This window comes from Glycine max, chromosome 13 (assembly GCF_000004515.6).
Source record: "Glycine max cultivar Williams 82 chromosome 13, Glycine_max_v4.0, whole genome shotgun sequence".
In the NCBI taxonomy this organism is placed as follows: Eukaryota; Viridiplantae; Streptophyta; class Magnoliopsida; order Fabales; family Fabaceae; genus Glycine; species Glycine max.
In genome coordinates, this window is record NC_038249.2 from 27,144,476 (window position 1) to 27,430,140 (window position 285,665).

Genomic DNA, 285,665 nt, shown 5'->3' on the forward strand with positions numbered 1-285,665 from the left:
AAATCAGCGAGTGTCATTAGCAAACTATATATGTATTTGTTAAACATGTGTGTATTTTAAGAAATTTGTAGTTATAATTTACTGACTTATTTGTTCTAAAAAATAAGTGAGTGTAAGTGTAACTTAACAAATATAATAGATTAAATAAATAAATAATTTAAAATACAAACAAAAATCTGGAAGAATAGAAGACTTTTCGTGCAAATACTCTTTGCAATGTTAAACTGATAATAATTAATAATAAACAATCTGCTAATAAATATTTAAAGTTTCTAATTAAATAATTAAAATTTGAATGTTGAATAAAAATGTGAAATTTAATATGTTTAAGTTTTAAATTTTTTTTAACTAATTAAAAAAATGTTGTATGAAAGGCAAAAAAATAAAAACTATAGCTACTTTAACGATATTCTTATTTCGAAAGAAATTAATCATTTATTATAAGAGTGAGATATTTTTAATATGCAGTAAAAAATTATAATTTTAAAATAAAAATACTAAATATAATTTACTTAATATCTTATAAATATTGATTAAATAATAATAATAATAACAATAACAACAATTATTATGGTTTGTGGGTACGTGTCGCTTTCGTCACTAAGTCTAAAATGATATCCTGCAATCATTGAAAATACTCTATTTTTTTGGCCAGGCCGTTCTGAAAATACTTTAACACCCCTGCATTGAACGGCTTAAATCGTTTTTGGACGTACACTTGACGAGTTTTAGAATATAGGATCTCAATTATTAGAATACAACTTTGTTAAACAAACCTAATTGATCAACTTATCTAACCAATATGCTTAACATTTGATATTTGATTGTCTATTAGCAAATGTTCTTTTTTTTTGTATGTTAGGTTTGCAGATTCTTTCTCTAGGTATGTTTAGAAGATATTATTTTTTTAAAATGAAATATGTCTTTTCCATATAACTAAATAGTTTTTAAAAAATTAAAATGATCATAAATGTGTATAAAGAAAAACTTGAAATATCATATAATGATATATTATTGCCTTATTTTACAATAAATAAAAATATTTAAACAATTCAACTAAATAAATAGATAAGTAATTGTTAAAAGGGTGCTAAATTTTTAATGTGAAAACTCTCTTGATATAAGAGGTAAAAACCACAATACCAAAATTATAAAAAAAACTTAATTGCATATTTTACTATTTAATTATTATTATTTTGTAAATATTATTATCTTTTTTCTATGCATTTTATCATCATCTTTTTTAAAAAAATTGTGCAATTTACAAATATGTTAAATGTGTCACAAAGTGTTGATGTGTTAATAAAAAATGATGTTGTTTTGTCACAATTTTTTATGAAAAGGTCATTTTGCTACTAACATAATGATAAAATCCATAAAAATTAAAAATAATTATAAGATACAAAGAAAAACTTGGATAGTAAAATAATAATACTTGATAAAATATGCGATTGAGAACAAAAATTATAACCACCATGTTAATAATGAGCATGATTATCAAACTCTCGAGTTAACTCGATAATTTTTACGAGTTTGTGAGTCAATTTTGTGAGTTGACTCTTAAACTCTTAAGTAAATTCTTTTTTTTAGTAGACTCTATAAACGCTAAATAAATCGGTAGACTCTTTCGAGATTACTACCAAGTCAACGAGTCATCAAGTTAAAAAAATCAAACCAAAATATAAATTATTTTGGGTTATTTTCTATCTGTTTAGTGTTCAACATACCTCGTTTAGTGTGTTATTCTCAAATACAAAAGTTCTCACCTTTAATAACATCAAAGCCTCAATGCAAATGATCTACCACTACTATAATATCTACAAATTATTATCTAGTAATAATGCATTATTAGACTTTATTATTTAAGTATTATGAAATTTATGATTTACTATTTTGCTTTATTATATTGTTGAAATGTTTAATTGGTATGTTATTTATATATATATATATATATATATATATATATATATATATATATTATTTTGATATGAAGTGAATTCTTACAAGTCTATGAGTTGAGTTCACGAGTCGAATTTATAAAACTCTCACAAGTTTATGTAAATTTTCAAGTTTGATAACCTTGATAATGAGTACAAAAAGATTCTCCAATCAACAAGAATACTACAAAATGGCCTACTTGCTACTAAGAAAAATTGGAAATCACCAATGACAATAATCAACAATAGATGTCCACAAAGTGTATTATAGTAGCACCAAAGAAGATGAAGAAAAAAAAAGAAGAAGTTTCTTATTGCTACACATCCTTATGTTTTTTTTAAAAAAAAAATAGTAGTAATGAAATTAAGTAACATGAAATTAAGGGATGAGGATTGATGTAATTGATTTTGAATAATATTAATTTTAAAGTAATATGATTTCTAATTAGATGCTTTTGTTATAAAATTAAGTTTTAAGTAAAATTTAATATAATTTTTTTTATCTAATATAAAAGTTATTTAAAATTATTTCTAACTTAAAATCACAAATATAAAACTAATTCTCAAATCTTCTTTAAAATGAAATTAAATATATAAAAAACATATAATATCAATTATAGACTTGAAATTAATTCTTTAACATAAAACGCATGCAAAAGTTTAATGCCGACGATGCAGATCCAAACGTATAGTAATTAAATTTTGTTAACTATATAAAAAAAGTCATAGGTCATTTCATAACTTTTGTTTCTCTTAAATGCAAATTTTATTTTTCTTTGACCAAAACCTAATATTACAATGTCCTCTGTTTTGAGTGTCCAGAACCAGAAGAATAAAGTAGATATTAGATAGGGAAAACGGAATTCGAATCTGTACCCCCCGGTCAGTGTTCCAGGTACAAAAACAAAGGCAAATTCTTGTAGACTATGATTTGGTGGATAAGAAAAAAAAAAGTGGAATAAAGTAACAAAATACTATTAAATTTTATTAATTAAATTGTTTTAAAAAATAAGTGATATATAATTTTATAAAACATTTTTTTACTTTATCCAATATTTTTAATTTTAAAAGTAAAACGAAGTTTAGTTTTATTTTGAAATATGAAAGCAATAAAATAAAAGATAAATCAAATTTATTTTGGGAAATTTTGAAAGATCAAAATTTTTAAATAAAAGTCATTTTGTAAAATCTCTAAGAGATAAAAAAGAATTTGTATGCTTTATTTATCATCAAGATGAATATTATATAGTTTTTATATGTAAAAAGTGTGATAAATTAATTAATCTTATTATTAATTTAATGATAAATTAGTTCTTAAATTTTTTAATTTAATGTTAAATTGATAATAAAAAATATAATTAATCATTGATCTTTAAATATTATATCTAATCTCACAAATTTAAATATAAAACTAACTTATCATATATATTTTTCACATTCAAAAACAAAATTTATATTTTAAATCAATTTATCATCACATTCCACCTTAAGAGGTGAATTTACCTATTTATTCTAAAATAAATTTATTTCATTTCATTTCGCTCAATGATCGTATTTCAAAACAATAAAAAAAAACACCCACTTGTAATAAGTTTTATTCACTTCCAATCTTCAAGAAAAGAGGGGATATGAAATTAGTCCTATAAATATAGAGGCATTGATTTTTGTGAGGTTTTCAATCAACAAAAGGGTTACTCATAAGTCATAATTTACAAACGACGCGTGTAGGGTTGTCTTACTGCTGCATGTGAAAGCCTTTTTTGTAGCCAAGAAAGCATGTGATGTGATCAGTTAGATCAAATTTGCTCCAACATCCTCCTGATATTTGTTAGGCACATGACATGAGACATAACTGAACTTACACCAAAATAATTCATGTAACATTGTTCTAAAAGAAATCTAAAATATATGCATGTTTTTTTTATATGTATAAATGGTATAACTTAGAGAATCTGTTAATAATAACATTCGGGGTATTCGTAATCGTAGCCCTAGGATTAAGGGTTTTTTGTGCAGAAATTAAGATGGCCTTGTCCGGGTCTAAATTTTAACTAAAATCTTATTATTCAATTCAAAAAATCTAATGACGTTTGTGTATTTAATTAAGATCGAGTTTTAAGTAAAATTACACCTTACTTAAGAGATATTTAGACCTTACTTAAGAATTCGGATACTCATATGAGATTAGAGCGAGATACAGTGATGATAATAACTCACATATTAAGAGCTCGCGTTTTATTGTTTTTTCATTTTCCTTTCCAAATTTCCTTTATTACTTAAAGAATAAAAAGTGCTCTCTCACTCACACACACACAAAAAAAACCTTGAGAATAAACTAATAACAGACAATTATTTAACTTTTTTTTATTATTCTGAGACAATTAAGGCATTTTATAAATTTACAATAAGTAATCCACAATAAAATTGATATTTGATACTGCAAAATCGCTACAATGCACAATAACGTACACCTACTATCATCCACATGAGAGGATAATTAAAATTATCTGTCATTTTAAAGTATGTTTAGGAGCGTGATTTTGAAGAAACCATTGAAAGTTAAAATTTTATTTTTCATTGAAGAGAAATGTATATTATTTATAAAAAATAAAATCATTACATAAATTTTGTAATTAAAGAAAATGATAAGATAAGCAGCCTAATGTGCCCTGTAATTGTATTTGATATTTCCATAGGAACTTGGTTTTATTTTTCTTCTGAAACCTAATATCTGTAGATAAAAAACCAAACAATTTAAGCCCAATATTAATGCAAAACCTGTGATTAGTTAAGCTCAACGAGCAGCGAATCCATTCTCACGCGGCTCATTATTATGAAAGCCGAAAAATAAATAAAAATTAAATTCTTCACTAAAATTGACGATGAAAAACTAAACTAAAATTGATGAAAAATATTTTTATTCGAATTCCCTTTCCTTAATTTTTCTTTGTCATGTAAAAATTTAATTAGAACTTTAACTTTAGAATAGAGTAGCATTACTATTTATGTTTTCTTTCGTCAAACACCAAAAAAAAGAGAATAGACTAGCACACTCACCAAAAAAAGATTAGATTAACACCTTATACTATTTTTTAATCATAAAATTTTATGAATGATAATGTTATTAATTTTTTTAATAATTATTTTAAAAACTATATATAACGTAGACTTTTATAATATTTTTCTAATTTTTTTTCATTGTCAAGACAAGCAATTTTTTCTATAGATTTAAAGTATATACGGGGGCACGTACTTGAATTTTTTGAGAAAAAACCATTTCAAAAAATTAGTTGTTATATCACTATTCATATATGCCTGTCATTTTTGTAGAAATTCAATTTGGGTTGGATAACCGTTTTAGAAAAAAAAAAAAATACATATTCAACAAATTCTTATTAGTGAATTTTTACTATTTTAAAGATATATCAATTAATCAATAAGTCAAAAAATTATCAATTTAAATATTTTTTTATTTGGGCAGATATACATTTATCATAGGATGTAGAGGCGTAATAAGTTGATACTGATCCATAAAATATTAATATTTTAAATGTCACTAACTTTCCAGTCTTAATATGAATGATAAATGTTCAATATATAAGAGATAGTAATAACAAAACTGTTTTCGATATTGTATAATTTGTTCGGGATGAAGTGACCTCAAAGAACTTAAAGGATTTTTTTTTTTGGAGAAGACATTAATGAGTTTCAAAAAATGATTAGTGATATTGCTTATCGTAATAAAATGTATGTCAATAACTTATAAGTGAAAATGATCAATGTTTAAACGTCAATATATAGTTTAGGGAAAAATGTTCCTATTATCATTAGAAATCCCATTAAACATGGCATGGAGATAAATTCAGTGTACTTTTCAATCCAATCACGTGAAAGAAAATACTCCTAGCAATAACACATTTAACAATTTCTTAATTTTTTTAGGCTATTTAACAATTTCTTGTTATATTTTCAAGAATGTGATGTAAAACTTTCTAATGCAATAAAAAATTAAGAGACAAAATCCACCAAAATTTAATTTCTAACAGAAAAATAAAAATTCATTTGTACTTTCATTGTCGTAGTTATGTTTATAATTTTAAAGAAATACTAATTTATAATATTGATGGTGTTATGAATTTACAATTTTTTTTAAAAGTATATTAACTTGTTAATTTATCAAAATTAATAATTTTGTAAATTGGCCCACCAAAAAGTACTTTAAAAAGATTCATTTATGAAAATTCAACTATAACATAAAATAAAATAGTATATTAGAATAAACTTTACAAAAAAAACACTTGTTGTGAGAATTCCAAAACACTGTTATGTTAATAGATTGAGTGAAATTAGAGTTGATCTCCTCAAATAAAATTTTGTGTTTAAGTATTGTTGATAAAAAAATAACTAAAAAAAATATTATTAAAGATAATCAATCAATCTCCCAATAATTATTAGTCAACTTGGCATCGATGTCATATAAAAAAAACAAATCAAAATCACTTAAAAGTAATTAGATCATTTTTATAATCATTTCTTTTATATAATATAAATAAAATAATTGATCTGATTTTTAATTTGATAATTATTTATAAATTTATTTTATATGATTAATTATAACATTAATTAATGATAGACATAATTGGTTGTTAAATTAATTTATTTTTTCACGACTGATTTAAATACACACTTATTTGAAATAAAAAGAAAAGTTGGAAACAAATGAATAAAGAAAAATTCAAGAGTGAACATTATGAGTTGAAAAAATATAACTGGTGCTATACATGATTTTGAAAAACATTGATCCGTAATAAAAATCTATACACATTTTTTTTTTTGGTTTTTTGGAGAGCATAGTACCGTGAATTGATTGAAAATGAGAGAAATGATTGAGATTTGATAGCACTGAATCAGGGAAATGGTAGGAAATTAATAGCGTTGAATGATTTGGGAAGTTTTTCAATTTTCATGCACCTGATAGCACTACATTTTGTCTATGAAAAAAAATACCATAACAAATGCATTGAAAAACTATGCATATCGCTATTTATGATAAATGCTTTGAATAACTATGTATGTCGCTAGATTAGTTTCAAATATATTCATAAAAAAGACAATTTGAAATATTTTTTAATAAAAGTTAAAACAAATCTCAAGCATTGTGGATATTATTTTTAAAATGCATAAGAATTTCTTTTTGAGAGACACAAGTTAAGAAATTAAAATAAAAAATTAAATAAAAATATTCAATATCTTTGAAACTCAAATATAATTTTTTTAGGTAATTAAGATGACTTAATAAATTATGATAAATATTTCATAACTTGTATCTTAAGGACACCTATTTATTGAAGTCTTCTATATAAATAAAAAAAAAACAAAAGAAATGATTATACTTTCAATTCTTCTACAATTATTCATACTAGTATATAATTTCGGCTTCTTAATATTTTTCTAAATTTAATTATTCATTCTTTAAATTATTAGGGTCAAGTATTTTTTATCAATTTATCTTTATCTAAATTCGAAGGCCTCTAATTTTTTTTCTACTCAAATAATAATTAGGGATTTAGGAGATGTAATTCAAACAATGCAAAAAGGAGTTATATATATATATATATATATATTATTTATTTATTTATTGATTTATTTTTTGCCTGCAAGGTGGAATTGCCCTCAAGTATGGACTGTAAGCCCGATACTTGGAACTGCACATCATATATCTTCCAAGCCCAGAAACTAAGCCCAGTAAAAGCATTCAACAATCAACACCAGTTTTCTCTCGTTGACTCTTTTTTCTTTTTTCCTCTCTTCTCAACTTGTTGCATTGTTTAAAGCAAAATGATGCTCTTCATTTATATTATTTCAATTGGAGTTCAACCATCATGTGAAATTCAGCTACATATTTTTTCTTTTTTTGTTTAGAAAATCTTCCTTTTAGTTTGAGTCTCTAAAATAGACTAACAAATCAACCAAAACTTGCTCCAACTCAATTTCATTTCCCCCAATTCAACTTGTAATAATTACAAGTTAATACTAACTTGAGAGCAACAACATCAGCTTCACTCCAAGGTTATTCAACTGAATTTCCATTTTCAAATCACACGTGAAAACCCTTTTCAGACTCAAAAAATGTTAAAAGTTCAAACCCATGGTACCACATACATCACTGGTAAATTTTCAGAATCCCGAAAATGCCCTCCAGATACTTTCCTAGCAATTCAATGTAGCTTTCCACGCCCAACTTCGAGCCTCCATGGTCAACCACGGCATCTTCACACTTTATCCCACAAAGTTTTTAAAAAATACGAATAACAATTACAATAATACAAACCAAATATTTGGGTGTTAAATACAACACAATACATTAATAGAATAACAATAGATATAATAAATAAACAAAAAATATTTATTATATACGGTTATATTATGTAGAGACGGCAATTGGCTTTACGTCAGAGTCCACCATTGCTTCTTTTCTTATCTTTCTCTCTCTCTCTCTCTTTGTGTGCAAAAAAGAACTATGCTTGACATTAATGAATAATGTTGATTCTTATCTGCCAGTCTGCTACTACTTAGGACAATTTTGAAGTGTAAAACTGGGTTTGCTTCTATTAATTATTATTTTTATTATTATTAATTTCATTTTTCCATAGCCGCCTTATGTGATTCTCGCGTTCTTTCTTTTATTCAGCTCCCCATAGCTTCTTCTTCTTTTGCACACCCCAGATTCCGCGAAACCCACCTTTCCTTGGTTCTCAGTGGAAGGTTTTGTTCTTTTGTCTTTTCTTCTGTTTGGGTGAATTGGGTAATCTGAATTTTCAACAACAAACAATTATTAAGTTCCATGGTTCAGTCTTGGATTCCTTGCCTGCTGGCTCCTTGAGGTGTTTTGTCCGATTGGGTGGTGTTCGAGGTTTTGGAGAAATTAAGGAAACACTGCACACAACACAACTGTAACTTCATCCAAGGCAATAACTTCTCTTTCACGTCGATCTTTTGCTCTCACTGTCAGAATTTGAACTTGCCTTTTTTATTCAGAATCTCAATTCAATTCATGGTGGCTCAATTTTGCTGAATTGGGCTAACACCTTTGATTCATCGCTGTGGGATCTTTTGGTCAATATTTTGGAACTGTGAAGATTTGTGTTTTAGGCTAAATATGATGCTTGAGCAGGACTGTGCTGGTTTTATTTAGTAGTTTTATGCACTAGGGTGCTTCTGTGTTCCTACAAGGAAATGCTTTCCTATTGGATTGCACTGTTTAGTTAGGCATGGCTTTCACTGCATTATCCTTGGTGCTGTTGCTGCAACTGTCAACAATTTTTGGCTCCGAGGTTGTCTTACAGTCAAAGGATTGTGGCTCTGATTGGGTGGCGCATTCATATTCTAGTCATGGTCAGGATCTGTTCTACATAAACGGCAATGTAGTAAACAAAGTTGCTTTCTGTGAGGCTCTCAAATTGTATATTGCAAAGGGGTGTGATGTGAAGGACTACTTTGGAAGTGTCAAATGTGTGATGGATGACTCTTTTGGTATGGCACCTTATGATATTAATTTGAGTATGGTTATTTGCCAAAGATAGTTTATGCACAATTTTTTTTGTAGATTTCCACTTTTACTATTACTATCTTTGAGAATAGCATTTCTTTTAACCTTTGTATCGGCTCTTATTGTTTGCAGTGACTTTACCTTTAAAGGCAGGGAGGAAACTTTTGAAGGATTTGAGCAGTGAATCCACACCACAGAGAGATTCTAAGCCTATGTCATCCAACGTAGTTGTTATTGGTGCAGGGGGAGCTTTGTTGGTGTGTTGTGCTGTTCTTTGTCCTTGTTTCTATGCCAAGAGACGTAAAGCAACTTCTCATGCTGTTCTGTCCAAGGACCCAAATTCAAGTGAGTTGATGTTTACCACCTTATTTTGGACTTTGTCTGGATAAGTTCCATGCTAGATATGCGTATTCATGTTATTGATTTGAAGAAGGGTTTTCTGACATGCAGTTTGATAAATAATCCGTTCCTATACTCCCTTAAATTCCATTGTTATTATATGCTATCTTTTTTTCTCTCTTTCTTTCTATTTTTTCATGATTATGCTTCTGGTTACACTTGAACAAGTAATGAACAATTTTGATCTTGTAGTGGATTCGGTTTCCTCCGAAGCCTCCGTTAATGATAAGATTCCTGCCAGTCCACTTCGGGTGCCGCCTAGTCCGTCAAGATTCTCAATGTCTCCAAAACTCACTAGACTTCAATCATTGCATCTCAATCTGAACCAAGTTACAAGAGCTACCCAAAACTTCTCAGAAACATTACAAATAGGAGAAGGAGGTTTTGGAACTGTCTACAAGGCCAAGTTGGAAGATGGCCTGGTTGTGGCTGTAAAACGTGCAAAGAAGGTAAGAAGTAACTCTTAATATGTAGTTTAAAAGTCTGCAGCTAACCTTAGAATGCTCAAGTTCTGGATTCTGTTTTGTTAGGAAAATTATGTATCAAAATTGTAATATGAAATGCTTTGACTGTTCTGTATCACTAAAAGTGGTAGAAGTACTTATTTTCTCTGTGCTGATGTGGCTAAATCGTATAGGAACATTTTGATAGTTTGAGAACAGAATTCAGCAGTGAAATTGAACTTTTGGCCAAAATTGATCATCGAAACCTGGTGAAGCTACTAGGTTATATTGACAAAGGAAATGAACGCCTTCTTATTACAGAGTTTGTGCCAAATGGTACCCTTAGAGAACATTTGGATGGTAAGACTATGCACTGTTATCTGCCAACATCTGTCTTTGAATATTGAATCTAATGCAGAATGTCATGTTGATATTATTGGCAGGTATGCGTGGAAAAATCCTAGACTTCAATCAACGCCTCGAAATTGCAATTGATGTTGCTCATGGCTTGACCTATCTGCATCTGTATGCAGGTCAGTGATTACTCTATTCTGTTCACCTTCTACATTTTTTTTTGCATACAAACCAACAGTAAGATTGTTCTACACTACATCTTACATAATTAGAGTACAAATAAATGCTTTGAAATCTTGAGTTTATTGAAAACTGCCTTAATTAGGGTTTATGTGTTGTTTACTAAAACAGTCTATTGACTCGACATTATGCTCATGTAGTGATCTACATTTGTCAATGCAATCAACCTTATGTAAGGGGCTTATCTAGTGAGAGAGTGAGAGGTGAAAGAAGTTAATACATATAGATGGTCAATATTGCTTTTATCTTAACCATTTGAATTATTTGATTGAGACTTGTTCCTCTCACCTCTCGTGCTCTCACTTGATATGCTTCTTATATATATATTGCTTGGTAAGGATAGATACATATTTTATTGGCTTGACAATGTGTCAATTATTAGATTTTCAGTTTTTAACTTATTTTAATTCCAGTATATACATGCAGCATGATTTCCCTATAGCCTAATAATATTTATAGATCTGCCAATTGAATCTTGATGCCTGACCTGGAACAGAAAAGCAAATTATCCATCGAGATGTGAAATCATCCAACATTCTTCTGACAGAAAGCATGCGAGCTAAAGTTGCTGATTTTGGATTTGCAAGGCTAGGACCAGTGAACACTGATCAGACACACATTTCAACCAAAGTGAAGGGAACAGTTGGTTATTTGGACCCCGAGTATATGAAAACATACCAACTCACTCCCAAGAGTGACGTTTATTCATTTGGAATTTTGCTTTTAGAAATTGTGACAGCCCGCCGTCCTGTTGAGTTGAAGAAAACTGTTGCAGAGCGGGTTACACTCAGATGGGTAAGCTCATAATTTGCTTTTATTAAGATGAGTTATTTGGTTTATTCTTATTGTGAATGCAAGATTGTCTAGCGAACCAGAAATCATGCGGTCCCAACTTTTTTTTTTTTTGGCTTAGCCAAAAGTGAGTTTATAGTTGCTCTCAGTAAGAGTTTAATTTTTATGCACTGTGTTAAAAGTTTACGTTATTAATCAATTAGAAATTATGATAGGTATGACTTTTAAAAATAGTTATTGAAAGCCAATAAACTTATCATTCATGTCAATTTGTAATTAGATGACAGTATAAAAAAGAAAAAACTTCACATGGTTAGCACATATACCATTTACTCTTAATTCAATACTAGAACAAAAGCTTTACTTTCTCTTTTCATTTTGAAGCACTCAACCTATGCCTATGTGTTTGATCTTTATGCAGGCCTTCAGGAAGTATAATGAAGGAAGTGTGGTGGAACTTGTGGATCCTTTAATGGAAGAAGCTGTAAACGGAGATGTTCTGATGAAAATGCTTGATTTGGCGTTTCAATGTGCAGCCCCCATTCGAACAGATAGACCTGACATGAAATCAGTGGGCGAGCAATTGTGGGCAATAAGGGCAGATTACCTCAAGAGTGCAAGGAGATAATAAGTGGTGGTATTTGGTGATGATATTGTGAGGTTAGTCTTTTCCTTTTTCTTTTTAAGATATTTCTTTCTTTGTCTATCTTACCTTAAGGTGTCCCAACCGACAGCCATTGTGAAATGAAGTCATATCATTTGGGTCTTTTTCTAAGTGACTTTATTTATTCTATACAGCAAACTGCCTCATTAGTCATTATTCTAAAGTTTGAACATTACTTAGCAGGTGGCAACCAATTGAAGCTGTCTCAGAATACAAGACCTGAATAAAAGTAACAAACTTAGACAAAAAAAAAAATGTACACCGAGGAACTTCCTTATCTTGCCACTGGAGTACTTTTTTCTGTGTAGAGTTGGCACTGGATTTTGTAATATATGAATTTGTTCTTTAGGATGAAGAGCAATAGCTAATTTGGGTGAATTCATTATCTATGGTTGTGCCAGTTTTCATGTTATAGGAATTCACTAGTGAAAAATGGCTACTACAAAAATGCGTGAATTCCAGAACTTAATTGCTAAATGGATCGGTTGCAATTTGTCACAATGGTAAATGATCCTTCTCCATTTCTTTTCAAGTGTATACGAATGGTCAAACAACTAACAATGCGCCTAGTTGGCTAGTTCATCAATATTCAGGTTTTAGATTTCTAATTCAAATTTTAATGATTCAATATTCAACAATATTAGGAAACACACGCTTCTCTAAATTCAGTCAAGATGTTTTCAGCTTAAGAAACCCTTGAGAAACCAATCCCACTAGACATTTATTAGATACTTATTTAGGATCCGAGATTTGGGGAAAAAAGGATAAATTTTCCGTTTCAAATAAATATCCTCTAATCGTTTTTTCAAAATAAAATATAGATGAGCATAATGTCCCAATCCTTTATTATTATTATTTTTTTACATATTATATGACTCCTAATTTCAAAATAAAATGTACCTTTTCTTATTTTTCCGACTAAAATTTTACTCCTGAACATATCCATGAAAAACTGAATATACAGAAACTTTACCCTATTTCTACAAACGAGAAGCGAAGCACCTTCAACCTGCTTCAACCAACCATTGATCAATCATTATGATTTATGACAGAAAGTATAATGCAATCAATTAAAGTAAAACGAAATCCCCATGATTAGAGGCCATCATCCTTTCATGCAGCCTCATGCTTTCGTCAAAGTGCAACAACAACAACAACAACAACAACGCCTTATCCCACTAGGTGGGGTCGGCTACATGAATCAACTTCCGCCATAATGTTCTATCAAGTACCATACTTTCGTCAAAGTGCAACAAAGACCAATAATTGATAAAGGGCTCATTGAATCATTCTTTGATTTTTGTAATATGACTTAGAGCTCTGGCTTCCATGAAGTGTACAAAAAAAAAAAAAAACCATCACTGGTAATCTGGTCTCATGAATAAGAAATCCTTCTGCAACGCAAGAATATGTAAGCGTTGCTCAAATGCCCAAATTTATTTTTCCCTAGCCAAGGGTGTTAAAATCTTAAACTTTTCCCTGTGTTTCTTACCAGAAAGGGATGCAAACCCAATATATGTTCTGACATGAAATCGTGTCGTGTGAGTATACCCACCACAGGTGATCTCTGCAGTTAGCATGCACAAAACATAGATGAGTGTACATCAACTAAAAGTAGCATGCAAGGGAGATAACACAACTAACACAAGGCATAAATAAGTCACCAATTAAATCCATCAAACCATATGTTAATTTACTACAGAGAAAACAAAATAGCCAACCCAGTCAGTGACTACCAGATGTTAAATGGAAAAAGTTTGTGAATATAAGTTGGATATTATAATCAAATTCATTTTTTTGACAAAACTTGGATGCAGTTCCTTGGACCTTCTGGTACTGAATTTCAGTTTCACCTCAGTAATCAATGTTGAAACTTAATAAGAACCTTCATTATGCAGATTACTGAGGTAAAACACCATTTTCTGATAGGAGAACATACCAAAAGTATCTAAACACATCTGTGTCTAAGTTGTCCTTCATTTTTTTGGTGCATTAAAACACAAAACTATCAAAAATCTTTTTCTTCTCTCAAAAATTTCCTATCCTATCAAGACACAAGACTTTAAATTCATCACATAATAATTAATAATAATGAATACTAACAGAACCGGGCTGACAGCCTGCTGAAACTACTAAAGTTAGCACCTATTTAATTTACAATAGAGCAGTTAGCTTTCTGGATCAAAATTGCAACAAGGGATGAGAAAACTACTTACACCGGAGAACTTGGGTACCACTAGCAGATGCCTTAAACCTAGCTCTCGGAAAAGTGTAAGGGCCTTTCCCAGTGACATTGTCTCCACAACAGTATAAGGAGAAGCATTAGTAAATGGATGTAGATCTATGAACATGTCCATCTCTTCCTCTGATAACTGTATATCCTCTATCTTTAGACGACCTTTGCTTGAACCCTTCTTTGCAAAATCATCTGCTGAAAACTCATTGATGACATCACCACTTGTTGCCATAGGTGAGGACATAAAAGCTTTCTTCTTCAACAATGTGAGAAGATGGTCACGGAGGATTATGCCAAATAAAACTGGAGCTTGCGAAATAGGAGGCTCGTCTATAACGGGAAACCCATTATGTCCCGTAGTTCTGAGAATAAACACTATGTTGCAAACCTTCTCAACCCCATTAAATGTCTGAAGTGGGCCTGTGACTACATCGCCTACTGATAGCTGCCTCATATATGGTTCAGCATGAGTTTCTAAATAAGGCAAACCCTTGGCTTTCATTATAATGTCATATATATTTGCATTGAAAGCATCTGCTACAGTCTTAGAAATGAACAGCACCATCATGATTAGGGGTAGCAATAACAGGTTATTGGTCAGTTCTAGAATAATTACACACAAAGAAACTGTTGTCCTCATGGAGCCACCGAGAAAGGAAGCAGCACCAAGTACAGCATAAAGACCATGGCTAAGACTGTCCTTTTTGCCAAGCAACATTCCAACAATACGCCCATAAGATGCACCAGTCACAATAACTGGCACAAAAAGACCAGCTGGAGCAACAACTCCATAGCTAAAGATACTTAAAGAAAAGCAAGTGATGAAAAAGATGAACACTGATTTAAACTCAAACTCATCGTCGGTATTCTTGCTAAATAGATTTCTAATAGCGTCATCATTTGTGTTGAAAATGAGGCTGGCAAGATCATTGTAGTGATTAGGTGGGCACTGGAATTTCTTGTAGATACCAGACCGACCTATTGTAGGACAAGGCTCAGATGGATCAGGCGGACAAGGTCGGCAAGATGTTAACCATGGCAATCCAAAAAGAAGACAGGATGTAAAAATGGAGATTAAACAGGCAAGCAAAATTTTGAAAATGGTGCCTTTCCTGCAAGAGTAAAAGATGGGGAGAATGAGCATGGTAGAATGTATCATACAATGATAGGAAAAGCTTAATTTTGTTGCATCCACTTACTCATTGATAAAATTGTATATGCGAAGAACTTTACTCAAAATCAAATTAAATAAGCTGCCAAGTATTCCCCCTATAACACCAAGAACAAACACAGGAGGAACATCCACCAAATGATATGAAATACTTGCTGAATAAGCATCGAACATTATCAGTCCCCCTTTACCAAATAACCCACATTTACCACTTAAACATAAATCAATCAGGGCACGAAGCAAAATTGCAACTATTGCTGCTGTGAAGAAAGCTCTCCACAAAAGGGCACTTCTCCACCTGTAGGACAGAAATTAAATATTTACTAATGTATTTTTTGTAGGGGAACAGATTGACTTCTGGATTTTTAGATTGAGAAGATAAAACAATAACAGTTCATTAACTGTAATTAAAGGAAAACCAATTCTAACAAATAATAACAGAAGCCAACTATGGGGAAATTGGGAAGAGAAACAAAAGATTATGCCAGTGCAATTGTTATCTGAACTCTGAAGGCTGAAGGATCTCAACCAACCCTTGTACATAAACACATAGAAACAAGTCTGTAGGACAATTAAACAGTGGCATTCAGCATTCAGTATGTCTATTGTTTATTACATATTACCGGTTGGTTTACTGGAAAGAAGAGACATGTAGAATGAAAGCCCTGCAGTGTGGGCAACAGAGGCCATATAAGTGGTTGAAGGCCTCATTAGTTTGATATAAGCCTAACAAACCACCCCCACCAAAAAAAAAAAAAAAAAGAAAAAGAAAACCACACAGGAATAAGAAAATAGCCATGTTTATTTTTGGCTGATTTCTGAAAATGATGCATAAGAAAAAGGAGCTACCATGGTTTCAGAGGTGTTTGGTTTAACATGTTTGCCATCCATAGTATAGTAGAATAAGAAGCAATGGCCATTGAGAAATTACTGCTATCAAACAAAGAGGTCCAGAATAAAAATATATTGGGTGACGGCATGATCATATTTTTTTATTAAAAAATAAAGGGGAGGAGGAATTAAACACCTTCACAACATCATTGACAGAAGGCATTCACAATTTCACATCACAAAAATATGATTCCAATTCTCAAGCAAGGAATCATGAAAAATTTACAGAGTTTACAAGAGAAAATTTGTAATGTTTAGAAGATGGCAAACCAACCAAGATGACATCCCTTCAAGAGCAAACAACACGCCACCAACAGGGGCACGGAAGGCAGCAGCAATTCCAGCTGCTGATCCACATATTATTAAATCTCTCCGATCTCGGTCATTCTTAAAAAACTTTAACCATTTCCATGTTAACCCATATCTCTTCGACCCACCCTGACCTAACAATGCAGCCACACATGCACCTGTATGCACCATAGGCCCCGCCTTCCCAATAAGAAGCGATGATGACACTGCTGTAATACTTCCAATAATCTGTAGATAGAACCAATGTGAAAGTAAATTTCTTCTTCAGAGAACACAATAATTCCTGGCTGAATCACTAAATCTAATAAGGGAATCCAGAGTACTAATTAAGAGACAATATTGTCAATGCTATATTGCCTGTTCCACCTGGTACCTAAAAATTTTAATCACATATTTCAAGAAAAATGCTAGCAACATGCTTCTCACTACACTTCCTGTTATTGATTGGAAATTATTAGAACCTACAAAACATGAGTGAAACTTATTAAATAGGGAGTGAGATCTACATGAGTTAACGGGTCCTATGTTAATTTCAACCAATAATAAAAAGTGTATCAGGAAATGTGTTGCTAGCATTTCTCTATATTATAGTTGCTTAGGTAGCTTAAGAACAACAAAAATGCTATGCAAACATGAGTCAATGTATTACATCTAACTTTAGAATACATCAACATCACATGAAACATTTCCATCTTAATGAACAGCATCATATGATTGTTCGTGGAAAATTGTGGCAGTATGAAGACAAACCGGTAAAACCCCAACAGTCTAACACTAAATGAGTATTGTATTAATGTACTGTACGTATCGGATTGTATACCTTAACAAGAAGAGTTCGTACAGTAAATATTCCAGGTGCATCCACACCATTCAGGTAAGCTTTCACCTCGGGTATACCTGAACCGGTGGCAGTAGGTGCTATCAAAGCCGTGATTGTGCACGCAAAAACCGTGAGAACCAAATTTGAAACAAAAAATACTAAAAAGGCCATCAGAAACCTGCAGAAATTACAAGTTTCTAAAAATCCATTCGATCCATCAAAATCAACAAAAAAAAAAAAGAGTCAAACTTTAAATTTGGGTACCTTCTCTCCAACATCATGTTGGACGTGACCACAAACTTGATGCCAGCGAGATTCTCAACCGCGAGATTGTTGCAGAAGCCAACAAGGCAAACGATCATGCCAATTAGAAGGCACAAGAGCCACTTCATAATCATGAACTGAAATATCTGAGCCTTCCCTCTGCTCCTCCAATCATGCTTGAAGAACTCGTTCTCGAAAATCCTGCAAACCCATAAGAAAAAACACGAGACCCGGGAACCGGGTTAGGGAAAAGATTACGACTTTGGACCGAAGAAAAAGACCCAGATGAAAAAAAGTGGGAAAAAACTGACTCGTAGTCGAGGCTCTCAATTGGGCTGACATTGGAGCCGACAATAGCAACCTGGGACGTGGAGTTGACAATGGATCTTTGGGAGGACAACAAAGGACGACGAAGGAGAGTTTCGGAGTCTCCATTGGTTGAGTAGTTCGTGGACATGGCAGGGACTTAGTGAGAAGTTAGGGTGCAAGAAAGTTATTAAGTTTGAAAGCATGAGAGTTTGACCGGAACAAGTGAAAACAAATGGCAGATAGTAGAGACCAACCTACCAGTCAGTGAGAGGAGAACATAGGAGAGAGAGAACGGTTAGGGTGAAAAGAGTAGAGTGGAATGTGGTGCTTAATTACTATTTCCTTGGACAGTAAAGGTCAAATAAGGAAATTTCTTATTTCTCCTCGTGAATTAAAGGACAGATAAGGAAATTTCCTATGACAACGTTAGCCATGGCATGGAGTGAGTTGAGGAGGAGCTTCTCATTGTTGTTAGTGGGAAAGGATTAACGGATTCATGGGCTGCAAATGCCTAGGGTCGGTTAAAGGGAGAAAAACAGATAATTTTATTCAAAATATAATTAAATATTAAACATAAACACCTCTCTAAACAACAATTCAATCTTTAACTTGTCATATTACAATGATTAATTGTTCCACTAATATCAACTCATGCTAATAAACTTAGTACTATATAAGATAAGACTAGGTCAATTCAATTAAGAGAATCTAACTTGGTTAATTAATTGAAACGTGTGTAAATTATTCTAATTTTTTTACACACGAGTTCAATTTTTACAAATAAAAAAATTAGATTAATTCAATTTGTTATTATAATATTTTAGTATTAGCATTGCAGTTAAATCTAAAATAAAGAAGTATGTACTTATAATTAAAGTATATTTATAATATATATTTCAAAATAAATAACATTAATACAAACATATTATGTTATACAAAATATTATTCATTGATACATAACTTAAAATAAAAAAAACTGTGTTATTAATATATATATATATATAGTAAAATACATTTTAAAAAGTATAGAACATTAAGTTGAGATGACTCGGCTCTGAAAAGAAAAAAGAAAAAGAAAGTTGAGACAACTCAAAGTACAAATTAAAAATATCTTTAAAATACTTGGGATTAATTTTTTAAATTCGTATCCTTAAAAAATGACTTCGAAACAAGTAAAAAAAAATCTTTGAAATCCAAGACAGATACTAAATTTTTTTAATTTTAATGGTCCGAAACAAGTAAGTTAACAATAAGGGAATGGAATGAATAAGACGTTTTGGGGAACGAAAACACTTTTTCTATGTACAATAATGTGAAAGGAATAAAGTTTACATTATTACAATTTTAACCAATTCTAATTTTAATGACCTGTTTTGAATTGCTTGCGGAACTGAAAAGCTTGTGTGGAAATTACCTTATAGGAGGAATGATTGTTAAAAAAAAAAAATCAAGATGTTAACAAATAAAACGAATTCATGCAGAGTACGGCTAATGTATGTTATATGTTAGTTATGTAACCTTTATTCAATCCTTTTCTTTTTCAACATTATCTTAGAGAAAGAAATCTTCATTAATTTAAAGATGGATAAGAAGATAAGTAAAATTTAATTTAAAATTATTTTTGTTAATAATTGAATTTGAAATGATTCAATCTTAACTTTAATACATTAATTATTTGTGTTCAATCTGATTTAAAAGTAATTATATTTTTTTTGTCTAAGTCAAAGATCACACATGTCACCTAATCCATTAAGTGAGATATTAAGCTTGGTTGTGATGTGTGATTATTGCTAACTCAAGGACATTTTGTAAATATGGAAATTAAAGAGTTTTATTATTAAATATATTATTTTCATTTATGTGGAGATGATGAGACGTTATCCATTGCTTGGTTTAGGAAAACAAGAAGGGAGTTTTTTTATATAAAAAAATAGCTTATTTAATTTAATATTTCACCTTTTTTTTTTCTTTTATAGTTTTTGGTCGAATGTGATGGAATAATTTTTTTTATCTATTTCATTTTTAAAATATATTTAAATAAGAAAAAAATTACTTTATGTCATTTTGTTGAGTTCTATTGCATTTCATAATTTTCATTTTACTTTTCCACTCTATTACAAACCTTAACATCCCTGATTTAATTAAGAAGTGCTTGACTTTTTTTGGTTTGCACTAAAATATCTTCTATCAGACAATGACAGGCGTCACAGAGTTTTTTCTTTTTTCAATATATAACCAATAATTGAACCTTGCTAGGTTGATTAAGGTTTCAGCTATCTACAGTGATTGATGCTGCAAAGATTAACGGTCCACATTCAACATATTTTTTAAGAATAAAACAATTATCAAGGGACCTGAACAAAACTAACCCACATTTTGCGGAGAAAAATAGTGAAAAAGAAAAAAAAAATAACAATAAGATGATGTGGAATTAAACTTTTATATTTTATTTTCTATCTCAATTCAAATTCTTTCTATTTCATTCCATGTGAAGCAAGTCAAATGCAGTCAATGCACTAGTCGTGTTTTCTACTACAACATTAGAGTGGGAGAAGGACCACACAAAAGAAATTGGACTTGGATGCATTTATGACGCCGTAGAGGACTAAAGAGAGCTGAAAACTAGGTGGGTGATCAATTAGCTAAGATTGCTTCTTTTTTTTTTTGTCATGATAGTTTTTCTTTTCAGCAAACAGGTGTATTTTATATATAAGAAGGGAAACAAATGAGCCCAGAACAAATTACATGATCAGATTGAAATCCCTACAAGTTTGATGTAACACACGGTTACCCAATATTAACATTAGGTATATTTAAATATAGGATAACCATGAGCAATCAGCACCACCTTGCAAATTACCAAGCAAAACAATCCCTAAGACAGAGGCATTAAATGATTCTCTCAAACACACCCAACACGTGGGATTCATGTTGTCATGATACTTACTGGGTAGAGGATGTTGCTCACCAGATTCTTTCATTTTTATAATATGATGTAATTACCTTCTTTGGCGCATTCTCTTTCTAATAAAAGGCAATTTTATCTTTAAAAATATAGAGAGAAAAAATAACTCAAATTATAACGGTGTAATTCGACAATTATTGTATTATTTATAATTTTTAATTAAATAATATTTTATTAAAAAATAAGAACAGAGTAAAAATAAGATCAACCATATTGAAGAGACATTGAGAATATAAGACCAAAGGTTTGAGTGAGAAATAAAATTGTGTATCACAATGTAAATATGTCTCTTGAAAAAAAAAACGTCTCTTGAAATTAGAAGACATTGTTTTTAAGATAATCAGATTAGACAAGGAACATAAGCATAAAAAGTTGATGTAGTTAGATTAAACGAGGAATAGACCCGATCAACATTAGTAAAAAGTTACCCTTAAATTCTTTAGTGACAATTACAATATGTCAAACATTACACGTGGATACCAGAGTACACCACAATTTTTACTAATTATATAATTTTTACTAATTACAATATTATCGGGCCATTTTTTCTGTTTAATATTTAATATGATTATTCTCTATATTATCTTTCCTTTATTATACAAAATAAAATGACCGAAGATGAATCAATTTTAATTCATTAAATATTCAGTGGAGAATCTGTTGAATTTTAAAAAAAATAATGGATGGATTGAATCCAATCTATTTAATTTTTTTTCTTGTAATGGACGGATTAGATAGATTTGCTTGTGGATGGATTGGATAAATGGATTAATTTGCACTCCTACTAATATAACAACGCCAAACAAATCACTGAAATGGAAGCATAATAATTTGCGTTTAAAAAATTATCCATAGACAAACTCTTCTCAAATTTTTTTCTCCAGCTAAAAGCAAGCTCGTTTAATACTCGTATTAGCGTTGTAATACAAGCATACAAGCCAAATAGTATATAGAACCATTTCCAACGTGCTGCATTTCACTCACTCTCGGAGACACTATTGAACTGCATATATTAATCAGGGGGCACATTTTTATCCTTTTCAAAACGCTAAATATGCTAGTGCTTCAACTACAAATTACATGTGGGCAACTTCATCAATAACTCTCAATAGAAAATGCTTCAGTTTTCTTCTGTGATTGCTTCCCCTGCATGCATTACCAGAACTCAACCAGATTGCAATTATTCTTTAAATGTGTGTGTGTGCATATATATATATATATATATATAAAGCATCATAACAAGAAATTGCATCACTGATTTATATATCCCTTAAAAAATAGAGTGGCAGGCTACTCTTAACCAGGCTACATGCCTCTGACCGTTTTATCTCTCAAAAGAGACTAGAAAAGCATTAAAAATCAGTATGTTTAATTTAGTTCATTTAGAGAACAATCTTCTTAGTCAGATTCTTGACTGAGCTTTAAAATAAAATCTCTGAAAATAATGTATAGTCTAGAAAACCAGTATAACTACTTGACTGGTAGATGTGAATGTATTTTTAGCACAAGGTATATACTATATAGTACATATATGCTAAGCTGTATGTAGTACATAACTTGCGATTCTTGTCAACCAAAATCAACTGTCTGCAGGTTATTAAGTAATCAGGTTATTTTTGTCAACCATAACGATTTTAAACTTATTCCATCATTATTATCTTCAGTAAAAAGTAAAAACACATGTGGCAGATAATGTCTATATTGTGTCTTGCCATTTGTGCAAATGCAATGACAACTTTCAATCTTATAGTTCATCACAACAGCAAGATATGACTTACTGTTGAGCTTCTTAGCATAATCATGACAATTTATAATTTGATACCAATATAAAAGATGTTACACTGGTAGTGCATATAAATTAAATTCTTTGATTAAGAAGTTCACACATTAAATACTTATAAACTTACTATGTCAAATATACAATCTAAAAAAAGTTTAATACAGTGTTATTTTCCAAGTACTAACTATATTATTGTTCTCATAGGTTATTAATTGGATTGTGTAAATTTAATATGCATTTCTTTTATAAATTGAATTATTTGATTCCATGAATTTATTGCTTTTGAAACTAATTAATCCTGTAGCAAATTTCAAAATTTAAATCTCAATATATTAAAATGGAAAATACTATTAGTAAAAAAGGAAAATCATTAATAAAAAACATGAATAAGGTAAAACAACCAACTGAATAATTGAAAAGGCATTGAGAATATAAAACTAAAGATAGAGCGAAAAATATAATTAAAAGTATTCAATGAATATAAAAGTATAACAATATAACTAAGTCTCTTCGAGTTGGAAAGACATATTATTTTTAAAATAATTAAATTAAATAAGGAAGATGACAATAATAATAAAAAAGGAAGATGACACATAAATGTTGACATGATATATATAATTTATTATTATTATTTTTGCTGAAGGTTGACATGATATAATAATACCCACTAAAGCACTCAAATAGCAGCAAAATAATCCACGCTTCAAAAATTATACACAGATGTGAACAGATAATATCTTGGTCTCGATTGTTTTCTCCTTGCTAAAAGCGCGTTTATTTAATATTTCTTAGCGCTAGCTGTATAATACAAGCCAAGTACATGGAATGGAACCTTTTCGCACGCTCGGAGACTATTGAACTACATACATTACAATATATAGGCACATTTTTATTCTTTTCAAAACACCATATTTACGATTTACGAGTGCTCCAACTTCATTTAACATTGACAACTTCATCAATAACCTCATTCTGTTTTCTTCCATTGCTTCCCCTGCATGTACCAGATTAATTCAACCGTTTTTCAATTATCCTTTGAATGAACATATATATATATATATATATATATATAGTAGTAATGGAGTATCAAGTATGGCTTCCTTTTATTTTTCATGCAAGAAATTTCCGGCGGTTTATGATATAATGTATAGCAGTTCTGAGTCTCCACGAGAGAGATTAATTAACTTACGGAGGTTCCCAACATGATACAAAGAAGAAAATATAACACAACCAAAATTGATGAGGAAATGCATGTAGCGGAGAATATGTCGATGACATCATTCGTGACATCTTACTTTCTGTCGGTCTTATAATTCATGATTCATCGTAACAACGAGATAATGACATTCATATTTTTCCTTGCCACTGCCAAAGAAAAGGTGGAATGAAGAACCTACCAATACTGGTTATGCAATACGAGAGAGTCAGCTGGGACTTTCTTTCCGTCATCATTGCGATACCAGTGGTAGATAGCATGGGTCCTGTTTTTTATCTCCAGTGTGGCGTGTCCATAGCTCGCTTCTCTGAATGCAGAATATTCTGGCTGTGGATCCAAATAACTGCACCACCAACGACATATACAATTAATTCAAACCTATATATATACCTCCTAAGACAATTGAATCATATACATAAAGGATTACATAGAAACCCAAGATAATCTTTCTAAACTGCATATGCATGACAAAAAGACGAGTTTGTCAGGATACCCCAGGGTAAAATCCGCAAATTTTTTAAAAGTCAGAAGATAAAAAGCGTCAAATTTATTTATCTAGAATAAAATTTGTCAAAATTTGAAAAGTTGGAGATAAAAAGTGTAATTAAACCTTCTAATTTATTTACCTTGAGGCAAGACCTTCTAGATTTCCTCCATCTCCGATTGTTATGTAAATAGGTGCTGATTTGTCAGGTATGGGATACCTTCTACCGCCAGTTATGTTGTAGTCTATATTGGAGTATCGATACTGCATAAAGCAGGACACAAAAATTCAACACATATGAATACGTATTAATTAAAAATGAATCCACTGTGACATCAAATTAATGAGTTATTGATACCAAGTGTGCTGTGTTGTAATTAAATTAAAGATGAGCTATAAAAACATACTGATCTTTCATAAGCATGGACATGGCCGGCAAAGATGACATCAACTTTGTATTGGACGAACCATGTCTCAAAAACTGATCGCATGGCTTCACCCTCCATGTAGTGAGCTACGTTGCTGCTGTAGAGTGGCTTGTGCACGAGCACAATGAGCCAAGGTGTCTTCTTTCTATCAACCCGCGCCAGCTCTTCTTTAAGCCATATGTATTGAGGCGTGTACTTCACTGTTAACAAACATGTATATATCATATCAATTAATGTTAATACCATAAAACAAAGCATACAAGTATTAGGAATTAATATTAATTACCAAATGGAGAATAGCTTGATAGCACAATGATATGAGCAGAGGCACGCCTGACTGCATACCAGAGGGGGCTGGTGCTTTTGGAAGCCGAATAGGGAGTAGTATATCGGTAAAGATAGTTTTTGAAAGGTTCAACTTCTCCCTGACCAACCATATTAATTTGTATGAGAATATTGGACCCAATTTAACTTTAAATCAAAAGAGCCTACGTGAAGTTTTCAACATAACCTAAGTAACATAAGATTCAATAATTTTTTAAGAAAATAATGAAATGACTTGACTGATGTTATAATTAAGTAGTGTACCACTTCAGGCAAAAACTCTACTTCGTGGTTTCCCACATTCCACATCCATGGCTGATATGCTGCACTCCTTTCAGCAAATCGGCCCCATGTATCCCACCGTAAACCCATATCTTTGTAGTCATGTTCATCAGAATAAGAAAGATCTCCAACATATAACACAGCCTCTCCTCCACTCTCCAAATAATGCTCAAGGGTCGAAAGAGAATTAAACGTTTGCCCCAAATCACCTGCAATATTGTGTACATATGCAATTATTCATTTATTATAAGAGCCACACAAGTTTAAAAGAAAAAAAAAATATGGGAAATAAAACAATTAAGCATACAAAAAAATTATTTTCTTGTAGTACATGTGGGGAAAACAGACAACTTACCAATGATCCCAAATTTGTAGGGAGTATCTGGCCCAACTTTAGGAGGTGTTTCGAACCAAAAGTCTCGAGCAGAATCACCACTTCCAATTCTATAGTAGTATTTTGTCTTATACTGAAATAGGGAAATCATCATTGAATAAACTAAATGAACAAATTCTACAGACAGCAATGTTAGACTTCACTTCTGAATTTATTTTATTTTTCACGTTGCAATTTGCAAATATAATGCCAGTGATGATAATTCTACGTACTCTCCAAATTTGATCGACAATTAATATACCTCAAGGCCTTCAATAAGACAATGATGAATGTAGCCAGACTTGTAGTTATAGAAAGTGTAGTTTGCAACTGTGCCTTCTGCACTAGTTTTAAACTTATCCTTTGATGTGCCATATTGCACATGGCGAGTCCCTGGTTCATCTGGGGTCACCCATGAGACTATTACTGCTTTTCCATCATAGTCACCTTGCGTGATGTGCACCTGCAGTGAAGTTAATCATTGAATAAAAGGAATAGCTTTAGAATTTGGAACTGCATCACATGATACGTGCAATTTAGGATCCTCATCAGAGATTCATAAAGTAATATCAGTTTATTATAGATAATAATACTAATAAAATAAGGCTTGTTATATTTGAAAGAGTTACTTGTTGAGGTGCATTATAACCCTTTGGAACTGCAAATACTTCATGATCCACGGGAATGTCAACTCCTGGCCACTGTGGCCGAACGAAAGAGCTGGTGATCCCTGCACTCCCATCTCTGATAGAACTCAAGAGGACAAAGGAAACAAGAACTAAATTAAGCAACATGGCCTGCATCATTGTATCCAGAGACGTCAGTAGTGTTGCCTTTATTAACTTAATTACAGAGTCCTAACTATTTGCATTCAATAATTCCAATGAATGCCATCATATACTATACAGTATGCCATATATGTTGAAGTAATTCTCATCCAAATGACTTGTTTTGAGGCAAATATTGTTCTATAGTTAGCTTCTATCCCATTAATGTTCTCTCACCCTGGTCTCAACATGAGTCAGCTGTCAGCAACAACTTGAATCCACTCAAAATCAGGTCTAGTTCAATGGGCAATCAGTTTAAATAAACTATTTCCTCAAACTTAAAATTGAATCAGGACTTTTAGTCTGACTTACATCCAAGCAACTTGTATTAGGTTAAGTAGCTTATTTGATGACCTTTTAGTCTTCGTCTCCTCTATTGACCACCTCACACAACTAGTGAGCTCCTTTCCCGTGATAGTCCCACCCACACTTACTATCTTTAGCTCTGGCTCGTGCCAAGCTCAAGATAATATGTCCCTGCACTCTTAGTCTCTCCACCAATGAGGTACCATTTCGGATGCAAATGGAATATCCTTTTATTTTTTGCTCTCTACTCTCTCTCACTCCACAAAGCATTACATGCATGTTTGTAGTTAATTTTTTAAGGAAAAATTATAAAATTGACAAGCTTTTAAAACTGAAACTACCTACTTAAACTGTTTGGCTAAGTCCTTTTAGAAGTATTTTTTAAAAATAAAATAATAAAATAAGTTTTTCATTAATTAATTTATAAAAGTTCTCTCATATAACTATTCTAAAAAATAAGAAAAAAATCTATGGATTAACTAATAAAAAAATTAGTTTAGCTTACAAAAAGTTTTTTTTTCTTTTTCTAAAAATATTTATAGAGAAACTTATAAAAAAAATCCTAATACTTTGAGGTATTTTCATGCATATTCTTTATTGAATGTTTTAACAATAAAATAAGATAATCTGAACTAGGCAACAACATTGCCATTCACAAAAATTGTAATAAAGGAACGAATATTAATTGGTTAGCTAGCTGTATCTTCTTGAATTAGAGCATATAGTAATGAATGAGAGAGAAGGTTAGCATACCTTGGAATATTGAAACATTTGCTAAGAAGAGGGGGAAGGGAAGCCAAAGCACGCCACCCGAGTGATGAGAAAAAAGAAGAAGCCAATTGATTGATTTATAAAGCGAATGGTGCAATGATTCACGTGCCACACTCCACACTGTCCCCACTTGCTTCTATTATTATTTGTTTTGTTGTCCAGTCCTCCCTGTCCTCAACTACCTTTTTAATTTCCCTCGTGATCAAATTGACTGTATGGTTCCAAATCATTTCTCTCTCTATATCATATATGTGATATTGATTTTAGAGTAAACTATTTTTTTGGCATAGATCGCACAGATCCTATGATTGACAATTTTATTCAAATTGATTAGAATTATTATGAGTGATTATGTATATAGATTTTTTTTATTATTATCATATTGGTATATAATATTAATTAATGATTAATTTCTGTCACACAAATCTTTTCTCTCATATCAATTTGAACATATGAGACTTTGATTAAAAAAATTAGATTCATAAACACTCCGATCAACTACTTGTTAGTTATACACATAAAGAGGTTTTACTTATTTATGAATGATTATGTAGAGTATAATATTTAGATCTTTTGTTATACCAAAGTATAGAGAATATTTTAGCCATAAAATTACTTTCATCGAAAACATTGATATCTAAGTGTGATATATTTGCATATATCAAAGGAGGGAAATGTATATTTTAATACAAGAGGGAGACTAGTAAAATACTTACATAACAGGAGATGATAGAGTAAATAAAATTTTTTTAATAGCTATATTTTTAGCAGAAGTTTATAAAACTCAGATCTAAAGAAAAACTAAAAAGTTAAGTGAAGTATCACATATTTAAATATATCAAGCGAGGAAAATATATATTTTAACTTACTATAAGAGAATATTAATGGTGTAATATTCACATTTTCTAGAAGAAAAGAATGTAATTTACTCTTGTTTTTTTTAAGAATGATTTAACTATTTCTTTTTTGACATTAATTTATCTTAATTTTTTTTTCAGAAACAATCTCTTCGATTTTTAACTCTCTTTTCACAAGGAAATGCATCTTTTCTGTACATTATTTCATTTTTTTTATTTTTCTGTTCTTTGTCATTAATTCTTTTCCAAATACATATATTACTTACCATAGTGTGAATTCCAATACTTTAGTGGAACATTTTTTTAAAACTAAAATTACAATAAAATCTTCGTTTCTTAATTTTAATATATTAATATTGAATACTTTTAAAAAATTAAGAAAATATTTTAAAAAATTGTATTTATATATTGATATTTAATATGGTCCATGAAGTGGACTATTAAGGACCCTGAGTCTGTCCGTAACTGATCCACATTTGGACCATAAGACCAATGTGCAAACAAGATTATAATAAAAACAAATTCTTCATTTTATGGACATCAATCTTTCTTTAAGTAGTATTTTTAAATATAGAACGTGTGCATCGTATGGGTTTCTGAGATGAGAGTGTAACATAAGTCAAACTTAAATATACATTTAAAAATTAAATACGACGAGAGTGTGGCATAAGTGAGACTTTAATTAATGGCTAATATATGAGTGCATTGTTCTGATTTGATAGTATGAACCATAAGGTGGAATATTGCGGACCCTGCGTGTTATGAGCAGAGGAGAGAGAGATAACTACACTAAGCTAATCCTGGGAAATGATTTCTCTGCGTTTTATTCATGAATGAACTTTCCTTTTATACACGGGTCTTACATTGCAAAGGCCTGCAATGGCAGTAACTATCTTGCGATAATAGAATAATGGCCCTATTGTAACTAACTAACGGTATCCCTAACTAACTGGTATCTATGCATGCATTCGAAGAGTCTTCCTCCTTCTTCCTACGGCTGATGTTATCATTATCCCACCTTGGGAAAATCACCTTGTCCTCAAGATGATGGGATGCAGAAAATAGAACCTGGATCCCAAATGAAAGTGGGTGAAGGAATGAGCGGCTGAAAATTGTTGCGGAGACAGAGCCATTTGGCAGTGACGAGAATGACGAAGACGATGAGGAGGAAGGGGTGGTCGAGCTCTCTGTAGCAGCTGGAGTGCTCCTTGCGGGCTCGATGAATGGTAATCCTACGGCGGTCGGAGGACATGTGGGAGTTGTTGTTAACAAGGAGGGAAACAACCACAATGGGAAGCGGACCCGGCAAGGTTGTAGGGGGCGACTGTATGGGTGCAAAAAGTGGAGGTGGCGGCGGAGGCATCGTGGCGGGCAGAGGTGGTACGGTCGAGAATGCGGTGTACGTGGGTGATGGAGTTGGCTTGAGCAGCGGAGTCTGCGGCGGAGGCGGCGGCGGAAAGGAAGATGAAAAATGTGGAGTGGGATTGCAAGGCAGTCTCTGAAGAAGGTTGTCGATGGTGGTGGCCAAGGTGTCGATGGAAGCAACGAGGTTGTGTTGGCTGAGGGTAAGTTTGGCTAAGGCAGCCTCAAGGCGGTCCTCGGTGGTGGACGAAAATTCAAGGTGGTGTTGTGGGTGGTAGTGGAGGGTGGTCTTGCAGTTGTGGAGGGCAGCCATGGAGGCTCCGTACGACTGGTAGTGTGGATGGTGGTAGGCAACCATGGGAGCTTCGTATGGTGAGTGGTATGGGTTAAGGTAGTAGAGGGTGGTATGGCAGCCATGGGCGGCAGGTCGGACCAATTGTTATGAGCAGAGGAGAGAAAGAGATAACTACACTAAGCTAATACTGGGAAATGATTTCTCTGCGTTTTATTCATGAATGAGTTTTCCTTTTATACATGGGTCTTACATTGCTAAGGCCTGCAATGGCAACAACTATCTTGCGATAACAGAATCACGGCCCTATTGTAACTAACTAATGGTATCCCTAACTAACTGGTATCCATGCATGCATCCGAAGAGTCTTCCTCCTTCTTCCTGCTACTGATGCTATCACTGCGTGAGTACGTCCATGACTGATCCACATTTGAACCATTTCCACGTCCAAACATAATCACAATAAATATCAAATCCGTATGGACAACATTTTTTTTTAAAAAAAATACTATATGGTATGAGAGATGACGGTGTGTGGCATAAAATATTTTGGTAGGTTACAATGTATTTTAATTAAATTAAAATATTTTTTATTTTTATATGTTCACTTTAAATTTAAACAATTATAAAAGGTTAGCTTACCTTGTAACGCTGCATTTGCACAGAAGAATGAAGATAGCAAAGTATCGAGAGAAAAAAAGGAAGGGAAAACGTACGATGGTGTATAGAGCCAATGATTCACGAGTTAATGTGACTCTATTCCATTGGTCAAGAATCTCACTTGGTCTGTCGCCTTATCCACACCAGAAATATATTAAAGAGGGTTGAATTTTTTTAATAATTATTTAAATATCTATTTATTAATAAATAATTTGTAAGAAAATATTTACCAATTTGAAAAATAAAATCTAAATTAATTTTTATTTTAAATGATAAAGATAAAAAAAATAACATTAATGAAAATAATTGTATTTCAAATTATAAAAATAAGATATCAATTATTTAAAAAGATTAAGAGAATATATTTATTATTTATCAAAAATTGTGTAAAGTAGTGTGATAAATGCCCAATATAAATTTAATGACTTGTTGAGTAATATGTAAGAATGTTTTGTTTACCTGTTGTTCAGTTTTCTGCACTACTGCAAAATCTAATCTATCAGCAAGTGTACTGAGACACAACTAATATAAAACGGTAAGAATCGAGTATCGAATCATAGGGAGTTTGTTTCATTTGAAAAAATGTTCATTCAATAAGTAGATATTTGTATAAATTCATGAAATGAAAATAAACACAGGATATAGTTGCAATTCTAAAGATAACTGCAAAATTAACTATGTAAATGCGAGAGATAAACAGATGATTAAAACGTTGGATCCTTCTACTAAGTAACTTAATGTAATTAGGTATATTTCTATATTTAAGGTTGTTTCTGTGTTCTATGCTGAGAGCAAATACCCCAAACCACGATTCCTCGCATGAATTGGCTGATTCTATTTAAACCTCGTTCCCGGATCCCTCGTCGAACTTAGCCTAAACGTATTACATTAAGATTACAACATATTAAAAACTAAATCTCTGCACTCTGTGTCCAGACATACAATTCTCTAGCCTACCCTATCAAGTTCTAAGGATTTAAAACATTTTACAATGCTAAAAATCCTAACTTTACACACAAATGGGTGATCAGTCCACAAGCATGCAATAATTAAATGAAAATAGAAGCAATGAACACATCAAAATAACATTAAATAGATAATAAAGAGTTTTTACATCAAGGCTCATTAGAAATTCTCAATAGAAGCTTTAGTCTTCCATGGCAAATTAAACTAAACATAAAAATATGTACAAACCTACAAAAAGAACTATAAATTAAGGAAAATACATAAATTTTATAATGATTTTTAATACAAAAGTTAGTCGTAAATGATGACTAACACGTGTGAATTTTATCTACTTGTTATTTTTCAATGTGCACATTGATAAATTAAAGATTTAATTATTCATTTAGTTTTTATACTTTTTAAATTTATCTCTTTTAGTCCTTATAATTAATAAATAGATTTTTTAATTCTTAAAATTTATATTTTAATTCCCAAAATGTTTTATCATTAAAAAAAATTTAATTGACGGAAATAAAAAAAATTTACGTTTGATACGTTCTGAGAATTAAAATGTAAACTTACTAAAAAAATTTACTTATTAGATTTTAGGGACTAAAAAAATCACTTATTAATTATAAAAACTAAAAATAATAAATTTAAAAATTATAGAAATTAAATAGATAATTAAACCTAAATTAAAACAAAAGAGGAAGGCAATATATCTAAAACGCCATATAAAAAAATATTAAGTATTATCATGAGTTATAGGCCAGTATATTTTATTTGTTTCTCTTTTATCATTGCCTTGTTGACACAAAATTAACTTGTCTTTAAAGCATTATTATTAAGATGGCACATATTGAGTGAGCTTATTTAAATTTATTTGTTGAAGCGCTTATTTTAATGAATTAAATAGTTGTTTATCTTCTAATATGTTTATCTAAATTATTTATGTTTAAAAAGTAATTTTCTATTTAGTTTAAAAAACAAATTTTAAAGTTATTATTTTTTAAAAATATTTATTTTAAAGTTATTATTTTTTAAATTTAACCAAACTCACCCATTGATTAATACAACTGCTTTTGTTCTAAATCTTGCAGTCTCATAAACACAATAACAACCCAATAAAATTCACCACAATAATTAATCGTGTATGTATATATATATATATATATATATATATATATATATATATATATATATATATATAAATAAAACTATTAAATATATAATTTAATAGTGAGTGGATAAGTTGTTTCAGATCGTAGGACTCTTAGTGCAATAAAAGACATGCGATACCAAGTCCATGGCTGCAATAGTATGACACAACCACTCATAACTCTATCAACCTTCGATAATGCCCAACATAGTTCTGTGTACAGGTTTGCTAAACAAGTCGAACCCCAACTATATTTTTTTATGTTGTTCAAATCACGTAATAGGTTCAAATACACTAGATGAACTCTATTTCCAGATTTATCAGGAATTAAAACACCTCCAATCATGTACATTATGTAAGCTCTACACTTGCATTGTAGTTGGTGTATTGTTGGTTCTTCAGGCAATGGTGCGCGCAAAATGCTCAGGAACCATGTCAGCTTCAGTGCAACTCCCTTACGTGCATTTTCTGGAGGGACCTCCCCTAGTAACTCGTCGCATAACTCATCCCAATGTAAGAAGATAGGTCCAGTCACAACACGACCATCGACTCTAATGCTTAGATGCAATGCAACATCTTCGAGTGTGATGGTGCACTCACCCCAGTGCACTCACCTCCCATCTATTCATCATATAAATTGTGTTGAGATTCCAAAGCACATTACACTTTATCTCATTGTAAGACCTCAAGATTCCAAAACACATTTTTAATTTGTCTCATTCTAATGCCTCGAGATTCGACAACACGTTAACTCAAATGTGCCAGTGTCACGCACCGAGATTTTAATTCACGTGAATCATGGACCCTCCATTGATTGTATAGATAAATGCACCATATCACCAAAGACTTTGCCTAGTTGCATCAAATCAAATTGTGAGAGAAAACAAAGAGAGCAAGCAAAATGAGGCCAGAGCCAATTTGTGCATACATTTATATCAATGGTGAAATCATTCAAAGTTCAAGTACAAATGCAATTTTTAGAGGTGACAAGACAAAATCATTACTGCTGATTCCAACAATGACGCTGCCAAACATAATCACCGCAATATAGTCATCAATTACAGATAATGATGTTATGCCTATAATTACTGCACTTTGGTATTATTGTCATGTATATGAATTCAATGGTCAAGTTCAATATAGGACAATTCAAATTATTGACGAAGAAGGTGTTTTGTGCATGTTTCATAAATTTGTGAATATGGCAAGTGTAATATGTATGAAACTTAAAGTTGATGTTCACAATTGATTATCACCTATTCAAGTTAATGACCTAAGTTGGGCCGAGATGGAGCAGAAGCTGGACAATTCCCTGAAATTAGAATGAATAATTTAACATATTTTGTTGTTGTATTGCATTTAAGTTTTTCTCAATCTTTATTGTGTAGTTGTAATTATTGCATGCTTTGAAGTTGTTATTTTAAATTTACTTCAATAATAATAGCCTACACATGCATGATTTCAAAGATGGGGAACAATGTCGTACTTAACCCTCACATGCACCGACAACCCCATTAGTGTGTGGTGTTGCACACTATTTACTCACATGTGTACATTTACCCCATTAACGTGGTTCTCAACAATCTGCGTGAGTTTAACGCGCGATGCAGAACACTGTGGTCAACACTCATGATGCAACGAACAGTTTGTCATATACATTAATGTGCAGTGTTGCATACTGTTCACTCATATGCGTACGTTTATCCCATTAATGTGGTGCTCAACAATCCGCGTAGGTTTAGCATGCAATGCGAAACACTGCGGTCAGCACTCATGATGCAATGAACAGTTTGTCATGTACATTAATGTGTGGTGTTGCACACTGTTCACTCACATGCGTACGTTTATCCTATTAATATGTTTCTCAACAATCTACTTGGGCTCGGTGCGCGATGCAGAGCACTACACTCAACACTAGTGATGCAACGGACAATTTGCCATGTACATTAATGTGTGGTGTTGCACATTCTTTACTCACATGCATATGTTTACCCCATTAACTTGGTTCTCAACAATCTGTGTGGGTTCGGCGCTCGATGCGGAACACTGCGGTCAACACTCATGATGCAAAAAACAAATTGTCGTCTTTAGAAATTTTTGTAGCTGCATAGTATTCACTCACATGCATTGAATATCCTACCCATATCTCTCACCTATCTCCCCTACCTAACTTTGCCACCTAAGCCTTGTAACTAACTTTGCCACCTAACCCTCTCACCTAAGCTTCCTATCCAACTCTCCGACCTAACTTTGTCACCTAACTCTCGTACTAAACTTTCTCACCCTGTATATAATCTCACTATTTGACAACATATCACACACAATAACATTCTCACAAAATAAACCTCTATTTGTAACTTTCACATTCTTTCCACTCATATTCCACAAGCACCACCCATGGCTCCACCTAAAGAAATTACGACCATCATTTACCACAATGGTCACATTACAAATTACCCGGTTCATGGATCGGTGTACACATGTGTGAACCCAATATTTATTTACGTAAGTCGTTCTATTACGTTAACACAATTGATTTGAAAAATTTACAACCGTCTCCCTACTCGACCAACTAAAAAAATTGATCAATTGTTATATCATGTCCTTATTCCATTTCATCAAGGTCAAACACATTATATTTCAGCACAACTATTAGACAATGACGATCTCAGAGGCGCAGTGGAAACAATTCTCCAGAATCCACAATTGAATTCTGTTGAATTCTATGTTGTTACTGACCTTATTCCTCAACCACAACCACCATCTCCACAATTGTCATGTCCACAACTACAACTACCGCCTCCACAACAATTACCGTACAACAACTTCGACTTCAATGATCTAGTTTCTTCATATAAAAATCTTGAAACATAAGACGCCTTTGACATTTATACTTCATACACACAACTATTATCTGAAAATGATTCTTTTTTTTATATCCAACAAACCTCCTTTGACCAACAAAATCATCCTTCATCCCCATTTATGTCACCCTCACAACAACCATAAACACAAACATCAAATCGAAATGAACATTTCATGGTTAATGAAGATCTCATTATACGATTTCATGAGGAAAATATGGATGATTTTAGTGAGGATGAGGATAAACAGTTTTTCGATCACATTAATCAGCAAAGCGATGACGAGGGCGTTGGCGGACCAACGTCGCCTCTATCACCTCCATTGTACTATCACCAACCTAGGTGTCCAATGAACATGAACCTTGACCACCTATCACACTACATTGATCGACACCATTTCGTTCATAAAAAAGATAACATACAACCACCAACTGGTGCACTCGAGATTGACATGACCTTCGATGAAAAAACACAATGTATTTAAGTATTCAAAGAATATAACATTAGAAATCATTTTGATTCCAAAACAATATATTCTGACCAGAGAAGGCTAAACTTCATGTGAAAATCACATGAAAATGGTTATACATGGAGCTTAGGCGCATGCAATTCAAAGATGCATAAGAAATGGATTATCAAGAGTATAAGAGATCATCACACTTGTCTCGCGCTAATGCTCGGACAAGATTTCGGCAACTTGACAAACACATCATAGCATAAATCATCCAACCAATTGGAAAAACAAACCCAACAGTCTCCATCAAGATGTTGGTTGGAGAGATCAAAACGTTCATGAATTATATTCCATCTTACAAAAAGACATGGTTAGCAAAGCAAAGAGCGTTGGAGATGATTCATGGAAACCGGGTAGAATCATATGTCAACTTGTCAAAACTTTTGGGAGCTTTGCAATCTTGTGTTCCTGGGACTGTGGTCATTGCTTTCAACGAAATCCGTGTTTAAAGAGGGAGAAATCGTACTGGGCAAGTCTTTTAATCATTTGGTCCATGCATTAATGAGTTTGCATATTGTAAACCCATCGTACAAGTAAATGGTACATGACTTTACGGGAAGTATATTATTGATTGATGGCTACAATACAAAATGGAGCTAACCATATCTTCTTGATTACGCTACCATTATAGAAGGGGAGAGAGAACTTCAGCATTCGGGTTTTTCCTAAAGAATTTGAGAAGGCATGTTACTCCGCAAATTAACATTTTTCTCGTAGGCATCACTCGATTATAAGTGCCTACAACAACCCAAGTAACTTATGGGTTTATGACACACCTCATTTCTTCGGTAGGATCATCTTGAGTGAAGTTTTCACTTCAATTGTCCCAACATATCTTCATTCCTTAGACAAATGTGATTGTTTAAGTATTTTATTTATAATGTAATACAATTTTCTTCAATAAATAAATTATTAAACAAAAAATATTATTATTTAAAAAAATCTAATGACATAAGCAAACAAATTACATTTAGTAAAATAATAATATTAAAAGTTTTTTTTTTTTTAAAGCAAAAATATTATTAGACAAAATTTAGATTTTTTTTAAAATAAAATGTTAACTTAAAAAAAATCTTGTATAAATTAAATAATATAAGAAAAATAATTATATTTAATAATATCATTTTCTTATTAAAAAATTTTAATAAAAATTATTTTTAAAATAAATTAAAAAATACTTATATAATATAATATTTGTATTATTTTAATAATTTAAATAAAAATAAAAATTTACAAATAAAAAATAATTAAAAAAAAGCACTATACGGAAATTCCTGACTTCTCAAAGGGAATGAAAAGGGGTTGTAGTTTGGATATTATTATGTAAATAGATGTAGTCTGAGCAAAAATTGGAAAGAGGGTGTGTGTAGAGTAAAAAAAACCCTAGCTTTCTATTGTTAAGTGTAGTCACCTGTCTTGCATGTTTGATTTTTTATTTTAATTTATCTCATTCATTTACTAGCATCTATTTAATTCCGTTGGTCACACACAAAACAATTGATTTTTTATAATAACCATTACGAAATGTATTAAAATCAATTTTAGAATTAGTATTATGGAATATAATACAAATATCAGAATAATTAATTCGAAATGTATCAAAATAGATATGAATTTGCGGATTACTTAGTCCGGAATAAGAAATTCATCATTCCGACTGTAAGATTAGCATATCGGGAAAGGCAAAGAATAATTATGGAATTTTGAAATTTGCAAAATTAAAAGAAGATGCAGGAAGTATTTTCATGGGTGCTGGAAGTAATTGCCCAATAGGCATTGCATTTTATTTACTAAAGCTTAATGCAAGTCTTCAAAAAAAATTCCTTAACCTCGGCATCACTTTTAAGCAACGTCCAGTTTTCCTTAACCTGTGCTACATGCTCAAACTAAGCACATGGAAATTGGCTTCGGGAAAAAGTAATTGCCTGTGACATCCAACTTCGAGTCTTCAATACGTACCTACAGGCTACAACTCAACAAATTATCAATGTATTTACTAAAACAACATACAATAAATATTAGACAATTTGATCCATTGTCATAACCTGCCTCTACGATGTCATCACGCCATAATCTGATCCAATGTCCGGAGTTTTCTGTGTATCTTTGGGCTGCTGACAGCCTTAAGATTGAGAAGGCTTTAGTTATATTCACTCTCCTTTTTTGTTAAATACACTTGTTTTTTTTATTATCATATATACCCTTTATACTCATAACATTGATACAAAATCATTATTCTTGAATGTACCTTTTAGAACAATGTTGTTTTCAACATTTTGGAAAGTGTTTTCTAGAATGCTTTTTTGTATTTTTTTTAAATGTTTTGGAAAATATGTTTTGTGTTCCAAAAGATACTTTTTGGAATATTGAAAAAATATCTAAAAAAACTCAAAAAGAACACTAGGACCATTAAAATTCTCATATAAAGGGAAAAAAGTGTACAATAACAAAGCAAATGAAGTTGAGAAAGCAATAATTGATATTGGTATTTCAATCTAGACAACTCAAAGAGGCCCTCCATTGCAGCAACTTGAAGTTTAGAGGATGAAAAAACCCTAACACTAGAGTAAGAAACTGAGCAATGGAGGAACAAATAAAGACTAGAGCAAGAGATCGAAGGGGGTGAGGTGAAGAGAGTAAAAAGAGGAATCAGCATGATGAAATAAAAGGGAATCTGTTGTTGCACTGAAAAGAGGAGTATACAGTGGAGAAAGGAAAGTTTGAAGGGAATTTGTTATTTAAGTGATTTGATTTTAGAAAAAGAGAAGGAGAGTGTACTTAGCAAAAATTGGAGAGGATATCACAATAATCCCTTTAGAACTTTATGTATGAGGCTTACGGATTAATAATTCATACTGGGCCTACGGCAATCCGTATTGGGCTTATGAAAGGGTAAAATTGAAATTTCACACATTATATTGGGTGTACTAGAAAAAATTCTGGGTGCCCGTAGCATTTTCCATTTGTTTATAGTGGAACAAAAAAGCCCACAAACGGTAATTAGCCTGTTAATTCAAGGTTCCCCTTTAGATATAGATGGTACTATGCTAGCAATCATACTCATACGTGATTTTTAGAACAAGAGGTGCTGGCTACCGTGGACCACCCATGGAACATTCGAACATTTAAATTTACCTGTAATATCAGGTCACTTACCCAAAATAAATAATAAAAAATTAAAACAACATTTTTTACTTAAGAAGTGAAATAAAATAAAAACATAAATTAAAACTATTTTTAAAAAAAAATTAATTACTCATTTGATTTTTATAATTTCACGATTCATACCTTCTTCGTTTCTATAGTTTAAAAATGATTATTTTAGTCTTTATAATTTATATTTAAAAATAATTTTTATAATTTATATTTTAACTTTTTTTAATCCTTATAATTTGAAAGTAATTTTTTTTAGTTATTATACTTTATGTTTTAATCTCATTTTAATTCTTATCATCAAACTATGAATAATATTATCAATTACAGTTAATTATAAAAATATTAATAAATAATTTATAATTAATTTATCACAATATAATTTGTAATAAAAAATAGTTAATGATTTACAACTAATTTATAATTAATTTTTTAATAAAAACTAAAATATAATTAAAATAAAAATTATAAAAATTAAAAATTTTACTTTTAAATATAAAAACTAAAAGAAAATTAAAATATAAATAATAAAAATTAAAAAAAAACTTTTTAAACGATAAAGACTAAGAGAAAATTGAGAGTAAAAAAACCACTGCTATAAAAGACTAAAAAAAAGTATGAATTATCAAACTATAGTTATAGTAATTTAAAGAAGAAAGAGAGAAAGAAACGAAACATTAATCGCTCACTACAGTTGATGAAGGTTGGAGAGGAGAAATCGAAGTGAGGCGAGTCGCCGGAGAAGAAGAAAAAGTTGATGTCATAATCTTCATCCCGAGTTTTTTAGATCTGGAATTTCAGATCTTAGTGTCATGACGGAGCAGGCATGCTCGAAGTGGCCGGAAGTGAGTTTGAGGAGTAAGCCTCGGCATGAACAGATGGTGGCTAAGGTCAAGTTGAAAACCGTGAAAGAGGGATGCGGAAGATTAGGAAGAAAGACCTTGACTTTTACTAACCTATTATTACAGCTAAATTTTAATACACAAAGCACACAAGAAAGGCCTTCAGGATCAAAACACTAGATTAAAACAAAAACTTGTGCTAATAGAAGCCCGAATGATCAAAAGGAATAATTTCTTTTGGAATTTACCAAATGAAAGGATTTTTATAGCTTGCTAATAAGGTCGTAAAAAATTCACAACTTTGCTTTATATATATATATATAAAAAAAATTATATTAAATTATAATTTTTTTAAGACTTTACAGTCATTTTTAATTATTATTTATTTGAATTTGTACTTATTTTTTTAATCTTAAATTAATTTTACCAAAATATAGTGAGATATATCTAGAAATTACTTTTAGTAAAAAAAATCCTCAATTTCTCAAATGTTACTCTTTTATTTTATTTTATATTTAATCTTCTTATAGTAATTTATCTTTTCAACTTATCCTCTTATTTTTATCTTTCATTATTAACTATCTAATTAATGGGATAACTCATATTTAATTTCTTATTATGTGTAAACTTCCATCGCCAGTGGTAATTATGCATTGCAAACGAAGTTGAAAGACAACTAAGGTCTTTGATTTAGGAAAAAAAATAAATTTTATTAATTTTTTTAAAAGAATCTATCAATGATTAAGAATAACTTTAGGTCACAATTTAAATTATTTATTATAAATCTAAAATATAATTTATTTAAAGATATTTATTCATTGTTAATTTTAATTATAATGCTATTATATATAAATTTTTCATTTCATAAATTTTGTTGTAAATCTAAAATTTAATATTAATAATTTTTATTATAAATCTAAATACATTTTTTTCATTTTCAAAGTTGTCATTTCATAAATCTTGTTTGTTATTTTTACTTTTTATTTTTTTATCAAGATATTTCTACAATTATATCTGATATTAATTATTTCATTAAAATTTATTTAAAAAATAACTTTAAAGTCTTAAAATCTTTTACGAATTTAGATAACTAATTTAAAAAAAAATTGTAAAAGATTTTTTGTCAGAAAAAAAAAGAGAGTATAAAATGGCCCGTGGAAGAAAGTGTTTTTGGTTTTGCCTTGGCTTGGATGGAAGAGAGTGAGAAAGCCCCACAGTTGGTGCAAGTCCTTGAAGCTCTGAAAGAAGCCACCCACGACATACAACGACACCACTCCTCGGATTCCCCACCCATAAAGGCACTCCTCCAACTCCACACCATCCTCTCCTCCTCCGACCCCAACCTCTCCGCTCTCTCCGACCACCTCAACCGCCTCAAAACCCTCGTCGACTCCCTCAACAACTCTAAGGGCCTCCGATCCTTCTTCACGCGCCCCCCTCTCCACGCACTCCCTCTCACGCGTCGCCGCCGAAATCGAGTCCGAAATCCAAGCCTGGATCGACCGCGAAACTCTCCACCGCCTCTCCGCCTCGCTACGAAACCCTAACATCAATAACAATGATTTGGTCGCGCTGCTGACTCAGTTCCGTGACCGAGTCTCGCAGGGCTTCAATCGCGAGTTGCAGGACCTGGTTCTCAAGTTAAAGCTCTTCTCCTCGCTGGAATCAGTTCTTTTTGACGCAAAATGTCCGAACCGGGTTCGCGTATACGTCATTATGTATGTCTAATCGAATGGTAAAATGCTGCCTGTCCTTAATTGTCCATTCTGTATCTGGGGTAGTGGGGTCCAACATGTACATATGATTCATGAATAGGAAATTCAGGAAGCCCCACACCACAAATGGTATTGGCACATAGGGTTACGTCATTGATGACTTAACAAGACGAGCAGAACAAAATCATAATCCTAAATTCACAAACACAAGAGGCCAATCATGCATTACAAATCCCCCCACCTATTATTTAGGTGCATCTGGGTATTTTTCACGTGAGGAAATCCACATTATAATCACATCGAGGACAATTTTAGAGTGCAGGTAGTTGTGAAATGCATATTTAAAGAAGAAAAAGGAAAATATTTTTAGTAGTCATACGGATAATTTGTGAAGTACATGCCCAAGGAAGAAGAGAAAAAAAATTGTTTTTTCTTAATTAAGACAGTGAAGAGTGAGAGGTTTACTCTCTAAATTATACATTTTAATTTATACTATATATAATTAAATGTTATAGATTTTTGCAATGTGCAAAATAATAATAAAAAAAACGATTTCCTCTTATACAACGATTAACAAACATACTATAGAACGTGCAACATGTTCCTTGCTGAAAAGATAAGTTTGGGCAGAAAATACAACCTATTCTTCTTCACCAACCGACATGTTGCCCATAGTCGTGTCACCTGAACCAAAAAAACCATAGAAATTCCCATTTGATGATAGGCACCGCACAATATAAATGCAAAGCCAGAGTTTGAACATCAATGCAAGCCTCAAACTAAAACGAGATGATTTGTGGCTACTTGCATTATCACTAACATATACCCAGAGCTTCATTAACATTTTCCACATTGCAAAAATTCCTGTTGAACAACAATCCTCTATCATTCAAACTTGCTAATACTTGAACAAATCACAGGAAAAAAAAATCCTGACATTTTCTGTGCTTTACTGTACAGTTATGACTTCATTTTACTAGAAATGAATATCAATTCTCTCATACTGATTATTAATCCATAATCTACAGATAGAAATAAGTTCAAGATGCCAGCCAGCCTTACCTAAAAGACTTTCAAAAACTGCATCTGAAGTATCACGGAAAAGAAAATTCCAGCTAGCCTCTTCAAAAAATAAAATCCAATTCGTACTTTCTGTCTTCCTTTTACAGGGGAAAAAGGTCCATATCTACGTAGGGCATGCAGAATGCTTCACTGTTTTCACATCTTCCTTGAACAAAAAATAACAGTACCAATAAGTAAACAACGAGAGCAGACTTCAGTCCATTACATCCCTCACCACGTTCTTAGTTTCCTTTCTACGTGATAGGAATTTCAAAATCGAGAAAACTGCAACCGAGGCAATTTGTAAATGCTCAGAGCTACTTATCTTTATACATATTTGCCCCATTTTACGACTATTTAGATTAGCACTTACAGATGCTTTCGAGCTTCTAGATAACCTGAACTCCGATTGTAAACTTCCACTCAATACCATTTCTTTATTGAAAGAGAGAACTGTCATCGTCAAGCTTACATTATCATTTCTTACAGGATAATCTTCCCCTCGTAAATTAGCTTCAAAACTCCCGCCATATGCCATTTGTCCTGCACCCTCCATGCGGCCAGCATTCAAAACAAATTTTAATCTCTTCCCAACAAACACAGTATCCTCAAGTTTTGCACCCACGTAGTACTTTTTAGCAAAAGATGTTAAGGAAACACCACAGTCAGCAATATTGTGCTTTATGTTTTTCAACTTTGTGTTGCTATGAACGGTACAAATGAAATCTTTACCAGAGGATTGAACATCAACACCCATAGAATAAGTAGGGCCCGATGGATCAACATAAGCTGCCACACACTCAGATTGAATACTGAAATCCTGTTTGTTCTTATTCATCTGTCCCACAACTGAGGCATATACATTCTTCTTTATTTCTGTAGTAGTCTCCAAGTTTATACCATCAAAGCCCACATCATGATCCCATCCTTGGGGATCAAGAACAGGTCTCACAAGCAATCGGTCATCAGAAACAAGGCAACGATATCTATGGCTATGGCAATCTAAGTCAAAACTTGGAGGAACGGCCATATCTGGTAACAAAACAGGTTCAGGAGGTGCCTGTTGATCATCAGGGTTATCACTGTTCAAAAACTTTTTATCTGTTAAGAGTAGTTTCTCTTTGCGCCTCCGACAGTCTTCCTTCAACTGTTTCTTTAAGTAAAGAGTCTCCCTGTAATCCATTTCATCCAGATAATCTTTTTTTAGAGGCTCGGGCAACTTTTTGAACTGAGATTTTGTCAACACTCGTATGGATGGAAGTTGATCATATTCATCTTCTTCCTTATCAGAGAGTAATATTTCCTCGATTTCATCATCAATCCCACTTACATTGGATACAGGTCGATGGCGTAAGAGAGACGAAAGGAGATGGGGCATAGAAGGAATGCGGGCACTGTTTGATGGTCCCAGCCCTACACTGTTCTGAAACTTGAGAAGAGAGTTTACATCACCCAGAACTTTGGTACAAATGCAAAATAACAAGAGTTGAGATCTCCAAACTTGTCCATTTGGGAGAATTTTCTCTCCCATAATATTTTGTGGGCATTGAGAATGGTTCTCAACCAAAAGTACAGGGCTTTCAACCTTGGAATCAAACACCACCTGTTGTATATGCAGCTGTATCATATTAGTACAATAAGAAACATATGACTCATAATTAAAAGTATACCCATCAGGTCCTTCTGGAATGGCAGAGGAAGAATGAGTCATGACTATGATGGTGTTGAACCAAATTGCCGAGCCAAACACTTCAGTTACAAGTTTCAAAAGTGGGAAGTCAACATAACCAGCATTGATAAAATCAAGCCGTTCAAAGTACAAAACAATATCTGGAGGGGACTTTCTAATGAATCTCTTTATAGAAAGCATGATCCTCTTATTTCTTTTCATATTGTTGGTGGAGGAAGGCAGGAAACCAGGGGTATCAATAAATGCTATGTTAAGCCCATTGACATTTCCCACAACTTCTTGGATGCAATTAGTAGCAGGTTGAAAAGCACCGGTGGTGGTTTTTGCTTGACCAAATATAGAATTTATGGTAGCACTTTTACCAACTCCTGTTTTACCAAGAACAAGTATTCTGCAGGAGAAATCCAATTGAGGCATACCAGTAGCCTCCTGTTCGCTTGCTATTGCTCGGGCGCTACTGCTAATGTGGTTAACTCTTTTCAGATCTAATTCCTTGGCACGAATCAAAGTTGCCAGGTGCATCCGATAAAGAACCTTAGCAACCAAAAGATTTTCTTGTGATTGGCCAAGGCGTTGGAGCAATCGGAAGAATTTAACTTGGAGTTCCTCAACCTTGGCCAAAGTATCCTTCCGTCTTCCATTAGTGTTATGTTGATACTGATAGATTTCTGTATCTGAAACTAGCTGCAAGGAGGAACTATGCTGATTACTCTGATCACCATATGAAGAGTTTGATGAGTTGGAAGGGATGGGTGATGATACTGAATTAGCTGAGTGATCTGAACCTAACAAAAAACATATGTATTAGTTCTATCTAAAGTGTACTGACAATAGACATTACATTCACAAAAAAATCAGATTTGGCACAAACATTGGATTAGAAATGATATTATGCATGGAATTTAGCACCGCTCACTTTAATCATCCTCAATCACAGAAGTAATGTCTAAATTTACTTGTTCCCTGGACTAGATGTGAAGAAGAAACCTTCTATTAACTAACAAACAACAAAGACCCAATAAATTCACCGCAACAGAAATTTGATATTATTGTGTGTTTAGTAACTATATGACAGTTATGCGTATATTTCTTGAATAATATGTGTGGCAGATTTCTGAGGGATTGTGTAACTGCATGTTAAATTGTTGGTGTTGATTTGAAGGAGGATATTCCTTGTTAGGGAAGAGGACTGTGTCAGTGTTCTGTACAACAGGGAGGCCTGCAGTTCCTGCCACCTTAGTATATAAGTTAATGATAATTTAATGTTATTATTAAGAAAAGATAAACAAATTTCTTTTACATCCTGAAAAGAAAAAAAAAATGTTCAATGATAGAAGGGTTGTTTACCTAGCTCAAATCTTGGATTTGAATCCCAACCGTAGCCTTCTGGCATAGTCGTATATATCTATGTCTCTAAATTACCATACTGTAAAGGCTCACTCTATTAACAATCCAAGCATAACCTCCACAGTTCCAGTTCCTCCATATGCAAGGTGGTGAATCATGTCACAATGTTCCCTACAGGATCTAAGAATTGTGAGACCAACTACTAGTCTCAAATGGTGGCCTAGGAAGACGTACATACTGCACTATATAATTAGATGTTACTTTTTACTAAATTATAACTATTTATCTGTTGAGCTTAACATGCAAGTAATAACAGAGCAAAATAAGATCCCCAACTAGTATCATCTTATTTCACCAACCACCATTTTGGGGAGGAGGAGAATTCCGTTAAGACCTTCTCTTGTGAGAAGTTATCTCGGCGCATTTTCAGTGGTTCCACTCAAAATCAAACAGTAAAGTCAGGGTGGTACCTTGCTCATTAAAATTTTCATTCCGATGCTCTCCAGCATAGAGACTATTACTGCCAGATAATGGTGAAGGCGAGACCAGCGATTTGGATAGTATTTGAGAGAAGACCCAATCTCTAACACCTTTCATCCTACAGCAATATACGAAAAGAGAACTCCATAACTCCAGGTAGTAACTATTTACAACGGTGAGCCAAAGAGATATTTTGGTTCTTCTTAAAGTGAAAATAATACCCCAAACACATTATAAACATCAGTTAAAATATTCATCACATGCAATCAACAAAGCATAATAATTCTTCACTTGGGAACCTCAATTCAATCAGCACAACGCGAATTAATAGCCAATTTTGAAAACATAAACCCTTTCCAAACAACTTTCTATTAAAAAATTCAGTCAATAAGTGTTGGTACAACTAAGGAACATGATAAGAAAACGCTAGATTCCGATGCGCCATATACAAAATCAGCATACATGAGCAAATCGAGATATGGGCAGAGGAAGAATGACGTGTAAACCTATGAAACAGAGATCGCCAAACGAATTGCAGCAATCATTCAAATCCAACGGAGAAAAAGAAAACAACAATAAATAAAAAAAATGCAATAAAAACACCAAAAGAAGTTTCTCACTTTGGTATTTGGGCATCAAACACAAAGAACCACAACACGAAAAGCGAAAGGCAGCAGAGTTGTTGGGATATACTCAAATCCCAAGAATCATTTAACGGTCCAATAGCGAGTCCAACCGACAGGGCGAAATCATTAAGGAAACCGGATTCTCTCACCTCGAGAATCAGTGAAGGAAGAAAGGGAGTGAGAAAACCCTAATTTCACGAAATTGGAAAGGGGTGTGTGAGTGCACGAGAGAATAAGAAGAGAAATGTTCAAATGGAGATTACGAGATAAGACAATTATTTTGAAGTGGAAGATCAAAGATGACAACAAAAAGTGGTGCTACTCTCCACGCTGATTGTAAAATACAAATTGTCATTCCACCGCCACCAATCAGTTCACCACATGCACTCTTGATTTCTTCATTCTAATCACATTTGACATGTAACACATGTCTATTTGTAACAATAGACTAGTAAATATTATGCCCAGACAGTGTATCGGTATATTATAAAGATATAAAAATAAATAAATTAAAAGATATTATAAAAATGAAATTAATTAATAATTACTTTAATGAATATAGATATATATATATATATATATATATATAGATATTTAAAACTTTTAAATTTTTAAAATCTCAAATATTTAATATTAATTAAAAATGTTTAAGAATTGATTAATGAAAAATTAGTTTCCCACGGGTTGATTAATAATATTATGAAGAAAAAAAATTTACTTCATTTAAATAAATAATTAAAATAAATAAATCTCGATTTATTTTAGAAATTTATTACACGTGTTAGAACATAAAAGAGACACCTAATTTTATGATAAGGAAGAGTATTACGTGGCTTCATAAAAATGAAGAATGAGATCTCAAGTTTAATGTATATAAGTGTGGAAAAGTTAATTTTAATAACTCTACATTTTGGTTGTTGAGCGTGAACTAAGATCTCTAGTGATTTTTATTTAAGCCAGTAGTTTAAATTTTTGAGTTGTTATTAATACTAATGAAAAGTTTAAGTTTTATTAAGACAACCGGTATTGGAATTTAATTGAAATGTACTTAAAGATTTTTATACTTTTATTTAATCACAAATATATATATATATATATATATATATATATATAATAAATTTATTGACTAATTATTAAAAATCTTTTATAGTAATCACAAATGTAGCTCATGTGAATTAGGAAAACAAAAGATGCTCACAAATTTGATAAATTAGGAATCGTCTACAGACTTCAGGCCTATGTTGCTATCTGATGAGTTGGGACTTGTTATTTCCCGAGGGAGTAGTTTGGTGTTTTTTTTTTTTTTTTTCATTACCACGTTTTGTTGCTTTTTACCTTTTGTAACAATAGGGGAAAAAAAGTACTAGTTTTGCATTTATGTGTGACCCAATTGAATTGAGCCGAAGTAATTTTGGAAAGATGCTAGCTGCACAGATAGAAAATTTTAACTCAGAAAAGTAATTTATTAGAAAATTTGAATTTCTGTATTTTAGATTTCATTGTTTGGATGTTTTTTATGAAGAATTTAAAATTTTGGAATTTTAAAACAGAATTTTAAACAACTAAAAATCTGAAATTTTAATTTTTTTTATCCAAACACAATTTTAAAAATAAAAGAATTTCTATTGAAGTATTTAAAATTCTTAAAATTTAAAATTTCTCAGAATTTTAAATTTCTCCATCCAAACACACTCTAAGATTAATTTGATTCAAATATTGATAAAATCCAAACTAAACAGAAGAAATTTTATTGGTTTTGATTCTTTCTTTACTATTCACTCAACCAATCCAAACCTACCTATGAACACCCATGACCATAACTTCAGCAGCCAACTGGCATTTGAAGATTTTGTAATTGTAGTTTTTTTTTTATACAGGCAATTGTAGTTCTTATATCCATGTCTGAATAAATTATCACAATTCATAAAGGTTTGGGTCCAGTTTTATAATATTTCTGGCATCTAATTTCTCCTTATATGAAGCAACATCTGCAAAGCCCTCCAAGCACTGATTTTCAGAGCACGGGAAAAGAGAAAGGGCAGGGGAGGGGGGGAGCATAAACAACTTTTTAAGAAATCCATGCCCTTAAGTTTCCAAAAAGTTGGAATGCCTAAAAAATTCTGTCTGGTTTCTAGCTCCAACTTGAAAGTATAGATTCATCTCTGAAAGTGATAGATTCGCTAGTTGTGATGAGAATACATTATATTTTCCTTTGCTTTTGTTTCCTATGTATGAATGTAAAAGCCATGAAATATCATTGGAATGAAAATCGATAATGACCATGGCATATCAATGCTATGGACCATCTCTTATCCCAATCATGAAGCGACATGTTTATCAGTTGCTTTATAGTAAAGCATCTTCTGTACATAGAACATCATGTAACACTGTGCAGCCCTCACAATATTCTCATCAACTTGAGTAACCCAGGCATCATCACACTTGTACCACCGATTACTTAATCGCAGATAAGTGACATAATGGCCAGCGTCTAGCTTACCACTGTGCGTGACAACGGCAAACAACTCAAACTCTGAACACAATTCATCTGAAGCATCCAGCTCATCCCCATCAAAAGGAAAGATCCTGTTCCCAAATCGATTCCTTAAAATTGTTGATGAGAGATAAGGTGACATGTCCAGTGAAAATGGGAACTGCAGGTAGCGATCCACTTTCCTTGGCATCTTTCTTGTTGAAGAATGCTCAAATCTTTTTATATGGAAGCAAGAAACAAGGGGAAGCTTCCTTATGGACATCTGTTTGAGAGTTTCTTGCCTCACCTGACACTGCCGACAGAAAATTTTTTGGTCTGACCCCAATCTTTCTGCTCTTGTAAATCTCTTCAAGCATCCCATCAGGGTAGATGTTCCACAGATTTGGCTCGAATTCATACAATCAGCCTCACCATTGCAAGAATGATTGGACGTTGCAGTAGCCATTTTGGTGGAACCCCATTGATTTGGTTCTAAGTCCAGTGAGATGTCTATGCATGGGTCATAAGTAGTTGATGTGAAACCACAGGCCATACATGTAACATCTGATCGCAAAATACCAGAGAATACTTTATGAGCAATACAACAGTCACCATTGCCTGCACCATCAGTGAAAACGTGGTCATACAAAGATGTTAACTTGATAAAATGACATCAGTTCAAGAGCAGACCTTAAGTTGAAGATCTTTTACATTTCAACAAAAAGTTTTGAGCAAACAAAGAAGGTAGCAAAATAATTCCTCGTAAAATTATAAAACATGGTGGGCCCTGATGTTAGAACTGAGGTGTACAAAGTGCAGAAAGTAAGTGCCAAAAGGATTCCTAATGGGTCAACTATTATCCTGGTGTAAAAATAAAGTTCTGGCAATGCAATAAGAGAGACAACTCATTTTGTTGCAATTTAAATTACTGAGAAATTTTGTACACAGAAAAGTATACAGAATTAGATGGGTATTATTTTCTTATCATTTAGAAATGCAGAAAATAAAAGGTAGAATAGTTGAGACAATACACAATCAACTGTCTAGCTTGACAATCTCAATGTATTGGAACTAAAATTTCACTGCCATCAGAATTTGTCTTGATTTTGTTATTCGTCAGAAGCCAAGCATGCCAAGAATTTATCTATTGGTCCAACAAAAATTAACATCTCTTAACCTCTAAATATTATGTATGGGAGAACTTTGATCCTCACAGTTAAAACCAGAACAATCTTCTACTATTATAGCTAGGTCCTCTAGAAAGAGCAGGAGTCCAGCATAATCTTAAATACAGAACTGATTCTAGATCAGCCGACCCACTAAATTTGACAACCTCTCATTGAGAGAATGAGGAAATAAAACTTGCATTGAAACCAAGCAATGCCAGTACAAAAGACAGAGGAAAGAAAATGGGCGTTTCTATGTGGAGCATAACACATACCAAAGTAGAAAGAACTACATCTTTCAAGGCTAAAATCTTAGCCCAACCTTTAAAGAACTCAGTTCGGACACAATCATGGTGGCTGGAAAACTAATGCACCCTCCTCTCCAGGCTTGGACAAGCTTTGGTTAACTACAGCCTAAACAAGGTAAAAGGTGGAGTTAACATTAGCATCATTTTGGTCTACAATGTATGATGAAATGAATAGGCTAAGCAGAATTTACTTACAGGGACTCACAGGAATGTAGCAGCTAACACCATCATGACAGCAGGTTGTGGTTGGAAATTAGCCCTAATTGTTTGAGCAATTGTCAACTTCTAGGGCAACAAGCAAGAGACCTAAACCCTCATCCTGCAGTTAAATATTATGATAACTCTGTTATCTTAAATAGTATTTTGAATCATTTTTAAAGTAAAAAAAAAAAAAGTCAGACATTGAAGATAGCAAGACACTGGCACTCTATGGATCGTCTTCTATAATCAGTTTGTTGCAACTATGATTAATCCAAGCTAATAACCAACTTGTTAACTGTTCAAAAAGGTAGCAGAATAACTTCTTAGTGCTTACACCATCTAAAGGTTCTGTGTTCTTAACAATCTAATGCTACTGCTTAATACCATAGAGATCAGCATTTTCTCTCACAACTACTAAACTACTATACCATACAGCAAATTTTTGCCTATTAAACGGAAAGAAGGTAGGAAAAACATAGATTTTGGTCATTAAAGAAGTCCCTTTGATGGCAATAAGAGGACATACAAGACTCGCAATGCTATATTCCCTATTTATTTTTTAAAAGATGGTTCCCTAACCCTATGAACTACGACTAAAATACACAGAAATAAACATGTGTTGAAAATTCAAGTGAAAACAACAGCTTCCACAAAAGTTAGACAAAAAATACAAATCAATGTTAAGCAAGGCAGGACTGGCAGACTTGAATTTACCCAGAAAATATTTTATGGTATAAACCAAAACAAGCCAGCTTAAAGATTCTATTAGCACAAGTACACAAATTTCAACATTCCTCGCAAGTTCTAGCTTCTAAGTTTATTTTGATATTCCGTTTAAATTGAATATTAAGAAGACATTAGATTAAGTAATTTTATACAAAATATCCCCTTCATGCCACAAAATTTAAACCAAATCCCAACCAAAAAAGATTATAACAGTAACAAGCACTTCAAAGAAGGTGAAGAGAATAAATCGGTGTCACTGTCAGAACATATTACCTTCAGTATGTGGCTTACGCCTACCCTTCTCCACCTTCTCATGGATTCCATCAAGCATGGAAATGAAAAACTCATGCGCATCCTGTTGTTCATAAGTGGCAAGGTTTGCTGCGTGCTGCCACCAACTGAAACAAATCACCAACAACAACTAATCAAACAGATAAACTTTCCAAAACAAGTTGTAATTAATGAAACTTAAACCCTAAATCAGGATTTAAAAAACTATAACTACATTTATTTAAGCACAACTTACACGCCATCACCATACACACCTGTATAAAAACTTAGCGGGGCTATAAGGAGCACGATCACCAGAAAACACAGCAGAGAACGTAGCATCCATATCGCAAGCTAAGCATATTCGCGCATTCTTGTTCCCATTGTTGCCGCCACTTCTCTTCACAGCAGCGTCAACGTCAACGTCACCGTTGTTTTTCTTCTGGCAGAAAAACCGATTGTGCCTATCGCTCAAGAAGTAATTCCGCAACGGCGGCGTGTGAAGCAGCGCTTGCAACACCGAGTTCATGAAGCACGTGTTTCCCAAATTGTTCAATCCGCGTAATCCGCGCGGCAAACCCGGCGAATGATCGACTACGGTTTCAGCCCCGGCAATCGGGCCAGAGAAGCTTCCGATCAGAGCGCGTTCGCGCAGATCCGGCGCCCAAGGCCAGTAATCCACACGGCGCTTCTTTCGAAGATTCTCTGGTTGCGGCGACGGGATCGGCGGCGGAGGATCGCCGCCGAGAGTTGACGCAGCAGTCTGAGCGATCACGACGGCGGCGTCGAAGTCGCGATCGTAGACCTGGTCGCGGCACGCGCAGCAGAAGAGCTCGGCACGGTCGACGTCGACGGCGATCTGGTGGCCGGGCGGCATTGAGGCGGCGTGAGCGGCGGCGTGGGAGAGGACTCCGGCGGCGGAGGAGTGGCAGGATACGGCGGCGCAGGTGACGCATGCGTAGAGGCGGGAAGGTGCGGAGAGGCCGCAGGCGCAGCAGCGAGGAACCTCGTCGGGATTGCGGCGGAGGGAGGCGCGGCCGCCGGGAGGCTTGATCCGGAGGCAGTTGTGGAGGGCTAGGAATGGCTTGGCGGAGGTGCGGTGGAACTCGGCCAAGTGGGGACAGGGCAGGGGAGAAATCTGACCGTTGATCTTGGAGGACATGGCGGTGATAATGCGGTAACCCTAGCATGGATCGGAAAATCAACGGCTGAGATTGGAGGAATGAGAGTGAGAGAGCATTGAGATTGATGAGGATTCGTTTTCTTTGGGTTGTGGGGATCGGAGAATCAACGGTTAATAAGTGTTCAGCTTCTGCTCACTCCTTTCTGCCTCCTTCTCTCATTCTCATTGCTTCACTGCTTTATTTTATACTCTGCTTTCTATATTTGTAGAAAACAATAAAAATATATTAAAATCATTACTAATAATTAAGTTTTTCTATTTTAAAATTATTTATGTTTTATATATTCCAAGTTTATTTAATTATTTTTATTTGTATTTCTATTTAAAATTTATGAGGGTAAAGGTGAAAATGAAATCCTGAAATGTACTATGATAAAAGTGTAGGGCTGTTTTCCAAAGTTAAACCTTGTCTACTTGATAAAAGTTTCCTTCTAATTATTACTTCAATGGTGGGAATGGGATGAGCTATCAAAGTTTAAAGGAATGCATTGAAAGTTGCACGAGGGTGATTTGCGAGAGTTTATGTAAAAATTTATCTCCTGCAACCCGAGAAACATGGGTCGCGTGATCACTAATATGAAATTAAATATAAAGATTTCATATTATTTGTGTCTTGTGTAGTTGTTATGGTCATCTAGCCAAAAATTATCTAAAATACCTTAAGTTATCGTTGATTAAAGCTCAAACCACTAGTTAGAATCTATCCAAATAAGGATGACACTATTGGAAAAGATGCAACCACAGTGGTGAAACAGATGACGGAAGTTTTGATTCAGAATCTCCAATTAAATGTTTTATAACCCATAATTGTACATCATATTCTTTCTCCTCCTAATTGTTTTGTGCAATGACCAATCAATAGCCGAAATCTTTGTAGGACATTGCTTGAATGAAAACACGAGTATATTCCAATTAATTAAAAAATGTGTGTGAAGAAGAGAAAACAAGAGAATGAGAGAAGATAAGGAGTATAATCTAAATCTAAATTAAAATTTAATTAGTCAATGTCTGAATTCAAAATTTAAAAAGGAAAAATCTAAATAGAAGAAAGAAAGAAGATGCAATGGTGTAAAAGTAATAACAAAAAATGTTTACTAAACTAGTTGTATTAAATATTTAAAGAAAAAAAATCATCCATATTGATCTTATTTAATTTGAATAAGATTGTCTTAAAAAATACATATTAAACTCAAAATATAAACTCGTCCCAACCAAGATATTATGAATGTTGATGTTGTATCTTATAGTAAATTAGAGTCTTCTTAATTGTAAAGTTATAAATTACAGGATTATTAGAGGGGTAATTTTTAATACTTTGGACCTTTAATATGAAATTAATATTTTAAAGATTAAAAGGTCTTATGTTTTTTTTTGTTTTTATTTCATCTCTTAAATTTTAAAAGATTGATTTTGATTTCATAAAATGTCTCTATGTGATAAGCTGATATATATTTTTTATCTCACTAATTTAGTCAATTTGATAATACATGACAAATTATAAGAGATCTCACAATAGATGGATCACATAAGCCAAAAAAAATTAATACAAGTGCAAAAACTAATAAAAGAACTGTCTTGGTTTAACTATATAAAAAAAAATCAAACCAAGAGTTAAAATTATATTTTAGTCTTAATTTTTTTTTTAAGTTTTTGAAAATTTACATGCAAGGAGTTCAGTTTTATAAAATTTCATTGCAGTCCTCCTTTCCAGGAATGAAATAAAACATGCTACCAAAATTTTATAAAACTGAACTCTGCAAATTTTCAAAAACTTAAAAAAATTATATTAAGACTAAAATATAATTTAGCCTTCGTTTGATTTTTTTTTTAATAGTTCAACCAAAACAGTTCTTTTATTAGTTTTTGCACTTGTATTAATTTTTTTGGCTTATGTGATCCATAGATCTCTTATAATTTGTCACGTGTCATCAAATTGACTACATTAGTGTGATAAAAAAAATGATCAGTTTAATTTAATAGAGACATTTTATGAAATCAAAGTCAATCTTTTGAAATTTAAGAGACCAAATAAAAACAAAAAATACATAAGACCTTTTGCACTTGTATTAAAAAATAATTATGAGAAGATATAAGTAGTAATTGTCAATTTTTGTATTCTAAATATTCCATGAAGTACTACATGAGCAATAATAGGATCAACTAAAACCTTTTGAAGACGTGACTTTCAGTAACGCCAAAAACACCAACAACTCCTTCGTACTTTCCAGAGTAAAATAAAAATACATCATCAATGTCCAAACTTGTCACAAATGAAAGCCAAGGCTGAGTTCATGCAAAGCGAAGGGCATGTGGATTGCGGAGGGATAGAAAGGTAATTATGAAAACACTTCACAGAGGAGAGAAGTGAAAACCACGGTAAAAGAAAAATTATTGAATGGACTGGATAACATAACAACTAATGAAAAAAGTGTATGCTTGTTAACATCTCAGTCAATCATAAAAAGATATATCTAACTCACATGCTTAATATAACTAGTAACTTTTTAACATTTCTTTTTCAACACTCTTTTATTAGTTAGAAAACTTGAAATTATGGGAATTTTACTAGTTTAAAAATAAATTCCATTAAATGACAAATAAGATCCCACATGTAGAAGTATTGTAGCAATGAACACAGTGAACAAAGCTACCAGCTTTTCTCATTCTAACCAATTAAGCTTGCCAGTTGCAGGTAGGTGGTTACAAAATATAAATTCTATGCATTTCGAGTCAAACACGGGATATATGGGCAGAATCATGAACAGAGTAATCCGATTAATTATAAGTAAAAGCATCAAATGATAAATACTAACAATTACGTGACTAAAGCAAATGGCCTAATTTAGAAAAATGAAAAGTAGCTGTCATCACTTCGGCCAAATTAGTTTGGATCCTATTCTGTAGTAACCGTAAGCTCAAATAACTGTCTAGTTTTTTCCTTGTCTAGAAAAAATTACATTAGAAAAAAGCAACTGATATCGACTGAGCATCTTAGACATCTTGAAATTTACTATGAATACATAGTCTGAAGTAGGTACGTTATGTTAAAAAGAGATCATGCAAGTGAAGCGCTTTGGCTGGATTTACAGGTTTGCAATCACATGAGATCATATCAAATGGAAAACCCCCCAAACAAATTATCCAAACTCTAAAAATAGAATTGCAATTAAGACTTTTTTAAGTGACAAGATAATAACTGGCTGAAAGAAGGTAACGTCGTAGAAACAATGAGAAATAATATAATAATTATCATCGTTGACATATAAATAAAGCAAGATAGGTCTACTGAAAGAGGTTGCTATTTTATCTGTCCTAATAACTAAGCTCGACTCAAATGCCTGGAAACAATCTCCTACGAATATTCTCACTTTCTCTTCTTAGTAGGTGGCTGTGAAGTCTCCTCGTCGTCCTCCTCCTCCTCCTCCTCCTCATCTTCCCCGTCGTCATCATCTTCTTCATTGTCGTTGTCGTCGTCGTCGTCATCATCACTTCCTCCACCATTAGCCTCAGGATCATCTTCAGGATCCCCTTCTTCATCGCCTTCTTCACCTGAGAATTCTTCGTCCTCTCCATCATCATCCTGATCATGTCCATCTTCATCATCCTCATCTCCATCCTCGTCGTCGTCCTCTGTTTCACTATTCTTGTTTTCTAGATAAGCATGTTTCCTCCCAAAAAGGTCTTCTAAAGGAAACCTGACCAGGATTTAACACAAACATAACAACAATAATCAGTAATTGTATCATTATCTCGAGATGAGGTACATCTGACTTCCCTAAAGTTAGGAGACATGTACAGTTAGAAAGTAAAGCTATATCTATCATTGAGGTACTTCAGTTTATTCTTACCTTCCATAAAGCTATATCTATCATTGAGGTACTTCAGTTTATTCTTACCTTCCATTCGCTGCTGTCAAATTTGGTGACACTGAATTAGTGTCATTAGTCAGCAGATATCCAATCTGGGGGAAAACAAAAGAAGTAAATTAAAAATTCTTAAATCAACTAAACCCGAGGACCTTATGCCAGTTTTAAGTTGTGTACATATTCAAGAAACAACAGTGTAACATTGCATCCTTCAAATACAATAATTGATCTTCTACCCACTCCCCCCTTCCTTTCCCCAAAAATAAAGTGGACTGTTGTTCTTTTAAAAACTTCGTACCCCATTGCCCAGAGGCTCTTCGCTATGCGAAGGTATGGGGGAGGGATGTTGTACGCAGCCTTACCCTTGCATATGCAAAGAGGCCGTTTCCGGATTCGAACCCATGATCAACAAGTCACCAAGGCACAACTTTACCGCTGCACATGTAATATGTTTTTCTTTCTTGACTGTGTTGTTTGTTTTGTAGCATTAGAAGAATCCCCAATCCTCTTGTTCAGTACATTTCCTTTTTTAATGTAAAACTAATTTCATCTAAAACACTGACAAGAAGGAATCATAAAGAATGCCCCATTGGCCTTCACTAGTCATAGAATGCGAAGTTGCAGACAATATCCAAGGACACGGACAAGGCAGACACCAGCCATGTAAGATTCCATCCCACAGCAGCACTGTCCCAACTCCTAAATCTTTGCTGGAATCCCTCTATACTTTTTTGTCAAGGCAATAAGTATACTTTTTACAAACAAAAACAAAGCATATATAGCACATTTACTCATGCCAAACACCAAGCACCAAAACACAACATGTAGCACACAGCCAGTACATAAATCATGAATCAAGTGCAAACAGCACCAAATTGAAAACAGGAGCTAGGACACAGATGGAGAACAAACAAATTATTTGCATTCAATTCAATACAGTTACATGAAACACAATTGTAGACAATCCTTATAGTTAATGCTAAAAAACTTACAGGCGAAAAAAAAGATATATATATATATATATATATATATATATAGAACAAATCCCTGCCATGGCCTAACTAAGCAAGCAAATGAGTGAAACAATTAAACCCTATTTCTACAAACGCTTACTAACTTTACTAAAACACAGTAAAAACTTGAAATTGAAGGGGAAAATGAGGTGGGAAGAAGAGAGAAGAAGGGAAAGAGAGGGTTTTGATACCAAAGCGATAGATTGCGCAGCGGCGAGAACAGTGTCGGCGGCCACAGCTTGGAGAAGAGAGGGTACGTCAAAAACGGTGTGGATTGGAATCTGAACCTCCATTGCGAGAAGAACAACAGAGTGAAAGAGAGAAGACAAGTCAAAGGGTTTGGGCCGGATCTGATTACCGATTAGAGTAAACCCCACGTTCTCCACCGTTTAGGGTTTTTGTGAACCAAATTGCTATTGCCGTTCCAATTGCCACGTTCTTTTTTTTTTTTTTATGGAAGTGGCTATAACAATTTCCTATCATTCAAGTAGAGCTTTGGATCTTGTACCCCTTTGGGCTTCGGCCCATCTTGTAAACTATGATCGTTCAATGTGAGAATAAAAGATTCTTAAGAGTATATAGTGTACGCCTACTAATTCTAAATTATCATTATCCTATACAATAAATTTATTAATTTTTATAGTCATTTTATTAAAATTTATAGTATTTAGGATAGTTTTTGATTAATTATTAATGTACATCTTTATGGTTTTTGATTAATTAATTTTGCAAAACTTTTATACCCACAATGTATAAAAATTAAATTCTAATTCTAAATCTTCATAAACATTCTCCTGGTCATCTTATTTCTTTATGGTAACTGTTAAATGTATTATATTTAAAAAACATTAAATAAATTTACTTTCAAATTTAATATTTTTATAAAGCAGTTAAAGATTTGAAGGAAAATATGAAACTATTTTATTATTTTATCAACCAACAAAGATTGTTAAAGATTTAAAAGAAAATATAAAACTAATTTTATCATAATTATCAACAACAAAAAATTGTTAAAGATTTAAAGGAAAATATAAAACTATCTTTATCATAATTATCAAGTAAAAATTTGAGAAAAAAATTATATATTGATAATATAAAATGATTTTACGTTATCATTCAATCATAATTTATAATATATATGATAAATTTATTATTTTTTATAATAATTATCTTAAAAGTTACAATATAATTTTATAATTTGATGACAATATAAAAATAATAACATAAAATTAGTTTAAAACTATTATCTTGATCATTTTTAACTCTGAAACAACCCGGTTCCGGAGTCAACTAGGCAAGTATAAAACAAATCTGATTTTCGAAAAAACTTAAACTACTTTTTAACTGACATTTGATAGAAATGGAATAATTTTAGATTTCCATTTACATTGATTTTATGTAATAAAACTTAAAACAAATCCTAGTCATATAATCATTAAATTAAAATTTGACATTAAATGTATAAATATTTCGATATTAAACAGCCTTCTATTAAGAATATGTTCCAGAAGTTAAAAAATGGAAATTATTCAATTTAAAACTTGTTGACAAGAATATGAAATAAAAAATTTAATTTTTATCCTTATTATATATATATAATAATCTTAAAAGATAAATTTTTTCAAAGAAATTCACTAGAAATTTTTTGATGGACAGAAATAATATATAAGTATAATATAGCAATTGAATGTATTATTAGATATCTGAAAAAAGGGAAATACCTGAAATAAAAACTTGCAGTTGTTGCAGCTATGATAATGCACACTCGATCACTCATAATACGGATCATGTAAAGCTGACGTGTACAAGCAAGGTTTGCAATACTTAATTGACAATGCAACAACTAAACATAATCAAAACCATTAGCACAAGCAAGGTTGGGGTCATAACCCGATTATGATTACTGACTTCATTATTTATGATGGGCAAAGTGGACGACGTGACCACTTCCTAGCAAAGAGTAGTTCAGTATATTCAAAATCAAAGACAAGGATTCAAAACAGACCACCAACAATATGCCTTTCAATAATCACTATATATATATTTTTAATTGGCAGATCAACAGTGTTTAAGTGTATTTTTCACAACACAATCCATGGTTTAAGAATTGCATGTTCGCCACAACAGTTCAAGGGATGATTATATTCATAAATTTCCTCTTTGCAAATGCCAACCACCATTTATTTGGAGTGCCATTAGGTCTGTATGCAACGCTCAATAACCTCCCACTTGTTTCTTCCCTTATCTGCTTCAAATAATTTCTGAATAATTCTGCATCGTAGAAATCACAAAGCTTGAAGTATAAAAATATATATTGGTAGCTAAAAAAGGTTGACTAAATTGCAACTGCATCAGACTGAGTAAACACCACAATATATAAAGGTTCAATGTAAGCTAGTATGATCTGTGAGCAATCTCAAGTTCTAAATTTGTTAGCAATGTTAATCATCAATTATGTAAAGCAATGGCAACTGCCCCAAGAAGCCGCTTGAGTTGACTCCTTAAAAAGGGTCAATGAGAAATATACACAAGGAAATAAAAAAAACTACATGTACTGGTGTAAATAAAGGCTGAAAATACTTCATAGATGCAGAAAGTAATAGAACTGAAGTTTTCATTCTAAGGATTTTTTTAATCATCAAGGAAGTAAATATTATACTCTAGTTTTTAAAGTATTCTTTCTATTTCTTTCTGTCGAAATTCAAGCACCAACGCACCAGAGCAATATTGCAAAATTTGGCTTACAACAGCCACATAAAGTCACTAAGTAGTTGGTAAAAGTTAGTTGTTTAAAATGAACCTCCCTGAATGACAGTTTTCCAGACTTGAATTATCTCTTCAGGTCTATGATAACCAATGCACTGGCATTTGATATCACTCCATCCCATGTTTGTATTCTGGAGTTATCTTACGATGTATACCTATCTAGCTTCATGCCTAGAGTTACCCGCATCCTTACTTTCAGAAAACTGATAATGCAAGGAAGTTACTAGGAATGGTTCAGTTTTTGCCAAAGAATAGCATTCTTTGTTGGGTGTGTACTCAAAATTGAAAACGATCAAGCAGTGATACAATTTCTTGTCTTTCAAACTATGCCACCCACACATTGAGGCATATAGACACACTCAGTTGGTCATGTGAGTTTAAAGTGAACTGAGCCAGCAAATGCGACTGTCATATTGTTTTACTATTATACTAAGTGCAATGGTCAAGGAATCAATAAAAATAAAATAAAATAATTATTGCAAAACACAGTGGAGATGTGTTAGTAACATTAACCAACGTCATACTTCTCAATAGAAGTATTCCACTTTGGAATCCTTAACTATTACCTAAGGGCAATGGATAGTAAAACTGATTCAAATATAATATATATCAGAGTTCTTGGAAGGTGGGAACCTATTAAATAACTTGTTATACAATTAAATAAAACTAAGGTTTAATTACTTATTTGGTCCTTATATTGTACAAACTTTAACTTTTAGTCCCTATAAAAATCATTTCATTTAGTCCCTATAAATTTAGATGGTAAGGACTAAAGGGATAAAAATGATATGTAAGGGATTAAAAATTGTATGTGTATGGACCAAAATGGATGAAAGTATAGAAACTAAAAGGTAAAATTTGTGTAACTATAAGAACTAAATGAGTAACTAAATCTAACACTAACTACCAACATATTGACAATATATATTATATGTTATGCATCTGCTGATAAGAAAATCAAGATGAAAGAATAGTGATGACAGGATTCACCTGCTTCCTTATGTGATTGAGGAAGGGGGAAAAGGCCCGGAAATGGAAAGCCAGACTCTCCAGGGACAGGAACCTTTTCGAGACCCAAGTTGATGATTGCCTTGGTTCCTTCAGCCAAGGTTCTGCAACCTTCAAGCCTCTTGAGAGCAACATTAATGTAAAAGGTCAGGTATATGAGAAGCTTATCAGCAGGGCTCTTGATGTCAAAGTTTCTGAAGAACACATTGGCTCGGAAGAAGGTTATGGCTTCATCCACAATATCAGTTCTGTCTGCACCACGCATCACAGTCACAGCATATCCCACATTTTAAAAACGCAAAAAAATAGAACAAAACAGAACAAAAGGAAACCTTGATCTGAAACAGGAGCAGGTCCCTTAATGTGGCTCTTGAGAGGAAGAAGAGAGCACCCACAAGCTCTACTCACTCCATCTTCATTCACAAAACTAGAATGATAAACCTTCCCATGCATAACAACAACAACAACAACAACAATAATCATTTTCAATTGGGAATCAATAAGTTGACAACACCGCCAAATTATGAATTTTGAATAAGTATGAATTGAATTGAATTGAATCCCCGTACCATGTCTATTGTGGCGACGATAAGAACAAGGTTTGCTCAGAAGAATTCAATTGCAACCCCAAATGCTTCTGGAAATGAAGGGAATAAAAAAAAAAAAAACAATTCAGACATGTCAATATGTAATTGTATACCAAAATTGTGAAAGTCGAAGTAAATTGATTTAAGATACCAAAATTGTTAGGTGACGCGAGGCTGAGCGTGAAATCAAGATTGTGGACAAAGTAATTTATGGCAATGGGATCTGAGAACAATGATAGTAGTGGTTTATTGCATTGTCAACAACACTTAACAGACAAGTAAAGACAAAGAAACTTGGTAATTTTATGTGGGCCAGAATTGGGTTAATCCCAAATGCGTTCAGCCCAGAAAAAATATTTTTGTAGCAAGGCCCAGTGGGTGCTTTCAATAGACAATAATAACATTTTTTTTTCTTGGCCAAAATACAATTTTAGCCCTTTTATTTTATTCAATCCACAATTTTGATCCTTTTATTTTAAAATTAAGATATTTAATTTTTTTATTTTAAAAAACCCATAATTTTGATTTCTTTATTTCAAAATACAAACATTTGGTTCTTATATTTTATAAAATTCATAATTTTAATTTTCATATTTTAGAAAATTCATAAATTTGATTTAATTTTTAATTTTGTTTATATTTTATTTATTTTATTTCTTACTTTCTAATTAATTAAATCATTTTTTATGATACCTTAAATGAATATGTTAGGTTTAGAGTTCAATTGGACCCAATATAATTATAAGTTTATAATAATTGAGACAACAATGATAATTTGACCAAAATTACAAGTTTTCTAAAATATGAGAATTAAATGTCTTTATTTTAAAATGAGAGGTCTAAAATTATAAATGTTTTAAAATAAGATGATCAAATGTCTCAATTTTAAAATGAGAGAACTAAAATAATGGATTTTATAAAATAAAATAATCAAATATCTTAATTTTAAAATTAAAAGATCAAAATTACAAATGTAACAAAATAAAAATATCATAATTACATTTAGATTTTTGTTCTTTGTTGGTTTTTATATGTTCCTTTAAACTTACGCATCCATATTGTCATTTGCCACTTGTTGAGATTTATGAGGAGAAAGGCATTAGGCATCCCCTTTCGCTATTATGATCCTCAATGAAGACAGCAGGATGCTAACCTAACAAGTGCTGGAAACAACAGTGCTATGCTATTTTGTCTTATTTATAGCGCATGTGATTCTTCTCTTGGTTATTGCATATAGTGCATAATGTGTTTTGGGATGATAATATTCTGTCGCCAAGTGCTGACAATAAACACTTAATACCTTTCTATATACTAATTTATTTATTATTTATTACAATGCACCCCCCCAAGTCCTCCTTTCATTGAATACGAAAACTTAATGGGCAAGGATCCTACCATATATTAGCGGTTTCCCTAGGGTCATATACTCTGTCGTAGTCCTTTCTCTCTACTTGTCATCATTCTCTATTTGTTAGTATTTTGATTGTGTCAACAACTACCAGTCCCATGACAGTGTGATATGCTATACAACAACTTCTCAACATGTTCGACTATGAATTATCAGTTTTTCTTAACTGTTTTTTATGGAATTTAATTATATTTTTAATACTATTTGTGTCTCAAAACATTATAATCTTTTAAGGTGTGTTTGGTTGCTCTAATTTGTAACTGAAAGAAAGAAAATGCCAAGGAAAAAAGTGAAAAGATAGAAAACATGGGTGTTTCGTTAAGTTGATTTATAAGGGAAAGTTTCAAAAAAATAATGTCCCACACAATTTTAGCTTATTTTTCATGCATAATTAACATATGGTTTAGTTGCTAAAAAAAGGGAAAATTTCACTAAATAACATAGGTTCTATAACATTTTTTCTCTATTTTAGTTCAAATTTTTCTTCTCAATTCTATTATATTTTTTTCTCTTCCATTCAATCAAATCATATCTAAGCGGAAAACTTGTAGAAAGCTACAATGCATAGGAAGAATGTGGCCTTAGATTTCACTTTTACAAAAACAACCCTATCTCGTGCTACTCTTGAAGATCAAGCCCCGTGAGTTTCTTCTTCTTCTTTTTTTATCTAGATGAATTTACAAAGCTTTCTCTCCTTGTTGTTGTTTCCTTCTTACAATCGGTTATATGCCTTTTACAAAAAAAATGTTTCTGTATGGGAAAAATTAGACAAATTTGTTTTGATCAGTGGTAAAATGGGAATTATCATAGTAGTAAAAAAAATCCCTTTTCACCTTCCTAACCACTTTGATTCAATTTTTTTTTCTTTTCTATTCTCTTTCACTTCAACTAAACAACATTAATTTTCACCCTTTTTCTACTTTATTTCACTTCTTTTCTTTGTTCACATTTTCCTTTTGTTTTCACACAATTAAACACAATATTAGGGTTTAGCTATTGTACATTTTAAGAGTTTTTTAAACACGATGATATAGAAATTTTATAGTTTTTTCTTAACCTTAGAAAACTAATTTGATCTTTTTAAATTTAGAAAGCAAACATTTGTTTTATTATCTTTTCTTCCTGAATTATCTCTTTCTATGATCTTTATTTTAAAAAAAAATATTCATTTTCAAACCGAAGATATTTAAGCATGTTTTCAACGATATTTTACTTTGATTCTCGTTTTTAAGCTATGTTGTAACAGCAAGCAACTCAATTTTCCAAGGCAAGAATTTATATGGCGTTCTTCCAAAGGATGACCATTGACAATTTACATTGCCTGATAAAGAAGCCAATTACAAAGCCAGTTTTTAGTGCTAAATACAATTCCAGAGAAAAAAATAGGAAAAAAAAATCATTAGACAGTTTTTAGTAGAATGTTAACCCTTCTTGCAATTACAGACAACCCATCACCTGGCAAGCATCTTTAATTATTATAAAACCTGAGCTTGGTTTTACCACAATTTTGTAGCTCACAGTTAAACCAAATCACTAGGATAAAGAATGATATAATCAATAAAGCTAACTCTACATGTCAATTTTAATGGAAGAAAGCTAACGTGAAAGAAGCACAAATAATCAATCAGATTAGGCTAGTAAATGATGAGGTCAACAAGTATGGAAAGTTTGCTGGCTCTCGTTGCTCAGCAAGCTCATGAATGTCCCTCACGATGTCAAACACGGCCTCTGGCTGTGCCAGTTTAAGTGCATTCTCTGACATTGTTTTCCTCTCATCTGATTTTGTGGTGAACCATTCGGCCACAATTCTTGCTGTTTCCTTAGGACTACGAGTGAAGACGCCAGCTCCATTGTTTACCACATAAGGCACATTACCCTTCTCCTGTAGTTACCATCATTCCAGCTAAGAATCAATACTGTATCAAAATATAAAAGAAGAGACTGAATGGCAATGAGGAGAACAATTAACAAGTTAATCACTCACTTGTCCGGGGATGTAGTCATTGAGGATTATGGGAAGCCCTCTGATCAATGCTTCTGCAATTGTACCTGGTCCAGCCTGAAATTTTTCAATAGAACCAATGAGCCTATATGCTAACATATGAAAGAGGACATAAAGAGCACATTGCTATAACTTACTTTTGTTATGATGCAGTCACAAGCTCCCATCCATTTGGCCATCTGGGTCTCAAATCCTCTAACCTGCACAAACCAAGAAACAAAGTTTCATTGGATGGGGCATTATTCCATTATTCTCACTGCAGTATTATTCACTTAGATATATATCACAGGTTTAAGGAAAGTGAAGCAACATACCTTTACTGGAATCTTCCATTCAAGAGATTCAAGGGTAGATACTAAGCTCTTGTTACGGCCACATATGATGACTAACTGCCCAATTGGTTTCTCAGCTTCCTTATCGAAAAGTGCTTCTCCGAGAGCTTTTGCAGTTTTCTTGACAGGGCCCATTCCTTCACCACCCCCCATCAGCAAAACTGCTTGCAAGTTGTGATCCAACCCGAGTTCTTCTCTCAATTGATCCTATAGTTGAAGACAAAGTCAGTTGAAACAATGAAAGCAAAATCACACCTTATAACTTTAATATGCATTATGCATACCTTCACAAGAACTGCCCTGGCAAAAGAAGGCCTAATGGGCAAGCCGAAAACTCGAATTTGAGATTCCTCAAGGCCATCTTGTGAGGCTTTCGTGGCCACCTCTTGTGATGGGCAGTAACATCTATTCACCCAAGGATGAAACCTGGAAACAGATTAAAAGTTAGACTTGGAGCATGTAAACATTGATTGATGAATGGACTTCACTTCAAAGCAGGAAAATTTAACAAAAACTGTAGCGAAATTTTACCAAGTAGGATGGCATGTGCTAAGGTCCGTGATCACTGTGACAAAAATCACTTTCTTCTGCAAACCTTGCCACTTTAAAACCCACAATGGAATATGCTGCATCAAGGGATGGACACTGATGATGATATCTGGCTTGTACTCCATCAGCCCCGCCTCCACCTCCCTGAAAAATGACAGAGTGCAGAACCAATTAGAAAAACACAACTTAATTCATAAAAAAAAAAAAAAAAACTCTTTACAGCTACGGGAATGAATAGTTATTACTTATCACTATCTTGCGGGGCATAGGGGAACAATCATTATTGTAATAATTAACAAATGAATAATGATTAAAATGCAAAGTTCCAGTAAGAAAAAATTAAAATGCTAAGTTGTCCATAAAGCATCTTCCCTTTTCATCATAAAAAGTTATACTATCAAAATTTGTTAGCAAAACAAAACTACTTATCAAAGTTAATCATAACAAGAGAAGTATTGGAAAAGGAATATACCTGGCATAGTAAGCAGCAATGGCAGCCAAATACACAGAGTGAATCCATCTAGGAGAAGTACTGTGAAACGCAACATTCCATAACTGCACATGCTTAACCATGAACTTATATTGCCCCTCCATATCATTCAACGGCCACCCAGTGTATTCCTTCCAAACATCTTTAACAAAAATCTGAAAATTGGAAGCGAAATGTTATTTGTACAGATCAGGAATAGATACAAAAAAAATGATATTATATAAATCGTTGTATGAATTTTTATATGAAGCACATTACAGTCACACATCTCAAATTGAAAAGGTTCCACCGAAACATAAAATGAAACAAACACATGTTATTGCCACGAAGGTTTTTTTTCTAAAAAAAAAAAAAAGAAAACTGCGCAAATAACTCCAAGAACAAGAAAGAAAAAAAAATGAAACGTAGCGACAAAGTCCACATGACCATGAAGCAAGAGATGACAAAAACACAAAAAATACCTCAGACCTGAAAACTCTTGCAGGAAACAAATTAGCAAAGTGAGAAACAAATAAACAGAGTTTTAAAAATAACAAGAAGCTTATTACGTAACATAATGAGGTGAATTATGAAGAAAAAGCAGAGGGAGGGAGCGATAAGATTACCCTGTATTCGTCACCGAATTGAATTTGAAAGGCGTCACGGATGGCTTCAGCGGAAGCTCTGTGACCGCCACCAGTATCACTCATGAGAATCAAGACGTTCTTGGTCCTTTGGGCGCCAATCTCCATGAGTTCCATGCCTCCATCGCTGTCATCATCGTGAGCCTCACTGCCACGTTTTTTGTGGCTATTGTTCCCGTTATAGTAACCTCCGAATACCTTCTCCGCTATGGACTTTCTCGGCGGCGACGAAACGGAAACCTCCATGTCTAAACGAAACAGGGATGCACCTAATAACGGTCAAGCTCGGTTCCCGCCACTGAAACGGTGGTTTGACCGGCGGAGAATGGTGGTGGTTGTGAGGAAGACAAAGATTGATTGATTGATGCAGATTTAGCGAAATGTGAGGGGAAAGTGAGAGGCTTGTAAGGTTGGTTTGTTGTTATAATGGTGTAGGGCGAGGGTGTGGGAATTATGCCATGTTACATGGGTGCATGATGGCCGTTGGATATTCTTCTTGTGATGGAATGTTCCCATTGGAAGATTCGAATCTTGGTCTTGCTGTTCCAAACAGGAAACTTGAGTTGTTCAATAGAATCAGTTAAGTTATTACACCACACTCTACGGGGAGATATATTATTAGGTATTTAGAGCATATTTTTCACTAATATATTAGTAGCAAAATTTAAATGTGTTATATGGATATAAAAATTATTTGGTTCTCACGGTCGATGTAAAAATCTTGTAAATGGACAATAAGTAATTAAATATTCCTATAAGCTGTTAAGTGAATTTTAATGTTATTTTGATTCTTTTAATTTTTACAATTCAACTCATTTAAACTTTTAGAAAACTTTAAAAAAAAAAACAAGAGAGGATAAAGATGACATATATTTTGTTTGGATATACTTTATTATAAATATTTATAGAAGAAAAAAATAAGATGCATTAATTTTTACATTAGATAAATTAATTTTTGCATTTTTATTTTTGGAGAAGTTAAATGAAAAAAACTTGTATAAAAATTAAGTGTATAAATTAATTTTAATTTATGCAAGAAAATTATTTTATTCTCTTATAAATATTTGTGTAAAAAATTATTCCGAGAAGACTATATATGATAGAATAATGTTTCTTGTTCATTATACCTAGAAAGAGATAATAGAGCAAAAATATAAATACAACAAGTGATATAATATAATAAATGCAAAGAGATAAAGGAAATAAATAAAAATATCAAGAGAGAGAAAAAAAATAAGATAAAGAAATGAAAGAGGAAATTGGGCCATTTTATTTTTTTTGGATCAATAATTAGTGCAATAATTCGTGTGTTGCAGCTTTGGTTTGATGCTTTGTTTGTTGTCATTTTGCTTTTTTTTGCTGAAAATGATGGATTTTGGGTTGATTGGTTGTTGAAAACACTTCCTTTGACTGTTTTGCCCTCCCTATATCAATGTCTCGCCATCTCTTTACAAGCCAGGAGCTCGTACCCATTTTCTTATACGGAAACTAAATTGTGAATTTCACTTCAATATAAAATTTGGGATTTCAAAACTGAACGGCTGAACCATATCCTAATAAATACCATAATTGAATCTTTATCTATGTAGCTTATAAAGAGAGTAAATGAAATTAGGCACAAGTATCTCCCTGTTTGGAAAAATATATATTATAATTTACTTGAATTTATTTTATGATATAAGTAATTATATAAATATGTCATAGAGTTTATGAAGATAATTTATAATACATTTATAATTTACTTTATTTATTTCAACAACTTTTATAAAATCTTATAAAATAACTTAAAATTTATATAAAAATAATTGATCATGTTTTCTTTTCAGTTATAAAAAAACTAATTTATATAAAAATACCCACACGACAAATATATACATTCCATAAAACTTAATTAAGTTAGCTAGCGAAATCCATTTTATAAGATAGTATTCCTTTTCAACTCATGAGACACTAGACTTTATAGTAGCAATAATTAATTATCAATAGAGATGGAGAATATCCCATGGATTATGCTGAGGTTGAGGTTGTGCTGCAAATGTTAAAGTTGTTATTTGTTAAATTAAATCCCCAAAATACACTCATTTGGACTGGAGAGGAGAATGTATTCTAGGTTTGTCACCAAGTGGGGGTTCCATTGACTTTAAGTTGAGAGTGATTTGACCATTAGTTTTCTTTTTTCATTTTTTTTCCTCCTCTTTTTTAGAACTTTTTTTTTCTCTTACTCATTCAATAAAAAATTATTATTTAAATTATTTTAAAATAATTATTTTAAAAATTAATAAATTTATCATATTTAGTAAATTATAACTAAATGTCTGTGTAAACTATCGGTTACTGTATAATTATTTTTCTCAGTTTAAAAAAAAACAATCATTAGAGTTATAATTATCATATATAAATATAATAAATTATTAAAATATTAAAATTTGTATATTTTTTCAATTGAGTTTTATAATATTTTATTTTCTTTTAAAAATATATTTGTACTTTATGTGATAATTTTTTATCACTTAGCGCAAGGGTGTGTAAAATAATCATTGTTACTTATGTAGTTAATCAGCACGATGTATCGTGATGGGAGCAACATGGATTCGACGCTTGAATTGAGTGATCGCCTTTCCAATGTTAATTCTTTGGGCTTTTGCTGGTGAAGTGAACGTGTGGGCCTTCCAGGCTGTAACCGCTTTGTGGAAGCAAACAAGTTTACTACATTCAGTACATTGTGTAATGATAAATTTCACTTATTTTAGAGATAGTTGGCATGAAACAATTAAAGCAATAAAAGGGGGAATGGTAGAGAGAATGTAATAATTATTATGTGATAAAAATAGAATAAAAAACAAATTTAATGAGATAAAAGAGAAAGTAAATATATTTTAAATATTTGTCTTTTATACATTAGCAAATGAAGATTGTCATGGGACAAAAAATCTACATCAAGTATGCATACATGAGAAATTTAAGATAATGACTGAATCACTAATTTAGTATTTAAAATTGTAATGATGAATTAATTTACTTTTTTAATTATCAAAATGACAAATGTTTCTTGGAATTATAAATTATAGTCCTTAGAATAATAATTAGTTAAATTGATCTTTAAAATTAATAAAATGATTATTGAAATTGAAAAATATAAATTAATTTAGTTCATTTTTTATTAGCTGGCATCACCTAACGTTAGAAAACTTAAGGGATCAAATTGAATAAAAAATGATAGATTAATTCAACCACTTCATTCACTACTAGTACTGACTTTGTTTCTCTCAATCAATTTTTAACTTTAAATTATAAAGTTACGTCAAACCAAACCCTTTTTTATTAGGCTCTCTTTAAACTTCTTAAAAAAAGGTGTGTAATTTCAATGATGCCTTATCAACAATAATGTTTTTTCTTGTTTATTTTCATTATAGTTTGTAACCCTTTATCGTGTATGACACTACAAAATTCAAGTCACAAATCCATGTTCCTTTTGTTTTGTGTTTCTATTGTAATTTAGGTAATGATGTAACACCTTACAAACATATATCTCTAATATCTATTAGTCATTAAGATAATATCACATCATCACTTAACTAACAACATAGATTGAAATAAAAGTTTTAATATATTTGTGATCCAAGACAATGGACAAATTTATTAGAAACTCAAAATAAAAAATCAGTCATTTATCATGAGCCTAAAAGATATTTAAGTCTTATAATTATTATGATTATATCGTCAGCCAATTATTCAAAAGTTTTAAGTGTAAAATGCATATTCCTATATGCATTTTCTGAAACAAAAGAGTTTTAAAATAAAATTTCAAGTATTACTCTTAATTGACAATATCTATGACTAAGGCCAAGATTGTGTCAATTTACAAGATCTTTATCCAAGCTATCGTAATTCACTTGTAATGAAATGTCATATATTTTATTTTGTTACCTTCCTCAAAACTACCATCAACATCAAGTTGTAACATTCATATGGTCTTCTTGGAACTATTGTCATCATTTATTAACGTGATCCTGCAAGAATAAGCTTGCACACACTGGACATGTTGGATCGTGTAGTTCTTCAAATGGAGTTCTTTGCTCTAAACAATTTGCATGATAAACATGGCCACACACTAAAACTGCCACAGCTGAAAGTTCACAAGACATTGAACTCCCCAAAAAATTATTTTTTTGACTTAGTAGTTTTTCACAAATCCCACAAACCATCTTTGCTATATTTGGTGATATTGCATCCATCCCTAAGGAATTTGACTGAATTCTCTCTGGCCTGAGAAACACTTTCTCTCTATACTCTGGGGAAAAAAAATTAAAAGCTCATAAGAAAAGCATGAATAATCAACTTTCCAAGGTGAAAAAAATAGTGACAAAATAGGTTCTAAAAATATAATATAAAGTATACCTTAAAATTAAATGCTACAAAAATACACAAAAAGCATTATAATACGAGACACGTTCATCGCACATTAATTTTTTTTCTTTAGTAATATTCTCCACCAAAACATGAAGAATGTAAATTGACCTTAACATTAATAAGGAAAATTTAAAGTTAACTTGTGCATCACAAAAAGAACCATTAAATACACATTTGCATGTTAAACAATGAATTGGTTAAGAAGTCAACTTGAAAAGAAATATGTCATCATAAGAAAAAATACCCTTGTCACGAGAAGATGATGCATTTGTATGATTGGTAGAAGTATGTCGAGAATATTGATTGTCATAATAATGTCGTGATCGTTTCAAAAATACTGAACCACCAAGACTTTCATGATGATTTGCCATACTCTGATGGGTATTTGGTAGCTTCATAGATATATTTGTTAGATCCAATTTAGATTACAAATGAACTATACCATGATCACCTGGAAAAAAAATATATATGTCCATCTTATCAAAAGGAACGTTAGTAATAAATTCTCTAACACATTAATATAATGTAGGGAGATATAATGTCTTTTAAACTAAGTTTCTAAAGATGATGACTAGATGGAAAAACATCTAAAGGAGAAAATGAAAAACTACAATGTAAACTAGTTAAGCAAGTGTTTCTAGCACATTTTGTCCGGTAGAACCAAAATTGCAAGGCATCAAAACTTTGCATATCAAATTCAAACCTTGTAAGACTAAACCCTTTTTCCCACTCAAAACCCTTGGAACTAAGATAAAAAAAGATTATGCAAGTCAATTGTTTTCCTTGATTCTCTTTTGTTAAAAGACAACAAAATAAATGAGAGATAATAATAATGGCAATCCCACTTAAAAAATAGATTTCCAGACACACCACATTTTCTCAAATGTTCATCAATGGAACTTTTTAAGTAACCCCAATAAAAAAAATGAAGAAAATAATAGAATTTTGATTTGTCCACTTCAATTTCTCAATACATTGAGATACAAAATTATGCTAACAAACAATAGAAAAAAAAAAGGAATGGAAAAAAACATACCTATAGAAGAAGAACATGAACAAGGATGTTATCCCTTTGAGTTTGGGTGTCCAAAAAATTGTTTGCTATTTTTTTTGCAATAATTAATCTTGTAAAAATAGTAAAACAAAGCATCTAAATGAAGTTGATGGTTTAAAAGACCTATCAATTATGGATGGATTTAAAGTTTGTGAAATGCATTTGTGGTTCTACGGCAATAAAGCAAAGTAAAAGAATTTTGTGTGATGAAAGAATGAATGGTTAAAACTATATTTTTATTATGAGTATTTGTGTGATCTAGTTTTTAACTTTATTTCTAGTAAGAGGGATGAATGAAAAGAGAGACAAACATGGATGAAGCTACATTAGCTCTAAGAGAGACCATGAATCACAACCACCAACTTTTTTTTCAATTTTCTTTATTTATAATTTTTTATATGTAATCCAAAATTTTATCAAAATGTCCTTTATTTTATATTCAAAATTATTGGTTTATGAAATAACAACCTTTTTTCAACATTTATATGAATTGTAATGCGGTTTGTAGATATATTTTCAAATTCTATTGAGTCTAATATGAAATATTCTTTCAAATTATGCAAACTCATTTTTATATGTAAAATTTGTTTAAGTGTCTGCAAAATTTTGAATTTTAACTTACTTTTTTCTCAATCAACACAACATATGAATTTGCCTTTCATGTGACTCTATGTATTAAATGGTTAACAAAATAAAATATTTATAAAATGATCATCGTCTATCATAACAAAAATTAAAATAATAAAAGACACAATAAATCTCTTTTAATGACATACATGTCCCCTCACTTATAGCGGTATAAATGCAGCATATGTACTTCAAAAATGAATTTCATGCTTGTTGGGTTGGTCGATTCAGACAAAGTGAAAATCACTAAAGCAAATTGAAATGGACTGACAGAACAGAAAAGTTCCGGGTATGTACTCATCATCAAGTCCAAGCTTCTAGTTTTAGGCTTTAAGCCCAACCTTGCTGCAAAAAAAAAAATTGCTTATATATTTTTTATAGGAAAAAAAAAGAAATGCTTATATAGCTCAACAAAAAATGGATGGTATTAATTAATTAAAAATGCTCAATCGAAACAGGAGGTTGGTGATTGGTTATGGGAAATTGCCATTTACGCTCCCCCTAATTCCTAAATGCACTCCCACTCACTCTTTGGGCCTATATTTTTCATTCCCCTGTTTTGATCTTCCCTCCCCATTATTTTTTTTGTTGTTTGTAAAATTGTTATTTTATCCCTCCCCCTTCCCTCACGCCACCACCCCCTCAGTCTCACCTTATCATCTTCTTCAAGCATATTCTCACTTTCTCTTCTACAAGCATTGCCTTCCTTGTCCTCCACTATCTTTTCTATGTGAATTTTCGCACCTCCATTACTTATATATTTTGACAGCATTCTGTTTGTTATTTTTTTCACGTGTGGCCGATTTGACGGAAACTACTTTCCATTATGTCCATATACACAAATAGAAATTAAGTTTTCAGTAAACGTATTTTTTTTGTATAAAAAAGGTGGAGCGTGCCAAGATCTCACTTCTTATAACTGACATAGCCCATATGAAGTCTTCTGGGTCAGGCCCGACTCTTGCTGAAATGCTTTATAAATTCAACCCTCTTTCAGTATCTAAGAAAATGCTTTATTGGATTGCTTCTGGACTATTAATGCTTAATAGTTAAGATTCAAAGAAAAAAAAAAAAGATAATCAAAAGTCGTGGAAGAGTGTCAATTTTTTTCATATCCTGATACATAATAAAAGGGAACAAAATATAGTCATATAGGTTAATAATAATCAAAGTTAAAGTTATTAAATGGAAAATTAAAGCACAAAAATGAGCAAGATGAGGTAATTTAATAAAAGAAGTAACAAACAGATGGGCAACGAAGGAGGCAATAGCCTTACTTACAGCATAGGAGTGCTGTGAAGAAAACAAAGGTGATTGAGTGGGGTCAAAAGGAAAGATCCAAAAGGTACAAAAGAGAATATCCAATCCAATTATCTACGACCATCATCAGAAATTGAAGGAAATTTCGCTGTGCCATGCGTTTGTGAATGTGACGCTGTACAACAAATCATCATTCAAGAGCTTACGGTCTCAACAGTGTGGATTTCATACAAAGGGCATGCAAGAATTTTATTTTAATGGTAAACTTCTACAACCAGTTAATATAATCAAACTATACTATATAATTCATTGGGTTTATCTTAAAACAAGGAGACGTGGAAAAGGTGAAATTCTTTCCGTATGTAAACTTTGACACGTTTAAAATTAATATTAACACTACGCAATGTTTCAATTGAAAATTATTGCCATTTCTCACACGACCCTTTTTTTTTCTTGGGACGCAGAAAACGAGCTACTTCAACCCAACACATTAGAGACAAATCTCGCCCATAATATATGATTATTGGTAATTTTAAAAAAATTACACATAAAAAAATTGAATAAAAATTATCCTACTAAATAAATCATTAATGCAAGTATAAATATAATGAAAATCTTATATTATTACACTAACCATCTAAGTTAAAAATAAAGTTAAGTAAAAAAATATGTGTATATAAAAAAATTTCTCCATTTTTTTTTTCAAACTTTAATTTGACTGCAACTACAGTATGTGAGTATTATTCTTGAATAGTCTTTGATTAGTTACACATTGTTATTTAATTTTCTCTGCTTAATACTTTTTTTATCTCATTATAATTATTGTTTTCAATTATTTTACACAGACAAAAAAATAAATAGATGAAAAAAATTACAATTTTACAAAATTAATCTTATTATCATTAATTTATTTTTTTATTTTTTAGTTGATATTATTAATATTATAAGAGATATAAGTAGAAAAAATAATTAATTACATTAAAAAACTAAAATAAAAATTATTCTAAAACAAAAAAATCTTATACATTGCTCATGACGTTTTAAAGAAAAAAATTGTTTAAAAATATATGTTATTTTACAAAATTAATATTATATTAAATACTTTTTTTCAAGAATATCCTTAATAAATACTTAGTGGAAGTAGTAGATAGGACTAATAAATAAATCATTAATTAAGAAATAAATAATATATTAGAAAGTTGTTTAATATTTTTTTTAATTCAATGAATTCATTTTTTAATATTTGTGAAAAACATTAAACTTCATATGTTCTGAAACGGAGGTTGTAATTATTATGGAACTTACACTAATATATCTTTTGTGTGGGATAATTATATTCGAGAATAAGATGGATACCATTTTAACTAACCGGGAGTGAGTGATCGCGCGCACTCGCACGTATAGTTGGCCTAATAAAAAAAATAGGTTAGATTAGATTTTTGGATTTTATTGAATTGAATTTGTATAAACAACAATAAACTTAATAACCTAATCCAACTCAATCCGAATGTAATTAGATTAATACAGGTCATTTTCACATTCACTTAAAAAAATTATACTTCAAACTTAATCCAATCCAACCATTGCTAATCAAATTGGGTTAGAATTCTAAAACGACCTTGATTATATTGAGCCTGGTCACACATTGTATTTGATACAAACAAACATGTGCCGTGAATTGAATCATTCTTCTGAGTGAGTGGATAAGGGTTTTTATATGCCCATAAAAACTCAACGTCCATTCGATCACCTAACAAAACTTACAAGGGGGAATGAACCATGTCCACACACACACAGTCTTTTAAATTGTCATTGCCCACTCAATTTGCAACATACAGACAATCAATAACCCTTTCGCAACTTGGAAAAGAAAATAATTACTACCATTAATCTGCGTAATATTTTCTTTGTATCTATACAAAATTTAAAAGAAGCAGTTTTCTGACGCAAACTGCGTGGTTGGTTATCTTAAAACCAGGTCTTATCTCAAAACTTCGTTCTATACCTAAGCAACGCAAAGTGCCACCATCTATTTATTATTTTTATTACAATATTATAATTATATGTTCTGTGTTCATCCTACAAAATAAAAAAGATTCCCGAACTGGAGTAAAGATATGATTCACTTACATCATTTACTTTATCTTCGCTAAAAATATAATAATAATAGTAATAATCTTATGTGAAATGTGTTACAACAATACGAGGTGCTTCTTGTATTCCAACGCCACGAGACACGGTTATTTTTTATTTCTAAGAATATATTAAGATATCATAAACTTGCGTGAAAGATATTTCTTTGTTTATTAATAAATTAATACACTCAGCATATTTTAAATGGTTTTTGCACTAGGCACTTGGAAATATTTTAATTTGATTTGGTCATCAAGTTGGTGCTGTCAATTCGAATTCACTCCTTTCGTAAGTAAGTTCCCGACGATTATAACGCGTGGAACATCTACTGTTTCCCGACGATAATATTAATTAACATATCATTAACGAAGCTGTCAAATATCAACTGGGATAAAGTAGTATGGCAAATTCTTAACTACTATTATTATGTGGTGGAAGTGGAATTAATCTGATTAACTTTGTCGTGCAAATGACAATCCCGTGGGTTCCCTTTCTAGATCAATCTGGCTCTTTCCTTTTTTTAAAAAAAATGGAAATGTTGTTTTCGGAAAATGACAATCATATCACAATTATAGGTTTAGCAGTGGAAGAAAGCAGTGTCATACGTTTGAGAAATGAGAAAGATATAAGAGGTTACATGTAATTCATAGCAGTTACAAGGAATATATGTGAGAATTTGAATTGGAAAAATCAGAAAATAAAGTAATAAATGATTTATTGGACAATTCTAAGAGGAACTGAAAAGTAAGTGTCAGTATCTTTTTATTACATGAGTATATAGGTCTATAGGAGTGTCTATATATATATATATACACACGTGTATGTCAGACGTTTTATCAAATAAAATTATTTTATATTAGATGTCATTCTACAAAACTAACAAAATATTAATTAATTATTTTTCCATGTTGCATCCTTAGTAGAAGTAGTTACTAGGTAATTAATTAGAATTAAACGGCATATTATGAAGTTATATGATATTTTTTTAATGAAATTTGAGATATTAATTATATTTTTTTAATATTCGTGTCAAAATCTTAAATGCATGAATTAATTTATATATGTTGTTTCAATTTAATTAGATGTCTCGTATTTGAGTAATAAATATGCATTAATTAAATTGTCTCAAATTTATTTAGTGTTGTTTCAACTTAATTAGATGTTTCAATATCCATTTGAGGGTAATTATTATATACACAAACAACAAATTTACCAAGGACACATTTAGAGTAGTTTTAGTTATAAGTTTAAAAAAATTTAAAATTAGTTTTAATATTTAGTTTTAATTTATAAGAAAAAATAGTTTCAAGATAAAGTAATTTTAAAAGTTTTAAATCCTACTAAAATTAGTTTAAATGTTTGTTTTTACCATGAGGATGATGACAATAATAATATTAATGTCAATGATGATAATAGTGATGATAACAATATTAATGTTATGACAGTTGTTTTAGTGGTGGTGGTGGTTAGTATCTTGACTATGCATTATGATGATGTTTAGTGTTGATGTTTGTAATGTTGACACCAATGATAATAACTATCAGTGTTAGTGGTGGTGACAAGAGAGTTCTACTATTAATAATGAAAATAGTTATTAACAAATGTAAGAAGAATGTATTTTTTAAAAAAACTAAACTTACAAAAATAACTTGATTTCTCAAATGAAGATAAAAATATTTTAAAATTGAGTTAAAAATCATTCATATTACATATTTGTTAAATATATTTAAGCAACATTTGAGAACCAAAAACTAAAAACTCACAATCAGCCCAAACGATCAGGTGATTCATATCTCTTTATTTAGTAATTTAAAGTTTTAAATTTTACAGTTTATTTTTAACAAAAATTTAAACATTTTAGTCATCATTTAATTGTTATCTCACGTTTTCTTACAGAAAATTAACTTAAACTTGAGAAAAAAAAGATGATTTTTATTTATGTTTTTAGCCTAATAAATTTATTCAGATGCATGTTTCTAATAAATTATAATTTTAAAATAATTGAATCGTACACAAATTATATTTCACGCCTGAATTACATCAATAGCCTTCTTACTTCAGTGTTTTTTATTTATCAATGTTAATAAAAAAAAAAACAATTGTTAAAAGTTAAAAACTCTTCCTAAAAATATAAGGAATCTTTTTTACACTTATAGAGTTATAGTCACGTTAATGAAAAAAACTTAAATATATTTTTTAACTCTATAATATATATATATATTTTTATTTTATTACTTGATATTTCTAAAATTTTACTTTTGAAACCTGTCTTTATTCTTGATTTTTTAGATTTATTAGATAATGAAGCATCATTATTTAATAGATTTAGATTAATTACATATATCAAAAATAAAAATTTTAAAATATCATATAGCAAAATAAAAAAATAGATAATAAACTAAAAAAAGAAATATATTATAAAGATAAAAAAACATATTTAAGTTTAAAAAAACAATTATGGAATTAAGTATTAGATTTTTAAACTACTAATCTTTGTGTTTGAAAGTGATAAAAAAATTATCATAAACTTTGTGTTTATACTCTAAAAATTTGAGACTTCTCAATCCTTTAATTCTGTGGTCAGGCAATCAGTTTACTTGAAAGAAAGCTAGACTCAACATTACTTTGTGAAATTTTCTCCTTCACACACTCCTAAATTTCACCACAATCATTCTTAAGGATGTTCGAATTATTTCGTTCTAAGTGCGTAAGAAATCTATTAAACTTTTAATGATTTGTAGCCTTTTGGTTTTGGATACGTTTCCCACATCTTTGCGTCAAACTCCCATGTCTAAGTAAAAGAAATTCTATATAACTTCTAATTTTCACGTCATTTACGCATGTTCTTAATTCTTAACGCGCAATCAAACACCCACTTCATCTTTATGATTTTCCATATTGATAAAAAAAAAAATAATAGGAAAATTGTCCTCACAACTATCCATGAAAGAAACATGTAGTATTGTAAAAAAAATGACATTTTCCCTAAATTGTAAATTATATAAGTTGTATATGTTGATAAAAAAAATTCTAGTATTTAAAATTGCAAGTATAAATCACTTCAACGACTCTTTTTTTTCATGTGGAAAGCAACTTTATCAAGATAAATGAGCTCCTCAACAATAAGTGGAGGGGAGAATTTAATCAAAATTATAAAGTTTTGAACCTTTAAGTGAATAACGTTTTGTAAAGTCAAAAACTAAAAATAAAACATTTTCAAAATCAATGATGACATTTTGTAAACAAACATATATAAAGTGAAAGATTTATATAATTCTAAACTGCTTGTGGTAATAAGATGTAGTTTTGTGGTAATCATCGGTACACTTTTATTTGAAAAATCACTTTTGAGCAAGGGATCACGTTAGTAAAAAGGAATTTATGTGTACAAAGGTATGAAGTGTTTGATTTTGTTTTATGTATAGTTATTTTTAAAAAATATATAATATATACATATTATCAAACTTAACAATTATACACTCGTTTTTACTAATGTTATAAAACATGAAAAATAACAAAATTACCCAAACAGAATTTGTAAGAACAAGTGTGGTGATTGAAATTAAATGTAACAATAAAAAGATTTATAATTGATGATTGAATTGTGTTAGGTCCTTATGTCTTGCATAGCTAGGTTACATGTTTGATTCATAAGACTTTTACCCATTAGATGTAAAAAATAATAATTATGAAAATGAGATAATTTTTTTATAAAAAAAGGTTAAATTAATTTTTTAGTTCTCTAATTTATTTTTCAAATTCAATTTGGTTCTTTAATTTTTTTAAGTTTAATTTGATTCTTAAATTTTTTAAATCGATTCAATTTGGTCATTCTCTTTAAATGGTGAGAAATCACACTTTATAACGATTCAAAATTATTACTAACACAAAATGTATATTTTTTTAAAAAAAAATTGAATCAATTTTAAATTTAGAGGATCAAATTAAATAAATAAAAAACTAAGAATCCTAAAAAAATTAAAAGATCCAATTAAACTTAAATAATAAATTAGAGGATTACAAGTTTTTTTTAAAAAAAAAATACAAATTAGGATAAGTTGTAAATGAGAAATACAACTTTTGTTCTTAAGGAAAAGATAAACTCAAAATAATAAAGTCAAATACTATATAAGATGAGAGTTTAATTATTCAATATTGAAATTTTTTTTATAACTTTTATACTCAGTTCACCTAATAATTAAAATATAAAGTATAAAAAAGAGGAAATCCAACATCGAAAGGATAAGTCCTTGAGAGCCTCCCCTGGGTCCCTTCTATAGTCTATACAGACGAAGTAAAATATTAGTTATTAAAATAAGTGTTGCATAAAAGAAGATTCTATGTATCCAACGTGATTAGTGTGAGGTAAAACATTTTAGAAGAAGCCAAAGATATACACGAGAGTTATTTTATATTTAAGAGTTAATATATAATTTGATTTTCAAAATAGTAATTTGTATTTTTTTAATTCTTAAAAGTGTGTATTTATTATTATTATTATGGTATATATGTAAAGTATCTTTGGACTTTATAAATAATTAATTTCTGTTAAAAAACTTGATCAATGTGAATTTTTTTTTCTCAATTATATATATTTTTTTCATTAATAAGACTTGAATTACATAACTTTTTCAAGAGATTTGAATTTAATTTAATTTCGTTTGGACCAAGTCAACATTGGTTAAAAGTGTATATCTCCACATCAATACTTGAAAGTATAATTTATTTACAAATTTACATCTTCAAATTATCAATTTATAAACCATTTTATTCCTTGAAAAATAATTCATGCAAACAAGAATATAAAAGAACAAAGTAATTTAAATTGCTATTTTTTAGGATTTTATTATATATTAACTCTTTCATTTGATATATTTTTTGAGAGGGAAAACAAATAATTTTTTTTAAAAAAAAGCATTATACATTGATTCTATACATGAAAAGGATTAAAGTATGAAAAAAAATAATAGAATAAAAAGATCTAAAGAAATAGACCATAAAAAAGTATTATGTTTAGAATTTTTTTTAGATAAAAGATTTTATGTCCTTCAATCTATATGTCATATATATATATATAAATTAAATATAAATTCTTCCGTTAAATAAATTTTTTTCTATATATAAATAAATTTTTTTTTACACTATTACATTAATTCCATAGGTTAATTATGCTTTGATTCTTTGTATTAAAGAAAGGGTAAAAGTAAGAAAAACAAAATAGAACAGAAGATTCTATTTTCGTATCCCATGCACATGTTAAGCATTGTCTTTTTCTCTCACCTCTTCTCTTGGGTCAACATGACCGCAAACTAAGCCGAAAACTGGGAGGCCAACAAGAAATGGGATTTCATTGACCATGACGAGGAAAGGGATGCTAAAAGCTAAATGTAGCTCTTTAAGTACAAACACCATCATCTCCATATATAGTTACTTTTTTTTTCTTTCTTTTTGGGTGTCAAAATATTCTGTAGGCTTTCCCACTTCAATATTTGACTTCAAGCACTATTAACCGACGCCAAATTCCCTTAAAGCGGCTCATCATATTAGATATCAAAATCATAATAATAAACATAATTACAATTAAAATGTAAGTTAGCTTAAATAGTTTGGAATTTGATTTTGTGTATGGAATTCTTTTTATTCCAATAGAAAAAAAATTCACTTTTGTGATTATTGAGGATTATTCTCATGACTTTCCCTTATGAAAATATTTCGTTTTCAGAAGAAAAAAAAGTTCAATATAAACTAAATATAATGTTAATTTATTATGTTTTTTTTTACTAAATTAATTTATTACATTAAACAATGCAAACATAAGTTTTCTTTAAATTAAACAATGCAAACATAAATTTATATAATTACAGCTTAATGTACCCTTAATAAAATAGCATAGTTAAATGTTAATTAAATTTTATTAAATAAGAAAGCTATAAATTACTTTTTATAAGTCTCAATAAGTTCCATTAAAATTATTTTAGATACCTTCTTATATTTATAAACTTTAGAACGAAGTTTATTATAGTAGATTTTATTAATATAGTTGAAAAACTGATACTTCATGTTTTATGTCTTAAAAAGTTATTAAGTAGTAATTCCGTAATTTTTAAAAATAATTGAAAAAAATAAATATGTATATATAATTAGATAATTATTTTTTATTAATAATTATAGATAAAATTATTAAATAAATTTAATTGCTCACACGTACAGAGTTTGATTGTGAAAACATACCAAGTAGGATAGACTCACTGCACCATAAAAATGTAACACGAATGTGGGGCACTGGAGCTCATAACACTAGTTATGTACAATTGTCGGTGAGATCTGAGCAACAACGCTTCCATGTGGGACCTTGCAAGCCTAACGCACGGAATTGTTTATTACAACTTACATAAACAATGGGTAACGTTTTTATCACGACAATTTTTTTTTTTATAAGAATTGAATGATGATTTATATCTGGGGAGAAGAATTAAATCATTAACTCATAACATGTGAGAAGTAACTTGGATCGATTAAATATAGATTAAGGATTTGATTTATATCTGGGGAGAAGAATTTCCCATTAACTTATAATTATAATTAGACGTTAATGTAAAATTTTCTCTTCTTATAATCTTATAATAATGGTTAATTTTATTTTTCTTTATCACATGATTTAGTTAATTGTAGGCATTATTTATTCATAAAAGACACTGTATTTATTTGTGTGTGAAAAATCCTTTTGGTTTAAGTTATATGGTTGGCAAAGTATAGATTAATTAATGAATAATGCTCCGACCCGAGTCCATGGAAGTAGATTCGCACAATAGCTCATGCGATGCTGTTTCTAAACAATTACAAGTCTTGATCCGATAGCAATCCCAATCCCATGGAAACCTCCTCCAACCAAACCTTAAAAAGACGACAATAATCCTTTTTCCACAAATGATGATTTTGGATCTACCTTTTACCAATTACAAATGCTGCTAACCATAGCTAACAAACATATGGGGGCTTCGATAGCAACCTTTGATTTGTCCACCACCCATGACAGCGCACTATTAGCTTCACTTACTCAACAGTTTGTGTTTTCTATGCAAGCTAGGTCTATATATTGAGTTGTTATATAATATTGCTGAAATTTGAAGCTTTTTATTTTTATTTGATTGAATAATAATTTGTTACTTATGATTTGGAGTATGTCACACAACAAAGTACAAACTAACAGCGAATAAAGGGGATATAATTGAAGTTTAATGGACATTATTTACGTGTATATGTTCGCATGCTTGTGATTTGTGAACAAATGATACTAGTGAAATGTTTATGAGTGGTGGTGATTTGGATCTTGGATTCACGATCGCTATCATCTAACCGTTCCACCTATATGTCGAGTTGATAGATGTATCTATAAGAAAAATATCCGAATTTGGCTAAGATTTTAATTATTTTTTCTATTACAGATAATTTTTTATTTGGTGACGTGTTATTGAATTTTCTTCTACGAATAGCAAATATTATTAAATTTGAATTATAATCAAGGATTATGCAATCAGATCAGAACTATCGATTCCTAAATGTCGAAAGCTTGAGGGTTTTTTGAGTGGGAAAACATGTGGAAACCTTGAGGTTGAGAGTTTCAAGTTGTTTTTCCTTTTCTATATATATATATATATATATATAAGTTCATGCCTCTATCTGTATTTTTTAAAATTAAAAGTATAAAGAAAAAACAATAGTTGAAAAAAATAGTGACAAGTAGTTATATTTTTAAGTTTCATGAAAGAAATATATATATATATATATATATATATATATATATATATATATATATATATATATATATATATCAAAGGATAGTTTAGAAATAAAAAAATATATATACCAAAAGGGATAATTATATTTATTAATAGTTATAGACAATCAAATGTATAAGGTACTTACTTAAACTATAATTATTTTTTATTAACTAGTTCATTAATTGTATAAAGCAGCGTTAAATTTAATATTATTTTTAATTAAATCAGTGAGAGACGATTGTAACGAAGTTTTAATTATCTTATAAGTTAATTTAATTATATTTCATCAATTATTTTCAGACTTCCTTAGCAGTGTTTTATAATATTAAAAAATCAAATCAATGTTTAAACTTTTTTACGGACTAAAGTTATTGTATTTTGTATTATGAAGAATTAAATGGACATCAAATATTTGTCATAAAAGTAAAACTAACAACATTTTTATCTTTGAAACACAAAGAATAGAGTTTAATGAAGAATACTATGGATTCAACCATTAAAAACTAATAAATAAACAGGTATGTATTTTTGTTTTTATCATTCAGAAAACTAAAGACAAAAATAAGAGTATAATTGATTTTGAATAAAGCAAAGGGGAAGATAATATAGTGAAGTTCAAATGAACTTGAAGTAAATATTTGTTAAAAATCTAAATTTTGAATCCTGTCTTTATAGATTTAACTTAAATACTCAAATGATGTAAAAGAAAAAATTACACTCGTACAATAATAAATTGTCATGTATAATAAATTTATTAAATTTTATAATAATTATTTATAAAAGTTGTCTCATATTATTTTTTATTGGTCGACTTACATTGACAATGCTTAGTATTTATATATCACATTGCTAATTAAGTTGTGAGAAGGAAAAAAGTCATCATAAAAAAAAGAAGGAAAAAAAGTATATGCTCTAACATTTCATTGTATTTACTTTTTAAATATAAGAAAATGTCATCATATGCGAATCTATTTAAGGGTCAATATCAGTTGTAGCCTGTAAGCTGTTAGCTACTATTTAGGTGAGAATATAAAAGGTAGGCCATATAGTAAATGCATGATTTGGTTCATTCGAACTAAAATGACAGCGAAATGTCATCAATCAGAGTTTTATAGTTTTGTAATTACTAAGGGGGGAAGGGGGTGGAGGGAAGATTATTCATCAAAGTTTGAATTTAATTTGCTTTCCAAAGTATGAACTTAGGAAAAAAAAGTGGTGGGATGCGTTTGAAATACGCTCCTTAAGATAGGTACCAGCTCATCATCAGAATTCAGAACTCGAAGCCTAACAAAAATAAACTTCAAAGAAAGAAAAGGAACTTGTTTTATATTCATATTTATCCTCTTTAAAAGCAAGCTGTGTCTGTACGTGAAAAAGAAAAAAGTAAAAGATGTTGTTGCCTTATGAAGAATATATGTATGTAATGGCAATGAAAAAAACGCATGCACTAGCATTACTTATAAGACTATTTAATTATATTTAGCGGACTTTAAATACATATTAAAATAACTAATGACTAATAAAGATTTATTAAATTTTAAATGAAAAAACATCATGTGAAATATTTAAAGAATTTAATAGTTTTTAAAAACTTTTATATTGTCAGACAATAAAAAATAGAACAAATTACAGTGGTGGTAGAGTCCCAATGAAAGGAAAAACTTATTCATGGAACTGGGATTCAGATAGGGAGGGTACATTCGTCGTCAGCCAATTGTATGAGAAACTCCATAATATTGTGGCGTTGGATGATGAAAATTTCTATAACACTTCGTGAAAAATCCCAATACCATTAGGGTTAAAGGGCTTCATGTGGGAACTTGTCCTAAGTAAGTTACAAACTAAAGAAAACCTACTTAGGAATATTATTATTGGAGCTAGCAATGCCGAATGTACTTTCTATCACACTCACTTGGAGTCTGCAACACACTTAATCTTTGACTGTGACCTTGCACTAGAGATGTGGAGAAGATGTTATTGGTGGTTTGCGGATATAAGGGTGCTTCTGATGGATGTTAGAACCCACTTCTGGCAACATAGTGGAAGCATGATAGGAAAGAAACAAAAGTGGTCATGGTGGTTATTGTGGATAGTGATTACTTAGAGCATTTGGTCTCATAGAAATGACATTATTTTCTATATGTTAGAATTCTCAGTAGGTAGTTTTTTTTTTTAAGATCTCGATAATCTGTTTTGGTTCTTTTTAAGATCAATAATTGTTCCCACAAATCAATTCGAGACTTTTCAACATATTTTGTCATTACTCACACGTATTTTGGAAAACTTCCAAAAATGTCATCATCCCATAACTACTTCAAACCAAGTAGCTTAGCTATGAAGTTTTAAGCGGTAGGCGATAAAAAAGTAGGTGCCTCTTATTAGTATATGTAATACTAATTAATTCATTTAAGCCATCATCAATTATATAATCTCATATTTGTATAGTCTCTAGATTCATCTCATTCCAGTGTGATTTGTTCGGGTGTTATAGTTATGGGGACAGAGTATGAGCCTTCTTTTAGGGCCTTGGTATGCAAAGGGATATGTGCAATGAGAATGTGATGGAAGAAGTATTATAATAGCAATAATTACATCAGATGGTATGTAGGGTATGGGAGATCTTTCAGCTTAAGATTATGATTCTATAAGAAATGGATTAAGTGGCATGTAGAAGGTGGTTTTAAGGGTCAATGTCAGTAGCCTATTGGAATATCCTTTTTTGTTAAGGGACACTGATTATGTAGGTTTGTATTTAGTGCCATGTTTCTTAACTCTTATTTCTAATGGTGTATGAATACTTTGTAATGTTCTAATTGAATCTTTGATCCTATCTTATTACTTGAACCAATCTCTTATAATATTATTAATCTTTTGTTGTGCAAAAAAAAGACTTATTGTACATTCTCGTTGTTGGATCCCTACATAAAACTTCCTAATTATTGCAATTTCATTACATAGAGATCCCTGACACCGTTGATGGTGTAGCTTTCGTTAACCAAAATCTATCACATGTCGTGCACATGCTTATTTAATGGAATTTTTGGACAAAACATATTGTCTTCCTTATTGTACATTGTCTCTGATCCAAAGTATGCACATTGAACTCAACCTTTAACCTAACAACATCAACTACATTCTTGAACCACCTTCCCTCTTAGTTGATAACTATAATATTGACGTGTGCTTTGCATAGTCAATGTCTTAATTTGTTTATTAAAATAAATAAGAAAATGTAAAAGAAAGAAAAAAGTTTCTTTAAAAAAATATAATTTATATTATAACCAAAGCCTCTTGTGACTTGGAAGTGACCGGACAACACAAAAGTAATAACAAAGTTGTCATGTGTGAAAATGAGTTGGAAAAAGTGGTAGCAAAAAATTTTAAGTGCTGATAGTAGAAGACCATACACGAGAAGGGGAAAAACAAAAGAATGGGCTTGCCTTGCACCAAATGATGACACGTGACAGAAGAATTAGATAATGACACGTGGATAAGTAATTGGAGGCTAAACAATTTTTTTTATAACCATTGACAATAGCATAAATAATGCAACCCTTTTTCAACAAATGATTTCATGAACAACAATGGCACCACCTCTAACAACAACAACAATATTGCTCATCAGGTTCATACTAAGATTGCGGTTGTCGACGAAGGAGTTAAGGATGGACTTTAGGCACTTTACCATGGACTACTCTAATATTACTCATTAAATTCATACCAAGATTGCACAAATGAAGATCTAATATTCGACCTTTTTACCAAACTTATTTTAAATTTTTGCACTAAAAAATGAAAATTTAAGCATAATAACTAAATCATGTGTCAAAAAATTGACCTATTAATTCCAAAAGGAGGGGGGAAAATCAAATAATTTCAACAATAGTACCTAAAAAGAAATAGATAAAAAATTAAAATTGTCTCTTTGGACCACTTCTCATTCATTGGGTGGTTGGAGGTAGATTATTGACATAATCGGATCCGGTGATTAGCGACGATGTCTTGAAACCTGAGTCTTTATGATCCTCTTTGTTGGTCCTTTTTTCCAAATCATGAGTACCTCAAAAAGTGTTCTTTAGTGGTAAGAAAGAGATAGCATGAGTATGTTAGAGGAAATAATGTTGATGGTGCTGGCGACAACGCCAATGAGTTAGAATATGCAACAATCATTACTTAAACCAACCATGATGGAAACTCTCCTCTCAAATTGAAATGACTTTTCCTTGAACCTTGATCTTTTTTGTCATCTTAAGGAATGAATCCGCCAAGATCTTGCCCTCTCTCTTTGTCTTGTAGCACCTGAAGTTAAGAAGGTACATACAAAGGAGCATTTTCACCGTAGAGTTGCAAGAGAAAGGAGTTGCATTGAAGGCGCCACTAGGGTCTCAATGTCAAGCTCGAGGGAGTAGAGTTTGAGACTTATGACAAAGATTCAAATATTTGGTTTTGGGTTAGGGTGTTTGGAACAACGATTTAGAGGGAATCAATTTTTTTGTGGGGATGGTGTGTATGGCGGTGGATGGAGTGAGATTAGGAATTTGGGTGTGAGAAGTGTGAAGGGTGGGAATGATTTTTTTGATATTTCACTTAAAATTAAACATCATCACTTAATGGTGTTGGCTTAGGAGGGAAAAAACAATGCATTTCACTAGAGGAGCATCGAGTCTAATAAATCCAAAACATATGAGGACAAGTGTAATGTGCTCTAAAAAAATAATTGTTGTCAAGACTTTTAAGATATTTATTGTAAAAGTTATAAATCTTATCATACATAAGACTAGTTTGTTTAAGCTTATTTTTTAAATAAATATTGACGTAAGGGTGTTCACGGATTGGATGAGATTGATTTTGACGAAAAAATCATCGGATCTAATCTTTTTGACTTTCTTAAATAATTGTCCAATCGGTTCAAAATTATAATCCGATTCAATTTAAAATGATTTAGATTGGATTGATTTTTGATTTTAATTTTAGTTTTATTTTATTGAAAAAATATTAAATAGATGATAAGATATATAGTAATATATAACTTTTTATGTATATACACTATATCAAAAATAAATTTAAACAACTTGATAATTATATTTATGCATCTTAACTTAAATAATTAATAAAAAAATATCTTTAATTTAATTTTTTTTCAGGTATAAGTTATGTAATAATTTTAAAAATATATGAAAAAATATAAATATGAATGATATCATAAATTTATATATATATATATGTTAAATTTGGATTAGTCACAAAAATTTAGTTCAATTTGGATTGAATTAAATTAATTTAAAAATAAAATCCAAAATTCAGTTGAATTTAATAAAAAAAATGATTTTTTAATTTTTGATCTATTCGATTTTTATTTTTATTAGATTTGATCGGTTTAATGAACATCCCTATGATGACCTGAAGCAATATTGACGTGGATGTGAATAGATTGCCAACTGTTGGAAGGTGGTAATCCAATTTCGAATCTGGTGACCGGTAGGTATTAATATACTGCATTGCCCAATGCCTATTATTCTGTTTTACTTGTTCAATATGCTGAAATTTTTTTTCTTTAACCTTTTCATTTATCAAGAGAAAGAAAATCCTGCTTAATTTAAGATTTGATAGAAATATAAGTAAAATTTGATAAAAAAAAATTATTTTCGTTAATAATTAAATTTGGTTAATATCCAAATAATTAAAAAAGAAAATAAGCTACACTAAATATAATTTTAATCATAAATAATATTTATTGTAGAGCAAAAAAGGTTATAAATACTATACCTCAATAAAAATTGTGCGATGTTTATCCAGAAAAATAAAATAAAATAATAAATACACTGTGCAATTGATAAATACATCTCACGCTCGAAGATATTGCCTAAACAATCCAGGTCCGCTCACTATCAATCAATGGTTGCAAAAATATTTAAATTTATAATTTCATACAAATTATCTAAATTTCTCAATCGTTAACATACTTCTAATCTTCTAATTTGTTTGTCCACTATCACCATGCGTTATCACGTACCGTACTTAAATATCTCTCTCAATAAATATGTTTTGCTTTCTCAATCAATGACAGACTCCAATTACTTTTTTTTTTATTTAGTAAATAAAGAAAGTACTAATGCGACTGGCATAATTAATTAAGTGTTCTGTAAAAAAAATGTAGTGATTTATTAGTATTCTTTTTATGACCAAAAAAATTTAAGTATTCTTTTAAGATATAATGTTAGTAAATGGCAAACAAACGTGTTAAATTTGTGTACTTCAATGGTTCATCTAAAAATCGGAGGCTTTTGAGAACCACTTTTTTTTTTTTTTTTTATCAAAATAAAAGGTAGGAATAACATATTTTCACACTAATCTTAAAGTTTGATTCTATATTTATGTTGAGGTGGGTAGGTTTTTTTTTTTTTAATAGTACATACATGTTGTGACTTAACTCAAATAAGATTTATTCAATTTTATTTATTTTTAGGATTAATTATATTTTTTTTTCTTAAATCTTTTGTTAATTTGACTTTTAATCCTTAAACAATGTTTTTGATCCTTTTCGTTCTATAATTTTTTTCAATAATTTTGATCTCTATCTAGTAATAATATTAACTCATTGTGTAATAATCATATTGATTGCACAATTTTTACCACATCATCAATTAGTCTAATAAAATTGTCACACAGTAAATTATATTTTTAATCTCTTATTTATTAGTCTTTAATAACTCAATACTAGCTAAAGAGAAATTTAAAATATAGTTTACATAAAAAAATAATATGATTATCTTATCTTATGGCAAATGATTCACTTAACTATAACACCATAAAGTAAAATTACCATTTGAAAGTCGAGACTGAAACTATTTAAAAAAATATAGGCTAAAAGTGCCAAAAATATTATTTAAAAATTAAAAGTGAAATTTTCATAAAAAAATATTTCTAAATTTCCTGGTATTTTATAAAAAATATTAAAAAAATAAATATATGTAATATCTTATAGTTATAAACATATTAAATATTAAATACTTACTGTATAAAAAAGAATATGTTATTCACACAACAACTCACATAATAATTAATAATTCATATATTAATACTTTTGTGTCTATCGTTCTTCATCATCGAAACATTTACTATATTTCACAATTTTCTTTTTTTTTTCTTTTCTCTTTTAGTTGCAAAATTTATCATATGAGTTGTTATACGAATAATATTTGTCTAAAAATAAGATAACGAAGAACTTATGTCATTAGTTAAGAAATTAAAATTATGATTTTTTTTTACTGAGATGTAAAACTATATACTTTTCGATAATTCTGAATGTAATTTCAATATAATCTTAAAGTTATAGTTTGAATGACCTTCAAATTATGAAAGACTATTTTTTAATATATACTGCCATTTATTAAGGAATTGACCTGTTTTTCAACAATAATTATTTTTCTTCATATATCCATGAATAATTAAGTTCTTAACCACACTTAATGTGACCTGTCAATCATATCAGATTAATATTAATTACTTAAACTTAGAAGATAATAGTGAGTAATAAATAAAAGATGAGAATGAAAAGTGAAAAGTGAGAGAAGTGTGTTGAAGAGCCGAGTCACCTAAAAATAAGATCTGGCATATAGGAAAATTACAAATTACAGATATTGGTAAAATTTTCATATTCTGAGCCACACACACCTTCTTCTGTCTCTCCAGTCATCATTCCCACCCCTATCTTCTCTCTGTCACGTATAAAACCCCACTCCACCCCTCACCCATTCATCACTCATTCATTCCTTCCCTCATTCTTATTTTTTTCCTCTCTTCACTTTCACTCTCTCTCTCTCTCTCAGCCATCATCATGGGAGCAGTGATTCTCCCAGATCTCGGCACCGAGATTTTGATTCCGGTCTGCGCCATCATTGGAATAGGGTTCGCCCTCTTCCAGTGGGTCCTCGTCTCCAAGGTTAAGCTCTCCGCTGCCAGAGACGCTTCCCCTAACGCCGCCGGCAAAAATGGCTACAACGATTACCTCATCGAAGAAGAGGAAGGCCTCAACGATCACAACGTTGTCCTCAAATGCGCCGAAATCCAAAACGCCATTTCCGAAGGTCTTTTTCCCTCTCACTCACTCTCTATATTGTTGCCGTCACAAAAAAAGATAAAAAATTAGTACTGTCTTTCTTGCGCTTCTGAGATCTACCCTCGAGTTCCGTCTTTTGTCTTTCCCTCTCTTTTTTCGAAATATATTTAAAAAAATGGAAATTGCCGTGTCGGCGTGGTTTCCAATTTTCTGGGTAGATCAGGATCTTGTTGTGCTTCGTTCTGCATGGCTTGTTTGGATTTTGATTGAGAGAGCTTTTGGTTTCAATTTTTATTTTTTTAAGCAGTTGCTTATCGGATTTTGGTTGTTTGTAAGCTCTATGCTCTGATTTTGAGAACTACCACTGAGGGTTTTTTTTAACCCTGTTTTTTGTTTTTGTTTCATTGTTTGGATTCTGAAACGTTTTTGAGCTGGCTTTGTGGCCTACAACATGATTTGAACCTCGTGTTATTTTTTAATTATTAAAAAAAATCGGTGTTGGTTATGGGATTTGGACCACACGACCAAGTCCTGTGGTTAGTAATTTGCAATCGAAATTAGTTGTGTCGTTTTGTCTTTTTTTTCCTCTCAATAATTCTTTGCTCATGGGGAGCGAGAATCGTTCAGGAAGCTGTGTGCTTTTTTGGCTTTGATCTTTCGTTTTGAGCAGTATATGCTCTGCTTCTTTATCTGTCGGTGGTTTTATTGAAAAAGTTTGTGTGGTTTCTGATACTGCGATCCTGTGTGCTGTGTTAGACTTGAGGGTCTATGGCCATTGCCTTCTCAGGGATTTCCTAATTTTTGTATTTGAAGATTTTGAATTAATAACAGATGAAAGAGTTGCTCTGATTAATTTGTGGACCTCATGGTCCCAATTTCTAGATGAGTGCATTTACCATATTTCCTGCCATTCCCAATACATTTGCAATATTTTGCCTATAATAAACTCTAAATTGCCCTTTAAATTTGGACCACTGTATATCATTTTATCTCCAAAAACCTTGTAATCTGTTACCTTTGGCCAGTTTATATTTAATATTAAAATAAATTTGGTATTAGTTGCACCTATTGCTTGGCTAGAGGTCTGCATTTTACTCGACCTTTAATTATTTGGATTTTTATTTTATTTTATCTCTGGTCCCTATTTTAAATTAGTGCTTGTTGGTGTATGTTAAAGAATGCTGCACTTATGTATTGGTGTTTGAATATGAACAGGAGCAACCTCTTTCCTTTTCACTGAATACAAGTATGTGGGAATCTTCATGGTGGCTTTTGCCATTTTGATATTCCTATTCCTTGGCTCTGTGGAAGGATTCAGCACGAGCTACCAGCCTTGCACCTATGATCAAACTAAAATGTGTAAGCCAGCTCTTGCTACTGCTGTTTTCAGCACCATATCTTTCCTGCTTGGTGGTGTCACATCGCTTATTTCTGGATTCCTTGGAATGAAAATTGCAACTTACGCCAATGCAAGAACCACCCTGGAGGCAAGAAAGGGTGTTGGGAAGGCTTTCATTACGGCTTTTAGATCTGGTGCAGTTATGGGTTTTCTCCTTGCTGCAAATGGTCTTTTGGTTCTTTACATTGCCATCAACTTGTTCAAGATTTACTATGGTGATGACTGGGGTGGTCTTTTTGAGGCCATCACTGGTTATGGTCTTGGTGGGTCTTCTATGGCTTTGTTTGGAAGAGTTGGTGGAGGTATCTATACTAAGGCTGCTGATGTTGGTGCTGATCTTGTCGGAAAGGTTGAAAGAAACATCCCCGAAGATGATCCAAGAAATCCAGCTGTAAGAAATATAACCCTGAAACTAGGCCCCCTTATTTGGTTTTTAAACATTCTCTAGTTAATCCTTTTGTATTTGTCTGAATAAATTACTGTGTTCACAGGTGATTGCTGATAATGTTGGTGATAATGTTGGGGATATCGCTGGTATGGGATCTGATCTTTTTGGTTCATATGCCGAGTCATCCTGTGCTGCTCTTGTTGTTGCTTCCATCTCTTCTTTTGGGGTGAATCATGAGTTGACTGCTATGTTATACCCTCTCATTATCAGTTCTGTGGGTATCCTTGTTTGTTTGCTCACAACCTTATTTGCAACTGACTTCTTTGAGATCAAGGCTGTAAAGGAGATTGAGCCTGCATTGAAGAAACAACTCATCATTTCCACTGCCCTGATGACTATTGGGATTGCAATTGTTAGTTGGATTGCACTCCCAACTTCCTTCACTATCTTCAATTTTGGAGTTCAGAAAGATGTCAAGAATTGGTAAGTTTCACAACTTCTATTAGAATTGCTTATTTGATGAAGCAATTATTAAAGGATGAGTTATTGTCTATTTATACATGGTGGATTTTTATATCCAAGGACTCATGACATAGATTTCGTCTTGCAGGCAGCTATTCTTGTGTGTTGCTGTTGGTCTTTGGGCAGGTCTTATTATTGGATTTGTAACTGAGTACTATACTAGCAATGCATATAGGTAAGCAATTTTGGGCGATGTTTTACTTTTTAATACCCTTGTGCATATATATCACCAGATTTTTATCTTGACTTTTCTGTTTGATTTTGCAGTCCGGTGCAAGATGTTGCAGACTCCTGCAGGACTGGTGCTGCAACTAATGTTATATTTGGCCTTGCCTTGGGATACAAGTCTGTTATTATTCCAATTTTTGCTATTGCCATTAGTATTTTTGTTAGTTTCACCTTTGCTGCCATGTATGGTATTGCTGTTGCTGCGCTTGGCATGCTGAGTACCATTGCCACCGGATTGGCCATTGATGCATATGGTCCAATCAGTGACAATGCTGGAGGTATTGCTGAAATGGCTGGTATGAGTCACAGAATTAGAGAGAGAACTGATGCCCTTGATGCTGCCGGAAACACGACTGCCGCTATTGGGAAGGTGCAGATTTTCAGCCTTATAACTCTCCAAACCTAATTCTTCTCTGTTTTTCTAACTCTCTTCAAACCTTATTCTTCCAAGTCCATGGAAACATCATTTTCCCTTGCTAGGTGGCTTATATTGTGTGTTATTCTGTTTTAGGGATTTGCCATTGGTTCTGCTGCCCTTGTATCACTGGCCCTCTTTGGTGCCTTTGTGAGCCGAGCTGCTATTACAACTGTTGATGTGTTGACTCCAAAGGTTTTCATTGGTTTGATTGTGGGTGCAATGCTTCCTTACTGGTTTTCTGCTATGACTATGAAGAGTGTGGGAAGTGCTGCTCTGAAGATGGTTGAAGAAGTACGCAGGCAATTCAACACCATTCCAGGGTTGATGGAGGGAACTGCTAAGCCTGACTATGCCACATGTGTTAAGATCTCCACTGATGCTTCCATTAAAGAAATGATTCCACCTGGTGCTCTTGTCATGCTTACACCGCTTGTTGTTGGAATCCTTTTTGGTGTTGAAACACTTTCTGGTGTCCTAGCTGGATCTTTGGTGTCTGGTGTACAGGTGATGTTTCACCCACCACTATTTATTACTAGTTTAATAACCTCAACAACTTATTGGTCTTTGTCATTCTCCTCTTTTATTCTTTGCTTCTAAGACATATTTCCATTCCATGTTTACAGATTGCTATTTCTGCATCCAACACCGGTGGTGCTTGGGATAATGCCAAGAAGTACATTGAGGTAAATATTTTATGCCAAGCTGTATTATTAATTGAATTCTCACTCTTCAGTAATTCCTCAATTTCAAATGCTGGTACAATACAAGGCAACTTGGTAGTTGTGTAATGAAGTCTGTAATGTGAATTTGATTGTTTATATATTTGGTGTAATGTATTAGGCTGGTGCTTCTGAGCATGCAAGAAGCCTTGGTCCAAAAGGGTCAGATTGTCACAAGGCAGCTGTTATTGGTGACACCATTGGAGACCCTCTAAAGGATACATCTGGACCTTCACTTAACATCCTTATTAAGCTCATGGCGGTTGAGTCTCTTGTGTTTGCTCCCTTCTTTGCTACACATGGTGGCCTACTCTTCAAGATCTAAAGGATTTGATAGAAAAAGAGTATCGTCCATCATTTTTCTACAACGACAGAACAAGGAAAAGCCGTCCCTTTACCAATGCCTTCTCGTTTTTGTGTTAGTCTTTAACTCATCTGTCATGTCAATTCCATTGTTTTTGAAACCTTTTCCTCCCCCACCTTGAAACAAAGTATATTTTGTCTCATGTAGTTTTAAGACAACTTGATTAGGCTGAGTCTGTTGCGAAAATTTTCCTTGTATGATGACGATGATGTTTACCATCTCTTCCGCGTGGTCAATTTTCTAAATATATTCCTTTCCGGATGGTTCAACTTTCTTAATATTTCTTTACCATTTTGTTTTTATTGTATTGTCTGTTTTTAAGAGTGTTTGCAATTGAACTAATTCAATTATAACTAAAAATAAATAATTCAAGATATAAAATAAACTGAATTGTTTTGTGACTCTTGTATTTAAACCTCGAAGTCTAAACTAAAATTTACACATGCTTTTAAGGAGAAATTATGTTTTTTTTTTCTTTGCTGCATTGTCTTTGCTAACAAAGCCACAGTCACACACTATTTCATATTGAATATTGAAGAAGGTACATCATTCCCATATTGGGAATTTACAGCAAAATAAGGAATGGTATTGTAAAAACAAACATGAGTTTAACTGTAAACCAGATATGGCAAAAGCATATGCCATAGTATTGCTTCCCTCAAAATATGGACTAAGGTGCACTGCTGGAGCTTCATTCTAGTGTCTGAAATTACAGCAACAAGTTCGGTAAAATGACTATCATTTGAAACATTCATCTATCAGCTTCACAGCATGAGGACAATTTTTACTATCAGATTCACAGCTCCCATCTCTAAGGCCATATATAAACCATATAAAATAGCCCATAACTCCGCATCCACAATAGAACCATGCCCCAACCTACTAGCAAAGGCACGAAAAACTCTCCTTCAGCGTAGGGAAGTAAGCACCATCACAGTTAATCTTCAAGAAGCCCTTCTTTGGCGCCTTCCAAATTCCAGACTCATCCCTTCTAACACTAATCAATTCAGGATAAAGGACATTGTTCAAAATTTTACTTCTGCCAATATCCTTGATCAGTGCCTGAGCTTTGTTCACCACCCCATCTGTATTTGTCCAGGAATAGCGAAAGACAAAGGACCTGTTTGGGTGTAAGCTTCTCTAGAAGTACTTCTAGAAAAAGAAAATAAGAAGAAAAAAATGAAATGAGATTCTCCATTAGCTAAAATAAGTTTTCCATTAGCTAATTTATAGATGTCATCTCATCTTTTAGAGAAGTTATATTGGTGAGCTTCTAAAAATTAATTCATGGAGAGCTTATTTTAGCTTATGGAAAAACTCATCTCATCTTTTTTCTTCTTATTTTCTTCTTTTAGAAGTGCTTCTAAAGAAGTTTACCCAAACAGGCCCAAAGTCATTTCGTCTCCACCAAAGTATATTCAGGATAACACCGAACATAGTAGCATTGATATTCTTGCAATCACGAATATTAGTGATCATCCAGCTATTGATATCCTGTTGAAAAAAGGAGTCATTGAGATTTTTATCAATTGCAGCCCCTAAGAGCATGAATCGTGTCTTCAATCATAGTATTGCATAAGGGGCAATTTGCATTGGTAGTCACATGCCTTATGAAACGCAGCTCATTTATAGGAAGCACTCCCTGACTGATCTTTCCATAAATGAAATTTTATTTTCTCAGGACCATCCCATCTTCATATACCCTTGTTCATAGGACTCTCAACAAGATCACCAGCTTGGGACAAGGTAAGATAGGCATTTTTAGTAGAAAATTTTCCATCCTTCACTTTGTCCCACTCTACGTAGTCATTGCAGTTTGAGCCACATGGAGGTTTCATTCCTTGAATTTTTCCACCACCTTCATGGGAAGCTCAGAATTCAGACGCTGTGAATCCCATCCCCCACTCGCATCAACAAGAAAACACACTGGAACATTCGCACCACTTCTTGATTGGTTAGTGCAGAATTGATTAAGGTTCCCAGAACCTGGCACCCAATAGTCTTCCCAAAAGTGGATAGATCTCCCATTTCCTAGCTTCCAAATCAAATTAAGTTGAAAGTTACTCCAGCACTTGACAATACCTCTCCAGAGATTTGTGCCTTGTCTTCTTCGATCAATTACAGGCATCACATCATTGCCACATCCGTACTATGCACGAACAACATTAACCCAGCATTGAGCTTTGTAAACAAATTCCATCCTACCTTCATTGTAAGAGCTTGGTTCATAGGAGGAATTATGTTATACATATGAAATTGATATTTCTGTCTTTATAAAATTTAGGTTATATATTGTTTTAAAGTTCTCAATTTGTGTTTGAAATAGATTCATAAATTCATTTTGGTTCTTTTCATCAACAAAGTTAAATTTGCTAATAGAAGTGTTTAAGGGTGTGTTTGAAATTTTAATATTTATGTTTGATGTAGAAGAATTTATGTTGGGTGCCTCAAGAAAAATCCAAAAAATGACATATATTACTCTTTTGAACCAAAAAAACAAAAATTATGTTATGCGTTGTGCATTATTCCAAATGTCCAATTTGATGTGAGCCACAAAGCACGACCACTTCCGTGGCCTCCTTGTATAGCATCAATTTTATCACCCATACGCCTCATGTTATGGCACTCCTCTAACACAGCCAAATATTCTTCCTTTTTTTCCTTTTTTCTTTCTGCAACTGCAACTTGAATAGCCTATTTTAACCAGCATGGCCAGGCTCACGCTGAGACCAGACAATTCCTGCTTCTTTTCACACACTCAAAGAGCTAATTCCCACACCCCTTTTACCAGAACAACCTCGTTTCAACGTTTTCACTTTCATCTCTCATCATCCAACCACACCCTCAGGCTCAGCAGAATAGTTTCTAGTGCTCAACAAAATGCTAAAGAAACCCAGAGAGTGTCCATGGCCAAGGCAAAGGCCAAGGTTCTCACGGACCTTCAAGTGGAAGAGGTGGAGAAGCAGCATGAGACCTTGTCTTGGAACTGGCCACCTTGGAAGAATCTTCCCCAAAGATACAAGCTCATCGGCACCACATCATTGGCCTTCATTATTTGTAACATGGATAAGGTTCTTTCTTACTTCCTGCGTTTCTTTGTTTGTTGCAACCCCACAAGCAAAAATTGCTTCTTTTAGAGTATAATTAATGAGTTGCATCATTAATTATGCTTGGGATTTGATTTGATTTGATTTAGTGGGGGTGGTGCAGGTGAACTTGAGTATTGCCATAATTCCAATGTCTCATCAATTTGGGTGGAACTCATCAACAGCAGGATTGGTTCAGTCCTCCTTCTTCTGGGGCTATGCATTGAGTCAATTACCTGGGGGTTGGCTAGCCAAAATATTTGGTGGCGGGTCAGTTTCCAGTTGCAACACAAGTTTTTTCTATCTAAAAGATTTCTCTATTTCTGTTTGTTTCTAGACTTTTGATGAGGGGCAGGGCTTATTTACAAACATTACCTAGTGTAATATATAAAGAAAGCATTTCTGATAAATAAAAAGAAAAGGAAAATAAAGCATTTAATCCAAATACACTGACATTATAAAGATGTTTTATACTATCTTCCGATCATGGATTGCCATATAATTAAAGATTGTTGACTTTTGTAATGATCAATTCAAGGACACTAACATATTTTTGAGGAGAGATTTTTTTTAGAGAGAAGTATAAGAATCATGTTGGAATTGAGGAGTCTTGGAAATCTGTCTTAATTGTGGTTACCCCTAGCCTTTGTGGCATATCAGAATTGATTGCTAGTGTCTTGAAAGGGCTACCTACGAAGAGGTTGTCTAGAAAAGTTGAATGAAGCATCATAGAGTGCAGCTACCAAGATGTTGGTTCTTAGGGGGTTGAGATTCCACATCGACTAGAGATATGACTTAAATAAAGTTTATAAGGCTTGGATAGTTCTCATCTTACAAGTCAATTTTATGGACTTGAGTGAAGCATCATAGAGTGCAGATACCAAGCATTCTCTTAATGATATGTTTCCCAATAACTTTAAGTATTTATAGTTGGATACCTTTTCTTCTCTAAATCTGTCTTCTTTGTCCTTTAAGCCATCTTAAATAGTACCTTTGTCATTGGGTAATGCATATCCTCACATTTATCTACCTGATGAAATTATAATTACATTCCAAGGAGAGCTTCACGATTAAACTGAGATATCAACAAGATGGTATTTGCCCACTATATTATTAATCAAATCATTGCCTAAACATTCTTTTATCTAAATAGCTTCCTTTTATTAAATGAGAGTCAATTAAGTAACTCATGTTCAAGTCTTAAAGAAAGAGATAGTAATTGGACAATTACCTCATTCAGAATTGGCACTAATATTTCAATGTAGTTTCCAGGCTTACGATGTCAGTTACACTGTTATTTTTCTGTTTCAGAGCTGTTCTTGAGGTTGGAGTATTGATATGGTCAGTGGCTACAGCTCTTGTTCCTTTTCTTGCTGGATATATGCCTGGCTTATTGTTGTCAAGGGTTTTGGTCAGTAATTCCCCCCCCCCCCCCCTCCAAACAATGCATACTTTCTTTTTTTGCAGATTTAATGCCTACTTACATGCAAGATTCCTTGTTTGGTCTTGCAAAATGTTATTATTTTGTTTCCACGGGATTTTCTATCTTCTACAGTTAGCGTGTCTATTTAGTGTTTCTTTTTTATATTTATTAGTATTTAACATGTACCCTCATTAGCATGTGTTATTCTTTTTCAACATTACTAAGCTCTTCCCTTCCATTGCATGTCTAGGTTGGGATAGGCGAAGGTGTTTCACCATCTGCTGCTACTGATCTCATTGCCAGGCATGTAAACATCCAAATATGTTGGGTTCTAACTAATTTTCCATTGATTTGATTTTTTACTTATCTTCTGCTTACTTTTCTAGTCAGTATGTGAATTTTAGATTATTTTCCTTTTAACATTTAACTATAATTATTTATTGTCTTTAGTTTCTTCCCATAAAGAAATTTTGTGGAACTCTGGATTTTTTGTTGGAAGATAAGAAGCAACATAGAGATGCAGAACACTAAGAACAATTGTTTGGAGATGGACAAAAATGTTTTAATTTAATAATTTCACTCACCTAACCCAGCTCCCTCCCAAAATTGATAAAACATCTTGCTTTAGGAGTTTAGGGTTTGTTCCTAGGTAAGCATGCAATTTTCTACTTACAAGGATATTAATTATGAAAAAAAAAGTCATTATGCTAACTGTGACTGTGAGTGGAGAAAATTCATGTTTTGGTAAAATCCAATTTCTTAGTAAAATAGTTGGTTCCTGCCTCAGCCTATTATTTTTGAGAAATACTACATTTCAGTCAATTATAATATTTTTTTAGCTTTTCACCCTTTTGATTGGTAAGGTTCATTGCCATATGCAGGTCAATACCATTAGAAGAGCGCTCACGTGCAGTAGCATTGGTTTTTGGTGGTTTGAGTGTTGGAAGTGTTATGGGGTATGCATTTTCTAGCATGCAGTCAGATATGAATAAGAATGGGAGTCACACAGGATTGTAATTTTTTTTTAGTCTACCCTCAATTTTAACACTGTAATATCTGTCAGGCTTCTTTTGGCTCCTCCCCTTATCCAAAATCTTGGTTGGGAATCAGTATTCTATATATTTGGTCTCTTGGGAATTGCTTGGTAAGTAGAAATGACTAATCTATTTTCCACTAGCCTATTAGTTCAAAATAGTGAACTTCTTCCGTCTTGAGCTTCCAATATGGTTGTTTTATTAAAATTATGACTCATGTTATTGCCATTATTTTTGAAGGTTTTTGGGGTTTCAAGTTCTTGAAGGAGGTGAAACACAATTAAATGCAGAATCTCTTTCATGTGAGATCTTGATCTATTTTAATTTTTCCTTTTTAGTTTGAGCTAAAAAGTATATTTTGTAATTAAATGAATGATGATAAATGATGCCTTTCTAGTTGATGTTTGTCAAGTAATGACTACTTTATCGTCCAATCTGTTGGAAACATTTTTTTCATTTGAAAAATACCTTGGAGCTCATTCTTACTATGGGAGGAGGATGGGTTTAATTTGCATTGGAAAGTGGGATTTTGCTGTGTAACCTGTCTCCCACTACCCCAGTTACTCAGTGATCTCTCTTCCTTCTAGAATTGACCTTCAATTTTGGAACCTCTTGGTTCCTAACAGCATATTTAAGTAGTATAGTCCTCATAATCTGTAATTTTAGTTAAAAATTGATAAATTATAAATGAAGATAATATCTTTTACTATTCTCTTTTTCATATGTTATGCATTGAAGGCAGCTCGCATGTTCATATATAAGTTGTCTTTGCTGTTCAGTTCAAGGCTTTCATTCTTTTGTTTACTTACTTTGAGCATTATGGTTAAATTGGTTGTTTTTCACTTTTGACTTCGGTTGTCTCACAGCAGCCCAAGATATCATGACACAATCATGGAAGACTTCTCTAAGAGAATTGAATGGCTCTTTGAAGGTAAGAGTACAAAAATTATGGCAGTTTAAATCTCATTCTTTTTGTGTCAAAATTTGAATGAACCTAGGATTCACTTGGAAGTTCTGCTTAATGGCTCTAGATATTCTAATATTTTTTATTTATTTATAACTATTTGCTAGTGTTAGTTATCATAGATAATATCCTTAGCTCGTCTTGCTACATTTTAGAAGTTGACTTTGCTAATGATTTTCATGGTAATGAGATTTAAATATATATTCGCAGAGAGAGGAATTTTCTCAATTCCAATTTCCAAGTATTCTGAAGAGTTGAAATGCTAGATATCGTTCCATCTGGCTTGATGTTAACCCTCCCTAATAGTATCTACTTTTACTTTCACTTTTAAAAGTATCTCATTTTTTAACTTTAGAAGTAGCAGAAGCCTTTTTCCCTCTGTGTGTGTGTGTGTGTGTGTAAGAGTTACACTGGGTTGGATTCAGTGAATATTTACAATATCTGATATGGAACTTTGTTTTGTCTTGTTCTTAAAATACAGGATGTACCATGGAAGGCTTTTTTCCAAAATCGTGCTGTGTGGGCTATGATATATGCTCATTTCTGTGGCAGTTGGGGTCACTATAACTGTCTATCATGGCTTCCCACATTTTTTAGGTACAGTGTGAGCATTTAATGCTTTACCTGTTTCCACTTTTTTGTTATCTTTCACTGCAACCAGCTATCAGCGAGTCAGCTGAGACCTTTCGCATTAATAATTTGATTCTTTCCTTTTTTTTTCCATTTTTACATTTACTTATTCATGACATATTTTAGGGACAGAAAATTAATTAAATTATCATATCATAAATGTTAGCAAGAAGCTGGATTCACCTTTTATTTACACAAGTTATATATATACATGAAACCAAACTTATTTTTATTACATTTCAGAATTTTACATTGCGGGGAAATTTCAACTTCAAATTTATGACTTTTCTGTTGAGCCCTGTTGCTTTTAGATGATGCCTTACAATATTTGTGTGCTCATCATACACCTTGACGTTTTTTTTAATATCCTTCATGTTTAATATTGATTAATTTGGGAAAGAAAGTAATTAATTATAAATAAGGTTTAACAATTGGATCATGTGCATAAAGCATAATAAATTCTTTAGTTCTCTCACTTGAGGTCCCTAGTTGTGCTCTGGAAATTTTGAAGTTATAAAGTTCTTTAAGTTTATCTTTTCTCTTTCATTGCTTAGAATGACTCGATTTCGGCTTCAGAGTTTTCTCAGATGAAAGAAATTGAGTAAAGAATTTTATGGTGCTTTGCTAATGGTTTCAACTCATTTATGCATCAAATTCAAACTTCCTTGTAGTTGCAACCGCCTGAACCATGGAAAAACCCAAAGTTTACTTTGTGACTGCTCAGCATTACTTTGTAGATTCCATACTGATGCACAATGATGATCACTGATTGCCATTAAGCCATCTGTTACTATTAAGCTTAGTTATGCATTGAAAAATTCTTGTGAGGAATTAGACAATGTTGTGGTTTACATGATTGTCAATTCTTAGAAGTTTGTTTTAAAATTGTACAGAAAATTTAGTTCTAGTATTTCTTACAGTTTTGCCCAATGGAGAATCTAATTTGTCCATCTGTATGCTATGTAGTGAGGAGCTGAATCTAAATCTGACTGAAGCTGCATGGGTAAGACAATTATTTTCCTTTTTGTCTTAGTGTTTTGGCTAACATAGTCTATTCATGTCTTGAAGAGGGAAAGTAGCTGTTTTCATTCTTTATATTTGACATTGGCAATGATGGAAAGGTAGCTGTTTCCTCTTTCAAAACATCACAAACAACACACTGACATGTTAACTGCTGCTTGCAGGGTTATCATACCACATATATAACACTATAACTGCACAACGTAAACATCACTACCTATTACAGAATTGACATAAACATAATTGCCTAATACCTATCAATGGCCTCACATCATCTCCTTAAGCTAGCCCAAATCTTGGCTTATAAAAAATAGTAGTAATAAAATAGCAAAATATATGTTGAGTAATATTAAACTATGTAAACTTAATAAATAAAACTCCCTCCATCCCTTTTGATAAGATATTGTTTTGAATTTTCTTTGTCCCTTTTTATAAGACTCTTTCTACTTATCCATTGCATTAATTATTTTTTGTCCAAAATACCATTAATTACTTTAGCTCATAAATTATAAGTTCTATGAATTGTCTCTTTCTCTCTCTTATGAGGATTGGAGAATGGAAGAATTTAGTTTTAAAATTAAAACTCCACTGCTATTATTCTTTCTCCATACATTAATTACTTAAAGGAAATTTTGGAAAAATAATACAATTACAGACAAATTTAATGTTAATAACTAAATTAACCAACTTTCTTAATAAGCATAAATTTGTCAGCAATGTCTTATAATTAGGGACAGAGGGAGTAGTTTTAAAGAGGAAACAATCATTACTGTGTGCAATTTCAACATCCAAGGTCTGGGGACCTTACCCCAACAAGTCGAGAGACTGTTTCTAAGATTTTAACCCATCTAAACAATCTTGCTGTTGTGCCAAGGCTTTCCCTCAAAGAGTACAACTTTTTTCCAATTCAATATGGACTTTTTTTTTCAAAAACCAATTTTACCTAGTTTTCAATGGCTTTGTGAGTTCTTGAGGATGTTTGATGTTAGGTGCGACTGGACTAAATAAACACCATGCTTCTTGAATCTACCAGTTTAGTCTTTTCTTTATTTTTTTTATAGAAAAATATTGCTTACAAGTATTCTTTTGAGAGGAAACTAACCTGCGTCTTACATACATACAGGCATACTAACCACTGGGGATTCTTAATCTTTTCAGGTCTCTATTCTTCCGCCACTGGCTTCAATATTTGTGACTAGTCTTGCAGCGCAATTAGCTGACAACTTGATTTCAAGAGGAGTTGAAACCACTGTGGTATGAGAGGCACTGAAACATAATTTGTTTTTGTTGTCTATTATATGAATAATTACTACTACTATGATATGATATCAAACATATTTTCTCATGATAAAGTTGACATCATATTTTGTTAAGAAGTGTAATTTGATGTTCTGTAGCCATGAGTCTATCTCTAATGCTAAATTTTGCATCCAAATTGGCTGTAGACATAATACATGTTACAGTAAAGACAAAACTGCACCTTGCTGGATGTAGACAGTAGACACAGTAGATGTTGTGGCTATCGACTCAATTTGACATGTTACTGACTACTGTCAAACTATTAGAACATACCTATCCTGACTTTTATTCTTAATTTCTTGGCTGCCTGAACTTCTTTAAAATATATATATAGGTTCGAAAGATCTGCCAATCAATTGCATTTTTGTCCCCTGCAATCTGCATGACTCTTTCCTCGCTGGATCTAGGGCTACCGCCTTGGGAGATTGTGGGGATTCTCACAAGTGGTTTAGCCCTCTCAAGCTTTGCCTTATCAGGTACTAGTTAATCATTCAAATATACCTTGTCTGATTCATATACTTTTCTTTGCCCTGACTGTCTGTGTTTATCTGCTTATTCAGGACTCTATTGTACCCATCAAGACATGTCACCAGAATATGCAAGTATACTTCTGGTATGTTATCAGTTCATGTTGGGGCCTTATGTATTATTATGAGTTATAGTTTGTATTATAAACTGTAGATGCACTTCTGCTCTAATCCTAACTTTGAAGACTATCTGATTTTCCCAACCGAAAGAATTCCTCTTACCTAAGTTGTTATCTAGGACTAGGTTGAAAATGCTACTCACTCCTAGATTAAATCATACTCCTTTTTGCTATTAGAGGTTAAAGCCTTGTCCATAATTTTTTTAAGTAAATATATATCTGATTAATTGTATCTGACTTTGTTTATTTATTTTGTTTTCTCTCAGGGTATAACTAATACTGTTGGGGCTATTCCTGGAATTGTGGGTGTAGCCCTCACTGGTTATCTTCTGGATTCAACTCATTCATGGAGTGTAAGTAGCTGTTAATGTTAGTTTTTTCCCCCTTATTGTATGATGTGTATCATTCTGTTTATTTGATTTATATTCCATCTCTATACCATGTAGATATCACTATTTGCACCATCGATCTTCTTCTATGTGACTGGTACCATCATATGGTTGGCGTTTGCCAGCAGTAAGCCTCAAAGTTTTTCTGAGCAAAACTGATTCATGTTCCAATCATTCATTATTCTGAGCATAGCCTAGAAACTTAAGAAACCTTCATGCGAAGCAGAATTTTGACACGGGGGGTATAATGGTATATCCGCTTGATATATACAAATCATATAATTTAAGTACAAAGAAATGATAGTATAGGTACATTACTGTAAGTATTCTTTATTTTTAACTGTAGCTTATTAGTATATAGCAGTATTGTATATTTTTAATAGATGAAGATGGTATGGTGGTTGGTCACCAAAAAATGTATTGACGTGTTTAAATCCTTTCCACCAACTTTTGGTGCTCTCTGGTCCTTCTGTTGCAAGTTTCAACCAGAAAGTGACCGTTTCAATAATCTTACATTTTAAGGCATTCAAATCTCTCAGCAAGCTCTCCATGCAACTTTTTTTTTTTTTTTTTTAAATTTCGTTTTAGCCGTGTTTCTGTAGCTTTAGTTGTTTGAGGTCAACTGCTCATTGATTATGTGCACGTGCCCCACGTTCAGATTTCTCTGGCTCTCATTTGTTAATAAGATTTTGTTATGTATGTCTTCAGATTTTTGAACATTTTTTATTATGACTTAAAATTTATTAAAAATTACACTTTTTTTTTTAAATCCTATCTCGTTTAAAGTGTCTCACTTATGATAATTCTTAATGTATTTTAATTAATAATAGAGTGAGTTAAGATCGAAGAATATGTTACAAGTGCTCTTCTAAATAAGAAATAACAATTAAGAAAATAATAAAGATTTTAATTAAACTTGCGGTGAAAATGTATTAATAACATTAATGTCAGTACAAAGTGGTTAGCAAAATCGTTGTTAATGAAGGACCATGGAATATCTTTCAAATTCTCGTTCTGATTTATTATTTTTTAAAAAAAGAAGAAGAAAGGTCAAGAAATGAAAGGTCATTTTCATTTTGTAGAATTTAAAATTTGTCATAGCAACTGAATGGTACGCATCGGAAAACAAACAAAACTAGTAAAAATCCAATAGGCCCCATTAGGGGTGGAGAAGAAAAGAACAACTATCACCAATAAATTGAAAACAGAATTGTCCTGTATTCTATTATCGCTTATTTTATCAACCACCAAGTGAAACCAATTTTCAGTTTCACCTAGTGCCACTGAGCTAGCTTAGCTGCAGGCCGAAAGAAGAACATTTGGTATATGAGCAAATACAATAGATAGAGGACCAACTATTATTGGCTTTCTTGAGTTTACATATAGAGGCTCTAAAGGAGGAATTTCACCAGCTGAGTTTACACTTAACATTTTTCCATTTAGCAACATAGTTTGGCTATGTAAATTCCTGTCTGGTGCAGTTAAATGGTACTCTCTTCTGGCTGGTTCACCCACTCTACGGTATGGTAACTTGTTAAATTTTAAGGCCACATTGACTTGAACAGTGGTGCTGTTGTCCAAGTTGAGCACTAGTATTGTGATCCCTTTCTGTAAGAGAGTATCAAATCAGATTTCACATATAATACATATACCATATACAGATACAGAATTTTACTTACGGATTCCTTTGCACAATGTGCATAAGTTCTTATCTTCTTTGTCCCATAGAAGGTAGTTAAGAGGACACGGCCTCCCATGAGTCGGTGCCATAGAAGTGCACTGTAAGGAAGAAAGTACATAACCACACAAAGGTGTTATAAAACAGCATTATGATTGTAGTTCAAATGGGATCCCACTTAATAAAACTCTTTGTTCTATTAGAAAATAGGTTCCTTAACAACTGGCAAGCAATTAATGAAGCAAACATCACACACATGGGAACACAAACTTTGATATAGCAGTCCATATTTAATTATTTATTATGTTTCATTGTTCAACTATGAAATTCAAATTTTAGTACCTATAATAGTCTGGATTTGGCACGAAAGTACTAGTATTCAGCAAACCATAGTTTCCTCCTATCAAACTTTGTCTGCAGTATGTTCTGGTGTCATAAACAGCTGACATGCCAAGCTGGTCCAAATACCTGTGATTAATATGATACCATTAGAGAATAAACTTGTAAGGAATCATTGCTGATATTGGCAAAGCAAGGGGAATTACACTAACCAGAAGCTGTAGACAAATGCATCAGACACAAGATGATGGCCACTATTGTAAGCCCCTCCTGCCTCACCAACCCATGATTTTACTGAGGTTGATGAACTTTGAAGTATACCTTTGAGGCTGCTGAATGTGTTAGCCTCTCCATCCAGATAGGAAGGGTCAAGAATTTTTTCAGTTAGGTGGTCATCAACTCCTGTAAGTAGCTTTCAGTTATAATCAAATACATGGAGATTAAGAAAACATGATAAATTTATATCCAGTTTTGTGGAAGATACCTGGCCCAAGGTTATAAATGTGGTGGGTGATCACGTCTGCAGATTTACCAGATTTGCTTATAAATTCCTTGAACCAATCCGAGTCAAAGAAGCCTCCAGGTGCAATGACTAGTGGCTTAGGTTCAATCCCTCTATATGCATTTTCAACTATGTTTCTTAAAGCAGCAACATCAGAAGCATATTGATCTGCTGCAACACTTGCTCCAATTCCACTTCCACACAATTCATTGCCTGCCCATAAAAAAAGCTCGTTGTAGTGTCCATACACAACATGGATTTATTCATCATGGCTTAATCAACAACACAGTTAATTCTAAAGAAGGAAAGATACCATGTTTCTTTCTTTTAGTAAAAAATATTTGATAGCATACAAATATTTACATAAAAAAATTAAATGTGGGATGAATGGTTGTCATTGTCAAGTGAACTCATGCCCTGTGATAGGGATAATGAGAGCCTTAATCCTTAAGAAATCACCATTTTCAATTCTAGTCTTATTGTCCCAGTAGGCACTAACTATTTTGGTATTTGTAATGAGGACAACATACACTTACCAAGTTCCCAACCATGAATGGTGTACTTCTTTCTGACTGTGTATCGTATTAACGATTCAGCATTGGTGTAGTTCCAAGGTCCAACAGCAGAACCAGACTTCATAGATTTTCCAGCAAGAGCATTTAATCCAAAGACAACCTTAGCCCTGAAATATACCTATCATTGATGTTAAACTTGTTAAAAACACAGTTGCCAAATAAACAAGACGAATCTATTTAGTCCTAAACACACACACATGGGAAACAACTCAAAAGGGAAAAGTGATTTTACCCTGCTTTTTGGAAAAAGCTGTTTAGCTCATCCCACCTATACATCGGTAAGCACCCTTGAGTGAAACCGAACATTTCATTCGCATTCAAAACAAAAGGAGTACAGGGTTGCCGACAATCTTCAGTTCCATACATGACCTTGTCTTGCAAAGTGCCACCTAATCTAATTTTCAAGGGTGAAAAGGCTGCAAAACATTCAAAGGCAAAATGATAGTACCTTAATAAACTCTCAAAACAACCGCGAATCCTCCAATAAAAGAAATGAAAAATGAAGTAAATTGCTATGAAAATAATCCAGATAAAAATTCCCTCTTACCTTTTACTGCATTTAACAAAATTTTGTTGTTGAGGTCCTGCATGAGATGAAAATTATAAGATGTAAATTTACTCTGACCTTTTTTAACAACCGTATCAGATTCTGAAAGTTTATGTCATGACTAGAACCTTTATTGGTGGCAGGGAGGGAAGGGGTATACATAAGTATAATCTCATCATTACTTGGTCAGAAAATTATAATTTGAAAAAAAAAAACATAAATGCTTTTGCAGGAATTAATTTCTAGCTGAGCTAAGACACCCTAGACACGCATTCTAGATATATCCGAGCATCATTCTGAAGAGGACAAAAAAAACGTCATCATGCAGAGAATGCTATTTATAAATTAAAAAATAAAAGGAAGAAGCAAAAACCATCTAATTATTCTGAAAAGAAAAAAAAACTTTTTGACGGATTCAGGAACCAGAAGACAAAAAGAAAGGAAAAATACCAGGTTGAGCAGAGAAGCATGACCCCAACTGCATTTTCCATAGTCACATTTCTGAGGAGGCCACCAATCCAGAGTTGCACAAACAGAATCATCATCAATCCTTCCAATTGCAGTTTTCCCATGAACTAAAACAATCCCTTTCACAACTTCACCTTCTCTTCCATACACAGCACCGGCTCCAATGAAGCTTAAGCTTGACAAGTACATCCATAGACACAGACCCAGAAGCCTTATCTGAGAACCCATTTCCAGAATCAGCCAAATTCAAGATCTTTGTGGGTTTTTTCTCAAATGGGCAACTAGGAAGCCATAGAACCGAGGCTTTGCTACAGCAGCAGAGTTGAGTTGCAAGCCAGAGAGACAAAAGAGTTCTGATGATGTAATGGCATAACACTTCCTTCGCAGGAAAGTTATGTTATGTCTGAATGTTGCAAATGCTGTTGGAAAGACACTTCATTTCATGTGTACATTGCTGCAGGCTATAGCACTTATAAACTTGATTGAGAGTGCCTCTTCCTCCTCCTTTTTCCGGTATCGGTTTCAAAAGAATCTTGTTCATTTTAAGCCAATTTATTATTCACTGAGACGGCTATTTTCTTAATATTGCATTAATTAGACTATTAGAAAAATTGAAAAACTCGGATCTCGGGTGCTAAGATCGCGTCTTAATTTAATTATTACAATTTATTTAATTCAATTATGTCTTCAATTTAATATATTTATTTAGACTTTTTAATTATTGTAACACCCAAAAAAAAAAGACAATGATTTAGTCTTTCTTAATTATTATAATTAAGATAATAATTTAGATTTTTCTAATCATTATAATAATAGAATCAATTACAATTTATTGTTCACCAACAATTTTTTTTTTACTTAGACTTTACTTGTAAATAAACTATACGCGATCTGTACAAAAAAAAAAAAACTATACGAATATCAATAGTCAAATTATCGTTCCTTTCATATTAGTACAAACAAATTTAATGATAGCTATTAATAGAAAAGTAAATACTCCTATGTTTTCGTATTTAAAGAAAAAAAAAAGTCTCTGTTTCTTTTTCAAATAAACTTTTCTAATTGGAAAATTAATAATGGAACTTTTTTTCTTCTTCTGAAAAACAGGGGCTAAAACCCCTTTAATAACGCGATGTTTGTTGCTAGTGGGGTCAGCATCTCCTTTCCTGAAAGAAAGTACAAAGACAGTGAAATAGCGGACAAAGAAAGTTTCTGTTTTCAAACAACATGACCACTTGCATGAAACAAACACACATCAAAACGGGTTTCTCAGTTGTTTGCAATTTGCAGTCGGCAACTCGTGTATTTACATCTATTTTTTGTTTTTTAAATACAGTAACTTTTTATATATTGTTTTTTAATCATTTTGGTCTTATACTAATCGTCAATCGTCATACTATTACTACACCCTGACTTTCTAAGTTGTAAATGATTGCGCGTAGTGTAAATATATGAATATGACGGTTACGCTTGAACTATCTTTCTTTAATAGTTTCACTTTTATTTATTTATTTATTTACTTATGTTGAAGTGATTGAGAAAATTCTTTAAGCTTTGGAATATTTGTTTTTTGTATCATTCTATGGCTTAATGAGGGACTGGGGTTAGTATGGTAATCTCAATAGCTGGTAATGATATAGACATGGGATGAACTAAGCGAAATTGTGACATTGCTTTCAAAGCCACAAGTTGTGTTGTCTTAGATTGGTTTGAACCAGATAACGTTTTTGTGTTAAACAATTTTAAGGAAGGTTTTGATCAAAGCTTCAATCATTTTGTTTTTGTTTTCTTCTAATTACTATGCAACTCTTTATCCCCCTTTAATTTCTCAATACTTATGCCTAACAAAACCCTTGTAGCCCAGCAGATATTTTTCAACTCACAAGTCACGCCGAGAACTGAAAAATCTTAAAACTAAATAACTTTCTATAAATTTGTAATGTGCTACACACGTGATGTCCTTGGTGTTTGCATGCTAATTTTCAAAGGAAACTGAAAAATATTGCAAATGATTAACGTGATGTCTGTAAGTGTACCTACGGAAAAACAAATTATATAATAATAAATATGAAAAATTATTTGATTGTGAGTTGTAACCACCTTAATACATTTTTGTTTATAATTATAGAAAGAATTAAAAAAAAAAAAAAGAGCCCTATCACAATCCTCACATGTGTCTAACAACAAATGGTTCTGTTACATACAAAACAAGAACAGCTTCCTACCACCGGTTCCGGTTCTGTGACGAATAAAATAGTTAGCTGGCATCAAATGAAGAGCAATCGATAATTATGCATAAATGTAACGTAACGTAACGTAACGCTTCAAATTGGTGCCGTGCCCACCTAACGTTTGTTGTTTTGCAGGATCAGTGCATAAATGTAACTAATTTGGTGGAAATTATAAGCCTAAAAGTGTTCCGATTTAATCAAGTAGCAACTCTCTTTCTCAATTATACATGCCAGATTGAAATTGACTTCATCTACTCCATTAGCATTAGCTTGAGTTCTACAGCATTAATTTGTTGAGCTACTACTACTACTATACTTTCTCATATGCACCTCCAGAAAAGCATCTAATAACTAGGGTTGATACCATAAAAAAATAAAAAACTAGGGTTGATGGATATAATTGTTTTATTGGGTCCATCTTTGATGCTGCCATATTGTTTTGAATTTTAAAGTATATCCTTCGTATCCAAAACTTGAGACACTTTGGATTAGGATGAATGGGAGCAGGGCCTACGCTATCAACTACAGCAATGTGCTTTGTTTTTTTTTTTTTCCTTTATTTTTTTTATTAGAGGAAAAGGTATCATTGTTTGGTAAAGTATTAGTTTAGCCCAAGCTGACCTTAAAAGTTACATTGAAAAAAAAATGTATTTTTTCCTACTTCAGCTGTCACCCACTACACCACATTAATCTTCATAAATCATAATTATTAACAATATCGACAATATATAGTATAGTATTTGAAACGAATATTTATGCATGCATCCCGTTTTAGAGACCCATTATTTTCCTTTTTCTAGGATTAGCTTTTCAAACCTTTGACCCAAAAGGGTAAAATTTGAGGAAGCCTAGCACGCGTTAGCTAGCTTAATTAGATTTTTACATTAATCTGCCCCATAACCAACATATTAATACTTTGATGTTTTGAAAAAATAAATAAATAAAGGTCTCGATTTCTTTTACAAATAGATTAAAGAAAGAAAACACTTCGAAAGATTTTTATTTGGTCAGAATGCCTGTCATGGCCCTCAAGGTTAACCAACTGGTTCACTTCTAGAGGAAAGACATCAATTTTACTAAGTTAACGTTGAGTTGGCAATACTGCACTGGGTATCCGTCCGAATCCGTCCCGATTTTGACGAGTAATATCTGAGTTGACCGGGTATGGGTTCGAGTTTGGGTTTTCTCCCATAACCAAAAGTCGGGTACGAATATGGGATTACTAGACCCGTCCTGACCCCGAACCCAACCCTGCCCCGCCACTTAAAATCTTTAGAATTATTGCATAATTTAATCAAAAGACATATAATTTTTATTATTGGTTAATTTTATTTTAAAATTTTTACATAATTTAATATTATTTTCTTAACTATTTATGTAGACACACGCTCTATAATAAATTTATTGATATATAAATAGTTAAAAATAAATGTTTAACAAATAATTTTTTTTTTAAATCAAATTTTTAATATTTTTTTACAAAAAAAAAATATTTTTATAAATGGTGTGTGGAACGGAATTGGGGATACCCAATACCCGACTGGTACGGGGATGAGACAATAAACTCAAACCTGTCGAGTATCGGGTACGGGTATAGGGATATATTGAGAAGTCGAGACAAGAGATTAAGGAGACAATACCCATACCCGACCCGTCATTGTCATTTCTACTTCGTTTGGAATTTGGAAGCATTACTCTTACGCAATGTAAGTACCTGTAGGAAATGAAGAAGCTGCATAGAAGGGCGAAAATTTTTATTCAGGAAAAACATTTGTATTTGTTTATTTTTTATTACAAAAATATTAGATATTTTTTTGGTCCGGATAAAAGACTATGTGAGTATGCTTCAATTCATTATGTCATAAATTAATTTTAGTCGTGACAGGTTATTACTGGAAACGCACAATAAGATCTTGTATCATTTCATCAACTTATATGAGTTACAAAAATAATTGATGTGATAATAATATTTGTATTCTTAAATATCCATTGGAATATATATTATTGAAAATTAAATGTTGTAGTAGTAATGTTTCAGTTATATCTTCCGTAAAAAAAACCAAATTATATCCATGAATTGAAAAAAAAACGAAACATTATATTAATTTTGACTGCAAAACCAAAATTATTACCAATATTATTCACAATTTTTTTAATGAATAATTAAAAATGTCAACAGGTTCATCCAAACAAAATAATATTCTATCTATACGTATTTATAAGAGTTTGTGAATGTCTCATTAGCTCATATTAAATTTCTTTGGATGTTTTTCTTATTTTCTTAAATAATTGTTAAAATATTAAATTATTTATAGGTGTCATTCTAATATTTTGAAGATAAATACCAAAATAATTTCTACAAAATCTTATTCGAGTAATTTATTTTACGAACTTATACGAATATTACAAATTATATTTTAAAATTTATGGATTAAGTTGTAGAAAATTTTAATTAATTTCGGTGATTGCCGTTGGACATTGATAAAGATTTATATTGCTGGTTATGTTAACTTTCTTTTAATTCATAGGTTATGTTAACTTTTGTTATTGTCATTGGACATTAGTAAATAAATATACTCATACCCTAGCATACGATAAATTTCTGCAGTATAAAAAAACTCCATTACTAAAGATAAAAATATATTTTATTATTCAAAATTTTATTATAAAATTTATATAAAAAATATTTCAGGAATTTTTTTTTAAAATAAGTAAATTAAACACATTTTCAGTATGCTTAAAAAAAGAAAAAAAAAAGAATTATAAACGAACATTATAACAAAATCAACTTAAAGTAAGGAAATATATTTATTGACCTATTATTAAAAGAGAAAAATCTATTAATAAACCACTCATTCATTCATTATATAAGAAAATATATTTATTAACCAATTATTAATAATGTAAGTTACTCTTATGATAAAAAAAAAACTTTTCTCTTAAATTGCAAAATCATAACATTAAAATACAAGAAAAGTTTTTTTTTTATCAAACTTGCATTATTAATAATAGGTCAATAAATACATTTCCTTATATAAGGAATGATGAGTGTTTTACTAATAGATTTTTCTTTTTTAATAATAGGTCAATAAATATATTTCCTTATATAAGGAATGAATGAGTGTTTTACTAATAGATTATTTAATAAATTAAAAGTGTAAAAATTTATCAATTAATATATTTAAAAATAAGCATATGTTTTTTTTTATAATTTGGGTGAGTGAACTTTCTTTTCCTTTCTCATTTTCTTAGGAGATGTATTTCATGCACTATTTCTGCAACAACCAAAAATATATATTTTTAATAATCTAAGTCACTCTCATTTTGCCAATAAAGATTGATCCAATCAACGTGGTTCAAATCATGTTATGGATGTGAGAGCATGTGATATGTAAGTATTTACGTAAGCGTTTGGTGAGTCTGAAAATATATTTCTACCTTGAAAAGTCTTTGAACTCAACTCACCTAAATTTTTTTTTTAAAAAAATACTCTCACTTTAACATTATCTATTCAATTGTTTTTTTATTCATATATTCATTTGAATATAAAAACGATCTTGTATAATAATTAAAATTATTTATTATAAATACAAAATATATTTCTATATTTAAATGTTTTATTTATTTCAATTATAATTATATACAAACACATATTATTATGTGTAATGCACAAATTTAAATTATAATTATTATAATTAAAATTCATAATAAATAATATATGTTTGAATATATAAATTATACTATAGGTTTGTGATAAATAATTTAAATTGTAATTTAAGTTTTTTTATATTGAAACAAATAAATCATTAAAAATTTGACTATACAAATAAAAATAAAATAATGGTTGTTGGAGCTAGTTGAGGAATTCCACACACAAAAAAAGATAGTTGAGAAAAATATTTTGTACTAGTTGAGAAAAGATTGAGAATAATAAGACACTCACTCTTTGAAGATTCTAATTTATAATATAAAATAATTTTTTATTGGCATAATCAATATTTTAGTCCTACAAAATAAATATATTTTGTTGTAATTACCTGCAAGCAAAATAAGATGTTGATTAAGTAGAAGTTTTATTTCCCCACCATCAATTCAAAAAAACAAGCTTTGAAACTCTTATCACAGCCTAATTCCCTAACGATTTAGTTATTTTTTTAGCTTTTATAGTGACAACAACTTTTCTTTTTAATTTTTATAGTTTAAAATATCTCATTTTAATTCTACAATTGTACCTTAATATTGTCACAAAGCTTAAACTGGTTTTGAAAAAACTGCAAAAAAAATAACATTTTTATTATTGTGACAATTTTAAAGGATTTATATCTAAAAGGATTTAAAAAATTGTAACTTTAAGAATCAAAATGAGATGTTTTAAACTATAAAGAATAATCAAAAGTTATTATAACTACAGAGATCAAAAGAATAATTAAACATATTGTTAACCTTTTGAGCCACTAGTCTCAACTTTTAAAAACAAGTTGTAATTTTGGAAGATAGGATTAGAAGGAATTATCCTTATGAAATTGTTGGAAAAGATAAGTAATAGGCTCTCAATTTTGTTTGGGGATGATAGATGATTGTTAACTCGTTGGCAAGCGTATCAATTTGTCACAAGTAGTAAAGTTAAAATAAATCCATATGAACTTTGTTTGTAATTGAGTTGATGTATACCCAATTTACAAGCAAGAGATAAAGAATTACAATGGATGACATAAAGAATTTAAAAAGGTAAGAGCAATAAAATAAACAAGTTTAAATACAAAGATAACTTAGAATTTAAATATGTTAGGGTCTAGCATGCCTAACTACCCTTGATGCAATATTAATGTTTTTTCTCTATTTAATGTTTTTCCAATTTCCACTCACGTCTACTAAGACACTCAACCTTGATCCCTCACGATGAAGAGTTTAATTTATCTATTCTCTCTCCCAAATCTCTTTGCAAAGATTGAATATCAAATCATATAAAGCATGGAGATGTATGCAGAAATAAAACAAAATCACTTTATCCCTAACAATGAATTGTTTAGATGTCATTTCCCAGTTCTTTAGAAATTACCATTTCCCAATGTATAACATCTAAAACTAATGCATGGATGATCAGACCATACAATAAAGATGAAGAGCAGAAAATAGACAATAAAAATAGAAATTGCATTTAATAGATAATAAGAGCAGTTACATTACAAGGGTGTTGGCTGCTAGGCTCTCAACAGAGGGGTTTAGTTTCTCATAGCCATGAGAGCCTTAACACTTCAGAGGCTAATGTGGATGGAAGAAGGGGTTGGATGACTAAAAGAAAATAAGGGAGGAATGGCTAGAGAAGAAGGGTTTCCCCTATAAGATAGGTTAAGGCTTTGGATATCTTCAATAGAGAGTTATGAGACTCGATGTGTCTTTTCCTTCTGCTTCCTTCTTTTTTTATAGGCCTAAGATAGCTTACTTTTAACGTTGACTTCGCACTGAGCGTGCACTCCTGGCTTAGCGAGAATGACGGTTTAATCACGCGTTTAGTGCGATGATGGCGCTAAGGGCGACCTTAGGTTTTCTCATAGGCCTTCTTCGCGCTGGCGTGGGCTGGTCGCTAAGTGAGCACGCACGCTGAGCCAGTCTTGTGCGCTAAGTAAGTTGTCTAATTCTTCCAACTTTTCTTCAAGGCTTTTTCTTCCAGTTATTGCATCAACTTTCCTCTAAAGCACTTGAAATTTTCTTCTTTTGATTTCATTATTTCATTAAAACCAACAGTAAAGTAAATAAATTGTAATCATTTTTAATCAAAATTGACTATCAAATTAACTCAAATTTCACAGTTATCAACTCCCCCAAATTAAAATCTTTGCTTATCCTCAAGCAAAAGACAAGTTCTGAATGTATCGACAAATGAGATAACTGCAAACCATTTCAAACCTTTCAATGATTGACCCTGAGCTTGCTTGCATTTGTCTTTATTTTTGTGATGAAAGCATGAAGGAATGCATATAGAGATGAAAAAGGTTAGCAATTAGAAACTTCATCAAGGAAGAATTACAACACTTCATTCCTCACAAGGCTAGTGTTTCTCTTAGCACACAAGTGTTTCGACTAAGAATGTTTTTAAATTCAACAACTGAACTAATGTTCCCAACTTTGCACTTCTTCTCAGTTAAGGCAATCATACATACATGTTGTGGATCACTAAGGACTTTTTAGGCTTGTAACGTGACTGGACTAACAAAGAACTCATGGTTTTTTCTTTGGAATCAAAGTTAGGTTCTAAGATAGCACCTACCTCATGTTTAACCCATGACTTTATATTTCGCAGCCCCCCAATTTTCCTCCCTTCTATTCCTAACAACACACAAAATTTAGGCACTTAGTTGCTCAACTATTTATTTGAAACAATATATATATATATATATATATATATATATATATATATATATATATATATATATTACTTTAGACAGAAATTGACTGGATTAAACTAATACTGTAGCAACTTATCACAATTGACATTTGAGTGTGTTGTTATTGATGTTCTTGAAACAAAATTTTCACCCAAAACTAAACATCCTCCTCCCCCAAATTATGGGTAAATTTGTCTTGATTCGTGCTTTCCTACAACCTAAGATAAGGTGGACATTAATTTCATTCGGCTTAGGTTTCAAAAAATAATTTATTACATTAGGCTCAACAAGGTGCAAAGGATTTATTCTAGTAATAGGTTGGCTATTCGGCTCAGTGGCTAAGAAAATCAACAACAAGGCCTTGATCATTTTCACCATTAATACTAATAATTAAATTACTTATTAAAAATACTAATAATTAAATAAATAATATCAATATTTAATAGGAAAAAAAGTTACATTAACATAAAAATATATATGTTGGACAAGTGGCCTTAATAACTTAAGAGAGAGGTGAATTAAGTTTCAAAATTTTCCCACTAACAAATTTTAACTCCCTTTTTAAATGATATATGGTAGGCTCAGAATGGAGAAGAAGAAGAAACAATTGATTTAATAATATGTTTTTAATTGTGCAAGGCAAAGTAAACTGCAATAAAATAACTGAGATAAGGGAAGAGAGAATTGCAAACTGGTTTTATCCTGGTTCGGCCACTTCCCGTGCCTACGTCCAGTCTTTAAGCAACTCACCTGAGATTTTCCACTATCTTTGTAAACTCTTTACAAGTTCTCAACACACCTTGGGATTTCTCTCCCTTGTGTTCAAGATTCTCACAAGTCAAGAGACAAACAATCTCTTGATCACAACAATGTTTTTAGAATGTCTAGAAGAATTTCTTCTCTTTTAGAGATGATAATACAAATTGAAGATCTTAGAAGAATACTCAATTGATTTGCAAGTGTTTGACCAATGGTTGTTTAGAGAGCATTTGACAATTAAGTTCTCTTTTAAAATCTCTCTCTTATACTTTTTGAAGTCAAACACACGTATATATAGGTCCATTGTGCCTTTTCAAAATAGTTTGTAGAGATGTGTCTTTTCAAAAAGTTTTTCTGAAGTTTTCTCACTGGTAATCGATTACATAATTATATTTCTAAAGAGCCATGACTTTTCAAAGGTTTTTTTGAAATCTCTTCACTGGTAATCGATTACTTGTAATCGATTACACAGATCAAAATTCAAACAATTTTGTATCATTAGTCAAAAATATCTTCACAAACTTTCTGGTAATCGACAGTTCAAAAATATCTTTCTGAACTGATTTAACCTTTGATAAAAGAGTATTTGATATTAAAGATGTTGATACCAAACTAAAGCAATCAAATTAAGATTCTTTAAACAAATTTACTAAATTCTTATCTTAGATTTACTTGATCTTGTTCTTTTGACTTGATTCAATCCATACTCATCAAGTAACCTTTTTGGCATTATCAAAACCTTCATGATATTCATTCACAATATAAACTTCTGCAACAATCCAAATTTTATTTCCTTACAAATTATAAGATAAAATTCTTCTTAATCCCTCTTCCCATTTATATGCACATCATGGTCCACTTGACTCATTAAGTAACCCACTAATTGACTAACTAACCCGTAACCATTTGCTAATAAAGGTTATCTAACAATATTCGCCCCCCTAAACATTCACATTTTCCTCAAGGTGAATAGTTATGACAACTATTAGAAGTTGTTTGAAGAATAATGATGACCAAGCCAACCAAAGTATTGCAACTTAAAATTATCTTTGAATCCTCCTATATCAGACACAAATATGCGAGTGTCTCCCTTCTTCTCTAATGCTATGTTTTTTGCCCACAAAACGAAGTGTCAATGTTGTACCATGGCATGACGAGCAATGGTAGCTGCCATTAACATTGTGGCCACAGCACTAGCAATGTGAATAATGTTTCTTTTCCAACAACCTCTCCTTATTGTTCTCTTTATTCTCCGTTAATCACTTTCAATATAGCCGTCGTGATTCTGCCATAGACTACAATGCCTTCCACAGCTAATAACATCGTAACATGAGAATATACTAACATAAATTATGATAGTAGACAACAAAAACATGGGGTGACAGGTCCAAGCTCGTAAATCTTTGTCCTAAGTACTAAATTTGACTAAAAACTAGAAAGCATTACAAAAGGCAGGAAGATAACAACTCTTGCCTACTAGTATAATTCTCATTTCCTCTTCTTAGAAGGTGGTTGTGGAGTCTCCTCATCTTCATCTTCATCCTCTTCGTCATCATCATCTTCATCTCCATCATCTTCATCGTTATCATCGTCGTCGTCATCATCATCCTCATCGTCGTCATCGCTTTCACCTCCACCATTGGCCTCGGGATCATCATCAGAATCAGCTTCTTCCCCGCCATCATCACCAGAGAAATCCTCATCATCTTCATCATCATCGTCACCGTCTTCTCCGTCATTCACGTCATCATCATCATCATCATCCTCTGTATCACTAGCATCCTTGTTTTCTTCAGAAGTATGTTTTCCCTTGCACGGTTGGTCTAAAGGAAACCTAACCAAAAATTAAAACAAATCAGGATGATTGGATATCCCAAATCAAAACAATCACAACACCATTAAGTAAGATATGTTCATTGTTACCTTCCATCCACCATTGGTGACACTAAATTATTGGCATCCGTAAGAAGAGATCCAGTCTGGGGAAAACACAAACAAGAAAACAAGAATCTTTACTTCCATGCAAAGGTAACTGTTTGTATAGTGAAGAAAATGTTCTAATTTCACAGAGAAAAATAGAACAGTACCAAAGCTCATCGCATACACAAAGAAGAGGTGCGTGCAATGCAATTATACTATGATCTCAACATACAGTTTGATAATTTGTGCACAGCTTCAAGCAGATTCGCAATGATGGACAAAGCCACAAACAGAATTTGTAACGGGTAACAATTCCAATAAAATTTATCGCAAAGAGCTCTCTACTTGAGAAAAAAAAAGAGGGACTGAAGGACAATTGGGTACAATACAGTGCATGAAAAAGAATAACCTACATTAGCTATAGAAATAAAGAAGCAAAAGTTTCACATTTTGACAAGCTTAAGTTGCAAAACCAACAAGCATGTGGTGCAGACATAATCATAGCAATTCCCTGTTAAAGAAAATTAAAAATGTCCTAAACTTAGCCACAAATGTCTTGTTGGAATCCCTGTTGGCATCTTGCTCAATAAATTATTGGTGTTAAAGGTATCACTATTGATGAAAAAAACAGCATATTAGAAATTAGATATAGCTAGTACTAAGATACATCATGAATCACACAAAACATGTTGAGTAGTAGGCTAGGCTGGCAATACATAATTCTACCCTAAACATCATTAAAAGCTAACAAGAAAGAAGCAGCAGCATGAGTGGAGAAGGAAGCTGAAGCAATCGATTGACATGTCAGATAAAAAAAAAGATCTAGCTCCATTCAGTGCTGGCTGTTCAATACTCAGATTCAAATTTTGATCTAGCCAACCTCCAATACTAATTTATGCAAGAATACACGGCGAAATCCTCATTCATGAATTCCACAGAAAAGACTGCTATTCTCAGGCACCCATCTAGCTACAATAAGAGCTGTATTCACTGTTCTAATATATTGACTCTTATTCTAACTAACACAAAGTTCTAAATTTTACCCCAAAAGAAAATCAAGCAAAAAGGTCCCCATAAGAAATACGCAAAGGTGTTATTCTTACAAAGGGGAACTTCAGTGAAAAAACCACACAAACTACAATGATAAGGAACATTTTAGTAAAAGACTTCTAAAACCAACGAACGAAAAAACAAAATGATAATGGAACGAGTGAAAACTGAACGACAGAGAAATATATGCAAACCCAATAAAGCAAAGAAATTTTCTACTGAAAATGTTGGAAATATATATAAGTTGTGCAACTGAGATTAGCATAATTGAGGAAAAATGTAAATGTCCGATAACAAAAGAGAAAAGGGATTTCTTTTAAAGCAATACCACGACGAGAAAGCAAGCAAGAGATTTGGCAGTGGCAAGGAGAGTGTCAAGCACCAAAGCCTCCACAAAAGAGCCAACCCACAAAGTGTTCTCCTCAAAGCTGAGACTTTGAACCTCCATTGCCTCTGCTACACCGCAAATTTGCTTCAGCACCGAACAATGAAACCCAAATTATAGAGAGAGAAAGTGAGAGAGACAAGAGACAAGAAGTGTGTGCCGGAAACTGGGGTTGGTCACGTTAGGGTTTTGGGATTCAAATTGATGTCGAAAGGGCGAATTATTAGTTCCCACGTCATCCTGGGAAACATTTAAATTTAAACAAATCCACGACATGAAACGTGATTCACTGGGATACAAAAAATAAATTCATTATTATAAAAAAATCAATAAATTCATTCAAATGCTACTCCTGAAAGTACATCAAATTAAAGACGAAAAATATATTAAAAAGATTATAGACGATTTTTTTTATGATCACGGTAAAAAAAATAACTCTTTTTATATTACATTAAGAATTTAATAATAACTTATTTTTCAAATAAAGGTTTTAAAATTTGTCCTACATAATTTTTTGTTGCACTTTTTTATATAGACCCGGACGTTTGGGTTTAGGAAGAAAACTTAATGATGACTCGAATTTATAACACTTTTTGTGAATTTAAAAATTGAATTTTCATTTTTCATTTTTCAGTTGTGAATCTGTCACTATATTTTTAGGGAGGGAGCAAAATAAGTATTATCCTATTTTTTACTTATCTAGAATTTTTACTTTATTAAATTTAGTTCAAATTTAAAATTGAGTTTGCATTATCTTTCTAAACTCATTTTTATTTTCTATAGATACACTATTTGCATGATGTTATAGCTCTTTTTCTAAAAATAAATTGTTGAAATATATTATATTAAATGATTAATAGAAATCATATTTTACAATTTTTATTAGTCATTTTTATTAATAATTTAAAATCACAAATTACAATTTCAATCAATTTTAAAATCATGAATTAATAAATTTTAAAAAAATTTAAAAAAGCATTAAAAATCTTAATAAAAATAAACTATATTTTACAAATTAACCCTTGTGAAAAACGAGTTATTGTACTAATTTTATCATATACGATAATTGTTTATTAGATATATTATCAATGCATTTAAAATTAGTGAGGCCTTTTACTCACAAAAACACATTTTTGGGTTCCTCAAATATCTTTTTTTTTATATTGAGTTATACCTTTTTATTATGGCTATACTATTAAGTGCTGGTTTGGGCTGAAAGAGAAAAAAAAATAATAAAATAAAATACAATTCATATTTTTATATTTTATCTTAATTCAAAATTTTGTTTTTGTTTACTTTCATTTTTCATTTTTTCCGCTGGAGGACTACATGAGAAAAAATGTTGTGACCCGACCCGAATGTGGGTGACGGAACGTAGGGTTAGGGGGTAGGGTTAACATAAACGAAATCGGCGTAGAAAGAGGAATGAACATCAGGGTTACAAAATGCTGAGAAGAAAGCCAACCAAAATCGAAGCCAAGATCGAAGACAAAGAAGAACTCGAGGAAGCTCGCCGCCGCAACGCTTCAGCCACCACCACCGCCCCCGCTGGCACCGCCGCTCTTCTCCGTCAGCTGGATCGCGGCGGCGAAGATCCCTCTTTCCAGGCGCATCGCATCGGCCTCTCCTCGTAAAACCCTCTCCATACTTTCTTCCCTAATGGAGGTCGAAGTCAAGCTGTGCCTCGCCGACTCCAACGCCCACCGACACGTCACCACCCTGCTCTCCCCCTTTCACGTAGTCACCCACCGCCAGCAGAACCTCTTCTTCGACGGCGCCGCCTCCGAGCTCTCCGCGCGCCGCGCCGTCCTCCGCCTCCGCTTCTACGGTGACGACGAGCGGTGCGTCGCTTCGCTGAAGGCGCGGGCGGTGCTAGTGGACGGCGTGAGCCGCGTGGAGGAGGACGAGGAGGATCTGGACCCGAGGATCGGGCGCGCATGCGTGGCGGAGCCGGCGAAGTTAGGGTCGGTGGAGTCTAGGGTTTTGGGGAGGGTGAAAGAGGAATTCGGAACTGAAAAGGGGCTAGTGGGGCTGGGGGGGTTTGGGAATTTGAGGAGTGTGTATGATTGGAAGGGGTTGAAATTGGAGGTGGATGAGACCAAGTTTGACTTTGGAACCCTCTATGAGATTGAATGTGAAAGTTCTGATCCTGAAGGAGCTAAACGCCTCCTCGAGGAATTCTTGAAGGAGAATGAAATCAATTATTCTTACTCCACTGCTTCCAAGTTCGCCATCTTTCGATCTGGGAAACTACCTTAGTGAGTCAAATTTTATGTCATTTTAAATTATGCTCCTTTGGTCAAGAGTGTTTAATAATCTTTATTGTTTATGTGCCAATTTCTTTGTTTATGTATGTTTGATTTATTGGTTCTATCTTATATTTTCAAAGATTATTCAACTCTTGCGTTACTAATAACCTTGGTAGGCATCATTGCAGCGATCTATGTTATTAAGACAAAATAGTCTCATTTTGTTGATGAGTTAAGGACCATCTTCATTATAAATTTAGAATGGTTAAGTAAAGCACAATACAATTTTTTTGCTTAAGGTTTAAAGGCAAACGCCATTTGAGAAGATTCGGGTTCCTGTTGTTATTATTTGTCTTGTGGAACAATGCTTAATCCTAGGATACAGTCTCACTGCCACAACTAACTTGTTTCTTTTGTTATTAGGGAGGATAATGTTAGCTAACAGTGGGGTTTGTCAATCCCAACCGATTTGTTTCTTGGATGTTCCTCCCCCTGCTCTGGATGCTCTCTTGTCAAGGGATTGTCCTGAGTTGTCTTTGTTATTTTTCACTAGACGCAAAAAATATATATAAAAAAATCATAAATAGAATATCTCTTTTCTGAATTAAGAGCTAGCTAGGGAACAATTATTTCTCAATTCACTTGTTTTTGTTGTAAAAAAGTTTTTCTTTTGTGAGCTGTAAAAAAGTTCGTTTGCAAATATAAGTTGTATATTTCTGATAATAGCTTAAATGTGTAAAAAGCTAATTTTTTTCTTTTGGTGAGCTGTAAACAAAAGTAACTTTTAAATAAGTGTTTAAACAAACTCACTAAAGATTTATTTTTAAAAATAAGCAAAAAATTATTTTTTTTAATAAACAAACACACTAAAAAAATAAATAGTTGGTTAGTTTACTAAAATAAGTTTGCATTTTAATAAATAAATTATTTTTATGAATATGAAATTTGCAGCTTTTCAATATATTATTAGTTTAAAATTAATTATAACCCGAAAGTCTTATGTTGAATACTGCATAAGATTACTCTTGAGGATTACGAATTCATAAACTTACTGTTATAGATTATGAATCCCTATGTATATTATAGGGGTGCTTTTAGAATTTACAATTTACACACAAGATGTGTCCAATCCATGTCAACAAATTACACCACATACAACAGCGTAGTGCGTAAATCGCCACATTACATTACACAAAAAATAAGTATGAGAACCTTACCCCTAAAATGTTTTCTTACTCTTTTACCATGTGAAATTTTTTTTTCATCCAAACAAAATTAATTATCTTAAAATCGCTTTTAAACTAATTTACTCAAACAAAAATTGATTCTAGTTATAATCGCTATTAAACATAATTGATTAACGAAATATTTCATTTTTGCAACTATGTCAAACACACCCTAAATTAACTATAATGAACTATTCGGTTTCAATCCAAACAACCTAGTTTGTTTATAAATTATAAATGGGTCAATATTGATGCAATATTTGTAATTTTATAATCATTAAACATGTTGTAAATGCTCATATTATTGTAATCTTAAATATTTTGTGAATTTATAGAAAAATGGTTGAAAGATAATGTTTAATATTGTCTAATATTTAAAATATTTTTACATTATTAAATATTGTCTAATATTAAAAATATTTTTAAATTATTCATTATTTAAAAATTGGCTAATGTTTATTTTTGGTAAAGCTAAAATTAAAATTGATTTTTAAAATAATTATTCAAAAAAGAAATTTTGCATTATGTGGTAATTGAACTAATCATTCCAGATAAAGAAATGGAAATATAAGACATTTAAATTACTTTGTCTAAATAAAGCATTTTAAAGATGAAGGAAATTCAATTGAAAGTAATTGAAATGACATGTATTTTAATTTCTTTAAATTGATAAAATCTCCTATCCAAACACAGGGTTAGGTTTAGAAGTTTGGATGGACAAGCAATTAAAAACAATGTTAACTTCTAATTTGATCAAGAAAACCACAAAAAAATGAATCCCAAGAGGAAAAAACTTGTAATATTGTAGTTACTCGTGATTATTTTACGCAAATTTCAACAATTCTCATTCTTTGCGTTTCTTTTTGGTTCAATCCTCTTATTTTGTCAATCGAAAGGAAAGATTAATGAAGAAAAATCCTAATGCATATAACACTATTGTTGCCCCCATTAATTCAGTTAGTTTTTCTTTTTCTACAACTACTCACTATAAACATTGGTGCCCCCATTAATTCAGTTAGTTTTTCTTTTTCTACAACTAGGGTTTAATAATAAAAACGATGGTTTAACTAACACAACATACTACTAAATAATGTTTGGGAAAATGAACTGAAATAACAACGACAATGCATAAATTGAACTTCTATATGTGGAGATGGGCCCATTTGAAAGATATTCATGTTCCAACTAAGATTGGCTAGGGCATGGTAGGAAAAGAAACTACCAACTATTACCAATTTCACTTCCTCTTCTTAGCAGGTGGTTGTGGAACATCCTCTTCGTCTTCTTCATCTTCATCTTCACCCTCTTCCTCATCCTCTCCATCATCATCCCCATTGTCATCGTCGTCGTCATCACCGCCATCATCATCGTCGTCACCGTCACTGTCACTTCCTCCTGCACCATTGGCCTCAGGATCATCCTCAGGGTCAGCCTCTTCCTCACCTTCACCTGAGAAGTCTTCATCTCCTTCCTCATCATCCTGATCATCTGCGTCATCATCATCTTCTTCTTCATCCCCATCTTCATCTGAATCACTAGCATCCTTGTTTAAAAGGTAAGTATGTTTTCCCTTGCAGAGATCATCAAAAGGAAATCTGAAAAAGAAGAATTGGCATAAATCAGAGTTACGAAACTTTCCAAACATAAAGCAAATTATATCTTCCAAAGAGTTGCATAAACTTATTCTCACCTTCCATCCATTGGGGTCAATTTTGGGGACACTGAATGATTGACGTCAGTCAGCAGAGATCCAGTCTGGGTTACGAACAAACATAAAAACAATCATTTGTACCCACTTCTATATGAAAACTTGTACTGTATTAATGGCATTATACATTAGTCTCACAAAAACGAACAAAAAGGTCTAAAACAAACCAAACAAGCTCATGAAATACACAAATCTTAACATGTGACCTAACTATAACACAGACTTATTATTGCAATATGAAGCTTTATCAATAGCTTCCCAAGCAAGCAGCAACGATGCAAACTAAGCTCTAAAACACATTTTCCAACTGGACAACAAATCCAGGTCATACTAGACCCAGATAAAAAAGACCAAGACAAATGGGAAAAAAATAGAATATCGTATCCATGGCCATTTCCAAGCAGAATGCAGAGCACAAATTTAGCATAATTTAAGGAGAAGAATTAGCATTGGTTAATATCTTGAAGAGAACATCTGGTCAATGTGATGTTTTAATGAAACCTCAGCTTCTAAAGCATCATTAACCATGAAAAAAAAACAGATTTCACACACATACAAAGGCACAAATGCACAGAACTTAAAGCAAAACAAGCAGAAGAATTAGCATTGCAGAAGAAATGAGCTTAAACGTAAAAAAGAATCTTAAACAGATTATACTAATCTGATTGCCTTTGATTTGATCTGAACAAATAAAAAGCAAAGACAATGTTTCAAGCACTCTCGATCAGCAAAAACAGCGATAGCTTACACGAAACAACAAGCAAAATGTTATTCCTTCGCACTTGACTAAGAATTTATTTTTGGCTTGGAACACAAATAAACAGGGCAACCAATCATTCACGCCCCCCCCCCCCCCCCTCCCTCTCAGTGTAGCAACAACAAGGAAGAACAATTATGAATAGGGTTTTGCAGCAACCAAATCAACCCCCAATCCTCACAGTAATTTCCAGTATAAGCTCCCATTGACTTTGACCAAAAGACATAACGGTAAGATTTCAGAAAGAAATGAAAAATCCCTAAATTGCTCTCAAAACAATAAGCAAACGAACGAAAGAGAAGTTAAAAGCCAGGTTTAGAGAAAAATACAAGCGGTTTCGACGAACCAAAAAAGAGTATGAAAGAGCACGAGATTGTTGTAATTATCTGGAAATACCAATTCGTGACGCCATTGACGAGAAATACATAACACAGTTTAAGGTATTATAAGACTCGAAATTAGAGGGAGAGGGTTCGAGGATACCAGAATGAAGAAGCAAATGAGAGATTTGGCAGCAGCGAGAATAGTGTCCACCGCCATGGCTTCCACAACAGAGGCTATGTGGACGTTCCTCTCCACCGAGCTAAGAGAAGATGGCTCCTCCATAATCCTAAACTATAAATTGAAAAATGAAAGAGAAATAAAAGTCGAAGAGAAGAGAAAAGAAATCTGAGTGAGAGTGAAAGAAGAGGAGAGGTTACGTTAGAATTTGTATCTGACTCTGACAGTCAGAAAAAGTCCAAGTGAGGAAAGAAGGAGTTCGGTCCGGTTAGGATAAACCCTTGGGTTGATCCAGTTAGGGTTTTTGTGACCAAAATTATTGTTGTCACTCCCAACCTTTTTTGTTTTTGGGAAATCCTATGCAAAAGGCAATAGTCGGTTAGGGTTATTATAGATGAAAAAAAAAATCTTTTGAATTGCTCCATAAGCAAACGTTTGATTTGCAGACCATTAAATTGAAATAGTAATAAATACGTATAATTGAAATAGTAATAAATATGTATAAGATGATTGGTGGTCAAAGTTGAAATAATGAGTATTAGTCAATCTACTTGCTTGGTAGTCAAAACTAAAATAATATATCAATCAATTATTTCACTAATTCATGCAATCTGTGGTCAAAACTAAAATAACATGTACCAATTGATTAACATGATAGGTATAAAATAATATGTATTAATTGAATTGATGACTAAAATTGAAACAATATATATCAATTGATCCATGTATTTGTTGATTAAAGCTAAAACAATATATATGGATGGATTCATGCATGATCAAGTCACTAATATAATTTTTTCTTTTTCTTTTTTTCTTTAAAGTTGCAATTTCAATTTCTTTACTTCCATAGAAGATTATACAACTTCGACTTTCCTTTCTTACTTTGTATAAAAGGATAAAATGTATTTTACATCTCTTAAATTTTAAAATTTGATCAAAATTAGTTTTATACCTTAATAACAATGATTTTGGTCCTCTTGTTTATGAAATATGATAGATTTTGTGTCTACTTTTACACTTTGTTTGGCCTAACTAAGGATGAAATCCACTATATTTCAGAATATACAAAGACCAAAACCACGAGAGGTTTGGATCGGGCTATCTATTTCCTGTTGTGAGTGTAGCAGTGGCAATGAGAACGAGAGCAGAGGTGGCAGCACTTTTAGTTTACTATTGAGAAAATGGCATCTTGATCTGGAAAACAAATAACAGACAAAACAAATATCCTCACAATGAAATGACCTCTATTTTAGGAAGAGCTAAGAAGAACAAACAGTCAAACACTTTTTATATTCTCTGGCCAAATTTATCACAACTAGTTTAAAAAAATTAATGTGTTAAGTAAAAGTATTCTAACAAGTTAAAGAAAAAAAGAAGAAAAAAACTTAGTCTCTCCAGTTACAAGACTGCTATGAAGAGAAAAACACATTTGTGGTGATACTGATGAGAATAGGAAGCATTATTCCTGAAGGGATTATGAGAAGGGGGTGACAGAAACTTAAAGCATTGTTACTGAATTCGTTTAAGTCTTAGAATATGTGGTGATACTTATTTGGCTCTAACACATACTTTTCTTATGAAGGTACTGAACTCGCAAAAGATGTATCATAAAATTAAGGTGAATTTTATACAAATCAGTGACTAAGCTAAAGTTGAATCATGTAAAAAATGCAAAATGTAGATATTTCAAATTGAAGAGTATAATTTATTATGTCCCTTTTGTATGGAAATTAAAGAATGAGACTACTCTCGTATTCTGATTAAAATTTAACTCCAACAGGTTCTGAATAACTTGAATGTAGAAGTTATTTCCAGTGCTTTGCATCTTGAAGCTAGTATTATAGAATTTTTAGCTCTTAATTGTTCAGAGAATAGCAGGTTGAGAATATTAGTTCTTAATTGATGTACTATCTTTTGCTTTATAGGTTATCCATGGCCACTATAATAAATGTAAGCTTTACAGTCATGTCTTTAACTATTTTAAGTCCTTGTGCGGTTTCAAGGATGGCCTAGTATTTTTGGGGTCAAAATTGCTATGTGACAGTTAGGATTTTATCATCCTGTCAAGCTAATTTCTTGCAAATATTATTGTATTTGCTGAAAACAATTTTAAGGAAACTTATTATTATTATTATCTATGAAAATATTACTTGTGAGCCAAAATATGTAGGGAACTTATTTCTTATGAACATTTATGTATAATTCACGCGTAATAAGGAAAATTAATTAAGCAAAACTTTTTTTTTCCTCCAACCCATGGTAATTTCCAAACTTGATTATCCTAAAAAGAATTATTGTGTTTGATAAACAGCATTTATTGGCAAATTACTTTAAGGGGATGAAAAACTACTAGACATAGAAACATTCAATGCTTAATTTCAACACTTTCATCATTACGTGTTTATGCACTCATTCTACTTACCATGCTTGTATATAAAACGAATATTCGCAAGGACCTGTTTTTATAATTATAATAATAACTATTTATTACAAATTGATAGGTTATAAAAAATGAAATAATGAAAAAGATATCTCGTCGGATAACCCAATGCAGCAAAATCAACAAAATAAAACTCTTTTTTTTATTGACATTTCTTTTATTCCCTTTTTCTTTATCTATCCAACCCACTTTATCTCTCTCACAAAATAAAACTCTTTATATACATTATTTGGTCAAAAAATAAAATAAAATAACTCTTGACAAATGGATACCGAGAGATTAAAAAACAATAATAAAAAAGCTCTTGACATATACTATAAATGGGAAATTTAGATAAAAAGGTAGTTGTGGTTAAGCTTTAACCATGCGACAAAGTTTCTCTTATCTTTTAACTTCACAAATGGATACCGAGAGATTAAAAAAAATCATCTATTTAAAAAAAAAATTGAAATACCTGTATTGCCTTATTAACCATTAAGCAAAGTGAATTTTAAATTCGACATGAATATTTTTGTGGAGATTATTTGGTTGATACGAAGGGAGGAGAGGACATTTTAATTAGACACCCTAAGAAAAAGGAAGGGATGAGAGATAATTAAACTCTTTTCTTGTTTAGTTCACAATAAAAAGAGATTTCAAGAATTAATTTATTTCCATATCCTTAACATTTTGGATTTAAAAACATAAGAATGTTTTAGTCAATACACTTAAAAATGTTTTAAATCGTCTTCTTTCCCTTCTCTCCAATATTAGAGGATAACAAAACTTCAATAAGGATGGAGTTTGGTCCTTTCATTCTCCTTCTAGAACAAAACAATAAAAGTTTATAAAATTTATTCTTTTTTTTTTCGAACCAAGCACTATATTAGACGTTTTTAGTATAATAATTCAATCAAAATTAAATTTTTAGTATTTGCAATAAAACAATCATGTAAATCAATTATGAAAAAAAAAAAAACATGTATTGATAATGCAATTATTTTTACACTATCATTTAAATTACATGACATACATGATAAATTATTAAATTTATCCTAAAAATATTTTTTATTAGTTTTTTTTTCCTGATAAGTTATTTTTTATTACTTTGTTAACGTTTGCATAGATGAAAATATGAGACATAATTATTAAAATAAAATCTGATTAAATTAGTAATTTTTTCTTCTAATTTATTTTTAACGTTGGATTTGGTCTTCTATTATTTTTTGAGTTCAATTTATTCTTTTAATTTTTAAAATCAGTTAAATTTAATCCTACAATTTAATAGGTTTTGTGGTGATTTAAAATGGTTGTTGAGTAATTTTAAACAATCACAAAATATAATTTTTTTAACATTATTATTTTAATTTAGATAATATGATTAAATTAAATTAATTTTAAAAATTCAATGATTAAATTGAATCCCAAAAATATTATAGAATCAAATTCAACTAAAAATAAATAAAATGTAGCACTAATAAACTAATTTAACCGTAAAATTTTACATATATATAAAAATAGATTTAAATTTTCACACATAACGGCATCTCTCTCTTCTTAGTTTTTGTGTATATACTTACAATATAATATAAGTTTAGTTCCAGACAGAAATGATTGCAAAGGAAATAGTGAGAATATTGGCATTTTTAACATATAGGAGTAAAAATTTACACAATTTTTAAATCGGACTGTATTTTAAAAAATTACTCAAAATAGGATAAGTGGTAATAATATTACGACTTATGAATTAAAAGTTCGTAACACCTGTTACTACTTCTTATTTCTTTTAACTCAAGTTGTAAAATTATTTATGATTTCAATTTAAATATTAAGTCGTAATTTTTTTTTAATTGGAGTTATAAAATTATTTATGACTTCAATAAATTTATATATTTTTTTTAATTTTTTAAAGGTTTACAACTTTGAAGTGTAAACCTATTTTCTTTTTAGTTTTTTTTTAAATTTATAATTGTTTACGGTTTTATTTTTATTTTAAATAAAAAAATTTAAATATATAATAAATAATATTAAATTAACTTACTTATTAATATTTTTTTTATGATTTTATTTGATATGTTATTATTTAAAACGTGTTATATATATATATTTTTTAATATAGTTTATTTTAAATATTTTTTATTTAAAGTTTAAATAATCTTTCAATAAAAAACATATATTTATAAGAAAGCTTAAGAATGCAAACCGTTCATTAGTATATATATATATATACTTTAAATTTTAAATAAATAAAAAATTTAAAATAAATTATATTAATATAAAAAAAATACTATAAGTCAACTTAATATTATTTATTATATATTTAAATATATATTTTTAATTTTTTAATTTAAAATAAAAATAAAACCACAAACAATTAAAAATTAAATAAAATTATAAAAAAGAAAAATAGGTTTACGACTTCAAAGTCGTAAATCTTTAAATAATTAAAAAAAAGTTTTACAACTTTAAAATCATAAAACCAAAAACAAAATCCTATATTTATTAAAATCATAAATAATTTTACGATTTCAATTAAAAAAATTATAATTTTAAAGTCATAAAAAAATATTTAAACTAAATTTTATGAATTCAATTAAAAAAATAAAAAACAAATAAAAGGTTATAATAATATTACGACTTCTGAATTATAAATAATAACATCCTCTTATGGTTTTGTGTCATTTTTTAAAATATACCTTCAATTAAAAAATTGTGTAAATTTTTACCCTAAAAAAGCCGAGGATATTTTAGAGGGAAAGGGTGAGTTGAAAAGAATCAAGTGAGTCCGAGTGGCGTGGCGTGGCCTGCTAACATGATATCATATCTCTATCTATGGACAATAGACACATCCATCTCTTCTATTGTTATTGTCTCTTTGATTTGATTCCTTCGTTGTTTCGTCCTGAGAGGGTCAATAGGGACAGCCATGACCCAAACCCTCTCTCTCTCTTTCTCTCACCTTCCCTCAAAAACCCTAGAAATTAATTAAACCAATCCTCATTTCTCCATTCCCCGATTTTTTTCATTTCTATTTCAATCGTACCCTCCTCTTCCTTCCAAGTCAACGCGGATTTCAGAAATTCTCGATCCATGTCGTCCGAGATCGAGGTTGTCGAGGAGGTGCAGTCCCGCGACGAGCAATCGGCGGCGTCTGGCGGCGGCGGCGATGGCATGGGGGCGGAGGAGAGCCTCCGGAACGACGTGTACACGGCGGCGTCGTACGGGGATTTGGAGAAACTGCAGAGATTGGTGGAGCAAGAGGGTTGCCCCGTCACCGAGCCCGACGGGTTGGGATACTACGCGCTTCAGTGGGCTGCTCTCAACAATCGCACTGCCGCTGCTCAGTACATCATTGAGGTTCTTTGATCGGTTTGTTGAATTGTGTTTGCTTTGCTTACTTTGCTTTTATTGTGCTTGTTTGAATGCGTATGTTATTTTGGCACTCGCTGAATTACTATTTTTTTACTCCAAGAAAAGAAAATGTAAGAATTAGTTACTTATTGCTGTTTAAGGAAGGAATGATATAGATGTAGAAGAGAAGAACATTTGATTATGATGTTTTTGGTGGTTTGAATTTGTTAAAGTAGCTTAGCTCAGCTCAGCTCAGCTCAGCTCAGCTCAGGTTGGCTTGTAGGTCATGTTTGTGTTATGGAAATGGAAATCGAATGTGGTGTTTGTTTGTTTTGCAATTGAATGTATGTAGCCAAATTTGGCTTGATATTAAGTATGGAATTAGTCTTATCCTAAATTAACTGGTTGATTTGTGGTTGGCAGCATGGGGGAGATGTAAATGCAACGGATCATACTGGCCAGACAGCCTTACATTGGAGTGCGGTTCGGGGTGCTATTCAGGTTGCGGAACTTTTACTCCAGGAGGGTGCTCGAGTGAGTGCTGCCGATATGAATGGATATCAGGTTAGATTGCTGTGATTCATTTTCCCTTTATTCAAGAGATTGCTGGGGTAAGGCATTTGGAGCATGTTATGTATCTCTTATACCTGGCTGTCTATTTCTGGTTACATCTGCTAATTTGGTAGTTTGGGATTCTTGTTTTACTTGAAGCACAAGCGTGTGGCTGTAAATGTTAATTTTACTAATTATGATTTGCTTGGACACAGACAACGCATGTTGCTGCACAATATGGTCAGACAGCTTTCCTTTACCACATTGTTTCAAAATGGAATGCTGACCCTGATGTTCCTGATAATGATGGAAGAAGCCCATTGCATTGGTAATCAACAATTTGCAGCTCAACCTTTCTTTCTATTGAAATGGATGTTTTCCCTTTTCTATTTGTTGCACTCTGCTCTGCAGTCAAGCGCCCATTTTGTGAGCTGATAAGCTGACAAATTCTTTGTTGAGTATGTGTCCTTTGGTATTTTTTTTTGTTGGTTTATGATGTCTTCTTTTAGTTCAAGCAAACTGAAAGTGTTGTTGGTTTGTTCTTTGAAAACAGAACATGAACCTAAAAATGTATGTATTTGGTAGAGTTGTAGTGAATGCACCATCTAGGAAGCTGGTCCCAATTAGCCCAAGTTGAAAATGAAAAGTTGGAAACTCTTTTTAAGTCTAATTTTCTAATACAAAAATGGTTATAATCATGTAATTTCTCTTGGCACATTTACTACCCAGCATGAAGGATGATTTTTAAATTAGTAGGCCAAGCAATGCATGATAAACTTCATTTCTGTTGCATCTGTGGCCATGTTCATTATATTTATACCTCGAATTCTCTCTTTAATATATTGGTCAAAATGTCATATCTTTATCCAATTTTGCTTATGTTTTTTTTGTTACTCAGGATAATATTGCACAAAGTTGCACTAATATTTTCCTTTTAATTTTTTTTCCTGTAATTGATAATTTTTTAATGTACAATGTTAATAAATTAGTTTCCTCTGTGCTAAATTTCTGGTTCCACATGCATATTTTCCCTTCAACTTAGAATTTCAAATGATTCTGCTTATGTGGAATATTTACTTAATTCTTCTCTTTTTAAGTGCTTTAATTGATTCTTCCCTTCTTGAATTTTAGGGCTGCTTACAAAGGTTTTGCCGATTCTATACGTCTTCTGTTATTTCTTGATGCACACAGGGGACGTCAAGATAAAGAGGGTATGTTCTAATGCTCTATCCTGAACTCCATGTATTCTCCTTAAATTATTCATGCACTAAATGATGAACCGATCTTTGATTTTCAAAGCATTATTCTAGTTTTATTTTTCTTAATTTATTCAGGTTGCACTCCTCTTCATTGGGCTGCTATTAGGGGCAACTTGGAGGCCAGTACCGTGTTAGTACAGGCTGGCAAGAAGGAAGATCTTATGGTGACTGATAATACAGGCCTGACTCCAGCACAGCTTGCTTCTGATAAGAATCACAGACAAGTTGCTTTTTTCCTTGTAGGTGTTTTATAATCAACATAGTTTGATTTGATCAGTAATGCCATTTGAATGGAAGCTTGCTTCCCATCTTTTCAAAATTTTCCCTCCCCCAATGATTTTGAGAATTGGACTGGTTCCTGCTTACTTTCTTGAAAACCATTTGTGTTCATTGAGTGGAGTTTTTATGTGTGTTAACTTTATGATGAAATGTTCTTTGAGTATTGATGTGCTAACTTTACTCAGCATCCCTTCTTATTCTGGTTTTAGACTTTTAGCAATGTATTTGAAATTCTTCTTTTAAATTCACATATCACACATCACAGCATCAACACCCTTCATTTGAAGAGGTATTGTTTAGATGAGTGAGTGATGAATGCTGATTATGTGCCGATAAAATTATTCTTAATTTCTTATCTTATTTGATCTCTTGAAAACTCCTCCAGATCTTTAAAAAGTGACATATCAAAGTTATTGCTCCTACAAGTTGTATGGTGTTTTAACTCGTATGGCCTTTACAAAATATATAATCCTACTATTTTGGAACTAAAAAATTGTAATTGCTGAAAGTGCAAATGCTAAATAAATGAAAATTTTCTCGTCCTCCATAAACTTCATAGAATCATAGTTGTTATATCATAAGATCATGTCCCACTGTAAAATGACTCTTAAATATTTTGTGTGGGTATAGTTATCTGAGAGTTTGTAAAACAAAGTTTACTTGGTATCTGAGTGGTGGTACATCTACATTTCTACTATGGCTTATTCTTTACAAATGTTAGTTACAATGAATGGTTGTGGATTTACTATACATTAATCAATTATGGATGCATTGCAGGGAAATGCCCGAAGGTTGCTTGACAAACGCTGTGACGGGAACAGCCGCCTTGGAAAGATTTCCAAATTAGGACTTGCTCCTGTCCTTTGGTGCATAATTCTTGTGCTGTTGGTTACGTATATTCATTCGGTCATCTTGGGTATCTATCTTACCTTCCACATATGGAATCAATATGTGTGCATGTGAGCACTTGCATTCATAATTATCCTTTTACTTTGATGGTTGTCTCACTATCATTTGTATCTTAATTTATTTTCTGCAGCAACAAAAATGCCAAAGATGACAGCTGCAGCAGGCCTTCTTGCATGGTTTGGAGTTTTACTTGCAAGTGTTGGTTTGGTGATGTTTTACAGGTGTAGCAGGTAAGTGATGTGGACTTAAACTTTACAGTTCTGGGCCATTATATGTCCAAGGACCAGATCTTATTTTGAGACTCTTCTAGGATTTTTTGCTACCGTTATGTTAAATCTCTATGGGATTTTGAATGATATAACCTGATTTTGAAATTGGTGGATGTGGATTTTGGTGGTTTGAGCCGTGCAACTCTTACTGTATCAATATGCAAGTTTATTCAATGTATTATTCAATTGTTATGGTGGTACTAATCCTCTTCTCCATACGAGTTGTGTAGAGGAGAAATAAAGAGAAATGTAAAGTGTAAACCATAGATTCGAGTGGCATGTATGAAATGGAGGAGTGTTTCATGTGTTATGTTGATGGATTGGCAAGTGCACCAAGTAGTAAAGTTAAAATGAAAGTACAAGTGTCAAATCCATAGGGACTTTGTTTGTACTTAGGTAGATTGATATTTTATTAATAAAAGAAGTTAAAGAAAATTGATTTAAAAAGGTTATGAGAAAACAATAATTTAAATTGATAGAAAATTAAATCAAACAAAAGTCTTCTTTTATCAATTAGTCCTGCTTTTCTCAATTAACTTGTTTTCCTTAATTAGCTCGATTTCCTTAATTATTCCTGCTTTCCTGGGCTTTATCTTACTCACTACATCACTTTTAATATTCTCTGCATAAAACCTTAAATGATGTTAATTTAACAATTATTTGCTCAAAAAGGAAAAATTATGAGAGAAAAATTACAAATTCCTATATAATTTAACCACAAAATATATCCATAATTAGCAGTTATCATGTTATCTATGACATTAAGATACAAGTCCAACTCAAGTTTAAGGAAAAATTTATTACACATCTATAAGGCCCGACATGTTGTATGAAATTGAATATTGGTTGGTAACAGGACAACAACAGAAAAAATTCAATGTCGTAGAGGCCGTAATGATGCATTGGATGAGTGGACATATTAGATGAGATTGGACTGGGAATGAATAAAATCTTGCCTTGGGTGATTTTGATATATGTGGAGAAGACTTTTTAGCTCTCTGGTAAGGAAAATAGATTAGATGAAGGGTAGCCTGATGCTAGAGGCAGAGGGAGAACAAGAAAAACCTTTGGGAGAACCACTAAGAATTACATTTCAATAGTTTGTCTGTATTCTGTAGACATGATATACAACAAAACATCATGACACCTTTTGAACCATGTTGCAAACCCTGGCTACTGGGAAAAGGCTTGGTTGCTGTTTTTGCCAGATTACTAAAGACTATTATGTATTATTTTACGGTACATTCACGTTTAATTTAACCATCTCTTTCCCTGCTACCCTTATAACTAGATGATATGGTTATGGGTCTCCCGAGTATGTCTCTAATCTGCCTATTTTACAGTAATACAATCCACTGATGCCTGCTTCTTGGCGTATATTCTGAGTAGCTTCCTTGTACAGTGTAAATATTTCGTATTGTTTGGTGTCTGATGGAACTTTTCAACAATTCCATTCTTAACCTTTGTGTTCAAGTTCTCAAGATAACAAATCAATGGCATTCACACCAAGAAGGCATTGGTTTGTAATGTATGGTGCTCAATAGATGATAAATATACAACCCACAAATAGACATGCACTGTCTATCATATTTCATTTTCAGTTGCTGATCCATTGAATATCTAGTTTCATATTGTTTGTAGACACCTGCCGTATTTCTATGAAAACACTTAAAAATTTATTTTTTGTTTTCTTACTGTCTCTTTCCCCCTCTCTTGACAGCAAGGATCCTGGTTATATCAGAATGAATATGCATGACACTCAGGATACAAAAGATGATGTGAGTTTTGTTCTTCCACTTAATCTCTACTTCGGTCCTTTATTGAGGATTTTATAACTTTTTCCCTTTGCATTGACTTCAAAATATTGAATGGTTATGGCAGGAGCCTCTATTGAAGATTGAGATAAATAATCCTGCTTTGCTAGCTGGAAACTGGTCCCAGCTTTGTGCAACATGCAAGGTTCTTTGCTTTCTGTTGATTGTCTGACTTCTTGCTGTAAAGCTGATCAATGTCTTGCATACACAGACTACACATGCCCATCTTTCTTTGCATTGAATTGTTTCATACACAGTTTTATGTTGCCTTTTCTTTAGATTGTCAGGCCTCTTCGAGCAAAACACTGTTCTACCTGTGATCATTGTGTGGAACAATTTGATCACCATTGTCCTTGGGTATCCAATTGCATTGGCAAGGTACTTCTGGATGATTTTTCTTTTTACAAGCTGTGTTTGGCTGTTAATTGAAAATTTTAAGCCTTTCAATTTATCATTTACTTAAAGAGGGGGATATTAATCTAGGACATTTTTGTTATTTTCTGGTCTCTAACCTATGTATGGAACATGCCACCTTGTGAACCTCAGGCATGTGGCATGCCACGTATTAATAAAAACACCTCTTAATGCCAAAGAAGACTCATTATTTGGCAATACACTCTACATGGGAATTTTTGTAGTGTGAACAGTTTAGATTGATCGGTCTGCTAGTGACTGTTTAGTTTAAATCTGTTATAGCTACAAATAAAATGTATCTACTTGTCTAAGATGAATTATTTGAGTTTGTTCATAAAAATTAAAATATGCCATTTTGTATTCAGTACATCGTATTTGTAGGATTGGTTAATAATATTTGCAGAGTATAAGTTAGACTATTAATCTTGTCTCACTTTGTCGTGTTATGATGATGGTTACTAATCCTACTCATCGCATGTTTTTTTTCAGTATCATTAATTTTGATCAAGCAATTATTCTCTTTTCTGACTGATTAAACTGATCTGGTTTAACCTGATTTTGTTGCACTTTATGATTGCAGAAGAACAAACGGGATTTCTTTGTTTTTCTTGTTCTTGAAGTTTCAGCAATGTTGGTTACTGGTGGAGTTTGTCTTACAAGTATGTGTCTGCTGAGACATAAGAGTTACTGAATTACATTGTTCATTTTACTGCAATTTAAACTGCTGATGAAAAATAAATTTCTGCGTGCAGGAGTGTTAACTGATCCACTTGCACCTCAGTCATTTGGGGCATGGATTCAGTATGTTGCTAACAATCACACTGGTGCAATATCATTTCTAATAGCCGATTTTTTCCTCTTCTTCGGTGTGTTTACTTTGACAGTTGTGCAGGCTAGTCAGGTATGTCTTAGAAGGTCTTATTTAGTTTTTTTCTTTTGTGCACAAGAAGTTCTCTACTTTGATCTGAAGCACGTGCCTTTTTTTTTTTTCCCTACTACTTTCATGACACAGATATCACGCAATATCACAACAAATGAAATGGCAAATGCACTGCGGTATAATTACCTCAGAGGTCCAGGTGGTAGATTCAGAAACCCATATGATCATGGTATCAAGAAGAACTGTTCTGATTTCTTGATCAATGGTTACAACGAAGATATTGAGTGCATTGAAGAATTAGGTAGCTCAGAGGAGGGTATAGGAATGATGCACATGGCAAGAAGCTCGAACTTAGCAAATGGAGACTCGCATAACCATTCCGAATATGCAAGGGGCAATGGAAATGGCCATCATGTTATTAATGTGAATTCCAATTCCAACAGTACCCACTCCAAAACAAATCATGGTCATGTTCATTCTACGCATTGTAGCCATAATAATAACCATGGCAAAACCAGAAATGACAATGCTCCCTTGGGCTTAGGTCTTGGCCTTGGACGGAACACCAGATCTGTTACACCCTCATCATGATATTTATAAGTCTAGTGGTTGAACCTAACCTGTAATGTATCATAGGCACACATCTGGGTTGGTTTATGTTAATTCAATTTATTGTGGCTCTTTTCTACCACACCCCCATGTGCAATTTTGTGCGGCTAAATTTAGTCATCCTCTTGTCGTTTTTTCTTTCTACTTTTGTAACTAATTTAAGTTGTGCATTTAAAAGCTGATAAGCCTTGAAATCTATGTATGAAATTCCAATGTATTTGCTAGAGCCTAGAGGTCCCGTCCCCCCTTCCTTCCTCTGGCTGTTGCTAGTATGCGGATGAAACAAATATATATACTTGTACAAGTTATTCATTTTAATAACTTTTTATACATATTAAATTTTATTAATTCAGTTAGATTAAAATTTCTTATTGAACTGATTAATTTAACAATTTTTATAAAATTTTAAATTTATTTAATATTTCATTAAATGAGAATAATTTGACGGTAATATTTTTTTTGAAAATATAAATAATTTTTTTGGACTGCAATATATAAATAATTTTGATTATAGAAGTACATAATTATATATGTTTGATTATAAAAAATATATTTATTGATATTTTAAATAGCATTATCCATTAAAACAAATAAGGAAAGATTAACTTAAATTACTTTATAAGAAGTTTGCATTTAGTTATGAGATTGATTATCTTCATATTCTAGAGAAAATTATGAAGTGAAAAAGTTTAACACAGTATCAATTGTTCATGTTACACAAACACACATGTGAGATATATTTAGAGAAAGATCTTTTTACCTAAAAGTAAAAGAAATATATTGACTATTAATTTTTTTGAGTGAGTACATCATACATCGCTTTGATTTTTTAGGTCTACCAGACCTTAACTAGGAGTTTAGTCTCTCATGATCATTAAGGGCCTTATACTGAAATGGGGGTATAAGAAGAATTGGTGGAAGAGAAATGATGAAATAAGTGAATAGAGAAAATGGTGAAAGAGAGAAGAGAATTTCCTAAGGAAGAGTTTTAAGACTTTGGGTATCAATGATATTGCTCTCAGACTTAGTGTCCTTTTCCTTTGGTTTGATTTTCTTTTTATAATTGCTGAAGTGAACTTGGATCTGTGTACTCGTGCTTAGCGCGCGCTTCTCGCTCAGCGCGAATGCTCATTTTCGAGCTTGGCGCGTGTTGTGCACTTAATGCAGTCCTTCTTTGCGCGTTTAGCGTGGGCGGCACGCTTAGCGCGCCTTTGGATTGGGCCTGATGTTGAAGCCTCAATTTTTCTTTGTAATTCTTGTAACTTTTTGCTATTGGTCTCTCCAATTTTTATATCTGAGCCTAAATTTGAAAAAACATCAATTCTTAACAATTAGGCACAAATAATTACTAAATAATTATTTTTAAAGACAATCTCGCTTGATTTTTTATTATCAACAACACATTTATTTAGCAGTTATCAATTTGATTGAAATATTTTTATTAAAGTAATTCATGTTATTATTATATAAATCAACCAACATATGGCAAAAATTAAATAACATAAATTTTAATATAAAATCAAACTACACCAACAAAAAATGCAATCTATAATATATATTTTTATAATATATAATTTAATCATAATTAACATTAATATTTTAAAATAATAATAAATAAACATAAAATTAAAATTTATATACACAATACAATTTTTAGAAACAAGTAATATAATTTTCATTCATATCTAAAAATTCTCATCTTCACAAATATATAGTAATTGTAAATTACCTTATGTTTGAAATTAGCCATGGGATGATAAAATTATAGATTTTTTTAAAAGGGAAATGAAATATCTTAATTAAAAAATGAGGAAATTAAAATTGTGGATTTTTTAAAAGTGAATGATAAAAATTATATTTTAACCTAAATATTTTCATATAATTACAATTTATAATAAATATTTTAAATTGTGCTTTAAAATAAACTATTTTTAAAATGCGGATAATAATTATGATTATGGACATTTAGGTATCCAATAGAATATGAAATGATATTAAAGTTATCATGCACACCGGTATAGGATGATTATAATAATTTTTTATAAGGATGAGTTTGGAATGAATATTATAATATCTTACTCAGAGGTTATTCATTATCATTCCTAATTATAGAAAATTAAATTTAATATTATAATATATTATACAAATGAAATATTAATCATAATTTAATATTTTTTTATTTTAAATAAAATAAGTAATAATATTAATTATACTACAATTAATAACATAAATATTACTATACTTTATGATACATGATTAATATCTAGTACAAAATACTTATTATTTCTAGTTCATAATTGCTAAATCAAATTTTCACAAATTTTCAACTTTTAAAAATATAATATATTTTATAACATCGTCCTCAATATATTTCGTACATAACATGCATATCTTTATTTTAAAATTTAATTTAAAAATGTATAATTAAAAAATTCATTTCATAAAATTATCGTCTATTAGATATATAATTAACTATGTATCTATAACGGACAACAAATATTAATAATTAAAAACATTCTACTTTAATCGTTAATCATTTTTCATACAAAATTAAGAAAATATTTATATATTTAAAATATTTTATAAAAAATATTCAACCTATGCATGCATGTTACAGACACTCCAATAGTCTATATATAAAGATAAAGATTGCTAACCATTTTGTTGCAAGATTAATATACATTATTATCTGCTTTTGGTGGTCGCTATTATCAAATTATATTCCTTTCAGTGACAGATATCTAAGAAGTTGATAATATTAACATTTGTTTTTGTGAAATTAATATCAATACTAGTATTTTAGCATGCGTCTTTTTTTTAAAAAAAATATTTTAGCATGTGTATGATTTATTTAAAAAGACTAAATTACTTATTACATCAAACAATTATTTGACATTAATATTGTACTTTAAGTTTATGAAATTAAATCAGTACATTGAAAGAAATATTTGACTTCACTTATTAAAAGCATCTTTTTCTCCTTAGTAAAAAGTCGGGTTAAACATTAATTTAAAGAAGTATTGAAATTTAAGAAAAAACATGAAGAAAATGAAGGAAAAACAAAACAAAACACTGAGTTAGAAACTAACGGAGTTTTTCCTATTAATGTTGTTCCAAAATTCCTGATGATGTATTTGTTATTTTGAACTTAAATTTATGTTACTTTTTTTGAAACAAAGTTACTGTTTTTAAAAGTTAAAATTTATTTGACAAATTATTATTTGATTTGATTCTTTTTTTGGGGTGAATTATAATTTGATTTGTTTTGAAAGCTACTTCTAATAAATAAAAAATGACGATAAAGGACCTTTTAATTGAAGCCTTCAGAAGCCACGACAACGAGTAGAAGGAAAAGACAACGAGAGGTGAACGGTCATTGTCTCCAGACGTGGAAGATATTTTAAGGATATTTAGATGCAAATATATATAGGTGTTGGTGCAGTTTTCCGATTAAAATTTAATTTGATAATCTGCGTAATAAAAATGTATAATAAGATTAGGAGATAAAATTCCAATTTTAACTAAAAATATATATAATTACTTTTAAGTTTTCTCCCTATTTTAATTCGGATAGATATGTTACTTGTCACAGAAAAATGAGTCCACACTTTACAATTATGAAATTGAAATTGGTTATAGAATTAAAGGTACTCTTAGACATATTTCCACCGGTAGGCTCCACTGTACTATAATTTCACTATTTCAAATATAGTAATAGTGGGATCATTCACTATTTCAAATATAGTAATAGTGGGATCATTCACTATTTCTTTGATTTGTTATTTTTAGGGGCGCCCTCAATTTAGCTTTTAATGGGCTATTTTTTCACGTTTATGAGAAATAAAATGTTTAATAATATCCTAACGTGCATTACACGCATTCTTGATGATTAAACTCCACTGGTTGATTATTATTAATTTTTTAGATAAAGTCTCAATGAAATTTGTCGATAATGTACAAGTTATAAAGTACTAGCAGTGCCTTAACTGATCCAACAAGTTAGATTACTTAGTCGTGTGTGTAAACCAACTCAATTACAAATTAATAATTATTTCTACAAGAAAAAAAATGAAGTTTAGTTGACTAAGATTTCAAGCATAATGAAGCATGAAGGTGACTTAACATTTGCCAATGCCCGCTGCCTGAGTTATTAGGAAAAAAAGTTAAAGTGATATGTAGTTTATGCATGGCTTCTTGTTGTTTTCATTCCTTTGGAAAAAAAAAAGAAGATTCATCCCACCTCCTTTTAAAAAAACTTATGACAACTGAAAAGTTTATTTTAATAACTAAAAATAAATAATATATGCACTTATAGTGTAAAAATCTTTTGTATTTTTTTTTTTTTGTGTAGAGGACAACATGAATACAACTTAATCCTGTGATAAGAGTATGTTTGGCAATCATTTTTTTTAACCTAGTTTTTAGTTTTCGGTGTAAATGTCATGACTAAGTTGGCATTAACTATTTATTTCCCCTATAATTATCCATATGATATTTTTCCAATTATAATAAAGAGAATCAGGAAAAAAAACAGACACAATGTCAAATTCTACAACTCATGGAGAAAATGACAAGTTACAATGATCTCGTTACCAATTTAAACATATTGACAAAGAATGATTTATCATGTTTTTACTAGATAGAAAAATCTGATCGGTTTTCACCAAGTAAAATTGTGATATTTTCAGGTTCTAAACTGTCATTGATTTTTTCAAAAGAATATAAAAACGAAATGATTAATGTCAAGGAAGAGCAATAGATCTATCATTTATATTAAATAAAAGAATTGAAAATTTTACGCATGCACCAAACAAGAAGAGGGGAAACATAATTTGAAAGTTTGACCTCTCAAGCCATTAATTACACTTTGCACTTCGCAGTGAAGTGTAGATTACGCTGTGAGACATCTTTTAGAGTCAGAAAAAGCGGATTTGATATCATTCATTGAATTTGGATCTGAATCCAAATCCCAAATTGGGTTTCGTCATCTTTGGTAGTAAAAATATATACATTTTCATAGAAAATTTTCCATAATAAATTCTTGTGAGATCAGTGTAAATTTGACCGTTCGTTTGTAATGAATTTAATTTAATTTATAAAAGTTTGATTATAAATAAATTTAGAATAGAGTAATTTAGAGCTTAATTTTTAAGTAACGTTAATGTAAATTTTTTTACTAACCAATCAAGAATAATTATAAATATAAACTTAATTAATTATTGTAAAAATGAATAAATTTACTGTAAATAACAATTTACAATTAAATGATAATATATTCAACAAAAATATATTATTCCATCCAACTCCTTTAACTACTTTGTCTCCAATAATAACAACAATAATAAAAAGTATGTTCTAGCGACAAACCCACCTTTATAGATCATCTCTTAAGTTAAAATATTGAATCTTAAACACAATATCACTTTTCATATAAAATAAAATATGAGACAAGAACATGAAATTTTATACTATTTTTATTTTTACCTAATTTTAAAAAATAAAGTTTCTTGGCCTGCCTTGCTCACACGCCTTGCCCTGCTGCATTCTTTTTTTTGGCAGGTCAAAATGGGTATTATAGGTTAAATACCTCAAATCCAACCACCAAAAAATGTGTTAAATGGATTAATCCAATGGTCAAATTTATTTTGCCACCCATAATGGATATACGTGAAATTTTATAAAATTCATGATATATATTCAACAGCTTCCCAGACTCTCATGTGAATAGTAGACAAAATTTCAATCAATATGAGAGATTACTATCCATACTCGTCCTGTCCATTACCATCTATGAGAGAAAAAGAGACTAGGGTTAAGGTGGGTAGCTCATTTAATTTATAATTTATTAGTATTTAACATTTAATTTACAATATTTAATATTATGAGTATATATTAAAAAATATAAAATACTATATAATTTATTAACATTAATTTATTAGTAATGTTATTTATATTAATATTTACTAATTTATAGTTATAAGTTATACACTTATACGTATAAATTTTTATTCCCCGCTTCTGGCCATGCTTGTCTGAGCTCATGCTATGGGTTGTATTTTCCCCCATTTGATGGGAGTTTAACAATATCATTTCCTTTTATAAAAAAAAGTTATATGAATAATAATTTACATTTATATCAATATACGGTTCTATATTTATGGTTGGGCTCGTGGAAAATGTATTAATTTTCTCACTTATTAATTTGATGACTATAAAAATAAAATATATTTTTATTGATATGCAGTAATAATTGTGTTGGACATTAAATAATATTAATACTTTTCAACTTTTATTGTAACCCCAAAGATAACATACATATATCGGCAAATTTATTGTAGGGGTATTTTTAAAAACTAATTATAAAAGAGGGTCTGTTTTTAAACTTTTTACGAGGGGGTTTATTCCTCCATGGATGTTGCCAGAAGAACTGGCGACATAGGTATTCCGCCATTGCAGATGGCGAGAAGTATGCTGAGCTGGAAGGTGTTGCCAGTGGCACAGGCGAGACATGCTGACGTGCACTGATCTCGCCAGTTCCTCCTGTGAGACACACCCATATTAAAATGCTGGAAGCATGCCGCCAATCTAATTGGCGGGACATGCCCAATTAGATATGAATACGGAGTAGAAAAAAGAAAACATGTTATAACTTAATTTACTTTTGTCTCAATATGATTTGAATGTTTTTTAACCAAACATAAAATAAATAAATAAAAGTGTATTATACTACTGACAGCATTATATAAAAGAAAGCTGGAATAGAAAGGGGTGGAGGCCAGATGAAAATTTACATAGAAATAAATATAACATAATAGTGCCCTTTGTGAGGAATTTATCTTTTCTGTTTGTTTGTTTCTTAGCTTACGGGACCAAAAAAGAACATTCAATTTCTACTTTAGGAGCTACTGCTCCTTTTTTTTTTTTAGTATACAAATTTCTTGGTATTTTTCTTCAATTTTTTTTAAATATATATATAATAAAAATTGAAGAAAAATACCAAGAAATTTATATATTATGCTGCATCAACACAATAAAATAAAATAACTAACTCTTTTTTTTTAGTATACAAATTTCTTGGTATTTTTCTTCAATTTTTTTTAAATATATATAATAAAAATTGAAGAAAAATACCAAGAAATTTATATATTATGCTGCATCAACACAATAAAATAAAATAACTAACTCTTTTTCTTATTCATTCTGTACCAACACATTATGATAGTTATATGCTAAAGATTTACGAGCAGATTTTTTGTTGTAATTAGCTCAATTGTAAACTTAAAAAAAGACGATTAACGGAAATCATAGGTGATCAGCTATTGCAGTATTTCATGCAACTCGAATTGGTACCACCAATAAGCAATTTCCTTTAAGCTTTCCGATCAAAACGCACGAATCAAAGTTATGCAAATTGCAAAAGCAACATACAAAAATGGCAAATATATATATTCTACATTGGCATGTCCCGCCAATTAAATTGACCGTATACTTCCAGCATTTTAATATGGGTGTGTCTCGCAGGAGGAACTGGCGAGATCAGTGCACGTCAGCATGTCTCGCCTGTGTCACTAGCAGCATCCTCCATGGCACCCTCCAGCTCATCGTACTTCTCGCCATCTGCAATGGCGGAACACCTATGTCGTCAGTTCTTCCGACATCCATGAAGAAACATACCCCCTCGTAAAAAGTTTAAAAACAGACATTTTTTCGTAATTAGTTTTTAAAAATACCCCTACGGTAAATTTACCTACATATACCCCCAAGGAGGGAGAAATCCAACAGAAGAGAGCGGAAGTGGCGGACGTGGGACCCACATGGTTGAGAATGACCCCACTCTTCTCTTCTCTCCGTATTCTATTCTTATCTGCTCCAGTCTCAGTCTCTCTCACTCCGCATTCACTGCCACGTGTCTTCCTTCTTCTCAAATATCACATTCCCAATACCCTTTCTTCCTTTTTTCCTAATTACTTCTTCTCTCTCTCTCTCCAAACAAACCTGCGCGCTTCCACTTATCATCTCTTCCCACGCTTTCTGTTTCAAAGGTCCGTCATCAAAGCTAAACAACTTTTCCTTTTCATTTCTCGCTTTATCCATACTACTTTTTTTTTTTTTTTTATTTCCTTCTTTCATGGATAAACCTTATAATTACATTAGCTTAAAAACGTGTGTATTAAACTTTAAATAATAAAATCTCAATGGAGGAAGAAATCATCTTGATCGTACGGAAGTTAGTTGTTCTATCTCCTGTAAGTTGTAACCGAACCTCGTAGTCACTGTAATAAATAAAAGTCTCACAAAACTTCATCAACGTGTTCTGTGTTCTTTTGTTTGTTAGTTGGTCACTATGACTGTTTTGTCGTATTTCTATTCTAATTGTTTCATGATAAGCTTGATTAATTCTGCAATGATCTTTTCCCCCCAAATTTGAACTATAGTTAGGTTGGCACTTGACATAGTTTTTTATTTTATTTTATTTTACATGACAGAGTTCAGTCCAACAGCACAAATTCTTTGAAATGGGAACTTGACTTTCTTTGGCACATTCCATGCGTATATGATCAAAAGGGTATCGACAAATTAAGCGATGGGGGGCGTTTGTTCTAGGAAGAGAGATCAGCATGTTGTTGAAGATGATTTACACAGAGGAGTCTCGGGGAGGTATTGTAGAAGTGGCAGCACAAAATGGTTGAGGGCCAGAAGTTTGCGTGCTAAGCCCAATCATTGTGCAGGAGGGGGAACATGCCCCTCTCTCATGGATCTGTGCATAAAGAAGATGCGTGAGGTGCATGTTTTTTGCCAGCTTTGTTAGTTGTTTCGCTTTGGTTATTTTTGTCTTCACATGGTTATTTGCTCCACACATGTTTTGAGTTATAACAGGATTTTCATAAATACAATTCCTTTTCAATTCTTCCGAGAGACATAAGCCAGCAAATCTTCAATGAATTGGTTGATTCTCACTGCCTGACCGAAGTGTCTCTTGAAGCCTTCAGAGATTGTGCTCTTCAGGTACTGTATTAGAGGCTTGGTGGAATTGGAAGTGTTGCTAAAATTTGAGTATTCAATGCTTACGAATATTGACCCTAGACCCTACTTATTTGATGTGTTCTGCATATGGCAGGATATTGACCTGGGTGAATATGTTGGAGTTAACGATGATTGGATGGATGTCATCTCTTCCCAAGGGTTGTCCTTACTTTCAGTTGATGTTGCTGGTTCTCAGGTGACAGATGATGGATTGCGACTCCTAAAGGATTGCTCAAGTCTTCAAGCATTGACTCTCAGTTACTGTGACCAATTTTCAGAATATGGGCTTAAGCACATTAGTGGTAGAGCTACTATTCTTATGATTAATTTGTTTTCTCACCAGAATGCCTCTATTATTTTACGAACATAGGAAGATCATACTAAGGATTCAAATTAGTTTGGGTGGGGCTTGAGGTTAATGTTTTAATACCAATCTTGCATTCTATCTGTATAAAAACTATGAATCTTGTATTGTTGTTTTTTATCTCTCTCTTTTTCTTAAACAACTAATTCTATTGTGTTTTCACAAAGATTTTGGACTTTTGGTGTTTCTTACAAAAGAAAATTGGAGAAATTCATTCGTGTTTGAATAGAATTCACCTTAATTATGAAATGATTCTAATTGATTTTTTCATGACATATTCAAAAGTAATTCAGAGTTATACCGGTTATACTTTTCAGCCTCATTTAAAATCCTCCCTTGTGCTGGCCTACAAAAGTTTATCTGATTGCATTGCTGAATATTAAGTTAAATGTCTTGTTCTAGTGAAACTTTGTAGAAGTCTGATTTTAGATATGTAAATTTTTTGTTTGTACTTTCTTTTTTGTGTCATTGGCTCATTGCTTGTGGCAGTGTGGGGCATTCCGTGCAGAATTATTCACCGGGATCAATTAATGTTATTTTTCCATATGATTGTTGTGAAATGAATATAAATAACGAAATTCAATTTTGAAATGGAAATTGAACATTATGTAAAATTGGAATTACGCGCAACCAATACAATAATAATATTATTTGCTCTGAGATATCAAATGGATTAGGTTTGACTTGCTAAAGGTTAAAGAGTCCTGTTTGATTAACATAAGCAATCAATGCCAATTTGTGTAGGTCTTTCAAACTTGACTTCCTTGAGTATCAGGAAGAGCAGCTCTGTCAAACCCGATGGAATGCGTGCTTTCTCCAACTTATTTAATTTGGAGAAGTTGGACCTTGAGAGGTGTTCAGAGATTCATGGTGGATTTGTTCATCTTAAAGGTATCTATCCTTTGATTTCTTGCTCATCTATATGCAAGAAGTTAACTTATTCCTAATGTAACTGATTTTTGTAATTTTGTATAAACCAATCTCACATCTGGTGATCTAAAATAAATTTGTTAATATATAGTTAGGTATGGATGGCTGATTGGCTTGCCTGACATATGGGGTGTTTGGTGGGGTGTTGGTCCCCCAGTAGGCTACCAAAACCATGTAAGATACATGATAAAACTGACACAGCTGTGTTAGATGATGCGATTTAATTTTAACGCACCGCCAAATCAAACACAATTATAGATGTTAGATGATGGTTCTTCATCATCATTGGTTTATAGGGTTGAGGGCAATTGGTTGGTGCTGTTGCCTATGCTTAATGTTAATGGTGATGATAAGTTCTACTTCATTCAACAAATGTGTTTTTTTTTGGGGTGGGGGTACAAAATTTGTTTAGGGGGAGGGGAGGTTGCATAGGGCTTGCCAATGGAGGATGAAAATGACTTACCAATGGAGGACTACTGACAGGAATTGATCCCTGTTTGATCCTACCAGTTGAGCCAACCTTCATTGGCTTCTTCAAGGGATTCATCATTTAGATATTTATCAGATGCTATCTTGCTTAGAGTGTCATTTTGTAGAAACATAATTATGGAATTAATAGGTTATAGATTTAATTTCTTTTGATTTTTGTTTAAATACAGGTTTGAAAAAGCTCGAGTATCTTAATATTGGATGCTGTAAATGTGTTACGGATTCAGACATAAAGTCTATCTCAGGTATTGATCATAAAATGGTATGATTTTTATCGTAGTTATTGCATTTCAGGTTTATTTATGTGGTAAAGAGGCAGTATTGTTGTGTCTCATTCATGAGTTCATTATCTGAACTGAGCTTTTGTATGACATATATCATATTCAGTGTCTTACTTGCATTGATTCTTATTCCTAGTTGGCTAATAGGGATGGCTAAACTAAAACTGGGTTGGGAATATTGTTCTCTAAATTTTACTCACTTTCTATTTTTTCTGGGAGCTTTCCTTTCTTAGGGCTGTCCAATCCATAAAAGTCAAATAGTAAATCCCCCTAAAGCTATCATGAGTAGAACACCAAAGAGAAGCCATAAACAAAAACCTATCTACTATATGTCCAGTGATAAAGAAATGCACTAGACAACCACGTAAACTGCACATGGCACAATATTTTTTCTTCTGTATTTACCAAAACAATCATCTAATATTCATTGATGCCTCTTTTGCGTGTGGGGTTACTATTTCTGATGAAATCTTGTTTAGACTTTGAGAAAGTTTAACCCCAAGGGGTTGGTTGAGTGGAGCAAGACAAGGTTTTGCATTTGACAAGTACCTGGTTAAAGCCCTCAGTTGTCTCCTTGGGTTGAGGTAAATGTAAATCTACAAGCGCTCTGAGTTAGAAACCTTCCTGCCTTGGATTGGGGGGAAATTTCTTACACAAAAAAAAAAAATCTAGGACCTTTTTTTTTGTTGTCTTTGGGTTGAGGTAAATGTAAATCCTTTACAAGCGTGCTCTGAGTTATGTCTGTCTGTGTACGACAAATTGTATTTGTGTTTCCCCCTCCCCTCCCCCACCTCCCCCCCCAAAAAAAAACAATGAATTGGCATTAGCATGGTATCAAGGTTGATCCTTTTATTTTTTTGCTTAATTGAGTTTATACTGGAACATTTGGTTTTGCATCTTAAATCAATTGCTGCATTTACCATCTGTTCTTTCTTTTAGAATCAGGAAGCTAGGCATGATATTTTTTAGCTGATTGTTGCCATATAATGTTTCAGAGCTTATAAATTTGAAGGAGTTACAAATTTCCAACAGCAGTATTACTGATATTGGGATTACCTATTTGAGAGGTATTTTTTCACAATGTTTACCATCCCTTACAAGTGTATTAAGATGACTATAACTGCTGCTGCCACTATTTTGTGCTCATGAGCATATCTTAGTCGTCATTTGTCAATGTCCACTCTCAAATGAAAATATCATTCTCTTACTATCATCAAAGTAGAGTTTTAGTATATGGAATGAGTTCATAACATGGTTTGCTTTATGTACTATGTTGTTCTGTTATCGTCAGTATACATTAACTGGGTATTCCTTTCTGACTTTCTGGTTTACAGGTTTGGAGAAGCTTACCACATTAAATGTTGAAGGATGCAATATTACTGCTGCATGTTTAGAGTTTATTCATGGTAAAAATAAATTCCCATTTTATTCTTTGAAGTGCCATTTCATTTTATTTTTTCTTAATTTTAGACAGCAGTTTTGTTTGTTCTGGAAGTCATTCTGTAATGCATGAGCTTGCTTTCATATTTTATTTGGAAAATTAAGGATTTGAATAATCCAGCATGCAATCAAATGGTGCTAAAGCGGCAAAGGCTATGTTTGAACTTGGAAACTCATTTACTTATTATTCCAATGCCTAAACTTTTCCTAATTAGTTCTTTAATCATAGATATATTTTTTGTACAGCCTTAACTTCCTTGGCATGCTTAAATCTCAACAGATGTGGTCTCTCTGATGATGGATTTGAGAAAATTTCTGGTAACTTTGATATATAATGACCAAATTTGTGGAATTCTGGTTTCCGTGTCTTCTTGCTCTAAGGATTGCAAATCATTGGATTCTTGGTTTTACAGCATGCACTTCCTTTCCTGCAGGTCTTAAAAACTTGAAGAGGTTAAGCCTGGCTTTTAACAGGATCACAGATGCATGCTTAGTTCATCTGAAAGGTACTTGGAACATCAATATCTCACAAGAGTGACTATTTTATCCACATGCTGCTTACCTAAATTAAGAAGACTCTTGATTTTTACAATACTTTTGTGGATGTTGAAAATGCGTTTGCGATGGACTTTTCCCTTTGTTTTTCAATTCCTTTTACTTTTAATAATTTTACATTGACATGTTAGAGTGATCTTCATGCTTCTTTTCTATCTGCAAAATATCCTAGCCGTTACAGACAAAAGGAGAGGTAGGAAACCTTTTCTACATTGTAAATTTTCTTTCAAGAGTCCTTCAAAGTTCAAACACTGATTATGTTAACTGACTTAATGCAATTTTTAAAGTATATGTATTGTAAATAGATAGGAAGTATGAAAGTCCAGTGTTAGCCTCAAATATCTCTTTTCACTGTTCATGGAAAATTCTTGTCACTATTATTATTTGGTACATGAGTAATTATTGTTAACAACTTAATATCTGCTCAACACGTTTTGGATGATATCTTATCCTTCTCATATTATAATTGCCTACCCTTCTCTAAAGGTCATATAAAAGGACACACGAAACTGAAACAAAAATTGAAAAGTACCTACAAATTATCAAGTGCATATTATATTATACTCTTGAAACTTCTCAAAAAGATTTGTCCATTTGGTCTCTAAAGCTTACTGACCCTTAACGTTCTTAAGCACTTCTGGGATAAAATACTTTCATACTCCACAAGTTGGGTCATTAATGCTACTGGGACACTGACAATCATCAATCATCATGCACACAGCTTGTTCACTGTTCTATTTTTCCAATTATCCTTTATTTCATTAATCTTTTTTTCTTTTTGCAGATTTAACAAATTTGGAGTATTTGAATCTGGATTCTTGCAGGATAGGTGATGGCGGGCTAGCTAATTTGACAGGTTTGCACTAGATTTTATAATTTTCCTTTTGGTAGATTTAAATGGGCATTACATTGTTCAAAATTTATACAGATTTGTTATACTTTTTCAATGTTTTCTTGATCTGTGCTCGGGGATATATGACATGAGGCATTGAGGCTTTATACCTTGATGCCATTTTCAGCTGAATGACATACTTTGATGATTCAAATCCTCCTAATTGAGATGGAATAGAGTCATATGGCACTTGGCATAAACTGGAATATTTGAATTAGATGAAAGTTATCATGGGAATTTAAGCCAGCACTTAGCCTTGACTTTGTGTTTAGAATGTAGATATACATGATGCTAGGTCTAGTGGTTTTAATTCAGTTTTGCTTCTAATTTTTCTTTTAATTTACTTAATTTGTTTATCATATGCTTTCTGAAGGGGAAGAGATTCTGATTGTTTTGAAAATTTGACATTTTAGTAATCAAATAGTTTGATTTGAAATATCACATATGGTATGAAATTTATAGTTATTTGTCCTTTCAGGCCTCACACTCTTGAAAAGTCTGGTGTTGTCTGACACTGACATTGGGAACAGTGGGCTGCGTTATATATCAGGTTGATGTCACAATCTTGTATATGGTTATCAAATAAAAATATAAACTCTATTTATTGCAAGTTTATTGGCAGGCAAGTTCAAATTAGATCTTTGATATGTTACTATATTTGTTGGTTATGTTTCACTGCTAGAATTTATGGAAGTACCAATGCTACACCTATGTGGTATTCTATATGTCATAATATATATGCAGAACCTTATTCAGTTTGCACATGTAAGCTTTTAGTTAGAAAATTGCATTGTATGCTTTAATCTACCATTATTCCGATATATTTCAGACTGTTGTATAATGTTCGAAGATAAATTTCAGAAAGCCCTGAGTTACCAAAATATAAGTGATTTTTTTTATAAAAAAGTTAACTCTATTCTTACCAGTCTGTCCCCACAGTGCTAAGATAGCTTTTGCTGCTTGTGACATTTTAATTTGATTCAAAACATCTTGTACTGTTTCAGGATTTCTTAACTTAAACTAAACACTGTCTAAATCTGTATATTGTTTTTGTAGTTACATCTACAAACACATGCACACACACACAAACACACAAATATCGTGTTGTTAAAGATCTTTACAGACAATACATAAAATGCATGTGTTGATTATCTGGTTCTTGCTTTTCTCCAGGTTTAAAAAAACTGGAAGATTTAAATGTGTCATTCACCACAGTAACTGATAATGGCCTGAAAAGGCTGTCAGGATTGACACAACTTAAATCACTTAATCTGGATGCCCGACAGATTACCGATGCTGGACTAGCAAATCTTACCAGTAAGCATGTGTATACTCATGTATCAATTATTTTTTCTTTGGGCTTAACTACGCATTTTATCCCTCTAGCTTAGACTTTTTGATTTTAGTTTCCCAAGTTTTTTCCAAACAAATCAAGTCCCTTTAATTTTAAAACCTAAAACCCTCAATTTTCTATTCAAATAGTTGGGGATGTATGATAGATTTAGATATGGAATAATTTAAGAGGAAAATTTTGAATTTCTTTTATTTTTTTTTGGTGAAATTTGATATTTTAGTTGATGAGTTTGGAGCAAAAGAATGTTGAAAATGATGTATTTAATTAATCTTGTGAAGATTTTGAGTGGAAAATGAGAATTTGAGAGTTTTAAGTAAAAGGAAAGCGATCAAGGGACTTAATTGAAATAATTAAATAAATTGAGAGATTAAATTCTCAAAAATTACTGGAGGACCAAAACCACACATTAGCTATAGTAGAGTAACTAAAAGTACAATTAAGCTCCCCCCCTCTCTTTTATGTGGAATATTCACCTGAGGTCTTTTTTTTTTTAAATCAATGCTTTTGTCATATGAACGCCTTGGTATTTGATAGAGGGTAGTGCCACTGCCTAGTCGTGAGCAATCTTCAATATTAGATCTTTGCCCAATTCTCTACATAAACCTATCAGCAATCTCTACAGTTTAATCCGAGTCTGATACCTAGACCTTGCCAAGGCAGGGTGTCCAGCCTACAGCATAGTGCAAGTTGCAACATTATATCTTTGATTTAGATTGCTGATTGAAATAAAGTTTTAATTTTGACACTTCCCTGTATACATGAATTCAATCCAAAACTGTATCAAACCAATCATACATTGTCCAGGATCATATTCCGTTTTTTATTAGGTGCCAGCTATAAATATTTTTTTTTAAAAGTTTTAATGTCCATATTGACATGTAATTAATTTCTGTGCAAGCTGTGATTAATTTTGCTGGTATAGCTTCAATTCTAGCTGTGTGATTGCCTTGGCTCTTGGCTTTAACAGGTCTGAGTGGATTGATAACATTGGATCTCTTTGGAGCACGCATTTCAGACAATGGAACTACATTTTTACGATGTATGTATATTTCAATTTTAGACTGTAGTTGATTTCCTTTTTGGTGTATGACTGTATGCAATTCCTAGCAGTATATTTCTTTAACTTATCTAATTGCTAGTTGACTTTGTTAACTTATAAGATATAACTAAGTAGTCTACATTTGGAATGGGAATGCATCTGTAGTAATAGGGGATAACTTGTAAGGTATAACTGTGCAGTCTACTTTTTAGGATATTTTTTGTTCAACTGTTTATCATATAGGTTTTGGGCCACACACTTTGATTTTTTCTTGAAAATGTTATAATCCGTCCAGAGAATAAATGAAGCTATATAGTATGTTGTGCTTTTGTTCTTTATTGTATATTTGTGTTATATGCAAAATATAAAACTGCTGAACTGGTCAAACAAGTGGGGGTGCCAAACCATGCTACCTTACTTCCACAAGTAAATTCTGTTTGAGGACTATGATGGCAATCTTACTTTACATGTTCCCCTCTAGAAAATCAAATGAAAATTTTGGTTTGTATCAATTTTTTTTTTAAAATTCTCTTCTTTTAGCTATCGTAATGTCGTCATTTAATTTACTGAAATCAGCAATAAATTCATGTTTATTTCATTATGTCTATACTTGAGAGCAAATGGTGTAATGAGTAATGGCCCAATACAAAACAATAATAAATGGAGGCAGTACTACTTGGAAATCCCATTCAACACCAACTTTTTTTTTCCATTTGTTTTATGATTGAAATAATGGGGAAATATGGGTTTACATAACCTTGTGCCTAAGGTTACTGGTTATCTTGCTGGCTTAAATTTTAGTTCCTCTTTTGTTCTCCATCTTGCAGCGTTCAAGAACTTGCAATCCCTTGAAATATGTGGCGGAGGATTAACTGATGCTGGTGTAAAAAATATAAGAGAAATTGTCTCCCTGACACAGCTAAACCTGTCCCAGAATTGTAATTTGACGGATAAAACTTTGGAATTGATATCTGGTATTTTCTTCTTGCCTTCAATACTTTATATACCCCTTGAAATTCGGGTAATCAGAATTAAATATGAAAGGAAAGAAAAATTGGATGGAGAATATTATTTGTTTGTATTGGTTTTTCATTCCTCTCCTTGCCCTGTAATTGGATCGAGTAAAAGTTTGTTCTGCTTTGATTAACACATCTTTGTATATCTTTATATCTGAATACAGGAATGACAGCACTGAGGTCGCTAAATGTTTCAAATTCTCGTATAACCAATGAAGGACTACGGCATTTGAAGCCTTTGAAGAATTTACGCACTCTTACCTTGGAGTCTTGCAAGGTTACTGCTTCTGGAATTAAGAAGCTTCAGTCAACTGATCTTCCAAATTTGATAAGCTTTCGGCCAGAATAGACCAGGAGAATGAGAGAATTCTGTTATGTGTCTGTTGAACAATTATCTGTACATATTTATGGCTACTGTCTGGATAGTTGAAAAATGTACATAAAATGACATGCAAGAATGTAATTATGCCTTTATTTTGCATGTTTGTATTTCCCCGTCTAAGAAAAATTGTACATAAATCTTTCTTTCCCCCTTTCTCCTCTGGGTAAATATGCCTGGTGTGGCTATCTAAAGTCTGCGCATAATGTAATGTGTAATAAAGATGTTTGGACCAGGGTGATGGTGCTCATTATTATGTTCGTATAGTAATGAATTGTATTTGACCGAGAAGAGAGTTGTTCCCGTCGACCGGCTTTTTATTGTGCTATTTGCTCTTGAATAAGGACCATGTTTTAGAAATCATACTTGCCTTAATAAAAAAAATCATATTTGCGGTATGGTGAAACAGTTGGAGCAGCGGCTCCTGCATGCACACCCTAGTTTGGGTTTTTTTTTTTTTTTGTGATAAATATCTAATTTTGTTTCTGAAAGTGCAATTTGGTGATTATATCAGTCTCCAAAAACTAAAAAATAAATTAATTCTTGAATTTGTATGACTTTTAAAATAATTATCTCAAAATTTAATAAATTTATCAAACATAAGTGTATAAGTGTGTTGTGATTAGATTAATGATATAACTGTTTTATTTATTATACATTATGTATTATGATTTGACGATGATTGTAACTATTTTATATTATTAATGTATGGCCTTTTTTTTGTTGTTTTTTACAGCGTAATAATAGAAATGTTACAACTTACAAGTGACCACTAATAACACTATACTTATTTGGGTAAAATAGCAAGGTATTCTAAAAGGGAGATACTTATGGTTTAGTCATGCACTCAAATCTTCTCACAAGGTGCTTTTATTGAGTTTGACATCTTTAAAATAAACCACAGTTACCGATAAACATTTTGGGACGTGCAACTGAAACATTCTGCTCTCCTACGAGTAGAAGTTTGTAAAGGTAATTGTAATGTCAACCATGTTACTAAAGATATTTGAATTGCAAACGAAATGCCGGGTCAACAAATAAACTGGCTTTTCTTAAAGGCAAAATGCATAAATAATTTTCTCTGTTCAATATATATTATTCTGATTCAGAATTAGTTAAAAAAAAAACACCTTCGTTAATACCATGAATCAATCAGAATTAAAATCTACACTCAAAGAATTTTTAAACATATCTGTATCTGATGCTTTAAGTAGAATGCGTTGCAACTGGTAAGTTTAATACTCTTAAGAGGGAAACTAATTCGGAAAGAGATTAACTCAACAAAGAACAAAGAGTAGTTTACACATGGATAAATAACAGATGAAAAAAGAACATGTATCTTCCCGCTGCTCTTGGTACAAATTCAACATCCTACTAGCCACTAGAAATCTAATAATTAAAGGGAAGGCAAAATGAGCAATGGCAGAAACTAAGTAAAAGGTAATTCCTGCTACGCCATCTTCACAATGTGTAAAGGAACCCTCTGTGTTCTTGGAAATGTAAATGCCATTAAAAGAATACTTTCTTTAAGTATATTGTTGAACCCAAATTCATAAAAGTAGAAAGAATAACCTGCAGCATAGACAAACCAAGGTTGTCATCAATGATCATAGATGACTATACAAAAATGACTCAAGGAGGGTAAAATAATATAATAAAGCAATGGTAGTCATGTGGATTTTGTGAGCATTAAGTTGCAGTGGAGTAGTGAACATGATTTCAACAAACATGATGGAATTTTAGAGGTCCAGATCAGAGAACTTCAATATATCTAGCTATTTAATAATTGGTCCCTCTACCAAGACAAATACAATCATAAACAACAACAACAATACAAATATATTCATGATACAAACATCTAAATAGTGCATATATCATTCATTATAAGATTAGACAAATCTAAAATAGTCACCATTTGCAACGGTGATGGTCCCACTATGTCAAGAAAGACACATGAAGGTGATGGTTATAAGAGCTGCAAACTTGCAATGTTGTGTGTTTCTTTTGATATATTTTCTCCTTTTTCAATGGTGTTCTCAATTGTTCCTGAAAGATGCTGGACTTTTTTTTATTGGAAAAGTCGCTACTGGATCATTAACTGGAATTTGTAGTATTTGAACAATTATTATAGCTATTGAATGCTTATAGACTATCAGTTAACAAGATGATGGCCAATTTGGCTTTTGGTAATAGCAGAGGATTGGTTCAATTGGGTTAAGGATATGTATAACGTTGAATGAGTGAAAATATTATCAATGGCTTTTGTTGGATGGAAGGTGCGGTGTGAACTGCAATATTTTGGATTTCATTTCTAATTGGCTTTCACACCTCACTCATCCTTCCACTCGAATTGAAAACAGAAATAATAGCAAGCAAACATTTTTCTAAAATATGAAAACTTGAAAAGGAAGACATATTTTAGAAAATTAAAATAATAAATGAAATATAATTTTATATAATAATAGAAAATATTTTCTGAAACAAAATGGAACCATATATTTTTATATATCCACAGAGAGGACTTGATTTTGGATTATAAACATATTTATTAGTTCTAATGGAAGTAAAAGTAGTTCTATTGAAGGCTGCATTAAAACATTTCATATATTACTTTCTAGAATCTTTAAGTAAATTAATCAAGCAGCTTATCAAATGTTATAGACAACAAAATGATATACTACTTAAAGAAAGTCAATAAAATGAATGTTATTAGTATGGTTATCAGATTCTCAGTTACCTTCTGATGACAATAGCATTTCAGGCACATAAGCAGCCTAAGTGATTGTTGGCTCTGTCACTCTTCAAGTACTTGAAGAAAAATATGCAACTCATGCAAGCTCAAAGGCATGATAAGTTTTTGAAACTCGCCTTCTAAATAAGGGTTCCAAACGAAATGATGGAACTCCACTCTGCCACATTTTAGCTTTGTACATCTCATTCCATGCCTGTACTATTTCATCAATTTTAAAGGCAAGACCTGTCATGAAAAAGTTAACATATATGAGTATATATCATTATATCTACATAATAGCTAAAAGGTTTCTAATTATCTTGAATACATACCATCTACTGCAGTATTATTTGAACAGTGGTTCTTCAAAACTACAGCTATATCTGTTGGAGAAGCTCCAGCAAGTTCAAACTTCTCAACTGCAACTTCTAGAGATTCATGCCATATTGGTAGCCCTAATTTGAACTCCACAAATGAGCGTTCATATAGCATGGTACCCCATAGGAGATTTATTTGAGACCTCATATGTGCCTCCTGTGCTGCAAATTCATCTAGGGATATATTTTTAAAAAGCCCATCCAACCCCATGTTCTGCAAATGCAATCTAACATCATTTGAACTAGATGTTTTACTCAAGTTCTGCTTTTCTGATTCTTCCCATATCTGCATTCCTTTCTCCATATTTTCTTCAGCATTGTTGTAAAGATGAAGAACCTCAGTGGAAGGCCATGTCAGCAAATCTACATTACAACCAAGTGCATGATACCAAGAAAGTTTTGCTTGCTCAAACTGCTGCAGCCCTAGTGCCAGGAAGCCTTCATGAAAATCTGACTTAATTTTAATGGCTGCTTCATATTTTTCTCCCGCTTTTGCATATTCTTCCAGTGCCCACTCGTATGAACTTTTGATTTGTTCACATAGATGTTCTTTAGAAGAATCTTCCTTGACATACACTTTCTTCCTTGCCCTAGACATATGCACATTTCCCCAGTTGAACAATGCAAGAGCAGTCATCTCTTGGAACATATCTCCTGCAATGTCAAACAGACCTTGTGCTTCTTCACTTGTAACCGTCTCCTCCAAAGCCTCAGAACAGAGGTTCATCCCGAGTTCATGAAAATCCAAATATCTGTCAGATTCAAACCCAACATGGTTCTTGAACAGTTTGGCAAACTGAATTATCCAATCCTCAATGCAAGAAGAGCTAACAATTTCCTTTGCCTTTCCCACACAACCACTCTTGTGTGCAATGTTAATGCCAACCACTTCCGCCTCCTTCACTTTAAATTTCTCAAAAAGTGGATCCTGCTCAGGAGTAGCTTCTACTATGTACAGTCGGATAGAACCATTGGATCCTGTTTCAGCCCATCTTAATTCATCATCAGAAGTGACTGTGACCAAATCACCTTCTTGGTCCCTGTATTTGACAAGAACAGCTCCTAATCTTGGGAAACGGTCATGAATAACTTCTCTTAACTGGAAGAGACTACAATTAATAGGCAGTTCAGCGTATCTTATATCATCACCGAAAATAAGTTTAGCTGTTTTCTTAGGAACAGGTTCCCTTCTACCATTACTTCTTTCCTCTATAACTTCCTTAATATCAGCCTTCTTCTCATCAACTTTTACCTTGGCCTTCTTCTTCTTGGGCGTGTTGATCTTCTTCTCTACGACTACAATACTGCCCTCAGCCTTCTTGTCCTCAAATTTCTCCTCAGTTTGCTTTTCTGGAATTTTGCCATCAGGTGCCTTCTCTTCCTCTTTACTGCTCTTCTTCTTGCGTGTCTTCTCTTTCAATGCCTTTTCTGGAGGCAGAGCATTAGGAGGTTCAACATAATCTGGAGGCAACTCAATTACTGAATTGCTTACTCTCAATCCTTTCTCCTCAAGCGCATTTTTCACCTTTTCTGAGATCTCCAATGCCATGACATTATTTGGCTCCATCTTCACAACAGTGCTGGCATCCCTCAGAGCTAAATCCAGCCTATTTAAAGCCTCATAGCACCTTGCCCTCTTCAACAGAGCTTTACTATATTTTGGTGTCACTTGAAGAGCCAAATCACATTCATGGATTGCCCTTGGGAACTCACTGAGTCCCATCTGCATATAACATGCAGCCATGTTGCTCCGTAGATAGGACACATCAATATGATTTCTCGGAAGCAACTTGAGGGCTTTCTCATACTTTAGTATAGATCCTTCAAGATCCCTCTTTTGGAACAGCTTGTTCCCCTCATTCTTCAATTCTTGAGACATGGATATAAACACCATAGTATCATTATCATATGCTCTGGGGCTGCTATCTCCCACTTTACCATCCTCCCCTATTTCTCCTACTTGCTTCTTTTTCTTTCCCATTTTCAATCCAACAGTAAAGAAACTAATCCAAACAACCACAATTCTCTCACACCACACTACTCAAAATTGATTCCAGTCAAACCAACAGCACAAGATAACCAATTATAAGGCCTTCCAAAAAGAAAAGGATATATAAAGACAATTTAAGATGAAAGAACTTCAGATATAACTAGCATGGAAGCATCCAAAAGCCAAGGAAATGATGGACCAGATAACAACAAACAAGCATTTTATTATAACCAAGCTGACCAGCTTCATACATAGAACACAGCCAACATGAAACCTTGTGAAAGTTCAAGCACAAAATCTTTAGTCGAAACAAGTTCAAAATCTCAAAGTGGTGCCACTGGAGAAGATTCAACACATTCAACACAAAAGTGTCCTTCTCTCTCAATTGGGATTTGTTTATGCTAATACAAGTCCTATTTCAGAGAGGGACATCAGACATGGACAACCTAACTTAGATTCAAAGGTGAAACAAAACCCCAGAATTTGGGAAGAGAAATAAACTTATCTGGGTGACAAATTATGAGAAAAAGCTTCAAACTTTGCAAGGAAAACGCAAACACGGCGAAACAGCAAGGAAGTTTGAAATGGAAGAAAACCAAGCGGTGGTGTTCTTTTGTAACGTGGAAGAAAGGTTTTTCATATCCTTGACGTTAACGCCACAAAAGCATTTGAGAAAAACCACATAACGTGAGCTTCTCAACTGAACTGAGATTCTAAAATGAGAAATCCCATGTCAATATTTTTTTTTATTTCTTTTTATCGGGTCCCATTCTATATTCCTATGTGTTAATGAATTAACAATTAATTGACCAGCTTCATGATCATGGGAAACGACAACAACATAAGTTAGCCTTTCAATTAAAAGTGTACGATTGTTCTTTTTCCCATTCAATTTAATTAGCAATAATGATTTCACATGGTTCTCATCTAATTTCGGTATGATTTTCAGACAAAAATATGTCTATTACATTATCTAGAGACACACAATTTGTCACATTTGTAGTAAATATAGTATAGTATAAGAAGGCTACTAGATAATTGAATTATTAAAGCATCAACCATCATTAAATTGAAAAGATTAGTATTAGTATTAAACAGTTGCAGTCCTATTTCAACTAATAAACGAAATTGTGTGCGGGTTATTCTAAAATAAGTTTTAAGACACTAATGAATGTAAAAAGAATAATGAAATATGTTCACAACGAAGCCATTGTGACAGACAGATGGCAAGGCAGATAAAATAAATAAAAACAAAGACAAAAACAATGTAGCAGAAGAGAACAAGGTAGAATAACAAGCAAACTAATACAACTAGAAAATAACTTTATATTATGACAAAATATAAGAATTTGAATAAAAAGATAGAATTACCCGCACATACAAAAATTAGTATTTAACAAACATTACACATGATTCTAAATTCTAATAAAAAGTAACAAAATTTCCGCACTTTTTTTTATAAGCAAATTTTACATTCTTTGTTCACATTGGCAACACGTTAGTGATTAGTGGACGCCAACGCTTTCTCAAATTCCTTCCTCTCTTTTTTTATTAAATTTTTATAAATATTTAGCGGAGGCAAAAAGAAAGGAGAGAGTACTTGGCAGATAATTTTTCAATGGACCCAACCCACACCTCACATTTTGCCAATGAAAGGGGAAGATAGGAAAAGTAGAAAACCACGTGAAGTGAGGAAAAAAGATAAAGGAAGTAGCTGGTAACTATGTTTGTGTTGTGTTGGGCCCCTAAAGTAATAACTGAAGTTCTAATTCTGGATTCTTGGTAGCTCTACACCTTCCTAGTTCCTACACTTAAAAAAAGAAAGAATCAAGAGAACAACACTAGAAGTAATCTTTTATAAAACTCTACATCCTGCACTTTTTCTGATCCAGAAGAATCTTGTTCCTTTTTTCTTAAGGATACAGAATTACAGATACACATGGTTGGGCTTAAAATTGCTTATATAAAGGTGGAGACAGGAAATAAGTAAGATTTTTTTTATTATTTATAAATAAAAATCTCAAGCAAGGAATGTCACCAAAATAAAAATTAAATCTTTCTATTTGACAATAATTAGATTAAACTAAGACAATAATAAATATTCAAATAAAATATAAGAGTTTAATGATCAATATGCTATCAGTGTAAAACTTTTCATTTACTATATTATATCATTGTGGATTCTTAGATTATTATTTGGTACTTGCAGTTGTAACACCATAAATTCTTGTATGATAATAACTGTACTTTTCCTCCATGTGTAGGTGGTCCAGTCCAGGATATCTTGGGAGTGTATTCTTCAGAGTAGCTGCCTTTAACCAAAACCGTTTATACTCCTAAATTGAAGGATCCACATTCAAAACTACATCTCAAAGGCACATTTTAGTAGTGACAGTTAATTATGTACATGGGTTCAACAAAGAGAAGTGTTTCATATGAAAAATGATTTGGTAAATGAATATGTAATTAGTGTATGACCGTGTTCATGCTAGCATCATGCTGAACAATACACTATTGGAATCATGTGTGACCTAACTTGATCTAGGGTTTTTTACTTAATTTCCTTCCTTCATGGCCAAAAATTGAGCCACTCATTCAAGTGAGACCACATTTTTTTTTCTTTCGCTTATAGAGAATTTCTATAAATTATTTTCAAATGTTCCTCTCTACACAATAGGTCAAACATCAAAGTTCTCATTTATAACAAACATAAAATAACATCAAAAGTAGCATTATTCTCATACGTTCCGTCCACTCCCCGTGATCTCTGAACGTTGCAGGCATTTTTACAGGCAAAATAAATTGCTCTAAGCCAATGTCGATTAGGATTATTATGCCTTAAACTAATCGTTGTGGTTTTCTTTTTTCTTTTTTGCTTATGAGGACTTGCAATTTGGTCTGTGTCAGAGCTGAATGTGTTGTTTTTTTTCCTAGGATTGTTTCTTTTTAGAGTTGAAATTATGCTCGTCTTATTAAAGATGCGAATAATTTAGCACTGTACTTTGTTGGTAACATAAATTTTAAACTGAACTCTTGTCTTTTAGTAATATATTTAATAACATTAATTTTATAATTAAATAAAATATGTTCTTTATTTTAAAGTTTCTTTTAAAAAATAAACAAGCAATAAAAGAATACCCAACACAAACTTTATATCTAGATGACCGTGCCGTGGGCACGTATTAAGTATTTTTGTTATCATGAGAATTACCCATGTTAAAATGGGTTAAATTGGGTGGAGTAACTACCTCATTGGGCCGGGTAGCCCACGCTAACCGTTCCATTAGGTTAAGGACATGTATAGTGTTGAATGAAAGAAAATCTTATCAATGGCTTCTGTTAGATGGAAGGTGGGGTGTGAATTGTCATATGTAGTTCACGATAATTATTTTGAAAAACAGAAATAATAGCAAGCAAACATGTTTCTAAAATACTATAGTAAAACTTAAAAATGAAGACATATTTTAGAAAATAAAATAAAAAATGATTTCTAAAACTAAAGGGAACCATATATTTTCAATATCTACATAGAAGAGTTGACTTTGAAGGCTGCTTTATTCTATAAAAATCAGTATCGCCAAAATATGCAGGATAAGATAAAGCAATCTCTCCTCTCAAAAAAGAAAAGGATAAAGCAATCTCAACAAATTTATTACATAAACCATCAGACTTAGAAGTGTACATGCATCTTATGCTTCTAAGAGAATGACAATTGACAAGGCTAAAAATTAGGACTATAATTTACAACAGACTTGTTAAAATGTCATAATTACACGTTATTTGATATATCGTTTAGGCCATCAAGTTATTTACAAGTTGTGCCTGATATAATAGGGGGAGTTAATTAGTTACTCGCAGAATCAACTCAATCAAATTATCAGGCCTTAAGCAGTATCACAACAAGATATACATTTTTAGTAAAATAGAGAGGTAGAAGGACAATAAGGATATGTATATATTTGGCTTAGCTCATTTTGGAGAAATACAGTAATCACTTATTTCTGTTAGCTTCCTGAGAGCGCTTTAGAAATAAACAATTACTTTTCCAGAACTAACTGAATCAAAGAATGCAATCTAATTATATGGATACATGAAAATAAAATCAGAGTGAATTCACAAACAACATTATAGGATTGCAATGATCATTTATTAAGGTTCAAAACTGGCTATGTTTCAGGCCACTTTTGCAGGGTGCAGTTGAAGACAGCATCTATATACAAACATATACACATCCTTCCGAATACACTACCTATAAGGACTTTGACAATTTCAGGAACAAATGGCCTGAGCAAATTCCATATAATGATATGCTTAACAAGCTGTTTAAGTTTAACCTACTGATCCCTCAAGCTTCAAGCTCATGAGTTGGTTCACCTCAGAACCAAATTCATCAGGAAGCTCATTAAAGACATCACGGCAAAATCCAGAGATCATAGCAGCCATTGCTTTTTCATAGTCTATTCCCCTTTGCTGAAAATAAAACAATTGATCTTCACCAATTTTGGACGTACTAGCTTCATGTTCGATTCTTGCTGTTGGATTTTTCACCTGCAAAATAATTGCAATTTTATGAGCAAGACAAAAGTATCTATCATGGAAATTTTCTGGACATTAGGGACAGTGAAGCAGGGAGAAAATACAGAAAAAAGAAAATGGGGAGTAAAGGGGTTAAGTCAGGTAGGGAAATTGCACAAGAATGCTTTTGAAAAGACAAAGAATAACTCCATAATATTGATGACCTCCTCCTCTTTGATGTTTCAACCAACAACAGTAGATACCATTAAAGCTACCAGGCCAAATCCTATCCTAAGAAAAACTTCTTCACAAACACTTCTAGGAGAAGAAAAAAAATGAAACGAGCTTCTCCATAAGCTAAAATTAGCTTATGCATAGGTTAAAAGTCATCTTTTAGATAAGCTAATTTATGAGAGCTTCTATAGATTAACTTATTCATAAGCTGATTTTAGCTTATGGAAACAAGGGTTGCATTCCCACCTTCATATTCTCTATCTTTGTTTGTCAAACAACAGCCTTATAGGCCCCCCAAGGTAAAGTCAGCTAAATAGATCACACAATGTGAAAATAACCTAGCTAGAATGATTTCAGCAAGATAAACAAAGCACACAAGAAAAGTAAAAAACATAGTACCTGAATGTAAGGATAGGTATTTGCAGCTGCATTGTCACCAATGAGCATAGAGTCACACTGCGAGGAGTTTCGGGCATTCTCGGCCTTGGACAGAACCTGAACCAGCCCTCTATAACAGTTCCTGGAATGCCCCACCGATATCCCCTTTGATATAATCCTACTCCTTGTGTTCTTCCCTTTGTGTATCATCTTCGTCCCTGTATCGGCCTGTTGATAGTTATTCGTCAAAGCCACAGAATAAAACTCCCCCACACTGCCATCTCCCTCCAACACAACGCTCGGGTACTTCCACGTGATCGCCGAACCCGTCTCCACCTGCGTCCACGATATCTTCGACCCGGCACCAGCACACAGCCCTCTCTTCGTCACGAAATTGTAAACCCCACCCTTCCCTTCTTCATCCCCAGCGTACCAATTCTGCACCGTGGAGTACTTAATCTCCGCCCCCTCGCCGCAATACAACTCCACCACCGCGGCATGGAGCTGATTCCGGTCATAGGAAGGCGCAGTGCACCCTTCCAGATACTCCACAGAGCTCCGATCATCGGCGACAATCAAAGTCCTCTCAAACTGCCCTGTCTCCAACGCGTTGATTCTGAAGTAAGTCGAAATCTGCATAGGACACTTGGTGTCCTTCGGAATGTAGCAAAACGACCCGTCGCTGAAGACGGCGGCGTTCAACGCGGCGTAGTAGTTGTCGTCGGAGGGGACAACTCTTCCCAAATGCTTTCTCACCAAATCAGGATACTCCTTAATGGCCTCGGAGATGGAGCAGAAAATGACGCCGGCTTTTTCTAGGGTTTTGCGGTGAGTGGTGGCGATGGAGACGCTGTCGAGGACAGCGTCAACGGCGACGTTGGCGAGGCGCTTCTGCTCGTTGAGAGGGACACCGAGCTTGTCGAAGTAGCGGAGAAGCTCGGGGTCGGCGTCGTCGAGGGATTGGAGTGAGGGTTTATTCTTGGGAGCGGAGTAGTAGCAGATGTTCTGGAAGTCGATGGGGGGGTAAGTGTTATCAGACCAGGTGGGTTCCTTCATGGACAGGAATTTCTCGAAGGCCTTGAGGCGGAATTCGAGCATCCACTGGGGCTCCTCTTTCAGGGACGAGATCAGACGGATGGTTTCTTTCGAGAGCCCTTTTGGGATTGTCAAAGACTCGATGTCCACGCTGAACCCGAATTTCTTGTCGTAGTCGCGGTTGCGGAGGATTTCGCGGATCTTGTCGTCGGAGGAAGTGGTGGTGGTGGTGGTGGCGGCGGCGGAGGAGGTCTCTTTCACCTCCGCGCGCACCGTCAGGAGGCGTGACGGTTTAGGATTTGGGGATTGGGGGAGAAAGAATTTGGGAAGGATGGGGTCGCGTCTGGGTTGGGGAGGTAAGGGGGAGAGGAAGACTCCGTTGCAACGGAGAAGAGAAGCCATGGATGAGGTTTCGTTTGTTTTCAGCTCAATAGAATGGGAAATTTGTTTTCTTTTGTTTTCTCATACTTGTGGGTGTCGTGTGTCATGTGCGCGTACACTGTAGACTAAAAATAAAATGCAAAAATTGAAATTTGGTGGCATTGTGTGCGACACACGACAACTAAAATAAAACCTTTTATTATTTTTGTGATTAGTGCTCCCATTGTTGATAAGATAAGGATAGGGCTTGGAATCTGTCTTAGACAACGCAACATCTGTGCAGTTTCTTTCATCTTGCAAAAATTGCTGCAGTTTCTGATACATACTGTTCCGTTTTGCTGTCATACCCACGGAGACTTTTTCCTATGCTACTTGCTGATGAGTTAGGAGTTATTGTGTGTAAGTTAACGTGACACCTTTCCAATCAAGATTATAAAATCAGATGTAATAAGTTATATGATGGATGTGCACAATGTGATGGACAAAAATAGAGTCAGAAAATATTATTGTATAAATTGTTATATAACACATCTATACTTAATATAGATAAAATAAATATTATTAATTTAAATAATTTAGAATCAAATTCACACAATATTGTAGATTTAACATGTTCCTTTCTCGCACTCTTATTTATGTTTCACTATTATTCTAATTTATAAAAGTCTTACATTGTTGATGAGTGGAGGTCAAAGTAATTTATAAATGTCCTTCTCTCTTAATTAACTAAGGCGTCTTTTAAGAACAAGATCATGATATCATGACAAAATAAACAATACCTAGGATGCATTGACACTAACTATACTAAAAAACTTAAAGAAAGAACATTGACATTAGAAGGAGAGTGTAGGCCACTATTACCCCTTAACTTCAATTAGAAGGAGAGTGTAGGCCACTATTACTCCTTAACTTCAATCGCGGGGGTGTTTTTGTACACAACACTTAGGAATCAAGGTCAAGGATAGTTTATAAAAATCATTCTTCCTTTACCCACAGATTCCTTTTAAAGATATAATCATGATGATTCACGAGTATCAAAGCAAACAATAGTTTGGATGCGATGACCTTGACAATACTAGCTTGAGGTCAAAACAACTACTCTCATTTGAATAATTTTTTTTGAGCTTAAAGAAAAGTTCTTACTAACCATTAACTTTAAAGTAACTTTTAAGTTTAAAAAATTCTAGTAAACCCCTAGCCTTAGATTTTAGTTTTACAAATGAGTAAAATAAGTTAGGTTAAATTATAAATTTGACTTTCTTATAATTCTTGATCTGTGAATTTGGTCCACTCATGTATTTATTTATTTTTCAATTTTAGTTCTCACATTTTAGAAAATCCACAATTTTGGTTTAATCATCCAATTTGCATATGTTTTATCTCTTTTATTTTGTTCCATTTGAACCCTAAATCTAACATATTCATTTAAGATATCATTGATAAAAGATTTAATTGCTTAAATTGTAAAAGTAAAATAAATAAAAGTATGCAAAATTGATGATTGAACCAAATTTGTGATTTTTTTCAATGTAAGGACTAAAATCGAAAAAAAAAATAAAGGGACAGAAATCATGGATCAAACATTAAAGGAAACCAAAATTGCAATTTAGCCAATAAGTTATGAGACAAATTTGTAAGGAGTCTATTGCTTTTTAATTAGGATTTAAAATTTAATTTTGCGAATGAATAAAATAGGTTCTATCTATTTAATGAATTTACTCAAATTGAAATACATGGTATTTAATCACTATCAAAAATGAAAAATAAAAAAGGATTATAGGAATGTTCATAGGTTGATTTTATTCAATTTAAAAGGAGAATGAAAATTGAATTAACCAAATTTACCTTGTTTTAGTTTGGATTGGTTTTGATAAACTTTTCCATCAACCCAAATCAAACAAATTTGATCAAGGATAAGTTGGTTCAATATTTGGGTTTATTGAGTCCAACATATATAATAAAAAATATAAAAAATCTTCAAAAAAATCCAACAATCTGAATCTAATCCAAAATCAAAATTTAAGATTATTTTAAATCTAAGTTTAGATATTATCAGAAAAATTTAAAAGAAAAAAAAAGGAATAACAAAGCAAAAGAAATAATTAAAAAATATTTAAAAAATTGAACAATTAGATAAAGTGTTTAGGGGATTGGGTTGTAAAGCATAAACCCTATGCCCAAAAAACAAAGATTAAACTTTGTTAGATCTAAACCAATAGAGATCAAGTTTTATCAGATTTAAACCACTAAAGATAAAATTTTGTTAGATCTAAATCAATAGAGATCAAATCTTGTCAAATCTAAATGACTAGAGATCCAATCTTGTCAATCGACTAGATCTTGGTTTATGTCAAACTCAATCAAAGAAAAACTTGAACCAATTTAGTTGATTTAGATTGAGTGGTTGGGTTCATCAAGTTGAACCGAACCAAGAAAACCTAGTAAGCAAAATTTATATAGTACAAAAAAATTAAAAAGGCTTACTTGAGCCTAGCAAGTTTGTGAAAACATTCTTCTTCAACCATGATTTCTTGTTTAATAGCTTCGCCTTGTTTGACACATATATGAGTGGCGAGAATCTTGGTGTTATTCTTGATACCTAATTGGGTCAAATTGTGTTGACCATCACCATCCTTGAGAACCTTGCTAGCACATATTATAGAGTTAGGGTTGCAAATTGATTGCTTGGCAAGAAATCTCTTCCCTTAACATAGGTATCATCCTTGTCTCAAGTTCCACCTCTAGCACCCCGATCCATATTCCCTCGATCTTCAATTTCACCATGAATTAATCTATTTATCCCCACAAACAATGTCAAGTATGGAATGTGAAGTTGTAAGCAATGACTTGTCACTAATACTGATTGTAGTGTATGTACATACTCGTATGTTAACCTTAAAAGATATAGTCATTGATATTTTAAAGTAGTAATGTGATTATTAAATAACTTTTAATCCTATAGGGGAGAGAGAAAGAGAGAGAGAGGGGGGGGGAGCACAAACTACTTTATAAGTAACTTTTAAAAAATTATTCTCCATCTTCATCCTTCATTTTCTTTTAATCTAACAAGTAACTCATCTTTAACAATTTGATTAAAGGAAAACAAATGGTGATAATGGAGAGTAATTCTTTTTTAAAGTTACTCTTTATATGGACAAAAATCTTAAGAAATAATGTTGAATTGTGATTATAATTTTTTTTGCAAGCTTTTCTCAAGGCACTCTTTCATCTAAAATGTTTTTTTTTCTAAAATAAAGTTTGACGAAGAAAATAATAGGCGATAACTTTGACATCAATTTTTCACAAAACACTTATGAAAACAAAATTCAAAATTCAAGGTTAGATGAAAACAAAAAGACATATAAAGCACAATAACACAAATATTTATATTGATTTGTTTCTTTTACTAAGACTATGTTTAGTTTTTGACAATCCATCGAGTTTCAATATCTTCTTTAAAGATACAAGTATTGTTTTCGCTAGCCATTTTTGGTATTACCCATGTAGTATTTCAACTAGCCTGTCCAGTCTAATGTCTAAAGTATTGTTCCTACCACACCATTTTTTGCTCTACACAAATCACCAGATTTGTTTAAGGTTGGATGTTAACAAACTAACCTAACGTCTTATAGACGGATATACAAACTATAACTCCTAGTTTTTTTTCCTCTCAGGATACTCAAAATGTTTTAAAAACTTTTTACAACTTAGAAAATATCGATACTGGAATTTGAATGCTTAAATGATGTGTTCCTTCAGAATTCATAACTTGAGCCCTTCAAATCTTCTTGTTTTTATAGGTTTGCTGAATAATTAACTTTAATGTCTAAACAACCTTCTTTTTTTTGTATAATGATCGTCTTAAGAAGGAAATGCCCATTGGAGTATTAAATACAACAATTAATCTTTGTCACTAGCTAGTCGCATAAGACTAATAAAATACTCTGTTTATCTTTCTTGAAGAGCACTTCAAATTCGGTGTCAAAAAATAGATAATTTTTTGTGCTATGAAAAGTACATTGTCTTCTGCTTTTGGGTGTCCCTTTTGATGTAAGAGATAATTGTATGCATTGAATTTTCTCCTTTTCTTTTACTCTTCGACGAATCTTATGAAGAATGTTCATAATTTCTTGTACAAAGAATCAAACACACAAAGCATTTTTAACTTAATCTTAAATGCGGCAAACTTCAACATCCGTCTACTATTGTCTGATCCATCAGACAATGAGTTGACATTTTCCTTTTGTATGCAACAAACACATACATTGTTATCGTTTGTTCCACACACACACACACCAAGCCCCCAAACCCTAGGTTAGTTATATGTATAGACGACATCCATGACTTCGTGACAAACCTTGAATGCAACTTTGACTAATTCGAATTTAAAATCGCAACCATAATCTTCCTTGTCGACTACTACGACTAAGGCCACAACACTCACTACCTCATTGGTTTCCTCATTGTCTTACTTACCTAGTACTCGCAATAGAAGTTGTGTTTCTTTGCGGCAACCACGACTTGGCCTTCGTCGCCTTCCTCTGCCTTCTATCGTTGACAAATGAATTTGCGTTCTTGAAGAGGTGGAAGGAGTATGAAGCGAGTGAGGACCATGAAGGGTGATTCGAGGTGTAAGTTTAACAATGTTAAGTTTTCTTATACCTCCATAGACGAGAGTGAAGTATATGATGGAAGACAACTTAGGAAGAGAAAAAAGAATTATGATTTACTTTTATTTAAAAAAATAGTAAAAATATATAATTATCCTTTAATTTATGTAAGTTTAAACAAAAGAGTAGTTTTTTTTGTCCAAATAAAAGAACGCGGATTGCTTTTTTTTTTTTTTCCGAAGGAAAGAAGCTGGTTACTATTATACACCTTCTAATAAGTAGGTCTACATTAATAAACCCATCTACATATATAATGGATCCGAATATAAGATGGGCCACCTTTGTAGTCACTGAAAATAATTATAAAAGATTTTTGATACAGTTTAATATTTTATTAATAAATCTAATAGTTACAAGTTAAGGATCCACCTTAAATCACATGACAAAGTGGTTCACCTTATATGTTTGTGAAGAAATCAGCACACCACACCTCCTTGGCTCCTCCGGCATGGCCAAAAAGCGCAAGCCCAAGAAGAAACCCCACAATCACAATGTAAACCTAAACCAAAATCAAAACCAAAACCAAAATCAAAACCAAAACGTCGCCGCTTTGATTTCGCGAGTAACACATGCAGTACAGTCCTTCCTCTCCCAAAACGACCTCGTTCTCCTACCTTCCCAATCCCTCCGTCTCGAATCCCTAATCTCATCCATCATCTCCCACTCTCCCTCGCCGCCTCTCTCTCCGCCGCACAGCGACTCCTGGTTCCGCCGCTTCCGCTCCGTCTCCGATTCCCTATGGCTCCACGCCTTCCGCATGTCCAAACCCTCCTTCTCCCATCTCCTCCACCTCCTCTCCCCCTCCCTCGCCCCCTCCTTCCCCCACATGGCCCCCGACTGCGTCCTCGCCGCCGCCCTCTTCCGCCTCGCCCACGCCGCCCCCTACCCCGCCGTCTCCCGCCGCTTCGCCATCTCCCCGCCGGACGCCTGCCGCGCCTTCTTCGCCGTCTGCAAGGCCCTCGCCGACAACCTCGGCCACCTCTTCGAGCTCCGCACCGACTCTGAGAGGGTTGTGGTGGGGTTCGGCTTCAGCTCCCTCCCCAACTGTTTCGGGGTTTTAGGGTTCACTAGGTTCAAAATCGACGATTCATTATTGGGTGAAAATGGAGCTTTAATAGTTCAAGCATTGGTGGATTCCGAAGGAAGGTTCCTGGATGTCTCAGCAGGGTGGCCAAGTACAATGAAACCCGAAATTTTTTTACGTGAGAGTAAGCTTTATCGTGAGGTGGAGCAATCCAAGGAATTGTTGAATGGGCCTAGTTATAATCTCAGCGAAGGTTGTTTGATTCCTCAGTATATTCTGGGCGATTCTTGTTTTCCCCTTTTGCCTTGGCTTTTGACGCCTTATAACAGAGTGAATGAGGAAGATAGTTTTGGTTCCGCTGAGAGAGCGTTCAATTGCGTCCATGGGAATGCGATGGAGTTGGTTGGGGATGCGTTCGGGAGGCTTCGTGCCAGGTGGCGGCTTCTTGCGGCTTCGAGGAAGTGGAAGCAAGAGTGTGTTGAGCATTTGCCGTTTGTGGTTGTTGCTTGTTGCTTGTTGCATAATTTTGTTGTCAAGTTCAATGAGGCAATGCCGGATGAAGGGGTGAGTAAGTGGTGCGTGGAAAAGGAGAAGGAAAAGGAAGAGGAGCTTCCTGCTTTTGATGGAGTGGGGGATGAGAGTGCTGTGAGGGTGAGAGATGCACTTGCTTTGCATTTGAGTAGGTTGAGCTTGAGAAAATGAATGGTGTGAATGTTGGAAGAACTAGTGGATGTTTGATTGGTGAACTTGTTGTTTGGGAATTGCTGTAAAGTGTACCTTGCAATTTGGAAACCATGTATGTCCATCAGTTCTATTATGTTGGACTCTTATATGGTAGCATTTTGTCATCCTAGGATGTTTTTCTGAAACTGCTAGTTAACAAAGTAAGGTACAAGTTATCAAAATTTTCCCTTTCAATGGCAAAGGTGTATGTATTAGAGTTAGGTAAAAATATTTACTTGATTAAAGTGTTTGAGTAGAAAGAAATCTGCAATGAAAAAAATTCCAATTATTGTTACTATTACTGAGTTATTTTTAAAAATTGGAGCAACATGTTATAAGAAAGATCCAATCGCTTTATATTTCGAATGGGAGAATGTGGCTGGGATTTGTCTAGTTATTGTTCCAATAGTAAAAGCAAGTGCTGCCCCCCCTGTTGAAATGAAAGGTCCAATGAATTTACATTTTACACACTGACATTCACCTAGGGAGAAAAAAAATGTAGAAAGAGCGATATAATTAAATTTCTCATACTTAATCTACTCACTTAGTATAAACTCATATTACAAGTATTTAACACTTGAATAAAAATAAAGTATCAACACCGTGTAAGATGGCCAAATAAAAACTAAAGCTACGAAAGGCAAGAATTAATATTTAAGGTAGCTGGAGTGTGAGTATGTACAAATATTCACACATGAAGACTTGGCCACCAAAATATTAGACAACAAATCTCCACTGCTACGGGAATGAATCTTCTGCCTGTTTCCCTAAATGATGTTGTATATGGTTGAATTCATTACAGTAAAAAGATGGATACTTATGAACGTATTCCATCAAAATTGAACTGAGCTGATGAACAGTTTTTTACACAGTTCAACCAACAGGATGTTAAACCCCCGAAGCTGTCATGACGTGATGAATTGTTGCTTTCCCTTCTTTGTACAACTCTCACAAACTCGGCTGCACTTAAGCTTCCGTCACGATTTGCATCAAACACATGAAAGATTATGTCAACCACTTCATCTGTAATGCAAACACCACACACCTGCATGAATAGAAATATAATACCTTAAGAAGTTAATCATGGATTTGAAATGGTGTACATTTAGTTTGGCTTAGGGAGGGAGGTATTAGTACTTGTGATGCTGCTCTCTGAAAATCAGATTTTGTCAATACTCCATTAACTTTTCCATAACTGAATATGGCCAGAGAGAAGGATTTCAATTTCTTGCGTAATTCTGCAAAATCTTGAAACTCCTTGAATGTAATTCTTATGTGTCTTAGGTTCTGGTCACTGTTTAATTCTTCGACCCTATCCAATAGTTTGTTTATGTGATTGATGTCCGCAGATGCAACCAAGGACAGGGCAAAATCTCTGGCTGAAATTGTTCCTTTTTTATTGTAGTCATAATGGGAAAATTCTAACCTCAAGATCTGTAAATCAAATTACAAGAGCAGTGTAATGTTAATCGAAGATTTTTGCAATCTTTAAGGATGCATAATTACATTGATTCAAACTAATAAAAAGTTATCAACATATTTTGGTGAAGTTGACTTGAATTTTCAGCAGAAAGAATTCTAGTTGCTATCTACATGATTGAGTCTTATTGTTACAGAATAGGAGGGATGAATAGAGAGATCTCCATAAATGGGCAACAAACAAATCACACAAGTAAACTTTACACAATATCTAATTCAAAATCTTAAAGTATTTGATTTACTGGTTTTTCCCATTTATATGTTGCTCAACATGTCTATTCTTACCTAATGCAGGACTTCACCCATACTAACCACTCCAACACTTATGACACCATTAAAACATTTCTAAGACAGCATACGGGCAACTCACATACCTCATCATGCAGCTGTCTTAAGAATTGAACAAATCTTTCATGTTGTAAGCATGTATTTCCATCTTTGCCAAAAAAATACTCCACGAGACCCCCATTTTCTATAGAAGCTGTAACGCCAAGGCGTCGTCCATTTCTGTGATTAGCTCCTTGTCTGTTTTGTGATCTCATCAAGGCCATCACTTTCTTGAATTCTTGTATGTCTATTTCCCTGTTGACAAACTCTTTTTAGAAATATTCAGAAGTCCAAAACCCAAAACAAAAATTCAAATTCTTATACAGACAGATCTGACTAGTAATCTTAATTCATTTATGCAGTCCGGTTGATATTGTAAGTTGTAACTAAATCTTGTATACATTTGTCTGTCTCCATGCTTGTTTTAATTGATGTCTCAAGTGTCTAACACACTCAACTCGTTATGTGGTATGTTTTATACGGAGCATGTCCTATTAAATTATCTTAAACAGTTAATATGATTGAGCTTTTAGAGTCTGAGCAATTGAAAACTCGTTGTAGTGATGTAGCCAAAAGATAGATGTTTATATTTGATTCTTTAACTAAATAATAGTGAAGAAAATCAATTTTTCATTATAGAAGCATCCACATCTAAATGGTGGACAATTTCACTAGCGTGTGTGTATACATTGCCAAAAGAATCATTAATTTCACTAGCATGTGTATGTACATCACCAAAAGAATCATTGATGAAACACACAGCACAACAGGCCAAAGCTCATTTCAAATTCCATCAACGAAATTGAAGGTCAAAGCTTTATGTAATTTGTAAATACAGCTTATGACATGTTCTGGAAGGAAAGGAGAATATTCCTACCCATTGTTGTCAATATCAAACATTTTAAAAGCCACTGAAACACTGGACTCTGGTATACTGAGGAGAGTAACAAAAAAGATGTACCTGGTGTCGAGAAAGAATAGTTTGTTATCCAAATTACATAGCACTTGAACTCAGTAACTATGTGTGTCATGACAGAAAAGTTATAAGCAAATAAAAAGGACAACAAATACTCACTCTGCAAAGGAAATGAGTCCATCATTGTTAGTGTCAAAAAGCATAAAAAATTGTGAAGGTTCGCACTGCAACTCGCCAGGAACCTGCTCCCCTCTTAGAAAACCCTCTCTAACACGGTTTGACTCAGAAGGAGGAAAGACAGGAACAATGGCACGCATCAAATCGGCAGGTGTCATAAAAATCTCACCACTAGGGCTTCGAACAGATGCAAAGTACTCGAAAACCTGCACTTAGACATGGTGCCTGGTAATGAAATATTCCGTAGTAACAATTCTCTGGTTTTTAAGTTAAAGAAACAACAACAACAAGACAACAACATGGCGGATAATTATTCAAACACATAATGAAAAATTGATTACCTTTTCTGGGGGGCTCTGCAAGCGAATTCGTTTTTCATAATTGAAGAATACTCTTCTTCTATAGCCATCTGCATCAAATGCGAACACATGCAACAAATCTAAATATTTACAACAAAGCAAATAAATTAACAATTAAACAACAAAAATCCTATGTCAATTAGTCTATATCCTTAATATTTTTGTAATGCAAAGTTCTGTAAGTTTTATTTTGATACACTAAAATTTGTCAACCAAATAATTTTTAAAACCAACTTCTATTCTATCCAACCTAACAATTCCATGATACATATGAAAATGAATTGAAGGCTAAATTAAGAAGAAAACATTCAGCAATCAGCATTGCAAATAGAAATTAACACACACACACACACACACTAAAATCACAATAAATGTAATAAAGCAGGCTACATGCAACGTATAAATGATGGGAGAAAAGGAGGGTACCATTAAAGAGGAACTTGGGTTTGTTTTCATCGTTTTGTTGAAACTGATCCTCTTCATTAGCATAACCATCAGCAAATGACTGAAGAGAATTGGCACCAGGAGAAGACAAAGATGACCAATACCAATAGCCTAAGGTGGAGCTAACAACCACAACCCCAGAAGTGATTGATCTAAGAAAGGCCTCAAAGTCTCTGACCCTATTGTCACCATGCCTGGACCCACCAAAGGAGCTGAAAGAAGAAGAAGATGATGATGACGTGGAGCCTTGTGATTGGCTGCCAAACGGCCTTATGCTATGCCGTAGAGAGAGTTGGAATCTTCTGCCCCAAGAAAACATCGTAAAAGTTGAGTTCATATTAATGTGAAAGTGGGAGAACAAGCACAAGACAGTATTTATAGAGAGTTGACAAACAGAGAGATAAGTGCACGTAGAAATATGATGTTATGTCGCTGAAAAAGGTTGGAGGAGGAAATTGAGGATGCAAAAGAGAAAACGTTGGAAAGGGAACAACAGTGGTTATTGGTTGACCAACGATGTGGTGTGTACGAGTGTAGCGGGAAACATGTGGTTCTTTGACTCGGACTACTAGTTTCTAAGTTAGTTAGCGGTTCTGATTCCTCAATGATGAATGGATGGAGATGGAACCCCACACTGTGGATAGGGTCATTCAACTTCACACAATACAATAATTTCTCTTTTTTTTTTTATGTCATTATCTTACACTTTCTTTCATCTCTTATTCCTCTTCTATAATGGTGTTAAAACTGCTATTAGTAAATATAAAATCACCAATACAATTAAGAAAAAATAATCGATGCTATAGTATAGAAGGGTTAAGTAGTAAAAATAGAAGACTTAATCAACACGAAAATAAGTATAGGAGATATTTTGAAAAAAAAATGAAAAACTATAATTTATAATAATAATAATAATAAGGTATATTTTTCTTAGTAATTTATCTTGCTATATTTATAGTTTGGATGTGGACAAGCCAACTCAAGAGGTTCAAAAAGAAAAATTCTTATACCGTTAACAACAAGAATGCTAGGAATATATTCTTTATTTGGTGTACTACTTTTTCTCCGAGACTCTTCACTGTTGGTGATTATACGGGTTAGCCAGATTTTTCGTTTAGTTTGGTCAGTTGGCAAATTTTTTATGCTTCAGAAATGTAAAGACAAAAAGAACAGAAATTAAAGAAAACGTGATGTTTCAGTATGCATTTACACAGAGTACAGTGGGTTGGTCTATTTATTAAAAGAAAAATAGAAATATGTTTAATTCCTGATTAATCCTTGTATATTATGACGGACACAACTTTATCTCGATATCATGAATAATAGAAATAAAAAAAATAAATTAAAATGACTTAATATCTCTAACTTTTGATATCAAGAAATTATAAATATGCAGATACTAAGAAAAAAGTTAAATACTTAATAAACTTTAACTTTTGATATCAAGAAATTATTCAAATACTTAATAAACCTAGAGAAATACTAATGACATACTTTTTCTAATATACTTCTTATTATTGAATAAATTTATAAACTTTAATGAATTTCACTCCTCATTTTATTTATAAAATTATATAATACACAAATTTCCAGTTAGTAAATATGCACCATAGTATTATAGGTGTACATTAAAGGAACTAGTAGTAGTACTAGTGCTGCGCACCTACCTCCTCCCTTTCGCAATTTTGGTCCAGTTGCCCAAATAATCAATATACCATTAATATCTCACGTGATATCAGTTGGATTCGATCGGCCACGTTGATACGTAGTTCTCTGTCAACTCCAGCCAAGGCATAAAATTTACAAATCAGAACCATAGACCAACCATGGCTTAGAGCTTTGAAGGAAATCAAAATAGATGGTGTTTAGGTGGATGGATCCAAGGCTACTGACACAACCGATTAAAGACCATGCAATAGTTTGTAATTCAGCTTCTTTTGATCATTCGTTAAGTTATAACTTATAAGTCATATTTTATCTAGCATAAAAGATTTTCTGACTACCAACTATTGACCTAATAAAAAATCATTTCATATTGGTTAAAATTATTTAAAAACTATAAAATCCGAAGAAAAAATCATTAAATAAAATATAAGACTTGTTAAATTCTGTATATGTAAAAGAGTATATTAAAGAGTCTAGCCTGTTATCAAAGTGAGCAAGTGGGTGAATTCTAATTATATTTTATTTTATGATAGTATATGAAATTTGTGATGATGAAACTTTTTATTGATTGAACTTCATAGAATGACAGTAATATTTTTCTTATTTAAGAGCGGAAATCTTTCTCATTTATGTCACCCTATCATGATGCTTGATAAGGATTGTGGCATGTGCAGCCCAACATTGATTTGAACCAAAGCAGAGGATGTAAACTGCATACTCTGCAGGTAACTTGCCGTGTTCTTTGGCTTCTGAAATGACTTGATGCCATTGGTTTGCTACAGTGGTTTAGCATCCCATCCCTTCTGCTCTCACCAATCATGTATGTATTTGGAAGAAGGGCAATTAATAGAATTACGCCCACCAATTGTGACTTCATTGCATTGCACCATCGCCAAGACCGACATGGCATGCTTACCAAAACAGTTACTATATTTATTCCAAGTCAATTTATATGGCTTCTCTTCCCCTCTTGTTTTTCTTGTATACATTACTGTTTTCTAATTAAAGCGGCAGGTATGTGCTACTAATAACTAGGCTCGAAAATTCAAGGTGTGGGTCATTTGGACTTTTTTCTTAGACTATGATCGGCAAAATAGGTAGTAGGTTACCAAATTGATTTGCCTTAACTACTTCCCATTTCATGGGCCCTTGATGCCTTTAACTTAATTTAACCCATGTTACTCACTCTTTTATGGTCCTGCACTGTCCTTATCTAACGTGATTAAGCACCACAAAGACACACTATTGTTTGATAGTAGTATTTTTATCCCAAATCATGTTTTACTTTCTAGTGCTAATTAAGTGGTGGTTAGTTGTTACCTACATGATAATATGTATATCTGCAATAGGTTCTAACTTTGAGGATTTGAACCTTTTTTGTAATATTCTCATAACCCCTTCAATCTAATACCCGTGAACCTTCCTTACTATAATATGCCAAAATTCCACGCAACAAATTATTGGCTGTTGTCACTCTCAATCTCAACTACCAGCCAAATTTCTTCATCTTAAAAAAAGAAAAAGAAAAAAGGGAAGGTAGTGCAATTGGTATGAAAAACCAAAATAAATAGCCACATACCGACCACATTTATCATTGATGCACTGATTCTCATATCTCAATGTCCACACTCCACACCTCCTTATCTCTATCTATTACTATATCTTTATTATACCCTTATAAAGCACAATGACCACTTCAAACCTTAGCATATCCTAGCATATTGGCACAACCCCATCATCATCATCCATGGACTGGTTCTCTTGGCTATCCAGAACCACTCTTGAGCCTTCCTTAATCTACGACTATGGCCTCACCTTTGCCCGCAACGAGCTCCAATTGGAAGATGCTCGCTACTTCAACCACGAGTTTCTTCAGAGCATGGGAATCTCAATTGCCAAGCACAGGCTAGAGATTCTCAAGCTTGTGAAGAAACAAGAAGGAGGAGCAACAGCACGGCCCAATAAGAAGCTCTCTGGGGTCATCAAGAAGTGCCTAAGGAAGTGCATGAACAAGTTTGTTTCTCGTGAAGATCATCATCATCATCATGCAGTGAAACACGTGCCATGCTCCATGGTGCCTGTGTCAGTGCCACCACCACCACCACCCCCTGAGATTAGTTGGTATCACCAAGGGAAATTGAAAGGGTCACTTGTGAGGAAGCAACAAGGGAGTGAGGAACTTAAGGAAGAAGAAAAAGAAAAGCCTTTACCTGTGCCACCCATGTACAGAAGCAGGACCATAGCACTATCAGGACCTTTGGAATATGGTAGTAGAATGCATCATGAGAAAATGGCCCAGAACAGGGCCTTGAAGCTATCTGGGCCACTTGATGGAAGAATGCATGAGAGAATGATGATGAACAGTACTAATAGTAGAAGCCCTTTGATGCCTAGGCCTTTGGATGCAAGATTTGTGGCCACAACAAGGAGTCCAAGAGTGTCTGGGCCTCTGGATCCAAGAGTGATGGTTGAGAATAGAAGCCCGAGACTGACACGGCCTTCGAATGCAACTAGGGCTGAAACTCAGAGCCCAATGGGTTATAGTCCTTATAACAAGCCCAAAGCTGATTTTGATTTTGATGATGATGATCACACACTCTGGCCTTCACTGTTTCAAGATCTCAAACCAACTTGATTTTGTTTTTGTCATTGCTTTTTTGGCGTGGGCTTAGATGGTGAGTGACGCTTACCTCTTTAATTTTTTTTTTTTTACTTTTCTTTTGTAGATTATATCATAATAGGAACGTAACATCTAGCAATTAATTATCATGAGATGTCATGTTTTGCTGCAACGCTTTCTTGTATTCATTCTCCTTGTTTATACATTAGTATTTTTTGACAGCTGCATTACGAGGTCTTAATATCGTATTATGAAGTAACAATCCCAGATGTCGATGAACAACAATTAAGATTATTTATATTAAGACGGTGTATTTGTCTGTTGGTGAATGTATGAATAGGAAAAAAAAAATATCATTGTGATAAACACATAAAAATTGAGGTTACTTATGTTTCTCCGTACAGTAATTAATTAATTTTTTTTTTTCTGGGAGGGGCGGGGGGAGCTATGCTATGCAGTCTGCATCGAAAAGAATTGAGACTAAAGTCCAAAGATCACTTTCAGGCATCGGCAAATTAAAACTAAAATCTCACATTTAATAATAATAGCTAATAAGCTCATTAACTGTATCATTTTATCATCACTTATGTTGAAACATGTGATAGTTCCAAGAACCTGATAGATTAAGTCCCCTACAACCATGTGTATACATATCACGTATCAGATCATTTACCTTTATCACTTCTCAGTGGTCAGCATTAGATCCCAACATGCATACTAAAACAAGTATTCTAAAGGTAAAACAACAAAATTCTGAACTTAATTATACTAACTAAACCAACATGGTCACATGTAAGAAGACAACATTCCTTGACTAATAGAATGTTGATCAGCCATGTAGCATATAATGGAAGACCAGGAAACAGCAGATAAACAGGTTTGCCTAGAAAAGAAACCAAGGAGTGATCTGCATTATTTGTTATCCAGCTTCACTATTTTTTACTGGCCTGAAGTTTGAGGTAGCTTAAAAGAACCCCCGGCATAAAGCATTTGGTAAACGGGCTTAATTCTTACGGTCAAGATAATGCTGGAGATGGTTCCCGCAACACACACACCAGCCAGAGTCAAAAAGGTTAGCTTGAAACAATTTGGACCCATGCATGCAACACTTGAAGCAATGAGGCCTACACCGTGTTGTTTTGCTGCCTCATTGTCGTATATATGTCCTGCTAGAAGAGCAGAGAAAAGAAATGCACCAAGTGGGTTCCCCAAAGCCATGAAGTTGCTCAATAGACCGAAGTCTTTCAAACCAAAAAGCTCCGAAACAGTGGGAATCACTATGGAAAACTGCACGCCGTAGCAGATACCAAGAATTGCAATTGCAGGATAAAGGGTTCCTTTGATGGCATAGGCAAACACAAGGTACGAGAAGATCATAATTATCTGCGTGCATGTCATCCAAATTGTCCTTGGAATCGTATTTGTCCTGCAAATTGTCAAAACAATTGAACATTATTTATACATCAATTCATTTATAGATGACAAGAATAAAATCCTTCTACTTACTAAATTTTTACATTTTAGTTCAAATTATTCATTTTAGTCTCTACATATATACTTTTTGATTTTTTTTAGTCTTTGACTCTTTGTCATCCTAAATTGAAGAACTAAAACCGATAAAAAGATATGTGTAAGGACTAGAATAGATTAAAAATTGTATGTCTAGGAACAAAAATGAGTAATTTTGAGTATAAGGACTAAAACATAAAGATTGTATATATATAGAGATAAAATGAATAAGTAAACCAAGAATAGATAATGCATGTGTATTAGATCTTTTACACTTTCATCTAATCACAAATTATTGTATACAATAATAAGTTAATTGAATTTTATAATAATTATATTAAAAGCGATATTAAAGATAATTTCTGATTTATTAATAACATGACTATTAAACTCAAAAAGAATAAACATATACAATTCAACAGAATTGAATTTCACAAAATAGAAATGTCTAGGATTAACCATTGTAAGTGTGCTAATAACAAGTGCTAGTCAAAAGTAGCATGTCATCCACTCATCCGTAATGATTACAATGATCTTGCAAGATTTTAACTGATATGAGCGTGAGAGCAAAATCTTAACTTTACCGAGCATAATGAATTACCTGACAAAATATTCTGAAACAACTCCTCCACCAAGCCGACCCACAAAATTGAAAAAACTGAAAAGTGACAGCAAGTTTGTTGTATCTTCCATACCTTGTGCAATGCCTATTTGAGCCAGATTATTAAGAACAGTAACCCCAGTTCCAACACCAACAAAGTAAACAAAAAACAGTAACCAGTAATCTGCCTTAACTAGAGCCTCAGTAAACTTAAAATCTTCCCCTCTTTTGGGCCTTCTCTTCTTCCTCACTGCTCCCTCACCCTCAGCAAGAAGCATAGCCACCTCAGCTGAACCATCCACCACATCATTAAAACTTCCAAGACCACTAGCTGATGAAGATGATAGCAATGGCTCTATGTTGTCTTTGCCATCTTGAACCAGAAAGTCTGAAGATCCAACATGTTCCTCAGGGGTTTCTGTGTTAGAGGCTTTTCTGGGACATAGTGTCATCTTTGTAGGGATAACAAGTGGAGCCAAGAGAAGGAGAATCATCACGGCCAACAAAGCATATGAAACACTGTCACTTATGTGGATAAAGTTGTCAAGTATTGTTGTAGCAAGAATATATAAACCCATTGCCACACTAGCACCTTGGATAAACAAAAAATGCCCTTTTTCAGCAGAATCTTCACCAGAAGCAGGAGTACAAGGCCGAACAAGAAACATGGTACTGAAGCATAAAGCAGGAATACCAATGGCAAGAAATAAAAGGAACTTGGATGAAGAATTGTGAAAAACCACGCTGTAAATTTGAGTAAAAACTGCAGCACTGAGTCCCGAATAACCTTTCAGGATTCCCGCAACTGTGCCTCTACTGACAGGGAAATTTCTCATGTTGGTGACAAGAATAGCAGTAGATAACCATGCACAACTGTTAGTACCAACAGCTAGTGCAAACCATAGCTGTAGCACCATAGATAGAAAGAGGTGAATCAAATAGGCCATTCCAATACAATCATAAAATGAATCAAATAATACAATTAAAAGAAAATTATGGATAACAGAATAATTATATATATATATATATATATATATATATATATATATATATATATATGAAAAAAAAACAAGGATTCTCAATTTCAGACAAGTTTGAAAATGTTTGATACTACAATTATTCTCGAATAATAAGTCCCGGTTCTACATAATTCCTTTCTTATTGTCCCAGATCAAGTTTGTCTATAAGATATTAAATACCAAACAACCAATAAAAAGAACAGAATCAACTCTATGCTCCCAGAAGAAGAAAAAGACAGAAAAATTGATGAGATGAAAGTTAAAAAGAGATGAAGATGAAGTTACCAAGATGAAGGGAAGAGAATCAAGTGTTTTAGTGATAGCAAGCCAGAGAACCCCAAAACCAAGGAAAGAAAAAAGAGCACCGATGAAGAGAATGAGCCAAGGAGGGAACTTGTTGCAGGCGAGACCGGGAAGAATGCCAACATTTTCACCAATATCATTGGCAACACCAAGCAGGGTAATCTGGCTCTGGTTGAAACCCAAAACGGATTTCAAGGAATGAGAATAAAGAGGGAAACAGTAGCCATTTCCTGAAGCAATCTGAACCCACACTGCAGCTCCAAGTCCCACCCAAGGTGGTCTCTTCCCTCCCTTCACTCGCAACATTATTTCCCTCACTTGTGTCCAAAGTCAACAATAACAAAAACTCAACTTGGCTTCACAAAATGAAGAAGAAGAACCGTCAGAATCAATCAGTTTCAGAGTCAGAACAGAAATAAAGTGTGTCGTCACTGTGGACGAACGACGAACCATTTTAGCCTACTTGCAAAAACGTGCCATGACTTCTCAATAAAGGTAAAAAGTAAATAAATAAATTACAATTTGTGATAAATGTATTTTTGAGGAAATTAATGTAACGGTTATAGTTGTTTTAAGGTTCTTGCCGATTTTTTAAAATACAATCTTTTTCTTAAATTTGGTGAAGAGAACGCGTGTACCAATTGGCATGGGAACAAAAGTCTTGAGCTTCCTTATATTATGGTGTTTGTGAGATGCACCTTCCTTTCAAACTATTTGTTATTTTTGTGGAAGTACCGAAAAGTCTGAGTGTCTGCAATGTTTAGTTTCGTTTCTTGGCTTTTTGGGCAAATACTAGTCCGTTCCATGAGATGTGTATGGTGATTTTAGGATGCTTCGTTTTTGTATAACTATAAAGATCGGTGGTTCTTTGTGGTGGCGTGGATCAATCGTGTTTTAAGTGGTTGAGAGGCATATTTCCGCATGAACATACTTCAACATCCAAATTAATATGATTTAATTAGAGCAACAGAAAGAAAAAAAGAAAGAAGATATACGTTTGGCTTCTCTAATTTATAGATGTTGAGTTGATGAGTGTGAAATTAGTAATTTTATGTCTATTTTCTTTAGAAAATAATTTGAATAAAGTGGTGAGTAGAATTTATTTTTTTAGGATGATCCTGAAGATAGATCGATTCCTCAAACATGAAAAACTTGAATTTAATCCTTAAATGTAAAAAAAAATACGACATGACAGATTAATAATATGAAAAATAAAAAAAAATATGCAAATAAAATACATATTTTTTTAAAGAATTTCAATTGTTTTTATTTTCAGAGAAGGCCCAAAGATCAGGGATTTCTAGGAAATAGGAAATTGATATTGGTCCCTCCAAATTTATTATTAGCCCCTACCAATATATGCAAAAGATCCAAATACCTTTTCTTTCTTTCCTTTCATCCTATATTGATGGCCACTCCATCCTTTCTTCCTTTTTTCTTCTTTTTCTCTTTCCCTTCTTCCCTCACAAATCCCTCCCCCATGCAAGTTTTTTTCTTAGTTTTAGCCCCTACCAATATATGCAAAAGATTCAAATACCTTTTCTTTCTTTCCTTTCATCCTATATTGATGGCCACTCCATCCTTTCTTCCTTTTTTCTTCTTTTTCTCTTTCCCTTCTTCCCTCACAAATCCCTTCCGCATGCAAGTTTTTTTCTTAGTTTTAGCCCCTACCAATATATGTAAAAGATCCAAATACCTTTTCTTTCTTTTCTTTCATCCTATATTGACGGCCACTCCATCCTTTCTTCCTTTTTTCTTCTTTTTCTCTTTCCCTTCTTCCCTCACAAATCCCTCCCCCATGCAAGTTTTTTTCTTAGTTTTTGGGAACGCAACGGAATTGTGATATCATTTTTTTCAATTTTATGATAACCCTTCCGATGTGGAGCAATTTTTGTAATATAATAGAATCATAATTTAGTTGTGTTGTCGGAAATGAAAAAAAATACTTACACAGTACACATTTAATTGAGGGATGAAAATCAAAATCCGAATAGAAAAATAATTTAACAACTAAAACTAGTCAATATTTAGTTGAGGAATTAACACAAAAATCTTGAATAATTAAGAGGCTAAAACCATATTTTATCCCTTTTTTAAAGTTTAAAGGGTGCACTTTTCTTTTAAAAGTTAAAAGTTGTTAAGGTATATTTTTTATTAATATTTTAATATAGAAAAATGTGCATAGTTCTACGTCATAATTATTTTTTAAATTCATAATCATTGAATTGGATTAGTGTGAGATATTCATTTATATTTTATTTTAAAAATTATATTAACTTTTTATTTTTAAAATAAAAAATTAAATCAGAACGGACTAATCTCGACTTTGTTCCTGTGTGATGGCTACGTCTTTTCCTCCCTCCAATATCATTTGTCACATTTTTTCCATTAAAAAACATTAGTTGTTATTTTTTTGTTCAAAAAAAAATTGGAACCACCACTTCTTCTCTCTTCATCTTCTTTCATCACCAAATTAACTTTATAATTCCATCTCATGAGTTTTTATAATCCCATCTCATTCATCAGTCATAATTTGTCAAAAAAATGATTTTTGGTTAAATTTCCTATCTAGTTCCTAAGTTGATTTCATTCAACATCACTAATTATGACAGTAAATTTTGGATTCATTCATTAGAACCACCATTCAATTGTAAAGAGTGACCTTAAGATGTGTTTGATTGACAAAAAGTTTTTATTTTTTTAAAAATTTTAAAGTGAGAAACTATGATTCTCATTTTTTATCCAATTAATATAAAAAGATTGTCAAGAAAAACTATCCTTTTTAGAATTAATTTTAGCTCACTTTTCAGCAAAGCTTAATTTTGATTTGGCACCTACTACTGCATGTAAGACCCATAAGATTAAAAAAACCGAAATGTCTTTAGTGGATATAGGTTTCCTGTTTTTAAGACTCCGGCTCAACCTTTGTCTATGTAAATTTTTAAGAACCTAGTACTAGCAAAATATTAGCTTACATATAGCACGCTAAGTCTAAAAGTGACAAATCTTATTTCTCACATACTATCTCAGTGCTACTAAATTTATAAATTCTAGAGAGAAAATTCTGTCAAGTAGCATTAGTTCAGAAAGCATTGAATTATAGTTTAAGTTGCATTAAAATTCAGAACATAATTATCAATCCCAGATACCCACATGTAGGGGCTAACTTTGAAAACACTATAGTGGGAAGTGGAGTGACCAGTATTTTAAATATTATAATACAAAGTTACAAACTAAATAATTATAATACACATATAATGATATAAATACTCAAAAAAAAGAGTTGAAGTTAGTGATAAATAAATCACAGTTTACACACACAGTCACTATCATCAATCTAGGAGCTATAAGAACATGCTAATGAAGCCAAAAAAATGATAGTGAAATTAATAGAAAAAGAACTTAACAAATTAGATAAAAATTAGTAGAATGTGAACTGGGAACACAAGGAAAAACATATCCTGTAAAGTGTGAAGAAACAAAGGTCAAAACTGGAGTAGCTTTTTTGTGGAATGGTCAAGAAAGAAGGGTTTCAAATCCTATTATGTTTCTGAATTAAAAAAGAAATGCATTAGAAAAAGGGGAAGACATCACAATTTTGCCCAAAAAAACCTCTAAACAACATTGTTTCAGACTTTCAGGAATAAAATGGGTTTTTGAAGCGTGTACAGGCAAGGGCCACTCCACCCCACTGTAGCATGCTGTTGACTACTATGATTCAAAAATGTGAAACTTGTAAACCAAACATCTTTGTATAGACCAACCATTGGGTTGTTGTGCATTAATAGCGAATAGAAAGTAATATTAATAGCAATAATAAACTGAAAACCAATGGCCTTGCAGCCTAATGGCACCTAGTTTCCTCAGGAAAAAAGTATGCCTAGTTTAATCCCTAACAAGTCTAAACACTCACATTTAATCCACCTTTCCTTATTCCTATCCCCCTAACTCCAAAAAACAAAACGAAAGAATAGTAATAAGCTGGAGGAACCAACTAATTGTTTTCAAGGATTAAACTCAAAATGGAAACACACTATACATATAGCTTCCTCAAACACCATGTAAATAGTAACAGTCTAGGCTACAAGCTACACAGCCAAAATGGAGGCAAATTTTGCATGTCAAGAAGCTTATATCTTTACCTTTTACGGCCACAAAGAAGAGAATTCCATGCACTGGTAAGAGCTGGATCAACATACCAAGAGGCACCAGATCTCTCTGGTCCAATTATGAGCCACCTATAGGATGGTCGTTTATCTGTATCTAAGATATCAAAGAAGTCTTCTTGAAAAAGATGAGGCACACAATAATCCTTCAATAAGCTAGGTGCAGTTTCGCCAAACTGTATGAGTTCTAAAAAAAGTTAAAATAACTCCCAAACTCTCAAATTCTGCAGAACAAGAAATAGGAATGGAAATAGTGCCGGGAGGTGGAGCAAAGTATTATTGAAACATAAATATCTCAAAACAAGCACCTTTTCATCAAAAATATACAAGGGATCTCCATCATGCTAAACTTTCATGTCAGAGACATAATCCTTGAACTTTATGGAGATCTTCCGCGAACTCTTTTGAGAAATTTTAAATGCTACATCTCCATAGTTTAGCAACAGTTTATCAGTTGTCCATTTACGCCTGGCAGGCCATGTATCAGCCAATCCAGCGAGCATAACCTGGGATGCATAATTCATCAAAATTCCATTGCAATAAAAAGAAAACTATTAATAATTAGTAATGCAAAATTGAAGAATTTCAAGATATCTAGAACTTATAGCATGACCTACAACTAGAATCCTATCATCTGCAAAGGATCCTTTGTTAAAAAGATAATGTATTCTCATCTCCCACTTTCCATCTTTACAAGGAAAAAAAGAAGAAGAATAAACTCGAGAAAAACAACACCACTACCTAAAATACTTTCAGAGATTAATATGATGTCAGGAATAAACTTGTTCCTATTCTTCCAAAAAATTGTCACAAAAAGGAAAATAACTGTGAGATCCTAATTTTGTCTGAGAATCGCAAAAAAAACATATGTTAATAAAAAAATAAGAAAATTAAAACAATGAAAAAAATAATAAGAAAAAAAAAAAGAAAAACAAAAGAACAGCATAAAAAAAGAAAGAAAAGACATAAAAAAAACGAAAAAACAAACAAAAAAAATTGTGTGATTTATTGGGCTCTCATGAAAAGCCCATTAGCTTAAAAAGAAGAGCACGTTGCATATAAGAGAAAAGGAGGAAAGTATTTGCATTAATGATACATAGGGGACACGGATCACAAGAAGAAGAAAAAGACCAATCCAGCAGCGTCATTTGACAAGCTTTATCAAAGAAGGGAGAGGGGTCTTCAGGTAATTCCCTCATTCCTTCACTCTCTCAAGTTCTTCCCTCTTCTCCCCCTTCCTCCCTTCTTCTTTTTCTTCTTGTACATTCTTCTCTTCTTTTTTCTTTTGTTTTAAGTCTGTAGCTTCGTCATTTGTCTCGTTGGTAAGCTCCATGGTCGCCCCCAAGATCTGTACATGCTGAGATCGTCAATTTTTTTTTGGTGCTTTATTTTGTTTCATGATTTTTTTTCCGCATTCCATTATCATTTTCTTCTTTTCCTCTTTTTCTTCCTTCTTTTTCCATTTTTTGGTGAAGCCTCATGCCGCTTTCGCAGTGCCTCTGTCGCGCTACCGTCGTCACCTCGTGGCGGCCTCACGCAACTGGGGCATGTACCGATGATGCCAAGGAGGCGTGCCACCCTTTGCGAAGGTGCTCCTCCTTCCACGTAGTTTGGAGTCTAGAATACCTAGGGTTTTCCAACCCTGTTGTCTAATTATGAGTTGAGATGGGTTGTCCTGACCCAGTTTCTACCCTAGCCCGAAAAAGAACATTGTTATGTACACCTTTTTTTTTAACATATACACCTCCTTTTCTTTTGGGCTTAGTCTCTTTCTTTTTTAGTCTGAAATAAAATAAAAATCGTTATGTACACCCCTTTCATTTAACATATACACCTTTTTTCTTTTGGGCCTAGCTCATTAAATAAAATAAAAACCATTATATACACCCCCTTTTTTACTACATGCATCCTTTTTCATTTTGGGTCTAGTCTGTTTTTGTGAAGTTTGAAATAAAATAAATACTATGGTTATACCCCCTTCTTTGTATATGCATCCTTGTCACTTAGGTTGGTGACCAGACCCGCCATGTCAACACTCCGTTAGTGTTGACTAAGTCAAAGTCAACCCTTTGACTTTGACAAAAAAAGACAAAAGAGAAACAAAAAAAATGGAAAGTAAAAATAATTATAAATATTAGTGGATAATTCTTTATTTTATTTATTTCTTTATTGTCTCTATTATTTATTTTATCCTTGAATGTGATTTTCCTTTTATCTTGTCTAGTTAGTTAGTTTAATTAATAATGTATTGAAATTATAAATATTTCGTTATTCATCTTATTTTCCCCATATTTTAATCTCGCATCCTTAATTACTAAGTGTACTCCCCACTTCTGTTATATTATTTTCTATTCTCATTCTATTTATTTGATTTTGTATCACTATGCCAATTATTTATTTATTTTTGCAAATTTGCATTAGTATTTTTTAGTACCCACTTACATTTTGTGCACCCCATGCTGGGTCTTCGGCTTGTTTGAGGTGTTTCAATAACGTGTGAGTAAATTTTGTGAATGTGATCATGGGTCTCCGACTTAATTGACTTCACAAAGTTTACCACAAAATTAAAGTCTTTTCTAAAGAAGGTAAAATTCTCAAATAAATGATCACTCAATTCCCCTTTTTTCAAGTTCCACACACTCCATTCTGGGTCTTCGACTTGCTTGGCGGTATTTCAATAAAGTGTGAGTAAATTTTATGAATGCCATGTTGGGCTCTGACTTGGCGGTGTTTCAATAAAGTGTGAGTAAATTTTGTGAATGTCATGCTGGTCTCCGACTTGCTTGAATTCACAAAGTTTATTACAAAATCCAAATCTTTCAAAAAAATAATAAAATAAAATAAAATCAATCCAACACACAAACTTTTTTTCTATAAAGAATTACGTAAGTTTGATTTCCTTTTTGTCAACCTAAAAAACAAAAAAAACAACTAAAAAAACCATAAAATTTCTTCTTTTTTTCTAAAAAAAATTGTTTTCATTTTTTCCTAAATAAATAAACATAATTCATGTTTTCAAGAGAAGATGATAATTAAAAAATCACTTTATTTTTAACACACTTAATTAAAGATTGTTGTCTTCATGACCTTACTCCTGAATCCTTTTTTTTCTCAAACCGTAGATCATATCTTATCTTTTTTTGTTTTTCCAACATTTTCTTTAAATAAACGTTGGTGGCGACTCATAAAGTTTTTCTATTTTTTCAAGAAACAATTTATCTAATTTTATTTCGTTGTCCCGCCATGACTCACGTTGCAACACAATAGAATGATTGAGCTCAAATATTTTGTCTTTCTATTGGTAAGAGAGTCCAAAGAGAAAAAGTAAAAAATTAAAAGCAGAACCAACTCAATCCTCAAGGAAAAAAAATTTAGGGTGTGTTTGATTTTCATTTTTTGTTTTCATTTTCTGTTTTCATTTTCTGAAAATTATTTTCATTTTCAAAATATTAAAATTTTGAAAACATGTTTAGTGTGACTTCTTATTTTATGCTATCAAGAAATAAAAACATTGAAAATGCGTTTTTAAAATAAAATGTATTTTTAGATATATTTAAAATTATATTCTTTACCACCGTGTTTTAATTTTATCCAAAATGAAATTTCTGGTTTCAACTGAAAACAATCAAATCAAACATCCCTCAGTTAACTAATAAAATTCTTTTATGTCGGTACCGGTTTCTTTGCATCATAGTCATTATAGAAGAGTGAGATGTCTTTTATTCTTTCCACATTTCCAATATCGGCAAAAAATGCATCCAATGTGGTATGGCAGCGGTATAATCTCCTGTACAAAAATAAAGAGTTGAACCCTGAGGAAAGGTGAATATCAGTGATTTACAGAAAAGTGTTCCTTATGGTTTTCTAAGAGCATAATGCCTAAATTTGCCCAGAAAAATAGAAGATATAGATAAAAGGCATTTAGTGTTAGGAATTTTACCATCAAAATATAGAGGTCCTCGATGGTACTCTTTTGTATTTGTCTGGCAGAGTCTCACTGCATTCAAAATGCCCAATTCCAAATAAGTTAACATTAAATAGAAACTAAAATCATGTACCAAAAAAGGAGAATAATTCAATTTCAGAACCAGCAATTGCATATGGGGAGAGACATACTTATGCAGGGCAGTTTTCTTCCAAGAACCAGATGCTCCTTTTCGGCATAGACTCATCCACAGTGGGTCTTCGTTGTACAGAATGTACATCACACTGCCACCAGAATTCAATATATGACACTTAGATAAACATTATTATACTCAAAGTACTCAAGCTATATATGGTTTATAGTAACTAAAAGAATGTTGCTCAATGAAGAATCACAGTCACAAACAAAAAGCAAAACATAAAAAATTCCAATTGAATGAAACATGCAGCAAAACCAGATTCATATGATGAAGGAACTGTATTGTGGTTACCCGATAACGCAAGCGACGCGAGCAGCATCTCGGGGAGTGAGACCTTCTAAAATAGAGCAGAGGATTTCGTCGGGAAGGACTCGAAGGTCTCCAACAGCATCTGTCCTGCGATCTCTCTGACTCTGAGACTCCATTCAATCCAATGTCAAATTTCAACTTCACAAACACGAATTCAATGAATGTTCGCCTCTCTTCTCTTCGTTCTTGCGCTGAACCGCAGCCTATTTTGAAACCAAATTAATGTGCGAAAGAAAGGAAGGGAATCAAGTGTTTTGGTGATTGCAAGCCAGAAAACACCAACACCAAGGAAAGAAAGGAGAGCACCGATGAAGAGAATGAGCCAAGGAGGGAACTTGTTGCAGACATTGGAAACACCAAGCAGGGTAATCTGGCTCTGGTTGAAACCCAAATAGATTTCAAGGAATAAGAATAGAGAGGATATAATGCCCACCTATCAAATGCAAGTGAAACATTACCACTTCAGCATTAGTTATATGAAACATAATCTTGCACTAATACAGAAAATTTAAGTACCAAATTGCATGAACTTTATGTTATTCATTATGGAATCAGTAAGGAACAAGAACTCCAATTTAAGTTTAAAATTGAACCTAGCAATGACCCCTCAAGCCCATACCACCTCAACATTCTCCTTACGCTTTACCATGACGTATACTTACTGCATGCTTGGTTCAGTTTACTTAGAAAAATATTTGCTTATATTTGCCAGCTTGCTGAAAGAATTTTGAAAAATAAGCAATTTTTTTTCTAGATTGAAGTTGTGCCAAACATGCTATTAGTAATCCATTGACTCCCATGTTACGAAGGATATCTACCAACAACCCCCTTTCCCTAACACACAAACAAAGGAAGGAAGAGACAGAGAAATAAAAACAGCAGAGATTAATTTTGATTTATATATGACACCTTCTACTGCATCTAAGACCCAGAAGATTGAAAAAACTGAAATGTCTTTAGTGGATATAGGTTTCCTGTGTTTTAGGATTCTTGTTCAACCTTGGTCTATGTAAAATTTTAAGAACCTAGTACTAGCAAAATATTAGCTTACATATCAGGAATAGCACGCTAACTCTAAAAGTGACAAATCTTATTTCTCACATACTATCTTAGTGCTACTAATTTTATAAATTCTAGAGAGAAAATTCTGCCAGGTAGCATTAGTTCAGAAAGCATTGAATTATAGTTTTAGATTGCACTAAAATTCAAAACATAATTATCAATTGTTTCTGTTTGGGTTGGTTTTTAGTTTTGAGCTTTGAAATTTTTAAAAATAATAATTAATTTTTAGTTTTAGTTTAAAAAAAATAAAAATATGATTAATTTCAAAATAAAATCATTTCCAAAGTTTCATATATATTAATACTAGTTTAAGAATATTTTTGTGTGAAGGTGATGAAAATGGTGATGTTGGTGGTGTTAGAAGCGACAATGACAATGCTAGAAATACCAGTTATGATTGCGATGACCGTGATAGCAGAGATGGTGATAATAGTAATAGTGATGGTGGCAATGTTTGTGGTGGTGGTGGTGATAGGTGCTATTAGTGATGGTAACAGTGATGACAATGATAATGGTAGTGGTAATAATGTCAATGGCGATAGTGATAATGACAGTTAGTGATGGTGGTAGTGATAATATTTATAGAGGTGTGGTGACATGACATTGACAATGGAGGTGTGGTAGTAGTAATGTTGGTGATGTCAATGACAATGATAGTGATAATGATGATAACACTGTTGGTGTCAGTAGCCAGGGGTGATAGTAGCAGCATTGACAACAATGATAGTGTTGGTGGTGGTCACAGCGGTGACAATGAAATATGGAATTGTCAAATGTAGAAAATGTGTGCTTTTTTAAAACTAAATCAAATTCACAACAAAAAATCTTGATTTTGAAAAAAAGTGTAAAACTATTTTAAAAATGATTTCAGCTCCATTTACAAAACGTGTTTTAATGTGAAAGTTGCATTTAAAAATGAAAAACTCATAACCAGACCAAACAGGCCCTTAGATAGTGATAGTTAATGACTAACTTTTAAAAACACTATAATGGGAAGTAAAATGACCGTTATTTTAAATATTATAATAAAACTAAATAATTTATAGTACACATATAATGATATATATACTAAAAAAAAGTTCAAGAAGTTAGTGATTGTAAATAACTAATTTTATCTTATGCATTTTTGCCAATATTGAAATTTTTAAATTAGAAAAAAAGATAAAAACAGAATCTTGGATAATCATAGAGGATCCAAGGAGAAGATAAGGGAGAATAAATTATGATAAAATGTATGTGCCAAAAAAAAGGTATTTAATGCACCTTGTTAAATGTTTTAAATTATCTAAAATAAATAAATATTGAATAACAATGATATGTACTGTATTTTTATATAATAAATATTTTTTCTAATAGTATTTTTTTTTTTACTTTTATCACATGTTCACGAACATACAATATCCAGTTTTGTTTTTTGTTTTTTTTTTTTAATTTAGAAGGTACATATTATTATAGTTAGATTTGTTTTATGGTATTAATATATATCTTTTCCTATTACATTAATCATTTTATCACACACTCTTCTCTCTTTTCTTCCAATATTTTGTTGTAGAAAAACTTGTGTAAATTTAGCGTCAGATACAAATTCTCAGTAGATTTCAGTCTTTTTCAGCCAACGGTTGTCACCTACACTGGAAACCACCATCGGGAAGTCTTGGAGTCCCTTTGGTTGAATGTTGGGTAAATAGCAGCCATTCATATACATTCATGACGCTTCATTAATTGAACCAGCAATTTGTATCTTTTGCTTTATGAAAATTCTAAGCAAATCCGGCTAAACAATCAAAAGTGAAAAAAGAAATCATTAAATTGAGGTGCTCCTTCTGATTTTCAATGCAACCTATCGTAGTTTTTTATTTTTTATTTTATATCAAAACTCTATATTTGTTGGTTTGCAAGACCCTTTGTTTTATGAGTTGTCTCTTGAGTGACTTTAATAAACTTGGTTTTCAGAATCAATATTAAACACCTCAAGTTTCAAATATGTCAAAGGCTTTTTGTTTTTATCTTGAAATAACCCAATTCTGAGCTTCAAAAACCCAGGTCCAAATTAAGTTTGTGTTATATGGAAAACAAAAACAATCTTAGGGGATGATCCATCTCCTGGATCTTTTATCCTGGCCTAAGCAGTGTCAGGGGTTTTCTAAATTAATGCGAACATATATACTTCAAACATGGCCTAGAACTGGTCACACTTCAAGGTTTCTTTGGTTTCAACGTTTGTAATTAGAAACGGAAAATGTTACCATACTAGATAATGGACCAGCTTGTTTAAATTTTAAAAAATAGATAAGATTTATTTTTATAAAAAAATAAAAAAATTATTTTAAATAAAAATATTTCAAACAAACACATTTTAAAATCATGAAAATGTTTATTTTATTTAAAAAAATTATTTTAAAAATAAGCTTAAACAAATTAGTACTATATTAATATAAAAATGTTCCAAGAAAAGTTTCACGAATTGAACAGATATATTTGTGAAACGTTAATTGGAGGTGTCGATAATCGATCTAGCTTAATACAAATTACAAAAAATAAACTGTAAAATTGAAAATTGAAAAAATTAAAAATAGAATTTTAAATAACCAAAACTTTTTAGTGGATTGAATGAAATTTGAGATGTAATTTTAAGAACTGAATCACGATTACCTAAATCAAATTTTATTTAGGTACTTGCAATTTTATTTATAAAATTATCACACCACTTGTATTTTATAAAAAAAAATTGTTATTAAATGATTTATAATTTAGATCATAATGTTTTATTTAATACATATTGTCTCTGAAAAACCAAATAAAATCAAATAATCGATCTAATATAAAAAAATATGAAAATGAATTGAATGACTTTGTACCTAAACATTAGTTGAAACCAAACCAAAAACACTACTAACAATTACCAATTATATATTCCCAAATCAAAACCATCCTTAAGTATGACACATTATTACATATTTACTAAGAAGTGGCTTTTAATTAAGTCAAAGAATACAACTGAAAACCACAACGGCAAAACGTTGAACTCGAAAACTTTCGACTACAAATGGTCAAAAGGATGGCTTCCTTTTTTTTAAGTTGATATTACGGTAATTAGAATTTTAGGTTTTCTAATGATATCCTAGGGCATTTTAAAGTTCTAGTCCTTTTGCTGATTGTAAAATTAATTCTCAATCGAAATTTAATCATATCTAAAACTTTTCATTCTTCTCAAAAATGGATGATTTCCTTTTATTATCCGCCAATTCATACTAGTAATATATATATTTATGTTTTCGATAAACATAGTAGTAGTATATATAGTTATCTCTTACTATTTTGATGAGAAAAAAAAATAAATCCTCTTATCCATATTTATTGTTCTATGCAATCATATGCCCAAGAATATTAGACGACAGAAACACCGTCTTCATATCCAAACATGAAGCACCCCACGGACTTAACCGGTAACTGCACATGGGCTTGTCACCTAGTGAACCATGAAATCCCAAAACATGTACATAAGGAACCGCCTAAGAGGGGGACCCACTCTACCGTTGCTTTGTAAACTTTCCCTGACCAAACCAAAACTACTCCGTTTATGGTTTCAATTTTCTAATGTAACAAACAAACAATAACATCTATACTGAAATTTCATGACACAGCCACATAGGAGTTCCATTCCGATGGAATGGAAAATTGAGTTTATGCCTTCGGCTTCAAGCATAGTAGGACAAATAATTCTTTTTTTTTTCTTTCTTTGGTGTAACAAATAAGATGTCTTATTTGATGTCCAACTGATCAATTCATTTTGAAGTAAAGTGATATGTTCACTTATAATTTTATATTCTTATATTTAAGTTGGAGATTGAATATCAAATTTTGATTAAGAGATTTAAGTGTGAAATTAATTGTGTCAATAATTTAGGATAAATAATTTGTTAATTAGTTTCATGTCAAAGCACGCATGCAGCAGATCAAGATGTGATAAAATCTCAATTATTATACAAGAGCATCTTGCTCTGTTGCTCGCAGTGAAATAAATGGCCTCGCGTTGTGTAGGGCCTTCCTGACAAGGTCCTAAATCCTAATAATTCTGAACAATGACCACTCTAGTAATTAGTGAACATGTGATTTCATGGCATAACATACAAAAGGATAAATAAAAAAAGTAAATGAATTTATATTAATTTTTTTATATAAATTCTTCAAGTTTAAATTATTAGCAAAGTCTATATATTTTAATTTTTTTAGTATGACTTTGCTTTTGCTCGCTATATGCAATTAACTTCTTGTTAAATCATAATTACTTAAAGACCTTTTTGAAAATATAGATAAAGTATAAGGATTTATTCATTAGTTGTTCTTGAATGGATGCTAATTTATAGTTTCCCTCACTTATATTCTTCGTTAGAAACAATCGTGTTTAAAGTGCCACTAAATGTATCCATGTCTTTTATCATTTGCAAGAAATTAATCACTACTCATGAGTTATAAATTGCGATGGTATGGAAAAATGAAAACTATCTATCCATTTTGCTAGACGTAATTAGTTGGTTACCAGCTAGCGTTTAGGTTAATGAATATATATGAGGACACTTCTCATATTTGGAAACAGTACTAAAGAAAAAGTTGACGACATGTATAATGTTGATAGAACCGACGTCGAAGTTGAACGACAAATAGTAGAGATGATAACCATAGAAGGAAACAAAAGCGTTGGTCCATAAAGTCACGTCGCATTCGAGAGCTCCAACCTTATCAGCTTATCCACTTTTGTTTGTTCACTTCCTTGCCACTGCAAGTTTTATAGTTTTATTATTATGGTAGAGCATGCTATGAATCAATAATAATGGGGGCCCTTGTTGTTCTTTTTCTTGTGAATACGTCCTAATTTTGGACACCATTTCCTATATCTATGGTGATTGATTGGTGAGTAATTAATGGGCTGAGAAGTGAAACTAAATTACGTATTGGATTCAAGAGCCGTTTTGCTTTTACGAACTCTGTTTGTCTCAAGTTAATTTTGATAGCTTGATAAAAAAAAAGTTAATTTTGATAATTTTGGAACTAAAATAATATATATTTAATAATTTCAAAATAATATTTAAGTAGAGTAAAAGATAATTCCATATTTTACAAATTACAGATTTAAACTTTAACTTGTTTTTTTTTTTTAAGTGAGATGAATGTAATTCATATTTTTTTTAAAAAATTAAATACAAAGATGAAAATGAACATGGAAAATCATTTAAATTGACAAAAAACAAAACAGGAAAAAAATGACACAAATTAGTAAGAAAAACGAGTGAAAAATAAGTTGAATGAGCCATCAATTAAAATGCAATAATAAAATATTTATATAAATAACTATAACTTATGTTATTAATTTTTTATTTTGTATTTCTCAGACATAAATATAATTATGATGTTGTTTATTATTATGATAATATGTACTTTTTTAGTTGATTACAATGTATATAATTATATTATTGTAATTTAATATATGTAAAAAAAATAATGTATGAATATATTATTATTATTGATATATAGTAAGATGATATGATAACTTTAATAGAAAAAATAAGATAAGAAATTAAAAAAATACAATTCTTAATTATAATACTATATTAATTATAAACTAGAAATCAATCTAAATATTACAAAATTGGCAATTTTTTGTTGTTGACAATCTTATCAAACATAATCTATATAATTATAATATATAACTACTCAACGATTAAATAATAATATACAAACCTTTAAACTAATTAAAATCGTAGATCTTTGCTTATCATAATCCCAAATGCAATGTCTTCCCGCCTACTATATATTGTATTTTCTTTTCTGTGGAGCACTCCAATCACCTCACCAGTTGATGATTGTTTCGCCGTGCTTCCAGTTGAAAGCGATTGTAGCAACCAGTTCAATATAAAAGGCTTCAACATTGCCCTAGATGACTGGCACAGCAATATGCGTCACCAAATAATTTTTCTAGAATTTAAGTTACTGGAACTTAATAATTTCAAACTTACACATAATATACTATAATTAAAAAAAGATTCAAGATAATATTTCTCTTTTCAATTTATTAACCGATTGACCCAAGGGTCCCTTGCGTATCTCAGGGGCCATTCCCCAACCCCACCCCACACCCCTTTCAAACTTCAAATTCCAGTGTCTGTTCCCCAATATTTACAAACGTAGACCAAGATGTTATTCGTGTGGGATTTTAATATAGTATTAACTATTAAGTACTACTAAGTACTAACATCATATAACTTTTTGTATTATCAATAACTTATATATAGTATACTTTATTTTAAAATCAGTTCAACTTTTTTTTATTAGAGTAAAAAGTTTACCATTACATAATCTGATGACACTTTCAAGGATAAATAGTCATTTTTATCTTTAGATGTGTAATTCGTTGATAAATGTATTTCTCAGAGATGAAAATATAAAATTTAGTCCCAAAAAAAGTGGGACAAATATATCCGACCATTAACTTTTATACGTCACCGTTAATAAAATAACCTACATGACACAAAAGGATGAATGAATTTTTCACTAAAATGATTTCCAATGTGATCGTGCTGACTAGATTGAACAAAAATATCAGTCAGATATCATTTTTACACGTAAATGTAGTAATTTTTTGTTGGACGAAAATATCAATATTTTTTATTAGAAAAAATGTCAGCAATTTTTTTTAACCTAAACGTTAGTACGTTTCATTAGACAAAAAATGTTAATAAGTTATCATTATTGGACGAAAATGTCAGTAATTTTTTATTGGACCTAAATATCAATATGTTTCTATTCAACTAATTTGTTAGACCTGAAATTTCATTTCATTTAAGTATAAAATATAATTTTAGGATAAATGTTTATCATTTTTTTATCATTGCAAACATAACATTACAATAATCACTTAAAAAATAAATTGGCAAATATAATTTAAAACAAACATAATAATAACGCTAATATTGTTTATCAACCATAATTTGTCTATCACAATAGAAATTATCCAAAATAAACATCGTACCAGTTTACCAAATAAAACATTGTAAGAGTGTGTCAATCATTATAAATTTTTTCAAATTACCCTAAAAGATAAATATATCTCATATTTCACTTCTTTAAATCTCGACTATTTTATTAACGATGACGGACAGAAATTAATAACCAGGTATATTTGTCGCACTTTTTACACTTTCGATGACTAAATTTTGTATTTTCATATTTTAATAACGTATTTGTCAGCGAATTATACGTTTAGGGACAAAAGTGACTATTTATTCATTCATATCCCTAGAGAGTGGGAAGAAAAAAAGTCAAGAAAATATTATATGACAAATATGTCTCTATGTTGACAATTAGAGATGATCAAGTTGACCATCATTTTAGCTCCAAATTCGTTTCTTTGCGTCATGTAGGCTATTTTATTAATGGTGACAAATGAAATGAAAATTAACGGTCAAATATATTTTTTTCATACTTTTTACACCTTCGTGGATTAAATTTTGTATTTTCATCTTTCAGAGACGTATTTGTCAACAAATTATACATTTGAGAACAAAAATTATTATTATTTATCCTATCTTACACTGTTGTCTAATTATAATTTATCATTTATATGACTTTTAAAATAATTATCATAAAAGTTAATAAATTTATTATATATGATAAGTTGTGATGGGAGAATTATATAATTTGTTAGAATGTTCACAAATAATCCTTTTTCTCTTAACTATTTTAACTCTCGAGTATATTTCAACTGTTTATCTATTTATCTATTATTTACACAGATACACAGCCGTATGAAAGCATTTTAATTGAATATTATTATTTGAGGACTAAATTAGTAATTTAATTAAAATACATCCATTATATAATTTCTATAATTCCATTTAATCGTAAAGTAAAAATTATAATAAATTTTTAACTTCTATAATGAATATTCTAAAGTTTTTTCGTATAAGAATATAATTAAATAAAGATTTAGTTAAAATTTTTATATGTATAATATATGTCATTTTTAAATTATTACCTAATATTTTTTTATTTTTCAATAAAGTACTAAAAAAAATTTCAATTTTATTTTATTAGTATCAAATCATCTTAAAGATAATACACAACTTAAATTTTAAATATGAAAAATTTAATTCAGTCTTAAATAAAATAATAATATAAAAAAATTCCAAATATGCATGAAAATTAAAGTCATTTCATTATCAAAAGAAGATATTTTTGTTTCTTTTCTCTAGTATGCAAAGTAATACCATATTTTCCTTTACAATGTGAAATATTCAGAACTTTTCGTCTTAGTAATAAAAAAATATTTAAATAATATAATTCAAAAATTATTTAGACAAAAATTATAATTTAATATAGATATTTTGTGTCACACTACAGAGGATGTCATGTTTGATGTCAAAACAATGTTGCATAGGATAGATTTAACTATGTCAAGTCGATCCAAAAACGATTTCAAAATATTAAAATGAAAAAAAAAGTGAAAAATGAGTTTGAAAGAAACTAATTTCTCACCTTAAATGAAATTTGTTATTTGTGTAAATAATTTTTGAATTATATTATTTAAATAATTTTTTGTTTATTGGGGGGGAAATTCGAAATATTCATCCCATCATGTTTTTCTTCTTTTGAGGGTGAAGTCATTTTCTATCCTCATTCTCATTCCACAAATAAATAATCACGCCACAGCCTTTCATCATTTCAAATTTCATCCAGCCTCTGGCATGGAATGGGATACAGCTTCTGCTTGGGGGTCTCTATCGTAGTAACCAGTGACTCCATCAGCAATAATAGTGAACCATTATACTATCGATGATACGCTGTCACTAATTAGTGATTAAGAAATTAAGAGAAATTAGTATTTAATGTTTAAATTATATATATATTTTTTAAAAAAATCATGATGCGGAATTTTTTTTTCTTTCATCTTTCAATAAAAATATTTTTATTTTAAAACTTTATCCTGTTCTTGGACCCAACAATCCCGTTATACCATATCATGTCCCGTGTTGCCTCCCCCACTTGCCACCAAAAATATATTCCCTGCAAAACAAACAATTATTTAGTATCACACCACCAAGCATAAAAAACAACCCAAATAGTTAAATCATACTAAAATAAAGTGATACATATGGTATACGTATCTGTATCTCACCAAGTAAACAAATACAGGGACAACATAATAGTGAAAAATTCGGAAAAAACACACACCAAATACAAGGCAAAGTTGACGAACGGATACGACGGAAAAGTTTATGACAAACGTCACGTCACGACGCGACGAGGAGGAAAAAACTTCAAAAAGAGAAAACGAAAAATATAGAACTGAAAAAAATTGAACGAAAATTTTGAGGATTAGTTGATTCTTTTTAAATTTTAATCAAAATCGTTTTCCATAAAATTAGGTCCAGAAGCTCCAAGAATGGCCATCAATGGCTGCAACTGAATAATATAAGTTCTGTATTATATACACACAGACACACGCAAACACAGAGACGAAACACACAATCAGTTTTCGCTTGGATTTCGAAACCGTCCGCGCATCCGTTAGATCTCAAATCAAAGGTCCTCTGCCTTGGACATAACGGAGAGCCTGCTAGGCCTCGGGTGAAAGTCCCCTCGCCTTCTCTGCTGGTGCGAGGAAGGTCGAATCAACGCGGCGAGAGCTCGCTTCACGAGATCTCCCTCGACGCCGCGAATTCTCACGAGCGAGTTCGTCATCGCGGATCTGCGCGCGTTGAGGCGGTGCGGCGAGTACGGCGCCGGCGCCGGCGCGTGGCTCTTCTTGTGGAGGCTGCAGCGGAACGAGCCAGGATGCGTCGTAGGCGAGCACATGCAGGTCCGCTTCTGCTGGTGGTGGTGCGGACCACCGCTCTGCCTCGACACGCCGGTTCGAGGCGCCACAGAGATGGACCGGTTCGGAGAGACGGAGCGGTCGAGGGAGAAGCGGACGGAGGGAGCGGAGGAACCGCAGAGGTTGACACGTGTCGGAGAGGAAGAGCGGTGAAAGAAGGTGGAGGAGCGAGAAGTGAAGCTGGAGGTGGAAGAGGCGAAAGCTGAGGAATAAGATGAAGATGATGGAGAGTAAGAGTGAAAGTGAGAGTTGCAGAACCTAGGGGTGGAGGAAAGGGATCCAATTACTGCACTTCTTGATTTTCTTGAAGCTGCCGCCATTTTTTCTCTTTGGAGAAAAATCTCTATGGAAGAGAGAAGGAGGGGAAAGAAGGGTTTTTTTTTTTTCTTTCTTTCTTTTTTCCCTAAAGGCCGGGTTCGGCTCTTTGGTTTGGCAAACCTAGCTTTACTCGAGCTATGTATATATAGAATTTTGAAACACTTGGCTATGGAGTGTAGGCAAAGATTGGCGATATTTTCTAGTTGGGGGGTATTTACTTTGTGGAATTGTAATTGGTGGCCCCTTGATTCTTCTTTTTGCTATTAGCCTCTCTAATTGCAAATACTTTTTCTATACACAGTCATTAATTGAGATTAGTGCTGAAAAAATTAAGGCAATTCAGAAACAAGTAAATTTGGTTTGAAAATCCATTCCTATAATTAAAAAGAGGTAAACAAGTGTATTTGAGAAGTAATTAGTGATTACCTTATGATAACAAAATTGTATTGGTTAAAATAGAAAATTAGTAATAGTTTGAAATTTGAATAAAAAGAAAAAGGAGTAGTGTTTAATATTAAGGATAGGGCAGGGATTGAATAGAAAAAGTGAAAAGATGGAGGAGGGCGTTGAGCGTGAGCCCTCAGAATTGCGATGCAACGGCTTTCAGTTTCACAAAGCTGTGGGCTGCACATAACATAATAATAAAAAAGGACAAAATAATATAAGAACCGTTTTGATTCCACTGACACCTTTTTACAGACTTCCCCTCCTCTATCCCTGTCTCTCTGCCACGTCTCATCACTTAATCCACTCCCACTTTTACATCACCAAACTACCCTTCTCCCTTCTTCAAATTTTCTTTTTTGGCTGGGAAAAAACGCATTTCTTCATTTTTTTTATTATCAACCACTGTTAACTGCAAAAAAAAAAAAAAAGAACTACTATCAATTTTATAACTTGGTAGTAAAATATAATTTGGGCTTTGGCCCCGCCTCAATAAAACAACACATTTAATATTAATTTATAAAATGAATATATCAAACATTATATTAAATAACATTTTGACATGTTTAATTTTTTAACAAATACTTTTGAGAGAGATTGATATTCGAGCTTAACTTCTATATGGGTCAAATAGTACAAAAATTATCATTAATATAAACTAACGCGTTTGTTTGAATGGAAATAAGATTACTTTCCTTAAATCAAATTTTAAATTTGAATATACATGGATGAAATAAATATAGTATAGTTTAAAATGGAAACATCAACTATTTTACTCTTAATATTTTATGTACTATTAAGGTGAAAATTTTTATGGTTTCAATTAATTAGAAATCATTATTAGTACTGTAATTTTAAAAAATAATTATATGAAAATTAACAAAATTTTAACAACATTATTATTTATAATTGAAAGAAAATATAAAAATCTTTTACATTAGTGGATACACTATATACTTCTTTTTAAATACCTGTAAATGGTAAAAATCCATTTGTACATCATTATTTTTTATTTTATTTTTCAAAGATAGTTAGTAAAGTGTTTTTTAGGAGGTGTTTACCGTGCTTTTATTTTCTATTTCTATTCTTTAATCATAAAATTGTCACCTTGTTTTTAGTTTATTTCTTATTTTTAAAGATTTGTACATGAAACATTAAAAACAATTTATTTTATGTTTTTTTTATAATTCTTTTAAAATAGCAAACAAATTGAAAATAATGTGAGAATTTTGTAATTAATTTGTAAAGACAGGAAATAAGAACACAAGTAAACACCCGTTTATTTCTTTGATAATAAGTTCCTGAGATTGTTAGTGACATTTGGCGGTTGAAAGAGTTAGGACTTCCAATTTTGCGTGGTTGGCCACGTGCGTTGCAAATTAAATCGCTTAGCTGATTGTTTTGCCAAATTTTGTTTCTCTTTGTCAGATGATTGTATTTTCTTTCATTTTATTCCTTCCTTTGTTGTAACCTCCCTAATCGAGGAAAACCATGTTTAGTTCTCTCAAGTAGTTTAATTGATTCTGGGTTTGAGAATCTTGCCCAACTCATTCAGAAGAAGAAAAAAAAAACTTTTTTTTGTCTAGACTTGCCATAAATCTATAGTAAATAAACCTTTCTAATCATTTGAGTAACATGTTGATATTTTTGAAAATGAATGGTATTTTTTTTAGTTCGAGATACAGTATTTCAGATTGCTATTCTTTCTTAGCTTGTCGTTAGCTAATTTGTTTTTGTTTTCTCTTAACTGACCATATACTCCTAACATGAATGGTTTTAATTAAGATGACAAGGCCTTGGCACTAAAATTGCATATGGTCTTAATTAGGACAATTCTTCACAAGATGTACAACATGTTATTATTTATCAAAGGAATATCAACATGTTACCTAAACCACACGGTATAACCATATTCTTATATTAACACTTTTTTTTTTTTTCTCAGTCAAGCAAAAGAATAATACTAAAACAGGCACAAGGGGTACCTGAACCACAGTACACTGATCAAAGACACAGTGACATAAAAGTTAAAACACGTCTAAGCCCAAATGGCTAAGAACCCCAAATCTTGAGCAACCCTCCTCATATTCTCTACACTTGTTCACAAAGCATATAAATATAATTGTTAGCTCCTACCATAACCCATCAACACTGTGCATCTCTACTACCAGAATTAGTTGGAACTTGTTGATAACTATCCCCAACTTTCGGGCTTGTGAAGCACCATCCTCAGCGCAGAAGACCAATCCCGAAAAGAGATCATGGGTATCATCGACACACTTGTTTTCTATATTGTTTTGTTTGTCGTCGATTAAAACTGAGAAAATGTATCGTCTTTTCTTCAGCGTAATTATATTTCACTTTTATAATATAATTTAACGATTAAATATATATTTTTTGCCCATTAATTAATCTACTTTAATAATAGAACATTACGCGTAAGGAGCAAAACTTTTTCGTTAACGGAATTAAAACTAATAAAGGAGAGGAAAGCACTCCAGTTAAAGATATTACGTAGATACTTCAATTCCTATAAATCTATATCAATAACTTGATGTTCTATTGTGAGAAAATGTCTATTTTCTACTTGGCCCTCTTGTTGGGAGTTTTCAATTTTGGATTGAATTGAACTTACAAGAAATAATGAAGCTAACCAGAATATATATTGATGTTTGAACCATTCTTAGCACTGAAACCAAACTAGGACCCTCCTTAGGCAAAGGCAAACCTCCACCACTAAAAAAGGGGCTTGATAAAGTAGACACACATGGGTCATGGGGACTCTTATTTAAGAAATTTGAATATCACTTTGCAAATTGCTCAAATATATGTTGGTGTTGGTTTGGGGGAGAAAGGATTCAGTGATTCACATCAAGCCTAGCCAGCTGCAATGATATGATATGACACCGAAAGTTTTCTTCTAGTCATGTTGTGCCCTCTAGCTATTTTTCATTTTGGAAGATTCTCAATTAAAAAACAAAAAAATAGAGGCTAAAAACAAAAAACGACACGTAGTACCTAGGAGAATGGGAAGACTTAATATTGGACTATTGAGGCCTTCATGGGGATGGCTATGCCCTTCATTGCAGTCGTCGCATTATGCCATTATGATTTATGAGCAAACAAAATATAAAACTAGATATAGTTTTAATTAGTTTTGAGTATGACAGAGTCGTGAAGCAAAACCTTACAAAATTGTGGTCTCCAAACCAAAAAAACGTGTCTTACGTGGATGATTTATGGGATACTAGTAGAAATTATCTATACGTTTTCCATCATCGATTTAAAAGAATTGGCTATTAATTAGTATAAAGGCTGCTACGTGATATATTTGAAGTCTGTAAGTTCATTCATGAACATCAACATGGCATAATTAAGTCTTCCTTAATTAATAATTAATTTATATCTAGATAGGTTTCAAACGAATTTTAAAACATTTTAAAAATATTTAATATAAATTATTAAAATAGTTATTAATTAAGCTTATTTAAATAAATAAATAAAACACTTTACAACTGGCCTAGTAATGGAAGCTCTGGATAATTTATATATACTAGCATAAGATAAAGATAATAGATTCTAATATCAGTGCTGTGATTCTGTATACACACACACAAAAAAAAAAGGTTTATCATTAAGATCGAAAATTACTTTTACATCATTCGTATTCTAACTTGCAAATCCAATAATATCAAGCTTAGCTTCAATGTCGTCATTATGAAAAAATCTGAAGAAACAAGCCACCTAGTTAATATTTTTATATCGACATCTATGTGCTCTTAACGGATAAATTAAATAAATGAAATCTTTTGATACTTATGAAGCACCTTCAATGTAAACAATTTAATTTGTAATAAGTGTTAGCTAGTGTTCAACTTTTAGATAGACATAAAGAGTCAGAAGCATGCAATTGCCAATTAGAAAGGATTAGAAGAAAAACAGAAATGATTATCCTAAAAACAAGGTTTCTAGCAGTAGCACGAGATGTCAGCTATGCTTATCTGAACACGAAGCGTATTATTGATCTACGGCACGTATATGGGCGTGCGTCTCTACAAATACTTGATCTAGTTTTTTATCTTTTGTCTTTTATCAGTACACACCAGGTGGAATGCACTTCAAAATTCAAAATTTCAAATTGACCCCACCAAGCTTTTGCAAATCATTGTTGGTACTAAGTCAAACGTGACCAAGGATTTGGTTGACTACGATTAGAGAGCTACTAGATTAATTAGGATAAGCACTATAAAGCTACACTACAAGATAGAAAAGTAAAGATACGTCATTCATTTCATAATAAAAACATAGTAATTCCTACATTAATATACATAGTAATTTTAGTAAAATATGAAAATAGTTCTCAACAAAAGGTCCAAACTAATAAACTATCAAGGGTCCAACTATTTCTAGTAGTAGTCCTTAAACCAGTATGGCTTTGAAGTGATTCGAATGAGCCTGAAAGTTCTCTAGCATCAGTGGCCCACTAACATTATCCCCCTCTTCATATGGGACCTTGTTCGCAAGGTCCATTGGTGATGACTTAGAGGCATGGATTGTTGAGAGACGTTGGGTGTGGTTTCCAACTGGTGTTAGGTTGTTGTCAACATCGGGGATGGGTTCCAAAGTGGGAACAGGAATCCAACGATGAATGAGGGTGAGCCACTTGGAAAGTTGGCAAATCTAGGTAAGTGGGAACAGGAATCCAACGATGGATGGGTAGTCAAGGGCGTTGGATTTGAATTAGGTGGCACAGATGAAAGAGGAGTTAATGGAGAGAAAGGATCCAAGTTAGATTTGGTACTTGGAGAATGAGGTAACATAACAAAAGAGTTCAATTCAGCTTAACAATTTTAATATCAATATCTGTTTGATTTTAGAGATTCCTCAATTCTACTTGCTATTTATCTAATTATTAATATACAACTCTTGAAAATTTCATGTCCAACAATTCCTCCAATGCTTTCTCAAGCAGTATGGGCTATCAAAGGGAACAAATGAGGCCATGTTTATCACCGAAGCATATCAAACTCTTCACGACAGGGTCCCTACCCTGTTGATCAGGTCCTCAAGGAACTTCAAGGCAGTCTTGGATTTATGATCTATGACAACTTTTGTAACATTTGTAAGTCTCTATTTTCTTGATCTATACATGGCAATTTGTGTGGTTTGGCAATGTATAAATGGTGTCACAAAATTCATAGACAATTATTTCCACACTTGTAAGGGTATGTTAAGAGGATGAATTAACCTTACCTTTTGCTTTGGAAGGTACTTATTTTGTTGGAAAATCACGCAATTGCAGACAAAAAGCTTAGTGTCAGAGTATATGCCAAGCTAGTAAAAAGAGGCAGTCAACCTAGCCAGAGTGGGTTAAAGGCTCAAATGCCCTGTCGTGAGAGTGGAATGGAACTCCTTAAGGAAGGAAGCACAAAGCTCGAAAATCTAAGGAACAAAAAGACGATTATGAAAATAAAGTAAGCCTTCTAACCCTCAAAAAACACTTTGCTTATTTGGATTTGTTTCTACTTTGTGAAGTAATGCCTTCCCCTCCTTTGTGGAAGAAAACTACTGGCGCAATTGGAGTAGGACTTGAGGAACTAGGGAGCTAACCACCATCAAGGAAGCCTCTTCCTAAGAATTCTCTTGACAAAGCATCTGCAACAGTATTGTTAGTGCCAGGTTTGTAAAAAATTTCAAAGTTGTACCTTTGCAATTTGGAAGCCCATTTCTATAGCTATAGGGTCTATATGGTTTGGGATAAAAGGGAATTGAGACTTTTATGGTTAGTATAAATGTGAAAATGGTGATGATCAAGTACTGATGTCATTTCTTGATTGCTTCTTTGACAACATAGAGCTCGCGAACATACGCGAAAGAAGAGTGCATGTATTTGTTTGCTGAAAAAATCTAATAGGTGACCATGCTGAGAAAGAATTGCACTAATGGCCACTGAAGAAGCATCAATTTCCAACTTAAAGACATCCTAAAACAGGAAGAACCAACACTGGCACAATGGTGACTAACTCTTTTCATTTTGTAAAGGCATGTTGTGCCTTTGTAGTCTAAATTAATGGAGAAGTAGATATCAATGTGGTGAGAGGAGTGGTGTGTGTGGCGTAGTGTCAAACAAAATAGGGGTAAAAATCGGTGAGGCCTAAAAATCCCCTGAGAGACGTGTTAGATCGTGGTCGAGTCTTGTTAATGATTGCTTTAAATTTATCCAAATTGGGGGGAAACACCATGATTAGAAATAATGTGCCCCTAATAATGATCCGAATCAGTAACAAAAACACATTTAGAAAATGTTGCATAAAATTGGTTAGAAAGAAGTAAATCAAAAACAATTTTCAAATGAACTAAATGATCAACAAGAGAGTTGCTATAGATATGAATGCCATCAAAGAAAACAAGAACAAACCGTCTTAGATGATGTCAAAGTAGGTCATTCAATGCCTGATTAAAATGAAGAAGGTGCACTAATAAGCCCAAAAGGCATCACTAGAAATTCATAGTGACCATCACAAGTGCGAAAGATTGTCTTGTGTGTATCCTCTGTAGCCACCCGAATCTAATGGTAACCAAAACGGAGGTCAAGTTACTGGATGAATTGGGAAAACGTTCTTCAATGGTAACAACATTTAATGATCTAAAATCAATACAAAAATGCCAAGTACCATTTTTTTAATAGTTGGACCAAAGAGGAGAAAATACTGTGGCTACGGTTGGTAATACCATCTAATAGCATTTCTGTAATAATAAGGGTCATGGCTTCTTTTTGAGAGTGTGGGTAACGGTAGGGTTTGACATTGATAGGTGGGGTATTGGGGAGTAATGGTATGTGATGGTCATAGGGACAATTGGGTGGTAGGCCTTGAGGTTTTGAAAAAAACATGATTATATGTGTGAATAAGGTCTTGAGCGGGTTCAAGTAGGGTGAGAAGAGATTCAGACATATGGGTATTAGGGTCTGAAAAGTTGGGTACAATATGGTCAAATGATAATAAATAGATAGAGGCTATGGATTTTGTATGAAAAAGGTGGAAAAATTAGGCAAATGATGGTGAGGTGGGTCTGTGAAGGTTGTCACCCTGGAGTGTAATGGGAATGGGAAAAAGTTACTTTAGGAACTGTAAAATCAGCTATGAGGGTGCCAAGAGTGCTTAATCATTGCATACCTAAAACAACATCAACCCTTTCAATGGGTAAAAGGTAGAAAAGTATAGTGAAAGCATGACCTTGTTGGTGTATAGGTACTCACAAATTCCTTCACAGTGTAGTTTGTCTCCATTGCTCACCATAACAAAGAATTTCCTAGTTGCAGTAATAGGAAGTTGGAGATAATATGCAATTCTGAGACGCAAAATGTTGTGAGAATTGCTAGAATCTATCAAAACCATGACAGGTCGGCCCTGAATTAAACCATGAAATTTTAAGGTTTTTGGGTATAGGTGCCCTTTTAAAGCTTAGAAGGATAATTGGAAGTGTATGACATTTGAGATATCTGTGGGAGGGTCAGTAGTAGGTGTAGGTTCAGTCAAGGGAACATCATCTAACCCCTCAATGATTAGTAAGTGAAAACGACCTACAACAAACTTGTGTCCTAGTATAAATTTTTCATCTCGATGGAAACATAAACCTTGGGGACTTTTTTCATTCAGTTGGGTGAGAGTAAAATGTTTAGTAAGAAGTTAGGTGGATGAAGAGGAAATGGGTGTGGAGGCAGTGTTTGGGGATTAAGTCAGTTGAGTGGTGTGGGGTGAGGGTGTGTGCTAGTAAGGGTGAAAAGATTTTGATCTGGAGTCCTTAATTTTATATTCAATGAGCTTAACAAGGCCAATAGCTTGAGATATAGAACTAGGCATAAAATAGCAAGCTCTCGTCGAATATCAACATGTAAACCAGATAAGAAACAGTTAAGTAAAACATCAATAGGTAAGCCATAAACCATATTGCACAGTTTCTTAAAGACAGTATGATAATCAAAGACAAAACTTGTTTGACGAAGTTTGAACAACTGAACTTGATGGTTTTCATAAGTCAAAGACCCAAAATGCAACTCCAAAGAGCGAGCGAAGGTGTACCAATTGCCTAACTAATTGCTATGAAACATCCATTTAAACCAACTAAGGGCATCGCTCTTCATGTAAAAAGCAACTAAGGATAGGTGATGCTCAAAAGGGATTTGGTAAAGGGGAAAAAATTGGTCTGCTTGAAATAACCAGTCTAGGGGTTCAAATCCATCAAATGAAGCTAGTTATAGTTAAGGGGGGCGATTTGGGGTAAAGGAAAAAAAGGGATATGGGTTGGTGGTAATGGGAGGTTTTGGTTGTAATGTAAAAGTGGAAAGGGTTGAAGGGCTGAAGGGCTGAAGGGCCTGGGGTAAAAGGAATAGACGTGCCCAGTTGGGGTGGAGGGCGAATAACCGCTAAAAAGGGTTGAGAAATTAAATAAGAGACCATGGAAGATGAAGTATGGGTAATAAGGATGAAACCTGGAGGAATGGGGGTAGATTGGGGTGTTGTTGTGATGCCCATGGTGGTGGAGACAAATCCCTGCATGGTCTGGTTGGGTTTGGAAGAGGAGGTCCTTTGGGAAGTTGGAGCTATGATAGAAAGCATGGCCATGATGGCATCCATGGTTTAAATAACAAACTTATCAGACAAAAGATTGAGGGCATCATCCACAACCTCGGCTAAGGTTTTGGTAGCATGAGGCATGATGGTTATAAAAGCACCAAAGTGTTAGAGCTACTAGGCTAATTAGGGTAAGCATTATAGAGCTACACTATAAGATAGAGAAGTAAATATACTTCATTTATTTCATAATGAAAACATAGCAGTTCCTACATTAATATACAGATCCTTAGATTGGGCAATTTTAGAAAAATATGAAAATTGTTATCAACAAAGGCCCAACTATTTCTGGTAGTAGTCCTTGAGTCAATATGGCTTTCAAGTGATTCGAATGGGCTTGGAGTTCTCTAGCATAGGTGGCCCACTAACAACTATATCAACTAAACAATCATTTTTTTAAATTTAGTTTTTTCATTTTAAAAAATGATTATTTAAAATGTTTGGTTAACCTTTGTTTATTTTTTTTGTCATCTGTCTTAAATATTAATATTAATAATTTAATCAGAATAAATATTATGAACATCCAATTAGAAATCATTAAATTGTTATGTATAATAAAATTATTGACTTTTATAATAATTAGTAAAATTTCTAAAATTACATTCAAGACAGTTGATAGTGTTCGGAACCTATTATCATTAAGGTGAAAACAAATTCTTCATCTAAATATTTTTTGTTTCTGGCAAAAAAGAAAAAAGGTGAGATTAGGCAAAGACCAACAAGGGTTGACATCCCAATTATATTGACACCTTGACCCTTGCTGCACCAAAAATACACTAAATATATTCACTGATAAAAAGGATAGCAATAACACTTTGGAAGGACCAAACCATATCCAAGGAAGACAAGACTAAAGGAACATATAGGAAGGGAGTTCATTCCTATACCTAAGGAGTTCCTGGAAAACAAAAGATGGTGATGAATCTCATCAGGTGACATTGCCTTCACGGTAAATATGAGTGGATCTAAATCTAATATTATTAGTGAAATTTATATACAATGCAACCATCTACTATAAAGATTTCAAGGCACCAAAAAAAGGGTTGGAATAAGCATGAAGAAACAGTTACGAATCTGTTTCCAGCCAAAAAGAAGTCAAGTTGTGATCGGTAGCTATTTTAATTACGAGGATAACAACTAAAACCTCTGCTGTGAAAGCTGTGTTGCTGCCAATCCAACAAAAGTCAAGTTACCATCCTATAAAAAAGGCACCACAACCAACCATACCAGGATATCCTTGTCCCGCACTGTTTGTATTGCATTTGATCCTCCAAATTACCTGTTTAATGCAACCTGATTTGCAAGAGTGATTCTCAACAGAGAAACTCTTGAGGATGCAAAAATCATATGAATATTTAACACAATTGTATATTTAAAATTTGAATTTTAAATTATTATTTAAACTAAAATAATCATGCACTAATCAATTCATTACTTGTTGCTTGACATACATGACATTGTGTTTGGGTGTTGCATGCAGGCCGGGCAATTTAGATGGAAAATCAATTAATCAATTAATCAATTATAATTAATAGTGGAATGTACGTTAGTTTTACACTTTGTTTTTATGCACATCTTGTGCTATTTAATGGAATTTTAGTAGATAACAAAAACACACAAATATAAACAATTTGTGAAAATCATAATCGATTTAATTTTCAGTCACAACGATTATTTTTAGCATCTTGTAATTTTTTATTCTTTTCCTACTCTTTTTTTTCTTCTTATTTCTCTCATGCCAACATTCTTAAGTATATTCTATTTTTCACTTATTTTCATCTATTCTATTTATCTTTTCCCTATTTTTATCCACATTTTTCCTTTCTCTCGTGTCAAAACGTATATGTCATTTAGATTTTGATTATTCTTATATAAATTTTATTTTATAAATAAAAATAATTAAATGTGTTGGTGGGATTGAAATTTTTCAATAAAAGTTGATAAAACAGGACATATACAAGAGGAAATCGACCAAAAAATATCTAACAGAATGTACGTGTTTCGGAGTTAATGTTTATAGGGTTGCTTAATAATCTAAAATCTTGTTGCATACTTGTGCCACTTCCTTTTTCCTTGACTCTCCGTTGATTGTTAATAAATTTCCATACTTTTATAATATATTTTTGTCTCAAATTATTTTTCATATTAAAATATAAAAATATTAATTACTTTTTAAATGATATTTTCAACATACAAATGTATAATAAATATAAAATTGTAGTTGTATAATATAATTCATTAATTGTATTTAATGTATACTAACGGTGGATATGAGTCAATTTCGTCCTTTTAGTAAACTTTGTATTATTTACTTTTTATTTAAACGAATTGAACTGGCGTGTTACTTAAATAGACTTTATTTTTATTTGGTCTATGTCCAGTTCACTTAGCCTTTGGGTTAATGGACTGGTCCACAAGTTGAATATATAACAAAAAAAAATTGAAAATTTCTAAAAATAATTTAAAAAAAAGACAATTGGAACACCCAGAGAATTTTTATAAAAATGATAAAATTGAAAATATCTAACATAATATTAACAAAAAATTATAAGAAAATACGCTTGAATTAATGAAATATTAAAATGTAAAAGAAAAATTATTTACATTATTCAAACATCAAATAAAACATAAAAAAACTCAGTATATTTAACTTTTATTTTAAAAATTATGAATATTAAAATACTAACTAAAAGATCGATATATTCTAATCAAACATCAAGTAATAATTATTCAAATACTTATATAATCAAATAATATCCTTAATCACTAATGTTATATTTTAAAATTTTCTCCTTATTAATGTAAGAAGAGTGTATAATTCTGTTTTTTCATTAACAAAATGATATTGATCTAATAGATAAAAAAATTGTTACATTTACAAATATAATAGTTATAAGTAAATCCCCTTCTAAATTTGCATGATTAAGCATGTCAAAAAGATGTTCCCTGGAGATAGTGTTTCTTAAGTTGGTACCCTAAAAAAGACATTGCCTATTAGGTACTATATTGCTTGCCTTTAGGCTATGATGGATTTCATAGGTTCTGTGCATCTGTTGAACACAAAGAGTGTCCAATTTCCATATCAAACTAGATGCCCAATAATTACTGACACATTCAAAATCATGCCACCGATTCGCCATATATAAGCATATACTTTGGTTCCCAATAGGCCTCGACCTTTCTTGCTATGGTCGACACACGAATCTTACACAATTCCCACTGTCACATCAGGACCCATTTGCTATTGGAATGTTACTTCCATCTTTAATTATAAAGAAAAAATAATTAATTACATTAAATTTATTAAATTTTATACTATTAATTTAATTTTTATTTATTTCTTTAATTAATGTTTAGAAAAAAATAATTAAATAAAAATATTTATAAAAACTTAATACATCTAAAAATTAAAAAATAATCTTATAGAAAGAAACAAATACATTTCTAAAAATAATTTATAATTAAAGACATAATACTAGTATATGTACGTATATTTAAACCTCATGATAGATTATCTCATTACCATGCTCTGGTTAACGAATTCAAGAAACGGTGAAAGTATTGCGATTTGTTAAAAGCGTATTTAAGTTATTACAGTACATGAATTTAAATTTACTGCATTTTTTTGGGGTGTGTTCTTCTTTTGACGTGATTTTTTTGGGTACATTTCTTAACGTGATCAGTAAGAATCAAGTGGAAGCAATAACTATCGAAAGTTCAATACAGAAATTTCAACTATGAACAATTCAACAGTCATCATGGTCAACGCAAGCCATTAAAGGTTCAGGTCCTTTTACTTTTGAAGAGGACGAAAATATCCTTCATTTTGTGCGCAGAAGAAATATCTAGAAGAGAAATTTTAATCATAATAAATTCATACAATTTATTGAAAACATAAAATAATATTAGATCCGACTAATAATTAGTGTGCCTAGAACATCAATTAAAGAATTAAAAAAATATTTATTGCGAAAATCAAAATAAAATATAAAAAATTATGAACAATACAATTTTATACATTTAAATATTTTTTTTATTTTTAATTTCTTAATCAATATCCTAAATACAAATGTTAGCATTTTCCAATAATATTATGGGGGAGGTATTAATAATTGCAGCGTGAATAATAGGTCTCTTTAATTTATCAACAGCTAGATTGATGGAAGGCAAAGACTTTTGAGCAATTCCAATTTCGAATCTTCTTCCAATTGCATTGCTTTCATTTACTTGAAGTTGAAGGTCTTGATCAGTTGCAGTTAGCTGGCTTCAACCCACTCTCCGTATCATTCTTAAGCTTAATTTGTTTTCCAGATATAATAAAAATGGGAGGTTATATATTTTCGTTCTACATTGTACATGAGGTGGTTAACGGGAGTTTTTTTCTTTTCTTTTCTTTTCAAATTGGCCTTTCTTCCACCATGTTGTTATTCAGTACAAAAAGCAAAAACATTAAAATCGGAAAAAAAATAAAATAGCACACACTCTCTCTCTCTTTAGAATTCTTCAAGAAAACAACAACTAACGCTTAGGAATGTTTATAGCAACTACCAACTAGCAATTTGTCATGGTCGGTAACCATCAGTAGCTACTAATGATTTCTGTGCAATGAATATTGTAGTCATCTTATTATCATTTTGACATTCTTTTAAAGAAATGACTTTACCTTTAAAATAAGTGATAAGCCTTTTTTTTATTTAGTTTTAAATGTATCATAATTATTTCCGTGATAATTTCATTTTAGTAATTTTTTGTTTACCTTGATTCTATGAATCATATTATTGGACACAATAACATCTCCACTTGTGTGTGGTACATATTTTTTTTTCTGATCTAAAATATATGATGCTTTAGAAGAAAAAAAATTATTCAAAAATTAATGTTACATTAAATATTTTTTTAATGATACCTTTAATAAATATATAGTAAGAATATTGAATAGGAAGAATAAATGAATAATTAATTAAAAATAAAGAATATATTAAAAATTTATCGAATATTTTTTTAAAATTGAGTAAATTAATTTTATTTCTTAATACTTGTGAAAAAATCTTAAACTTCATATTGAACGGAGGGAGTAATATTCAATAATTGAAAATGAAGCTTGAAAGTTTTTTTGAGATGTGAAATGGTAATAATTGAATCGCATGATCTCCTCTTCAATTAACAAGGATGACACAAGCAAGAATTTTGGAACTTCTGATTCGATCCCATTATTGTTGGAGTTATGTTGCGGCTAGCAGTCATATTTTTCAAGGTCAAGGGTCAACTCGCTCTGCCTTAACCTACTAATGTTGAAACTTATTCTTTAAAATAAACTATCTTTTAAGTTCAAGGGACTATTTAAGTCTGTGCTACTTTTTTTTTAAAAAAAAAAAAGTTTTAGAAATCACATATTAGTTTTGTTTATTTATTTTGAGCCTTTTTTTTCCTTTTTTTTAATTTTTTTAATTTGTTGCTGATTTTTATTTTTATGGATTTCAAGTTTCTTTGGAAATTGGAATATGAATTTTATACTATTATCTTTTCTATAAATAAAAAATAAATAACTAACTCATTATAGGAGTGATCTGATGTATTCTTTTATCTTAGTTTCAGTACACCTTGTGCAAAAAATAAGGGTCTTATTTTGATAAAAGCTTTTATCTTTTTCCTTTTAAAAAAATAACATTATAGGAGTAATTAAATTTAAATTTTATTTTAAAATATCTATAAAATTAAATCATTCAATTAGTGGATTGGTGGTTATATTTAATCACATTACTTGTAATTCAAGTAATATTTTTTCCGAATCAATAAGTATAACTTATATTGTTATTAATAGGTTAATGAATATATTCGCTTGTCTAGAGAATAAGTTAGTGTCTCTTTAATAGATTTTACAATAAATAAAAAGTATACAAAATAAATTTAACAATGTCTAAAATCGTATTTTTTTTAATTAAATACCTTGAACTTGGACAATATATTAATATAAAGATTCAAATTTTCTTTTAATACTTAATGCAAATTCTTAGTTTTTTTTGGCCAAAAATCAGTAAGTAATGAGTAAACTTCAGATACTTCGTTCGTATAAACTTAGTGCAAGTTGGTATATATATAGTATTATAGTATTTTTGTATAGATAAAGGCATATGTTGTATCCTTATATCCTTGATCTTATCTGATTTTTATATACAATATTGGTCTGCATCTAATCGTTTTGATGTGAATATTTCTACCTTCTATATATACATGTTGTATGTTCGTGAAAACTGAAAAGGAAAAAGTCACCGTCATTAGAAGTGACATCTATTCTGTCTTGAAGAAAGTTAATTAGGTTTCAAATTTCACCAATGATGTTAGTTGATCAGTCCAATTTCATACTAATTATGATCTTATCCACCATGACATTACCTATACGAACCGACTTTTATATATAGATACAGATATATCTGCCAACTGCAGTCACTGCTCTGTTTTGTTTTTGTTTTTGTTTTTGTTTTCTTAACTACGGTTATTCGTTTGTTGACTCAGCAGGTTTCGTGCTAGTGTGAAATTTCCAATCTCAGAATCAATATCGAACCAATTTGCCAATACAATTGGAAATATTCTTTTGTTGAAAAGACAAATGCTATATTATTTTAACTACATTAATTAGAACATTTGGTTTAATATGAAATGTTAAGATATTCTCACAATTTTCATGTTTTTAGATTAATTATGAGATTAAATTTTAATATGAAACTTAATCATACTTAAAAATTGCCGTCCAATATTAACAAAAGCTTCATCTCTTTAGGTTAACTATAAAATTAATTTTCAATCTCAATCTGAAACTAAAACTTAATAATACTTAAAAGACATCATTCCTTTCAAAAATATATTATATAAAAATTGAATTCAATTTTTTTCCTACAAACATACTAACTGAAATTACACTCAGACAAATGTATTTAGATTTCACATAAGAATTAATTCTTTTCCTAAGATAATGGTCACATCATGAAAAAAAATAAAATAAAAATATTTATTTGTTATTTTAATTTGATCATAAAAATATAATTGATTATTTCTTATCATAATTCGATACAAAAAATACATAGTTATGATGACATAAAAAATTACTTATTTATTATTTTTTTAACCATAAAATATAATTAACTAATTCTCACCATAATCCAATATGATAAAGTTCAGACCTGAGGGTGGAGAACTGAGAGGGGGAAAATCAAGATCAAACCCAGATTTTTATCAAGAGTCCCATCCACCAAACCTTAACTTCTTTTAGTGGAATGTAAATTAGTTTATGGAAGCCAATTGCTTACAAAAAAAAAAAAAATCCTCTTCTATTAATTAGTATCTATATATGTATCATTTTCGCAGCGACCAGTGATATGTACCCTTTCTTATATTTGTCTGGATCTATGTATCATTTTCTTAATTGCTTAAGGGAACAAATAACAAAAAGATTACAATGACAACTTACTGCAACCCAAAAATTTGTCCTCAAGAAATTGCGTTTCTCTTCAAAGCCAGCAAATTAACACAATCAATATGTGGAAAAAGAAAAGAAAAAATAAAAAAGAGAGAAGAATTAATGTCATAAGAAATAAATATATTATTATGTGCAGCTTACACAAGATCTACTTCAATGTTGCGTCCATTACAAACTCCCAATAAAAAAAAAAAAAACTGATTTTCTTATCATTCTACACCGGCCATATCAGACATTAGCAAAACCTGACGTAGTACACATATCCTCAGATTAATTATACACATGCACTCTTTCTAATAATTATATTAATTACACCACACACAAAAAAGAAAAAAGGGGAACAAGGGATTCCATGGTAAATACACATATTACAGCAAACCAAAAAGGGATGATATATAGGAGTAAGACCAATTTGTGATGAATTAATTAACGTACAGCAACAACAGCAGCGTTATCGTTGTTCATCAAAGAAAAGCGACTAGGCTTTGGTTGGAAACTCTTTCTCCTGTGATGCTCATGGCTAGAGGGCTTAATCATTTGCAAGAGAATGGCCTTCAATGAATTGGCTTTGGCAGCCATAGATGATGAGTTCCAGCTGGAGGGTGTCCGAGACAAGGGTCGAGCCACCACCGCTCGGGGTGGCTTCTTGTGCATGCTGCACCGGAACGAGCCAGGGTGATTCGTGGGTGAGCACATGCACGTGCGTGATGATTGGGACTTCATTGTTGTCAAAACACATTTTGTAGAGGCCATTGAACAAAAGAAATGAAGTATGAATCGAAATATGAATGATATGATTCTCTTTATGAGGGCAAAGAAAGCCAATGGGGGGTTGCAGTTTGAGAGAATTTGTGGCCTTGTGTTTTTAGTAGGAGAATTCTTAGCAATTTTATAGGAGATTGAGATTCTTGGCTTGCTTCCAAATTTATCTCTGGGGAGAAAAACTCTTTCTAGAAGGACAAATTGGTCTTTCTACTTATTGAGCTTCATTGAACCAGTCATTCAATTGAATTTATATTAGTTACCTCATGCAAGTCTTCGTATGCGATGGTGGATGGTCCTAAATCATGAAATATCCTCAGTCAATGAAGACGACTTTTGGGTCAAATTAAGTGGACTTATTTACTTACTTGTACAAGAAGATTAGGTCAAGTACGCTTAATTTTATAACGAGTAATTTTGTAGGCTTCTTTCAGGCAATAATAATGAAGCATCAAACACCGTTAAGTATGAAGATCGATCATGTGTCGACGGTAACGTAGCGTTTTTTAAAACCTTGATAATGCGTTCTGGATCGTAGAAGGGTTCATTAATTGATCATTGGCATCAGCTTACATGCATTTAAATATAACAGAAGCCTAAGAAGGACTATGAAAGGATCAGCCATAGGTAGTTAATTACAAGATTACAACATTGCAAAATATAACAACCAATTCAGATAACAATTTATCTAAAAACATATCTCTATCCATTACCTAAAACCACAGCCTGTCCCGGAGTTAGCTAGCTAGCTAGCAATGGGGTGGATTCAGGGACATATCTAACTAAGCTACCTTTACAATTGTTTTTTTTTTTAAATAAATATTTTAAAATTTTTAACATACTAATATTTTATCATGTGCATTACACAGAATAAAAATTTATTTTATACAACTAAAATTTACACAAAATATATAGAATTATATTATAATTAAATTTTATAATGACAAATATTTTTTAACATATAAATTACATATTAAATTTATGATAAATAACTTATATTATGATATTTTGTTATCTTTAATTATTGATAATTTATTTTTAAAAATATTAAATTTTACTTAGAATTAAAGATATTAAAAATGATAGATTGAAAGAGATAAGAAGTTAAATTAAATTAATTGATATATATATATATATATATATATATATATATATATATATATATATATATATATATATATCCAAAATCATTTTTTGACATTTAGGTACAGCTTGTTAAAATGTTCAATTGATATTAAAAATACAAAAGGATACATCAAATGTATATTAGGAGTGTATTTGAATGTTGAAGACAAAATATATATTGTGTTTTTGTAATTAGTTTCTGATTTTCCATTACAGCGTGTTAAAATGTTTTTTATAAGCCAATTTGTTAAACTGATAAGTTGATATTATATATTTATATATGAGAAATGTTAGCAACATACTTTTTTATCACTCATTTTCTAATTGATTAAAATTGGTTGAAAGTTACAAAATTTGGAAAAAGAATCATTAAATTAAATGTGGATCCAACAAATTTTACATTTTTAATAGATATCAACAAATTGTGAGAGTATTAAAATAATGTGTTACAAAATGTGATTTTTATTTTTCATTATGTATAACATTACTATCTCCGATCTTATATAAAAATAACAAATAGTATTTTTCATTATATATGATTTGTTTTCAAACTTATTCAGAATTGAATGTCTTTTATATCTTTAATTTATTGTTAACTATATTTATTAGACATTCACTTGTTTGGACTATGAGTTTTAATATTAAATGAGATCCTCGCTTATAATATTTTTAAAGATATTTTTAGAATAAAATTTAAATTTATGATAATATTAGATGTGATCACCACTTTTCTTGATCTTTATGATTTCCAAAGATAAGATTATCCATGTCAAAGAAAAAACTTTATTATCATTAGTGATAGGAACGTAGAAAACAGTACTTTAATATCATTAAACAAAAAAAATGATATTATATGTTTGACTTAAATATAAATAAATTTAATTAATTTTGTCATATTTAATATTATTATTCTTAAAACATCCTTCATTTAATTTTAATTTTATTTTTAATGATTCATTTTTATTCATGATAATCTATTTTAAAAGTAATTTTATTTTTTATTTGAGATTAGAAAAATCAAATAATATTAAATAACTTTTTTAATTATTATAAAATTAATTATTTTTATTTTTATATATAATTACTTAGATCATGTGCTGCATTAAACAGCAAGGTATCTCACTAACTCCGACACGGCAATAATAAAAGTGATCCTATTCTTGGAAGGATACATTGCCAAAGTCCAATTAATGTACCAAAATTAAGGAGAGTGTTTCTCTATCTAAAATTGTTTGGAATGAATGCATGTATGCACATATAATTCATCTTAATTAATTGATAGATGGATCATTATATTCCACCTGCCACACAAGACAAGTTTGATACTACGTGCCTCAAACCACACAACCTGCGGTCCCGTGGGGTGAAATGGCCTTGTTCCAGACATTCTATAATAAGTTCATCTTATGTTACTCACATCTTAACAATAGACAATTTTAAAATATAAATATTATGTTAGCAATTTTAAAATATCGCGTTCGCAATTGAAGAGTAATGTTGAGAAAAATAAGTAGAAAAAAAAGAAAGAAATAGAAAATAAAATAAGTTGTGTAATATATAGAAAAGTTTTAAAAAAAGTATTTTGAGCATAATATTGTTGTGGAAGGAAAGGGAAGTCCAACAGTATACCATTGGTCGTTTTAAGGGTCCGCATTAACTCACACGCAAGCCCCATCTAAAAGATGTATATTTCTGTTATCTTTTTTAGCTTTAGGATCAATCCCGGATTCATAATCAAATATTCGTCCAACCATAGTCCACATGCCAGAAAATGGAGTCATTGATGCTTATAAACAAACAGGTCCCTGTCCACAAAATGGGGTCAAATACAGATAATAATTATAATGGCGCATTTAGATAAATACAATGTGAATGTGACTTAATATTTTCTAAGCAGGCATTGAGATATAGATGGTATTTTTTGGTACTCTTGGGATATATAGATGGTAATCATGGTATGATCCGTGGTGATATTTGATGAAAAAAAATCGTGATACATGAAAAGATGAAACTATAAATCTCTAGGAAAAGCCACACTAGCCTTGTCAACTAAAATATTAAATGAAATAAAGTCAAGAATAAAATAAAAAATTCAGTTAATGTTTGGTCACATATAAGCTATTTAATCCTAGGGTGAATCTAAGTAATGTGTTCACTGCTTGATGTGGTTAACGAGGGAGGGAATAACAAAGATGTCCTCTGCACAGAAGAGTAATAGCTGATTGGGAATTAGCCTACAAATGTGTTCAAAGTCACGGTTCCAAGCAATGTGAAGTCCATGGTACAAACCCCAGATTTCAGCTTAGAAAAAAAATAGAACAATCTCCCAATTCATGAGTGCAAGCAAGAATGGAATTTCTATGATGATCTCTTATCACTCTACCACAAGAAGCTCTTTTACAATGTCCCGAAACTGCTACATCACATATTCACCTATTTGCTGAGGTTGCCACACAATGCCGTAATTAATTACTGTGAATTCCACGGGCATGTAGTATGCTTCAGCTTTTATTCAGGTTTATTACTGTGCACCCTCATGGTAACAGTAGAAATACAACGCCAAATTAGAGAGTTTTTAGATAAAGTTCCAACATAGGCAATCAAAAGCTTTCTCTATGTCGATCTTAATTTCCATCAAACCTTTTTCTTCCAGTGTCTTTCTGATGTTGTAAATGACCTCTTGAGCCACGATTATATTGTTTCTACTATGTCTGACAAGAACAAAACTAGATTGGTAGGGCCTAATGTGTTTATCCATAATTTGTGGGTTGCAACCTTAGTGATTATTTTGTAGCTCACATTACACAAGTTGAATGGTCTAAATTCCTTTACCCCGGCTAGTTGCATTTTCTACCTTCGAGATAAAAACAATGAGAATCTCATTAAAATATCTAACTTTATGATGCTTCTCAAATATCTCCTCCAGCATTTCACATAATTTAGAACCAATGAGATGCTACTGAGCTTTGAATCCCTTCATGCCGCCCCCCTAAGTCCTAACTAATAGTGTCACATATTTATTCGTCAGAGTTTGGAGAAGTTAAGAAATTAGGATCTTTTTTATCCAACTTTAGGAAACAACCAAGTAAGCAAAAAGGTTACACATACTTTTGAAACCATAAGATTTCTTTCATAACTTCTACATATTCATATTCTATTGGGGCTTCTTTCAAGAGCCTTACAGATGCCATTCAATCTTATTATAAGCATGTGTATTTTTAGTAGCAATGTGACAAGAGACTTCCTTACTCCAAAGTCTCATACTCAGAGTCTTCAAGAGCAAGGATTTGTTAAATAAATTGGGTAACTATAATTATCGTAAGATTTTGTTATGCTGTGAAATACTTAGTCCTTTTATTGTAACTAGTTCTTTTCACTTGACTCAACTCCCCTATTTGATTAGTTAAATAAGATAGATAATATCATTTAGTTTCATCAATTTTAATTTATTTTATAAACTAATCTTCAACTTAATAGTTAATATCATAAATAAAAAATGATTATAAAAAATAATTTTAATTAAATGAAGATTATTTTAAAAGTACTATAGTTAAATAAAATAAAATAAGTTAGAATTTACATATATTTTGTACTATCATGTATGATTTTTTTTCATTGTATTTGATATCAGAAGAATTATATTATACATGATTACGTTACAAGAACTAATTTTTTTTTTTCTCTAAAATTTAGCAACTACTAGGATGGCCTTTAGTTGTGAAGACGCCGCCACTGCTCTCTGACAAAGACGATAAAAAATATCAAGGAGAGCATTACAGCCGCAGATACCACAACCGTTCCCAAATAAACCCTTTCAGTATATCTCCGCAGAGAAGGACAATAGTTGCTGCTAATCTCTGAGAATGCTTTACGTGCAAAAGTGCAATCTACCAAATCAACGAAAAATGGCCCATAATGAAATAAACCATTTGTCACATTCACTGCAGCTGCCAGTTTGTTGTATATCTTCGGTGTCAAACGACCTTCACTCATACATTGCTCGGATGACGAAACCTGGCACGTATAATTCTTCCACACCTGATGAATCGATTCACACAATATATCTGAATGTTACACACACTATATATACTAGTATATGTCATCATGCAACATGCTATATATGAATGTTTTGGAATGACTCATATAATAAAATATGAATGTTACATATAAATATATGTCATCATGCTATATATGATTGTACGTTTTTGGAATGATTCATAATGTTTAAGTACTAACCTCGATGGCGTTTTTGAATGTGACTTCCCCTGGCTCACACTGGCGAGATGTGAAGTTGGCAATATATGGATTGCAGAGAAGAGGGACGAGGGGACCTGATTGATTGAAATTAGCAGCTGCATTTACATTTGTGAAATTGGAAATGATTTGGTCAAATGCATCAACAATGGTATATGTGAGGGTCTTGCTTCGTAGAAGGGTTTCCACGGCAGTTGCATTTTCCACGCATGGAAGAATGTCGTCCAAGGCAGTGTGGGCAGTGGGGTTCACAACCCACTCATCCATCGCAACGCATGTATCCGCTGTAACACTAGTTCAAAAATATACATATGCATATATGCAAGTGTAACATTAGTTAATGACTTCATTAATTCGATCCAATTATCTATCCATTACAAGCTTTGTATTGATTTCATGAAGTTGAACAATTGACTCCAAGCAATATATAGGAACTTACTTATGGACAAACAGAAATGCAGCACAAAGTAACAAGGTGCCTGTAACAAGAATCCATCCAATAACCACCAAGCTGCAGCCACGATAAAAAAAAAAAAAAAAAACAGAACATCTTTTACTGATAGAAACTTAACGGGAGACAAATCTATCAGAGTGAAGGAAATGAAATGAATTCAACTTACGAGTATACAGGACCCGGCAAAGCAAGTAAAGAAAATACTGCAAAAATTAAATCAAGTTCATATGATTTGGTTAACATTTAGTATAGAGTAAGAAAAAGAAAAAAGACAAAACCAAAATCAAACATACACAATCCGAGAAATGCAACAAAGATCATAACAGCAGCAACAGTAACAAGAGCCAGTCTCCTGCAGATGATCACAACAAGCAATGTTAATTAATCAGCAAAAAAACATATTCATAAACCAAATGAAACATCTAAATTCGTGTACTTACACTCCATCTATGACTTTGTGTATCATCCTTGAATTTTCTTTAGCCTTCTTGGAGAGAGAATCAGCAGCTGTGGTGACTTTCACTTTTACATCATCAATGTTGGATCCAAGATCTAGTGGCAGGGGAATCCCATTCACAAGCTGCTTAGCTGAATCAAAATAGCTTGTCACGTTCCTGAGGTTTTCAGCTATGATTTGAGCCTGATTCACAACGTAATCAAGTGTGTTGGAAGTGCTTTCACGAAACTTCCCCTGACCAGAGTACAGAACAGCGCATCCACCTCTGACATAATCAATTAATATATGCTTTATTAGAAATTCAAGATATATATATATATATATATATATATATATATATATATTTGTTTAAACACAGATAGATAGATAGAGTGAGAGAGATACATTGCTGCAATGGTACAGAGGATAAGCAAGGTCAAGGACAAATGATGCAGTGCTTTAGAATAGTCATCATCATCATTTGACTCTCCTCCGTTACAACAGCAGCAACACGCTAAGATGATAAGTAAAAAAATTCCAAAAATCACGAACCAGGCTACAGCCACGGAAAGAAAAGGAACAGCAGTAGACATAACTGACTGCACCGTGGCAAGAACAATTTCATGTTAGCAAATTAAATTATGTATTTCAACTGCGGAAAGAAATCAAAAAAGACAAATCTTAGATTTAATATTATGTATTATGCATGCTTTAAGTATTATTTCTCAATTAAAATGGAGTATCACTTGCATACATGCTTTTAGATTTTTAGTATTATTTCTCAATCAAATTGGAGGATCACTTGGCTAACGTGTGCCAAAAAAAGGTCATCACTAAAATCAAGTTCTCCGTGTGAAATTTCAATTTTAACTAGAAAATTGCAAAAAAAATGCTTACATTATGCATCACTTAATATCAGTATCAGCAACTCAAAAATGTTATAGCTTCACTGAGCGGAAATTATTCTGTGGTCCAACTAATCTAAACATAAGCATAACACGTAATTAAGTTTTGTTAACTCTTTCTCTAAATTGAAAAACTTAAAAAGCAAGTAGAGATTTGTCGGGACTAGCTAATAGGCGTTTTACCGCGTCATTGATTAGCGAAGCATGCAAACACGTGGCAAAAGCGCGTAATTACAGAACTTAATTAATTACAGAATGCATTGCATTAAAAGAAGAAGAGACTAACCGTGAGATAATAGACATTGCTGATATTCCAACCACCGGTGTAACGTTGAAAACCGTTAAACAAGTCTTTCCGGCGAGTTCTTTCCTTAGCAAGCACGAGAGTCGTCGTGTTCTTTGTAAGTGCACCTTCCGCCATTGATCTCCTCTTCGTCCATGCCTCCATGTCCTCGTGCTGTTTCTCACCAACAATTTCAACGCCATCTATAAAGAAAAAGAATCTTGGAATTAATATTAATATCAGAGAGTAATTAATGAAAATAATAGCAGAATAAGAGAGCCAAGAAAGAAAGAAAGAAGAAAAGAACCTGATGGTGTGCGTAGAGAGTTTAAAAGAGAGAATGTTGCAGAAGCGGAAAAGAGAAAGAGAAAGAGGAAGAAGAATAGGAGAAGGAAGAAAGAGGAGTTTGACTTTGACGTGAAACGTAGCATGATGATGGTTAAGAAGAGTTTAATGTTATTATGGGTTATGGCATGGAGAAAGTGGGAACAAGAAACGGTAGCTAGTTGCTCAGACTGTGTTACCTATGGAGTTACTTCACACTACTTAAAGGCATTGGTTAATGCTCTTTAACGCAATATCAAAATATTGTACCATTTACATTTTCTTTTCTTTTCTTATTCATTAATAGAAATTATTTATTCTTTTTTTTACTGTTTTGAAAATTTCTTTTCAAATTGAAATAAAAAAAAAGTTATATGTATGTAAAATAATATTTTTTGTCTCAAAATAAGTATCACATTTAACTTTTTTAATGTAGTATTAATTATTTTTTCAATAATATATCTTATAAGTGTTTAATATAACTTAATACTAAAATTAGTTTTATAAAATTATTAATCTAATTAACTTTTCATTTATCTTATGTAAATGATTATACAACAATCATTTATTTTGGAATAAAGAGAGTGATAATTTTATTGGTTTATTGTTTTATGAAACAACATAGGGTATCTTTTAATATTATTTCTTATTTAATGGTTCTTAAATAATTAGTATAATTGTATGTTGATCATCCATAGGAGGAAGAAAGAATTTATCATATGAAGTTAATTAATTTTTTTGGAATCACAAATTTTAAGATTTGACTTAATTTTTGAGTTTAGATTAAAAGTGTCTTCATTATCTGTGTATCCAAAAAATACATCAAATTTATCAAATTTAAAAAGTTAAAAAAATGTGAATTAGATTCATTATGACACTAATTTAATTATTTTTTTCTAGAGTGGAGTATTTTTCATTAGAGATAAACATGTTCAAATCAAACAAAATCATCATGGATATTAAAGTTCTCCCAATAAATATCTAATATTATAGATCTAGGACTCGAATATAAGATCCCGCTTAACCTAAAATAATCTTACACCAGTCAACTCATATGCTTGGTGATACACTTATTTAATATTATTTTAATTTTTTTTGGTACAAATATTATTTTTAATTAATATAACTAAATCCTTTTAAAATATATAGTTAATTTGCAATTAACAATAATATGTCATTAAAATAATTACTTATACTCATTATAATAATATATAACTCTTTTCTTTGCACTGAAATGCAACTAAATCTTTGTTTATTTTTATTAATAAACGTACATAATTATATTAATTAAAATAATCACAACCAATATATATATATATATATATATATATATATATATAGAATTAATTAATGACTCATGTTATAATTAAGATAATTAAATTATTTTAATGTGTACATATAAATTAATTAAGTAATTATGCATTATATATAATTAAGATAGTTTCTTGTAATTATTATTATGTATAATTTATTTTATTCGCTAAAATGTCCTAAAGTGTAGTAAAGGGTACGGTCATATATATATATATATATATATATATATATATATATCTAAATCTATCAAAAGAAAAAAGTGAGTATATTTTAATATAAGGAAGGAGAATAATGTAATATTCATTTCTGTTAGAAAAAATAATTTTATTTTCTCTTTAATATTTCATTTTTAAAAATGATTTATTTAGTATTACAAATAATTTATTCAATGAATAGTAAACTTTACTGTAACTTCTTCCTCTGCTCAAAACATGTCTTTCAATTTTTACTTCATAGCAGGTGTCAACGTTCAAAATAACCATAAAGGTTTAAAAATTATGAGTCAAGATTATTTGTGTGTGCAGACTTCCAGTTTTAGACTTTCTAATACTGGTAGTTTATTCATATAGTTTTACTTTGTTGATATTTTATTATATATTTCTTTCATTGTTATTCCGTTTATTTTTTAGGAGGAAAAAATGCATAAATTTTTTTTACAGACTAAATCTAAATTTTATTAATATAATAAGGATTGAAAATATATTTTAACTTTAAATGTATTCAAAATATGCCATGAGAAAATGTTGGAAAAACTTTTATTTTGAAAAAAAAAAAAAGACTTTGAATTCTAGAACCTGATTTTGCATAGAGAGTAATTTAGTACTTTATGTTTGGGCACGAAGAGGGAAAATAACAATCTGGAAATCAATTTGGCCTTTTTTTTCTTTGTTCACAACTTCTTTCTTTTCTCTTTTTTCATTTTTAGCATTACTTATTTATTTATCAAAATTATTTATTTTATTTTTTAATATATTTTATTTCATTAACTTAAAATTAAAGGAAATAAAAAAGAAAAAATTGAAACAAAATCAACTTGTCAATACTCAAAAGCACAAGGACTATAGTTCGGTTAGGTAGAGAACTTGTTTACATGAGTACCAATATTTTTTTCAGAGAAATTCATCTTCTAATCAAAAGAGTTTATCTTACAGTAAGAGAGATGGATGTCTTACTCCATTTTAAGGCCACACCATTTCTAACATACCACATCAGTAATTGATGATACGCTAAAGGCAAAAACCAAATTTAATGAATAAAAAAAAATCAAAATTACACAATAGAAAATAGAGAACCAAACGAACAGCGGAATCAAGTCTATTTTCATTGTCAAAACTGAGAATCCAGCATTTTTTTTTTCTTTTTCTTGAAAGCAAGAATCTAGTTAAGAACGGTAGGATGCTAGGTTTTGTGGATCAAGCCCAAACAACATAGGAAACTTTGACGAGTCAGAATTTGTGGGTGAGACATTTTGAATTACGAGTTGCTTCATCATGGCAAGAAAGTCTAAAATTTAGCAACTACTATCATTGAACACCACCATTTTTTATGAATTTTTTCATGTTAAAAATTCGCACCACCTTATTGTTACATGATTTTTTTTATCATCTATTTCCTCCTTTATAAATATTACAGTGATAAACTTATCGAATTTATAAATATATAAAAGAGACATTAATGTAAATTTTCTCATGATAATATTGTCATATAAAATTTATCATGGAATAAGGTTATTTTGCATTCTTTTTCTTTTTTTGGTAGTATATATAAGTAAAAGCAACAAAACTATTCCCAAAGGAACTGAATAACTTGAAAGGCATGAGCAGATGAGGCACTGAGTTTCGCAAGGAAGATCTGCACAAAAAATCCCTTATTCCCAAAGGGTATGCACAATGAAATTTTTTCACTTTCTACTGAGTATCTCTTTGATAGACGCTATAACAGCAGCATATTCTGCATTCTTCACTCGACACTTAAGCACTTCTCTCAAAAAGAAAAAAAGAAAAACTTATGCTGCGTGGGCACTGAGTAGCATTAATGCTTGGAAAGAAAGAGATTAGAAAATTTCGGGATTGAAGATACTGCATATTTTGAAGACTGGTGCCAATATCTTAATATCAATAAGATTTGTTTGATTTAGAGAATGAAAATAGAGAAAATAAAAATAGAAAATAATTTTTTTTAATTAAAATAAAATTTAAAATATATGGATTCCATATGAAAAATATAATTTTTTCTTCTTTTATCCTAAATCAAACATAGCCTAACATATCGATACACGATGTATATTGATATGATGAGGAGATACTCGATTATGATACACTTCTTTATTTTGTCTTTCTCAATTCTAATTGCATTTGAATAGGACAAAGAATTGACTCCCAACTGACTACTGAGAATTTCTTACATTTATGCTTCTTTTTTTCTCTCTCTCGGTTTAACTTAATTTCATATCTAGGATTGAAATTTAAACCTATTGGTTAAATATCTGAAACAATTTTGCGCATGTTAATTCACACATTCTTAGTTTACATCGGGTAAGGATTCAATTGTTTTTAATCATATTTTATTTTGTTATTTAATATATAGAAAAAAAATTGATAATTAAGATTTTATGCAATCAAACACTTTTGTAATTGTAGAAAATCTACACGCAAATCACGCACCCCTTTATAGCTTGAAATCACTTACTAACTCTCACAGTTCAGAGTCAAATTAAAGGCTGTGTGTGATCTTGACTTGAGGTTCTAGAATAAAGAGATGATCTTGTTGAGAGTGATATTTTCATTGTTTTTGCATTTGAACTGTGATCATATATTGACACATAAAAATGACTACAATAATATCACCATGCAATGCTATCGGTTTGTCTGAAGTGATAAATACAGATAGGTTGTGCTGCCTGTGGACATTCAAAATAGCCATATTGTCCTTGTTAGTAGTAAAAATTGCAATTATTTCTCGAAAATAAATATATTTTTATAATAAAGTGAGTAATTTTTTATTAAATGATTCTATTAATAAATAAATATTTAAAGATGAGACATAGGATATTGGCGTTATTAATATTTGAAGAGTCAAATAATATAATTTAATTCACCAAAAATTGATAAAAGTATTATTTATAGACTTCTAATTTTAATGATCAAATTCTATAATTTCTATAATTTCAACATGTATATAATAATATTCTTAAATATACATATCTAATGTTATTTAATGTGTCTCCATATAACTTTTTTTTTAGCTGATATTTCGAATTTCAAAAAAATCAAATTTTTTATTTTGAGTGTTTTTGAATCTATGTGAATGAAATTGTCAAAATGGTCAATTTCTATCTAAATAAATGTTTTGTTTAACTTCTCCAATTTCAGTTCGCATTACTTTTAAATGCATTCTTTTATTTTTCTGTAAACAAATTCGTTAAAACTATATATAACTTTTATAACAAACAAATTTTACATGGCACCGACTAACTTTCCGCATTCGGCAGAATTTATGTGCGATTTTTAGAATGAAAATTGTTGATTCTTGCTAAAATTAAAGGGAAAAGAGGACTAGCTCCTACTTAGGAACCCGTATTCACAAACATGATTAAATTACAGTATGCACATCATTATTACTCAACATCTTTAAAGAATCAACATTGACTTTTTTCTTGTCATTAAATAGTAAATAATGATATTGCTGCTACTTTTCTCTAAATGCAATAAAGGATTATTTTATTGCTTCTCGCCCTATTTTTTTTATAAGAATATTTCTGGGAGTTTGTTTTTATCCTTCTTACAAAATTTCTTCTAAATAGTTATATATTAATTACTTATATTATAAGTTAGATTGAAAACTCTCACTTTCATCAGTCTTTCAATTTTTCATTTTTGTATATTCTCTCCCCTTTCCTTTAGATGTATGCATTTCACGCATTATTCTCACAGTTAATAATAAAACTCCTTCACCTATCTCAAATTATCATTTTTGTATCTTCATCAATATGCTTGATATTTTTAAGCGTCTATCTCTTTCAACCCAACCTTCCTTATTTCTATTTCTAAATCAAATTTACAATATCAAAAAAATTGTCAACAATTAAAAATAGTCTTATATTATAATTAAACTATTCGTTATAAAACTAAAATATAATTTATATATTAATTCATACTTATTTAATATAAATTTTAACTACAATATAATTTATATATTAAAAATATTTATAATCATAAATTTAATTATATAAAATAAATATTTATGATATTCAATGCAGAAAGTAAAATTCGAATTAATAGGATCTTTGAAAACTACAGAGGTAATGTATATAATTTCCCAAAAGTTACTTCTCTAAGTTCATTTATCTCAACATTTCAATACACTTTTTTGTCTGTGTTTTGAATCAGAAAAATATTTAGTTCAAACTTCTTAGTCGTATCGGCAAATTTTCAATGAAAAAAATACATATTAAAATTTCAAATCATTTAGATGTTCGCGAACCACAACTATTTGATATTTTAACTGTAACATGACCGTTGGTTTAAAAATTAACATAGAATGTATCCAAGTGAATACCTTTACAATTTTTCAGATTCATTTTGTCTAGTCAAAAAGCTCGATTCTTGACTTATGATTTAACCACAATTATGATCATAATATCTTATATAAAGGTACAGACCATAACTTGGAATTGAGAACCACGTGATGCCATTAAGACAAAACCCCCGACCAAGTGATTATTTAAACAAAAATATTTAATTTCGAGAGAAAGAGAGAGAGAACTTTGAACATTTCACCTCAGTCAAAATATCAGATCATAGTAATTAAAAAAATTAAAAATTGAAGTACTACTAAACTGGTAAGTGGTAATCCATTATTTTCCTGTTTTTTTTTTCTTTGTAGGGGGTGCTTGTTCATTAGTGTAGTAGCTAACACAGAGGGGATCTATGAGGGATGCCTTTTCTTCTACTCATGCTGGTGGCCATGTCTTCATCAGAAACCTTATTGCTATTGGCCATGAATTTTGCACACACAGTGCTCCATCCACTCCTCCTCTTCCGAACAATCTCTGTGCAAGCCATCATGCTCATGTTGTTCTCTGACTCTGATGAGCCAGAAGATGAGCTCATTGGCTCATCACAATCCACAACGGTTGAACGAGTCATTTCCTCATCCCCCATATCTTGTGGGATCAGAAAATCAGGGCTTAGCTGTAGTGAGTTGCATGTCCTCAAGTAGGGAGAGAGGTCCTTATAGTGTTTCAGCACAAAATCCACCTACATATATACACACCTGAACCATTAATGATAATCAAACGAATTACTATCTATTACTCCTACTTAACAATCTTAAATAAACTCTTATTGGTCTTATTTATTATAGCTACTCTTCTTTAACTATATAATTCAAGAATCAAACTATGTAGCCACGTAATTAATTTGTGGAAGTTCAATTTCAATCCACTAGTATATTATAAGAGGAATGCAAACATTCCTCATCTTATAATCAATGTACATAAATAAATATATACTCTGATGCTACACCGAAGAAATATCAGTTTTATTCCACTATTCTTTTTATAGAATAACCTATCCAGGCACACACGAGTGAATTTTGTTTGTTTAATATGAAATTATGAATATATTTATGTACCTTGCATCCAAGGGAGCAATGGATAAAAGGCTCTTGGAGACTTCTATCACAGGAGGTGCAGTAGTTTCCTGATCCTTTGAATTGCCGGTTTTGGGGTCTCTTCTTAATGAACACCACTTTGGCACTATTGATGGTATAGGCCTAATAATAGAATTTAAATCCTTTTGAATCAGAAAACCGTACCAAATTGAATTTTGCTTATTTTTTGTAGTAGAAGAGTTGAATTGGAATTTCAGGTAATCATTAATCAGAACCACCATCATAATATTACTTTATTTAGCTTAATGTATGTGAGTGTGTGTATAAATATATACCTGAACGTTGGAGCAATCAATGAGTTTCTGAAGATCTTCCAACCTAACAACATCATGATAAACGTAGCGGCGAACCTGAAGAAGCCTGTGGAAGCGATGAGATGGCAAGCAGTGAGGGCAAATACTGGTGCAACAATCTAAGCAGAAGACATTCTTCTCATTCTTTTTAGCGTTCTCATGGTAAGAGCACCCCACGAAGAACTTTTGTGTGTAAAGAGCTTCCAACCATGCAGGCTTTTGGTGTCCCTATATATTAATTAACCATCACCACAAAACAAAACCAATAAATCATCACTACTAGAACAAAAAGGGTCATCATGCATATATAACATCAATAAGAAAAGAGGAAAATCGATCATCAGGGGAATTCAAATTAACCATGATCATGGAAAAGAAACGCTTGCAAGAGAGAGCCTCTAAAAATTGTCCTTGAGCTATGATCTAGGGTATAGTGAGTAAGTAACTAAGGAGAAGAGCAGAGAAGGAGAAAAGAGTAGTACTTATGGAGCTTCACAAGAGGAGTGAGGGGATATATTTATTCCTTGAATAAGGTAGAAAACAATTTGTCTTATGATATGAGAGAGAGAAACCGAAAGCCATAAAGAAACAAGTTAAGATATGAGGAGAACGTGGGCGCTGTTTCCGTGTCTCCCATTCTCTTCTAAACTATTCTCTGCTCATCTCCTTGGCTTATGAGCTCTATTAATATTGCTAAACAAACACCACTCTGACTCTCTCCTTGAACTAGCTGCATTTCTAATTTTTAATCCTCTCATTCACTATATCTTGGAAACAACCAGTTGCTGATAGCCACTTGATTTTGGACTTTCAAATCGACTGCTAAATTTCCTTATTTTTATTTCATATGTCATTGCTAATTCAACTCCTACAGTCTAATTTATTTTAGAAAAAATTGCCACTTTCGTGCAACCGTTTCTTAAAGGGGCATTTTAATTCCTTAAGGCTTGAAATTTAAAAAAGTTATGTATTTTATAATCACTCAAACTCATTTAAAAATCTTTTGCTTAATATGTATTATATAGTTATGTATATGCAGGCTGAAAATAAGTGACAAAAAGTTTTCAAATGTTTGAAAAAGTAAATGGCTAGCATATCCTTAAGATCCGGGTAAATTTAATTGACATATAATAATATATGCTCACAAAAATAAATACATAAAATTGATTTTATTAATAATGTAATTAAATGGAGTTTATTATTATATATTTTAAGAAGTCGGCAGTTGCTCAGCAGAAGTTTAAAACAGAATAAAAAGGGAAAGAAAAGGGTCAGACAGTTTAGTTGAGAAAGCACAACAGAACTTGGAGTCACCTTTTCTCCAAAAACTATTTTTAAGTTTTTTTTTTTAATTTCATTTTTATGCTATGTTGGACTTCTGCACATCTCTGTTCTCCTCATTTTGCATAATTAATAATGACGATTACTGTATGACTTCAAAGCTAAGCAATGAGAGCATACAGACACCAATCATCTTCCTACTTAGCAAGCACATAGCATGAAACATAGTACCAGAAATCAAGAGCATACTTGTTTGAGAGGTGGAAATTTATAATAAAGATTAACCTCACACATCCGATGAAAAAAAAACTTTGGCCGTTAATTGATATAATCTATACATAGATATACTATGTGTCTCATTAACCAATGTCTTAGGATGTCCGTTAAAAAATTTAAAAGTAAAAATATTTATTGTGTAAAAGATAGGAAAACGTAATAACCGATATTCTAAAAATACTAGTTAGTATTTATCTAATACATAAGTTCTCCCCCTCCCCCCCCCCCCCCCCCCCCCCAAAAAATATTATTACAATTGTATAATCAATTAATCCACTTTATTTTTCACATTTTTATTAAAAATTAAATTCCATTAAATATTTAGAAGAAGAATTTTACCTCGGTGTTATCTAAAAAAAAGAATATTTTATCTTGAAAATATGTTAATTAGAGTTTGATTATTAATCACATGTATGAGAAAAAAAAACTTTATTAAAAAAAGAAAAAAACTTACTATAACATCTTAAAGGAAATAGTCTCTAATTGTCAATAATTGAAAAATATATTGCTTCATATATTTATATATAGTATCAACTTTTAAATTATAATTAATTTTTAAAATCTATATTGATAATCATTTGTACAATATTAAGTGGCAAAAACAAACTTCTGTAACATTTGTAGTCCTAGCATTTTGTAAAAGTAAATTCAAAGTCATTTCACACAGTTTACTAAACAATAACAAATAAAACTTAGTAGCATATTGTGTCTTATTTTATTTGTTTTCTTCTGATTTTAAATCTCTGCTATTACATTTCTAAAAACAATTAGCGCACCCTATCAAGTGCTTCAATTTCTTCGTAAAAGGAATGTAACCACACATGCATACACAGTCTAGCAGTTTCAAGGAGACTAAAGTATTCAGTACAGTGAGTTCAATTCTGACCATAAATTGGAGAAAATTTGTTAATTTGGCAACAATTCTGAGCAGGCTCCTAGCTAGGTAACTAGCCACGATTATGACATGTACTTAAAAAGACATGTTTAATGAACACTTGAATCCAGCTAGGAATGTTACTGCTAGTGACAACAATTGAAAGGTTTAGTTTATCTATGGGACTAATTTGATTGTTTCAGTTTTGACACCATGGAATTCTATGGAATAGTGGAAGTGGGGTAGTGGGAATTAGCATTTTGTCCCAGCTAAGCATTTCATTTGCTGCTCTCTCAAGTCCTATTTCTATTGGTTGCGACTTAGAAATGTGTAGAAACTATGTAAACCATTGATAGTTTTCTGTTTTAATAAGACAAAACCAAAACCAAAAGAATATGAATATAGTTATTGTGCAAACTTTCCCCTCCTCCATTTTCTGACTAACCAAAACAATGACAATGAAGATATATACTTGCCAAATCGAATTATTCAGCCACCCAGTGCAAAAAAATGGTTCATAGTGCTATGTGCTGTGCATATGACATTACAGAGATGGCAGCATCGCCTAAACAGAGCCAGCTAAAATCTGAAACAAGACATGTACCATGAAATCCCATGTTTTTTGCGGAATCAAATATGAGCAACATTAACCAATCAACCACTCCACTAAACCAATCTCTGAGTACTATAATAATTATGAGAATTTCTAACGAACATTTGACAGACAGGCACAACTCATTAAGCACTAACCAGCAAAATTAACGACAAATTATTTTATCGGCTTAATTTAGTGCTAATTTTGAGGACCTTGCTTATTGTGCCTCTAGGCTCTAACCAAGAGTTATTCTTGGGGTTCGAACGAATAGGAGGTTAGTCTTTCTTCTTTCCCCTTTTTACCCTTTACCCTTGATATATGGTCTTCCTAATTCCCATTTCACGTGATCCTTAGCCTTGGCGTGATACTTGGCAGTGCGTGGTGTCACTTTTGGAAAAACAATTTCACCAAGAAGACTAGTAAAACAAGTTGATTCCTGATTTAACTTATCTTGAAATTTCAGCTCTATATAGCTCCTAAGGTAGCTTTTAGCCATTATTCTAAGGCAATTTGGCAACACATAGCTATGTAATAAAATGTATCATAATGAAAATAACCCTTTTAACTAGTACATAATAGCTTCATGAAATGAGCACAAACCAAGAGACGAAGGATGCTGCATCTATACATGATTAATATCTTACCATATTGTAGACAAATACGTTAACAGAAGTACAGAACAAAAGGGCAGCTGCAAAAAAAAAAAAAAAATGATGGAAGAAAATAATTGTCACCCCCACGTGCCATGAAAAGCAGAATGGCATCATATCAGCAAAGGATCTCACGTGCAAGGGATCCAAGGACCAAAATTTAACAGTGTACAGGACCCTTTTTCATGATAGAATACAAGTTCTAAAGTTTGTGTACATGGTGTTGCAGTCAAAGGTCAAAAGATCCAGAAGTGCCCAGAGATGATGAGGTTAGTTTAGAATGACAAAGTGTGGGTCAGCGGGTGAGCCGCACGAGGGGATCTATCTGCAGAGGCCAGTGCAATTCTACCTCAGCCTCATTTTGCCTTCCTAGTTTAATTCCATACTCACCTCCACATGCCCTATTTTATTTGGCACCCCTTATTTTTAAAGCCTACGTCACGTGCAGAGCCGTTTTCAATGACCGGAGGATGTATCATATTGAGCTTAGTCTCATATAAGCCAACGAAGGTTGATCCAGATGGTAAGGACACGTTTCATATCCCACAAGGATCAAAGTTTAAATATCGTTGTTTATGTGAGGATTTTGTTGCTGGACAATAATCAGTAAGTACATTTGTCAACATTTTTTGAGTCAGAGACTTATCTTGATTCTAATGAATTTGCGGAACTCAACTCACGTCAACTTTTATTCAAAAACAAAGTCTCAAATAAGCTCACCCCTTCATCATATAACAGCTGTTGTTAGTGATTGTGAATCAACACATCCCCTCTCCCCTATGAGTTAAATCATTGTGACACAAAACATTCAAGTAAGTCAATTTTACGAGGGATTAGTATCATTTTATTGTCATAAATCTCATGATCTTCATCACTAGCACAACCACTAATTATACATTGTCATGTTGCAACTGATGAAAGGAACGAGGACATAATGTTATGACTCATTACATAAAACTATAAAAACTCTGATATGCACATTTTTGTTTTGGTAGAGTCTACTAGAGTACACATACACATGCCTTCATTCAAGTTTTAACTGAAAAGTATTTGAGTAGGACCACTTAAAACTATAATGGAAAATCAGGTCAGGTGTAAAATGGTGTGAATTTGTGATTGCAATAATTGTGTCAATAGCATTGTTTCTTGCTTTTATAAAGGTCAATGGAGCAACATGAGATTGGTTACTTGATCAAAGCATGCCTTGTGGGACGGCACCACCAAAAGAAACAATGTTAAAATTAAGTCGGTTAAGTTACGCGATCACCTTTCCGATTTCACGAAACTACTTAAGTCTTGTAAAGGATCCTCATATTTCTACTGAGCTGTCAACATATCCTTAACATGACCCACACTTCCAAATATCTAATTTGGCATTTACACAATGTGGATCATGTTCTCTATAAAAAATTGTCAGAATTCTGATGTATAGTTAGACATTCATATATGATGCACTTTACACATACAACCCATTACATGTGACCCATTCAGCAGTCCTTTATTATGCAAAGGTCTTCAATCTCTTCCTCTGTCAAATTGCTATAGGTCCATGCAATCTTCTGCAACTGAAAAGACCTTACCAATTACCTTTGGTGGAATTTAAGAGAAACCATTTAAAATTATAACAGATATCTCATACAGAATTAGGAAATAATCAGTTAGTCTCTCCAAGAACTAACACTAACATGAAACAGATATAGGGATTAGGGAGTGCCATTGTTAGACTTGGCACAGATAAGTGGATGAACGTGTAAATTAAGTGGTGTAACACAGACGTGTGGAAGAACATGCAATTCAAATGGTTAAGGTGAAAGCCAGCGACACTAACATATGTGAAATCCACAAAACAAAGAAATGGTGTCCCAAGTCTAGGATGTTTCACAATAGCCACGTGACCTGGTGCCAATAACAGTATATTTGGTGAGACTACAAGCAATCCAACAAATATATTTATCTGTGTCTATAACACGTTATTGATAGGTTTGAATACAGAGTAAAAGCGCGCCGGCACATACATTTACATACATATGTCTGCACATATCATGTATGTGTGTACAGACATGATCATAAAGTAACTCAATTGGGTTGGGATCAAAATAAAATCAGGTAGGGAAGAAATGTTATAATTTTGTGAAACTGCCACATCACAAAATATTACTCATACACTCATTAAGGACAACATTGCAAACGCAAGTTCTGATCTTTTCCAACTTACAATCTCTTCACATATCTCTGGAAGCAGAAATTTAGCTCTCTTGATGCAATACTACAATAAAGTACTAAATGAGGTCTTCACATGTCTCTTGTGTAGTTTGCACGAAGTCTTAGGTTATTGTACCCAAAAAAAAAATACTACAGTTGAAGTAAAATCAACAATGATCTTACCCAGCTTGCTTCTCAATATCAAGGATTTTTTTTTTGCCTTATCATCTTTATATGCATTATTACTTGTGAAAGAAGAAGAAGAAAGAAATCAGTCTTCCATAAGTTAGTGTTTTTAAAAATGTTAATTCCTTAATCAGAACACATTGATAATAAAGGTAGAATTTAGTAAAATGGTACTGAAAGAAAACAAGGAATAAACACACACAAAAATAGAGGTAATTAAAAAACACAATTATTCTCAAATTAATTAATTAATTAAAAACATCTCAAGATGTCCATTTTTTAAAAAATATACTAAAAGAATAATAAGTTTATTGAAAAAAAATCTAACTTAATTGGTTGATGAGATGCATGAATTATTATAATCCCTAATACATGTCTTTAATTCGTGGAGATAAAAAAATAATAAATCATTTCAACAATAAACTAAAAGCAAATATCATTATAGATTCAAAATTGCACATCAATTAATAAAAAGAATCAAATGGTTTCAATTGCGTAACAAAAAAGAATTGTTCATTCTACAAATTCTTTGCTTATCATGATCTTGTCCAAGGCTCCCAAACTAAGATAAAATAAAAATACAATAAAATATAACGTACTAAATTTATATACGTCATAAAAACTCTCAACATTGATAGGGTATTGGAAACATAATGAATATAAGCATAAAATTAATAAGAAAGCGTTGTCTAGTCAGTTTTTATGTTAGTTAATGTTTGTATATATAAATAAAGTAATTTAATGATCTTTATATATTAAATTAGAATTGATTTACTTAAAAAATGACATTATACATGCCAAAAAAAATTATCTTTTCTCTTATATTAACTTAAAATTCTTTTGAATGAGTTACATATAATTTTATAATGTTATTCATTCTACTTTAATTAATTATATAATTTTCAATAGCTGATTTGATGTTTTCTTGAAAGGCACAAAAACCAGTTTTGAAGAAGCGGATAGAATTATTGGGAAAACGTAAGGCCCGAGCGAGGATTTAGTGGATAGATAGAAACTGTATTAACCGCTTCTGCTCTGCTTTGTTCTGCCTGCAACACCCCGAAAGTGCAGACTAATGGCTACTACCCCCATCAAATGCAAACCATTGCTTCCACTTTCTTCTTTGCCAAAACCAACCACTTCATGGCTTTTTGGCAAACCAATTTCCCATCCCTTTCCAAATTCTCGTCCTGTGTATCAGCGAGGAAATGTCGCAATCTCAGTTTCCTACAACCCCCAAGGCAACTTCGACCTCTCTTTATTTGACGATGATGGTAATTCCTAACACTAATAGTATCATTCCCTCGTTTTCTTTTCCATTTTCTTATGCTCTTCTGATTCATTTCAATAAGTTAAATATGTAAACATTAACCAATAACCTATGATAATGATGTCATATATAGACCATTTAAGGGAATTAAGGATATATATTAGTGTTAAATGTCCCTTCTAATTCTTATGATCATGAAAAACATGTAAAGCGAAAAAAATATGCCGACAGTGTATATAAATTAAACTCAAGATCGCTGCATTGTTAAGTTTATTACATTTGAGATATTTTGCAAGCCTTCATGATTTAGTTCTTGAAAATAATCTCAATAGGTTGACGGAGAAAAGTATTTATAAACCGTTATTGACCTCGATTCTTAAGTAATGTGACACTTTTTTGTGGTATGGAACTAGTAAACTACTCTGAATTGGAATTGAAGTATGTCTAAATTCATTTCAAATCAACAATTGATACAATTTTATATTTCTTACTCTATGTATTTTCTCACTAACTTAGGAGGAACCAATCCAGTAGTAAATCTTACTCCTTAATCCTAGTAACTAGCACTAGCAGAAATTGTGCTACTACTATATTGTAGTGCTCTATGCATTTAATGAAATTATCATACTATACTTGAACAGACTTTTGTTACAGATGAAACTAAAGCTGCACCTCCTCTGCCCCCAACTGAAGGCCGATTTGAAGTTGCTATTGACAATGATGTTATTAGTCGTCTTGACTTGTCCCCTTTTCAAGCTGCAACAGGCATGAAATCCCCTTTATCTGGTAAGCAAGTTAATATGAAGCTTGAAAATTGTTTAGCTAGCTACTTATGGGATACTAACTTTCATAGTTAACTTGGATGCTGCTGCCTGGTGGATTGAATGTTGCAGTAAAACCAAAAGAATTTCTTGAGCGCACAATCGGCTTCACCATCAACTATACTAGAGAAGATCCCCGCGATCCTCGAGAACTATCAGAGTATCCTGATATTAGGGTGTGGTTTGTGAGACTTGATGCTACTTATCCATGGTTGCCAGTTTTGTTGGATTGGAGAGCTGGAGAACTGGCTCGGTATGCTGCAATGCTGGTTCCACATCAGGTGATGTTCAAAAGTGCATTTTGTGTGTGTGTGCATAAAAAAAAAAAAGAGAGAGGGAGCATGCTTGATGCTAACTTAGTATTTATATGTTATGTTGCAGATGAATATTAAAATGGGAGTGGTCTTCAATCCTGAGGCATTGGAACTGTTTGTTATGAAGAAAGTTTTTATTGTGTATTCTTGGTTGAAGCATCACAACATTCCCAAGCCTAAATTGAAGGCAAATGATATGGCCAGAATGCTTGGATTTACAATTGGAGATGAACTATATGACTTTATTGATAAGCATCCGCTTGATCTGTCGTAAAGAACCTTTGTAGCAGAAACCTACGAAAATTCTTACTTCAATTTTCTCCTACGAAGCCGTGATCAATAATAAGCTTTTTTTTAAAGTAAAGTGAAATAGGTTTTACTGGCATACTCATAGAACAGTGTAAGGTTTCTGCAACGGTGGTCTACAATGAAAAGGGTTATTACGCTTATTGGACCAAAGGTCATAAATTGAAGGTCAACATATAGAGAAATCCAATTTTTGTTGCTACCCGTGCATGGGTATGGGCGGGTACGAAACTCAACAGTAGATATGGAAACGGGTACTGTAATGTACCTATCAAGGATATATTTGGTTTAAAGTTACAAAATTATGTTTGCAAATTCCAACGTAAGTTGCACCTTCCAATACATAAAATGAGAAGGAAAAATTGTGGGTTTGAAAGTAAAAATACTTTTGAAAACTTTAATGCAAACAAGCACCTAGACTCTTGAGTCTTGACCCTATCGTTGACTTACCTAAACCCATTATCACTTAATACCTGCATGAAACGCTCTTAATAAGGGAGTCTAATTTTTCATAAGGTTTGGACATTAAAAGTTGCACTCAAATGCTTCGAATTGGTGTCAGGTTTAAATGTCTAATGTTATAAGAGTAATAAAGGGGTTGACGTGGATGATCATTTAATGTAGCTGACTCTAATTTCTTTGTTGTAACATTGCTTATATAGTACCTTTTAAATTTCTTAGGCTGGCTATAGGAGTAGATCCAAGAAAAGTGAAAACATGGTGGCCAGAGGTGGATTCTTTCAAAATGCATCTCGATTCATGGAAGGATAAATATCTTTTACTTGGAGATAGAATCATATTATTAAATCAGTACGGTTTAGTTTGTCATTTTACATTTTATCTTTTTTTAGGATGCTTTTAACAAAGGTTATATTTGACAAATCTAGTTGAAAAATTAATTGATAAAATTATATATTAAATTATAAGTGTCGGATAAAACTAATTATTGAAATAACAGAAATGTTTTATAAAAAATAATCAAAAGTGTTAAGACCCTTCGAAGTATTGAGTGCTCTTTTCTATAAAGTGGAGCAAATGATTCTAATAAAATTGCATGGGTTCGGTGATAAAAAAAATCTGTCAATCTAAAGAATATGATGGATTAAGAGTAAAAAATTTAGAAATATTCAGCCCCAATCTCTTGGCCAATAGAAATGGCATTGTCTTGTTGATTAAAAGTTAGCTTGGTTTGGTTTATTACCTCAGAACATAGATATGAATCCATAATAAGGTGCCTTCCAATGAAGGTGGAAAATACAAAATCTACCTCAATATAGTGACAACATTTGAACAATTTTGCAAGGAAAGTAAGAAACAGGGTGAGTAGTAAGTTTTGGCATGACATATGGCTAGGGAATGCACATCTCAAACATGTTTTTCCTAGAATTTTTCAATTTTCACATGATAAGAATGCACTAATTTTTAGATGGAAAGTGGCGAGGCAATGATTGAATCTAGACAAGGAATTGGAGGAGATGAGATATTCTTGTGGGAGCATGAGTTATTTTCATAACTTTGATACATGATATCCTCGTTTTCACCATGTAAAGATTAAATGATTTCTTGATATAGATTGGTGAAAGTTTGCAATCGTTTTTCACCAGATCTGCATACGATCACTACTTGTCTTCATATTTTGATTTCTCTAACCCTTCTCTTTAAGCTCTGTACAATAATAAACTGTGGAGGTATCTGTGCCTCTTAAGATGAAGGCTTTTTCATGGAGATTGATGTTGGATAGATAACTTTCTAAGGTGATTCTCTTCAAAAGAGAAATCTTACAAAATGCACATGAAAATTTATGCTCTTTCTATTAAAAAAAACTGTAATCATATTTTTTTCTATGCAAAGAAAATTATATGCTCTACTGTTTATTATGTAAAGAATAAAATAAAAATTATAATAAGAAAATAAGATTAATAGCACCAATATTTTCAAGTATGTTAATTTGTTTTCTCTCTCTTTTAGAAACTCAACCCCCCGCCCTCCCTCTCCCTCTCCCTCCCTTTTTTTTAATCTTTTTGCTTTGTCTTTCATCTCCAAATCAGAGTTAATATTTTTCAAGGAAATTTGATAACATGGGTCTTAATTTCTAGGCCCAAATAAGATGTTTTTAAGAATAGATATTTTTTATATTATCCTTTTAATATTCAGTTTTATTTTATATTTCCTAAAAATACTAGATAATGATAAGTGTATGGTTGTCATTTATTAGTGTTACTATATAATGTAATGTTTGCACTCTATTGAAATATCAATGAGAATATGAATGTTTATCTTTTACCTGTCTTTGTAGCTTTCTCTTTAGTTTTTAGTAGTAGTGTAGAATAGAGTCACTTTGAGCCCAACAAAATTTCTACAAAATAATAAAATTCAAATCACAATTTTAGGCTTTTGACGAAAGGAAAAACTATTATTCAGAAAAAAGGCATTTGCCCCACCTCCTCATGCCATGCAATTGTCATATATAACACTCACGTGCTATGTATAGAAAGGGAAGAATTGCAAAAGGAACTAAGCCTAAAGTAAAGTCCTGCTCGTCGGTGAAGTGTTAGAATTAGGTCTAATCACGTAAATCACATTCATACTCGTCGGTGATCCCACCATATGTCAACTTTGTTGGCCGAATAAGTAGACTATATCTCTAGGGACAGTTTGTTAAGTAAATGAAAGGAAATTGAAATTCTAACCCTCTAGTAGACTAATACAGTAATACACCTTTTGTTGTCTACTTGTCTTGGTTATTTGTTGGGTAAATTGAGATATATTTTTTCATGTCAGCGTCTAAGCAATGAGAATCACTACTTAGGCATATGATAGTAGTCTAAAGAAGACATATGATCGATATTTGTCATCTCATCGCTTATGGCCATGCAGTGTTTTGTGTTTCATTCATGTTAGTTGCTAGCTCAGGGGCTAAAAAGTTATTGTTTATATATAAAAAATAAAAAAAAGTAGTTATTAGACAAAATTGTGTCTGGAAGTATGTATATACGTGACATGTTAAATAATAAATTTCAACCACAACCTTAATTTATTTCTTCATTTTCTTTGTTCTCCGCCGCGAAACAATATTGTCTAGGGAGAGTGCATGGTTGTTGTGTCAGATGGGGGCCCGGTTTAGACAGTGTTTCGCCCATGTGCTATAATGCGATGTGAACAAGTCATGTGAGACTATATGAGGGGGTCACAACATATAGGTATGGGACTGTGAGAAGCCGAAATATAACATTAATAATAGATCTTGAAGGATATATATGGAGACCAACCATATAATGTATGTATCTAAGTTCTAATAGAATCATGGCACCTTTTGGTTTCAGCTAGAAATATTGCAACAACCATGAAGGGACAAGCTCACAAAAAGTTCAATAGCTATCCCTCTCCCTTTGCATGACTTTTGCTATCTTTGTTTTCCTCTGTAATTGGTTTGACTAGCATTGCAACTGTATGATGTACGACTCCAAAGTAGTTTCCCCCATATATCCATTTTCTAGCTGCCTCACGTTGATCACCTTTCCTTTATATCCTATTCATAGTTCATAATAATGACATTTTAAACCTAATTTAGCTTCTATGTTTGTTCAAATTTGAAACAATAATATATATGTTGGACTCTACCCCATCATATATAAGATAATTGTGATGACTAATTAAGTTAATAAAATGGTAACGTGAAATAATGGATTGTTCATGTGTGTACGTGGAAGAATTGATTGATGAGTAAATCGACTTGCGGCCTCCCCCACATGAAGAATTTAAGACAAGATTTCTCTGTCTCCCCTCTCTTGAAGAAGTGGTAACTGAATTGCTGATCTCAAATTATTCCCACGTACGCTTACTTTGTAGATGTAAGAGATTGTATTCAATTTTATTTATAAAAAAGGCTTAATAAGATGGAATTAAGCAGAGTAGTTAAATTTAAGATCACGCAAGTTGGTAAATATCAATATATACACTTATACTTGTAGGGTGTAAAAATAAAACATCTTGCATTCATCAATATTGGCATTTATATATATCTCAACTAAACTATTACCAACATTCTTGCAAGGTAGTGTTGTAAAAACGGGTCTTCCGGCAAGTTAAGATGTGAAAAGTGAGTTGAGTCAAAATTTTGTATTGGCTACATATTTTTGCCCTGTGTCATTGGATTGGGTGTATATACATGTTAATTAAAAAAAGACTAAATCGTAATATTTGTCCCTTAATTTTTTAAATTTATAATTTTAGTCTCTCTCATTTTTAATTATAACATTTAATCCTTTTAATTTTATAAATTGGTGATTTTAATTCTTCTAATAAATTATTAAAAATAATTATGATTAATAGAATTATTAAATTAGTTATAAATTAATTAAAAATTATTAATTATTAAAAACATTAATAAAAAGTTAACCCTGATCTTTCATAGCACTCTGTTTCTCTTTTTCTCAAGAAACACTTCTTCCACTTTTATCACCTTGCAGGTGATTTCACCATCAACACCATGTTAGGAATAATAATATTGAATCAAATAGGTTTGATAATTTTGGGACCAACAGCTCAAGGGTTTGCCCTGGTCCAACAGCTCAATTCTTTTTTAACCTCATGGTTAAGATCGAGCATGTCCTATTTTAAACCATCGTTTCATCGGATGGTACCATTTATGCCATCAGATTGGACTATTTTGACAGCCCTATAATTAGGCTGGCTCCAACGACTAATGACTAAATATGTCATCTTGCATTTAGTAGTAGTATCCCAAATCTTGTGATAGTGTAACAAATCTTTTAAAAAATTCTCTCTAATAATTAGATAATAAATTTTCATTAGAAAACCTTAATCTTCACGAATTGAAATTGAATAAAAGGTTATAGAAATAAACATAAAGTTTTTATTGAAATTGTTCAGAGAAAAAGTCCGTAGCTAGCTAGTGATATTTATGAAACTAATTTTGTGTTTTAAAATTTAAATTGATATGCTTGTGTGTGTGTGTCCAACAAAAAAGAAGCATATATTATATAGTTTGAAACTCTTCTAGTTTATCCAAGGGGCGTGGAGTGAATAAATTAATCAGCATCCAGGATATCTGGGAAACTATAAAATAAATATCGATCTGTAAATAGTAAATACTCTTACGTACTCAATCAAATAAAACTCATGAACTAAACATTTAAACCCTTATAAATAATATAAAACACCAAATGTACAACTACTACAATATGTATAGTATGTAAAACGGAGTTTCTATATAAATTATTAAATTAATAACGAAAAGTATGATAGGATTGTAGGACTTTGCTAGGTTTTGTCGAAGGAAATCCGTGTATAAACAAAGGAATAACATCACCAAAGCTGGATTGTTTGGTTATGAACAGGCACGTAATCAGAAATCACGTACAAGTTTTGGTCTTTATCAAACACAAAATAAAGAGAGACAAAGAAAGGTGGGTACACCTTTCAACTGTTAGGCAGTCCAAATTCTTAGTCTCAAAAGTGACGTCTCAATGTCGGATTTTGTTTTCTTAAAGAATTCAAACTTGCCAAAGAAATTTAACTTTTGAAACCCTTTATTTAATTTGAAGCTAGCTCGTTCCCATGAGTTAAATTCCATAAAAAAAATTATTTAACGAAAGATTATGAAAAATCATGTTGAGAACAAAATTAATCTTTTATCCAATAAATTAAAAAATATCCGTAATTTCTGACATAAAAAAAAAAAAACTAACTGGTTCATCCTCGTGTGAAATTCAATTTACTCTTAAGTCTCGTGGACTAAAAATAAAAAACTATTGAAAGCTTACTAACGTCCAGGTCCCTCCCATGCATTAAAAATAGGGAAAAGTCAATTGACACTTCAATGCCATTTTATTATAGCCTAAAGTTGAAATTGAAAGAGTGGTAAGAGAAAAAAATATACATAAGTATAATAAGTAAATGACCTGAGTATAAAATAAATAATAATTATTAATAATAAGGTATTTTATACATTAAGGCGTCTATATATTATTCATTTTAAAAAAATAGCAAATAGTCAATGTAAATTGGCTTAAGTAATTAGAATTTTGATATGAATTCTCATTTTTTTTCATATATGTGAGTTTGAATCTTTCTGATGTACTGTCCAATAGTATTATATAAAGCAAAAGTACATAAAAATAAAGGTGGAAAAGTTGTATGGAAATACATATTTGGTTACTAGTTAGGGTAATTTAAAAGTATTTTTACCTTCTTTTACAGCAAAAGTACTTTTACTTTTAAAACAATAAATTCATTTTTCTTCATTATGTATATTGAAATTTAGAAATATGTATTGAAATTCTCAAAACTCATTCCCAAAATATATCCAAATACCGTATAACCTAAGATGTTATAACAGTTATTATATATGCGTTTCACAAATTGGAAAATATATATGCATTGAAATTCCTAAAGTCACGTTCCCAAAGACTAGCATAACCTAAGTCGTGGTAATAGTTGCTATATATGCGTTCCACAAGGTCCCTAACCAATTGGCAACAGTAGTTTCTTTCTCATCTTCAATTGCCAATATTGAGAGAGAGATTTCAATCATGCATGAGCATGATTTGATGAAGTGTGTGCTCCATGTTAACTTTCACCAAAATAGAGTGAAGTCCGTTTTGTGCGGTACAGAGGCAAACACACTCATCCGTGGTCATGGCGACATATATTCTGGAATTCCACAATAACCTTTTTATTTTAGTCGTTTTATGTAATTAAATTATGTGTTTCAATTAATTTAATCATAAATATATGTGCATAACGTGACAAATTGATTTCTGACAAAAGAAACATGCTTTGACACATTGTTTTTCAAGAGTCTGTTATACATTTTAGGCTAAATTATTAATTCATTTCTCTGTTTAATTAATTAGTTTGTAAACAGCGTGTTTGGATTTGTGTTGGGATTTACCTTTTTTGTAATAAATCTACGTTAAAGTTTAATTTGTAATAATGAATCAGGAGCTAACAAGAAATACTAGCTTCTCCAGCTTCATACGCGTGTCGGATCGTTCATTGATGCAGAATTGCAGACGCCAAATCAAACAGACAAAAAATTGATTTTAAATTAAATTAATTGTAAATGATGTAACTTATTTTAAATGTTTTGATTCTAAAAACTAGTAATAAAATTCCGTATAAAATCTTTTTATCGAAGGAAAAGGTTATGTAATTGCTTCAAAAACTCAATCAATTCTTAAACGTGAATCATGTTAAAATCACATTAATTGATATTAACATGATTTTCTTTCTATTCCAACGTATATATTACTAGTTACATTATTAATTATCTCTTGTGTGCTTTTCTAACATGCAGGATATATACACTATAATTTTTAGTATCCACAAAACATTTTTTTCTCTGTATAGTTCAGATCAAACTGTTACAGAATACAAATAATTCTAAACTGTAAAAAAAAAACCTAAACTCAACACTTATATAAGCACATATCAATGTGTGCAACACTCGTGTATCTCTGACAAATTTGTACACCTTTAATTACGTGCAGAACAATATCGCATGTACGTTGATAGGTAGAATCATTTTTTCCCTAATGATATGGGCGACTATAAATCAGGATTGAGGCTAACCAAAAGACTACTATCTAGAACATTATCTTCTAAGGTTAGAATCTCTGGTCAAACAAGAGTTCACATTTAGAATCCCCTTATGTCGTTTCGACATATCTCAAATAGGATTATTTAAAAAAACAGTAAAAAAAGAGAAAAACAATAAAATTACTTGAATATTTTTTTATAAATGATAATTATCTTCACTATCAACAATCTTATTAAGTAGAAGAAGATGATTATGTATGATAAAATATTTTTTGAGCAATTACTTACTCATAATACAAAGGTGAGAACTTTAATTAAACTAAAATAATCTCAGATGATCTAATCGGTTATCAATTACTTGAATATTTGAAAGAGGAAGTAGAGCGAATTGAATAAAATGAAGGTGAGTCCATAGTCCCACACATGACAAATTCTGACAACGTCGCCACCAATGTGTTTCTTGCATCCCAGAGGTGCAACAGCGTGCGTGAAGTTGCTGTGCCCACGTGGTGATTGGCGTGCCACTTCACCCCGAGATGTCGACGTCCACGTGGATTGGTCCTTTCCTTCCCTTCGCAAGGCAACTACGCGACAAAATCCTACGTAGGCATTGCCATGATTCAACCTTCCTTCTCACAATAATGCCACTTTCTTGTTGCCTAATTAATTGATGCTCTTCCATGCCTTGTAACTGCGGAAGCACAATGCACCTACTTATGTCCATCTTGTTGAGGAATTGAGGGAAATAAATATCCAAAAAATTTACACAACTGTAAGCAATCACATGATGAACTTACACCACACTTTAATTTAAAATGAGTCTTCTCTTTATTTATATGGTGTTCAATTTTTCTGTTTCTATTTAATATAAAATTTCATCTCACATTTATACTCTAATACATATATTTCTGTGAATTGAGTTGTAGACTATACTTGAGAAATATTTTTATCATATTTAAGTTTGTAATTGGACATTTCTGTGGATATATGGCAGGATCAAACTCTATATCATCTTTAGTTTTAATCGCCTAATTAAATTACAAACACGTTTCATCAATTTTGATTGATAAGAATTGTTGGATCAGATGTGATCATGTGAACCAATACCGATATACTATCACCTAATTAAATTTGAAACACGTTTCAGTTTTCATTGATGAGAATTGTTGGATCAGATGAGAACCATTACCGATAAGGTCTGAATGAATAGTTGAATCGAAAGCTGCCTGAAAAGAATGTAGCTTGGCATTTATATGTCTTGGTCTAATAATAAATACTCGGTCTAACAAGTGGCAGGTGAAACAAATTAAGTAAATCAATGAGAGCTGGAGTAGTGAAAGTTCAACTCTCGTAAAAGTACAAACTATGATCAACCAACTATATATAAATTTTGATCTATAGTGGAAGTATTTCATTCAACAAGAATAAACTTAACAAGTTGCCACTAATTTCTTCTTCCAATAGTGATGGATATATGCATATTGAAACTTAATTAACAAAATCTCATAAGATTAATGATCACAAAAATAAGACAGTTTAACTATTTATATATGCGTGGTGTGCAGGGATAAGAGTGTACAACAAGCTGTACGCTATGATCTTAACTAAAACTTCCTACCTAGCTACGAAGCTAGAGCAAGTAATTAAAAAACTTTTGGTGATGAGAGATAGGCTATGCTATCAAGCTTGGAAATGAGCAAATCCATTAGGTTGTCTTCTAGAAGAGACAGTGTCCAAAAGGCGACGAAATGAACATAGGGAAAACATGGTCTTGTACTCTTATTGCACAAAAGTGAACGAGACAGAAGAAAAGTCTGGCATCATGGAAATTTGCAAACATTGAAGCTTGCATTCATGTTAGAGAAGAGAAAAAGAATAGTACAATTGCAGGCAAACTTATATACATGCATTATTATAGAGTTCATGAATTTTTGTTTTACTGTACCATTCCCCAAAGTAAATGTACCATTTTTGGGATGAAAAAAAATTGGAGGACACCAAATATTTGCTAACATCAAGAGAGGGTTGTAACAATACAAAAAGCAAAAATATAAATATATGATATAATGTGATGTGATGAGAAACATGAAATAAAAGAACAATAATAAATATTGATAAACTATATGATATACAGATATGATTATATATCATTGTCATTCTTTTTAGATTTCCATTTTATTTATCTATTCCTGTTTATTTTTAGACTTCTCATTTTCCATTTTACTTAGGTCTGGACATACTTTTTATAGTTTAATGCAGTGAATAATATCTAGTGCCTAGCCATTAATAACATCGTTGTTGTTTAACATTTTTCTATCATTTAACTTCAAAACCTTTTTAACACCTAAACCTTCGCTTAATTAAATAATTGGAGTTTCAAATGATTAGCAATTTCCATTGATATAGGGTGGCAGTTGGCACTTTGAGGGGTGCCATAAGACAACTAATATTAAAAAGGGAAGTAAAAAACTATTAGTTTAAGCTGAACTTCGATGTGGACCCCTATACGCCACTATATATGTAATAAGCTGCCATCTATCTATTCTTCATCCCATCAACCACTCATAACTTCCAGATTATTACTCAGCTAAGCTCTTCTTTGAATAGCAAGGAAGAAAAACCTGAAGAAAACTCTACCCTCTTTGTTTAAGGATTAACCTGCTCATTTCTTCCCAAGATTTTTCTTTCAAAATGAAGCCCTCTTTTGTGGTCTCTCTTCTGCTTTTGTCACTCCTCCTTGCAAAAACTCAAGGTAATTATAATTAGTTAAAGCAATATTTTCAGCAGCAGTCCACTCAATTAGGCCTTCTTTTTGGATTCCTAATATTTCCTTCTTTGTTGCAGGGATTCGTCTAGGGAAAGTGTCTTCAGCAGTTCAGCAACAGAAACAACATGTAGGTGATCCTTACTTTGTAGTTTTATCCATTCATCTCTTTAACAAACTCCAACCTTCTTTCATGCTTTCATATTTCTATGGATGCTAATGTAAAAGTTCACTTCTTCTAACTACAGGATGGAGAAAGTACTTTGTTGAAAAGAAGTAGCACTGATACTGAGGAAGCTTCTCTCTGCAAAGACAACGCATGCACAGGTAGCCACAAGAAAAGAGCCTCTAGAGTATTCAGAAAATCAAACAACAAGTTACCAAACATTCATGAAGATTACTATGGACCTAGACGGCATAGGCCTAGACACCATTAGTTTTCAAGCCCCCATTAGTTTTTTTTTTTTCCTTTGTTTCTCCTCATAATACAAGCATGATTCACAGTCTTACAAAGTACTAGACCAAGTATTACTTAGTGCAAGTTGTCCCATAAACTCCAGATGGCTTCAAATTTTGTTATTATGCATAAAAATTATGCAAGGCTTCATTCTTGTTCACTTCGTTTCTGGTTTAATTAAAACATAGCAAAATATAACAAATTTAATAAGTGCCAACCCTTTTTTATATATATACATAAATGTAATTAGTATTTAGCATATCTTGAATGTTCTTATGTTTGCTGCAGGAAACATAAAGAATAGGAAACTCGTTAACACTCCCGTTTCCACAGCCCAATCCCTCTCCAAGGTTGGTGTTAGAGGAAAAAAAAAATCAAATTATACCATATATTATATTGTAGGTCTCAACTTAAATGTAAACCTTGCAATTTCTTTTTATTTTTTTCCTCTTACTGATATTATATATGTGTTATGGACAGAATGTGGAAGAGTCCAAGGTTGACCCCTCGGTAAATGGCAATACTAGAAATGTGAATACATTGAGCACTTCGAAGCACAAAGATGTCCCTGAGGAGCACTACCATGACCTTGTAGAGATAACTGAGATGGACTATTCTCCAGCAAAGAGAAAGCCTCCCATACACAACTGAGTCTAGGGATGATCAACTAGAAAAAAAACTAACAAAGTTCCGTATATTAGGATAATAAAATAATAATAGACAGAGATGTTGGACAGCATTGCAGAAAATGCTGCAGTTTTTTTGGCCTATGAATGATTTGTACATTATTATCCAATCACACCTTTTTTATTGATTATGATATATATTTTAAAAATATACTATCTTCTAATTTGATGATTATACCGGGTTTGGGTGTTGAATTCTCGTAATTTTTACAATAATAAGTTAAAGGAAAAGGAAATAGTGACATAAGTGTTAACAATTTATATACCAACTACCAAGGTGTCTCTCTTTTAAGATATGGAAGAAGAAACAATCCAGAGACCAATGATTGCGAACCTACCATTTACTGGTTTTGTTCTATTGTAGCTGAGAAAAGGCATATGTGTTCATCATGTGTTACTTACTTAAAAATCTTCCCATAATTCAGTTCAAACTTCATGATCCATTCCACATTCAGTCAGTCAACTCATTTAATTTATAATTACTAGGGCGGAGAGGTATTCTATGTAGCTTTACATATTTTAAATATAAAAAAAATAACTAACAACATGAGATTAATTATTAGGAGAGATTAGCAGATTAAAAGTTTAAAAACTGATGAAAGATAAAATTTTATATGAAAATTGTCATAAACTAATCATCTTTTAATATGATTTGGCTCTTTTAAAATAAGAAAGAGTAAAGTAAGTAGCCTATAAAAAAGAATGTAAGTAAATCTAGTTACTAATAAGAAAACCAAATATTAATATTTTAACATATTCACTATTATTTTTTCACACATATACATGTAACATTCATGGCGGTTAATTTTTTTTATATCAATGATTTGAAATTATTTACTTTATCTTCTAAAGTGAATTATTCACTAGAAGAGACACGTCCCTTTTAAACTAAGGACAACAAGAATTAAACTTTAAATTATTGTAAAAATTATAAAATCAGGAATTTCATGTTAAAATTATTCTAAAAATGAGATTTTAAGATGAAAATGTATAAATAGTTTTTAAAAGAAAATTTAAGTGTAATATCTTAAGCTTTTTTATGTTTCTTTTATTTAAATTATATTTTCACCTCAATAATTCATTAAATAAAAGTTAATATTAAAAATTAGTGTTGTTTATTAAGGTGAAACATTAGTTTTATCTATAAAAAAACATTTAAAACATTGTAACTAAGTTATTATTATTTACTCGCTCCGATCTCGATTGTAAGCAAAATAAAAATTAACTCCACACTAATTAAAAAAAAAAGTTAATATTATTTAATTTTATTGATCTCACTTAAATAAATAAGTTTTCTTTTCAAATTATTCTTGATTAAAACTTGATATCAAGAATAAAAAAAAAGAGTCATTAGAAATAAAATCTCAAATAAATGACCAACATTTTAGAAATAATCTCTTTAAATATAATAAATTTAGTTAAATTTATTTTTATTTAAAATCAAAATATCTAAATATTTTATTGCTTGTATTGGAAACTAGAGGAAATATAAAGGAATGCAATCTAAGGGCAGACTAGGCTCTCTGGCCCTTTTCCATTGTAGGGGCTACCTTCCTTGTAGACAGAGAAGTGAGCAAATATGGACTATTAATTGAATAATGGCCCTATTGTCTTGCCGCAAGCAACCAATTGGGCCCATTGTGTTTCGCACATTAATTGCAATAGAATGAAGGGTCAATTTTACATGTGGGCTCATATGTTAGATGATGGATCATTCATGTATACTTGTGGCCCATTTTGGTTGCATACATTGCGGTGGACCATAAAAAAATAAGATGCATCTAAGTTGATGGCGACTGTTCTTGACAAAAACGAGGTCTAGTGGGAACTTTTGCCTGTTGAGAAGATAATCTCTCCAAAAATGGTTGACACCAAAAGTTCAGGGCTGTTTTATATTTTTTTATTTTTACATTATTTTTATAATTTTATTTATTTATTTCTATCTGTCACAATATTGTCATATTTCTTTCTCCTTTTTATCTCTCTTCATTATAAAAAATACGAATATAACTAAAATTTCTTTTTTTTAATCATTTTAATAAGGACATTTTGGCTTTCTAATGTGATTTTAAGATATTTCTACAAATTTCAATTTTTTGAGTTGGTTATAAAATTAATCATCAATTTGAGACTTAAACACATTTAAACTCTTCGTTCATATCCAAGAGTGTATTTTGTGTGGATTAAACCCAAGTTCCTCACAAATTTTTCAATATAAAATTTCTCTTTTATATGTTTATGTTAAACACCCGGTGAAGAGTTAATGAAAAAAGATGCAAAAGAAAATGAGTTCAAACCTGTCTCCCAACATTTTTTTTTCTAATTATGATATTGGTACAAAGTAGGTGATAATTAATTTTCATCAGGGAACGTGAGTGTTCACAAGGTGAATATTTTTCTTCTAACATAATTTATTTCATATCCAAAGATCAACTAATATTCGAATTATAAATCACTTAGTTAAAGAATACGAGCCACTACCACCTATGTTAACATATAGTTGTTTGGTCTTCCCAACATTTTATCCTACATTCACTAGAGACAAAAAAAAACATATATAAAAGTAAAATAGGGTCGTTACATATTAAACAAGTTAGAAAATATCTAACTAGAACAATTCATTTTCATTTATATTTGAAATACTAAAAAAATATTTAGTTTTTGTTATTAATTCAATTATATTATGCTTAGAAATGTGCTAATTTTTTCGTCTTATTTACTGTGTTATACAGTGTCTCACTAAATATGTAATATTTTCATTTTATATAATATATTAATGTAATGTTATTAAAAGAATTCTAAATTTTGTATTATCAAGCCCAAGCATGGGCCGAATTGAAGACTAGTATAGTTTACGTGTGTAGCAAATTTGAGGATTGCTATTGATCAGACATCATTGTTATTGGATCCTATCAAGTAATTTGTTTTTTTTTTAAATATCCTTACATGAAAACACGATTCTATTCTACATATGTAACGAAATTGTATTTCATTTGTTTATGGAGGGTACAAAAAAATAAATAATAGAATCATATTTTTGTTGTTTATTTTTTTTAACACCCTGCATGTTTGCCACTTCTTCTTCCTTTGAACACTTCACATCCTCAACCATAACCATCATCAAACACCAGATCACCACTTTCCATCACGTCACTGTTGTTATTGATCACCTAAGCCACTGTCATACCAACAACATATTTGCATGACCCAAACAACAGCCCCACACTAATAAGTCACGCACGTAGGGAGCCTTGAAGGTTCATATCATGTGCAGGAAGCCATTGACATTAGGGCTCGACACAGGTTTAGATTTGGGACGAAGGTTGAGGGTGCAAGGATGAGGAAGAAGGTCCAATAGCAAATGATGCAGGAGCCAATATCAACTCCTAGCAAATTATTGGGGCTTGGGCCACATCTGCAGGCCATGATGGTACTTGTTGGGTCATAGCAGCCTTTAACGAGTTAACTTTGGGTCGTTGCTATTTACACTTACATTCCTATTTATACACCCCCTTTCCCCCTTTTCCCCCAAATTACCCTTGCAAATATACTAAACATTTCCCACACCACCACACCGATTGTTCATCGCATCTGAATAACAGTTTTCCATTAGCAGTAACAAACACCAACACAAACAATAACCTAAACTCCATGCAGTCAATTTAAAAATAGTATTAGTTTTCTTATCAATATCACCTTCATCATCGTAAGATAAGCATTTAGATCTTTTACATCAATCTAATCCACACTATATGCAGCAACACACTGATGAAATCTATTACAATGTGTTTGGATAGGGAAATTAAAGCAGGTAAAGTATTTTAACAAGGATATTAAAATACTTTTCTACAATGTAATTTGTTTGGATGAGATATTTGAAGAGTAATTAAAATACTGTCCTTTTTATAAAACATTTTAATATACTAACTTAAGAGCATTTCAAATTCTCACAAAAAGCTGAGGAATTAAAATTCCTCAGACCAGCTCTCTCTCCCTCTCAACCACACCTCCTCTTCGTAACTCTCTCTCTCAGCGGCGTCATGAGCTACACCTCCGCGGCGTCACGAGCTATACCTCTCTCTCTCTCTGCTCTTTGATTCCAGGTTTGTCTACGCCTCACTGATCCACGCCATCGCCTCTTCCTTTTCCACACTTCTTTCTCTTCAATCATTTTCTTCATTTTTTCTTAATTGTTTATTGCACCATTTTTTTTATTTTGATCAAGGAGTTTTCGATTTTCAGGGTTCATGCAATTGAACATCATCAAGCTGGTTTTTTTTTATGATTGGGGTTTTTAGTTTGTGTTTTGTCCTTAATAAATTTTGGGGAGGGCAGCGTTAATGGATACTCTACTTATTTATTTGTGAGAATGATTTACTGTCTTGTAATGCAATGTGGGGTTTAAGGGCTGATTTTATTGATTTATGTTTTGTTTTCTATTTCATTTATTTTGTTTTAATGATTTTGATATGTTGGTGGTTGTGGAATTGGATGGGTTTGGAGTTGAGATAGGTTGTCAACACCATATGTTTGTGAATATGCATCAAGGAGAAATAGAGAAACAAATATGTTTGAATTTCTCGAATTGCATGATTTTCTAGGGGGTTCAAGGGAATTGGTGTATTTGGCATTTTCACCTACCAGTGTGAATTCCACTGTTTCTTCTAGACCCAAGGTTGTGAAGTTTGGTGCCCTCTTTACTATGGGTTCTGTCATTGGAAGATTAGCTTTACCTGCGATTATGGCTGCTGTTAAGGATGTTAATTCCAGCACTAGCAGTCTCCTTGGCATTGATTTGCAAGTAATTTTACATGATACAAATTGCAGTGCTTTTCTTGGAACAATGGTATTTGCCAAAACTTAAAATTTCAGTGGCTATCTCTCTCTTACCAAATTGGTTTTTCTTGACTTTGCTTGACAACTTTATGTATGTTAAAGTTCAAATGGTCAAGATTGACTCTTTTCTCACTGCTTATGATCTCATGGTCCCTGTAATGTGAGTCAAGCTAATCTTACCAATCTTGTCAAGTGACATTTTTCTTGACTATCTAAACCTAGAAAATCTGTATTGGACCAAAAACATTATGCTTGATTAATACTTAGGACATTTATAAATAGTTCTTTAGGTAATTTCAGTGTTGTTTTCCAATCAAAATTAGAGTTTACCTCGGTCATCTTCATAACAAAAGTTTGCATTGAAAGTTAATATTGATTATCAAGGTAAAACTTTCATCAGATTCTGATTCGAAAACAACATCAAAAGTACCTAAGCAACTATATATCCATGTTTTGTCCTAGTTAGGTGGAGTAAACGAGCTTGATTAATCTTGTTGATCATGTAGCTCTGCAGTTGATGGAGAATGATGTGGTTGTTGTTGTTGGTCCACTGCCATCTGGAATAGCTCATGTCATATCTCATGTTGTTAATGAACTTCATGTTCCTCTTTTATCATTTGGGGCAACTGATCCCACTCTATCTGCTCTACAATATCCGTATTTCGTTCGCACCACTCAGAACAACTATTTGCAGATGTATGCAATTGTAGACTTTGTTGATTATTACAGATCGACGAAGGTAATTGCCATTTACGTAGATGATGACAATGGAAGGAATGGAGTTTCTGTTTTGGGGGATGCAATGTCAAGGAAACGTGCCAAGATCTCTTACAAGGCTGTTTTCCCTCCTGGTGCCACAGAAAGTGATATCAGTGACTTGTTAAATGAGGTGAACTTAGTGGAATCGCGTGTCTATGTTCTACATGTAAATCCTGATCATGGTTTAGCAATTTTCTCTATTGCCAAGAGACTAAGAATGATGGACAGTGGATATGTTTGAACTGCAATAATTTTAGGTCTTGATATGGATTGAAGTATGTTCTTTTTTTATGAACAATGAAATTAATATTAATATTTGAATTTTGTTTTTAAATTACGTAATTGTTTAATTTCAATATGTTTTTTAAAATTATTGTAAAACTAGTTAATTGAATTTTTTTTAACAAGAACAAGGAATTACATATCATTTATCTTTAATTTTACAGAGTACCGTTTAATTCAAGTTTTTTTTGTGTGTTACTACAAGAATATTGTATAAGATTCAAAATTATTTAGTATTAAAATTATTTTTATTAATTTAATTATTAAATATTAAAAAAATTGATTATTAAATATTGTATAGCATTCAATTTATTTTGAATATTTAATTGTTTAAAAAATGACTCATATTTATTTTCATTCAACATTGAAATTTTAATTTTTAAATAAATATTTAAAAATGAAAATTTGAATTTTATTGAAATTGAATTACTTTATCCAAACAAAGAAATTAAAATACAAGCAATTGAATTGCCTCATCTAAACAAAATATTTACAAAATGAAAGGAATTTAAATCAAGACAATCAAAATGTTGTGCATTTGAATTTTCTAGAAATTTTTAAATCCTTCATCCAAACACATGGTTAGGAAATCCTTCAAAACTTATGATTCCTACAACAAAAAAGGTTTTCCAGCAATGAAAACCCCTAATTCTAACCATGAGTCTCTCTCAATCCTCCTCAATCAAAACCCACCTCAATAGTGTGATGGTCGACAACTATGTTATTAAGACCAACAATGACAACAACCACTGTTGTGCTATCCAAATTTTATGTGGATTTCCAGCTATGAATTTTGGTGCAATGATAGTGCTTTCGGCAATGTCTATGACAATAGTTTTGAATTCCAACAATTGGAGGACCTGTCATCAAACCTGATCCGAAGGTTCTTGAAAAGGAGAGGGGGAATGTGTTTAAGAGGATAGTTTGCAAAAAAGAAGCAAAGAAGAGTGTACAAGCAAAAAATAAGAGAGAAAATAGCAATTGCCTTAGTGAAGCTTGATCACTTTTGAATTTTACTATTTACACGCCTAAAGTTTTACGTACACCCCTCTTGTCTTTTGATATATTTTTATTTTGTTTAAATAATAATTTGGTATTTTCATTTTTTAATTTTAATTTTTGTATTTTTTGTTCACTTTTCATAAAATTGAAAAAAAAACTTACAAGGACTAAATTCATAAATAATGTTTTTTATTATTAAAATATCTTTTTGTATAAAAATAATAAAAATCTTATTTTGTATTCTCCTTCATTATTCTTTAAATCTTCTTTTTTGATCCTCCATCTTCATTATTCTTTAAATCTTCTTTTTTGATCCTCCATCTTCATTATTCTTTGACCCTTGATCTTGCACTCCCATTTTTTTATTCTTTTAACCTTAATTTTTCCCCCTTACACTTAATTTTAACCTTTAATTTATTTTCTTCTTTGTAAAAAATAAGAGAATTCAATTATAAATATATTCCCTACATTGAAAATGATGTTTTGCATAAAGCTCGATATTAATATTGTGCATTTTCCATCGAGTGATGTTATGCATATTCCATCAATTATGTACGTAATAATGTGTGTTGGATGATATTGCTCGTTGCATTTTCGTCAACAAATCAATGCAACAATCACTTTATTCGAAAGCATATCAATGTGTTGTGTGTGTTCATCAATATTGTACGTGACTTCTTTCTAAGGTAACAATAGTTAATTTATGGAAACATATAACTATTCAAAAATAAAATTTTGGAACCATGCGTTAATATATATAGTTTTGGATTTTATGTTGACAAAGTTGGGTTTTGGGTGGAAATGGAGAAGGTGGGTGTATGCTATAGTTAAATCTAGTTTTATATCCGTCCTTGTCAACGGAAGTCCACAGAAGAGTTCAAGTCTCAGCGTGGGCTCAAGCAAGGTGACCAGCTTGCCTCTTTTTATATTCCTGGTAGCAATGGAGGGTTTGGCGGGACTGTTCATAAATGCTGTTAGGGAGATTCTTCATAGTGCTTTTGGATACAAAATTTTAATTAAAAAAAAAAAATTATTAGAGAATTTAAATTTTTTTAATCTAAAATTCATTGTTTAGATATTTTTTTATGAATAATTTAAATTTTTAGAATTTTAAGCAACTAAAAATATAAAATTTTAATTTCCTTTTAATTTCATTTTTTTAGTTCAATTTTTTTGTGCGTGTTAGGTCGTTTGGTTGTTGTGTTTTTGTTTAACGTATTCTCAACCATGTCTATTGGTTAAATATGATCATTTGCTTCAAAATTTAATGTTTTGTTCTTACATTTGTATTTTTAACTCCTTTCTTTGAAATATTTATTTTTAATGACTAAGTGTTTGATATAATATTTCAATCAAGAACTGCATTTTCTTTAAGTGTTAACAATAAGTCAATAATGAAGTAAGGGTCAAATGTTAAAGAAAAAGTTGTTATTGTCTTAAGTAAAATTCATTTACAAAATTAATTATTAATTTGTTATTAAGTATTTAATAAAAGTGTTAGGACAATTTTGTCTGTCCACATAATTAATGTTAGTTAATGACATTAAAAGGATGAAGATAAAAGTAATGTAAAAAAGAAGGAAGAAGTATTGGGTGCGATTTGAAAAAAAAAAACAGGGAGAGTGTAAGTGTGACAAAAATGTTAGACAATTTCATATGTTTATATATTTCAATTGATATTAATTAACGACACTAAAAAAAAAAGTAAAAGTAATATAAAAAAAAATATCGAATGTAATTAAAAAAAAAATACAAAATACGAGTGTAATTTACTTTTTTTTCATGATTTAATTTAAAGGTAAAAAACCTTAACATCCAGTGCGACATTACTTACTTATCCCTAGAAGGCTTATTAAGTTTTGGGCTAATCTAATTCCTAGCCCACTTTAAAAAGCCCAGTAGCTGAAATCTTAACAAAAGGAGCGTCTTCCCTCAACTCCGAGCGAGAGAAGTTATTAGGGTTTTTGAGTGCGGCGGTCCAAACACTCTTCTCTGCAGCTTTTGCCTACAACTCCCTTCACCATGGCTGAACAAGTGCGCTTATTCTCCACATTTTCTCTTCCTTTTCTCCATTTCGTTTGATCAATACTCATTAGGCCTCGTTTGGATCTTCCGTTGTTTTTTTTGTTTTCAATTGTGTTTTGCAGACCGAGAAAGCTTTTCTGAAGCAACCAAAAGTGTTTCTCAGGTACGCTTAGTGTTCGAGAAAATGCTTCACTTTTGTTGTTTTTGTTTTTTCCATTGTGATGTTTTGATGCTGAATCGTTTGTTGTTTTTGGTCCCTTTCGCAGCACAAAGAAGACTGGGAAGGGAAAGAGACCTGGAAAAGGTGGGAACCGCTTTTGGAAGTCCATTGGGCTTGGATTTAAGACTCCCAGGGAAGCCATCGAAGGTATCTCTCTCTCTCATTCACCACTTTCTCTTATAAAATGTTTGTTCTTTGCGATGTGAATTTATCAGGTTATTGTTGTGGATATTTGTTTCTTCTTATTATAGATGCCATAAATTTTGTTGACCTGATGCGGTGTTTGTAAATTAGGTTATAGAAACTCACTTTCAAAAAGTTCACTCCCGAACATGCCCTAGTGTTGTTTGTTTGTGGCTGCTATCTGATAATTTGGGGTGCTTGTTTTATAATTGCAATGGTTTTTAAACATGCATTTCAAATCCAAGTTAGAGACGTGCTCGGTGTGAACATATTTATTTACAGGATTCAAGGGTATATGCTTTTACTAATGTTTACTATCTAAAATATTATGGTGTTCTGTTGTGCGAGTATTGTTGGGAAATAATAATTGTAATCTAGTTATTAGAATACCATGCATTTGTCTATACACTTTAAAATGCTATTTTTTTTTTGTGAGGCTGATTGTTAAATCTCATGGCATTACTCATGTCATTATCTTCATGTACTTTTGTTACTTCATATCAAATGACCTAGTTATTTCTCTCTGTACCTGTATGTGGTCATTTCTGCTTTTAAACCAGTTGTTTTGATTTATTATTCCTTTTGAATACAGGAACCTATATTGACAAGAAGTGCCCCTTCACTGGCAATGTTTCCATCCGTGGCCGTATCTTGGCTGGAACATGTCACAGTGCTAAGATGAACAGGACTATTATTGTTAGAAGGAATTATCTCCATTTTATCAAGAAGTACCAGAGGTATTCTCCTGCCATCCTTTTTAGCCTTTTTTTTTGTTTGGTATGTTTGTAGAAACATAATTACAATTCCATTTTTATTTTTTTGTTCAGGTACGAGAAGAGGCACTCAAATATTCCTGCTCATATATCACCTGCCTTCCGTGTGAAGGAAGGGGATCACGTTATTATTGGTCAATGCAGGTGAGATTATATAAGAGAAACCTTTTTTGTGTACTAACCTGTAAATCTTGTATATTTAATGGTATAGATATCTGTTTGATTCTTGTTTGTAACACTTCTGCAGGCCTCTCTCTAAGACAGTGAGGTTCAATGTCTTGAAAGTGATCCCAGCTGGATCTTCTAGTGGTGCAAAGAAGGCTTTTACTGGAATGTGAGCTTCGATTTCCAGTTTTTATTGAAGAAAAATGTTACCTTGTTATTTAGTAGATCTGATTTCTTTTCTGGAAGGTGACATATTAAAACCTTATCAATTTTGGATTTTCTTTGAGGTTTCGTTCTGGCTTTATGTTTAGGATTTTGTTATACATTATGTTTTTCGAATACTATTTGCCTTTTAATTTTTGAAACTATGCAGACTCTTCATTTGCTTTACCAGTAATATATTTAGTTTACTCGGGTTTCTAAAGTTTGGTTGAATATGTTTTAAACTGAGATTGAGATTTGGGCCCATTGGAAATTACGAAAATTAGTTTTGTAACTCAGCAGTATACATTGAATTTGTTTCTTGAGCATTCACAAGATTGGATCACATCTGACACCTGTTAGATGTATGAAATTTAAAAATAATGTATGCAGAGGAAAGAAAATACACAGCACAGTCATTAAAACGGCTCGTCGAGATATGTAATCCATTAATAATCCAACCCAAAACTTCTCAAGCCCATGCGATTCACTTTTCTGGGGTATAATATGTGAATACTGGCTAGGATTTCTGGTGAATTTATCTCATTGGTCTCGTCTGATAACAGTAGTGTTTTGTTTGACGGAATTCTTTTTTGTGTACATATCTGAAACTGAAGCTTGCTGTAACTCGGGGGATATGCTCAACATAATCAATTAACTTAATAAACTCATCCCACCATTTATCCCTCCACGTATTGATGTGTATGTCCTTTTGGGCATTTGGTCCTTTCACCAATCATTGTTCACTTATCGTGTTGACCAATCATTTGGTTCCTCTATTTTAATAATTTCCCAACTTTAAAAAAATTTGCGCATTTGGTCTAATCTTGAACTTCATCTATTTCCTATTTTTTTATTTCTTACATTATAATTAATTAAATTATTTTCTATAATACGTTAAATGAATATGTTACATTCAGAACTCAATTCGATAAAAAAAGAAATAAAACATGATTAAAATTGAGAATTTGACTAAAATTGAAAATATTATAAAATAAAAGGACATAATGTCTATTTTAAAATAAGAGATTAAAATCACAGTATTTTTGAAAATAAAGAAACCAAATGTTCTTATTTTAAAATGGGGACCAAAATTACATATCGAATAAAATAAAATAGAAGAATTAAAATTCCAATAAGCGTTGATTTTATCTATTTTTGGAGACGAATACACATCAAATAAACCAAGACAAAATGAAAACTAAAACAGCTATAAATGTCTTGTAAACTTTATAAGATAAAGGTTAATTAATCTATATCAACATTAATTAAACATATTTAGGATTAGTTAAACTTTTCTTGTCAATATTATATGTCTTGACTATGTACATTCAATACACCCATGTCAATAATATCAGATCCTGCCTGAAATCCACACTTATGTAATAAAGGATGATCGCAGTAAATAAATACAGAGTCTTACTAATCCGTGTACTTATACACTAATTAAAGAATTACAAAAAATATTTAATATAAAATTATAAGAGAATGTAAAAAAAAAATCATGAATAACCCAATTTTATACATCTTAATAAAAAATTTATTTTAAGTTTTCTAATTAGTTTGGACACTGATTAATATTTGTCATAAATATATTATAAAAAATTAAGATACAAATTTTTGTCAAAAGATCTAATTATAAGCCTTTTGATATTATTTTTTATTCTCACATAAAAAAGAAACATAAATTACAAAAGAGGTGTGTGATTTAGTTTTAGATATGAAAGTCAATTCAAATTACATAAAAAAATTAAATAGTGGTCTGTTCAATTTCTTTTTTTTAATTGATTTAGTGATTTAAAATAATTCAAATTGATTTATGAACACTCTTAATAAAGTATATATTCTAGCAAGACTTTTTATTTAATGAAATTTACATTAAATTTACCCTATCATAACGATTAACGAGTTGAGTATGTTGGTAACTTTTTGGATTCGCATCAGTGGAAATCTTTGACTTGAGTCTCAATGGTTGCATGCGTGATGTGTCTGAAACACTGGCAATATAGCATTGTTGATCTGGTAGGAAATGGACCAAATTAAACTCATGCGATTGTGTTAGTTGATATGCCCTCTATTCGTGACAAGAAATCACTGTGTCGGTGTATGGTGCTCATAACAGCTTGGAGCTGTACTAGATCAATAATGAAACTGTCACCCTGTCTACCATAGCTAGCTTACGAGAACTGTTGTTGTCCCCACATCATTGTCACATAGTTGCTCTAATTGATACTATGACACCCCAACTCTGATTGGGAAATTTACCTTTTTTGTCTTGAGCAAATTACCATGTTGCTATTGATGTTGTTGGATCACAATGTTCCACAAATTCTTGCCATGCTGTGCTTTAAACTTTAAAGTACTTGATTTTGTTGGTTCATGTTTGATTTATAGTTAAAATTGTTATTATATGTATTTCAATATAATTAATGAATAAAAATAAAAATATTGATTTTTTTGTAAAAATATTTTTACTTCAAACATATTTTTTTACCTGATTTTCAAACATATTCTCATATTGGAATACATATTTTGCTGTTCCATTTTAAAATACTTTAATCCCTTTTGTTTGGTGTTGAGTTGACCTTTTTTTTTCTCTTTTTTGTTGCCATTTTGGTGTTGGCCATTAGCAATGAAAATATCTCACATCAAATGAACCCTTACGAGGGGCATGGAACTTTTTAAGCCCTTCCACTGATGCCAAAATGTGATGGGCACAACTTCAGTGAACACCATTGTCCCACGTCTTAGTCCAACATCTTCAGTTTTCCCATCAAGACGTGAGAGAGATTCTTATGCATTGCTAGTGTCATGATAACTTTATAGTGCAAAAGGGTTCCCTCCTTTTGGTATGCTTGACTTGACCATAAAGACTTATATGATGTATGAACATTAATGCCTTGTTGGAATCCCAGTAGCGATAGCCACTAAATTTGTACTAAAGTTCATTCTCAGATTAAAAAAAAAGTCATTTCACTTCGATTCCTTTCTCTCATTTTAACTTATGATTAATTCAACTACGACATTTATGAGAGATGGGGTGTCATACAGCACCCAAGCCTACAAAATCATAGGGCTATATTTAAAGGCTGTGCTGACTTGTTTGCACAACTAGGACCTCCTCCGTAGAAACTCGATTGAGAAGTTATAATGTGATTAATTACCCATCGTGTTTCCATTGAATAAGTTCTTTATTAGCACTAACCAATAAAATTTGTAAAACTTTGCTTTCAATTCTTTTTCCTCATAATTGGTAATTATAGAATAAAGCAATATGCCATAGTCAACTTGTCTCTTAACTTATTATGTTACGTATTTCCAATAATTTATGATACACATATACTTCAAAACTAGTGATGTATTTATATTGTATCCTTATTTGATACTAATATTTGTATTAAGAAATTGCATTCATATTTCGTACGTAACCATTTTTTCTTCTTCTATGTTGTGGATATCCATCACTTTCAAAGCTTTATTGTTTTAAAAAGTTTAAGATGCAGATGATTTGAGAAAACTACTAAAATATTGTTTTTTACTCTCTCTCTCTCTCTCTCTCTCTCTCTCTCTCTCTCTCTCTCTCTCTCTCTCTCTCTCTCTCTCTCTCTCTCTCTCTCTCTCTCTCTCTCTCTCTCTCTCTCTCTCTCTCTCTCTCTCTCTCTCTCTCTCTCTCTCTCTCTCTCTCTCTCTCTCTCTCTCTCTCTCTCTCTCTCTCTCTCACCATTTCATATTTCATTAAATAATTTTTTTACGTAGCAACACCTTTTGTATGTAATTCATTAAATAAATTTAATTGATCGGATCATTGGAATTTATTGTGGAATAACACTACCAATACTTGATCTATATATATACCCATATACAAGAAAAATAATTTTTACATAAAAAAATAAAAATAATTTTCGAAACAAAAAGTCTTATACCCCTCCCAAAAAAGCATAATCACATTCTTGCAATAGTTTTCTTCAAAACTATCACATAGAATAACAAAATTTTGACGATAAATATGTATTTGATGTAATATATTTTGTTATAGTTGTTAGAACAATAACAAATCCACACACGAGATATGAGAAAAAGATATGACAGAATTGAAATTCTGTTTTTCAAAAAATCAGTCAAAATGATGAAAGAGTCAAATGCTATTTATACAGTATACATGCTAAAACTAGCTTATTCACTTTCTAATAACAACCCATAATTCACTTCTAATCGCTAGCTATTTTAATCACATTCTAACACCCCCCCTTTGATCCAAAAGCTTACAAACAAACTACATTCAAGGACTCTCTCAACTCCTTAAACCTTTCAATCTTCAATGACTTAGTCATTATATCTGCCAATTGCACTTCTGTCCTGCAAGGCTTCAATTTAACCCTGCCCTAGTTTACTTGATCCTTAAGGAAATGAAACTTGGTGTCTATATGCTTGCTTCTATCGTGAGATACTGGATTCTTGGCCAAAGCTATAGATGATTTACTGTCCACAAGCAATTCAACAACATTACCAACAAACACCTTCAATTCACTAAGCAAGGAAGATAACCATAGTGTCTAACAAGCAGCTGAACACGCTGCAATGTATTCTGCTTCACAAGTTGATAGTGCCACCACTGTTTGCTTCTTTGAGCTCCAGGACATAGGAGATCCAGACAATAGGAAGACTTGTCCCATAGTGCTTTTCCTATCAACCAAATCACGACACCAATCAGAATCAGAATAGGCTTCAAGATGTAGACTCTCATCCTCCTTGATTTGATGGGAAAAAATGATTCCATATCCCAGAGTTCCCTTTAGATATCTCAAGATTCTCTTAGCAGCTAACAAATGTGGTTGTCTAGGATCACTCATGAACCTGCTCACAAGTCCAACACTGAAATCAATTTCTGGTCTACTTTGACAAATAAACCTCAGGCTACCAGCAATCTGCCTGAACAAGGTTCCATAAAATGAAGCCTCATTCTCACTTCTTACAAGCTTCACATTTAACTCAACTAGAGTTTCTGCAGGATTACACTCCATCATATTGAACTTCTTTATTACCTCTAAAATATACTTCTTCTAGTGCATAAAGATTCCCTTTTCAGTATAAGCAAACTTTAATCTCAAAAATATGATAAGATTCCTAAGTCTGTCATTTCAAATTCCTTCTTTAAGCTTTGCTTGAGTGACTCAATACTAGCTAAACTACTACCAGTAATCAATAAGTTATCCACATATAAGCAAATAAGAAGAATTTTAGTGGAACTTACAGTCTTAACATAGACTCCATGCTCAACTGAACATTTATGAAAACCAACACTATGAAGGAAAGTATCAATCCTTTTGTTCCAAGCCCTATGTGCCTATTTCAGGCCATATAGAGCCTTCCTTAACTTCAAAACCTTCTGTTCATTCCCTTTACTTATGAAACCAGGAGGTTGTACAATGAACACTTCCTCATCAAGTGGTCCATTGAGAAAAGCTGATTTAACATCCAGCTGCCATAACTTCCAATTCCTCCAACTAGCCAAAGCAACAATTAGCCTCACAGTTTCCAATCTAGCTATAGGAGCAAACACCTTTGAGTAATCTATCCCTTTCTTCTGCATGAAACCTTTAGCTACTAGTCTAGCCTTTTGCTTAGCAACTGAGCCATCTTGTTTAAGTTTAACTTTAAAAACCCATTTGACATCAATAGGAATCTTGTTTTGAGGTAATTCTACCATTTCCCAGGTATGATTCTTCTCAATACTTCTTAATTCTTCTTCCATGGTTAATTTCCATACTTTGCTTGTGATGGCTTCATCAAGACTAATAGGTTCCACATCAGCCATGAATGCCAGGTGCTGAACTAGATCACCATCATCTAAGATAACATTATCAGGATAAACTTGATAGTCTGAAAGTCTTGATGGGAAATTTTTATTTCTTATAGGTATGTTATTCACTACTTGAGACTCAACATTCATTGTCTCTTGAATGGTTTCTCCTACTAAGTTGTTTTCTTCCCAATCAAACTATAATTTTGAAACTATTTCAGTTATAGGCTGTGACTCACCCCATGAATTAGATTCATCAAAATAAACATCTCCACTGAATAGAACTTGTTTTGTCTTGGGATTGTACAACTTGTAGAAACCTGTAGAGTTGTAACCTACAAAAATCATTGGTTCACTTTTGTCATCAAGCTTCTTTCTCCTTTGATTTGGAATATGTCTATAGCAGAATGAGCCAAAGATTTTGAAATGCTTGATAGAAGGCTTGCTACCAGACCATGCTTCTTTTGGAACTATTGACTCAAGCCTTTTGGTAGGGCATCTGTTCAGGACATGAGCAATAGTCATGGCTGCTTCACCCCAGAAACTATGAGGGATATTTTTCTGCTTGAGCATGCTTCTTACCATATTTAATATGGTCCTGTTTCTTCTTTCTGCAATCCCATTGTGTTGGGGAGTGTAGGGTGCAGTTACTTCATGTATTATTCCATGCTCCTTGCAGAAGCCTTCTAGCTCACCAGACGTGAATTATCCTCCTCCATCTGTCCTCAGAATCTTAATACACTTCCTAGACTGCTTTTCTACTAGAGCCTTGAATCGTTTAAAGATGTTGAACACTTCACTCTTAGCCTTAATCAAATATAGCCATAATTTTCTACTAAGATCATCAACAAATGAGACAAAATATCTATTTCCCCCTAGTGATGGAACATCAAATGGCCCACAAACATCTAAGTAGACAATATGTAGAATATCACTGGCTTTGGACATAATGTATGAACTGAAAGAGGTTCTAGGTTGCTTGCTGATCAAGCAGTTGTCACAAATTTTCTTTGGAATCACAATTGAGGGAAGACCATATACCATATCTTTTGATCTCAACAGGCTTAAATCTTTGAAATTTAAGTGGCCTAACCTTAGGTGCCATAACCATGAGTCATTTGATAATGTAGCATGTAGCAGCAGAAAAGCATTGAGATTCAATGGTGTTTAGGTTTACCTTGAAGGTTCTATTTCTAACCAAAGGGGCTTTCATGATCATTCTCTTTGTTGTGTCATAGATCTCCAAAAAACCATTAATCATATTCATTAAGAATCACTTTTCCAAGAGTTGACCCATACTGATCAAGTTGCTCTTCATTCCAAGAACATAAAGCACATCTGAGATCACTGCTTGTCTTCCATCTTGCCTTGTGACTAACACATTCCCAGCACCCTCAACCTGAATAACTCTTTATTGTCTGCAAACCTTATTGTGCTATTCTTCTTTGCATCAAAATTAACAAGCCAATCACGATGTCCGATCATATGATTTGAACACCCAGAATCTATGTACCAAATTTCATTATTGTGAGATTTTGGATTGGTGATCATCATCATCATCAAAGGTTGTTCTTTAGGATTTGCTTCATTCTCTTCTTTGACCATGTTTGCTTGATGATCACTATGTGATTGACTCCCCCGATGATCTGTATGACTTGGTGTAGCTACACATTCTGTGGAAAAATGTCTAATCCGATTACAATTAAAACATTTGATTTTTTTTCCTGTCAACAACTTTTTTCTTTCCTCCTAGCCAGTTATTGAAACTCCCTCTTCTATTGGAGCTTTCTGGTTGATCTTGATCAAGAATTTCCTTTGGAGTTGTGGCCTCCTCTTCCTGATGTATGAGCATGTAGTGCTTGATGATCACCAGACTTCTCTAAACCTCTTTCAACGAGTCTCTGCTCATGTGCCTCGAGAGAACCTTGAAGTTCTTCTACCTTTAATTCCTCGAGCTTCTTAGATTCTTCAATGGCTACAACAATGTTGTTGAACTTGGGATTGAGTGTTCTCATAATCTTTTCTACAATTATTTGATTTGAAATTGTCTCACCACAATTCTTCATGGCATTCGTGTAAGTGATGATTCTATCGAAAAATTCAGCTATCTTTTCATTATTCTCCATTTGCATCAATTCGTATTGACGCCTCATCGTTTGTAATCTCACCTTCTTCAATTGCTCTGCGCCTTCATTGCATTTCTCCAGGATCTTCCACACTTCTCGCAAAGTTGCAGCACCTGTAATCTTCTCAAAGTGTGCCTCATCAACACATTGATGAATCAGGAAGGTCGCTTTACAATCTTTCTTCTTGTTTTTGTTGTGAAGCGCCTTTTGTGCATCTGTAGAATCTTCAGTGAACGTTAGATAACCTTCTTTGACAATTTCTGTGACTTCCGGATAGCCCAAAATCACCTTCATCTGCACACGCCACCAATCTCAGTTCTTTCCATTGAGAATGGGAAGATTTGTTAAAAAATTCGCGCCAATTGGTCCCATCATGTGTGTTGCAAGAATCCCTTAATCGAAACCTTGGCTCTGATTGTTAGAACAATAACAGATTTACACACGAGATATGAGAAAAAGATGTGAGAGAATTGAAATTTTGTTATTAAAAAATCAGTCAAAATGATGAAAGAGTCAAATGTTATTTATACAATATATCTGCTAAAACTAGCTTATTCACTTTCTAACAACAATCCATAGTTCACTTCTAATCGCTAGTTATTTTAATCACATTCTAACAATAGTCATATCTAAAAGTTTAAGAAATTGTGTATCATATTGTACTAGTACATGCGTGAGTATCCGTGCAATAGCCAATTTTCCTTCTACAATCAATCACCAGAAGAAAGAAAAGGGAAATAAGGGAGTTGCAACCAAATAAGTAAATATTTCAAGCACTAATGCTTGCTCTAGTTGATAAGTAAATCTTTTCTCAAGAAAGGTATATGAATACATCTCAACTATTCAAAGACTTTATTTGCTTCTTCTTTTTTACCTTTCATGAATCATATTATAGATGACATCTTTGGGATGTTATCTCTCTAGTATCCTTGATTTTTGACTCCTCAATAATTTTCACACTATGACACTTCATGAAGTGACATTTCACTTAATATTTTTATTGGTCAGAACCCTCCACCAGTCAGAACCCTCCATAGGTAACCTTTTCCAAGATCTCGAAAATCAGCTATGTTTACTTCTAGGATCAATGATTGATCCCACAAATCAACACAAAATTTGTTAGCGTATTTTGTCCTTATTCACATGCTTTCTGAGAAACTTTCCAGAAGGTTACCCATCATATAACTAGTCCAAACCAAACAAGCTTAACTATGGAATTCTTATATGATAGACTATCGAAAAATAGATACATCTTATAGGAATAGATAATACCAATTAATTCCTTTTAATTCATCCTTAACTATACAGTTCCATACCTGTACAGCTTCTGGATCTTTTTCATTCTGGTGTGATTCAATCGGAGTATTATAATCTTTGGTGTACTTTGATGAGGAAAAAAAAGATTTAGTTAAATCCATATTTTTCTGGATATAGCTAGAAAATACAATACTTTTGCTTCTTTCTTAAATTATAACTTCAGATCACCATATACCAGTTAGGAGAGGATCATACCAACAGCTGCTCCCGTTGAATATTTTAATAAAATAATAAGGTTGGTTTCAAAGTAGTTTAGCAAGTAGAAAAGATGTTATCGAATAGTATTAGTATGAAACCAAGTCTAAAAGTTATAAATGGCTAATTGAACAAAGAGGAGGGGAGACCTTATTCGTTTTCTTCCTACATTGGAGTTTTGACCCCTAATAGACAAAACCCATCTACTTAACTCTCAAGAAATTTATTTAGTTATATGAATGCCGTCCTCAAAGGGAATAGTCTTGAAAGAATTTCTTGCAACTACCTATTATGAGTACTGTTAATACTTTGCACACCACTATGATTGGTTACAACAATTTTCTTTTCTCTTTTTAAGAAAATATCATCATAACTCAATATGTCCATATAATATAATCTTTCTCATTAAGTAACGTGGCCTTTTAGCATTTTATTTCATTTTATTTCGTTCAAACATAATTACATAATTTCAATTAGTTTCAGTTAACAGTACAGGGGTGAATGAATTTAGAGATGAAATAAATTTCCTCTCTAACAGTGATGAAATTTGCAATGTATCATACATCTTGTGATGATGTTAAATATATGTCAGTTAACAACGGATTTAGTGACGGAAAATATTTCTCTCTAAATATTCAGTCACAAATTTATAACCGAGTAAAATATTGTGTGTGTGTGCGTGATATTTTGGGTTGAAATTTTTATTTCTCTAAAAGCGTTTTACAAAATAAATAACACATATTTAGCTAGGAATTTAGAGACAAAATGATTCCCTTCCTAATTTATCTGTCACAAATTTTGCATACTACTTTTTGTGATCAAATTTGACATTTTAATGAATTTTTCTCTCTCTAATTTTTTGTCACAAATTTAAATTAATTAATTACTAAAGGAATTCTTTGTTCAGTAATATTATTATGAAATAAAAAAATTACATTTTAAAGATAATATTTTGTTATTTTTATATTTTAAATTATATAGAAATTATTAATTACTATATTATTGACATTTTTTCTATCAATTTGAGATATATTTATATGAAAACATACTTAAGGTTTTTTATTTTAATTAAATGTTTATATGAAAAAACATAGCATTGACTTTGAAAAAGAGAAGAGAATGAAACACCAAAAATATTTACAAATTTAAGAATTAAAATAAAATTTGTTTAGGATTTATAAATAAATTCTAAAAATGGATAAAAAAAGTATAACTTAAAAGTGATCTCAAAGTCTCGTCCTTCTCATCTCCAAAAAAATAAGTAGATATAAAATAGGATTAATAAATAAATTCTAAAAATAAAATAAAAAAATATAACTTAAAAATGATCTTATTTTTTTATTCTACGAAATAAATGTGAATAAATTAAATTATTTTTTTATTATCATGACGATGGTATAGAGTATCTATCATTTTTTAATAATGATTAATATCTATTAAAAAATCTACATCTTAGTTAAAAAACTGAAGTCAAGATCACTTATATCAATAACTTTTTGATAATTAAATT

At 31.9% G+C, this 285,665-nt stretch overlaps 31 protein-coding genes and 4 long non-coding RNA genes across 55 annotated transcripts; 14 read left to right on the top strand and 21 right to left on the bottom strand.

The window, feature by feature from the left end:
* Positions 1-8,375: 8,375 nt before the first annotated feature.
* LOC100305423 (calmodulin-binding receptor-like cytoplasmic kinase) lies at positions 8,376-12,765 on the top strand. 4 transcript variants are annotated; one of them, XM_006593262.3, is made up of 9 exons: positions 8,376-8,537; positions 8,629-9,470; positions 9,619-9,831; positions 10,078-10,334; positions 10,523-10,688; positions 10,772-10,861; positions 11,419-11,717; positions 12,136-12,374; positions 12,559-12,765. In XM_006593262.3, the coding sequence occupies exons 2-8, from the start codon at positions 9,209-9,211 to the stop codon at positions 12,340-12,342; spliced, it is 1,494 nt and encodes a 497-aa protein (XP_006593325.1). In that variant the 5' UTR covers positions 8,376-8,537; positions 8,629-9,208; the 3' UTR covers positions 12,343-12,374; positions 12,559-12,765. The 4 variants fall into 4 exon arrangements, with proteins under 4 accessions (XP_006593325.1, XP_006593322.1, XP_006593324.1 ...); XM_006593259.3 differs by having other exon boundaries at positions 12,562-12,765; XM_006593261.3 differs by having other exon boundaries at positions 8,382-8,527; positions 12,562-12,765.
* A 683-nt stretch (positions 12,766-13,448) lies between these two features.
* Positions 13,449-18,869, bottom strand: LOC100817901 (putative chloride channel-like protein CLC-g). Its single transcript, XM_003542602.5, has 7 exons — positions 18,381-18,869; positions 18,070-18,270; positions 17,806-17,983; positions 16,951-17,213; positions 15,814-16,083; positions 14,595-15,726; positions 13,449-13,945 (listed from the first exon to the last, which is right to left on the bottom strand). Exons 1-7 carry the CDS (start codon positions 18,524-18,526, stop codon positions 13,838-13,840), a joined length of 2,298 nt encoding a protein of 765 aa, XP_003542650.1. The 5' UTR covers positions 18,527-18,869; the 3' UTR covers positions 13,449-13,837.
* Positions 18,870-23,728: 4,859 nt separating this feature from the next.
* Positions 23,729-28,182, bottom strand: PAP25 (purple acid phosphatase). 2 transcript variants are annotated; one of them, NM_001364074.1, is made up of 10 exons: positions 28,117-28,182; positions 26,860-27,027; positions 26,493-26,693; positions 26,213-26,324; positions 25,840-26,066; positions 25,538-25,676; positions 25,231-25,451; positions 24,966-25,087; positions 24,521-24,682; positions 23,729-24,117 (listed from the first exon to the last, which is right to left on the bottom strand). In NM_001364074.1, the coding sequence occupies exons 1-10, from the start codon at positions 28,132-28,134 to the stop codon at positions 24,060-24,062; spliced, it is 1,428 nt and encodes a 475-aa protein (NP_001351003.1). In that variant the 5' UTR covers positions 28,135-28,182; the 3' UTR covers positions 23,729-24,059. The 2 variants fall into 2 exon arrangements, with proteins under 2 accessions (NP_001351003.1, NP_001239650.1); NM_001252721.2 differs by lacking the exon at positions 23,729-24,117 and having other exon boundaries at positions 24,168-24,682.
* A 14,855-nt stretch (positions 28,183-43,037) lies between these two features.
* LOC100805258 (translocase of chloroplast 90, chloroplastic) lies at positions 43,038-47,887 on the bottom strand. Its single transcript, XM_003541437.5, has 3 exons — positions 47,697-47,887; positions 47,067-47,194; positions 43,038-46,034 (listed from the first exon to the last, which is right to left on the bottom strand). Exons 2-3 carry the CDS (start codon positions 47,191-47,193, stop codon positions 43,774-43,776), a joined length of 2,388 nt encoding a protein of 795 aa, XP_003541485.1. The 5' UTR covers position 47,194; positions 47,697-47,887; the 3' UTR covers positions 43,038-43,773.
* Positions 47,888-49,830: 1,943 nt separating this feature from the next.
* LOC100819341 (ubiquitin C-terminal hydrolase 22) lies at positions 49,831-54,290 on the bottom strand. The gene is made up of 3 exons (XM_003542605.5): positions 53,122-54,290; positions 52,850-52,974; positions 49,831-50,793 (listed from the first exon to the last, which is right to left on the bottom strand). Exons 1-3 carry the CDS (start codon positions 54,006-54,008, stop codon positions 50,021-50,023), a joined length of 1,785 nt encoding a protein of 594 aa, XP_003542653.1. The 5' UTR covers positions 54,009-54,290; the 3' UTR covers positions 49,831-50,020.
* A 2,880-nt stretch (positions 54,291-57,170) lies between these two features.
* On the bottom strand, positions 57,171-59,276 carry LOC100527722 (uncharacterized). Its single transcript, NM_001249525.2, has 3 exons — positions 59,100-59,276; positions 57,926-57,990; positions 57,171-57,724 (listed from the first exon to the last, which is right to left on the bottom strand). Exons 1-3 carry the CDS (start codon positions 59,199-59,201, stop codon positions 57,394-57,396), a joined length of 498 nt encoding a protein of 165 aa, NP_001236454.1. The 5' UTR covers positions 59,202-59,276; the 3' UTR covers positions 57,171-57,393.
* A 1,648-nt stretch (positions 59,277-60,924) lies between these two features.
* On the bottom strand, positions 60,925-63,545 carry LOC100819872 (actin-related protein 2/3 complex subunit 3). The gene is made up of 5 exons (XM_003542607.5): positions 63,421-63,545; positions 63,252-63,319; positions 63,015-63,123; positions 62,665-62,934; positions 60,925-61,179 (listed from the first exon to the last, which is right to left on the bottom strand). The coding sequence occupies exons 2-5, from the start codon at positions 63,252-63,254 to the stop codon at positions 61,037-61,039; spliced, it is 525 nt and encodes a 174-aa protein (XP_003542655.1). The 5' UTR covers positions 63,255-63,319; positions 63,421-63,545; the 3' UTR covers positions 60,925-61,036.
* A 2,519-nt stretch (positions 63,546-66,064) lies between these two features.
* LOC100806325 (monogalactosyldiacylglycerol synthase 2, chloroplastic) lies at positions 66,065-69,106 on the bottom strand. Its single transcript, XM_003541439.5, has 8 exons — positions 68,656-69,106; positions 68,033-68,205; positions 67,543-67,704; positions 67,296-67,437; positions 66,994-67,218; positions 66,817-66,879; positions 66,662-66,736; positions 66,065-66,559 (listed from the first exon to the last, which is right to left on the bottom strand). The coding sequence occupies exons 1-8, from the start codon at positions 68,917-68,919 to the stop codon at positions 66,302-66,304; spliced, it is 1,362 nt and encodes a 453-aa protein (XP_003541487.1). The 5' UTR covers positions 68,920-69,106; the 3' UTR covers positions 66,065-66,301.
* Positions 69,107-72,450: 3,344 nt separating this feature from the next.
* On the bottom strand, positions 72,451-76,256 carry LOC106795659 (uncharacterized). Of its 2 annotated transcripts, XR_001384351.3 has the most exons (4): positions 76,046-76,256; positions 74,914-75,109; positions 73,328-73,534; positions 72,451-72,964 (listed from the first exon to the last, which is right to left on the bottom strand). It is a non-coding gene; the product is annotated as an uncharacterized lncRNA (long non-coding RNA). The 2 variants fall into 2 exon arrangements; XR_001384350.3 differs by having other exon boundaries at positions 73,328-75,109.
* A 17,313-nt stretch (positions 76,257-93,569) lies between these two features.
* LOC100775864 (pyrophosphate-energized vacuolar membrane proton pump) lies at positions 93,570-98,313 on the top strand. The gene is made up of 8 exons (XM_003542608.5): positions 93,570-94,025; positions 95,213-95,787; positions 95,888-96,267; positions 96,395-96,481; positions 96,574-96,904; positions 97,046-97,456; positions 97,576-97,635; positions 97,793-98,313. Exons 1-8 carry the CDS (start codon positions 93,776-93,778, stop codon positions 97,994-97,996), a joined length of 2,298 nt encoding a protein of 765 aa, XP_003542656.1. The 5' UTR covers positions 93,570-93,775; the 3' UTR covers positions 97,997-98,313.
* A 141-nt stretch (positions 98,314-98,454) lies between these two features.
* Positions 98,455-109,051, top strand: LOC100806856 (probable anion transporter 6, chloroplastic). 2 transcript variants are annotated; one of them, XM_003541440.5, is made up of 15 exons: positions 98,455-101,106; positions 101,246-101,391; positions 102,433-102,532; positions 102,795-102,847; positions 103,426-103,500; positions 103,608-103,688; positions 103,819-103,880; positions 104,445-104,509; positions 105,024-105,139; positions 106,139-106,175; positions 107,351-107,446; positions 107,826-107,967; positions 108,052-108,104; positions 108,404-108,490; positions 108,584-109,051. In XM_003541440.5, exons 1-15 carry the CDS (start codon positions 100,744-100,746, stop codon positions 108,683-108,685), a joined length of 1,578 nt encoding a protein of 525 aa, XP_003541488.1. In that variant the 5' UTR covers positions 98,455-100,743; the 3' UTR covers positions 108,686-109,051. The 2 variants fall into 2 exon arrangements, with proteins under 2 accessions (XP_003541488.1, XP_006594260.1); XM_006594197.4 differs by having other exon boundaries at positions 104,448-104,509.
* A 673-nt stretch (positions 109,052-109,724) lies between these two features.
* On the bottom strand, positions 109,725-113,207 carry LOC100778008 (heparanase-like protein 3). Of its 2 annotated transcripts, XM_003542611.5 has the most exons (9): positions 112,618-113,207; positions 112,168-112,204; positions 111,853-112,036; positions 111,582-111,727; positions 111,028-111,258; positions 110,756-110,945; positions 110,547-110,672; positions 110,206-110,305; positions 109,725-110,134 (listed from the first exon to the last, which is right to left on the bottom strand). In XM_003542611.5, the coding sequence occupies exons 1-9, from the start codon at positions 112,861-112,863 to the stop codon at positions 109,820-109,822; spliced, it is 1,575 nt and encodes a 524-aa protein (XP_003542659.1). In that variant the 5' UTR covers positions 112,864-113,207; the 3' UTR covers positions 109,725-109,819. The 2 variants fall into 2 exon arrangements, with proteins under 2 accessions (XP_003542659.1, XP_025980814.1); XM_026125029.2 differs by lacking the exons at positions 112,168-112,204; positions 112,618-113,207 and having other exon boundaries at positions 111,582-111,738; positions 111,853-111,994.
* A 10,093-nt stretch (positions 113,208-123,300) lies between these two features.
* Positions 123,301-125,523, bottom strand: LOC100500668 (uncharacterized). The gene is made up of 3 exons (NM_001250730.3): positions 125,310-125,523; positions 123,935-123,990; positions 123,301-123,845 (listed from the first exon to the last, which is right to left on the bottom strand). The coding sequence occupies exons 1-3, from the start codon at positions 125,427-125,429 to the stop codon at positions 123,500-123,502; spliced, it is 522 nt and encodes a 173-aa protein (NP_001237659.2). The 5' UTR covers positions 125,430-125,523; the 3' UTR covers positions 123,301-123,499.
* A 1,132-nt stretch (positions 125,524-126,655) lies between these two features.
* LOC100778542 (triphosphate tunnel metalloenzyme 3) lies at positions 126,656-128,204 on the top strand. Of its 2 annotated transcripts, XM_003542613.5 has the most exons (2): positions 126,656-127,624; positions 128,039-128,204. In XM_003542613.5, coding segments are annotated over exons 1-2 (600 nt in total). In that variant the 5' UTR covers positions 126,656-127,025; the 3' UTR covers positions 128,040-128,204. The 2 variants fall into 2 exon arrangements, with proteins under 2 accessions (XP_003542661.1, XP_003542660.1); XM_003542612.5 differs by lacking the exon at positions 128,039-128,204 and having other exon boundaries at positions 126,658-127,764.
* Positions 128,205-129,903: 1,699 nt separating this feature from the next.
* Positions 129,904-132,162, bottom strand: LOC102669804 (nucleolin). The gene is made up of 4 exons (XM_041008162.1): positions 132,008-132,162; positions 131,790-131,921; positions 130,532-130,596; positions 129,904-130,436 (listed from the first exon to the last, which is right to left on the bottom strand). Exons 2-4 carry the CDS (start codon positions 131,910-131,912, stop codon positions 130,079-130,081), a joined length of 546 nt encoding a protein of 181 aa, XP_040864096.1. The 5' UTR covers positions 131,913-131,921; positions 132,008-132,162; the 3' UTR covers positions 129,904-130,078.
* A 4,846-nt stretch (positions 132,163-137,008) lies between these two features.
* LOC100777470 (protein S-acyltransferase 24) lies at positions 137,009-144,760 on the top strand. Its single transcript, XM_041008163.1, has 13 exons — positions 137,009-137,583; positions 138,001-138,141; positions 138,345-138,457; positions 139,261-139,340; positions 139,464-139,627; positions 140,445-140,583; positions 140,707-140,806; positions 142,566-142,623; positions 142,727-142,804; positions 142,939-143,037; positions 143,654-143,732; positions 143,826-143,974; positions 144,086-144,760. The coding sequence occupies exons 1-13, from the start codon at positions 137,317-137,319 to the stop codon at positions 144,542-144,544; spliced, it is 1,926 nt and encodes a 641-aa protein (XP_040864097.1). The 5' UTR covers positions 137,009-137,316; the 3' UTR covers positions 144,545-144,760.
* A 7,687-nt stretch (positions 144,761-152,447) lies between these two features.
* Positions 152,448-162,427, top strand: LOC100779410 (dynein regulatory complex subunit 6). Of its 2 annotated transcripts, none has more exons than XM_006594198.4 (16): positions 152,448-152,604; positions 153,049-153,344; positions 153,440-153,568; positions 153,681-153,888; positions 154,695-154,841; positions 155,540-155,614; positions 156,646-156,717; positions 156,985-157,056; positions 157,337-157,408; positions 157,525-157,596; positions 158,430-158,501; positions 159,016-159,087; positions 159,711-159,854; positions 160,859-160,930; positions 161,758-161,904; positions 162,111-162,427. In XM_006594198.4, exons 2-16 carry the CDS (start codon positions 153,147-153,149, stop codon positions 162,293-162,295), a joined length of 1,737 nt encoding a protein of 578 aa, XP_006594261.1. In that variant the 5' UTR covers positions 152,448-152,604; positions 153,049-153,146; the 3' UTR covers positions 162,296-162,427. The 2 variants fall into 2 exon arrangements, with proteins under 2 accessions (XP_006594261.1, XP_040864098.1); XM_041008164.1 differs by lacking the exon at positions 152,448-152,604 and adding an exon at positions 152,660-152,808.
* Positions 162,428-163,582: 1,155 nt separating this feature from the next.
* LOC100807387 (protein PHOX1) lies at positions 163,583-168,149 on the bottom strand. The gene is made up of 3 exons (XM_003541441.5): positions 165,389-168,149; positions 165,063-165,302; positions 163,583-163,897 (listed from the first exon to the last, which is right to left on the bottom strand). Exons 1-2 carry the CDS (start codon positions 167,412-167,414, stop codon positions 165,154-165,156), a joined length of 2,175 nt encoding a protein of 724 aa, XP_003541489.1. The 5' UTR covers positions 167,415-168,149; the 3' UTR covers positions 163,583-163,897; positions 165,063-165,153.
* A 3,404-nt stretch (positions 168,150-171,553) lies between these two features.
* LOC100779950 (UPF0051 protein ABCI8, chloroplastic) lies at positions 171,554-174,252 on the bottom strand. The gene is made up of 2 exons (XM_003542615.5): positions 172,572-174,252; positions 171,554-171,971 (listed from the first exon to the last, which is right to left on the bottom strand). The coding sequence occupies exons 1-2, from the start codon at positions 173,985-173,987 to the stop codon at positions 171,753-171,755; spliced, it is 1,635 nt and encodes a 544-aa protein (XP_003542663.1). The 5' UTR covers positions 173,988-174,252; the 3' UTR covers positions 171,554-171,752.
* A 4,763-nt stretch (positions 174,253-179,015) lies between these two features.
* LOC100807924 (protein ALP1-like) lies at positions 179,016-180,362 on the top strand. Its single transcript, XM_003541442.2, has one exon. The coding sequence runs from the start codon at positions 179,016-179,018 to the stop codon at positions 180,360-180,362; it is 1,347 nt and encodes a 448-aa protein (XP_003541490.1).
* Positions 179,960-184,638, bottom strand: LOC100808456 (calcium uptake protein, mitochondrial). Of its 2 annotated transcripts, XM_006594199.4 has the most exons (7): positions 184,068-184,638; positions 183,624-183,691; positions 183,265-183,488; positions 183,067-183,150; positions 182,237-182,444; positions 181,521-181,817; positions 179,960-181,428 (listed from the first exon to the last, which is right to left on the bottom strand). In XM_006594199.4, exons 1-7 carry the CDS (start codon positions 184,420-184,422, stop codon positions 181,201-181,203), a joined length of 1,464 nt encoding a protein of 487 aa, XP_006594262.1. In that variant the 5' UTR covers positions 184,423-184,638; the 3' UTR covers positions 179,960-181,200. The 2 variants fall into 2 exon arrangements, with proteins under 2 accessions (XP_006594262.1, XP_006594263.1); XM_006594200.4 differs by lacking the exon at positions 183,067-183,150.
* Positions 181,998-182,518, top strand: LOC121173306 (uncharacterized). The gene is made up of 2 exons (XR_005887864.1): positions 181,998-182,055; positions 182,157-182,518. It is a non-coding gene; the product is annotated as an uncharacterized lncRNA (long non-coding RNA).
* Positions 184,639-187,347: 2,709 nt separating the features above from the next.
* On the top strand, positions 187,348-189,341 carry LOC100780479 (uncharacterized). Of its 2 annotated transcripts, none has more exons than XM_003542616.5 (2): positions 187,348-188,425; positions 189,204-189,341. In XM_003542616.5, exon 1 carries the CDS (start codon positions 187,498-187,500, stop codon positions 188,383-188,385), a length of 888 nt encoding a protein of 295 aa, XP_003542664.1. In that variant the 5' UTR covers positions 187,348-187,497; the 3' UTR covers positions 188,386-188,425; positions 189,204-189,341. The 2 variants fall into 2 exon arrangements, with proteins under 2 accessions (XP_003542664.1, XP_040864102.1); XM_041008168.1 differs by lacking the exon at positions 189,204-189,341 and adding an exon at positions 188,593-188,759.
* Positions 188,886-197,452, bottom strand: LOC100808992 (protein NUCLEAR FUSION DEFECTIVE 4). 4 transcript variants are annotated; one of them, XM_041008166.1, is made up of 6 exons: positions 197,065-197,452; positions 196,277-196,474; positions 195,945-196,144; positions 191,785-192,158; positions 190,481-191,385; positions 188,886-189,796 (listed from the first exon to the last, which is right to left on the bottom strand). In XM_041008166.1, the coding sequence occupies exons 4-6, from the start codon at positions 192,106-192,108 to the stop codon at positions 189,310-189,312; spliced, it is 1,716 nt and encodes a 571-aa protein (XP_040864100.1). In that variant the 5' UTR covers positions 192,109-192,158; positions 195,945-196,144; positions 196,277-196,474; positions 197,065-197,452; the 3' UTR covers positions 188,886-189,309. The 4 variants fall into 4 exon arrangements, with proteins under 4 accessions (XP_040864100.1, XP_014621077.1, XP_014621076.1 ...); XM_014765591.3 differs by lacking the exon at positions 197,065-197,452 and adding an exon at positions 196,710-196,831; XM_014765590.3 differs by lacking the exon at positions 197,065-197,452 and adding an exon at positions 196,586-196,708.
* Positions 197,025-198,062, top strand: LOC112998773 (uncharacterized). Of its 2 annotated transcripts, none has more exons than XR_003263906.2 (2): positions 197,025-197,154; positions 197,463-198,062. It is a non-coding gene; the product is annotated as an uncharacterized lncRNA (long non-coding RNA). The 2 variants fall into 2 exon arrangements; XR_005887865.1 differs by having other exon boundaries at positions 197,068-197,154; positions 197,444-198,062.
* A 1,338-nt stretch (positions 198,063-199,400) lies between these two features.
* LOC102660082 (F-box protein At1g78280) lies at positions 199,401-201,453 on the bottom strand. Of its 3 annotated transcripts, XR_005887867.1 has the most exons (5): positions 201,311-201,453; positions 200,384-200,834; positions 200,085-200,177; positions 199,909-199,965; positions 199,401-199,755 (listed from the first exon to the last, which is right to left on the bottom strand). XR_005887867.1 is itself a non-coding variant. In XM_026125110.2 (3 exons), exons 1-3 carry the CDS (start codon positions 200,515-200,517, stop codon positions 199,911-199,913), a joined length of 282 nt encoding a protein of 93 aa, XP_025980895.1. In that variant the 5' UTR covers positions 200,518-201,260; the 3' UTR covers positions 199,401-199,910. The 3 variants fall into 3 exon arrangements, 1 of the variants encoding a protein (XP_025980895.1); XR_005887866.1 differs by lacking the exon at positions 201,311-201,453 and having other exon boundaries at positions 200,384-201,260; XM_026125110.2 differs by lacking the exon at positions 201,311-201,453 and having other exon boundaries at positions 199,401-199,965; positions 200,384-201,260.
* Positions 201,454-209,811: 8,358 nt separating this feature from the next.
* On the bottom strand, positions 209,812-211,947 carry LOC100781021 (uncharacterized). The gene is made up of 2 exons (XM_003542617.5): positions 210,987-211,947; positions 209,812-210,523 (listed from the first exon to the last, which is right to left on the bottom strand). The coding sequence occupies exon 1, from the start codon at positions 211,652-211,654 to the stop codon at positions 211,040-211,042; it is 615 nt and encodes a 204-aa protein (XP_003542665.1). The 5' UTR covers positions 211,655-211,947; the 3' UTR covers positions 209,812-210,523; positions 210,987-211,039.
* Positions 211,948-216,369: 4,422 nt separating this feature from the next.
* On the top strand, positions 216,370-225,160 carry LOC102660586 (uncharacterized). Of its 3 annotated transcripts, none has more exons than XR_001384148.3 (5): positions 216,370-216,909; positions 217,069-217,218; positions 217,365-217,570; positions 217,658-217,775; positions 224,881-225,160. It is a non-coding gene; the product is annotated as an uncharacterized lncRNA (long non-coding RNA). The 3 variants fall into 3 exon arrangements; XR_417621.3 differs by lacking the exon at positions 224,881-225,160 and adding an exon at positions 217,951-222,158; XR_005887868.1 differs by lacking the exon at positions 224,881-225,160 and having other exon boundaries at positions 217,658-222,158.
* Positions 225,161-228,366: 3,206 nt separating this feature from the next.
* On the bottom strand, positions 228,367-229,105 carry LOC100306623 (uncharacterized). Its single transcript, NM_001250779.3, has one exon. It carries the CDS (start codon positions 228,954-228,956, stop codon positions 228,630-228,632), a length of 327 nt encoding a protein of 108 aa, NP_001237708.2. The 5' UTR covers positions 228,957-229,105; the 3' UTR covers positions 228,367-228,629.
* A 4,549-nt stretch (positions 229,106-233,654) lies between these two features.
* Positions 233,655-236,925, bottom strand: LOC100809538 (uncharacterized). 2 transcript variants are annotated; one of them, XM_003541445.5, is made up of 9 exons: positions 236,730-236,925; positions 236,426-236,625; positions 235,640-235,833; positions 235,239-235,520; positions 235,092-235,150; positions 234,965-235,001; positions 234,784-234,855; positions 234,327-234,636; positions 233,655-234,128 (listed from the first exon to the last, which is right to left on the bottom strand). In XM_003541445.5, exons 1-9 carry the CDS (start codon positions 236,851-236,853, stop codon positions 233,802-233,804), a joined length of 1,605 nt encoding a protein of 534 aa, XP_003541493.2. In that variant the 5' UTR covers positions 236,854-236,925; the 3' UTR covers positions 233,655-233,801. The 2 variants fall into 2 exon arrangements, with proteins under 2 accessions (XP_003541493.2, XP_025980686.1); XM_026124901.2 differs by lacking the exons at positions 236,426-236,625; positions 236,730-236,925 and adding an exon at positions 235,989-236,117.
* A 5,914-nt stretch (positions 236,926-242,839) lies between these two features.
* LOC100781564 (protein RGF1 INDUCIBLE TRANSCRIPTION FACTOR 1) lies at positions 242,840-244,756 on the bottom strand. The gene is made up of 4 exons (XM_003542618.4): positions 244,387-244,756; positions 244,009-244,254; positions 243,695-243,835; positions 242,840-243,318 (listed from the first exon to the last, which is right to left on the bottom strand). The coding sequence occupies exons 1-4, from the start codon at positions 244,393-244,395 to the stop codon at positions 242,971-242,973; spliced, it is 744 nt and encodes a 247-aa protein (XP_003542666.1). The 5' UTR covers positions 244,396-244,756; the 3' UTR covers positions 242,840-242,970.
* Positions 244,757-251,033: 6,277 nt separating this feature from the next.
* LOC100810072 (protein CHLORORESPIRATORY REDUCTION 6, chloroplastic) lies at positions 251,034-252,818 on the top strand. The gene is made up of 4 exons (XM_003541446.5): positions 251,034-251,364; positions 252,015-252,146; positions 252,254-252,462; positions 252,563-252,818. Exons 1-4 carry the CDS (start codon positions 251,166-251,168, stop codon positions 252,767-252,769), a joined length of 747 nt encoding a protein of 248 aa, XP_003541494.1. The 5' UTR covers positions 251,034-251,165; the 3' UTR covers positions 252,770-252,818.
* Positions 252,819-262,912: 10,094 nt separating this feature from the next.
* Positions 262,913-264,446, top strand: LOC100782109 (uncharacterized). The gene is made up of 5 exons (XM_003542619.5): positions 262,913-263,116; positions 263,209-263,258; positions 263,377-263,455; positions 263,874-263,935; positions 264,066-264,446. Exons 1-5 carry the CDS (start codon positions 263,056-263,058, stop codon positions 264,234-264,236), a joined length of 423 nt encoding a protein of 140 aa, XP_003542667.1. The 5' UTR covers positions 262,913-263,055; the 3' UTR covers positions 264,237-264,446.
* An 8,670-nt stretch (positions 264,447-273,116) lies between these two features.
* RPS11 (ribosomal protein S11) lies at positions 273,117-274,799 on the top strand. The gene is given in 6 exon segments (NM_001250039.1): positions 273,117-273,184; positions 273,298-273,338; positions 273,442-273,542; positions 274,171-274,315; positions 274,406-274,495; positions 274,599-274,799. Coding segments are annotated over 6 exon segments (480 nt in total). The 5' UTR covers positions 273,117-273,172; the 3' UTR covers positions 274,690-274,799.
* A 4,471-nt stretch (positions 274,800-279,270) lies between these two features.
* Positions 279,271-279,738, bottom strand: LOC106795637 (secreted RxLR effector protein 161-like). The gene has a single exon (XM_014766253.1). The coding sequence runs from the start codon at positions 279,736-279,738 to the stop codon at positions 279,271-279,273; it is 468 nt and encodes a 155-aa protein (XP_014621739.1).
* Positions 279,739-285,665: the final 5,927 nt, after the last annotated feature.

Coding starts and splice junctions, on each gene's coding strand:
- LOC100809538 (XM_003541445.5), bottom strand. CDS start 236,853: ATGCTACGTTTCACGTCAAAGTCAAACTCCTCTTTCTTCCTTCTCCTA. Junction 236,626..236,729: donor CTCTCTACGCACACCATCAG/GTTCTTTTCTTC, acceptor TTTTCTTTATAG/ATGGCGTTGAAATTGTTGGT. Junction 235,151..235,238: donor CACAAAGTCATAGATGGAGT/GTAAGTACACGA, acceptor GATCATCTGCAG/GAGACTGGCTCTTGTTACTG.
- LOC100305423 (XM_006593262.3), top strand. CDS start 9,209: ATGGCTTTCACTGCATTATCCTTGGTGCTGTTGCTGCAACTGTCAACA. Junction 10,689..10,771: donor CCTTAGAGAACATTTGGATG/GTAAGACTATGC, acceptor TATTATTGGCAG/GTATGCGTGGAAAAATCCTA. Junction 10,862..11,418: donor CTATCTGCATCTGTATGCAG/GTCAGTGATTAC, acceptor GACCTGGAACAG/AAAAGCAAATTATCCATCGA.
- LOC100775864 (XM_003542608.5), top strand. CDS start 93,776: ATGGGAGCAGTGATTCTCCCAGATCTCGGCACCGAGATTTTGATTCCG. Junction 96,905..97,045: donor CGACTGCCGCTATTGGGAAG/GTGCAGATTTTC, acceptor ATTCTGTTTTAG/GGATTTGCCATTGGTTCTGC. Junction 97,636..97,792: donor ATGCCAAGAAGTACATTGAG/GTAAATATTTTA, acceptor GTAATGTATTAG/GCTGGTGCTTCTGAGCATGC.
- LOC100808456 (XM_006594199.4), bottom strand. CDS start 184,422: ATGAACTCAACTTTTACGATGTTTTCTTGGGGCAGAAGATTCCAACTC. Junction 183,692..184,067: donor ACCCAAGTTCCTCTTTAATG/GTACCCTCCTTT, acceptor CATTTGATGCAG/ATGGCTATAGAAGAAGAGTA. Junction 181,429..181,520: donor TTCAGAGAGCAGCATCACAA/GTACTAATACCT, acceptor CTATTCATGCAG/GTGTGTGGTGTTTGCATTAC.
- LOC100777470 (XM_041008163.1), top strand. CDS start 137,317: ATGTCGTCCGAGATCGAGGTTGTCGAGGAGGTGCAGTCCCGCGACGAG. Junction 142,624..142,726: donor CTCAGGATACAAAAGATGAT/GTGAGTTTTGTT, acceptor TGGTTATGGCAG/GAGCCTCTATTGAAGATTGA. Junction 143,038..143,653: donor TATCCAATTGCATTGGCAAG/GTACTTCTGGAT, acceptor TTATGATTGCAG/AAGAACAAACGGGATTTCTT.
- LOC100807387 (XM_003541441.5), bottom strand. CDS start 167,414: ATGGGAAAGAAAAAGAAGCAAGTAGGAGAAATAGGGGAGGATGGTAAA. Junction 165,303..165,388: donor AAATAATACTGCAGTAGATG/GTATGTATTCAA, acceptor TTTTCATGACAG/GTCTTGCCTTTAAAATTGAT.
- LOC100779950 (XM_003542615.5), bottom strand. CDS start 173,987: ATGGCTTCTCTTCTCCGTTGCAACGGAGTCTTCCTCTCCCCCTTACCT. Junction 171,972..172,571: donor ATACCTATCCTTACATTCAG/GTACTATGTTTT, acceptor ATTATTTTGCAG/GTGAAAAATCCAACAGCAAG.
- LOC100778542 (XM_003542613.5), top strand. CDS start 127,026: ATGGAGGTCGAAGTCAAGCTGTGCCTCGCCGACTCCAACGCCCACCGA.
- LOC102669804 (XM_041008162.1), bottom strand. CDS start 131,912: ATGGAGGAGCCATCTTCTCTTAGCTCGGTGGAGAGGAACGTCCACATA. Junction 130,597..131,789: donor TCATTTGCTTCTTCATTCTG/GTATCCTCGAAC, acceptor TTCGTAACCCAG/ACTGGATCTCTGCTGACTGA. Junction 130,437..130,531: donor TTGACCCCAATGGATGGAAG/GTGAGAATAAGT, acceptor CTTCTTTTTCAG/ATTTCCTTTTGATGATCTCT.
- LOC100778008 (XM_003542611.5), bottom strand. CDS start 112,863: ATGGGTTCTCAGATAAGGCTTCTGGGTCTGTGTCTATGGATGTACTTG. Junction 112,037..112,167: donor TTTGTTAAATGCAGTAAAAG/GTAAGAGGGAAT, acceptor AATGTTTTGCAG/CCTTTTCACCCTTGAAAATT. Junction 111,728..111,852: donor AGCTTTTTCCAAAAAGCAGG/GTAAAATCACTT, acceptor GGTATATTTCAG/GGCTAAGGTTGTCTTTGGAT.
- LOC100781021 (XM_003542617.5), bottom strand. CDS start 211,654: ATGGCGGCAGCTTCAAGAAAATCAAGAAGTGCAGTAATTGGATCCCTT.
- PAP25 (NM_001364074.1), bottom strand. Junction 26,694..26,859: donor GTTATAATGCACCTCAACAA/GTAACTCTTTCA, acceptor ACTTCACTGCAG/GTGCACATCACGCAAGGTGA. Junction 24,118..24,520: donor GTATTGCATAACCAGTATTG/GTAGGTTCTTCA, acceptor TGGTACATGCAG/GGGAAGCAATGGAAGAAAAC.
- LOC100808992 (XM_041008166.1), bottom strand. CDS start 192,108: ATGTTGCGAGTGAAGGGAGGGAAGAGACCACCTTGGGTGGGACTTGGA. Junction 191,386..191,784: donor ATTCTCTTCCCTTCATCTTG/GTAACTTCATCT, acceptor ATGGTGCTACAG/CTATGGTTTGCACTAGCTGT. Junction 189,797..190,480: donor GTTTCAGAATATTTTGTCAG/GTAATTCATTAT, acceptor GACAATTTGCAG/GACAAATACGATTCCAAGGA.
- LOC100806856 (XM_003541440.5), top strand. CDS start 100,744: ATGGCCAGGCTCACGCTGAGACCAGACAATTCCTGCTTCTTTTCACAC. Junction 101,392..102,432: donor GCCAAAATATTTGGTGGCGG/GTCAGTTTCCAG, acceptor TTTCTGTTTCAG/AGCTGTTCTTGAGGTTGGAG. Junction 105,140..106,138: donor TGGCTTCCCACATTTTTTAG/GTACAGTGTGAG, acceptor TATGCTATGTAG/TGAGGAGCTGAATCTAAATC.
- LOC100805258 (XM_003541437.5), bottom strand. CDS start 47,193: ATGAAAGGTGTTAGAGATTGGGTCTTCTCTCAAATACTATCCAAATCG. Junction 46,035..47,066: donor TGAAAATTTTAATGAGCAAG/GTACCACCCTGA, acceptor GTTTTTTGTTAG/GTTCAGATCACTCAGCTAAT.
- LOC100819872 (XM_003542607.5), bottom strand. Junction 62,935..63,014: donor TGCTCCTGTTTCAGATCAAG/GTTTCCTTTTGT, acceptor TGCGTGGTGCAG/ACAGAACTGATATTGTGGAT. Junction 61,180..62,664: donor TCAATCACATAAGGAAGCAG/GTGAATCCTGTC, acceptor TCTACGATGCAG/AATTATTCAGAAATTATTTG.
- LOC100806325 (XM_003541439.5), bottom strand. CDS start 68,919: ATGGAGGTTTCCGTTTCGTCGCCGCCGAGAAAGTCCATAGCGGAGAAG. Junction 67,705..68,032: donor ATTGCTGCTTACTATGCCAG/GTATATTCCTTT, acceptor GTCATTTTTCAG/GGAGGTGGAGGCGGGGCTGA. Junction 66,880..66,993: donor AATGGAAGATTCCAGTAAAG/GTATGTTGCTTC, acceptor TGGTTTGTGCAG/GTTAGAGGATTTGAGACCCA.
- LOC100807924 (XM_003541442.2), top strand. CDS start 179,016: ATGACAAAGTGGTTCACCTTATATGTTTGTGAAGAAATCAGCACACCA.
- LOC100500668 (NM_001250730.3), bottom strand. CDS start 125,429: ATGGAGGTTCAAAGTCTCAGCTTTGAGGAGAACACTTTGTGGGTTGGC. Junction 123,991..125,309: donor TTGCTTGCTTTCTCGTCGTG/GTATTGCTTTAA, acceptor TGTTTTCCCCAG/ACTGGATCTCTTCTTACGGA. Junction 123,846..123,934: donor TCACCAATGGTGGATGGAAG/GTAACAATGAAC, acceptor ATTTTTGGTTAG/GTTTCCTTTAGACCAACCGT.
- LOC100819341 (XM_003542605.5), bottom strand. CDS start 54,008: ATGTCCTCCAAGATCAACGGTCAGATTTCTCCCCTGCCCTGTCCCCAC. Junction 52,975..53,121: donor CCCGCTAAGTTTTTATACAG/GTGTGTATGGTG, acceptor GATTTGTTTCAG/TTGGTGGCAGCACGCAGCAA. Junction 50,794..52,849: donor GCGTAAGCCACATACTGAAG/GTAATATGTTCT, acceptor CTGATGGTGCAG/GCAATGGTGACTGTTGTATT.
- LOC100779410 (XM_006594198.4), top strand. CDS start 153,147: ATGGGGGGCGTTTGTTCTAGGAAGAGAGATCAGCATGTTGTTGAAGAT. Junction 153,569..153,680: donor TCAGAGATTGTGCTCTTCAG/GTACTGTATTAG, acceptor TGCATATGGCAG/GATATTGACCTGGGTGAATA. Junction 161,905..162,110: donor AACTTTGGAATTGATATCTG/GTATTTTCTTCT, acceptor ATCTGAATACAG/GAATGACAGCACTGAGGTCG.
- LOC100527722 (NM_001249525.2), bottom strand. CDS start 59,201: ATGGAGGTTCAGATTCCAATCCACACCGTTTTTGACGTACCCTCTCTT. Junction 57,991..59,099: donor CTGCGCAATCTATCGCTTTG/GTATCAAAACCC, acceptor GTTTTCCCCCAG/ATTGGATATCTGCTGACTAA. Junction 57,725..57,925: donor TTGACAGCAGCGAATGGAAG/GTAAGAATAAAC, acceptor AATCCTGGTCAG/GTTTCCTTTAGAAGACCTTT.
- LOC100782109 (XM_003542619.5), top strand. CDS start 263,056: ATGAAGCCCTCTTTTGTGGTCTCTCTTCTGCTTTTGTCACTCCTCCTT. Junction 263,456..263,873: donor CAAAGACAACGCATGCACAG/GTAGCCACAAGA, acceptor TGTTTGCTGCAG/GAAACATAAAGAATAGGAAA. Junction 263,936..264,065: donor CAGCCCAATCCCTCTCCAAG/GTTGGTGTTAGA, acceptor TGTTATGGACAG/AATGTGGAAGAGTCCAAGGT.
- LOC102660082 (XM_026125110.2), bottom strand. CDS start 200,517: ATGGAGTCTCAGAGTCAGAGAGATCGCAGGACAGATGCTGTTGGAGAC. Junction 200,178..200,383: donor CGCGTCGCTTGCGTTATCGG/GTAACCACAATA, acceptor TTCTGGTGGCAG/TGTGATGTACATTCTGTACA. Junction 199,966..200,084: donor AAGAAAACTGCCCTGCATAA/GTATGTCTCTCC, acceptor TTTTGAATGCAG/TGAGACTCTGCCAGACAAAT.
- LOC106795637 (XM_014766253.1), bottom strand. CDS start 279,738: ATGGAGTGTAATCCTGCAGAAACTCTAGTTGAGTTAAATGTGAAGCTT.
- LOC100817901 (XM_003542602.5), bottom strand. CDS start 18,526: ATGTCCACGAACTACTCAACCAATGGAGACTCCGAAACTCTCCTTCGT. Junction 17,214..17,805: donor TACGAACTCTTCTTGTTAAG/GTATACAATCCG, acceptor TTCTATCTACAG/ATTATTGGAAGTATTACAGC. Junction 13,946..14,594: donor TGGTACCCAAGTTCTCCGGT/GTAAGTAGTTTT, acceptor TGCTAACTGCAG/AGATCACCTGTGGTGGGTAT.
- LOC100780479 (XM_003542616.5), top strand. CDS start 187,498: ATGGACTGGTTCTCTTGGCTATCCAGAACCACTCTTGAGCCTTCCTTA.
- LOC100781564 (XM_003542618.4), bottom strand. Junction 243,836..244,008: donor TTGATTGCTCCAACGTTCAG/GTATATATTTAT, acceptor TTCTATTATTAG/GCCTATACCATCAATAGTGC. Junction 243,319..243,694: donor ATTGCTCCCTTGGATGCAAG/GTACATAAATAT, acceptor GTATATATGTAG/GTGGATTTTGTGCTGAAACA.
- LOC100810072 (XM_003541446.5), top strand. CDS start 251,166: ATGGCTACTACCCCCATCAAATGCAAACCATTGCTTCCACTTTCTTCT. Junction 251,365..252,014: donor CTCTTTATTTGACGATGATG/GTAATTCCTAAC, acceptor CTTTTGTTACAG/ATGAAACTAAAGCTGCACCT. Junction 252,147..252,253: donor CATGAAATCCCCTTTATCTG/GTAAGCAAGTTA, acceptor TGAATGTTGCAG/TAAAACCAAAAGAATTTCTT.
- LOC100306623 (NM_001250779.3), bottom strand. CDS start 228,956: ATGGCCTCTACAAAATGTGTTTTGACAACAATGAAGTCCCAATCATCA.